This window comes from Solanum lycopersicum, chromosome 1, assembly GCF_036512215.1.
Source record: "Solanum lycopersicum chromosome 1, SLM_r2.1".
NCBI lineage: Eukaryota > Viridiplantae > Streptophyta > Magnoliopsida > Solanales > Solanaceae > Solanum > Solanum lycopersicum.
Genome location: NC_090800.1, coordinates 78,254,958 through 78,480,754, shown reverse-complemented (window position 1 = coordinate 78,480,754; position 225,797 = coordinate 78,254,958). Strand labels below are relative to the sequence as shown.

The following is a 225,797-nucleotide window of genomic DNA, read 5'->3' as shown; positions in this document are numbered from 1 at the left end:
CAGTATTATTTAAACAGATTCAGAGGCACACGAAAGATAAATCCAAATGACGGCCATTGCAAGAGGAATCATGAGAAAGACGAAGAGAGAAGGTGGCTGAATCGAACCCATAAATAATGGTAGAAATAAAAGACAAATCACCACGACTAACATCATCAACATTGAACCAATTCCCCATTGACATTGTTCCATTTTTTTTTTCTTATAATTCTTTTGTTGCTTTCAGAAAATGTAAAATATAATAATAGTATAATATATGATTAATAGTCCTTTTATATAAATAGTTTTCGATAGTCATGTTGTTTCACCAAAGGACGTGACGATTAGTTTTAAATTGTTACACGCGGCTTAATTTTTCATTTTCACACTTTGTTTTCAAACAAAGTGAAAAAAAAAAAAGGAAAAAATTGTATAGCAAGTTTAGGAAAAATATTAACTTTTTTTTCTTAAATATAAAACATATATAATTAATATTTTATTATGTATACATATGGATAATTCATAAGGGCAATCATCTGATAAGGGTAATGATTAAGCAAAATACCATATATAAATATCTAACATCGATAAAAATAATATTTTAACAGTAGTACTAGTGCCAAAAGTCTATCGACCAAAGTGTATATAATTGAAATTCTGTTTATGTTTTACTCTTAAATATAGTTAATGTGATTATTAGCTCACCAATAGGTAAGTTCAAAATAATTTGAAAGGTTCAAAGTTGTTCTTGTTTATTTACTGGATAACAACTTTACATTTAGCATCATATATTACGTACTATATTACTTGTATCTTATTTCCGCTTAGTCTTCGCTACCCCATACCTCAATAATGGTTGAAGTCACTATAGGACTACGAACAGTGTGGTTGCCATTTTCTTCAACCCAAGTGATCGACCCAAAGTTTTTACTCTGATCACTATCACCTATATATCGAATTGTCAAATTATAACTTTGCTTATCATTTTTCCCTTTAAACACCAGAGTTCGCGGAGACACTGAAACTGTGGAATTCTTAGGAGTTTCAATCTTCACTTTATAAGTTGCTCCACCTTTACCAACATTTGTAAGGGTCCTCCTGAATTTCTGTTCCAACCAGGTGAAGTTCCCCTCGAGGCTGAACGGGTACAAGGCGATGAATGATGGGTAATTGAGATCAGCTGATGGATTTGAGCAGTTGTTGTAATTGGCTGATGATCTTGCAAATGTTTTGAATTGCTCTTCTGTGAAATTCATAGAGCATATAAGATTTATGTAATCTTGTGGAGTGGCATCATATACTAGGCCGGGATCAAGAGCTCTGTTCGGGTCAACATGCCCCGCTCCCATATCTAGTGGTGTGGCAATCATGTTATCATCCTCTCTAATAGGCTTTTGAGTACTATCCAAATGGTTTGCTGTGGTCATCATGGCGGAGCGAATAGCTGAAGGACTCCATTCAGGATGTGCGCCTTTTAGCATTGCTGCAATTCCAGCTGCATGAGGAGCAGCCATGGATGTGCCTGATTTAAGTTCATAATCAGAGGATAATTCTATGTTCTGAATACTTTCTGAAAAGATATTAGGTGGAAATGCTGCAAGAATCAGTACTCCTGGTGCCATGATATCTGGCTTTGGGATTCCCAAGTAGCTTCTGGAAGGCCCTCGTGCTGAGAATCGAGCAAGAATTGGGGCTGGCCTTTCTCCATCCATGTATGTTTCTTGGAACGTTATGGTGGCTGTGGGAGAAGCACTGTTTTTAACATAATTGATGACTTGTTTCCCTTCCTTTTTGTTAATCACAACTCCCGGGTAGGAAAAAGAAGAAGAGGTGAACACTGTTGGATCCTCAGATATAAATATGCCTGCTTTTACTCTTGCTTGATTGATGTTAAAAATTTGGCTAGCGAAACCAAAACCATCTTCATCTGCATTATAATCACAGATGACGATGGTGCGTTCAGCATCAGGAACTTGCGATAACAATTCAACTGAATCACAAGTGGCCAGAGTCTTGTTGTAAATCACCAGTGAATCCCTGACATAGGCTCTTGCAGGAAACAAGCTCCACCCCCTAATTTTTAACCCATTGCCCAAAGTCAAAGTTCCTGCAAATCTCCTGTCAGTGTGGCCTGCTGCCACACACAAGATCCATGGAGATCCGTTGCCTAAACTTCCAACGCTTGGACCTCGATTTCCAGCTGAAGCTGAAACTAGCACTCCCTTCATCATAGCTCCAAAGGAAGCAATTGATATAGCATCTTCATACAAGGGAATGAAACGGTACCCAAAAGAAATGGATATCATGTCAACACCATCCGCAACAGCTTGGTCCATAGCAGCAATTAAATCTGATGTAAAAGTTCCTTCGCTGAAGCTAAACTTGTACACAGCTATCCTAGCTCGTGGAGCAACCCCTCTTGCTATTCCTGGTGCATATCCAAAATGGGAAGCATCTTTAGCAAAGTTCCCAGCAGCAATGGAAGCACAATGTGTGCCGTGACCGTTAGTATCTCTAGCAGAATTCATGGAAATGTTGACAGTGGGATCATCAGCCAAAATTCCCTTATTGAAGTAATTAGCCCCAATAAGTTTTCTGTTGCACATTGAAGTATTAAACTGTGTCCCAGGCCTGCAAATCCCCTTCCACCTTTTGGGTATTTCTGGCATACCATCATCTTGGAAACTCGCGGACTCAGGCCAGATTCCACCATCAAGAACAGCGATGATCACATCTTGGCCTAAACCAGAAGCTGGCCATAGCCCAGATGAAGGATTGAGCTTGAGGAAATCAGATGTGTGGGTAGTATGAGGTTCCACAGTTCTATCTTCGTAAGCTGAAACAAAACCTGGCAACTTCTTCAACGCTGCCAGTTCATTTTGGGACAAAACAGCACTGAATCCATGAAACACATTGTCATATGAGTAAACAAGTTTTGGAGCAGAATGAAATCTGTCTACTGATGAAGGAACAGAAGCTTTGATGGAATCAATAGTAGAAGAATGCCAATGATGATGATCAGTAAAGACATTAGGCATTAAAGATTTGTCCAAATGGACAATATAAGTGGATCTTTGTGCTATAGTTAAGAAACAGAACATATGAGTAGAAAGAAAGAGAAGATGAAGAAAATAACGAAACTCCATTCTAGATTCCATAGCACTACACAAAACACTTCCTAAATCACTAAATTTTCAGATTATATGCATAGAAAGCATGAGGGTCCCTTCAGTAATCAGTAGAGTTAGGTGGAGATTAAAATAAGCTAAAGAGGTATTACTGTAGTAGTAAAGGTAGGCGGCTTGTATAAAAGTAAATTATACTAATTCTGTCAACTTATGCTCCTTTTGCTTCTAAATAATATATACAGAAAAATGGTCAACAATATCCCAAAACTATCTGAAATAGCTCCGATACACCCTTGAATTATATTTCGGTTCAAGACTATCCTTCCCATCATACTATTGGGTCAAAAATACCCCTCTTCTTAACAGAAGTTGTTAAATGCCACGTGGATACCATGTGTGCCAATATAGTTCTATTGTCATATAGACCAAACGGAAAAGGGTTAAAAATATCCTTCAAATATTTGAAATAGGTCATATTTACCCTTAAACTATATTATAGCTCAAAACTACCATTTACATCAAACTATTGGGTCAAAAGTGTCCTTCTTATTAACGAAAGTTGTTAAATGTCACGTGAGTTCTACATTACACATCAATAGGGTTCTACTGCCACACAGATTAAATCTTAAATCTTAATTTTCTCCTCTCATTTCATTATTTTCCATGAACAATTTCACTCCTTCTCCCTCATTTCGCGGCTAGAGTTTCACTATTTTCTTCGTCGTTGGGTTTCAAAGTGGATATTCGTGGTTGTAAGTGAATAAATCTTTTTTCTTATTTTTTTTATGTTTTCAACCATGAATATCCACTTTGAAACCCAATCCCGAAAAAAGCTATGAAACCCTAGCAGCGAAATGAGGGAAAATTGTGAAATCTTAATTATCATGCTTTGAAATCGTAAACATAAAAAATAAGAAAAAGATATTTATATTACTAACCTACAACCGCGAATATCCACATTGAAACTCAATCACAAAGAAAGTTGCAAAACCCTAGTCGCGAAATAAAGAGAAAATTGTAAAATTCTAAAATTATGCTTTGAATTAACATAATAAAATAAGAAAAAATATTTACTAACCTACAACCACAAATATCCACTTTGAAACCTAGCCACGAAGAAAACTGTGAAACCCTAGCTGCAAAATGAGGACAAAGAGGTGAAATCGCTTCTGGAATATAATGAAATGAGTGAGGTGGGGGCGGGGGGAAAGAGTAATTGGGATTTAGGAATTTAGTCTATGTGATAGTGGAACCTTATTGACATTCAATGTGACATCCACATGTCATTTAACAACTTTTGTTAATAAGAAGGGTACTTTTGATCCAATAGTTTGAAGGGAAGGGTAGTTTTGAGTCGAAATGTAGTTTAAAGGTAAATATGAGCTATTTCGGATAGTTTAAGGTTATGTTTGACCCTTTTACGTTTGGTCTATGTGGCATTATAACTATATTGGCATGCCATGTAACATCCACGTGGCATTTAACAACTTCCATTAAGAAGAAAGGTACTTTTGACCCAATAGTATGCCGGGAAGGGAAGTTTTGAGCCGAAATATAGTTTAAGGGTAAATATGAGCTATTTTGGATAATTTAGAGATATTTTTGAGCCTTTTCCGTAATATATGTTACTATTACCTCCGTCTCATTTTATGTGGCACCATTTTCTTTTTAGTCGGTCCCCAAAAAGAATGTCACATTTCCTTATATGGTAATTATTTAAGGATATAATTTTTCTTTTACCTTTATTGATCCCACTTAATTTTCTAATATATTTATGAGGAGTGAGATAAGTGAGTTACTTTTTTTAAGGATAATTTGATAAACATTTTAAAGTCTTCATCATTTTTTAAACTTCGTGTCAGATTAAATGTGACCACATAAAATGGGACAGAGAGAGTATTTGTTAATGATTTTAATAAGCAATGTTGATTCGTAGAATCAGTCAAATGAGAATTGAAAGATTAAATAAGACGAATGACTATTCAGCACAATTATCATCAGTCATTTTCATGGTCCTTAGGTATGATAAATGACTCGATATCAATCATGTAACGTATTGAAATATTCCACTGGAGTGATTTTGGTATGTATAAGAAGATAAATCTTATATTTTTGGTAAAAAAATAATCTTATATTGAATCACAGAAATGATTTTAACTTTGTCATAAGTTATCCTTTTTTTTCCAGTTTTAAAAACTTTTATCTTTTTGCTTTTTTGGTAATGACTCGAATAATTGTGGCTTTAATCAAAGGTTCCATTAAAAATTATGTGATAAAGGCCATAGAACTTTCCTCCTGGTCCCAAATTTCATCAATCACTCAAAATCAATGATGTAATGGGACGTATATAAGGAATAGGGGTACAAAATCGAATCTAAAATCAAACCAAATAGTAAATCGAGTCAATTCAGAAAAAAAGCCCATTAATGGTTGGTTTGATTTGGTTTGGTGTTGAAAAAAAAATTCGACTATATTTAGATTGGATTGGTTTTAACTAAAAAAAAAATTAACCTGAGACCAAGTCATCCCGACATTATATATATAATTTAAAATTTTATTTTATACATAAAAATATTTACTTTGATATAATTTTAAAATATTTCTTATACTTTTTCCTAGTTTTTATCTTTTAATATATTATTTCAAGTTTGAAACTTAGAATTTTGGATATTTTATAAAGATTACAGTCAATAGGTTAGATTAATATTAATGCAAAAAAGAAATTATTTTAACACTAAGAATGATAATAATATTGAATATTTGTTCTTTGATTTTACATTGGTTTAGACAATTGACATACATAATCTAATTTTAATTTCCTTTTAGTCATGTAACTAATAATTAAACTTATTTTAGCATGATTTAATACTTTTAAATTATGATCATTTTCATTATGATTTGTTATTTGCAATATTTGTTTTACGCAATATATATATTTGGATATTTAAGTGTTATTAATCATATCATCGTTTGTGTTATACTCTTAAGAAACACATTAGATAGATATATTTTGATAGAACTGAAGAAATATTTGAATTACAAGTAAATTATTGTTTGTATGAATACTTTAGTGGAAGAAATTCGAAAACCCGAAAAAACCTGAGATTGAAAAACTCGAGTTTTATTGGTTTTGTTTAATATATAGATTTAAAAATCCAACACAAATAGTTTGGTTTGATATTTGGAAAACCCGAAACCAACCCGACCATACACAAAAGAGAAAGTGAGAGTTAGAGAAGAAAACTAAAGAAGCAATATTCCAATCTTAGTGTATCACCAGATGCACCATTGACCTTCTGAGTTCAATACAAGAATATAGATGTCTCGAATTAGTGAAAATAGTAAATTCAAGATCAAATAAACAACGAATATGATAAATGTAGTTCAACTCAAGACGTAGTAATATCATGGATCATAATATATTGAATTAATTAGCATGGTATTATTAACTCAACATTATGCTTATTTGTTACAATGAAACTTCAACTACTGTAAACCAGTATTCTCTGCGCACATATTCATTAGCTAGCCCTCATTTGTTCAAAGCAAAAAACTTTTAACTTGTACATTCACATAGAAAGAAATATACAAGTTTTTTCTAATTTTTATCTCACTTCATTTCCCTTTATACCTCTAAAACTCAAGAATCTGATGGCCCTAATCATCACTAGCTACCCCAGACCTCGATTATGGGAGACGTCACTATAGGACTCCTAACAGAGTGGTTACCCTTCTCTTCAACCCAAGTGATCGACCCAAAGTTCGTACTCTGATCACTATCACCTATATATCGAATTGTCAAACTATAACTTTGCTTATCATTTTTCCCCTTGAACACCAGAGTTCGCGGAGACACTGAAATTGTGGAATTCTTTGGAGTTTCTATCTTCACTTTATAAGTTGCTTCACCTTTACCAACATTAGTAAGGGTCCTCCTGAATTTCTGCTCCAACCAGGTGTAGTTGCGCTCGATGCTGAATGGGTACAACGCAATGAATGATGGGTAATTGAGATCAGCTGATGGATTTGAGCAGTTGTGGTAATTGGCTGATGATCTTGCAAATGTTTTGAACTGCTCTTCCGTGAAATTCAAAGAGCATATAAGATTTATGTAATCTTGTGGAGTGGCATCATATATGAGGCCGGGATCAAGAGCTTTGTTCGGGTCAACGTGTCCTGATCCCATTTCTAGGGGTGTGGCTACCCTATTATTATCCCTTCTAATAGGATTTTGAGTATTATCCAAATGGTTTGCTGTGGTCATCATGGCAGAGCGAATAGCTGAAGGACTCCATTCAGGATGCACACTTTTTAGCATTGCTGCAATTCCAGCAGCATGAGGTGCAGCCATGGATGTGCCTGATTTAAGCTCGTAATCAGTGGTTAATTGTATGTTCTGAATACTATCTGAAATGAGATTAGGTGGAAATGCTGCAAGAATCAGTACCCCTGGTGCCATAATATCTGGCTTTGCAATTCCCAAGTAGCTTTTGGAGGGCCCTCGTGCGGAGTCTCCTGCAACAACTGGGGCTGGGCTTCCATCCACGTAAGTTTCTTGGAACGTGATTGTAGCAGTCGGAGAAGCACTATTTTTAACGTAATTGATGATTTGTTTTCCTTCCTTTTTGTCAACCACAACTCCTGGGTAAGGAAATGAAGAAGACCTAAAAACTTCTGGATCCTCAGAAATAAAGATGCCTGCTTTAAGTTTTGCTCTGATGACGTGAGAAATTTGGCTAGAGAAACCCCAACCCTCTTCATCTGCATTGTAATCACAGATGATGATGGTGCGTTCGGGATCAGGAACTTGTGATAACAATTCATCTGAATCGCAAGCGGCTAGAGTCTTGTTGTAAATAACTGGAGAATCCCTGACAAAGGCTCTTGCAGGAAACAACGTCCAACCCCTAATTTTTAATCCATTGCCTAAAGTCAAAGTTCCTCCAAATCTCCTGTCAGTGTGGCCTGATGCCACACACAAGATCCATGGAGATCCATTTTCTACAGATGAACCGCTACCTTCATTTCCAGCTGAAGCTGAGACCAATACTCCCTTCATCATAGCTCCGAAAGAAGCAATTGATATAGCATCTTCATACAAGGGAATGAAACGGTATCCATAAGAAATGGATATCATGTCAACACCGTCTGCAACAGCTTGGTCCATAGCAGCAATTAAATCTGATGATAGTGTTCCTTCATCAAAGCTAAACTTGTAGACCGCTATCCTAGCTCGTGGAGCAACCCCTCTTGCTGTCCCCGGTGCATATCCAAAATGAGAAGCACCTTTAGCAAAGTTCCCAGCAGTGATGGAAGCGCAATGTGTGCCATGACCATCAATATCCCTGGCAGAATTCATGGAGATTTTCACAGTAGGATTATTCGCCAAAATTCCCTTATTGAAGTAATTAGCCCCAATCAGTTTTCTGTTGCACATTGAAGTATTAAACTGAGTGCCTGGCTTGCAAATACCTTTCCACCTTTTGGGTATTTCAGGCATACCATCATCTCTGAAACTCGCGGATTCTGGCCAGATTCCACCGTCAAGAACCCCAATGATCACATCTTGTCCTAAACCAGAAGCTTGCCACAACCCCGACGAAGGAGTAAGCTTAAGGAAATCAGATGTGTGGGTAGTATGAGGTTCCACAGTTCTGTCTTTGTATGCTGAAATGAAACCTGGTGACTTCCTCAAAGCTGCCAGTTCATGTTTGGACAAAATAGCACTGAAGCCATGAAACACATTGTCATAGGAATAAACAAGTTTTGGAGCAGAGTGGAATCTGTCTACTGATGAAGGAACAACAGCTTTGATAGAATCAAGAGTGGAAGAATGCCAATGATGGTGATGAGCAAAGACATTAGGCATAAAGGACTTGTCAAGATGGACAATGTAAGTGGATCTTTGTGCTAAAGCTAAAAATAGATGAGCAAAAAAAGCCCATGAAAGCAAGACTAGATGTAATGAAGAAGGAAACCAAATATTTCTTGATCCCATGTTCACTCACTACACCACACTTGTTAAGACACCAAATATTCATTTGACTTTATAAGTTTAAAAAATAGAAGCATATGAAGTCCCTTTAGCAATCAATTCTGTTAGGTGGATACTGAAATGAGCTAAGAGGTATTAATGCAGTAAATATAGGCGGCGGCTTGTGTAAACCAATCAAAAGCTTGATAGCACCTTACATGTCAATCTTGACTCTTGTTATCCATTCAATTCACTGTTATTTTCTTATACTGTAATATATTTTTTTTATCAATATCTCAATGCAATAATCTTTCACCCTTTCTTATTGATCATATACCCCTTTCTGGAAATAGTAGTAAACATTGTCGAAAAATTAAACAAGTAGAGTATGTGTAATTCTTTTAAATAAAATCAAACAAATCAATACATATTTCATTTTCCTTTTCAACGAGGGGATAAATCGCCACAGAGTCCTTTTTGTGGTCCCAGGTTCAATGAATGACTCAACATCAATAATGTAGTGGGACGTAACGATGGGATGCGGCAAATCACTCAGCTTCTAATAAATGTTTTGATATAAACGTAAATAAAAACAGCCGCCTCAGTCTATCTTGGCGGAGTGTGGATAACTTTTCTTACCATTTTATCCACAATCACATCATTACCAATCATCTTTGCCATTATCATCATTATCACTATGGTTAATTATATATAATTACGTCACTAACCACCAACCACGATCCCTAACCACTTCTACTACTACAAGTCACCTCCATCAAACCGTCCACCCTTTCTTCTACCACTATTAATCACATTATCATCACTGCGATCAATATCTACTACACTATTTTCATTATTACAATTAGTATGGTTGCTAATTGACAACAACATATCGTTAACTACCACACATTCTTCAGTTACCATCACATTAGTCACTACAACATTAATCATCTTTTCCATCACAACTGTCACCACTATTATTACTAACCGCTGACATAAATCATTGTTCTCTCCGATTCAAATAGAATGATTTAGTTTGACTTGAAACGAAATTTAAGAAAAAAAAAGACTTTTTAATATTGTAGTTCTAAATTAAAGTTATGTCAAATGTACCAAAATATCCTTTAATCTTGTGGCCTAAAACATATCACGTGGAAAGTTAAAGTTAAAGTGTTGCCAAAAAAGAAAATGAGTCATTCTTTTTTAAACAGACTAAAAAGGAAACTAGGTCATTCTTTTTTAAAAGAGAAAAATATTCAGATGTGTATCTAGATTTAGCATTGTTGATTTGGATTGATCATACTTTAGGGATAAAAGAAATAGGCAATGCCTTTTTGATTGGACAAAAACTTTTAATTCAGTGTTTATACATATATAATATCCCTCTTAGTTCAAGAATCACCCAGACCTCAACAGTTTAGTTGTAACTATAAGACTCCTAACTGCCTGGTTGCCATTTTCTTCAACCCAAATGACTGATCACCTGGCTTGCCACGTCATTACAAATTTGGGTTGTTAACTCTAGAAGATATTTGTGATCTTTTAGGATAACGGTGGAGCATTTTTTATCTCAAAATGCTACGGAGATTATAAGTGATCTATTTCGTATCGTTCAAGGGGTAATTTAGACTCTTTTCCAAAAAATTTGAACTTCCCTACATCCCACTCTATAAATGAGTAAATTTGAACTTTTCACCAGTTAAAGCAATAACAGGGCTGAGTTTAGATGTGATGAACAAGAAAAAAGACAAGGCTAATAAAATTTCAGGGCCAAGTAACGTCGAACATGGATAAAATGACGGTATAGCAATGAACATAGGAATGATACTAGGAAATATGGTCCAAACGAAAATGCTGAATTGGAATGAACTAGTTGAAAAGCTGCATCCGCCACTGTCACCGAAGGCTGATAGACCCTCATCTTCTTATTTTATCGTAGTTCATTTATGTTAAACAAATATATGTCTTTCCTGCTTTATACCCACTCAAACTTTCCTAACCTAGATTTGTTAGCTTCTTGGTTTTCTTGTGTGAATAATCAGATTGTCGATGAACCACCTTACTAAGTTGAAAATTGCCTGTCATTTTGTGGCAATTTGTTAACCTAGGTTTACTGCACTTGTAATGTCTTATCAGCTGTATATCTCCCATGAATCCAATAGGTTGGCTTTCATTGAGATAACAACGCAAATGCCTTCAAATGATCAGCTATGCTCTTTTTGGTAAGTCCTTTTCTTTATTATACACCAACAAATTGAAGTTTTCATATTATAAAAGTTACTTCAAAGATTTAGAAAGACAAGACGTTTATATTTTAAATTACATCTCCTTTCAAATGCAAACTTGAGGAGCGGGAATTCACATTTGACGATATGGATTGATCACAGTTGTCAGGGGTAAAAAAATAGGCAATATTGGGAAGTTTTTTGGCACAACGTTGCTCCTATATCATACATTATTTATTCCGATATCTTTTTGATAAGACAAATACTTTTCATTCCCCCCCCCCCCTCTTCCCCCCTTAATTCCCCTTAGTCTTGTACAGTGTACTTGCTTCTCAAGAATCTGATCGCCTTAGTCTTCGCTACCCCAGACCTCAATTATGGTAGCTGTCACTATAGGACTCCGAACAGTGTGGTTGCCATTTTCTTCAACCCAAGTGATCGACCCAAAGTTCCTACCCTGATCACTATCACCTATATATCGAATTGTCAAATTATAACTCTGCCTATCATTTTTCCCCTTGAACACCAGTGTTTGTGGAGACACTGAAACTGTGGAATTCTTTGGAGTTTCTATCTTCACTTTATAAATTGCTCCACCTTTACCGACATTTGTAAGGGTCCTCCTGAATTTCTGCTCCAACCAGGTGAAGTTCCCCTCCAGGCTATACGGGTACAATGCAATGAATGATGGATAGTTGAGATCAGCTGATGGATTAGAGCAGTTCTCATAATTGGCTGATGATCTTGCAAATGTTTTGAATTGCTCTTCGGTGAAATTCATTGAGCATATAAGATTTATGTAATCTTGTGGAGTGGCATCATATACTAGCCCGGGATCAAGAGCTCTGTTTGGGTCAACATGCCCTGCACCCATGTCTAGGGGTGTGGCAACCCAGTTATTATCATCTCTTATAGGTTTTTTAATACTATCCAAATGGTTTGCTGTGGTCATCATAGCGGAGCGAATTGCAGAAGGACTCCATTCAGGATGTGCACCTTTCAGCATTGCTGCAATTCCAGCTACATGAGGAGCAGCCATGGATGTACCTGATTTAAGTTCGTAATCACTGGATAGGTCTAAGTTCGTCTGAATACTTACTGAAATGAGATTTGGTGGAAATGCTGCAAGAATTAGTACCCCTGGTGCCATAATATCTGGCTTTGCGATGCCCAAGTAGCTTCTGGAGGGCCCTCGTGCTGAGCTTCCAGCAAGAACTGGGGCAGGCCTACCATCCACATATGTTTCTTGAAAAGTGATAGTGGCCGTGGGAGCAACATTGCTTTTAACGTAATTAATGACTTGTTTCCCTTCCTTTTTGTCAATCACAACTCCTGGGTAGGGAAAAGAAGAAGAACTGAGCACTCCTGGATCCTCAGAGATGAAGATGCCTGCTTTCAGTCCTGCTCGAATGACGGTAGAAATTTGAATAGTGAAACCAAAACCATTTTCATTTGCATTATAATCACAGATGATGATGGTGCTTTCGGGATCAGGAACTTGCGATAACAATTCAACTGAATCACAAGTGGCCAGAGTCTTGTTGTAAATCACTGGAGAATCCCTGACAAAGGCTCTTGCAGGAAATAAGCTCCATCCCCTAATTTTTAACCCATTTCCCAAAGTCAAAGTTCCTGAAAATTTTCTGTCAGTGTGGCCTGATGCCACACACAAGATCCATGGAGATCCATTGCTTAAACTTCCCACGCTTGGACCTCGATTTCCAGCTGATGTTGAAACTAGCACTCCCTTCATCATAGCTCCAAAAGAGGCAATTGATATAGCATCTTCATATAAGGGAATGAAACGGTAACCAAAAGAAATAGATATCATGTCAACACCGTCTGCAACAGCTTGGTCCATAGCAGCAATTAAATCTGATGTAAAAGTTCCTTCATTGAAGCTAAACTTGTACACAGCTATCCTAGCTCGTGGAGCAGCCCCTCTTGCTGTTCCTGGTGCATATCCAAAATGGGAAACACCTTTGGCGAAATTCCCAGCAGCAATGGAAGCGCAATGTGTGCCGTGACCATTAGTATCCCTGGCAGAATTCATGGAGATGTTCACAGTGGGATCATTCGCCAAAATACCCTTATTGAAGTAATTAGCCCCAATGAGTTTTCTGTTGCACATGGAAGAGTTAAACTGGGTACCGGGCCTACAAATTCCTTTCCACTTTTTGGGGATTTCTGGCAGACCATCATCTTGGAAACTCATGGATTCGGGCCAGATTCCACCGTCAAGAACAGCCACAATCATATCTTGGCCTAAACCAGAAGCTGGCCATAGGCCATATGAAGGATTGAGCTTGAGGAAATCAGATGTGTAAGTAGTGTGAGGTTCCACAGTTCTGTCTTTGTATGCTGAAATGAAACCTGGTGACTTTTTCAAAGCTTTCAGTTCATCTTTGGACAAAACAGCACTGAAGCCATGAAACACATTGTCATAAGAATAAACAAGTTTTGGAGCAGAGTGGAATCTGTCTTCTGATGAAGGAACAGAAGCTTTGATGGATTCAATGGTGGAAGAGTGCCAATGATGGTGATCAGCAAAGACATTTGGCATTAAGGACTTGTCAAGGTGGACAATGTAAGTGGATCTTTGTGCCATAGCTAAGAAGATATGAGCAGAAAGGAACCATGAAAGCAAGATCAGATATGGACATGGAAACCAAATATTTCTAGATCCCATGTTCATCACTTACTACACACTTGTGTTCTTAAGACACCAAATATTCATTCGACTTTATAGGATGAAGTATAGAAGCATATGAGGTCCCTTTAGCAATCAGTACAGCTAGATAAGTTGACTCTTCTTATCCATCGAAAATGAGCTAATTCAGTAAAGATGGGCGGCTTATGTAAAAGCAAACTTTACCATCAAGCCTGAAAGGGACCTATATGTCAGACTCAAATGTGACTCCTCTTATCCACCTAATTAAATGGTATTTATCATATTCTCTGCTTCTGAATAATTTATGATGACAATAATTTTGATTAGCATTGTTAATCTGGAGAATCATGAATGAGAACTGGAAGATTAGTAAAGAGAAATGACCATTCATAATGATTAAGCTAAAAGAACAGAAAGCTTATTGAACTCTCTTTGTATGTCATCTAAACTTTATCAGAGATATTTTTTAAGGGGTAACTATTTACTTGTAGCAAAGTCAAAATTCTTATCCCACATATTGAATATTTAGTCCTTCCCCCAAAATATCTTTTGAGAAGTCTTTAGACTGTTTTAGGCTTTTGCTTGACTAATGAGACTTATCCTATCCACATAAGAATCATAATATACAAACTCTAGAAAAAGATTTCTTTTACTATTGATCAATGAGTTCTTAGGGATAAATAGATTTAAAGTAGGTTATCGAATAAGACAACTTTTTGATTCAGCATACATAATCTGATGGTCCTAAATCCTAATTTTCTGAAGCCCAAACATCAACTGTGGAAGTTATGACCATTGGACTTCTTACAGAATGATTTCCATTCTTTTCAACCCAAGTGATAGAACCATCTTGACCTCCTTTCTCGTCACCTCTATAGCGAATTGTCAAAGTATAGCTTTGCTTCTCATTTTTGTTCTTGAACACCAATGTTTGTGGTGATACTGAAATTGTAGAGTTCTTGGGAGACTCTATTTTTACTTCATAAGTTGCCCCATCTTTACCAACATTTGTAAGGGTTCTCCTGAATTTCTGTTCCAACCAGGGGTAGTTACCCGCCTGGCTGTATGAATAAAAGGCAATGAATGATGGATAATTGAGATCAGCTGATGGATTTGAGCAATTGTGATAATTGGCTGATGATCTTGCGAATGTTTTGAACTGCTCTTCTGTGAAATTCAAAGAGCATATAAGATTTATGTAATCTTGTGGAGTAGCATCATATACTAGGCCGGGATCAAGTGCCCTGTTTGGATCAACATGCCCTGATCCGATGCCTAGAGGCGAGGCTACCATGTCGTCGTCCTCTGTAATAGGCTCTTGTGCACTATTCAAATGGTTTGCGGTTGTCATCATGGCAGAGCGAATAGCTGAAGGACTCCAATCAGGATGTGCGCCTTTTAACATTGCTGCAATTCCAGCTGCATGAGGTGCAGCCATGGATGTGCCTGATTTAAGCTCGTAATCAGTGGTTAACTGTAGGTTCTCAATAGAAACCGAAGAGATATTAGGTGGAACTGCTGCAAGAATAAGTGCCCCTGGAGCCATAATATCTGGCTTTGCGATTCCTGCATAGCTTCTAGAGGGCCCTCGTGATGAGTATCCAAGAAGAAATGGGCTTGGCCTTTCTCTATCCACATATGTTTCTTGGAATGTTATGGTAGCAGTGGGAGCAACACTGTTTTTAACGTAATTGATGACTTGTTTCCCTTCCTTTTCGTCAATCACAACTCCCGGGTGGGTAAAAGAAGCAACCCTGAACACTGCTGGATCTTCAGAGATAAATATACCTGCTATGAATCTTGCTTGAGTGACATGAAAAATTTGACTATCAAAACCAAAACCGTCTTCAAGTTTATTATAGTCACAAATGATGATGGTGTTTTGGGGATCAGGAAATTGTGATAACAACTCATCTGAACTGCAATCAGATAGAGTCTTATTGTAAATCACCGGAAAATCCCTGACAAAGGCTCTTGCAGGAAACAAGCTCCACCCCCTTATTTTTAATCCATTGCCCAAAGTTAACGTTCCTGCAAACGTCCGGTCGGTGAAGCCTGCTGCCACGCACAAGATCCATGGAGATCCATTGCCTAAAGTTCCCCAACTTGGACCTCGATTTCCAGCTGAAGCTGAAACCAGCACTCCCTTCATCATAGCTCCAAAAGAAGCAATAGATATAGCATCTTCATATAAGGGAATGAAACGGTTACTAAAAGAAATGGATATCATGTCAACACCGTCTGCAACAGCTTGGTCCATAGCAGCAATTAGATCCGATGTTAAGCTTCCTTCACGAAAGCTAAACTTGTATACAGCTATCCTAGCTTGTGGGGCAACCCCTCTTGCTGTTCCTTGTGCATATCCAAAATGGGAAACACCTTTCGCAAAGTTCCCAGCAGCAATGGAAGCGCAATGTGTGCCATGGCCATTAGTATCCCTAGCAGAATTCATGGAAATGTTCAGAGTGGGATCATCAGCCAAAAGGCCCTTGTTGAAGTAATTAGCCCCAACGAGTTTTCTGTTGCACATGGAAGTGTTAAACTGGGTGCCTGGAGTGCAAATTCCTTTCCATCTTTTGGGGATTTCAGGAATACCATCATCTTGAAAACTTGCAGATTCGGGCCAGATGCCACCGTCAAGAACACCAATGATCACATCTTGGCCTAAACCAGAAGCTGGCCATAGACCAGATGAGGGATTGAGTTTGAGGTAATCAGATGTGTAAGTAGTGTCAGGTTCCACAGTTCTGTCTTTATAAGCTGAGATGAAACCTGGTGACTTCTTCAACGCTGCCAGTTCATCTTTGGACAAAACAGCACTGAAGCCATGAAACACATGGTCATAAGAGTAAACAAGTTTTGGAGCAAAGTGGAATCTGTCTGCTGATGAAGGAGCAGAAGCTTTGATGGAATCAATTGTAGAAGAATGCCAATGATGGTCATCAAGAAAGACATTAGGCATTAAAGATTTATCCAAATGGACAATATAAGTGGATCTTTGTGCTATAGCTAAAAAGAGATGAGCAGAAAGTGCCCATGACAACAAGACTAGATATGGAGAATAAAGCCACAGCAGTATTCTAGTTTCCATATTTATTCACTACACACCACTCAAATCTTCAATTGACTCTATATAAGAGTGCAATGAAAGATCAGGTCCTTGTAACAATTAATACCGTTAGGTGGAGAAGAGTTCTTGAGTGACTAATGTAGAAATGACAGAAGATTTGTGTAAAAGTAAACTTACCCAATCAAGTTTTATGAATGAACAGAGCAATTGTGCAGTGGAGCTGTGGAGGTGATACTGAACCAGGGGGAAAAGGCCATAGATACATATTCCGTGGTCCCTAATTTGATGAATGACTCAAATCAATCATGCAGTAGTAGGTAGTGGGCCGGGAGGGGGTTGGCACTTGGCGGATGGAGCTTTATCTCCTAATTCTGGATTAATCGTGCCCATTGAATTTTGGATAGTGATCTAATGTCTAAGCAAACTATACAGAACTTAAAAGTGAATTTCTGAAAGAAAAAAACAGATAATAATATCATTCTTTTTGAAAACTGTTTGGGTTTTTGAAACTCTTGTTACCTTCATTTGAGTAGTTACTTTCATTTGTACTAACATACATGTTGAGAAGTCTTAGACTTTGCTTGAATAAATGAGACTTTAAAGACCTCACCAGTCCACCTGCAGAGTAGGGACTGCTACAAGTAGCCAGCTAATTAAGCACATTTAGATAAGTAGATAGTGATGCCTCCCACCCTTTCCAACCCAAGTGGATATATTCAGTTGGGTCCCCTTGAATTGTCTTATAAGGTATATATCATTATAATGTAAGATATTTTGGTAAACATAGGGCTTTCAAGAAAAAAAAAATTAAGATATTTTACTAGGAATTATAGCTCATGACCTTTTAAAAGCTACTAGTTGAGGGTAAATTTCTCAAATGGGCACTCAACTTATATCATGTTTCCTAAAAAATAACTCTGACCGAAAGTGAATGGTTCAATTATTACAAGGTTACATTGTTGATTCTGGAATAGGACAAGTCTTAGATTAGTTTGAAAATTGTTGTCCTGTTGGTGTTTGAATCATCTATTCTAATACTAACGAACCAGCCACACCATTAAACATGGGAGCAGGATTCATTGATCCAAATCAAGCTCTTGATCCAGGACTAATATATGATGCTACTTCACAAGACTACGTCAATCTTATATGCACTATAAAGAGCAATTCAAAACATTTGCAAGATCATCAGCCAATTACCACAACTACTCAAATCCATCAGCTGATCTCAACTATCCATCATGCATTGCTCTATGGGAATCTGACCTTGAGAGGAAAAATTTCCCTTGATTGGTCAAGAAATTCACAAGGATGGTTACCGAATGTTGGTTCTGGTGCAGCTAAATATACAGCAAAAGTGGAAACTCCCAGAAAATGCCAGACTATCAGTATCCCCACAAGTTTTAGCTTTTGGGAGAAAATATGAGAAAAAGAGCTATAGTTTGAGTATTCACTATAGAGGCAATCCGAAGTTTTGTGTTAATTATGGGTTGAAAAGAATGGAAATCACACTGTAAGAAGTCTGGGGATCTTGAAGATCCTTTACAACTTACTTTAAACCAAATAAACGTATGTATGTACCTACACTGTTAGTATTTGGGTTTTCAGGGAAATCATTTGATTGTGTTTCTTGGATTGGTCATTATTTGGTTACGAAATCAATCCACTTTAACACGTTCTAAGTTTGATCCAGCCCGCTAATCTAACACCCATCATCACAAATAATTTGATATGAATGTTCATTTACACAATTTATGTTCAAGGCTTAAGCATTCGTTAAAGAGCCTCACTAAGAGAGTGTCATAGTAACAAAGAACTTACCGATCCAATCTAGGATCATCTGCATATAGATTCTGATCATCATGTAACTTGCAGAATTAGTAGTAGAGCATCAACAACATGAAGTGAAGTGAAGTTTGTTACTCGTGTCTCTATCTGCCTCCGGAAGTTGATAGATATTCTGGAAATTCATTCACAACTGATGAAATTAATTATGCTTTAAGAATTAGTAACTCTGCTGTTAGAGTTTCGGGGGATAAACTAGTGGCTTAGTTATATGGATGGACTTAATGAATTCTTACCTCGTGAGCTACTAACTTTTGGGTTTAACCAGAATTTAAAAGTACATACACTAATATGGTGGGACAGTTGAGATTCTGTCCTACTAAATTTCAGGTTCGAACTTTAAGATAGAAAATGTCTTTCTGTTTGAGATCTGGTATTGAATTGAAAATGTCTTCTGTTTAACAAACAAATAAATTTTTCAATATTGCCATGCCCTCTAAGAAAGGCTCAAAATTGTCATCGATCCATCAACTTCTTCACTTATATTGTTCATTCCAAATTATCGTTTGAAAAGTATTTGGATTTCCAACCAGAAACATTTATGTTTAACTTTTTAATAATTGATAAATATCTCCAGTATGTTATTTTAAACTTTTTCAAATGCTAAAAGAAATATTTCATGCTAAAAGAGTTCTATGCTGTTTATCTTATTAGGCAAATTATTTATATGTAGTACATTGCTAGGAAAGCTTATTGAACTCTTTCTAACACAAACTTGTTCATTAAGCATACATAACGTCATGATCATAAATCTTAATCTTCTGCACCCCACAAATCAACTGTGGTAGTTAACACTATTGGACTTCTTACTGAACGATTTCCATTCTTTTCAACCCAAGTGATAGACCCAGTTTGACCTGAGTTGAAGTCGCCTCTATAGCGAATTGTCAAAGTATAGCTTTGCTTCTCATTTTTGTTCTTGAACACCAATGTTTGTGGTGACACTGAAATTGTAGAGTTCTTGGGAGACTCTATTTTTACTTTATAAGTTGCCCCACCTTTACCAACATTTGTAAGGGTTCTCCTGAATTTCTGTTCCAACCAGGGGTAGTTACCCTCCTGGCTGTATGAATAAAAGGCAATGAATGATGGATAATTGAGATCAGCTGATGGATTTGAGCAGTTGTGATAATTGGCTGATGATCTTGCGAATGTTTTGAACTGCTCTTCTGTGAAATTCAAAGAGCATATAAGATTTATGTAATCTTGTGGAGTAGCATCATATACTAGGCCGGGATCAAGTGCCCTGTTTGGATCAACATGCCCTGATCCGATGCCTAGAGGCGAGGCTACCATGTCGTCGTCCTCTGTAATAGGATCTTGTGCACTATTCAAATGGTTTGCGGTTGTCATCATGGCAGAGCGAATTGCTGAAGGACTCCAATCAGGATGTGCGCCTTTTAACATTGCTGCAATTCCAGCTGCATGAGGTGCAGCCATGGATGTGCCTGATTTAAGCTCGTAATCAGTGGTTAATTGTAGGTTCTCAATAGAAACCGAAGGGATATTAGGTGGAACTGCTGCAAGAATAAGTGCCCCTGGAGCCATAATATCTGGCTTTGCGATTCCTGCATAGCTTCTGGAGGGCCCTCGTGATGAGTATCCAAGAAGAAATGGGCTTGGCCTTTCTCTATCCACATATGTTTCTTGGAATGTTATGGTAGCAGTGGGAGAAACACTGTTTTTAACGTAATTGATGACTTGTTTCCCTTCCTTTTTGTCAATCACAACTCCCAGGTGGGTAAAAGAAGCTACCCTGAACACTGCTGGATCTTCAGAGATAAATATACCTGCTTTGAATCTTGCTTGAGTGACGTGAAAAATTTGACTATCAAAACCAAAACCGTCTTCAAGTTTATTATAGTCACAAATGATGATGGTGTTTTGGGGATCAGGAAATTGTGATAACAACGCATCTGAACTGCAATCAGATAGAGTCTTATTGTAAATCACCGGAAAATCCCTGACAAAGGCTCTTGCAGGAAACAAGCTCCACCCCCTTATTTTTAATCCATTGCCCAAAGTCAATGTTCCTGCAAACGTCCGGTCGGTGAAGCCTGCTGCCACGCACAAGATCCATGGAGATCCATTGCCTACAGTTCCCCAACTATGACCTCGATTTCCAGCTGAAGCTGAAACCAGCACTCCCTTCATCATAGCTCCAAAAGAAGCAATAGATATAGCATCTTCGTATAAGGGAATGAAACGGTTACTAAAAGAAATGGATATCATGTCAACACCGTCTGCAACAGCTTGGTCCATAGCAGCAATTAGATCCGATGTTAAGCTTCCTTCACGAAAGCTAAACTTGTATACAGCTATCCTAGCTTGTGGGGCAACCCCTCTTGCTGTTCCTTGTGCATATCCAAAATGGGAAACACCTTTCGCAAAGTTCCCAGCAGCAATGGAAGCGGAATGTGTGCCGTGACCATTAGTATCCCTAGCAGAATTCATGGAAATGTTCAGATTGGGATCTTCAGCCAAAAGTCCCTTGTTGAAGTAATTAGCCCCAATGAGTTTTCTGTTGCACATTGAAGTGTTAAACTGGGTGCCTGGATTGCAAATTCCTTTCCATCTTTTAGGGATTTCAGGAATACCGTCATCTTGAAAACTTGCAGATTCGGGCCAGATGCCACTGTCAAGAACACCAATGATCATATCTTGGCCTAAACCAGAAGCTGGCCATAACCCGTATGAAGGATTGAGCTTCAGGTAACCAAATGTGTAAGTAGTGTCAGGTTCCACAGTTCTGTCTTTATAAGCTGAAATGAAACCTGGTGACTTCTTCAACGCTGCCAGTTCATCTTTGGACAAAACAGCACTGAAGCCATGAAACACATGATCATAAGAGTAAACAAGTTTTGGAGCAGAGTGGAATCTGTCTACTGATGAAGGAACAGAAGCTTTGATGGAATCAATAGTAGAAGAATGCCAATGATGGTGATCAGTAAAGACATTAGGCATTAAAGATTTGTCCAAATGGACAATATAAGTGGATCTTTGTGCTATAGCTAAATAGAGATGAGCAGAAAGTGCCCATGAAAACAAGACTAGATATGGAGAATATGGGAACCAAATGTTTCTTGATCCCATTTTCACTCACTACACATTACTCAAATATTCAATTGACTTTATAGGATAACACATATAAAAAGATTAGGCCCTTGTAACAATTAATACTGTTAGGTGGAGAAGATTGGGATGAGCTTTAATGACACTAATGTAGTAAAGACAGCAGATTTTTGTAAAAGTGAACTCTTACCAATCAAGTTATATGAATGACTCAAAATTACCGGTGCAATTGTGCTGTGGAGTTGATAATCATCCCGGGGAGAGGAGGCCATAGTGACATTTTTCATGGTCCCTAGTTTGATGAATGACTCAAAGTCAATCATGTAGACAGTGTGCCTGGGGGGTGGGGGGGTGGGGAGAGAGAGAGCTTAAAGTTATGTTTGGATAACTCGGAGTGAGATGACTAGATATCTCTTGTTCAAATCTTGAGAATGAACAATCTCTTGATAGATAGCTCTTTATCTCCCAAATCTGGACTAATTGTGCCCATTTGGATAGTGATGAAATGTCTAAGAAATCTATCTAGAATTTAAAACTGAAATTTTAGAAAGAAAATCAGATAATAATATCATTCTTTTTTAAGTCTTTGAAATTTTGGGAAGTTAACTTCATTTGTTAGTACTGTACTGTCCCAACATGCATGTTGAAAAGTCTCAGGATTTGCTTGAGTAAATGAGACTTTAAAGACTTCACCAGTCCACCTGCAGAGTAGGGACTGCTACCAGTGGCCAGCTAAATAAGTAGATAGTGATGGCTCCCATCCCCTTCCCAACCCAAGTTGATATATTCAGTTGTCTCTCAACCATAAATTTCTTGTGAGTATATAGCATTATGAGGTAGTAAGATATTTTGGTAAATACTAGTGGTAGTGGTGGATATAAATATCGAAAATCAAACCAAACCAAAATAAATTAATTTTACTGTTTTATTTTATTCTAAAACTTTGATATTCGGATCACTGTGTAATTATAGGGTCCCGATTCTTCAGTTACTTCAAAGAAGTGTTTAAGCTTACTCCATTCAGAATTTCATATTCATTTCTTGGAGAGCTGAATCCAGTTTTTAGCCAGTTGATGTGGATGAGAGAGCTGGATCATGGGTGAAGCACGAGTTTAGATTGGGAGCCGTAAAGAGGACATCCTTCAAGTCATAACTAATCTCTGTGATAACTTGTTCCCGACCAAACGACCCCTGGCATGGGAACCGCTTGATTAGTAGCCGCCTAAGGACCATGCAATGGCATTTTACATCATCACATTTGTACTACTAAATCTCTGACATGAAAGAAATGATGCTTATCTTCAAATTTGAAATATCTACCACTACTGCACTGATCTATAAATTCTTATTGAAGTATAGTATACAATCATCATTCAAAATTCAAAATGGAGTGGCCTAATAACTACTGCTATCTTGTTTCTTCTTTCTGTTTGGTCCTTTTCTCTGTTTAGCAGAGAGAAGCACATACATTGTCCATTTGGACAAGTCTTTAATGCCTAAGATATTTGCTACTCACCATCACTGACATTCTTCTACAATTGAATCCATTAAGATTATAACTCCTGCTTCACTTAATAGCCACCAACCTGCTCCAAAGTTTCTATATTCTTATGACAATGTATTAGATCGATCATGACGAGAATGGACTTCTCCGTAATGTAATGTAAATGTAATAGAAGAGGCAGAGTCCAGTTCCCCTCCCTTCTTGACCAGACGAAGGAGATATGAATTCCATTTAGGCGGGTCAGGGCTTGGCTTGACCCTGTGTTCTCCCGGGTCGGAGGCGAGAACTTGAAAGTGAATCATTCAGTGGTGGGGTGTTATTACATGGCTTCAGTTCCGTTTTCTTCCCAAAATAAACTAGAAGCTTTGAAAAAGTCTCCAGGATTTGTTTCAGCTCATAAAGACGGTACCATAGAACTCCACACTACACATACTCCTGAGTTCCTTAACCTCAATCCTTCCTCTGGTCTTTGGCCAGCTTCTAATTTTGGTCAAGATGTCATTATTGGTATCGTTGACACGGGGATATGGCCTGAATCGCCTAGCTTTAGGGATGATGGTATGCATGAAATCCCTAAAAGGTGGAAGGGAATTTGTCGAGCAGGCACGCTGATTTCAACTCTTCATTGTGCAATAGAAAAATTATTGGGGTTAATTACTTTTACAAGGGACCTGTAGCTGAGAATACTCATGTGAATCTTACCACATTTTCTGCCCGGGATTCTTGGGGTCATGGTACACATATAGCCTCAATTGCATCAGGAAATTATGTCCAAGGAGATTCCTACTTCGGATATGGAAAGGGAACTGCAAAAGGGGGTTGCTCCCCGTGCTAGGTTGGCTATTTACAAAGTATCATGGCGTGAACTTGGATAGATAACTAGTTCAGATATGATTGCTGGTATGGATCAGGCAGTTGCTGATGGAGTTGATATCATATCCATGTCTAGTGGATCAACTCATGTTCCTCTACATAGAGACAATATAGCAATTGGGGCTTTTGGTGCTATGATGAAGGGCATTCTCGTTACTGGTTCAGCTGGTAATCGTGGTCCAGATTTTGGAACTCTAGTGAACGGAGCCCCGTGGATCATGACTGTTGGATCAGCTTCCACAGAACGAACCTTTGCAGGGACTCTAACTCTGGGCAATGGGCAAAAGCTTAGGGGTTGGAGCTTGTTTCCCTTGAGAGCAATTATCAAGGATACAACCCTGACGTATAACAAGACCATCTGTTCTTGCAATTCAACTGAATTGTTATCCAATGCCTTGGCACCCTTCATTCAAGTCGTTGTTTGTGATGGTCCCAAGGATTTCTCCTCTGATCTTGCAATTGGATTTTCCTTTCAAATGAACAGCTTAACGGATACTGGATTTCTGGCAGCTATCTACATTTCTTCTGATCCAAGAGCACTCACCTCCAAATCATTTCACAGTCCTGGGGTTGTGATTGGCAGAAAGGAAAGTACGCAAGTGAAAGATTACATCAGCAAAACTGAGCACCCTACTGTGAGCATACATTTTCAAGAGACGTACGAAGATGTCACCGCACCTACACCCAAACATCCGGTAGAGGTCCTGCTCGAAGCTATGTTGGAATATCAAAGCCGGATATAATAGCACCAGGGGTGTCAGTTGTAGGCGCCTGGCCACCGGAAGTAGGTTACCATCCGTGTTGGTACTAGCATGTTTTTGGGAAGTGACTGCAACATCGAATCAGGCTCATCCATGGCTAGTTCCTCATGTATCTGGAATTGCTGCAATGCTAAAATCCGTACATCCTGATTGGAGTCCATCAGCTATTTAATCAGCAATAATGACCACTGCCAACCCTATGGATAACACTCAGAAGCGAATCACCGTAGCTACTACCAACGAACCAACAACACCATACGGCATTGGATCAGGGCTCATTGATCCCAACAGAGCACTTGATCCCGGGCTAATATACGATGCAACTCCTCAAGACTATGTCAATCTTCTATGCTCCAAGAATCACCACAACTGCTCAAATCCATCAGATGATCTCGAAAAAATATGAGAAGAAGAGCTACACTTTGACTATTCGCTATAGAGGTGAAGGTCATGAGAGCTATGTTTTTAATTAATGGTTCAATCACTTGGGTTGAACAGAATGGAAAACACACCCTATTACTGTCTCTCCCATTATACTTCCCTGGGGAGAGTTTTGAAAATCTTCTACCAATATAAACTATTACACGTAGTCAGTACTAATTGAGTTCAATTCCAATGAATGATTTGATTTCTGGTTTGAGTTTATCTATCACAAAATATTGTGGCACTCGTGTCGGTTCTTAAAAAATACAATACTTTTTTTGAAGAATCTGACATACTAATGACATTTTTGAAAAGTCCGAGCAACAGAGATCTATCGCCGTAACAAGTATCATGGGTAAGTTTTGCTTTTTTATGTATAGTCACTGTCTTGTGGAAATAAAAAGATGGAAGTGGATCACAACTTTATTATGTTTGTTTTGGATCACAAATATGGATATGGGATTGAATTTCATGGACATAATTTATACTCCTGCTTATCTTCTACAGTCAATATTTCGTCGTATATGTTTTAACTTTACATATACTACTTCAAATGAGAAAAGAAAAAAGAAAAAAAAAGTAGACTGGGCCACTATGTGGTTCAATAAGCTAAGTATAAACATTGAAGTTCAAGAAAAAATTAACATTGGCTACTTGAATAATGTTACTTACACAAAGTTTTAGAGAAGTTGGATAAAAATGAACTCTTTTAACTAAATTTTTTATATAATATGATCAAAAGTTGCACTTTCGTGAGTAAAATATAGAGAAAATGGTATCATATATGGTATTGAATTGACAAAGATTGCCAAAAGTGAAAATTACACTTTATGGACCACTCCCTTAATGTAGTAGCGTATGACAAACATGTTTTAAGGGTTATTATTAAATTTTGGATACGTCACACTTCTAATCAGGACTAATTAATCTTTGAAAAAATTTTTTTTACATAACATCCCTATATTCTATTAAATTTCATTATATTATAAAATAATCAAGTAATTTATCCGTGCTTCACACGATTATAATAATAATTGCATTTAATTTGTAAATATTTTTTTTACTAATATTCATACAGTGAAAATAATAGGAAAATGGGTTCTTAAAAAATATTAGCAATATTCTAATATGAAATTGATTATTTGCCGTTATCACATAACTCAAGAATCTCTAATGAATGAATTATTCACGAAATAATAAATCATTGGTTCTTTAATCAACATTAAAAGGAAAAAAAGAGAGAAGAAAATAAGAATATATATTAAGGCATTTCGTAATAAAAAGAAACATTTAAGTTGTATAGATTATACAATTGTGATATATGTCTTAGGAAAAAATTCAAAAATTTGTTAATATATTCAAAAAAAAAAAAGAGATTACGTTTGAACATGAAACAATTATAACTTTTGAACTTGCGTAATGAATTTTTTTAATTCATAAGTAAAAAATTTCATATCTATGTAAAAATAGATAATATGTAAATTTATATATAGTACTTTAAGTTATAGAATTTAATGTAGAATATCAAAACATGAAGTCTTGGAACTGAATACAAGAATTATTTTCTGCAAAAGGGAAAATGCACAAGTACCCCCTCAACTTATGCTCGAAATTCCAGAGACACACTTATACTATACTAAGGTCCAATTACCCCCTGAACTTATTTTATAAGTAATTTTCTACTCCTTTTTAGCCTACGTGGCACTAGTTTGAAAAAAAAAAGTCAACAATCATTGGGCCCACCAGATAGTGCCACGTAGGCTAAAAAGGGGCAAAAAATTATTAATAAAATAAGTTCAGGGGTAATAGGACCTTAGTATAGTATAAGAGTGTCTCTGAGATTTCGGACATTGGTTGAGGAGGTACTTGGGCATTATCCCTCTGCAAAATGAACATACGTAGTATATGTCTATATGTTTGATATAACCAGAGACAATAACTTTGTAAAAACATAAACAAAAGAGTTTAAAACATGTACTCAAAAATAACAATTAATATCATATGCATAAATTAATGAGCGTAAAAAAACATATCGAGATAAATAAAAATAGAATGAAATAGAAAGGAAAAAATCGAGTCCACTGAATGCACAATGTCCCTTTAAGAAATTATTCCCCTCCAATATCAAAGGTTATAAAATTTAATCCTCTCAGACTAGAACGATCTTATTCACCAACTTATTGATACAAAAACAGTGGTGTCAATAAGTCACTCAACAGGAGCAAAGCACAAAAATATTTAATTTTGCGAAAGTAGAAGAAAAAGATCAGAATGTTTGTTGTTTTAAAATGATAGAAATCCCTCTATTTGTGACAATAAAGTGTAGTGTGAACAAATATTAATTGTATCCTATCAAAAAGGTTTCAACTATTTGGAAAAGTTGCAACCCTTCAAAAAGTTTACAATCTTTCATAAAAGTCACAATTTTTCATAAAATAGCAACTTTTCATTAAAGCCGCAAATTTTCATAAAAATCACAACTTTTGAAAAAAGTTGCTACTCTTCATTAAAATTACAATTCACAACTTTTCATAAAAGTCACAAATTTTGATAAAAGCGCAACTCTTCATTAAAATCGTAACTCTTCATGAAAGTGGAAGGCTAGTTTTGAAAATAAATAAAATTAAAAGAAAATTCTTGCTTGCGATGACGCCATGTAAGCGGACCTAGAGTTCTCTTTTATATAAATATACAATTACATTATCACTTCGCGCGTTTAATAACTTCTTATCAAACTTCTTTTTGTTTCTCTAGTCCGCATCTATCCTACCTATTTCTCTCTCTCCTCTTCTTGCTCATGGTTATGACACTTAGAGGTCATTTATAAATGTATTAGTGCATATGATATGGAAAAGGACCTAAAATATCTTTAAAATATTAGAAATGGTATAAAATTATCCTCCATCCATCTATTGGGTCCAAAATATCCTTCTCACCCACCTATTGACTCCAAAATATCCTTGTCAGTTGTCATTCACTTTTGGGTTGAAAATTGACCACTTATTTAACTGTTTTAAATTTAAACTATTTAAATATTTTTTAAAATACGTGGTGCTCAAATATTTGTTATAATTTAACTTATTGATATTAATAAATTAAATTATAATATTTGAGCGTCATGTATTTAAAAAAAAATTAAATAGTTTAAATTTAAAATCATAAGTGGTTAATTTTGAAACCAAAAGTGGATGAGAAGAGTATTTTGGAGCCAATAGGTGGATGAAAAGGGCATTTTGAAACCAATAGGTGGATGGAGCGTAGTTTTGTACCATTTGTAATACTTCGAACATATCAAATACATGTATCTTTTTTATATCAAATACATATATCTAATAGGATATATTATTAAAATTTATTTTAGATACGTTATATTCAATACGAAATACACTAAAAATTTAATACTTTATACCCTCAATGAAATTGATTTTGAATACGATATTGAAATTGATATTGGAAATATACTTTCACATTCGACTAAATGCACTCCTGGAAATTGATACTAGATACACATGCATGAAATTTTCTTTTTAAAAAAATATTGTTACACATTTATTGCATTATATTAAATATGATCTTTATATTTAAAGTCACTTTTAATGAAAAGTATATTAAATATATTTGATAAAAAATATAATAATATAACTAAGAGATTATACTGAAGCGCTAAATAATAAGTAAAACACTCAATTTGAACCAAATATTAATTACTTTAAGAATATCCTCTTATTTAATAAGGAAAATGTTCAAATATTTTAGAACTATGATCGACATCTTAATTAAACTAAAATTTTAATTTTTTTAAAAAAATTTATACACTTTTTATCTTATGTGGCATACTAGGTGACTCTACGTAATTAAAGTGCGTGAGGAATATTTGAATGTCATATAATCAAAAAGGTATATAAAATTATAAATAATAATAATAATAATAAGACTTTAATTTAATTAAAATATATTTCTGAAATTTTGATCATAGCCTAATTTTACTCCTATATCTTCCCAATTTAAAATTATGACTTCATGGGATTAAAAATGATAATAAATCAGATAAGAGAAAATATAGGGTCAAAATGATGCAAGATTTATTTAGGACTATTAAGAGAGAATTATATGATGAAAGTCATATAAAGTTTGTAGAGAGTTATTAATTATTTGTGTCAGAAAATTCTCCTTTTTAATTTTTTTTTAAAAAAATCAGAATAGAGAAAGAGCAGAAAAAAAAGAAGCTAACTGTCAACTGTCATTACAGTCCACAACTTCCACCACCTCCAATGGCGGCCATCGCCACCGCCACGACCACCTTCTACCTCTCAACCACCTCTTTCAGCCGCCACCAATCTTCAACTTTTCGTTTCTCATCTCTCACTTACCCAATCAATTTTTCAACTTTTTCACTTAATGCCCAATTTCACCCTCCTCGTACTTCCTTCCCCATATTCTCCGCTCTCAGTAACCACCACGGCGGAGGAAACATCGACGGCGGAGGAGGTGGCGGCGGAGGAGGTGGAGGAGATGGAGGAGGGAAGGATGACGAGAATGCAGGGGAAAGGAACAAGAAAGAAGCAATAATGGCTTTGGCTGAAGCCGAAAGGACATTGGAAAGCCTGCCTAAGGACTTGGCTTCCGCAATTGAAGCCGGGAAAATACCTCCGGCCGTCGTTCACCGGTTTTTGGAGCTCGAAAAGTCGCCGGTGCTCCGGTGGCTGCTCAGCTTTGGTGGATTTAGAGAACGGTTGCTGGCTGATGATCTTTTTTTAACTAAAGTTGCTATAGAGTGTGGCATTGGAATTTTTACTAAGGTTAATTTCTATGTACTAACATTCTAGCTAGATTCTAGAGGTTAACTTATATGGGATACTGCGTTTGGCTAACGGTATAAATTTATTCAACTTATTCCGCGTACCAAACGACCTACACTGGAAGATTTACTCTTCAGATTTGAAATGAATGGAATAATTATGTTGTAGCATCTCCATTCACCAATGCTAATTAACTGACCGTTTTGAATTCGAGTTACTCGATATGGAAAAGAAGTTCGAATTAGTAGATCATGTACTATGTCCTAAGAGAGACTTATATTAGATATTATCAGAAAAAAAAAAGGAGATTAAGGGTGAATTTATCGAAAAAGGCAAAGAAGAATAGAGAGCTAGTATAGTGTAAATGGTTTATGTGAAAAGACGTAAAGGTAACTATTAAATGGCTACCACGTCCTCGTGCAATCTGAGTTTTTACATTTTATATCAATTTAACAGTTGTATATATTTAGTTCTTGTATGTGTTTCTCCATTTCCATGAATGCCTACTGACTTGAAGTGTAGTGACTGGTCAGGTTGTGACATTTAACATTTGTAGCAAAACGACCTTTGGTTTGTTACATTAACAGTCGCGTGGATAGCTGAATTACGTGCTTATGTTTCAGAGTGCTGCAGAGCTGGAGAAGCGAAGGGAGAATTTCACAAAGGAGCTGGACTTTGTCTGTGCTGATGTGGTACAATTTCTTCCATAAATGGGGCTGAAACAAATTTAATACAGTATTGACGTTGCACCAGTAATAATAAAGGGGTGAAGAAAATAAAGCATTTTTATCTAGCTAGAGCTGCAGAACAAGTTTGTTTCACATTTACATATCAATGATGACTATTTTAATACTTCTCAAGCATATTATAAGGTAGTTTGTAAAAAGAACAATCAGCTTGTGCTTAACTTCTAACTGAAAGCATTCTGATATGAAATCTAGTACAGTTGGTTGTGGGAACAATTTTGTCCTCAATTTTCTTGGCAATCATGGAAAACCATAATTTCTTTTGCGGACACTGCTCTTTCGTGCTGGAGAAGTAAGTATTTCCTGATAAATGCTACACTTGATTTCGGCGTGACATGTATTTTACTCAGGTGATGGCCATTGTTGCTGATTTCATGCTAGTCTGGCTCCCAGCTCCTACTGTCGGTCTCCGTCCTTCTCTTGCAATTGGCTCTGGGCCTCTTACTAAACTTTTCTACAACTGCCCCGACAATGCATTTCAGGTTTATGATTAATGAAATTAAAACATCTTTATTTCATAATCTTTGTTCTTCCTTTTGTGGGGTAAGGATGGCCTTTACTTACCCAATACAAGTAACTGATTGAACTTTGCATTTATCCTGTTCTCAGGTTGTGTTGTCTGGTACTTCCTATTCATTTTTACAGAGACTAGGCGCCATAGTGGTAATTCATTTGATAAATTTATAATAGGTTTATTATATTTTACTCCTAGTTGTATGTATTTATGAAGCTTAAAAGTACTCATAACTTTGTCCTGCAGAGAAATGGAGCCAAACTATTTGCAGTTGGTTCAGGTGCATCTCTGGTAAGTCTGTCAAGAGCTTTTCTTCTTTGTGGACAAGAAAATATTGTGGAACTCACAATATATACTCTAATTTTCGGTCATTATGCTGTTATCATATGCTTTGACTTTTACCTTCTTTTGTTTTTTGGTTTGGTCAACTGTTAGTAAAATTTACACCAAGAACTATTTGAGATATGCTTCCTCTGTATACACTAGTTGAGAAAATGCCAACATTTAAGTGGACCAAAACAACAAGAACAACATACACAATGAAATCCCACAAAGGGGAGTTTGGGGAGGGTAGAGTGTATGCCGACCTAATTACCACTACCTAGTGGAGGTAGAGGGGCTTTTTCCAAAACTGCCTCTTTATTGATAAGGCTGTCTTTCACCTATAGTTAGGACCATAATTGAGATTTGTTTTAGTCTTCTATTCAAGTGTTTGATGTCATTTGACTAATTACTCTGAGCCTATCTAGCATCTTAATCTTTGTTGAAGTGTTTATTTGATTTTAAGAAGCTTGTTCCAGTTTCCTGTTTAATAATTAGGAAAATGGCTACCACCAAGTCCTAATTCATGATATGGGAGAAGTGTTATTTCAAGTAACACAGCAGATATTCTATATCTGTCTCTTTCAAGTTGTACATCAAACAATATCATGTGGAATGTCATTGTTAATCTATTCCTTTTCGGTACTGTTTTTGAACATAAATGACAAGTCAATATTGTTTTTAGATTTATCTCCTCCAAAACTTTTATGTTATTAAATGCCTCTCTCTTTCTCTCCATCTATTTATCCATATATATGTCTACATATTTGCTCACCAGAGATTGTCCGCGTAATCTTCTCTTTGGGATTATGTGCATGCATTCTTCTGTTTGTGAACTACTATACTTCTTCGTTCGTAAATAACTGAGTATTTAGTGCAGTGGTCATTTCTCAACTATTCTGTAGCCTGCTTAGTGTCAGCTAGCATGCTGTACCTTTGATGTATTTTTTTAATTCACTTTTCCTCATTTCCAGGTTGGTACAGGTGTAACAAATACTTTAATCAACGCACGGAAGGCTATTGATAAAACCTTTGCTGGTGAAGCTGAGAATCTACCAGTTCTGTCTAGCAGTGCCGCCTATGGTGTTTACATGGCAGTCTCAAGCAACCTTAGGTATTTCACATTTTCAAGAACTACTGTCGTCCAAAATAATCATCAGCTTCTTCCATATCTTAATATAGAGAAGTACTTGGAGAAATTTCACTGTTTTTACCCCATCAATATAGCTCAAGAATATCCATCTATAGTAGAAACAATAATTTCTTCTGTTGCTGCCAATTCTCTTTCCATAAAACAGCTATTTTTTCTAATTGAGCATCTTTGTCATCTTCTTTCATGCATCTACTCTTCCGTTTCACGATCTTCTTCTGAGACATCCCTGTTACAGATGACCTTTTCTTGGATAGAGCTCCTAGATTCACCAGTACCCTATATAAGGCTCATAAGCTTGCTGTGCAGTGTTTGCTATAAAGTTAATGAGGATAAACCTTGTTTAAAAACTTCTTTAGAAGAACTTGAGTCTGTTTACAATGTCAAGCCTATACAAAGTGTTTTTAGATTTTACAATTATGAGGTTTTGTCATCTTACTGTGTCGTAATAGCATTACAGCATATAAAAGCTGGAATCCGTCTCCTTTTTATTATGGAGGACAGATTGTGAATTATGCAAATTTGCTCCATAACTTATTGAAATCCATCCATGACGTTTTAGTTTGATAATGTATAACCTATATGTAGTTATGTACCTAGACTTTCCCCTTCCGAATTGTGATGTATTCATAAGTAGTTAGGTCATAGAAAACCACAGAAGGAAATGAATGCAATATAGAGTAATCTTTTGAAGCCAAGGAAGAAGCTAGTAACTGCAAAAACATAATTCCCCCACCCCCATGTGAGCTCTATATGTCAAAAAAATAATGATTGGAAGGCCCATGCCATTTCATTTATATATTTTCTTCCTTTATCAGGTATCAAATCCTTGCTGGAGTTATTGAACAACGAATATTGGAGCCCTTGCTACACAAGAACAAGATCATGCTTGGTGCACTGTGCTTCGTTTTTCGAACTGGCAATACCTTTTTGGGATCATTGATGTACAAGTTCTTTCCACTCTAAGGTTTTTCTTTGGAAGTTTCTTTAATCTTCTAATCTTATTAATTTTTATCCCTCTCTTACCAGGTGGGTGGATTTTGCACGTTGGATTGGAATCCAAAGATCACGAGAATAAGAAGAAACATAGATAATGGTTCCCAGTTTTATGGTACCAAGTATCATTTGTACAATTACTTTTTAAATTCAACTATAACATGAGATTTTTTGGCACACTCTTTATCGGTGCTTTATTTTGTTTAATTCAGAAGAAGTTTGGCTTCAAAGTCTCTTAATTGTGCAAAATTTTTACTTGTTGATAACTTGTTCTTTGTATGTACCTCTATCCGTATAGGAGCCACAATATGATTTATGCTGAAGGTTGATATTGAGGAAAATTTCCAAATGCACATAATACAGGAAGCAAATATAAATAGCGAAGCCCTTTGATATTGTTTAAGCATTTTAACTTTGTATATACATGTATCGTACCAAAAGGATTTCAAAGGTAGTCGGGAAAGTGTAGTAAGCTGATCCACCTATAGTTTTGATTAATTTATATTAGTTTGGTTGAGTTATAATGAGAATTAGAAAATTATCTGTTGTTCCGAGTTAAATGGTAGGCAACCTTTCCTTTGATACGTTATGTTGTTGGAAACTACGATGATTCCCCAGTAGATATTTAAAGCATCAGTCAGTTTTATTATATAAGCTGAAATGGACCTGGGACATATTTAGAGCTTGAGCTAATCTTTGAACAAAACAACACTGATCCCATGAAAGACATTTAGAACAGTGGAGCTTTGGAGCAGGATTTCCAATTAAGTGAAGTTGGGCTAAAATCTCGATGGGATAAATGGTGGAGGAATACTGATGATGGTGACTAGCAAATATTTTAGACAAAGAGATCATCAAACTGGTAAGCAGTAGCCACATGCTTTTTACTGCTGCTATAATGTTTTCTTTTTCGAAAAAAGGTAGCTCTACGATATTTCATGTTATTTATGTTTATCTGTTGTTGATAGATGAAAAGGAATTGTCTAATCTTTTTCTATTTGGCAGATTATTGATCACAAAAACTAAAATTCAGTCTATTTATCTAAAGTGCTCTTTCCTTTTCTCCCCTAGAAATAGTTGATATACGGTGATTCCTGCTGAAAGGGTAGCTATTTCCAAAAGCTGAATGACCTCAGGTAACTTTTCAATTCACTCGTCTAAAGTTTTGTTGGCACATAGATCAAAAGGTTTGCTTGTGCTCTAATGCCTATACTACCAAGGAACAACTTCTTGGTTCCATATGCATGACTTATATTCTTTGGCTAGACTGAGGAAAAATTCTGATCAATATGAGCTAACATTCATATTAGTCCATCAGCTTTAGCCTTGGTGCGGACAGTTACCCAGTAACTATGCTATAGTGGGAGGTAAGCCAGTTCGTAGGACACCACCGTCATCATAAAAAGAAAAGACACCCACATTACTCAGAACCAAATTCCTGGTGAAAGACTTCCCCAAGATGCATATATCCTATTTTTAGGAGGATTTGAGAACCACATTTGATACCTTGTTTCGGGTTCGAATCCGTTCTTCCATAGCCGCTGTCTAGGGTTTTTTTACAACTAGTCAATTTAGAAGTTTCAGTTGTACTACTCATGAATACTTCAATACAGTCTACACTAAACGGTTCTCCCTAGTCCCGATGTGGACAACAGCATAGAGTTAGGACACATTAGTGCGGACATCTCTGTTCGAGTCCGGACTTCATTTCAATATGGAAACCTTATGTACAGTACTACAATTGAAATGGATATGGCAGATCTATTTTTTTTTCCATTAGTTGTTCCATGCCTATAAGAAGCTTGATTATCATAAAGAATTAGTCTTATTCATCAGCATTCAGCAGTCAAGTATTGAGTCAGTTTGTGAAGGAATTACCCTACCTATATTCTTGAAACTGCTCTATTTAAAAGACCACTTTGGTGGTGGCACTTTTCTGTGGCTTAAAAAGAAACAACTAGTAATGAGTACTTACCAGCCCACAATACTTATAAGCACAAGTCATGCTCTTAATTATGTTTTAGCGAAATATTATATTTCAACAATAACTTCAAAGTACGCATGCTTTACCGGCAGGTATCCAGCTATTTCAGATGGAATCCTTTTCACAGTTACAATTAGAAATTTCAAAAGAGCTTCACTACCAGGTCTCTATCTCTGGAGATATAACAATAGGACTCCGTACTGTATGATTTCCATTCTCTTCCACCCATGTGATTGAACCAGATTGGACTTCTTGTTCTGCATCGTCTTTGTAGCGAATGGTCAAACTGTAGTTCAGCTTCTGATTTTTCTTCTTAAAAACCAATGTTTGCGGTGATACAGAAACCTTTGAATTCCTTGGTGCTTTCACCTTCACTCTATACTTAGCTGCAGCACTCCCAACATTTGTGACAGTCCTCATGAATTTTTGCTCCAAAAAAGTAAAGTTTCCTTCTGGGCTAAAAAAAGCAATAAATGATGGGTAATTGATATCCGAGGATGGATTTGAGCAGTTGTGGTTAGTTGATGATCTTGCAATTGTTTTGAACTGCTCCTCTGTGAAATTCAAAGAACAAAGAAGATTAACATAATCTTGTGGAGTAGTATCATATATAAGGCCTGGATCAAGAGCCCGGTTAGGATCAACATGTCCAGCTCCCATATCTAATGATGTAGCAGGTTTGTTATCCTCAGATTTTCTTATTGGTTTTTGAGCATTATCCCACGGGTTAGCGGTGGTCATCATGGCAGAACGAATAGCTGAAGGACTCCATTCAGGATGTGCACCTTTAACCAATGCAGCTATTCCAGCAATGTGAGGAGCAGCCATGGATGTGCCTGATTCAAGAAGGTAATCAGTTGCCAATTCTATATTGGTACCAATTGTAGCTACCATAGTATTAGATGGCCAGGCGGCTAAAATTAACACTCCTGGTGCTAATATGTCTGGCTTTGACACTCTCAGGTAGCTTCGAGAAGGGCCCCTAGCTGAGGATGCAGAAACAACTGGAGCAGGCTTTGAGTCCAAATGTGTCTCCAGGAAACTAATGCTGGCCTTGGGTTCAGTAGTCGTTGAAACATAGCTGAGAACCTGTTTCCCTTCCTTGGGGGTTATAACTACTCCAGGAGTTGGAAATTCAATGGACCTTAATACTGCTGGATCATTGGAAATAAAGATGGCTGCTCCTAATCTAGCCTCTGCAACAGATTTCATTTGGCTAGAGACTTCTTCTGCGTCTGCGCTCTTCCTACAAATGATGATGCTACGTCCAGCATCTGGTACTTGAGCTAATAATTCTTCTGAATCACATGCAGACACTGTCTTGTTGTAAATTACAGGCCAATCGTCAATAATAGCTCTCACTGGAAACAAGCTCCATCCCTTTATCTTTAGACCATTTCCCAGAGTCAGAGTCCCTGAAAACCAACGGTCAGTATGGCCTGACGCCACGGTGAAGATCCATGGTACTCCGTTGTTTAAACTTCCCATACCAGGACCACGATTTCCTGCTGATGCAGAAACCAACACGCCCTTGGCCATGGCACCAAAAGCAGCTATTGCAATAGTATCTTCATATAAAGGAATAAAGCGCCAGCCATAAGAAATGCATATCATGTCAACACCATCTGCAACCGCTTGGTCCATAGCTGCAATCAAGTCAGAAGCGACATTCCCTTCATCAAAGCTAAATTTATACACAGCAAGCCTAGCTCGCGGTGCAACCCCTTTTGCTGTTCCTGGAGCATATCCGAAATATGATGCTCCTTTGACAAAATTACCAGCAGCAATAGAGGCAACATGGGTGCCATGACCGTAAGTGTCCCTTGCAGAATTCATGGAAATATTCACATCAGGATTACTAGCCAATAGCCCTTTATTGAAGTAATTGGCCCCAATGAGTTTCTTGTTACACAATGAAGTATTAAACTCCATGCCTGGCCTACAAATTCCCTTCCATTTTTTGGGTATCTCAGGCATCCCTTCATCTCTAAAACTGGCAGATTCCGGCCAGACACCAGAATCAAGAACACCAATGACCACATCTTGACCAAAACCAGAAGCTGGCCAGAGACCAGAGGAAGGATTGAGCTTAAGAAACTCGGGGGTGTGTGTCGTGTGAGCTTCAACAGACCTATCTTTATAAGCTGAAATGAAGCCTGTGAACTTCTTGAGAACTTCTAGCTCATCTTTAGACAACACAGCACTGAAGCCATGAAACACATTGTCATAAGAATAGAGAAGCTTTGGAACAGGATGGTGGCTATTAAGTAAAGCAGGATTCACAATCTTGATTGATTCAACTGTAGAAGAATGCCAGTGATGGTGAGTAGCAAATATCTTAGGCATTAAAGACTTGTCCAAATGGACAATATAAGTAGATCTCTCTGCTATGACTACTAAACAAAAGAAATGAACAAAGAGAAACCATGATAACAAGAGAAGAGGTAAGAAACTAGGCATTGCCATTGTTATGTAATTTGTGTCTACCAAGTACAGATGAGACTCCTTTTTATAATACAGAATCTCAAAGACACTATTGGCCTATGGCCATTTTCTTCAAGTAGATAACATAATTTGAGCACATGGTGCATTGGTCCTTTTCATTATAAAATTCTGTCAAAGGATAAAAATACCTTTAAAATTTGAGCTGTTGGCCAATGGCAAGTCTTTTTTAAGCATCAATTGATGCAAATTGCAAATATATAACAAGCACATTGGCCAACAACTTTGTCCCTTTTGTTCTATTAAGCAGACATATTGCCTAATTTTATCCATCCTGCTTTTAAAAAAATGTTATACTTCTCTGTTTCAAAAATGATGACATAGTTTGATTTGAAACGGAGTTTAAGAAAAAAAATTTAATCATGTGATTTTAAATTAAAGTTATGTCAAATGTACCAAAATGTCCTTTAATCTTGTGGTCTTAAATATGTCACGTGGAAAGTTAAAGTTAAAGTATTACCAAAAAAGAAAAGGGATCATTCTTTTTTAAACAGACTAAAAAATTATAGGGAAATAAGGCCATTCTTTTTTGACATATTACGTAAAGGCATAATACATAAAGCCTTTCAACTTGGCTTCAAATCACAGTTATGCCCTTCAACTTTGGATGCGCACAAATAGACACTTAAACTTGTATAAAGTTGAACAAATAGATACACATGCCCTACATGTCATCCTACATATCATTTTTTGTCCTATGTGATGTCCTACATGTATTGTTCCATGTAGGACTCATGTGTTTATTTATTTAAAAGTTGGATTGTTAAAGTGTCTATTTGTGCATTATGAAAGTTGGAGGTCAAAATTAAAATTTTAAGTCATGTTTATGGTCCATTATATGTATTATGTCATACATAAATGTGTCAAACTTGGCTTCAAATCACATTTATGCCCTTCAACTTTGGATGTGCACAAAACACACTTAAACTTGTATAAAGTTGAACAAATAGACGCACATGTTCTACATGTCATTTTTTGTCCTACATGGTATCCCACGTGTATTATGTCATGTAGGATTCATGTGTTTATTTATTTAAAGTTGGATAGTTAAAGTGACTATTTGTACATTATGAAAGTTTGAGGTCAAAGTTAAAATTTGAAGTCAAATTTAGGGTCCAATATAGGTATTGTGTCTTTTTTTTAAAAATGGAGTGAGTATTATTGTTCTCTTTTTTTTATAGGCTTTACTTTATTCTAATTTTTCTCTTTCTTTTAATTTGCATGGTTGTAAAGGTTTTTGGTGTTACTACGAGGATGATTTAACAAAGACTTTTGGTAACACCTCTTCTTTATAAAAGTAATACTGCCTCCGTTTATTTAATTTGCCCCGTATAGATGTTTTATTTTACTAACTAATTCATTTTAGTAAATAAATAATTGTTAAATTTAGAGTTCCAGGATGTTATCTATAAAATTAGTTTAGTAAAATACATTTTTAAATAAATTTTTCTTAATGGATGTATCAGATCAATAATATGAATCGAGTAATATAAAAAGGAGGGAGCAATAATAAGACCTTAGTCAATTTTGTAAGAAAAATTAAGACCTTTTCAAATACCTCATGAGGTCACTTTATCTTTGTATATATTTTGGAGAAAAGACATAAAGTGATATCTGAAGTTGTTCCGAATTTTTAAAAAGACACCTTAACTATGTAGATGTCCTATTATCCCCTTAAACTATTCCGAACATATATCATTATATCATTTTTGGATCAATTCCAGATTTTTAATGGAAGTGTAATCACACACCAATCATTGTGTGACACGTGTTAATTCAATTTGAAATATTATTTTTTTTCATTTTATGTTTTATTTATTTCTTTCTCTTACTTTTTGACTTATTTTAGTTTTACTATTTTTATTTTAATTTCATGTTAATTTTTAATTCATCTTCCACCCTAACTTTCAAACTTCCTCGATTTTCTTTCTTTATTCCTTCTTCTTCACCTCTTATTCTCACCTAACCCCACACTCATATCAAGTTGAGCCCCTTCATTTTCTTTTTCTTTTCTTTTTCTTATTTGGTCAAATTTCTTACTTTCCAAAATTATACTATTTTTAGACTTTGTTGAGTTATTTGTAATAAAACTAATTATTTTTCTAAGAAAGATCAAAATTTTGAAGGTATCATCATTTAATTTATCTCATTTCTATATAAATTCAAAACTAGAAATGATAATTTTGAAAGCATAAGAATTATCCGAAAATTGAAAAAGTTTAATTAGAATTTGGATAAAAAACTAAATAATGTCTACTAACATCTTGAAAATTAATGGGTTTATCACATTGTTCGAAATGTGTTAAAATATCTAGATATAATTATAAAATTGAAGAGAGTTAAACTAATACTAAAATAAAAGAGAGAGATGGAGTTGTGGTAAAAAGTGACACTGAAAGTGATAAGTTAATGAATATGACAATGAATTTTGGAAGAAGAAGAAAGAAAGGAAAAGAAAAAAATAATAATGAGAAAAAGTTAAAATAATAAGAAAATAAAAATATATATTTTATAGTAAAATTCTTGTAAAAATAAAATTATATTCGTTTTTTTAGTTTGTTCACATTCTTTAAGACAGTGTATGCATTCTCCATGCCAGGTGGACAAAAAATTGATGTAATAATATCAGTTCAGAATTATTTAGGGTAATAAGAACTTGCATAGTTTATATGTCTTTTTAAAAATTCGAAATAACTTCAGGTATCACTCTATATCTTTTTTCTATATTTTGATTATAACTCAAGTTGTTAATTTTATATTTAGGGACAAAGACCCTAGATTGGCGTCTTGTTAAATTATTTCCCTTTTTAACAATTATGGAAAAGCTACCACATTCTCAATAATACTTCATAATTGCATTATGCAAACACATGAATATAATTACAAATTGTCCAGTCATTTTCTTTATAAAATATTCCCCAAAATCATAGTGTTTTGCCTTCAAATTCTTTTGATAAAGATAATTTAATCACAATTGCATCAGATTATTTTCTATTTTCTATTTTCTTCATTAAAAGTTGGAAAAGGAAAGAGAATGATAGGCCTCCAATTACAAACTGGAAGGGAGAGACCTCACCAACTGTGTGGCTCTAAATTGGGTTGATTATGTGATTGGGATTTATTGTCTCATATGGACCAAAAAATAGTCTTTGACTTTTTCTCACGAATTGATGATCTTTAATTTTTATCCTTAAATTAGTAATCTTTTAACTTTTTGTACATGTCTATGGATCAGAGTGTCTTTAGTTATGACCTAATCTTAGAGATTTTTGTTGTTTTATTTGACATAAGTTGTATGTTATCATTCGTAAGGCGTAAGTTTAGAGAACATTTTGTCTTGTAGAAATAAGTTAAGTCTGTTGAGGCATGATTTTGTGGGTTTTAAGACTGAACACATTTCTCGATAAACATAAGTTCCATAGAAACTAAGTTATGTCTTATAAGTCATAACTCATGAGTTATGCCAGAACTAAGTTTATGTTTTATAATAAGGCATTATGAATTGAACTTTTATGCTTCGTTCTTTAGGAATAAGAGACATAAATTGTTTAGATTAGATACGAAAAAATAAAATTGTCTTGTGGTTTTTTATTTTATTTATTTATTTTCGATGTTAAGAGTATTTTCAGACGACTTTTTTGTTATCGCAAGTGATGAAGGACAAAAATTATCCTAAAAAATTAACTACCACCCCATGGGTACATGCGTATGACCCTTTTCCACAGTGGTAAAGTAAAGAAAAATACTAAAAACTGATAGGTTTATTCAGCTCAATCAGTTGTTGGCAGAATCTCAAGAGATGAACACAAATTAGAGAATCTTGCAGCATATAAAACTTCTGAAAATTGAATTAGCTCCCCTTTTAGCAAATCGAAGCATAATGTACATTAGCACCTAGTAAGAATTAAACTGAACATAAACATTGACAATATCAAACAAAATTATTCTCTTAGCAACTGTGCCTATGAATGCTTCCACACTGATATTGACAATATGAAGTTTGGATCTCCTTTCAAACTCCACCTACTTTGTATCCTAACTCTCATAAAATGGAAGCTCTGATAAGGCGCCGAAGAAACTTAGGTAGATGATAGAAGATACAATATACATGTCTCGCTCAATTAAGCATTCGGAAGCTTGTACTCCAGCATCTCCCTTACGTTTAACCGAATGGATGGCCCCATCGACGAGCATACATGTGCACTCTTCCAATAAACTCCTTTAGCACCTGATGGTTTGTTTGCTTCCACCGATTTCTGTTCATTCAAAGAAATGCAGTTGAATTAATTTACAATGGCTTCTACCAGCCTCTCTACCTCCATGAGGTAGTTGTAAGGTCTGTATACATTCTACCCTCCCCAGACCCCACTTTTTAGAATTTTACTCGGTATGTTGTTGTTGGTATATTCAAACTATTCTGGAACAAAAGTATAAGAAATAGGAGCTAACGATAAAACTTACCACTGCTGCAATGAAGTTTATGATAAGATCTTCTTCCGAGAAATTTGCTTTTCCAAATGGCAAGTGAACAATTCCAGTTTTATCTGCTCGGTATTCTACTTTACCCTTTTTGAATTCTTCGATAGCCTGGAGGAAGTACAACAAGTTTACATACTTGAAAACATTTTCAAGGAGCAAGAAAATAGTCCATTAAGTGAATCATCACTGCCTACTCATTAACTACATTGTTTCACATTTTGTTAACTCTGAATAACTTCCAAGCTAGGATATATATGGTGTGGCTTCCCATTTAATATAAAGATCTAGGGATTCCACCATTGCACATAGAACATAAGAAAGAGAGTATTTTGATTCAACTTTTTCACAAGAAGAAAATATTTGACACGTTACCTGAGGTATATTTGTAGTGACAGTACCAGCTTTTGGGTTTGGCATGAGTCCTCTAGGACCAAGGACCCTACCTAAGCTAGCAACCTGCCGCAAATAGTAGAGAATGTATCAATATGAATTCACAAAAAAATTACGTAAAATGAGCCACAGATACTTGTTCAGGTGTTAATAAAACTAATTTCTAGACAAGTCACTTAAAAAGGTTCAATTTTTTGAATCAGCTGTCAGTGAGCATTAAAATGGTAAGACGGGGAGAGGAGCCTCTGCGATTAATCACTCAGCTTAAGTTAGGCTTAATATTGCCATCAGTCCTGCAGCATTAGATTTATGATAAAGTAAGATGGACCATAATTCACAAATATACAATGCAGAAGCTGTTCCAAGATATGGCACATGAAGAATGTAAAACTCATGCACAATGTTACAACAGAATTTTATGATTTAACTTTTTCAGAAAGAAGGCTTGCTAGAAAATATGCAGATGCTGACTAGCCAGATTTTGAGGTCAAGGAATTTTAAGAGCACCAACCTAGCAAAATATATGAACAAATGAACATGGAATGACAGAGAAAGACTCCGAAGGGAATGATAGAATTTAACAAAATATGTTTTATTCAACCAAATCATTATTTTAGTTGTGAAGTATTTTCAGAAGAAAAGATACAACAGCTAGAGCTTTTCACCAGGTCAAGTGAGTTGGTTCAGAACAAGCTACGCATTGTTAAGTTATATATCCAGGTTGACAAGGCCCAAACGCATGCACAAAAACTTTGGGAGCGAGATATGCTGAATTATTTGAGACAGACAGTCGCTCTTTGCCTTGTGCAAACTTCAATATGAGATTCTTAAAACCAAGAGACAGAAGTTCATAGGCTGGTTGTCGAAGACAGTATAAAAAATGAAAAAGGAGATCAAATTGAACATCAAAGGCAAGTCAGACATTTTTAATAGCAAAGACTGTAGAAACACCTTAGGCATCATATCTGGTGTTGCAATCAATTTGTCAAACTCCATAAATCCTCCCTTTATCTGTTCTATCAAATCCTCCCCACCCACTATATCAGCTCCTGCATTTTTCGCTTCATCGAACTTTTCACCTGTAGAATTTTAGCTGCAACACAATTAGCGTGCCGAAATAGTGATTACAGTTCCAAAGAAAAATTTCAAGACCAAAACATTCAAAACTGCAATTGTGACCACATCCCAAATATAAAAAAGATCCTAGCATATTGCATTCAATCTAGGGTTACAAAAACTAGACTAACAATCACACTAAAAAGGAAGATTCATATGTCTGATCTTTTTTTTTAAGAAAAAAAAAACAATTCTGAAAGTTACTCCTTTTTCTTTGGGGTGCGTTAAAAAAAGTAGGGTGAAAGCTGCAAGTTCACTAGACAATCTAATTAACCAAGGCTGATTTGGGATGACAACCATATATGATATTCTAGTTTGCAGACCATTTCCACATTATTACGCCCAGTTACTTGTATCACATCTACACTTATGTTAAATGACATTTTAATTTATCAATACAAAATAAAAATGACTATTTTCTAGAAGCAATGAAAGGAGTTCGATAACGACCTTAACAGACCAATTATCAAGGAATCTACTTCCCTTGATTATTTGGCATACAATCACGATCGATTCACACAAAATATTTTTAAGGAGTACCTTGGGTAAGGACAGCCACTTTAACAGTTTGACCTGTTCCCTTGGGCAAGTTAACCTGAAATAGATAAGTCACCACAATTCAAGATATTAATATACCAGTAAACACTCGATATAGACTTTGAAGTATGTAATGATGATTAATGAAATATTTGAAAACTTACAGTTGCCCTAAGCTGCTGATCGTTGTATTTTGGGTCAATATTGAGCCGGAAATGAGCTTCAGCGGTTTCGACAAACTTTAAGCTAGCTGTTTGCTTGAGGAGTTCTATAGCCGTTTTCAAGTCATACTCTTTCTTGATTTCTCTTAACTTCTGAATCTCCAAGAACCTCTTAGACCGCGTCTAATTATTATGGAAAAAGAAGTAACCAATTTATGAGAAAATTGATGGAGCAACGGGTAAATGAGATAGAGAAAGAAACAGAGAAGTTTGATGCTTGATGTATCAGCAACAGGAAAAGCATATCAGAAACGCAGTTTGAAAATCAATAGAGATGATCTTCCACAACTAGCATCTCCAAAGTGCAAAATTATGCACCTGTACAGTGACATCCTTTTCTGGTGAAAGGAACAACCACATGCAGAATTATGTGAAATGTTTAATCTCCGGACAGCATATTTCCTCAGATGTCTTATTATGAGGACAAGGATCACATGAGAGAGTTCGAATGATCTAATTCAATCCCACTACACAAGGTCTAACTTTGCTGCATTAAAATTGATTGTTCACCATTCCTGATTGATCTTTGCCACCGTGATTCCACTTTTAAAAGGACTCCACATTTTATTAGTATTACACCAAGTAACTTAAGATTCTGAATCCTCACATGTTCGGGCAGGAGGAAGGTAGTCTACATTAAACAGGGAAAAAAAAAGCTTGTTCCCCCCAATACAAACAGGAAAGTACAGGCTATGTAAATACTTGCTTCATAACTTGCCAATAACTGCAAGCATATACAAACTAGCTTCCTTTGAAATGACACAATGTGAGACTAGGTAATTTTGACGTGACTCGCCAACCACAATACAGATACAATCTTAGCTTAATATAATTTCATTTCCATTGCTTAGAAATTGTAATTAACGTAATATTAAATTCCATTTCATAATTCCCGGTATAATTATAAATTTGTTAATAAGGATGGTGTCCCAGAAAGCTCATGCAACAGGATTAATCCACCAACGACCTGCTACTTCCCACTCAGTCCAAAAAGACTTAGAGCTGTTAGAAATCACCTACTATCATAATGAACTACTGAATTATCTCATCATCACACAAAACAGACCTTTGGTAGGTAAATCAGTACAGACCAAATTTTACACGACCAAACAAATTCAGACAAGTTCACCCATAAAAAATGAACCAAGAAATTCCAAAACAGGTCATATTGATAGTAATCTCACCACAAAGATCAATGAAACAGAACTTAAGCAAAAGCCACATATCATACAAACAAACAAAGACCCATTTTTCATCTGACATTCACAAAATTAATTAGAAATGAAGAGTTTCAACATAAATATCCTCTTTAGGGGCAAAAAAGTTATGACTTATGTCCATGGTAATATCGCCACAAGAATCATCATCAACAACACCAACATACACAGTGTAGTCCTTCAAAGTGGGCTCTGGCCAGGGTAGAGAGAAGTAAAGAGGTTGTTTCCCGTAGCTCAAGAAAAAAAAAAGGCATAGTTGTTTCAACCTATCATACAAAACCAGCAAAAACTCATCTTTCATCTAACATCCATAAATTAACCCAAAAAAATTTGGAGATTTTCCACATGCTATATCCACTTTAGGGGCAAGAAATCTATTTCCATTCTAATATCATCTCAAAACACAAAAATTAAGCAAACCCCACATATCACACAACGAAAAAAAACCCATCTTTCATATCTAAAAATCCACCAAATCAACAATAAAAAGATGGGTTCTTCAACATACTCTATCCCTCTTCAAGGGCAATGCAGCCTTGCCTTTCTTAGGCTTAGACGGAGGAATTAAAACAGCAACAGCCCCTTCTTCACCTTCCTGTTCCACGGCGTCTTCAACCTCAGCTTCAGCTGCCATAGCAGCAACAACAAGAGGTCCATTCTTCCTTTCTTTGTACTGGAGGCTTAATGGGTGCAGAGAAAAAGATTTGTGGGATGTGAAAAGAAGAGGCTTTGATTTGAAAATTAGGGAATTGGGGTTGAGTTCTTGTGAGAAAATAGAGGAAAGAGTGAGAGTAGAAGGCGTTGCTGTGGAAGCCATTGTTGAATGAGACCGAAGGGATTGTTGTGGTGAATAAACAAAATCATATATAATGCCTATCCATTTGGCGTATGTTGATAACGAGATAAGAGAGTGTATATCAAAAGTATGTTATTAGATTTATCATTTTGACCCACAGAAGTTACAGAATATATGATTTTACCTACTAGCTTTTGATTTTTAAACATATAACCCCTCCCTTTATTGATGCAAGTTTCCTTGGGAGAGTCTGAAAAAAAAAAAAATTGTTTCAATTTTATCGGATGTTTCATTGAAAACATATACGATAGCATGTTTTTATATATGATTAATCTTAAAAGTTAATAATTAAAGCAATTATATTTATTACTTAATAATGATTAAGTATGTATATATATATATATATATATATATATAAGAGAATCATATGTCAACCTAGGTAGCGTCATCACAAGTAAGAATTTTCATTTAAATGACTTATATGAAGAAGAGCTGTGATTTTTACAAAAAGTTACAACTTTTATGAAAGGTTGTGCTCTTTCAAAAGAATTGTAACTTTTTCAAAGAGTTGTGTTATTTCCCATTTGGCACAATAAATATTTTGTTCACACTATCCTTTGTTTTCTATGAATAGAGAGATTTCATTTTGTTTTAAAACAACAAAGATTTTGAACGTCTTTCTTCTGCATAATTAAATATTATTTTTGTATAAACACACTGCTAAACGTTCTATAAATATTTTGTTCACACTATCCTTTGTTTTCTATGAATAGAGAGATTTCATTTTGTTTTAAAACAACAAAGATTTTGAACGTCTTTCTTCTGCATAATTAAATATTATTTTTGTATAAACACACTGCTAAACGTTCTATCGTGAGGATTTAGTATTTTAAACCTCGGGTGGTAGAGGAGAATAATTTTCTTAAGGGTACATTGTGCATTTCATGGACTCAATTTTTTTATTTTCTCTTTCATTATATTACATATCCTAGTGTGTTTGTTTTATACTTTGTTGTATATGTTTCTGCAAAGTTATTGTTATAAGGATTTGTTAATACATATTAAACAACACACGTTATTTGAGTATTCATAGAAGTTTTCTCTACTGAAATTTCAGTTTAAACTGAATTTCATCACTCTAATGTGTTGATTTGTAAAGACACACAAACAAACTTAATAGTTTTATGTATTCAAGTATATATAATAAGTTAAATTATTGTACTATATGATACATTCTCCCTTTAATTTTTCATTTTAATAATTACTTATAATACATTTGAAATGGAGAAATTTAAAATGAGATATATAAGCAGACAATATGGTTGAATATTCTATACGATAGAATTAAAATATTTGTTTACTTTTATCAGTCTTTTAAAATTTATTTTCCCTTCACCAATAATTATTTATTTATTATATAAAATTTAATATCATTGGTTGATTATCATTTAATTCTCCAAAAATATCAAATAACAACATTTCTTGGCAATAAAAAGATAAATTATAAAATCATATTTAAGATGATTGGTTGACGGATAAATGATAAGATGTTATAAATATCATCTTTCTTTACATTTGCATTATTAATGTTTTAGTTTTAGTAAGAGATAAATCTTAAATATTATTTTATAAATACCATGTATTAAATTTCTGCGCGAAGCGCGAATTGTTTTACTAGTATATATATATACACGCGTTTGAATTCACATAAGAAATTTGAATAAAATTTGTGTCTATTTGGTTTATGAGACAACCAATGTTAAAAAATAAGCTACCAAAACTAACTGAAATTAGAGATTATGCGATTTGATCGGCTAGGTGCTTGGTTTATCTATCAATATATAAACATAGCAAGTTTTTAAGAGACTTGCAAACATACATATTTAGGTAAGTTAGTTATATTTTTCTTTCGAAAGTGTTAACCAAGTAGTTAACAAGTTTTTCAACCAAGATTTATATTTATACCTATTGTTTCACCAGTTTTACAAAAAGAAACAACTGTCTTTACTTATTATTTGCATAACTCTCGAGTTGCATTGGTTTGGTAATCTATCTATTGTTGATTCAAGACTTGAATTTAAAATTTTAACTTGAAGATTTGTTGTTTGATATGAAATGAATATTCAATATATTGTCTGTAGTAACTTTGGAAAATCATACTTTAATTTGGTTGCATTTGGAGTTGATTTGATATATCATATATGCATCTGGTCGTACTTTTAAGCTAAAAATTAAAGAACAAGCACTTGTGTCTGAACAACAATACATTATCATAGTACACTTCAAGATCGTACAGAAATTTCAATAAAATTGGGATGATCTCTTTAAACTATTCAATATCTAAAAAAAATGCTACAATTATTTGAACTACTCATAAATCAATTACCTTAACTTCAAGCCTCGAAGCTGGTCTTCAAAAGTAGAATAATTTAAAAAAAAAAAAAAAGATAAAGAATACTAAGTAATCTTTAAAAGGGCACAGTAGGAAGAGAATTTCACTTTCACAAACTGCCACTTTTACAGACTAATTGAAATTTAGCAGTTCTATCATAATATATGAAAATATTTGAACAAAAATATTAGAGAAACCGCTTCTTCATCCGTTTCCGTTACTGATTATCTTGATAGGGACACTAGAAAGAAAGTATTTGTATTAATACACGAAGAGTAATATATAGTGAACAATTTCTGAATATATATATATAAAGAAAGAGAACGAAGGACAAATTATTGAAGTTCCAACAGAGGGAATACCACTACGGCTCTATGTTACTACTATAAACAGGGGGCAGCATTACGAATTTATGCGTACAAAAAAATTATGCACTATTTAAGATTTTTTCAAAAAACAATAGCTGAGTGACCATGGTTCAGCTTTTAACAGGGCAATATGATGATCAACTAGAAAATTGTAATTTTTTCTTATGGACGGTGCCTGGTACCACAAATATTACTGATTCTAATCAGCAGCAACAGAGGTTAAACCCATAATGGATCTCCAGCATTCTCCACCACTCCAAACTGCAATTTAGAACCAGAAGAAAACAACTTAAGAGTGTGATTAATCTTACGACTACAAGCATATGGTATTGGTTAAAGTGGTAGATAACCTTTGGATGGCTGCTCAATCCAGGGCCCATTCATTACTGTTAGAATGCTGCATGCTTCGCTGTATTCAAGATTTGGCAGCAACTTTGGGGTAAGCAAGAAGCACCTGCAAAGGATTTGGCAGAATCAGAAATAGGACTTGAGGTTTATGTAGACAAGGTCTAGTTTCACGATTTCATTAATTTCTCCAAAATATGCAGGGGAATCGGCATAACAGGCATGATCACCTAAACAAAATAAACCTACACGGATTCATGTTCCCTCTAGTAGAGAGCTGAGAGTGCAAGACTTAATGTCTTCCACAAAAAGAACTATTTGACATTTTCTCGCCATAGAAGGTTGAAAATAAATAGATCCCTTGTACTTATATCTGTGAGTTTTCTGCAGAAGCTTGGCTGTCAGTGGCGTTTATGCACTCTGATAACACTAGTAAGGGAATCTCTCACGATGGACTAAACATAAATATTACATTTACTAACTGCTTATTACTTATCAGTTTATGCCTAACTTTTTTAGATGCACATTGAATAACCGCTGTTACAAATCAGATACTAGAATCAAACTGAAAACAATGGAATTTAATGTCTAGTCATAACACAAAATAAAGAAGAAAATCTGATAGTGGATAATTCCAAGTTAACACGGGATCTGCATGGTGGGTAGCAGAGTACAACTATCAAAATACTGATTTCTCAAAGAATAAATGGAACATGTTTGATTACAGAGTAGAATTTCAAAGTAGATAGCAGGATTGGAATGCAATATGCAAAGAGAAATATTTATGCAAAATTAGTATGATATAAGCTACAATAATTTTTAAGAGCCTCAATTTTTCAGATGATGCTAATATGTTGTCTTGCATGAGTTCTTTGTGTGTTCTCAATGTTTAAGAGTTGATACCGCTTTTATTAGTTAATAAATATCTCTTTCTGAACAGATTTCCCATGGCTTTTCTTAAGGCACGAGATTGTTCTGTTCGGGACTAAAATGGAAAAAAAGGGTTAGCCCTTGTTAAGCAGGTACAACAAAATAATAGAAAAAACAACTCATCTATTTGACCTCATTTCCAAGGTCATGGCTTTTGTCATCTGATCCAAGCAGTTCAAAAACAAACAATCTGGAGGCCTTCAAAGAAACTCATTCCCCTCTTGATCTTAACAAAGCAGATATATTGGCCATGCAAAATTATTGCAGATTAATATGTCTACGAACTCCGTAATCGTCTTACACCAATGGTCATTCTTAAAACAGAATCCCATGTAGAGGTCAAAACAATCAGCAGATATCTTCCCAGAATTCTCTAAGATGTTGGTATTTCAACAATTTGAAAAAAGCATACACACCAAATTCTTTAATTACAAGGACATACGCAAAGAGTTTCAGCACATAAATTGCTCGTGTTTAGACATGATAATGGTAAAACAAAAAATGATGAGAATAGAAGAGAGAAGAGAGTGATCTTACTGCGGTGTATTGGGTTGGCTTGCAGCTCTCACTAGTTGCTGAAACATTTTCCTCTCATTGATAGGATCCATTCCTTGAAGGACAAATGTACACAATGATTTCTTGCATCCAGTTACTTAAGAATAACAATATACGGTAAGTGTATAACTGACCTTGATTTATTTCATCCACCACTCTAAAGGGGCAATTTGTTAGGTCTTGGAGAGAAACTAGGTAAAGAATAGTTGAAACAGATCGTTCCTGAAAGGATATTGTATTAATAAGTTAAAAACCAATTTAACACACGGATAGAAGAAGTGGTTTAAGCAACATACTCCTCCAGATTGGTGGTGGGAACTTAGAACTTGGAGTAGTCCCGTCTCCCTGGTAATAAAAATGCAAGAACAACAAACTGTAAACAAGCCATGGAGAACCAAAAATAAATAAACAAATAAATAACCCATATTTGTTGGTGCCATGAAGCACTACCTGAAGGGATAGATGCTAGGGAATCTTTTCTTTGTTTTGCTCATAAGTGAAGCCAGTGATTTTTCTTCCCAAAAGATGATTTGAAAAATAAGATAGGTAAATACAAAATAACTTTAGGTTCAGTACTATAATACTGAACTAATTTAAATGGCATCAAAAGAAACATCATAGTCCACTAATGAAGAACTATGTGGTTTCTAGGCCAAAAGAAAAACAATATAAAGTTCCAGAGAACTTTGTAAAATAACTAAGTACATCCCGCCGCTTGAAATATAGCACTCATCTTCTCAAAGGGCAAAAAGAAATAATGTATAAAATATTTGTCTCTCCTCTAATAAAGGACAGTCACAAGAGGCCGAAATCTCAATCTATATACCTACTTCAAAATAAGGAAGAATATGAACCGTAATTACCTGAATTTGACTTTAATTAGTATCCCATATTTGTCGAAGTCCATGTCATGCTCATCTGAAGAGAGTCTTGATCAATACAGGTAGATAAAACTTCTCAAGAAGTAAGTTCTACAAAGTTTGAGGTAAACATACCTAATGAAACTTCTCCTGCAACAGCCATTTCTTGGAAATTACGGCTAAAAGTCTGGTTGATTTGAGAAACAAGACTTCTTAATGTTGGCAGCCACCTTTCCTGCAAAGTCCTAAAATCAGAACAGATTTTTTTGGAGACTACCACAATGTGTCCGCAGTAAAGATGAATACCTTGTTATATTACAACCACAGCCAAGATAACAAAATAAAGGAGGAAAAAGATTTTCCTAAATCATCTTACAATATCTGATACTTTGTTCCTATTTATCGCAATTACTAGAACCAACTGTCTTTTTCTTTCTCTAAGACAACACATTTTCATCATACTTTTTGTGTTTAAATAATTTGTCATAAGATATACTGGTACTAGGTAGCATAAAAGCAAACATCAAACTATTACCATTCTGAATCATTTTTGTTTGAACGAGTACATAAATCGTTGCAAGCTTCAAAAAAAGAATAAAAGTAATCATTCTTAATTAAGCTTTTCAATGAGCCAATTCACACATAATAACTAGGACAACCTTTTGAATGTAGTAACACAAGGGTGGAATATGAAGGAGAAAATCTTAACTGGCTTCCCTTTAACTGATATTGATGCAGGGCAGGTAGATATATTTCTGTCGAGTCTAACCTTCACCCATCAACAAATTATTTCCAAGTGCTTGGCCAAAATAAAAAAAATTAAGCTCGCACATGAGGGGACATGTTGCAGACCAAACAAGCTTCTAAAGCTTCAGCTTTTAGATAAGGCAGTTCACCATTCAGTAATATTAATGGATATGTAGTTTTTAGATGAGGCAATTCACTCATTTAGCAGTATGAATGGATACGTCTAAGACCTTGAAATGATAGATGCCATTTGAAGGAGAATCAACTGTGTATTACTATATGTGAAGTGAGCCACCGTGGGGTTCAATAAGCTACTGCTTTATATACAACAAGCTGGCTAGAAACATTACATTCATCAAGTAACTACCAAAAATGCTAGAGTACAATAAAGTCTAACCTTTAAAGCATTGATTTCGTTAGTGAGGTTGCTTAATTTCTCTTCTTCCATCTCTTGACTCTTAGAAAGAGATTCAATCTGCAATAGTACAAGACAAAATTAGATGCAATCATCATACAGTTTAAATGGTTGAAATGGAAATGCAAATAAAGGGAACAGAGAGTTACTTTTTTCTGACGTGCTTCATACTCTTCTAGAACATTATGGTTCAGAAAAAGAATGGAGTTGGCTTGAGAAATGGTATCTTGAATAGCCGCATCCAACTCCTCAATTGTAGATGGCATCTGCAGGTAAAATTGACTAGGAATGAATTAATATGCAGGCAGCCTTGAGAATTGCGAACATTAAAGATGCAATATGAAACGATCAGAACATATGAACCATACTGAATTGATTGATTAGAACACAGAAGAAACAAGTCTTACCCATTTGGTGTACAGGCAAAGAAAACAGGCATCACATTAAAACCTATGTTGTTTGGACTCTTTAAAATGGGGACGGGTGTGTGTTGGATCCTCCAAAAGAACTGCATTTTGGAGGATCCAACACGGGTGCGGCATCAGTTTTGGAGAGTCTGTGCAGCATAGTTTAAAGCTGCTATAGAAAGCTTAATTACAAAGCAATATTAAATTTTCTCAACCTACTACTTAAAACACACAGAAAACCTGAGAGACAAGCTCTTCTAACAATAACAAATAAAAGGCACAAACAGCTCCACAAAAGAGGGAAGTATGCATGTTCTTGGATGATATATGAAAATGTCATTGACGACTACATTTATCAACAGTTTCAAGAGTAGGGATTGATATATCTTGCAAACAGCAATTGATATCTTGCTATATCACGGAAGTCTACATATGTTTATTGAGTTTTAAATAAAAGGGTTCCTCCTGGATCCTATTATGTAGGTAACCTAAATGGTCCAAAAACTAATTGGGTCAGACCGTCAGACATTATGGTGGTGGAGGGGAGAGCAGTTGTGGAGATCATGCTGATCCAACCATGAGTAGGATTAGTATATAATAAAGAAATGGTTACTATTCATGAGCTTGATGAGGCAATCATACCATCCAAATATCCAAAAGAGAAACCGATGTGTCACACATCCAATAAAGAGCTTTATGTTTATATCCCTTGAGGAATCTTAGAAGACTTTTTTTGTATTCCTCAGCATTAAGGGACGCCGGTCACCTTCAAAAACTTTCTACAAGAAGAGAAAATAGAGTCTAGATTTACAAAGCTCCTAAGAAATCAACAAATTCATCCATTTCCTCTATACAGTTTTCCTTACACCAAAACATCTGTAAGAAAATTCCCTTAGGTTCTTCTATCATCACAAAGTAAAGAAGAAATACTACAGATATTATTGAAGTGTCAGGCCTCCTCGTCATGAAACTTGACAAAAGCTGTCAGACAGGACATAATTTTACTTAATTATATCTCTAACATGCCCACTAACGCGCAAACTTGATTTTTATAAACGGCCAAGAGCATGAATATTCTTTTTAATAATAGGTGGGAATGAGACTTGAGCCAAGACATTTGTCAGCTCTGCTATGTTAAAGAAATTGGACCTTGGATCTAAATCATCCCAAATGTTAGCTTGTTATAGGTAGTATTCTATGTTCTTGAACAATCCTCGCCTCGGGGAGCTATTGAAGTTGAGTTAGGTCAAATATCCATTTTCTTAACATGATACCAAGCTCATCCCAAAGGTAGGTTTACCCAATGCTGGTCCCCTTCATATATACCATACACACTTCAAATATCCAGCCTTCAGTGTGCAGACGGAGTGTAATTTCTATATGATTTTGGGCAATCCTCACTACTTGAGCTAATTTTTGAGGTTAAATTAGATCCAAGGTCCATTTTCTAACAAAAGCCTATGATGTAATATGTGGAAAGGTCATAAACGGTGGCCATCCAAGGAACTTCAGGATTGACAGCACACCAAAATATCCAGAACCAGCAAGGTGTGTATTTAATGATGCACTGTGTTCTTTGGCCGTTCATATGAACATTAAATTTAAAAGCTTGAGTGAATAAGGAGAACAGCACAAAGAAAATAGATATTGCTCTATAGCAATATGCAAGAAAATTATTATATTAAGTTAATGTCAAGGAGGTGCCTGCAAGAGAGGCTGTGCTGCCCTGAGATGATGGTTGGACCTTATTCCGCTCCATTGTAATTATGAAAGAGAAGAATTTTAGTCCGCACTCATTTAAAATCTTCAGATATGGTGATAATTGTAGAGCTGTCAACTGAATAAACATGATTGATTCAGGGTTCTGAATTCAGCATTCTAATAAGATGACCATGTACTTCTCTCCTTTTTTTCACATGACATGAGCATATAGCCTAAATTCTTTGTGACGGAACCTAACTACGCATAATGCATGGTTAGAATCGCCACTAAACCCGTCTACTTAAAGTACCACTCAATTCATCTATACAATAAAGAAACATATGATATGAATTCATGTGAGAGAGTTTGTGTAAGCAGAGGCGGAGCCAGAATTTTCGATAAGGGGTTCAAAATCTAAGAAAATAGACACACTAAGTAAGCCGAAGGGGGGTCGACATCTACTGTATATACCTAAAAAATTATTTTAATCATATAAAAATAATATAATTTTTTGCCGAAGGGGGTTCATATGAACCCCCTAAAGCTATGAAGCCTCCGCCACTTCGTGTAAAGTTCAATTTGTTAGAAAATACTGTGTTTTCTATTACAAGATAAACATATAAAACACAAGGTAGCAAGCAAGCTATGACATTGCAAGATTGTCACAAGCACTATATTATCAGACAATTGGCAGCGCCTCAGTGGATTTTAGAATTTTCATATATATCATTTCCGATAATATATCACGCTCATTCCTGCTCTCTAGCTTTCTAGTTAAGCTAGTGAACAAATTCTGATTGAAGAGAAGACAATGTACAACTTAAAAACCAACACACACACACCACACCTCACGCCAAGGCATGAAAATCAAAGAGTGGACAAGGTAATATGGGGAACCAACATCTGGTGAAATAAGAATTGGGTGAGCCTAACTCTGATACCATGATAAGAATATGGATCTTGACCAAACCCAATCACAAAAGCTAGTTCAAGAGGTGAGGTTTAACTAAGACCATATTAGGAGATAAATTGTCACCCCTCCCACCGATATGGGACTACTAACAAGACCATGGAGCAGAATAAACCATCATTGGATAATCAAGGGATCAAACAACTTATTATATTACCTTGACTGGAGCAGATTATGAGGACCATCTCTGGGGTTTTAGTCCATTTATCAGTTGGATACCAAAGATGCCTTTCATCATGCAAAGGAGGTCGACATAAAGCAACCATCAAGGTTAGTTGCTCAGGCAGAGACTTTATAAATTCATCAATTGGAGCCAATTTGTATAGTCTTCAAGCAATCACCAACAACATAAGTTTGACTTTTAGTACTGTTGTCCAATAATTTGGCATATTAAAGAGTTAAGCTCATCGCTGATCACTCTTCATTTTAAAAGCACTCCCACAATGTCAAATGTATATTCTTTGTAGTTATGTTGATGACATTGTTATAGTTGGTGGTGATCTTAAAGGCATTACTCAACTTAAGCAGCATTTTATCAGTCATTTTAGATCAAAGATCTCAGCAAACTAAATACTACCTAGGCATAAAGGTAAAACAATCTTTGGGATACTCATTTCACAAAGAAAGCTTGGCACGGACATATTGGAAGAAATCGGTACTCTAAATAGCAATATATTGACCCAACTGTTAAGCTTCTTCGGTTCATCCTGGATAGAGAAAGTATTTGAATAACCTGGTTTCTATAGAAGATTGATTAGTGAACTCAATTATCTTACACACAACCAGACATCTCATTTGATGCCAGTGTTGGCCTCCAAAATCCTAGAGATGGTCACTGAAATGCAATAATTCGCATCTCTAAGGTATATCATTAGAGGTTAAACCTCAACATGCTAGATGCTACTCTATGAGGATAGGGAACATGATGCGGACAAGGCAGAATCTCCTTCAAACAGATGATCCACTTCGGATAATTTGTTCTACTGTGAGAAATTTAATATCTTGGAAAAGAAAAATCAAGACACAGTAGGTAAAATCAAGTGAAGAGGTAAAATACCTAGCAATGGTTATGGCTACATGTGAGTTTACACGGTTAAAGCCTAAGTTGCTCGGACTCGGCTGCGGATGTGGATCAAGACTTAGGGTCCTTCATAATCTAAATTATAAGACGTGGGAGTATGGATCCAAGTATGATACGAGTGCAGAGATTCAGCTAAAACAAATCAAATATCTTAAAAAAGAGTTGTAACTTGTAAGAATATGCATAAATTATGTTAGACTAATTGAGAGAAAGTGAAAGCACGAATTATTGAGAGTAAGTTTGATATGTAGTTACTGTAAAGTACAAATGCATCTTCTTATTTTTTACTTTTTGTGTGCGCAACATGACTATTGCAAATGATATATAGGATATGATAGACTTCTTGAGTTCACTGCACATTCAACACTGTTGTTAAATGTCCACTTATAATATCTTTAAAGCATCTTCTGGTTGGGGACTTTTTCATACAAATGTCTTATAACAATAAAAACCATTTGTGTGAATTATGATTGTACCCTAGCTTATGATATAATTACTGAAATTATTGTATCAGCCTGCAACTTCTCTATCAATTTTGGACAAAGTACCCAAAATTGGTTGATCATATCTGGTATGCATTCCACAATTTAGATTAAAGCAACTCCTTAAAGAATCAAGGAGTAAGAAAATGCACCAACACAATTGAACAATAACGACAAGACCGTAAATCATATTGCTTCAAAGCACTTTTTCATGAAAGCATATCGAAGTAGATTGTAAATTCATTCAACAAAAAACTGAGCCGCAGTGCATGATGACATGTTTCATTGATGTCAATGATTATTTTTTTTGAGAATGATAACTTTTTTCCCTATCTATCCACAGGTATACTACATCAGAAGCCAAAGATTTCTTACTGGTACTAATCTCCAGATACCACATCCATATGGTGTAGTCACCATCTTTGTCATTCACCTATTCTCCATTTCATATTTTGCCTGATAACCTCTCTCCAAAGCATATTCTCTCCTGACATAATCTTCCAAAGCCACTTCAACATTAAACTTTTGTTTTGTTTCTTCATGTTCCAAATCCCTAGCCCCCCCCCCCCCTCTTTCTTGCTTTTTATGACCTCTTCCCACTTGACTAGATGAAACTTCTTTTTGTCTTCATTCCACGCTAAAAGAAATTTCTTCTCAAAGCATCTATCCTCTATATGACCTTATCTGGTGCTGGGAAAACAGACATCACATAAGCAGGTATTGCATCTAGCACACTATTAACCATGGTTAATCTACCTCCCCTAGACAGATATTGGCTCTTCCAATTGGTTAGCTTTTTTTCCCATTTTTCTATCACTCCATTCCTGATCCCTATTGATTTGCTCTTTCCCCCCAATGGCATACCTAGTTATATTTTTGGTAGTTCCCCTACCCTACCACCCAAAACCTCTGCCAGACTCTCCACCTCAGCCACTTCATTTATGGGATAAATGAAACTCTTTCCCCAATTGATATGTAAACCAGAGACTGCTTCAAAGATGATGCATATTACTCTTAGGATCGACATTTGCCCCGTCATTGCTTCACAAAAAATGAGAGTACCATCTGCATATTGCAGATGGGTAATCTCCAAGCCATTTTGGGCATTGTTGTCCACCCTAAAGCCCCTTATCCAACGGTTCATCTTCGCTGCGTGAATCAGGTTACTCAAGCCTTCCATGGCTAAGATGAATAAAAAGGGTGACATGGGGTCACCTAGTCTCAATCCCCTTTGGATGGAAAGAAATTGTTGTGAGTTCTATTAACTAAAAGAGAAAACTTAACTGTGCTTATGCAGAATTTCACCCATCTAATCCATTTGGCTCCAAAACCAATCCTTTGCATCATAAGTAGTAAGAAATTCCAATTTAAATGATCATAGGCCTTTTGTATATCAAGCTTGCATAGAATTCCAGGGAACTTGCTTCTCTGTCTAGACTCAACACATTCATTTGCTATCAACAGTGCATCCATTATTTGTCTAGCTTTTATGAATGCCATTTGTTGGTTGTCTACAAGCCTGTGTAGCACCTTCATTAACCTTATGGAACTGTTGCACTGTAGCCACTAGATAACCTTTTGTAAACTCCACCTATTAGACTATTAGGTCTAAAATCTGTTAGTTCCTCAGCTCCCACTTTCTTAGGAATCAAAGCCACAAAGGTTGCATTAATACTCTTCTCAAACCTCTCTGCCTTATGGAACTGTTGCACTGTAGCCACTAGATAAGGTTTAATGATGTCCCAGCATTGGTTGAAGAAGGCCATGGAATAACCATTTGGCCCTGGTGCTTTGTCCCCTGCACATGCTTTTATGAACTCTAGAAATTCCTGCTCCTCAAAAGGTGCCAAGAGTAATTTGTTTTCATCTTCATGAATCATAGGACAGTTTCTCATCTCCGGGTATGGTCTCCATTCTTCTGGCTCAGAGTATAGTTCCTCATAATAAGTTACTATCTCCTTTTGTATCTCCTCTGGTTTAATCAAATTTTCTCCTCTCACTTTTAGCTTTAAGATTGTATTCATTCTCCTGTGTGCATTTATTGTTCTGTGGATTGACGTCAATGATTCGTTTGCAGATATTCTTACGAAATTCATTTATAAGTATACATTTGTCAAATTAGGAGCCTACCTTACGTAGACTCCAATCTATAGGGATGTTAAGAAGAAGAAAGAAAATTATGGAAATAATAGGCAAGTATCCGTTCTTCGTAAACATGGCAAAGATTTAAACTATTGTAATGGGTGATTAGGAATAGGCATTAATTCAGGTTATAAATATATTAAGCATGCCTTACCCAAGACAATCTTAGCAAAAGAAAATTTAGGTTATAAACGAATGTTATATGTGCCATCAGACGTGCTAGGCGTCTATTTTTGCATTATAAAGTAGCAACTGGCATATGAAGTTAAAAGTCTTTGGAATTGGCTGGGTCATGCCAAATACTATTAAAGAAGCCTATGAGAGCTGGTGTTCATGGTGAGTTGGTGAACTCATCAAAAAAACATGGTGTATGGTGCCGACTGCTATCTTTTGGTGCATCTGGAATGAAAGGAATCGTAGATTTTTTTATGGGATTTCAACTCCTAACTACATTCTTAAATCTAACTGTTTGGTCTTTTAATATAGCTGGATCAACCAGGCCGCCTGTAACCACTGTTGAGCTTTTTTTGGACTATGTCTGCTCTTTAGTTATTTAGTAAATTCTTGTACATGAGCAGACCCTTCTTTTGCTGTAATTTTTTGCCTTGCGTCTTGTTGATGCCTTCTAATGATATCTCCTTACTTCATCCATAACAAAAAAGGGAATAGGCATTAATTATCTACAAGAATAGAAATTACTTTACTTCCCTTATTTGATTTACATCAAATACTATTTAAATCCCAACACACATGAGAGAACAATCCAGGAATTCATTCCCAAATCTCCTCTTCCTTCTCTCATTACAAAATTCAAATTGTGTCCCTGATTCAGCAAGCAGTTTAGATATATTTCTATTGTTTATATAAGCGTAAAATTAGTCTCTCCAGCAAGAGAATATTCTTAAGGTTACTATTTATCTATCTTTAGTTTATTCAATTACTGCATTCCTTTCCTAACTATGCATATAAACAAGCAGACCATTGAATTCAATAACACAAAAATGACTTGATCAAATGACACATTAAGGACATGACAGTTCTCAACAATCTGTCTGTTTAATTTATTCAATTAATGCATTCCTTCCCTAAAATGTTGGTTGGTTTTTGAAGCAATTTACAAATTGGTCAAAACTCAAAGCTCAAAACAATACTCTCTCCATCCCAATTTGTGTAACACTCTTTGATTTTTAGTCAATCTCAAAAGAATGACATCTTTCGATATTTAGTAACAATTTAACTTCAAACTTCTCATTTTACTCTTTAATGAAATGATTCATAATCACAGAAATCTATAGGGTTTATTATAGACCACGAGTGACAAAAGTCTTCTTTTTTCTTTAAAATCGGTGTCCAATCAAACATCTTCACATAAAAATCGAGACAGAAGGAATACTATTTTTAGATAGAGGAATAACAAGCTTTGGTTAGATAGAAAGGCCATGTATTTATCCATACAAAAAAAAACAAGAAGAGATGGTGATAACAATAGCAACTCAAAACTTAGGACCCGTTTGGCCATGCAATGTGAACTCATGATTAGAAATCATGATATGAAATTATGAGATAAATTATAGTTTTGTTAGGACATGCAATTTGGACTTTTTAATATTATAAGTTTTCTAATGTACATAAAAACCCATAAATTGTAAAACAAAATTGTCCCAATTCTTTATACAATCTTACCAAATAAACAAAAGTTTGTAAATAACATAATATAACATCACAAATCTATTCTAAAAAAGTACAACATTTATTGATCAAACTTCAATTCAATAAAAAAATAAAATTGAACATAAGTTGTAGAGTCTTTAATATAATCCTCCCACATAGTACGATCAATCTTCTCACGTTGAACTTGTAACTATTTCTCGCTCATATGACCGAGAAGATAAACCAACATTATTACTTTAAGTCAATTGTTGGTCAATTTAAATAAATTTGATCAAAACAAAGAATTTGGTGAATATAAATGGTAAAGTAGAAAAAGATTGAAGTAATAATAAATTTTATGTTGGTGAGAATAATTGTTATATGAGTATGAATGGTTAAATAAGTCAGGATATGAGTTATAATTTTTATTTACATATGAAACTCATATGGTTAGTAGATATAAATGTGAGGTTGTTTTTATAAAAAAAATATATTTGTGGGTCAATTTTTGTATTTAAAAAATCTCAAATCATGATTTTTGGAGAATTTGGGATTTCATCTAATGATATGAAATCATGACATAAATCAACATGAAATCGCATGTCCAAACATTGATTTTATCTCATGATTTCAAATTGTAATATGAAATCACATGTCCAAACGCCTACTTAGTCTATCCACATATACACAATAATATTTATTTCTTCAGAGATTGGAAAACAAACCTCACAAAAAGCTTGCTCAAGTTCTGGAGTTATAATAGCTACTGATTCTGCATTCCTCTTGGCAGCTTCCAATTGTTGCCGATATTCCTCTGTCTCCTTTTTACCTAAATAAGAAAATAAAAAATTGTAAAGCTATATGGTGTAATAATTTCCCTCAAGGCCATAAGTTGTGTGGCACACGCAGAGTTCTGCACAAGGTAGACCTATTGTCACATTTCAACTTGTATAAAGCCTAGGGCAATGGGGTTTTAAGACTTAAGCTCTGTATCTCAAGTTGATGTTTACTTTGCATTATTTTGTAAGTGGTGTCTCCCTATTGTATATACATGCTAATTTTATCAGAATCTTAATATAATTATAAAGATAATCAATGAGGTGTCGCCCTATTGTATATACATGCTAATAATCAAAATCTTATACATAATAATAAAAAGAATTCATTTTTTTTAGAATGATAACTTTTTTTTCTATTTATCCACAGGTATACTACATCAAAGTAGCCCCCCTCCAAAAGTATTACAAACTAGACTGACTCCATCCGTGCTTTTTGTCACAAATAGTCTATAACATCAAAAAGTTCTTCTGCCTGTACTAAAACTTTCTGTTTACACCAAAAATAATAAAGAGTTATACAATTCATCTTAAAATTCTGCAAATTGTTCTTCTTGCCCTTAAAACATCTTTGATTCCTTTCTTTCCACACAGTCCACCAAATACAAGCTGGGACCATCCTCCATCTCTCCTCCTTAATTGTAGTATTGCCTATATTGATCCAACAATTTAGAAGTTGTACTATGTTTCTTGGTTTCACCCAAATGACTGAATATTCTCCATAATTGATCTGTCCATTTGCAATGCAGGAAGAGATGGTTGACTATCTTTGCATGTTCCTCACACAAAAAGCATCTTGAGCATAGTAGGAACTTCCTCTTCTTTGTATTTTTTTGTGTCAGCACTACTTCCTTTGCTAGTAACCAAGTGAAATGGTTTACCTTGTATGGGATTTTAGGTTTCCATATCATCTACCATGGCCAGAGCTCCTTCCTGTCATTTGAATTTGAATGATTGAGATCTTTGTAAGTTGACTTGACACTGAAAACCTACTTGCTGCCAATCTTCCACACAACCTTGTCTTCTTCTCTAGTCAGATTACTAAATTGTGCCATTGTATCATGGAAGGCCACTATGTTCCACAACACCCAATCATTTAGATTCCTCCTAAGATGTAAGTTCCACCCATGTCCTGTCCACATTTCAGCCACAGTTGCATTTTGTTGATAGCTCAGTGTATATAAGTCCGGGAATAATTGTTTCAGGGTTCTTTGGGCTATCCATCTATCCTCCCAAAATGACACCTTCATTCCATTACCCAACTGGAATCTGATTCTAGAACAAAACAGAGGCCAAAGATTTCTTACTAGTACTAATCTCCAGATACCACATCCATATGGTGTAGTCACCATCTTTGTCATCCACCTATCTCCATTTCATATTTTGCCTTATCACCTCTCTCCAAAGCATATTATCTCCTATCATAATCTTCCAAAGCCATTTCAGCATTAAACTTTTGTTTTGTTTCTTCATGTTGCTAATCCCTAGTCCCTCCCTCTTTCTTGTTTTTTATGACCTCTTCCCAATTGACTAGATGAAAGTTTTTTGTCTTCATTCCCCACCAAAAGAAATTTCTTCTCAAAGCATCTATCTTCTGTATGAACTTATCCACAGACATCATATAAGCAGGTATTGCATCTAGCACACTATTAACCATGGTTAATCTACCTCCCCTAGACAGATATTGGCTCTTCCAATTGGTTAGCTTCATTTCGCATACCTAGTTATATTGTTGGTAGTTCCCCTACCCTACCACCCAAAACCGTTGCCAAACTCTCTACCTCAGCCACTTCATTTATGGGATAAATGGAACTCTTCCCCCAATTGATATGTAAACCAGAGACTGCTTCAAAGATGATGAATATTACTCTTAGGATCAACATTTGCCCTGTCATTGCTTCACAAAAAATGAGAGTATCATCTACATATTGCAGATGGGTGATCTCCAAGCCATTTTGGGCACTGTTTTCCACCCTAAAGCCCCTTACCCAACAGTTCATCTTTCACCAAAAGCATATACACCACCCACTGATATCAATTAGGAAATAGCAATGTCCTTTAGTTCTCCCACTCATACACATCAATAAACTATCAAATCGTAGAAATTATTTCTTTTTCCACAATGATTTATTAAGCTCTATGATATTTGATTTATATCTCAAGCCTACATCTACAAATCAAAAGGGATTTGCTTAAAACTGATGAAAATTTTATGATTGTACACAATCTTTAGCCCCCAATTGAATTACTATGTTAGTTAGAGAAAAGGAAAAATTGTTTGGGTGGATACTTTTTAATAAATAATTACTGATTTTAGCAATTCTTATTTATTACTGTTTTTAGCAATAAATATATGCACTATGTATTAAAAGTAAATTATGCATACAATATGAAGTAAATCGGTTAGCACATTTCCTAGGCTCTTTGTAATCATGACTACTTTGCCTTGAAATTTTTTGTTTGGTTGCCAGCATACTCTCATTGCTGATGAATACAACTTTACAATTCTCAAAAATAAGAAAATAACATTGAAAAGATTGGGGTCTCAAAATTAGATCCAGAGAGTAGGTGTTGCCTAAAGGTGCTTTGAGAAAGTCGGTCCACAACAGTGGAAGTATGATTGATTCCTTTGATCGAACAAAATCAAATAGACTTAAATTACATTATTCTCCTACAATTGATTCAAAAACTTGCAATAACAGCCACTACGAAGCAAATGATCAATCTAGGCAATATTATCTAGTTGAGATACAGTCCAGTTATTTCAATAAATAAATTGTCTTTTACAAGTAGAGTTGGTGAATTATGAAGTATCATCTTCTGAATGCTCGGAACTTTTGAAATAGGTCTTTTAAGACCCCTGTAATTGCTTATTTTCTGATGTCAACCAAGGCGAGATGGTTCTTAGAAGTTACTATTTCAATGTGAAAGATGTAAAATAGTCAATAGGAAGTTCAACGAGTCGAGATATGGGATAGAATTATAGAGAAATTTGAAAGGAGACTAGAAAAATGGTAGTCACAGTACTTACCTTTAGGGGGAAGGATCACACTGATTTATTCAGTCTTGGATTCCTTGCCCACCTATGTGATGTCTTTGTTTCTCATCTCGGACAGTGTAGTGGAAAAACTTAACATATTAAGGGATTTTCTGTGGAAAAAGAGTAAAGAAGGAAAGGGTTGCAAACTGGTAAAATGGGAAGTGACTCAATCTAGCAAAGGCCAAGGGGGACTAGGAGTAAGAAAACTGAAGATCCAAAACAACCACCTTTTGATGAGGAGGCTTTGGAGATTTTGTGAAGAAGAATCCTCTCCTTGGAAACAAGCAATTATCCATAAGTATGGGCAAACCAACCCCTGGTGCTTAATTGAGGTAAATATTACATATGGGGTGGATGTTTGGAGGGCAGTCAGAGCACTATGGCCAAAGTTGCAGAAGAACTCTAGGATTAGGGTGAGCAATGGCCTCAAAATCAGGTTTTGGAAGGACAATTGGCTAGGTGAAGCTCCATTGCAGGACAGATTCCCACATCTTATGATGTTATGTAGGGATCCAAACATAAATGTTGCCGAATGTTGGTCTAACCATGGCTGGAATTTCAATTTCAGAAGACATCTAAATGATTGGGAAGTGGAAAAGGTGGCTACTTTGCTAAATGAAGTGGAAATTTTTGCTGGAACCTGACAAGCAAAGGTGGAGACACACTACAGAAGGAAGTTTCTCTGTTAAAAATTTGTACAAGAGGGAGAATAGTGTTATGCAGGAGGAAGAGCCAAGGATATGGAAGAATATAGCTCCAACCAAGGTGAGAGGTTTCACATGGCTAGTAGTTAAAAAGGCATGCCATACTCGTGAAGTACTACAAAAGAAGGGGAGAGTAGTGGTGACTAGGTGTTTTTTGTGCAATGGAACAAGAGAGACAAATAATTACATGTTCCTACACTATAAGTTCACTACTCAAGTGTGGAATCTGTTTCCATCTCACAAAGACAACATAGACAATGCTAGAGCATACAGCTGATCTGATGTAGCTATTGGACTAGAAGAGGCAGAAGCAAGAGTCAGAAAAAATGGTGGAGGGATAATACCCTCATGCATATGGTGGACAATTTGGAAAGAGAGAAATGGAAGGTGCTTTTAAGACAAGATCAGATCCATTCAAGATGTAAAATGGAAGTGCCTGGAAACCTTATTTTTTTGGTGTAAACAGAACTGTATAGAGGAAGTAGAGGAGTTGGTTGATTTCCTAGGTACTTTGTGAAGTTTAGATTTGAATCTCACTCCCCTGTAACATGTTTTTGGTGGTGGCCAGCAGTCCTAATGCTGAAGAATACAAAAGTACTATTTCTCAAAAAAAAAAAATAGTCTATAGTGAAAATGTTTCTACTGAAGAACTTACAGTACTCATAATGCAGAGATGCTTGTACTGCAAATTTTTCTTGGTGCTTCACATTAGCTTCCATCTCTTTAACCTGAAAATATGATAAGGAAGCACGATTCACACTCAGACTACGACTTTAGGTCTAGTGAAGTCAGTCTTTTAGACTACTTTCAACTGCAAATAATGCAAAAAGGTGTATACTCTTAGCTTGTTAGACTACTTTAACAACTAAGTCCTTATGTGTAGTATCAATCTATTTATTAAGAAGAAAAAGAAGAAGAGACCAGATGCAATACTTCAGACCAACAAGATTATATTTGATTTGCATTGAGAGACAATTTGCTATAAACAAAATGAAAATAATTCTCACAGTTTTTAAGAAGTGCATTGCATATACTTGCATTAACATCAGCCAAGTAAGGTAGTACCTTCTAATCAACAACATTCGATAACATAGTAGTAATTACAAAGATCTGTTTGATCAGTCATGTTTGGTTATGCAAGTACAATTACATAATTATATACTTTTTAAAATGAAAGTTAACTATCAAAAATACAATAAACTTTTGGATCAACATGCAATTATGTTTAATGACAAACATATATATATATATACATCTCTCTCTCTCTCTCTCTCTGTGTGTGTAAGAAATATTAAATATATCTGATTCTTAAGTATTAAAAAAACAAATAACTACTTTAGGACAATTAGAATAAACAAACATTTGAGAAACTCTTTTTTCTGAGAGAGAACAAACATTTGAGAAATTCTTTTGGAGCACAACTTAAGTGGATATATTTAGTTTCTTATCTCTAGCTCCCACCTGATCAAAAATTTAAGTCGCCAGTTTATCTTTGAAAATTTATATTATATACTACGAGAGATATAAAAACATTATTTTTTCGATCTATCTGCAACATAATTTACATAAAAAACTATCATCATAAAGCTTATAACATCGTACATGATTCTTTTCAAAATATCAATCATTAACAAATATTTGTTAGATAGAATATTCATTCCAATAAAAATAGAAAGGGTAAGAAATTAGTATTGAAATGTAGAAACTCATAAAAAGAAAATAGTACAAACAAGAAAAATGTAAGTTACAAATAAATATAAGAGTAAAATGAAATACAATTGAAATAACAAATATATTTTTTTGACAGTTACCATGTAATTACCTGCAATTTGCACCTCCCCCTCGAGAACTAGAGAGTGTCCCCCTTCAGTTACACCCAATTCATGCTAATCCAATAATTACTTGGTCAACAAACATGTTAAATTGTGAGATTACACCCCTTTAAACCCAAATCCAATTAGAGTAGCTTCCCATCAGGCCCTAATAGTCCTTCCACTCGCACCAACTTAGTCTAACACAAATCACTGATTTTCTGGCAATGCTCCGACTATGGTAGCTATTTTACTTCAATTTTTATTGTTTATTTTATTTCAAATTCTGTAGTTCATCTTTACTTTGATTTACACAGAATAACACAATAAACAAGTACCTTCAGCGCAAGTTCAAGGGATGCCATGTTATGTTCAGCATAACTTCTTCTGTGAGCCACAGCATCAATAAGTAAATTCTGGCAGAAAAGAGAAACTCAGTAAAGGTACATAACATCTGAGATACAAAACTTACTCATTTAGGATCTAATCATAGCTTAAAAAGCATCAGCAAACAGAAACATTAAAAAGAATAATTGACCTTAATTTCCATTGCAAGTTGGAATCGCTGAATCTTCATAGCTTTGATCTGGTCAATAAGTTTTGCAGCTACACTATCCAGATCATCCTCTCTTTCCAAAGATTTCAAGTTTATCATGCGCTGCTCTGAAGTTGGAGAAAATTACATGTTGAAGGAACACTATGTAATCAATACTGTACCTGTACCTTGTATTACACATACTTCAGGTAAAAGATTAGAAGGGATACTTACTGACACGGTTTTCCATCTCACGCCTTTTTTTCTTCTCATGTAGTGACTCATTTATAATCTCTTCCTAAAATAGATCAATAAAAATATGCTAATTATGCTTGAACTAATAAAATATTAATTTTAGGTCAAAAGAACAGATAGCATTTGATTGTTATCAACAACTAGAGTGTGCACAAAGCCATTGATATTACATTCACAAGAAAACATAGGGAAAGAATCCATAAGAGTAGAATCTTTTCTGATTGATTAATTCAGACAGTGGAGGAAAAGAAAATGCACAACAAAGCAAATTCTTATAAGCTAGGGATAAATATTCAACATAAAACACAGTTCAACAAGTAATATCATTTTACAGAATCATCGATCCCTATTCTCCACTGTTGTTACACAGTCAGTTCCACAGCTATATACGTTTTCCAGCACAAACACTTTGACAATAGAATTTCGGGAAGCCTATTATCCAAGCTATTTCAGGTTCTAGTCTCTGGTGTAACCTTTCACTTAATACTAGAATCGAGAATCAAAAACATAGCATCGAAGGTTGCATTAATCGAGGATACACACAAAAGGAATTTCTCTGTTACCAAACTTGTACAGCACTGGCACATAAAACCTTCAACTTAATTTAAAGAAGCAGCTTCAGTCATATACTAAACCCCTTTTCTTTAAAGAAAAAAAGAAATCCCCCTTGTTCTCACCCTCTCCCTGCTTATTCTCACCCTCTCCCTGCTTACAGTTAAAATTACCCTAACCTACCATCCAATCAAAACCAACTTTGCAGTTTATTCCTGCAACCGAATGGTTTATGAGAGCCAGCAACTAGCGATACTGAGTTATATAAGTTGATGGCGAGGTCAGAAGGGGTTTGGACAGGATCACAGATCTTTGTCAAAGGGAATTGGGTTGCAGAGACGAAGGAAGGCTCCAAGGGGCAGGAGTTCCACGACAGTCAGTCTGCAAAATTTCTTCTTAATTTTGTTGGCCAAACATGCACAATGACCAAATTTTGCTTATTCAGAGGGAAGGTTAATTGCACCAACCTCCATACTTATCAGAACCACGCAGAGAAGCTATAACTCAGGAAGCACAGGCACCTTTTCTACAGGACCAAAAAAAAAATGGAAAAAGCATACCATAAAGATACTCAAGTGTGAATTTGCACATCCTTGCATGTAAAACAACTTCCAGAAACCAAAAGAAATATACACACACACACATATATATATGCATGGAATGCATGTATAAATCACCTACACGTTGTTTTTCAAGTTTGGCACCTTCATCTTCTATGTTCCTCAACTCACTCTTAACTGCCCTGAGATTATCTTCTAGTGTAGAGATTGCTTCATCCAACTGAAGTTTCTGGGACTTGAGCCTCTCAACTTCCCCAGCATCCACATCTGAAGAAAATACTTGGGAGTAAACTAAGAAGTTCATGAACAAGGTATCAATATATTAAAAACAAAGGGCTAGTGAGATACTGCATAGCAAAAAGCGAGAGCGGTCCACTGATTCAACACTGCCAGAAACATGACCACCATATCTGGATTTGGTCCATCTGTAATGATTTTCAGGGGTCCATAAATCAAAGATACCCAATTGCAACACCTCATCTGCTCTCTTGTCAGTTTCACGTGAGCCTATGTACTGCACAAAACATTGGATTAAATTAATGTCAATCTACTAGAATAGGTTCCAGAAGAAAAGTATCACGAGGTTTAGAAGAGGTAAGCCTACAGAATGGTCCAACCGAAATTGATCGACTAGAGCTTCATTGACGGCATCGGGAGCATCAAAAACTTGGTCAAGCCTTGAATTGATACCTAGCATACGCATCTGTGGAAGATAGTTGTAAGAAACCAAGTGAACATATAGATCAGCATCAAAATAAGAGTTCTCAAAGAAGCTTATACATGCCTCCTCAGTAATTTGAAAGGGAGCACGGCTCTGACTTCTATCTGTAACATTTATAATAGGAACATCAAATGATCGCATATTTCTGAATAACAAGTCACGGTCAGCAGCATCTTGTGTTATAAAGGCCTGCATATGTTAATAAATAAGATAACTTATGAGATGAGAAACAAATTTCAACAACACCAAATTATATTAGCAGTCTTGATTCTAAAATGCTTTGGTGTCCCTTTTGTATAATCTACAGAAAGTTCAATTCTATAAATATACAATATGCCCATGCAAACAACAAAACCGTCTTAAGTGAAGTCTCAACTTAAATGAGTAAACAATTGGGGAATATCACTCAACAGTTAAAATAAGATTTTGGTAAAAATACAACGCCAATCAATGTTTCCTGCAACCACAGATCTCATAGCAAAGCACAAAGAACAAATTAAAAAAGGAGTACTTTAATTCATACCCAAAGTATTAACTTTAAAGAAGTGCTAATAAGAATACTCTGTGAGTACCATGTTCAGATATAGATCAAGTCCAAGAAGGTATAATAAGATGTGGGGGGGGGGGGGGGGGGGTTGCAAGAGAGAAATATCTGCTTCGGCCACATATACTAGAATTAGAGAATTACCTTCCATATGTATCCTGGTACATCACCCTCTAGGTAATCTGCATGAATCCGATTGGAAACATTGACCTGAACTTCCATTTCACCGAAGTAGTTAATAACCTTTTGGTCTATAAGTAGTAGCATAAGCATAATTGTATTACCTCAAGAAGAACTGGACCATAGACACGCTTATTAAATTCATGTTGATGCTCCTGAACCCAATTGTAAGCTTCAAATATCTTTTCAACACCAGAACTCCGTAAAGCACGTAACCTTTTGTTGTTTGTGTCCTCCATCTCCTTCAATCTGCAGAGGAATGAAAGGATGTGCAAGAATTTTCAGTAATTATTGAATGCAAAAAAAACAGCAACATAATCCTGATATTTACTTATCAGTGCACTGTCTGAATGTTGTCCTATTCCGATCAAGGGTTCTTTCTATTTCTGATTTCTGAGACCTTAGCTCCCGTGCACCATCTTGCAGCTCCAAAATTTTAGAACCCAAACTATCCTGTAGATTTCAACCAGTTCAGCAACAAAATTTGCATTAGCCAGAGATTAGTTTGTGGTATCTTACATAAAATAAAGCTACAAGACAATAGCTAAAGTAAGGCTTCCTTGAAATTCCATAATTAATGGTCAAATTAGGCATCCTTCGGTACGTAAACTCATGCCTATGGTTGTACATTAAGCAAGTATGGTACAAGAAGCTACAGTAAAGGAAAAAAGAAGCCTACAATTTTGCCTCTGGGAGGTTCATAAGAAGGAAGATTTGCAAGTTCCAATTCGGCAGCACTAAGATCTTCTTGAGCTTTTGAAATTCGACGTTGACGAGATTCTTCTTGCTTCCTCAAGTCTTCCATTTCTTTATATTTTCCATTCACTTGAACATCCTTTTATCATAAAAAAAAGTAAAAGTTGAATTGTGTAGAGGAAAAAGAAATAATCAAAATGATTATTAAGGCTCTGATAGAATACCAAACGGCTATCCTGATCCAGAAGTTTCATACGCTTGTTGGCATTATCACCCAACAGGCCGTTTACTTTTTTGCATTTAGCATCTCGTTCGGCTTTCTCTTGCTTTTTTTCCCTGAGACCAAATTGTTGAATTTAAAGTCAAAACAAGAAATTTAAAAGAAAGAAAAGGAGAAAACTCAACTTGAAATGTACTTTTTGATTAGTATCCATTTGAAATATATTGAAAAAGCAGGGCCCTTAAAAAACTGAATTTTTTAATGTCAAGCAATTGCAAAAATTCACGCAATAGAATATGACCTAGTTATTGAAATAAAGATACAAAATCTCTAACTCAATCAACAATTTACACGATAAGCTAGCATACTCTATAGGTTCCATGAGTTCATTCAAATTCTCAGCAGCTTCATCCAGCTTCTTTTTGGCATCTTGCTCTTGCCTTTTAGCTTCCAGAAACTCAGCCTTCTTAGCATCGTACTTCAGCCATGGCAATTTCTTTTTCATCGTTTCAGCCTATAAACATAAATAACAGAAATTTTTGGTTTATTTTACTTTTTAGGGGAGATCAATAGCATATCCTACAAACCATATTAATTAAAGCTCTAGCCAAAGTTTAGGAAGAAGCTCCAAACTCACCTGTCCCAGGAGTTGCTCCCTCTGACGAAGACGTTCCACATCTCGTTCAAGTTGAGAATTGACTTCCTTCAGCTGATCCAATGTCTCTCTGCCGCTCTTCACAGTCTAAAATCAATAATGAAATATTTTCATACAGTTTAAATTGTCAAAAAATAAGGCAAGACGTATTCCTTGTTCACTAAATAAATGCTTTGCAGTAAATTTATGAAAGCTTCCACAGATTGGCAAGTAGGAACTAACTCGTTCGGACTTCTTCAGCTCCTCACTTTTGCTTATAAGATCGACATGCTGGACTGGTAGCCGAGGATCACCCACAGCCTTTTCAGTCTCTTCAAGTAATTGAACAGGAGTTAACTTTGCAAACTCACAAACCCTGTCTTGAGGCAGAAACTGAGGTCCTCCTCATAGAATAAGCATAAATCAGCAACTAGATTATAAAGACAAGAAAGAAAATCTTACAAGAGGGAAGTAAACTCTTTATTTAGTTTAAGGTCTCAAACTTTTTAAGGAAAATATATATGACTAGTAGAAAGGAAGAGTACCCCTCGGTTCCATTTTAAGTTGACACTATTTCCTTTAGTTTGTTCTAAATAGAATGGCATATTTCTTTATTAGTAAACAACTTAACTATAAAATTCATTTACCCTTAATGACACTTTCAGGCCACATAAATTCACGACATTTAAAATCAGAATTTTCAAAAATATTTCATAAACTTAGACGGTGTTTGGATTGGCTTAAAAGTTGGTCAAACCTACTTTTAAGTAGGTTTTTGACTTTTTGAAGTGTTTGACAAATATAAAAATAACTTTAAATAAGTTAGGAAATATTTGGCAAGGTTAAAAATAACTTAATATAAGTATAAAATGACTCAAAATAAGTCTTTTGAAAAAATAGGTATGCCCCTACTTTTATTGTTTGACTTAAAAGTCATTTAACTTTGACTTATTATTTTTTTATTTAAAAACTACTTTTTTTAAGTCTATCCAAATGGGTTCTTAGTGCTCAATGAAACAGCGTCACATAAAATGAAATGGAGGGAGTAATTAAGACAATACTAAGATGTCAGGCAGAATAGATCATAACCTTGTCAAATATATTCGGTGCATGCCTAAACTTCGCATTGACCTAATTATCCTCCTCAACTTATGGTAATTTGATGTCATAAACCCCTGGACACTAACAACCCATGGATGTGTGACACACGCATTACCACATGGATTTTTTTATCCATGTGCTTTTTTTAGAATAGAATATATATTTGTACCTTTCTGAGTTCACTAATGATTTAGATCATCTTTTCAGGGCCGATTCTACCCAAAAAAAAATGGAACACTGATATTTTGACTATAATATTTTTTATTTGACTAAAGATAATGATACTCTAATCAAGGCTAGAAAAAGAAGAAACACACAACTAGAACGAATAATCATTGCATCTAAAGAAGAAATAAGTAAAATTTCAACCAAATACTTTACATATTTGAGCTGAGAGAAGAATAGTATGCAATCGAAATAAATAGTCTTTGCATGAAAAAAGATACACATTTCTTTCTTTTATGTATAAAATACTTGTTTGAACTTCATTAATTTGACTAATATAAATAAAGTTCCAACTAAATTTTGTAAATTTGGATCCAAAAAATGAAAAGAATTATATAGTTGAAACAAATAATCAGGGCATCAGAAAAAGAATAAAAAACAAATTAAGACTTAAATATGCAATATATTAAGAAAACATAGAGAGAAATACAATTTTTTTTAAACCAGTAACTTGTATATTCCTCGAAAGTCAAAAGTCAATACTAAAACTGTACTGGTCAATATTTACAAAATGTACTAAAATTCTACGAGTCCTACTATATTTTATTAAATAAGTCTAGTACATCAATTATGGAGATATATTTTAAAATAACCACTTGAAAGCTGATTATTTCGATTTTTCTTCCCTCCCATGTGCCTCATAGAGAGTGCATTCACGCTTTATGCCACATCAGGTCTAGGGAGATCAAGGATAAATCAAATTACCAAGTTCACGGGACTAATTAGGCCAAAGCAAAGTTTAGGTGCGCACAAAATAGAACTCGACAAGTTTAGGGGGTCCTGATTTATTCTGCCAAGATGTTACGTTTGAAGAGCTAGAGGTAAAGAAAAAGAGGCAAGTAGACAAAAAGTGAATCTTCTACAACAAAGTCAACATAGACCAGTAGGTGAAAAATGTAAAAAAAAGGATAATGAAGAATTTTATGAATATATCAATGGTCTTTCACCATACATACTTCTGCTCATGGCACAAAATGGTGACCAGATAAGACATCAAATAAGAGGCTTTGTGTAGAGAGAATTGGAAGAACTCTAAGCACTTAGTACAACATCTACTTAAGGTCCAAGAGCAAAGTACATAATGTGGTTGGATAAAGAAGGTGCTTCCTAGATCTAAACCTTAAGATTCCCATAAGTCATGAGAGCAAAACAGTGCAACTGGACTATATTTGCATGCGGCATAAGAATATAATTCACATAAAAATTGTCACATGCATGAAACTTCCAGAGCTAATTTTGGTTCAGAACTACCGTGATCTGCCAACCCAATTGGTTTGAGAATATAATAAAAGCCACTAGCAAAACCAAGTGTGATAGTTTTTGTTACGTTTCTTTTTCGTGTAAATCCAAACATATAGATGATGAGGTTAAGCTCATAAATCCAATTACTACCATACGAGACTATAGGAATTCCAGGTCCACAAAATGTACATAGTCCGCACCAGGACTTGAGGGAGCATAGTTGTTTTAGTCCTCTACATTATACATGCACAGGCTCCATCTTATTGCTGTATCGGTAAACCATTTACTGTTTACTTAATAAAAAAACAAAGCAACTATGATATGCCATACCATTCTATTTAAATATTCTTACATGTGCATTTGAATGGAGCGTGTTTACGATTTCATTTTCCAGAATTTTTGATTTCACATTTGCGTAGCATGTGTTATTAAGAAAATCAGAATAGTAGATTATAACATATTAAGTAAAAAACCAGCAGACCTCAGTATCAAGTGCTGGATTCTTACTGGATATGGAGGGGAAGGACATGGGGATCTTTCAGAAGGTAAGCAATCCATCAGCATCAGTCATGAGACATACAGTTCAGGAGGTGCACTGTATGGGAGCTATGAACTAGTTTAGCCAGGAAACTAATTGATTTTAAGCTCTATCCTTAGTATGCTTAGTTGAATGTTATTGATATGTTGAGATAAGAGAGTTGAAGACTAAGGTTTGGGACTGACCAGTCTTGAGTATCTTGTGATGTACATATTCTCTTTGGTAATAAAATGTTTATTATACCAAATGAAAATATATATAGTAAAAGTCATTCTACAAGAAAAAGAATTTCTGAAGTGTTAATAGTGAACTAATAATCCAACTGAATTACTATAGAACTTCACATTTTGTAAAAATAAATAAATTGACAAATTGAAACATTATCCATTTATTTGGAAAATATCTAGGTTTGCTAGACTTATCAACAGAAGTGTTGGCAACATACAACCAAAGAAACTGGCTAAGTGGTCACTATATATCAAAAATGTAACATTAAGACAATAAAAAATCAACAGCAAGATAATATCCACATGCTACATCATCAAAATCTTTTCTTCTTCTAAATAAGTAGTAAAATTATCTTTCAATGGGAATCCTCAAAATATAACTGGTGATCAGCATTTAAATTAGGGGAAATCCCTTAAAACACCCATTTCACAAACATCCCCATCATGCAAGAAGGGAAGAATTTTCAATAACGGGTTACAGGAGTTGAGCAAACATGGATTTGTTAATGTGTTCAGAGTTCAGATTTTAGAGGTCCTACTGGTGTGTTTTACTTTTTTCATTTTTTGGGGAGAAAGGGATAGATTAGGGTGCGGATATGTAGGTTCCACTGTTTTAGCAACATGGCATATTCGTCATCTATGCAGACATAGAACTCACTTGAGTCAAATTGTTGACTTGGATATTGAACCTTTGAATCATATCAGTTACGTTCTTCTTTGGCACAGCTTTTCCTGAAACAGAAAAACAAAACATGTAATGACTGCTAAAAGTATCCCACATTAATTTACATTTTCTTTCAACTATATATTTTAACAATGTCCTGCTGACCCCAAAAAGGTTGAGCTGTGAGACATGATTATACAGAAAGCAAAGCAAGAACCTACTTATATTCAAAGAACTTCAACCAAACATTTTTGATGAAGAGAACTTCAACCAAAAATTTTTTATGAAGAGAACTTCAACCAAACATATGTAGGAAGTTCGAGTTGAGGAACAGAAAATGCTTTAAGATGATGAGCAAAAAAATTCAACAGGGAACAGAAACAGATTAATTGGAGTGGAAGGTGCAGAAGCTGGTCATCAAACATCCTCCAGTATATATAACAGGTAATAGGAAAAAAAATAATTGTGTTCCATAGCCGGTTTCTGACTAGATTACAACAAATAGAGTTAAAAATAGAAAATAAACAATTAAATCTGCTTCCCTGTTCTGCTCAAAAAGCACTATTAGAAAATTTGATTAAAGCAATATAGACAAATGCAAACCAACAACATCAAAGTGACAACTTCTGGTCTTCCTCCTAAAGTACCACTAGGACCAACGTAACAACCTTTCAGTCTCCTTCCTGAAAAGATACTGCCAAAGCTTTGAACTAATTACAAGTCATTCATACCATTAGAAGAAGCAAGACAAATTCCAACTTCATAAACATGAAACATAACATTTCAATGAAAGAGGGCCAAAATCGCAAACAATATTCACCATGTGTTCCATACAAGATGCAACAACTTGAACCTAATTACAGAAGAATATCCATATTCAACATAACTTAAACTGAGAAGAATTCTGGCATGAATCTTAGCCTTCTAAGCAAAAATCACAATGAAAGAGGAGATCGGGGTAGAATAATAAGAGCTGAAAAAGGATAGAAAAGTAAACATGCAAAAGCTCCTAAATTTGAAATTTGAAATTTGACAATCAAAAGATGATAAATTTTCAGACCTGGAATATGGATATAATTCATCTTGGAAAAATTGAGAAAATTCCAAGTAATAGAAGTCTTCGATTCACTTGTATGGATAACACAAGAAGTCGTCCACTTAAAACATTAATCTATAACATATTATGTCGTAAAAACAGTAAAACAGATCTGAAGGACTTGTATCATTCAAGTCCTCACAAAAATAGAGTTGAACAGTCAATAAATTGAAGCATTTGTTATAAATAACGATTTTTTACCATTAAAAATCCACTCAGACTTGTTCCGCGTATCTATTTTTCGCAAAATAGTTAACTGGTCCTCTTTGGTTTCCCCTCTCAAGGAAATCTTGATGTAACCTGATTCTTCCCCGCGTTTCACAAATGCTCCAATACTAGAAGCCCTCCCCAAAAGCTGCAGTTTTACACAATTAGCATCTCAATTAGTAAAAGTTCATCCCTGAAATTCACAAGTAATTATTTTTTGATTTCTTCAACTTCTTCTGACCTGAGGCTCACCACCAAGGCCGAGTGCTATTGCACAAACTAGAGAACTCTTTCCAGAGCCATTTGGTCCAATTACAAGATTTAATCGGGAGCCTGGTTTGCATGTCAACTTGCTGAATGTCATGAAGTTATGAAGCTCAATCTCAGTTATGTTTCCTGGCATATAATCATCTTCGCCCCTGCACATTATAACACAAATATGCAAACTAAGCATCCTAAACAATGAAACCAGTATTCCAACTCACTAAAAAAATCAAAGCCGCAAAGAGTTAGGATCCTTTTGAAACTTAGCAAAACGAACCTCCTATCAGTTTTGTTAGTGGAAATCATCAGTTCAACAAGCAAACAGAACTATAACCAGATATATCAGTAACGCTTTTTGGAATTGGTTTTACATATATTCAAGTGAAATTATACAACAAAAGGATGAATAAACCCTAACTTTTCCTAATAATATAACACGCCTTATTTTTTGCAGAAAAATACCTTAAAACAGAAAAGAAGTTATCGATCACAAAAAAAAGAGAGAAAGGTCAAAACTTGTATGCAGTGCAAGTGAAACGTTTGTAGTACCTGGTGATTTTGGGGCGTTTTGCCCGACGTTCCGCCATTGAAGTACACGTTAAGGAATGAAGGGAAGGAAATCAGAGAAAATTCTCGGCGCAAATTCCACGATAGAAAGCTCTCCTTGGGCTTTCCTCGCCGGAGAAAAAACTCGCCGGCGACTAGCGAAATAGAGTGGAGAGGAGCAGCCGCTGTGGTATGCGAAAGATGATTTTGGCGCCAAAAGAGACTTGGGGAATCGTGTGACCAATGCTACTAGATGCGTCTCTGCATACTCTTCTGGGACCCAAACACTCCTGCGTGTCGAAAGGTTATTGGAGGTTTTTATCTTTTTGTGGGAAACTAAAGAAAGTTTTTTAAAATTATACTCTTTCCGTCTAGTATTGTTTGTCATAGTTTCTATCTTTAGAGTTAAACTGTAAAAAATTTTATTAACATTTTAAGATGCATTTTTTCATCATAATAATATGTAAAAGATCATAACTTATAATTCTTTTTATATAGTTTTAGAATACCTAATTTTTTTATTTAAAATATCAAATTAATGTGATCTAATTTATCTTTAAAAATAAATCAAATTAACTTTCGATAAATATAACATGACAAACATTTCCGGACGTAAAGAATATTTTTATATGTAATTTATTAGGAGAGAAAAATAAATATTTGATGGTGCAAGTCCCTAAAATTGATCTTAAAAATATTGAAAGATTAAATTTTAAAAGTTAATAAATATTTTAAAATCTATTCTAAAATTTACCATCAAATGTCAACTAAATTTGAACTTTACTTTTCCGAAATTAATTTTTTTTTGTCTAGAGGTATAATAAGATGGTAATAGAACACTTGGAGAAGTTTTGTAATTCAAACTTTGTTTTTGTCAAATTGTAGTAGTAGTAAATATGTTTTCCAAATGTAACTTATTATTTTGAGAGATACCTTTGGAAAAAAAATTACTATTTATTTTGATAGATAATAGTATCATCCATAACAAAAGAAGTACTTTCAAATTGTGTTAAAAGTGAAATTAATACAGCATCATCTTTTTACTTGTTTTAGAAGAAGCTTTGTAAAAAATATTTAATGACAGACTAGGCTTGTTATGATATGTATTAGGTAGGACATTTTCAAGTATGAATTACAACATAAACATAGACTGAATTAAATCATAATAAACATTTTGTTTTTTTATCTTTCGTTTTTAAAAAAATAATAAGGATTAATAATAATAACAACAGTAATACTAATAAAGAGGTGTGGAAAGTAAATTCCTCTTATATTCTAATTTCATATTACCTCATGCGCTGTATTTTATATGTTTTAAAAATTCATTTTACACTCTCATGCACTCATATGCTAATCACAACTTATCAATTTATTATTAATTTTCTTAATGTCTGAAATTGATTTCAATATCAATAATGAATCACGTAAATTAATTACGCCATAGAAGATAATTTTTCTCATCATATTACCATGAACGGAATCAATTAATAAATTTATTCCTAAGATTGCTAATTTGTTTTCTTTCCGCTTTAATTAACCATAAATTTGTTTCTTCACATTATGCCGAGCCTGTAACTTTCTGTGGCATGTATTAGTTATATCAAAAACAGCATGATTTCATAACATACAGCGTCTGTAGTCCAACGGTTAGGATAATTGCCTTCCAAGCAATAGACCCGGGTTCGACTCCCGGCAGACGCAGCATTTTTTTTTTGTCGATAATTATGTTCTTTTATCCATTCTGTGGTAACTTTTAGTTGCTGGTAATATTCACTTTTAGTGAACACTGTTGTGCTATATGAGACAGAGAAGCAATCGGTTCTCCGAAAATCTGGAGAAATAATCCAAGATTTTCAGAATTTTATTCAAAAGTCTGATGAACTTGGCTATACATGTATCCCAAGTATGGTACATGTCAATGTTTTATTCTGACTTGTGCAAAGCATGAAGAATATACAAGGAAGCAGACGAGAGGAAAATACACACAGAGTAGCTCAATAGATCAGTACCAGTGGCTATAGGAACCATCTTGCTCCTCTCGAACATCTTAACTAAAAGGATCATAACAATTACATGTCCAACTTTGGTTTTTAGTTCATCAAGCGAACTGATTTTCATCCATTTTGGCCTCTCCTGCATAGATAGCACCATCAACTGAATATTCAAAAGAAAGAGCTAAACACATAACTCTCTATATATATATATTAGTTTATAAACAAGGCAACAATATATATAGTGGAAGTATAAGAAGGAGGATCCAGGCTGCACTATACCTTCAGAGCAAACATCCCAAACAAGGAAGAATGCTTGAGGGCACGGTCGGCAGTTGGACTCCCATCAGCAGAGAAATCAGTGATGAACAATCCATACAAGCCCATCCCGAATATGAACATCACAGTCCCAGCAAGATAAACATCTGCATTAAAAAGGAAGACAAACTCAGGAGCACCGAAGGAATATTAAAATTTTTAGATGTAAACAATGAGGTATTATATCGCCCTGATTGGCACTCTAATACAGTTCTCATCTCGAAATCAAAAAATCTACAATCATTGACTGTCTCCCCCTCACTGAGGTACCTCTTCTGAGATTTTTAGCATGATGAAAACTCACCTATAGCTTCAACCAACCGCAGAACCATCTGTCCTGTGTGAATTCCTTTGACACAGTTCGTCCAATAAACCTTGTAAGCGTCAATAATGTAGATACAACCCTAAGAAATGAAATTTAACTGTATTACACTTATGGGTTTTGAGATTTTAATTTACTCTGTTCTAAAATAATGATTTCTAAATATTCAATGCATTTCTTAAGACAAATACACAAAAGTTCATATCAAATGAGAAATTACGTTGAGGAAGCAGAGGAGAGAACCAGCCAATGAACCTCCAATAGCAAGGAACGCCAGAAAGCGGAAATCAAATATCGCCTGTTTCAAATTTCGATATCAATTTATGTTCATATTAACAACGAGTAGTAATACATCAAATTGTTTTGTACCCTTTCAACAGTTGACTCAGTGTTCTGAACAAATCGAACAAGTCCATTTTTAGAAGGCTCAACAGAGGGCACTAATGGTGATGTTAGTACAGTACTTCCACTTGATGTGGATGACGAAGATGATTCAGGCATAGCTGATGCGGATGCAGATGATGCGCGTATAATAGGCAATTTTCTGTAATTTGTTCGAGTTTGAAGGTTAGATATATGAAATGATAGTGAAACAGAGGTTAATGCCGCCATTGAAGCTTATCAGAAAAATAATAAAATTTGAAATAGTTTTGTGAAGAAGATTATTAAAGAGCAAGAGATACCACATGGTTTGTTTGGGACCAGCCTTTCCTTCTCAATAAGGCTCTAATTTAGCGCCTATTCCTTTCTCCGTCCATTTTTAATTGTTATAATTTTTATTTTTATAGTCAAATATAAAAAATATTTTAATATTTATTCTTTAATCATATTAATATACAAAAAAATACTTTTCGTATAATTTAATTTAATTTTAAAAATTAATCAAACTGACTTTCAAAAAATGCACAATATGATAAATAAAAATGAAGTAGGGTGTAACTTTTATTTCACGTTTTTTTGTATAGGCTCCCTCTAAAGTCTATAATCAATTGAATAAATTGTAGAGTTGAATATCAATGTGTTATGAATAGTGTCATTAATAATGTTGATAGTAGTAATATTGATATTACTTCGGCTAAATTTAAACAAAATAAAATTTCCTTCAACTTGGTAAGGATTTATTGCATATTTAGACTTTATGTTAGCCTAACGTGAATGCACTCACTTTTAGGTGCATGGTTCGAAAGAGAAATTGAAATCTCATCTTTCAATATTTATGTCAACTATTAATTGTCCACACAATTAATATAATAATATATTTCTTTTGGTTAGTTACTCTTTCGTTTTTAATATACATTATATATTTTATCTTTATTATTTTATTAAATAAAATGATTATTTATTTTAACTATCTGTTGTTCCTTTTTGAATTAAATTCGTAAAATATTTGTTTGAAATTTTCTTTTTCTTTTCTTTAGATGTAATGATTATTTGTTTTATAACATGCACTCTTTTTATTTTTAATATATATATAATCCTAAAAAAGTCATATAAATAAGAAAAATTCATGTGGCAGCGTGCACTTTTATGAATTGTCAATGATTGTGTGTAGGGGGGGGCGTATGTTGAGGAGGATAATTAAGTCAGCAGAAAGTTTGAATATGCTTTAAATAAAACTCGTCAAGCTCATAATATGATTTGAGTGGTATTTTGGTGATGATACAAGTATACTTCTTACAAATTCTATTATAAATGTTAGGATGAAGCGTTAGTAGATATATCAAAATTGATAAACAAATATAGTAAAATTAAATGAACAAATGCAACGATAGTGAAATTGATTAAAAAAATATATGAATTTGAGCGATATATACAACGAATTCGAGCAAACAAATATAACAAATTAAAGTGATAGATATAGCTCCAAAACAATAGCTATAAATAGTAATTAGGTAAAATATACCTATTAATGAATCTCATTTTAGTTATTTTTTCTCTTTTTTCCTGGTTTGATTTTTTTCTTTGGATATTCATTGGTACTACTATATGCATTTACTTTATAAACAATTACTCACTCACTACAAGATTAAAGAATATTTTGGTACATTTAATATAATTTTAATTCATAAGGATAATATTAAAAAATCATTTTTTTAAACTCAGTTTCAAGTCAAATAAGGTCATCATTTTTTAAAAGGAGAATAAATAAAAACATGGATACATATAACTAGTTATATAGACAGTGAAGAGGCAGAGTTCAAGTAAAGTGGGTCGGTTGCTTTAATTTTAAGATACAGTCGAATTATTTATCTTTTTCGATTTTTATAAACAAATCAATTAAACATGCATGTTAGTGATATTTTCTTTTAGATACTAAATAAGCAATTCAATGTCTATTTCTTTTTAGGAATTAGTGGCTGTATTTGCTAAAACTTTAAGGAAAAAAAGATTTTCCATACTAAAATTTAAGTTTTCATAAACTATCTAATAGTGTTAACTTAATATATTGACTTTATGTGTTGTTACAAAATATAACAAAGAGAATATAAACTTTAGTTCAATCTAGTCATCCTACTTACTAAAAACGTTGGTGAAGATCGAAAAAACCTTCAAATTAAAAAAGCTCTAATAATAATATTCACTATTGTTAAAACTTATATTTTTTTTAAAACTACTATTTAAATATATTCTTAATAATATTTATGTCACATTCATAATTCAATACTCATTAATTGATTAAAAAAAATAAACATGTAACATTCATATCAAAAAATTAATCATTGACGAAAGAAAAAGTAAAATAAATAATTATGATGAATAAAAGTCAATTAGAATTAATAAAAAAATACTAATAAATAAATAAAAATGAATGAAAGGGGAAAAAAAAAAGAACCTTCACACATTAATAAAAAAGAGAAAAAGAAAAAGGTGAATAAAAATGACAAAAAAAAGGATTAATAAAAAAGAGGGAAAAAAAAGAAAGAAAAAGGTGAATAAAAATGACGAAAAGAAAAAGGAAAAAAGAGAGAGAAAAAGCTTCACTTCCAAAAATTAATATTGTTTACTAGGTGGCAAAGAAAGTATATATTAACTTTCTTATACTTTTATACAAATTCTTTTCGAAATTTGGAACGGTGAAGAGGTACATAACTTGATTTTATTAATTAATTTATTTTTTGGTATTTTGATTTTAAAATTACGTAAGCTCAATTATATTACTTTAAAATTGAAATTTACTCGTTCTGGACTTAGCTATTGTACTTGAGTTATTCGGAATGAATTTAATTAAAAATAATAAACTTAAAAAAAATGAAGCTGAATTGAATTTAATCTGATATGATATTTCACAATTAAAAAATTAAAAATCGAATCGAATCAAAATTTGAAATAACTAATGTTACCAAGTAAAATCCCTGCCTTGCTATAATGTAAGTTCCAATTGCTTCCAACGAGTTTGTCACAGAAATCCCTGTTGCTGTAGTCACGATTACCGGTACGTTTCTCTTTCGGCAGTTCGATAGTAACTTGATTTTTGATCCATTGATGTTGAGCAAAGAAGTCAGGATCACGAGGCCCCGTTACAAGCATCGTCGTGTCATTGTTATTATTAACATGATTCATCGAGATTGAATTCTGAAATCGCTGGTACAGAGACTTAAACGGACATTCTTTCAAAGCTTGAACAGAGGAAACACGAAACAGAGAGAGAATCGCGAAGAAGACGACTAATTTTGTTGCGACAGTCATATATGCTGTAAAATAAGGTAATTAATGTAGGAGTACAAAATGTATATATAAGGCCGGCAGAACTGTACCTCTTCCTAATTCTAATTGGATTCTTACTTGGAACTTAATTAAATTCAGTTTTAAGTAAATTTTTTTTATTCTTGGCTATACTGGAGTAATTGGAAATCAAAAGTATTTACACTACTATGAACTATCCACATATATAATTTAGAATTTTCAATTTAAAAAATTAACCTATAAATGAGCACCACTGAGAGAAAAAAAATAAAATTAAACCACCTTACCTCAGTAAGAAAGAGTTAAATTAGGTTTTATACTTAACTCACCCCTCAAATTAAATTAGGTTTTATATCTAACTCACCCCTCAAAAAATACCTAAAATTTTATATAGAGTTCACCATCTTATTAACCAATGATGTAATATTTTTGTGATTCTTTAATCCCCACATCACGCGTAATGCTTAACATCTAGTGTGTGAATAATTTTGATTTGGGAGGCCCCAATATCGAGTGAGATAGATGCTGAGATCGAATACACACACTTGATGAATGAAGAACACAAGAACTTTCAAGAGAAAGAGATGAGAGAGAAAGTGTTAAAGAATGACAAAAGTCTCACATCGACGATTAATGAGATGGGTGGACTCTTTATAAGGCATGGGCAATCCTCCTCCCTTTGAGCTAGCTTTTGGGGTGTGAGTTAGGCCTAAGACCTAATTTCACATGGTATCAAAGCAGGGCCCGTCTCACCCGATGTTGGGGTTCCCAAAATTAAAATTGCCCACGCACCAGATGCTAAGCATTGGGCGTGAGGTGGGGTGTTAAAGAATGACAAAAGTCCCACATCGGTGATTAATGAGATAGCTGAACTCTTTATAAGGCTTGGGTAATCCTCCTTCGTTTGAGCTAGTTTTTGGGGTCTGAATTAGGCCTAAGACCTAATTTCACAGGCTTAAGCAATCATCCTTCCTTTGAGCTAGCTTCTCACTCGATGTTGGGGTCCCCAAAATTAAAATTGCCCACGTACCAGATGCTAAGCACTGGACGTGAGGTGGGGTGTTAAAGAATGACAAAAGTCTCACATCGGTGATTAATGAGATGGGTGAACTCTTTATAAGGCATGGGCAATCCTCCTCCCTTTGAGCTAGCTTTTGGGGTGTGAGTTAGGCCTAAGACCTATATGACTCTTTATAAGGCATGGGCAATCCTCCTCCCTTTGAGCTAGCTTTTGGGGTGTGAGTTAGGCCTAAAACCTAATTTCACAGAAAGAGAGAAATCAATATTTCGTGATAACACCCCGTGAGTAAACTTTCACGGCGATGAGTATATATATATTAATAATTCAGAGTATTTTTAGTTATAGAGAATAAATGATGAATAAATAGTACAACCTAAATTTTGGGCCTATAACCCCTGGCATCCTCACTGTGGAGGTTGAATCGCGACAACATTAATATATGACAGTATCTAATATTAATCAGGCTCCATAACTTACCAATAGACTCTGCTATAATGTCATATTAAATTGAATCTTGGGCTTAACTCACTTTCTAAGATGAGGAGTATTGTCCGAACCTTATAAAGAGAAAAAAAAATTGAAAATATCTATTAGCGTCAAAATATATGTACATCAATGGAAGACAAGGAAAAAAGAAAACATTTTTCTCTTTTAAGTTGAGATTTGTATGGCCATGGCTGCATGGTCCTGTTCAAACCATTCTCCAGCTTCACTCTTTCCTTATCCTTCTAAATTATCCACTCAACCTTTCTTCGCTTATTCAATTCTCTATTGCCCTAAAAATTGCTCTTTTTTGGACCCAATTCATGCATTGACAATCGAAGCAGCTAATGAAGCTTTTACAATTGAAGGAAGTTCGTTGGTTTTCGATACCGATTTTGAGGAGAGTAGCGATAAAGTTGAGATGTTTGATGAGAAGATTGAGTTAGCATTGAGAAGAAAAAAGAGAAGAAAAAGAAGAAGGTGTTGTTATTCAGAATGTTTGGAAATGGAGAAAGAGGATAATATTTTCAATTTGAAACCCTTAAAAACAGGTTTCTACTTGACCCATAAGGAAGAGGCAAAGTATTCTTGGTACCTGAAGGTACAACTCCAGTATTCATCAATTGATATTGTAAATATACTTTTGTTTGTAGGTTAACAATAATGTTTATCAAAGAGAATTAGATGCAGGGGCGGAGTCAGGTTGGGTCAAAAGGGTTCATTTGAATCTTTCGATCATTTATGATTAAAGTTGTTTTGTATCTATATATAATAGATGTTGGATCATCTTTGGCTTTTTTGTGTGTTTGCTTGTTTATATTTTGTGAAAATTCTGACTCTATCACTGTTTAGATGTAATTAACGTATAAGTGACATAATTGTGTAAATATTATTTACTACATTGTATGTAGATAGAACTTCAAAAACTCTCATTTATATTGAAAGTAAGTATGTCTTCTTTGCATTGTTTTAGAGAGTATAGTGATGATAATTGAGATAGTAATTCATACAATTTGAAATAAAATGAGTAGATGTTTTAATGAAATACAAGACCTCTTCGCTTGAACAGATTTATAAATGGTTTTATGGTGTTATTGTTTTCCCGCTTGTTTATTTTGTTGTCTTCACTTTATTTGTTTTAATTCTTGTACTAGGAAGAAGCAAGAATTGAGATTTTGAGAAAGATGGTTGAAGAAACAAGTGAAATTGACCTGAGTTCAAAGCAACTGGCTAAGGCTGCAGGAATGAGCACAAGAAGACTGGATAAGCTCTTGATTAATGCGAAAGAATCACAAAAGAAGATAATTCAATGCTATAGAGGGCTTGTTGTATCTGTTGCAGCTTCATATCAAGGCAAAGGATTAAGCTTACAAGATCTAATACAGGTCCCTAATTTCATCTCAATGTAATCTAGCTATATCGCCATCGCGATTCTGTTTCCCTTTGGACGGTAAGCATCCCCTTTGGCACTGTTCTGATTACAGGAAGGAAGCATAGGTCTACTTCATGGTGCTAAAAAGTTCAATCCTAAGAAGGGGTATAAGCTTTCTACTTATGCTTATTGGTGGATTAGGCAAGCTATTTCAAGAGCCGTAGCAAACAAGTCTAGAGTTATTAGATTACCGGTAAGCTAATGCATTATAAGGACTTCATTACTCACCATTGTGCAAGTTCTGCATTTTGTGATATAGTGATGACTGTCAAAGTTTTTGATGGTTCTAGTGCAAATTGCAATGGCCATGAAATTCGAGTTGTAGTCTTGAGCTGAACATCAGGGCCTTTTTCTATATGGACTTTTCAGCGTAATCATACAATGAAAGTCATAAGGATTGCTAAATTAGTTTACTGCAATAAGCCCATGAGGCCAACTTCTCCATAAACTTTTCTGGTTAAGTAGATACATGTATTATGATAGTAATAAGTGAAATGCATTGGTTAGTCTGTTATATGCAGGGGAGCATATCTGAGCTTGTTCCAAAGATTTGCAATGCCAACACAGAATTAAGTAGAAAGCTTCGACGAATGCCTTCCTATGATGAGATTGCAGAAGCTCTTGGTATGGATGTTTCAACTGTTAGACTAGTTATCGAGAGGAACCGAGCACCAATTTCCATTGATCAAATAGTAACTACCCAAGGCTACATGTCATTGCAGGTTTGTCCCAAATCTTTGTTGTTTCAGCAATTGTTTTCTTATATTAGCATCGCTAATGAGAATTTCTCGCTTATAAGCTGCTGGAAACTGAATTAGCCTTGCCTACAAAGAATAGCTTCTTATTAAGCTAATGCTGATCAAGCTTGACTTAAAATTACAGACGAAAAGCTTGCGCCTTAAGGGCAAATTTTGATTGTTGCAGAATATCATATCAGGGCCAGAAGACACAACACCAGAAGAAAATGTGAAAAGACAAATGATGAAGCAAGACCTAGAGAAGATTCTCCAGAATGTGTTATGTGATAGAGAAGCAAAGATTCTGAAATTGCACTTTGGCCTCAATGGAGATACTCCTCAATCTTTTGAAGAGATTGGAAGAGTGCTTAAGCTTTCAAGAGAAAGGATTAGACAGATTAATTGCACTGCCTTGTCAAAATTAAGAGAAAGTAGTATGTTAGACAACTTTAAAATGTACATAACATGAAAATATTCTGTAAAGACAAGATCTTTTTGTACATTGTTCACAAGAAATATTGAATTGCTACAGTAACTATGTAAGATAATCAAACAGTTTATCAATCATCTGAGAACCTTTTCCTCTTTTTGGAGCTAACTAAATAAAGAAGAAGAAGAAGAGAACAAGGAATATATACTACTCCTACTTTCTACTCCCACTAAAACTATGAAAAATCTACTTAGCCAGAGTGTAAAATGTTTGATGTGTGGCATCATATAACAATGAAAAACTATATGATCTATTTGTTAAAATAATACAGTACTAAAAAAAATGATACCTTATGAAAACATATGTAACAACCTTGAGCAGAAGCGTATCCAGAGGGGTGGTGTGGGTTCACGTGAACCCATGCTCCCCCTCTAGATCATATATAGTAGTGTTATATTTTTTTTAAAAATATTTAAATATAAATGTGTGAATCCATATTCAAAGTATCATATAATAATACAATGATGATTGGGTGCACATCTGTAAGTGAAAATAGAAATTTAAATCTTATAGTCATCTTAAATATAATTTTTCAAGTGTTACATTGGAAAAAAAAATTAGCACTATAATTTTTTTTATATAGTTAAATTAGATGTGTATATTAAAATTTATTACTAGTAGTATTATATAATTTGGACCTAAAATTTTTAAAATTTGATGATTTATTTTAAGAACTAAAAGTCAAATCGATCAAATTTATATTAAAGATATATTTTTTCATAATCGTCACTCATCTAATCGAAATTCTGAATACGTCTCTGAAATTGAGTGTAACTCCTAATTATGAATGCAAAAACCTAATTAACCTACATGGCCAATATACATGATTCCATCATATGATATTTCTCAAGTTTCAAGGCATTGAGTACCTATATGTTGTGTTTCTGACTTCTTTCCCTTTTTTTTTTTCATTTCATTATCTATTTGATTTGTTTCAAACAAAATGAGAAAAAAATGGTTCGTCGATCAATAGCATGACTCTTTCTTTCCTGATCTCCTTTCGAAGGAGAGGCCTTCACATTCCTAATCTGATAGGGTCAGATGACTTTCTTTGCCCCAGCTTCGCGAATTGCATCCCCACGCAACAACATTTGCGCCCTTACCCTTTTTGACCGGCCAGGTATGTATTGGAGTATGCTACCAAACAACAAGCGTTTGTAGTCCAACGGTTAGGATAATTGCCTTCCAAGCAATAGACCCGGGTTCGACTCCCGGCAGACGCTTTTTTCATTTTAAAATGGCCTTTTTTTTTTATATAATTTATTCATTTAAAAAATGGCCCCTTTTTCCATTTTTGTTTGTCAATTTTTTTCTTGATAAGTTTGTCATTTTCTCTTTTTTATGTAATGTCGTAGTTGCGTAAAATTATAAAATTGTGTGGTCAGACGAAGAAAGGGATATATAATAGGAAATCCATATAAAAAAGAAGTGTTATCACAAATTGTATGCATATACTGGATATTTGTATTAAAATTTCAAGGTCGAACCCATTGACAGCCCTTTGAAGTGAAAGTTGGCGCCGGCTAAATTTCAATGTCATATCTGATTATATATATTCATTCTCATGGTGAAAGGTAGATACTGGATTGATGATGGAACATTAACTTTTAGTGAAGACTATTGAGCTTACTTAAGAGGGAGAGCTATTAAGTATTAATACTCAATCACACAAGGTTGGTACATATGAACAGTTAGTCTGACTTATGCAGATTATGAAGAATATACAAGGAAGCAGAAGACAAGAAAATACACACTGAGTAGCTCAACAGATCAGTACCAGTGGCTATAGTCACCATCTTACTCCTCTCGAACATCTTGACAAGAAGGATCATGACAATGACATGTCCTACTTTGGTTTTCAGTTCATCCAGAGAACTGATCTTCATCCATTTTGGCCTCTCCTGTATGGCACCATCAACCGATTTAAACAAAAGAACTTAACAGACAACACAGTATACCTACAATTGCACATGTTTCGTGGTTGATGTATGCAAGATGCATTCATATTCATAACCTTACATGTCACAACACCAATTTCTGGGATTGGCAAACTAGATTTGACTGTCAAATCTTTAACGGTCACATAGAGCATCATAACAGTAATAACGAATAAATATCAAAGAAAGAATGTAACTATGCTTCTTATGATTCCAACAACTTTCAGCAGTTTGATTACATCCTTAATACCAGTTATTATAGCTCTGTGAATACCATAATCTTCAGCAGACTGCTAGAAGGGCTAGATTATACAGTGAACTTTATAGAGTTTTGATTGGCTCTACCATAAGAGCCACGAAAATGATCTGAGGTGTTCATTAGCATCTATTCCAATCAGAACTTTGAGATCCATTGATATCTAAAGCCAAGTATACAAAAATATTTTGTTGCTTAAAAGTCATGTTTCTTAATACATAAAGGTTAAAAAGTGAACCACATTACATCATGTGACATGAGTGTGATTCCAGCTTAAAAAACTCTCCCCTAAATAAGTAGTTTTTCATTTTGAAAGAGAATCATCAAATTTTCCATCTACAAATCCTTTTCTCCAGTAATTAAACAGGAAAGATTAAACTGAAGTTTATCAAGAAGGAAACAATATATACTGGAAGTATAAGAACCGCTAAAATTGGTTAAACGGAATTGAGAAAGAAATAGGGTATACATAAATCAAGAATATCCAGAGTGTACTACCTTCAGAGCAAACATCCCAAACAAGGAAGACTGCTTGAGGGCACGGTCGGCGGTTGGATGCACATCAGGAGAGACATTAGTTATGAACAATCCATACAATCCCATCCCAAATATTAACATCACAGTCCCAGCAAGATAAACATCTGCATTACAAGAATAATAAACTCAAGAACAGCAAAAAGAAGATATTAGATGTTTAGATGTAAGCGATGACGTACTATATCACCCTGTAAATTGACATTTTAGTTGGAACTTTTGCAACTTCAATACGAGCTACAACTGAATACTCTTTCACGATCACAACCTCTATACAACTAGGCCATGGCTCCCACAGCAGTATTGCAACCAAGATAGAAGTACATCCCGCATAATTTACAAGACAACCAGAGGAAGTACAATAAACAAAGTTAAAGTCACTTAAGCAAGATTAGGGAAGGATTTTTTATCCATCGACTGAGTGATATTTTGGATAAATATTAGATTCTGGTGTAAATACCAGAATGAAGTGTTAAGCTTCTTCTCGACTGATAAATTTTGCTTATAATCTTCCACTAGAAAGTGATAGTAAGGTAATATAGATAATTTAGCAGCAAACGACTCAACCTTAGGGAAAACTACTAAGGTGGGTCAGAATAGGATACTGTGGTGCACAAATAATTTCAAAGAGGCAATCAAAAGATAGATGCATGAAGTTACATTTAAATGCAACCTTCAGATGTCTCCCCTACACTGAGATGCTTGTCTAAATCAAATTTCTGATGCCAAGCATGATGATCTTAATAAGAATCAAGATATTCAAAAACTCACCTATAGCTTCAACCAATCGTAGAACCATTTGTCCTGTGTGAATTCCTTTGACACAGCTCGTCCAATAAACCTTGTACGCATCAACAATGTAGACACAACCCTACCAAAGAGAATTTAACTGTATAAACAATTGATACTACAGGTAAAAGTGGAATTATTTCCTGTCTTGATGATGTCATGTATAAAAAGGGATAGTAAGAAGCACATTAGTTGAGGACTAAATCAATGTTTTACACCTTAAAACACTAGAGAGAGGCTTTAGAAGCAATAATGTACCTAAATAAACAATTGACTGAGGATATAGATGAAATGCACTTAATAAACTATAGAATGATTATCAACTGATATTTTAGAAGTTTAGATAGAGTTTCCAAACAGATTGAGGACAAATGGTATATTGCATCTGTAATTTCATCATTTAATTAATGGTGCTTTTAGTCAGTGATAATCTGATAGATTACGATATCATGAAATGCAGGAGAACGAGCTCCAATAAGACTTCGGTAATGGATTAGGAATAACTGACTCCCAAAATACTGTGTTTTCTATTAATGCATGATGTATGATAACAGAATTACAATAAACTGATATTAGTCTGGTTCTCATCAAGCCATTTTTATCATATATTGAATCAAAAGATAACTCCTGAAGTTGTTTGAAGCAAAAAGTTTAACATAGCCAAATCACCCTAATGCATCTACAAATCATATTGAAATTATCAACATTTGCGGTCTATAGATCACATGTGGTCTATAAAACAATAAGTGCACAAATGTATCCAAGGCTGTGCCTTGATTATATCCTCAAACAGAAGTCCTGCATCATAAATTTCACCAGGAAACACAAAGATATAAAATTTAACCACATATAATAGATGATAGTCATAGATTTTCATACTACAAATTTAAAAATAACGGATACTTGAATAAAGGAATTACATTTAGGAAGCAGAGCAAAGAGCCAGCTAACGAACCTCCAACAGCAAGGAGTGCCAGAAAACGGAAGTCGAATATTGCCTGTTTAAATATAGATAAACAGTGATCAACAGTTATGTGAAACATAGTCATATTGAACTGATACTGAAATTAGAACCTTAAATGTCAAATCTTGATAACATCTTGTAGTGATTCTATGTTTTGAGAATATGGACTTGAAACCTCACCTTTTATCAAACAATTGATAGAACTTCTTCCACTGCACTAAATAGTTTTCGCTTTGCTTAAATCACACTTCCGTGGGCATATTATATTCTTAATGTTCTGAATCCAATTGTTCAGCCAGATACAACTCTTTAATCTTGTTTTAAGCTATTATGTTTTGTGATGTTCAAATACGCTATAACAAAGTTGCTACAATTTGAAGCTTGCAGATTCAGTATTTTAGCCCCGTTTAAGTAAATTGATTCAAAATTAAATAGTTCGTAGTACATATTAAATAGATTTCTTAACACGGAGTGTTTGAACCAAAGTTACTAAATTGATGTAATCCATATCTTCACACTAGCTCTGCCCCTGATTAAATAAACAAACAAATAGTCGAAATAATAAGTAGCAAGTAATAATGATTGAGAATCATAAGGTCTCAGGTTCAAATTTTCCGGTTCAAATTTTCCGGTGCATATAAAAAAAAAACTAGGTGATTCCATTAAAAAAAAGAGTAGTAGTAAGAAAGAAGAACAAAATTAAATTTGTACCCTTTCAATGGTTGATTCAGTGTGCTGAACAAATTTAACAAGTGGGCTTCCATTGGGACTTGCAATATATCCATTTTGAGGAGGTTTTGAGGAATCAACAAAGGGCGCTTTTGGTGAAGATAATATACTCCCAATTTCTGTGGACGACGACGACGATGATGATGGTTCGTGAGAAGGCATAGCTGATGAAGATGATGCAAGTATAATAGGTAATCGTCTGTAATTTCTTCGGTTAGATATGGAAAAAGGCACACGGGTCAATGAAGCTGAAGTCAGTGCAGCCATTGAAGATGATCCAAGAGAGAAAAACTCAGATATTTTTCTTCTTTTCTTTTCTTTTTGTGAATAAGAAAGAGTTCAGAATTGGAAGTATTATATCTCTAAGATGAGGAAATGCCACTTGGTTTGTATTCCTATGTGGGACCAGCTTCGATTAATAGTTACTCCCGCCCTCCGTTTAAAAAATAATAATTCTTTTCTTTTTTGACAATATTTTAATTTTTAATTTTTCACGCGACATGTTTAAGAACACAAGATTAAAATGCATTTTAATACATTTGACGTAACTTTAATTTAGAACCACAAAACTAAAAATTCTTCTTTCTTTTCTTAAACTCCATTTCAAATCAAATTAGATCGTCTTTTTTGAAAACGGAGTAAGTAATACAATTCGATTTCACTATTAAAAAATTAAGTAAAATGGAGCGATGGATATATACTTGTACTTTTACTTAATATTTTACCAACTACTTAATCTACTTATTATTAATATAAAATATGATAATCCGACTAATATGCTAATGTTGTGTGAGAATTTAAGAACAATCGTAAGTCAAATATTATCTCTTAATGGAAGCCCCCTAAACATTACACGAGTAGACTAAAACAAGAGCATGCATAGAAAAATAAAACGTTTTGATTATAAAAATAGTTTAATTAATTTTGTTATACCTATTGTTTATTATTATTTTATGATAAAGAGTTTTTTTTTTAAAAAAATAAAATTATTGATACAAAACAAAGTTCAATAAGTTTTCTCTATAAATTATTATAGTTGTCTGGCCTTTTGAGATATTAACTCCAATTTATTAAAATGACAATTATTTACTCTCAAATAATTTAAGTGAGAAAATAGTGAACATGACAATAAAGTTGTTATTCTCCTAGTTATTTAAAAATGTTATAAAAATAATATTGTCCGTCAATTATCTACCTTGACACAATTACGTGAAATAGAAAAATCTCATAATAACTCAGGGATATAATTATTTTTTTTGTAGAGTTTTAACCACACACAAAAATAGTTAAAAAACAATTAATCTAACACTTGATAATAATAATCTCTGTATTACAAATCTCTACATTACTAATTTTTGCATTATTGATCTTTATATCGAACGACCCCGTAGAGTGTATAACATCCGTGCATTATTGATCTTTATATCAAACGACCCCGTAAAGTGTGAAACATGAATTGATTATAGTAGACCTAAAATTTCTACTAAACATAGTACTAAATAACACCACACATAATATTTGGATTATTTCTCCTAATACTTCCTACGAAACGACCCCTTAATGTCATGATTTTCGGTGTGCAACATGTGAATTTGAATTGTGATTTTCAATTTTTACTTCTCTAAAAAATTTATATATATGATTAAAAATTTCAAATCATGATTTCTGTTATTTAAAAATTGTAAAACTTAACTCATAAGTTTACTTTTTGTAAAAAAAGGCCTCATCATTTTAATTTTTTCAAAAGACTCATGCTCAATTTGACGGGATTGTTCGTATAGTTTAATAAATTTTTATTTTAAAAAAATAGTAACTAGTTTTGTAAAATAGTGATTTTTTACAAAATTATGTGTGTTTGATATTTAGCAACTGTAAATATTTAATTTATAAAAAGAAACACGAAGATATATTCCCTCTGTTCCTAGTTATTTGTTTCATTTTTTTAGTTGTTTCTAATTACTTGTCCATTTTTTTAGTTGTCCCTGATTATTTGTTCATTTAGACAAATTCAGAAAGAACAAATTATTATTAATTATTATACCCCCAATTAATCAATTTGAAAAAAAAGTAAAATTCTTATAAATGTTAAGTTTTTAATTCATCCACTTCATGATTAACATAAGTAAATTCGTAAACTTATCCATTTTTTAGTTGTCCCTGATTACTTTTTCATTTTGTCAAATCAGTAAAGAACAAAATATTTTTACTTACTACACCCTCAATTAATTACTTTGAAAAAAATAAACTTTTTGAAAATCTTAAGTTTTTAATTCATCAACTTCATAATTAATATAAGTAAATTGATAAACTTATTATGCCAATTATTATTTTTGTAATAGATATATCAATTTAAAAATAGACAAGTAATTAGAGACAAAGAGAGTAGGATTCATCAATACGATATTTTAAAATATCTAAATTCTTATTTATGGACTATAATTTAGTCATTTGATAAAAGTATATAGTACTTAAAGAGATCTTGATAATTTTTATAACTTGTGAATTTTTATTTTTATGAAAAAAAGTTGAGTTTTGGGCAAAAATGTCCTTCAACTATACCTTAAATTTAAACTACATCTTTAAAGTATCAATTTTAGCAAAAAATATTCTTTAACTATACCAAACTTAAAGTACTTCCTTAAAGTATCATTTTAACAAAAAAATCCTTTAAGTATGTGTAAGTGAACAACTTTGGCCGGATCCAAATCAAATTGTGAAAGACCGCTTTTCCCTTATGTCACTCGGGAATGGGGAAACTTATGTGAAACTTTCCCTCCCCACACCTTAAATAATCGTATACCGAGATCTCGTATTCGATCAATAAAGAACGAGGACTAGCTCACCAGTAAAGGAGAGTGGCGGACTAACTTGACTGGTAGAAGGTGAGAATAGTCAATGAATCGGAAGAGGAATGTTGATCGACTTAGTTTATGGTTCCGTTCCCCTGTTCATTAATGGGGCTCCCGAATTCGACTTATTTGAGGAACAAAGTAGCTTTTCATCTTTTTATTAGATATTGTCAAAAAAAACTAAAGGTCTTATACAAAATGAGTAGTTAAAATGACTATCAACAAAAGTTATTACATCCGTAATTTCATTACTTTATACAAGTAGTTCTTAAAAAATATAAGAAATCTTAGACGATGTTGCTTATTGAAACTAAAAATGATTGGAAGGTGTGAGCCTACATGATTTGTCTTTTTTTGTAACGGAAAGAAGTTGAACATTAATTATTTTTACCTTTTCTTAACCAATTAAATTAATTATTTTTATCTTTTTTTAACCAATTAAATTAATAGATTTATGGGTCAATTTAATATTGAAATGACCAAAGTATTGATTATGTCTCCTATTTGAGTTTCATTCTACATTATTAGAAGCAAAAGTCTCCAAAAAAAGTCGATTCTAACATATTCAATTGAGAAAAAATATATTCAAACTAATAATATTTTTAATTAAAATTACATGAAAAATGATCAAATTAGAAGATATTGCATAATTCTTAACTCAATTACGAAAAAGTTCACGATAATATTCTTGGCATATCCAAGAATAATAATTAGAAAGGAACAACTTAATTTTATGGGATATATCGATTAGTTTTCTGATAAATTCAAGTAAAATAATGAAAATTGTTTATTTTAAAATACTTGAAGGATGTTTTATTGGAAAAATAATACTTTAAAATGTAATTTAGATTTGATACATATTTTAAGAATGATTTTTGATCAAAAACTCGTAAGAAGTCAATACAGGGCCCTAAAACAAAGAAAATAAAAAGATTTATAGAATGAGTAACATTTAACCAAAAAATAAAATAAAAAACACACACATACACATAGTTGAGCGTGTGCATCCAATTAGGGTTTAAGCTTCACTTGTAAAACCCTTTTGTGTGCAGAATAACCTATAAGCTTTACCAGCGCTTCAATTTTCTGGGCGCAAAAAGCTTCAAACTTTGTGGAGAAAAGGAATGGGGATTTTCGAGCCTTTTAGAGCAATTGGATACATTACAACCAATGTTCCTTTCTCTGTACAGAGACTTGGTACTGAAACCTTCGTCACCGTCAGTGTCGGCAAAGCTTTTCAAGTTTACAACGTATGTGTTACTCCCTCGACCATTCTCAAGTTTTTTTTTCTATTTCGATTAGGGCTAATTTATTTATTTTTTTGAATCTGCAGTGCGCTAAACTCAGTTTGGTTCTCGTTGGTAAGCAATTTGTTGATTGATTATTCTTTACAAATTTCAGCAGTTTAATTCTTGATTTTTTTTTAAATTTTGAACTAGTTTTGATTCAGCTAGAACTTAAAAATCACGGCCCTTGGGTGAGGGGTAGTTGAAGTGAGAAAAGAACGTAGTTTCTTTGCTGTTAGGTGTAGGTTATGTGAGGTATTGGATTTAGTCAATAGAATAAATTTCCTGGTAATTGGTTTATGCAATAGATAGGCATCTTAAGGTACACAGAGAAAGGGGAATAACGAAGGGAAGGAAATCCTGTATTACATGGACTTGGAAATGGGTATGCATTGGAGCCAGAATTTCGACTAAGGGATGTCATAATATGAAGAATTAAAATTGCATAAAAGCCAAGGCGGGTTAATATGTAATATATATATATATATACACATAAAAAATATATTACCGGTGTAATTTTTCGACCACCCCTCAAATATATGTGGCTCCGCCCCTGCGACTGTTCTTCAAGTTTTCCCAAGCTTTTTTTGCTGCATGTTGAAGGATCTTCGACATGCATACCCTTGTTTAACCTGTTAACTCTAAATTAGGAGTCTTATTTCTGTTGTCTGAAATTATTGCTATGTATTTATCTTGTTTTACCTCCTGCCTGTGGGTGATCTTAGACTGAAAATATTAATGTACTCTTGAATATTTTCAGTAGTGTAGGCTGCAAAGTACGAGGACGTAGAGTTTTGAAGAAATGGGTTCGTTTTCAATTGTTATTGGGAGTGTAAAACAGTTATATATATTATTAACCTAAGAAGCCAAGAAGGTACAATAGAAGTCAAAGTTAGATGATATAACATTGTACACATGAACTTATGAAATGTAGTTGAGCATTATTAGAAATATTCTATACTGCACCATGTGTACCAATGAGTTGGACTATGATGCTATCTATTGGTGTCTCAACCTTCAGTTTGAATACCAGGCTGACAACTATTATCTTACTGAACTCATCCCGTTCTGCACCCAAATTTATCAAGATACTTCTGTTGTAGAGGAACGGTTCCGAGCTGAGAAATAAATAGATGAATGTTCTATAGATATCGAATGCCAGACAAATTGATATGCCAAATTTAGTTTCTTATTCATGTTCTCTGTGGCTAGTATTACTGGGCTTTAGAACAGATGGAGCTTATTGTGTTTCTTCTCAGTTGCTGCAATATATCTGGCTGTTGCTGCAAAGATATTCCTAATTTAGTGTAAACATCCTTGAAGAGATCACCGTCAGAGGAACTGATACTCTCAACATAAAATCGGGTCTAGGTATCATAAGTTCGTAAAGACAAAACACTCGAGTCTCTTTCTTTCATGATACTCTTATTGGGATTCCATGATAGCTTCACTGTATTTATTAGTTATTTAATAAAGTTCCATTTTTTCTATTCAATAGTTTTACCTTCTAAGTATTCTTGAAAAAGAAACGATGCGTATGTATCACGCCTTTATTGGCATCCCACAAACTGTATTTGATCAATAACTATAGGATGTAAGAATTAATGTTGATAATGTAGGAATTGAACTTTTCATTTCAGGTTTCTTTATTGAGTTCGATTTTAAATGTGAGAAGAGATTTATCAGAGGGATATAAAAATAGATACAAGTTCTTTATACAAAGAATTGAAATAGATACAAGTTTTAACAGAAAGCTGTCTTCAGGAGGAGATATGCGGGTTGTTCCTGCTGGTAGCCAACTCACTGCAGTGTTTTGCAGTTATAGGCTTAGGGGAAGCTCAGTTGATTAATATATGGAAAAGGCATAATGTAAGAAGACCATTTCTGTAAAATAAGAGAAACAATGTGTTGTTGGACGAATAAAGAAAGAGAAACCATGGGCTCCACTCTTCTGGAAACAGTGATCAGTTTAATTTTACTTCTTACTATTAATTCTAATGCTAGATTGTGGCCTGTACTAGTTGGCTATACTTCCATGTTCTGATTATTGTCTAAAAATCAACGATGCCTCGATCCCAGAGTAGTTGGGGTTGGATATATGGTTTCTATATCCATTCCACTCTATTTGCATCCTTTTCATTTCAACACCAATTCATTTTTCTTTCCAAAGCAAGTTACTGGTTACTAAAATTATAGTTTTCTCTGAATCTTCATTTATCCCTACATTTAAATACAAGTGTCAAACCTGAATAAAGACTTCTGGTAAACATCAGACCTAATTTAAGTGGTGTACAACCTATTGTGTGGTGGAAAAACTAGTATCTAATTCTTTGTGGCGTTATTTAATTTCATCCTTATTTTTTTCCTTGCACTTCCTCAATATTCATATTTGGATTTCAATAAAGGCCCACAATTGCCAAAGAAGATTCGAGCTCTTGCTTCTTATCGTGAATATACTTTTGCTGCCTATGGGAGTGACATTGCAGTTGTCAAGCGTGCTCATCAGGTTTGTTTTTTCCTCTAAACATATAAATCTTGATCTTGCCTGCTTTAACCCCCCCCCCCCCACACACACACACACACAAAACTTACTTTGTTGAGGGGGCTCAACCATTAAGGCATCCTGGCTCTAACAAACTTTCATGAAGAGATAAAAGAATCTTTTGATGATTGATCACATTACTGTTGTATCAGTTTGAAGAACGCCCTCTAATTTTCTAATATGCTTTGAAGATTACTTAGCCTTGTGTTGGGGCCATTATTGCTATACTGTTACTTCTGTAATTTCTCATTCACAAACAAACCATGATCTCTGGAAAGTTTTAATTTTGATGCGTTTTGACTTCCCATAACTTATGGGTGGATGGATGGATGATCTGGATGTTTCTAAAGTAAAATGACGGAAAGAATTCTGCTAAACACCTGATGTCATAGGATCTTTCGCTGAATAATCCCCCTTCTTGATCTTCCTCTCCTTTGCCTTCATTTTGTTTGGATGAAGGTCGAACTTTGATCAAGTGGTGCGAGGCTTGGGTCCTTATGATACCTGCTACTGGGTCATTTTTTCTACTTGATATGTTATTAACGCCCCCCCCCCCCCCCCCATTTTTTCCTTTTAAGTATCTTGGTTAAGATTATTCTTTTGGGCTCATCGTCGATTTTCAGTGTGAATTAGTGAGCCTTTCAATGTTTTTTTAGTGCAAATGATTCGGTTTTCTTTGGTCAGGTGGCAACATGGAGTGGACATAGTGCTAAGGTGAACCAATTGCTTATTTTTGGTGAACACGTCCTAAGTGTTGATGTTGAAGGCAATATCTTCATATGGCAATTTAAAGGTATAGACAAAAATCTTGCTCCGATCGGACACATAAAGTTAGAGGACGAATTCTCCCCTAGCTGCATAATGCATCCAGATACTTATTTAAATAAGGTATGAATTTTCTATTTTTCACTTTTGAGTAACACAATAACTGAAGCATGGGGTTTGTGACAATGGTTAATACAACCCTCCCTCCCCCCCTTCCCTGGAAACCCCAAAACAAAATGAAAAACTCACGCATCGTAAAAAAGGTAATAGTTTTAGCTAGTTTCATTGGTTTCCTATGCTTCATTTGACAGATTAATCTCATTAAGTGGCTTGTAAACAGATTGTTTTAGGAAGTCAAGAAGGTGCTTTGCAACTCTGGAACATAAGCACGAAAAAGAAAATATATGAGTTCAAGGGATGGGGATCTTCTATTACTTGTTGTGTTTCATCTCCAGCACTAGATGTTATTGCTGTTGGATGTGCGGATGGGAAGATTCACGTTCATAACATTCGCTATGATGAAGAGGTAGCTTCATTTAGTCACTCTACAAGAGGCGCCGTTAATGCCTTGTCATTCAGCACTGATGGTCAGCCCCTTCTTGCTTCTGGAGGTTCATCTGGTGTTATAAGCATATGGAATCTTGAGAAGAGAAGGCTGCAGTCTGTCATCAAGGAGGCCCATGACTCCTCCATAGTTTCACTTCAGTTCTTTGCTAATGAGCCTGTCCTCATGAGTTCATCTGCGGATAATTCAATGAAAATGTGGATCTTCGATACAAGTGATGGGGAACCTCGTTTACTACGGTTTAGAAGTGGTCATAGTGCTCCTCCTCTATGTATCAAGTTCTATGCAAATGGGCGTCACATCTTATCTGCTGGTCAAGATCGAGCATTCCGTCTTTTTTCTGTTGTTCAAGATCAACAAAGTAGAGAACTTTCCCAGCAACATGTTTCTAAAAGAGCGAAGAAGCTTAAGTTGAAAAAGGAGGAGATAAAATTGAAGCCTGTTATTGCATTCGATGTTGCTGAAATTAGGGAACGTGATTGGTGCAATGTGGTTACATGTCATATGGACACCTCGCGTGCTTATGTATGGAGGCTTCAAAATTTTGTTCTTGGCGAGCATATTTTAACTCCATGTCCTAAAAATCCAACTCCAGTCAAGGCTTGCGCTATTAGTGCCTGTGGAAACTTTGCTGTACTAGGGACGGCCAGCGGTTGGATTGAGCGGTTTAATCTTCAGTCAGGAATCAGCCGTGGCAATTATGTTGATGCGTTAGAAGGTGAAAGTGCTGCTCACAATGGGGAAGTAATTGGCATAGCTTGTGATGCAACAAACACCATCATGATAAGTGCTGGATACCATGGTGATGTAAAAGTTTGGGACTTCAAACGTCGCCAGTTAAAATATAAGTGGGAGGTTGGGTGTTGCTTAGTTAAGATTGTGTTCCACCGTTCTAATGGTCTTTTGGCTACAGTGGCAGATGACTTAGTTATCCGTCTATTTGATGTTATTGCACAGAGGTTGGTTCGTAAATTTGAGGGTCATTCTGACCGTATTACTGACATCTCCTTTAGTGAGGATGGGAAATGGCTTTTGACATCCAGTATGGATGGGACTCTCAGAATCTGGGATGTAATTTTAGCTAGACAGATAGATGCAATACAAGTTGATCTGTCTATCACTGCATTATCTTTATCGCCGAATATGGATATCTTGGCTACATCGCATGTTGATCAAAATGGTGTTTATCTGTGGGTCAATCAAGCGATGTTCTCTGGAGCAGCCAGCTTTGCTTCATATGGAAGTGGAAAAGAAATAGTCAGTGTGAAAATGCCGTCTGCTGCTTCTGAAAAAGATGGTGAAAAAAGTGATAACAGGACCATCTTTAAGCCATTGGAGTCCTCTGATACTCCTCAGTTTCTAAATTCCAGCCATCAAATTCCAGATCTAGTCACTCTTTCACTTTTGCCTAAGAGTCAATGGCAGAGCTTGATCAACCTGGACATAATAAAAGCCCGCAACAAACCTATCGAGCCTCCAAAGAAACCTGAAAAGGCACCTTTTTTCTTGCCTTCAATTCCATCTCTGTCCGGTGAGATATTATTTAAACCAAGTGAAGGTGCTAATGAGGAGGGTAATGCACAAAATACCAGATTGGAAGAGAGCAGTAAGAAAACTGATCTTCCAGTATCCAAATTCTTGCAAATTCTCAAGTCATGTGCGGAGAAAGAGAATTGTAAGCTCCGTTTCTTCTCTTAACGTTTCATTATTGGACAGACTCTAGGTATGACACATTTATTGCCTTTTGCAGTTGCACCATTCACTAATTATATCAAAAGCTTGTCACCTTCAATATTGGATATGGAGCTGCGAATGCTTCAGATAATAGATGACGATGACGAGCAGGAGCCTGAGAAGAGACAGGAATTGCATTTTATTGAGCTGCTACTTGATTACTTTATACACGAGATTTCATGCAGAAGCAATTTTGAATATATTCAAGCTCTGGTTAGATTGTTTTTGAAGGTAAATTTCTGCATTCTCTAGTATATATTCTCTGCACGTCATTGATGAGAGATATAATCAAGTTTAGGTTCAAAGAATGTTCTGATAGTCCTGCTTAAAATTTCACTATGATGAACTTAACATCGCTTTTAATTTGTGCTTGTCAGATTCATGGTGAAACAGTCCGACGTCAGTCAAAATTGCAGGAGAAGGCAAGAAAGCTTTTAGAAGTTCAATCTGCAGTTTGGCAAAAAATAGATAAATTGTTCCAAAATACCAGATGCATGATCACGTTTCTTAGCAACTCCCAGCTTTGATTAATTTCAACATGACAATATCCCTTAGCTGTTGTATTGTAATTCCAATTTCTTTTTTCTTATAGGTATATTTCGTTAAAACTTTAATCCCATTGTTACAAGCGTAATTGCAAATTTTGTTCTCTTGGTGTTCAGTTTACTGCTTCTGCTCATGTTTTTACTTTTGAATTGTGGATGTGTAAATATGTGCCCAAGTGTTGAAAGAAATGTATAAACACTCATCCTTGACAGTTGTTTATGTGACGGAAGTTAGAAGAAACTTACGGTTGGGATAAATTTCTTGTATTAATTTGTTTGGTATACCACTATTTATACATTAGTGATCGATGGCATAAGTTCTCCATATGAACTAATCCTGATGAAATGACTCGTTACCAACCAAACGGTCCCTTGTACACTCCTAATAAAGAAGGGTTTGAGTAACATTTCTTATTTTTCTTCTAAATTCAACTAATGAATAAGCTTGAGATTTATAGGAAAACAGAAAATTCCAACAAGAGTAAATTTAGCAATCAAATAATCATCTCCCTTGGCTTGTTAACAATAATTTCAAGCAAATTGAAATCGACACTATATAAGATATGCATATGGAAAATCAAATAACATTAAAATTGATTAACTCTAAATCCTGAATATCCCAATCAGATCAAATAAGATTTTGTTGCATGAATAAATAAATAGATAACATCTCGACTCTGAATTCTTTACATCTACAACAATGATTGCTGATGGGCCGTTTACAATTTCCTTTTTGTCCAACCAATTTCTTCCTCCAAGCGTAGATAATTCTCCCAAAATTCATAATCATCTTTTACCTCCAACCTTTGATAATTCTCCCAAAATCCATACTCATCTCCAAAATCTAATACCACTTGTTCAGCAGCCGCCGCCTTTCGAAAACTGCTAGTTGTCACCACAACATTCTTCACCCAATTGGTTTTTGATGAATTCCTTCGAAAGGAATTCGACTTTTTGTTGATCAGCCACTTCTTATGCCTAACAACACCTTCTAGAGATGGCTTCATGACAAATTTATGAATTGAAACTACATCTATTTTATATATTTATATATATATACTACTAGCACAAAAGCCCTAATTAATTTTGTTTTCGTTTATGTCTAAACTCCGACATTATAGGGAAATAAGAATAGGTTAATTTATGGTATATTTTTGTATCACGCTGCTCTTATTAGTTTTTTTCCATACATATGCTCTTATATTCTCAAATATGTTACGAGCCCATCTGATCAAAATAAATCAGCCACAATCACAATTGAAAAGGAAAAAAAAGCATATATCTGAGTCTTTTTAGTATTTCATCACATATAATATAAACTGAATTTCATAATGCATCATCATGATGATAAATTACCAGGCTTCTCCTCGTTTTCTGAGGGGACATTATTGGGTTCCTCTTCTGCGTTCCTACTCTCGGGTTGTTCACTACTAGGAATTTCCCCATTTTCCTTCTTAGGTGCGTCGCCATTTTCTGATGTACTGTTGGCCTCTGAATTACCAACTGGTTTTGGAACTTCTCTGGAGGATCCTGAAGAGGTTGCCAATAATCGGCTAATTCCATCGAATAGAGTTGTGGCATCGGCTATAAGAGCAGCTCCACCCGGATAACAACGACCAAAACAAGTAACACAGTGTGGGAAAGCAACCTGGAAAGGTACATAATTTGTATGTTTGAGTCGATTGGTGCACAAATTAGTAGTACATGAAGGTCAAACCAGTTCTTATGATGCTACCTCAATAAATGCTCGACATAGTGATAGGAAAAGGAGAGATTCATTTTCCCGAAGCATGCGCGTAGTGTTATATCTCAGTAAAGCATCAGAAACACCCTGCAATCCTTTAACCAGTTCTTGTGCAAGCACATGTTTTAAACTCAAGGGAGCGCAAGGTCGTAACTCATTCATTGCCACAGAGACACCTGCAAATTGGATGCAAAAACGACTGCATTAGTGTAAAGACTTTATTTAGCAATTAGTTGAATCATAAGCCGATAATTTTCTTTCCCTTTTTTTGAGCTTTAAACTTAAAGCCAAAGGTGGTTTGATCAGTTCAAACGGTCAATAATTCTTAGTTGTTGGTGAAGCTAGTCTTAGAGATACCAAATTACAGTGGCCAAACTGGCTTTCTTTTGTTCATTTTTTATTGGCGCTGATGGACCCGTGAATAGTGAGTATGGAAGGAAAAGCCTTAAACCTGACACCTACTTGATGCAGGGTGGTGTTGAAACCATTAGTCATGACAGTATCAGCTCATCAGTAAATTGATCAAAATAACAATTCATACAATATCCCTTGCAAATGTTCCCTTGATAAATAATAAAGCTCAATCTTCAGCCTATATCAAAGACTCAGGTTACACACCTGTAGTTGGTAGCACTCGATGAAGATATACTCACCCAAATTAGCGATGCTTAGATAAACAATTTCAGTTCTATAGTTGAGTTCTCAATTGCAAAATAATCAGAAATCAAAAATTCTAGCAACCATGTTTTTTATTTTTTTTCAAAAAAGGGCATAAAAATTGATTTTCAACAAGATGAAACAGGGAGAACTCCACACAAGTTACAGAAAAAGTGAGTATGTCTCTAACATCCTTTGTTCTTTGTTTATTCATTGAAAAAAAAAACAATGAATGAACTTGCAGGATTCTAAAAGAAGCTTTTGTTTGCTTGGTACGAGAACACAGGCAGACTCCCAGACATTTAAGCATTTCTAATGACCTACTAGCATCCATAACACGGAGTACTCCAGCAGGAGCCCAACGTACAATTTTGAATTCAAAAACCAAGATATCTCTCATGCTGACCTAGAAATCCCATTCTTTGGTACTTGTCCTTTTCTTGGTGTGTTAACAGTTGCAGGCAATGAACAAAAGGGAACCTTTGTAAAGGTGCTTACTTAAGTAGTGAAGTGAGCTTGTAACGTACCATTAACAAAGACAGCCAGAGGTGGGTGCTCCATTAGACTTGAGGGAGGAGTAACATCTTCATGACTTTCTTCACTCAAACTGCTGGTAGGAAAGCCGACTGCTGGTAATGGAACCCAGCGATGAGAATCAAGGACCAACTGGAATCAAGTAAAGTTTGCATATTATCAAATTCTGAGTGAAGAATGATAGGCTGCCTACTTCAAAAGATTACTTTAGATAATGTGTTCCCATTTAGGCTGACAGTGCTAGGTACAAGAGTTCTACCATTGGTCTAAAATATATACCTGGAAATTCTCAACAGCTGCATTCATGTTCTTTGAAAACAGATTTAGGACCACCCTACAAAAGTAACCAGAAAATGAAATGCATAAAAGAACTAGCTTAGTGACCAATTTTAAGATTCCAGAATCACAAAGAACTAATCAGGTATGTACTCTTCAAAAAGAGGGGGAAGCAAGCCGCGGAAGTCCAATCCAACCCAACCAAGGCCCATAGCACAATACTGTCAACAGAAAAAGAAAAAAGCATCAATAAGTGAATAAAACCCAAAGCTTGATTAAATGCATGAATAAGTAAATAACAAATGCAACAACAGAAACAACTATTGCAAGACTATGAAACAAGCAATAACTATCACATACACCAAAGCAGTATGAACCCCTTTTATAGATGAAAAAAAGAAACTTGCCAAGCCTGATTTCAGATGGCTTCAAATCATACCTGTATTCACCTAAACTTGTAGGTAACCAGCAAAGGACTGATGGTTAGTGATCCCTCTTCAACCCCACCCATATAAAAATCTTCCAAAAGAGGAGGAGGCATACTCCCCTAGTCACAATGTCAACGACAATCTTTCCTTTGGAAATTGTTTGACATAATTCTCAAAATAATACAATTCTATAGAAGTTTCACAATTTTCAAGAACTTAAATCTCATTAAGTATGCAAATTCTAAATTTTGGTGCTATTCATACTTCCTTCTAGTCCCTCAAAAAAGAATGATATAAGCTTCAAAAATCTTTCTTTCTCAAACTACGTGCCAAGTCAAACAACATCACATAAATTGGGACGGCGGGAATATTACTAATAAAATATAACAACCATATTATATCGTAAATTGCACACCGTTCAAATGAAATCATATCAAACAAGACAGAGGGAATATAAGAAAAAGTCTGCATGCATCTCTTTTAATAAATAGTTATCATTCTAAAAGAACATACAATAAGCAAATTTCTACCTTAGCTTATGCAATCAGAGCCAAGTCAGTTTAGAATTTAAATATGTGAAGTGATTGAATTTTTCAGCCTGCAGAGAATTGAAGCCTACTTATTTTCTGATGTTAACATGGAAGAAGGACAATAAAGTTAATGCCATCTGCTTTGGTTTCACGGAGATAGAGGCCAAATAGTGGAGATAGATCACAAAAAATGTGACAAAGATGTGTTGAAAATTGAAATTGGCCACAAAATGAGAAAGAAGATAGGTTGGAAATTGAAGTTGACTCAGAAAAGCAAAGTGACTAGAAGGAAACAAAGGGATGGATTTCGACTCTACACTTATAGGTTTAAGACTAGCTTTTGAGTTATATGGCTCTTCTGATTAGCTCACCAGACAAGTGTACCTAAAGGTAAATATGTTTGTTTCTTTTAGTGCTCCCCGCCTTCCTGCCCACCATAGAGAGAAGGGAAAACAATTTCCAGCAGGATGGCTAAAGTGCAACAAATAACTTGAATAATACGAACAAAACTTTAACTATCTTTCTCCAGCCATTTCTGGGAATTTACATCTCCCTTTGTTCTGTACTCAAAATGCAATACATTTTCTTTCACATGTTTAGTATTCATTGTGATTGCAAGCAGAAGACATCATGGTCGATCACAGCCAAATAGAAGTTCTACTACAGCAAAATGAATTTTGATGACCTGCCTAGCACAAATATATATGCTCACCATGCATTGATCAAGAATGTTTGATAAAGAACCTCCTTCAGTGATCTTCGGTAGCATCATCTTTAAAGTTCTAAGGTGGGAAGAAATTTGATGCATGGCCCAACTGAAGAGAAGCCCACCATCATAGTTTTCTTCCCTTCCGGAAGTATCATCAGCAAATATCGCACGGTACTGGTTAACAACATCAAAGAGATGCATCCGATGACAATTTACCATCCCTTTGAGGTATTCATAAGCATTTCTCTGGTCCAAGTCATCAAGGATCCCAGAAAGCCATGCCTGACGGCACCTTAGAAACTGTTGAAGGGGCAAATTTGGTCAAATATGGGTCAAAAAAATAAATTAGAAGAACCAAATGAAATAAATGAAGACCAAAAAGCAAACTGTTAGGTAAGACCAGCTGTTGTTAAAATATATCTATTTCACCTGTAAGCGCATCTCATACTCATTGAACACCCCTATACGACGCAAGTATCCAATGATACGCAGGCATTCTGGCAACTGCATCAATAAATTGTAAGCAGTTAGGTCTTAAGCTTCATAATTTATGGAGAACTTCCATTCCAGTATGCTCCACCAGCATAACTGTTACAAAATCAAATAATCTATGCCAGAAAGCACCTGAATGTTTGACCTAAGTCTTTGGAGAAGCTGAGAAAGAAGAGATTGGGTGGTCTGCCGGACTTCTGCAGCAAGGGCTTGAATGACTGGTAACCTTCAGGGGGAGACGAAAAAGAATCAAAAGTACCTTAGTAAGTTTTCATCAAATTCAATTATATCAGTTCCTACAGAAAAACAAAGAAACGACCCATGACTCACTTGGGGTGCATTGCTGAAAGCTTGGAAACAAATGCTTCTAAATCAAGAGCTTCATCATAGTTTCCATTTCTCACACATCTGCAATATTAAGAGACCACTCAAGTCTAGCACCACAAAAGCACGGAAGCTAAAAGATATGAGTTCATTCACTTATATGGAATATTAATAATGTTCTGAGTCTCCCTTTTCATGTGAATCATCCTATATGATATATGTTGGGTCTCAAACTAGCTTATGGTGATCCACAGTATTTTGCTATAGGAGGTAAGGTCTATGTCCATCGCCTATGTATTTCTATGTTATTATTAAAAAAATAAAAAATAAACTTGACTACTTACATGGCTGTGCTATGCAAGACAATTCAGGCTGAATCTTCAGATATGAGCATCGATGGCTCTAAGAACAACAGAATATTGGTCATCACCCCCAACATATTAGAAAACTTGGATCTTTTTATATGCTAAACCCCTCTACCTAGAACAGAACACTACACCTCTTCCCACTTTACTCTCTTTGGTGACTCGAACCACTAACCTCATGGCTCATGTTTTGAGGGAAAAGGTCTTTTCCAACTAGACTAAGATCCCTTGTCTAAAAAAGGAAATTTAGATATTATAACTTAATCACAATGTCTGCACCAAAATCAATTCTCTCACAAATTTACTGGGTCAAATACATAAACTGCACTTTGGAAGGTAACATATATCATTAGCAAAAACCACGGACATTTCATCCCTTCAAAATCATGGATGCAGTTTCAATTCTAAGTTCTAACGAGTGATCCTTACAGCATTGACGAAAACATACGTGTCCATTAGCTGAGGAATTTCAAGCAAGTCAAGCAGAGTACTATGGTTTGCAAGCAATGTTTGATTCATCTTCCTTTTCTCCAAGATATGTTCTGCAGAGGTGCTGAACTCACTGCAACCTGAAGTTAGCTTAGGTATCTCATTGAGCTGCAAACCAAGAAACACAACCATAAGTTTTGATGCCCTTTTCTACCTAAAAAGTTTTATATGAGAAATTATGATTGCAGTTCCCATTTGCACAGTTACACTGAGAAATAAAGGAAGCAAGAGCAGAAAACAAGCCAATAGTTTCACAATTACAACTGCAGCATATAAAGGTGAATACACAAAAAATACCAGTGAAGCAGCCTTCTTAAGATTTGCCCAAACAATGGCAAATAGGGTTGAGATAAAATGAAGATAGCATACGAGATGCTCCTTGGTTCTGATCACTACCAAATTTGATGTAAAAGCTGAAAGGTTCAGATAAATAAAAACTCAATTTTGACTCAATTTGGTTAAATCTAGTGAAAAAGTTAACGGGAACTTTTTGCAGATTAATTCTCTAACTTTGAATTAGTTTAAGCTGCTAACCTAAAATTTATTTCTTAAGAAAGCAAAGAGGAAAACTTTTATTTAAAAATAGTTCAGTCAGCAGTGTCATAGTGAAAAGACAAACTGATGGCTTGATCTTCATACGGATAAGGCAATCTTTTTAGCTTAAATTTGCTAAATCCTTATGGCATTTTATGGGTTTCTCTGATTTACTTTTGTTGCACTTTGAATTAATTGGAGAGATCTTGCCCATATTTAACAATATTTCATGTTATCACTCTATTTCAAGAATTAACCTGTATAGGTTTATAATTGGCTTGGTTGTAATAATTGGTGAGATCATATGTATATTTTCCAAAAGATCAAGTAGTTAGCAATTTGGACCATCCTAATACAAGATATGGTAATTTTACTGGAGTCTGGAGGTGTGATACGCTGGCTGCTGTTCGTAACAGACCGTGCTCAAGGAAATAAACCGTTCAAGACAGAGAGGAGTAGATAAGATGATTCTTTTTTCTTAGGAGGCCATCTACAATCCAGGAATATATCGTTGACATCCACCTCTACTTGGAAATGGCTTACCCAGCCTCTACTAGGAAAACTTTGTAACCATTGTAGATTTATGATTTTGACCTCTATAGAGAACAAAATGGTTTGTAAGATTTTTTGTTAAGGAGGGCCAAGAACACCTTTGAGCTTCAAATATAGAGAGAAACCCTCGGGTGACAACAATAGAAATAGGAAAAGCCGGAATAGAAGATCAAGCCACACTGACAGCACCCAAGTTCTTCTTCAATTGTAATTAGCATGATGATATGTTTTGCGCTACTATTTGGTTTGTTACTGCTGGAATGGAGTAACTATTTGATATTTCTGTTAAGGGAGGGGATTTTCAAACACATTACTTGAGTTTGCTTAATTGATCTCAATGTTTTTTGGTTGATTTTATTCGAGCTATAGCAGTGCAACAGACCAAATCATCCAGTGTCAGTTAGTTCCTCAAGTCTATTATCTTGTTTATAGATCAATAAACACTTCTAAATCATATGACAGTTGAAAATAGCCATTGAACAAATCAAAATCAAAGCAATTACCAAAATTCTGCAAAAATTACCAAGGAGTCAAGATGCTTATCAACAGAAGAAACTTCTTCCCGAATCGCATGTAGTGCATCAGCAGCAGAAATGAAGGCACGGTAGTTTCCAACGGCAACCTCTTGCATCTGCCTCCGAATTCTCTCCGCATCCACTCTCAGAAGCTCCGGTTCCTGCAAAAATACAATCATACATAAAAATCCATCCAAATAAAAAACAACTACATTTCAAACTTGCATAGGTAACAATTTAACGTTACTTTGTGAAGACGATCGAGAGTGAAAGAAAGGAGTTCGGAGATGTAAGGTTGTTGTGCAGCCGACGCCAGTGGGAGAAGTCCGGTGACCGGTGAAGCTTCGTCCATCGGATCTTCGGAATCCATCGACATTGCTGAGACGAAGCCGAGAATGTATGAGATCTGGAATTTCAGGGAGGATCTACTGTTAAGTCGCGGGTGCCGGAGAAATTATCACTTATAAAAAAAATTACAATTAGTGTAAAAATGAAATTTTGCCAGATTTTAAGAAGTTATTTGTTCAGTGGCAAAACTTTTTGTCCCTGAATGCAATTAAAGATACTATTCGGAATTAAATTTTCCCTGACGGAGAATTTGCCACTTAGTCCCTCTAATACTATAAAAAGAATATTTGGATTCTTACAAGGGAAACTTACGTAAATATAGTATAATAAAATAATATTTATCATTTATATTAATAGTATTTCTTTTTTAGTTAATCACTTTTAATTCATTTTTTATATAAATTTAATTCATATTACAAAGAATAATTTTTTGTTCACATATAACACAAATTTTAATGATAGATAATTCATTTATCATACATTTTAATAAACATAATATATTTTTAAAAACAATATAGTTCATATGTATTGCATACATAATCCACTTTTAGCATATTGCAAGTTTAACATATTATTACTATAAATGATAATAAATAAAAGATATTGCTAAAATAAATAATTATTTATTAAAATATATCAATTCACGTAATTTTTCTAATATAATATCTAGTCAAGCATATTTTATATTAGATCAATTGAAATTGAGCGTACCCTCGACTTTGGAAAATTGTCAAATTTGATGAATTATTTAGCATTAGATTACATTAGTTATTTGTGTGTTATGTTTGAATTTGTATTATTGCTCCATATTTGAATGTAATATAGCATTATAATTTTCAAAATGTAGCATGTTTTTATTAAGGAACTAAATAAGCATTTTAATCAATAGAGGGTTAAATGTACTTGTTTGTGTTTTCTTACTTATTTGAACTAAATGATGATTTTGATTTTAATTATTTAAATCTTGATTATTAAATATACTTTTTATATGTGTTTGTTATATATATATATATATATATATATATATATGTATGTATATATATGTATGTATGTATGTATGTATGTATGTATGTATGGAAATCGTGTAAGATTAGTCATTATATTCAATTTTAAGATAATTTAAGTGTCAATTTATGTCATTCAAAGTTGAACGACATGAATGTCAGTTGAAAATTGAGACCAAATTAAAAAACATTAGTATACAATGGCGGTCGTATGTTATGGTTTAACACCCATCGCTTTTTATAATGAACAACTATTATTTGTATGTAATATTTAATCATTAATTCAAATGTACTAACACATACTAGACATAGCAATTTCAAATTAAAAATAATTGAGTATTCATGATATAAAATTTCTTGATCCTCCTATATATTATGTCTTCTTTTATAAATATTCAAATAGATTAAATGATTAAGATTTATAACAAATTTTAAAGTCGTTAAAACATTATCCACTCTAATATCTTTGTAATATTACATTTTAGCACTACTCTATTCAATTTTATTGTCGCCGAGGGCAGGTCCATGTTGAGCGAAGAAGTATCGAACGATACTCACTTTTCGAATTATTTTACTAAGTATATATATTAATATTATTCGTAAGGATATATAATAAATGAAATATCATATTTGACAAAAAGTTATCTATCTTTTAGCGTGTTGGTTTGCTAGCTGATTTTGTTGTCTGAAGTTGGGTGTTCAAACGTCCCCGACCAAAACTTTTTTTTTTGTAAGGGCTTAAAGTTCTGATTAAGTAAAATTAACACAAAACCTCTTCCAATGGTGGTTAAGTAATCTTAAATGAAAAAGTTAGGCGTTTTAGCAAATTTATACTATTTAATTACTCATCATGGTTATAGTTTACTATAATTATCACTCGCGATTAATATTATACAATTAATTACGTGAGCTGACTTTAAATTTGTATATTAACCACGTTTGTATATATATAATTCACCATATTTGTATAAATCGCAACTAACAATTCTTTGTTTAATTTGTATTTGTATACAATTGTTTATATTTGTATATAACGATGATTTCCTTTGGTTTTTCAGTTTTCATCATATACCTTCAATCATTTTGTGTATAACTTTTTGTATTTTGTATAAACGTATAATTTTTGTATTTTGTATAATGTAATTTGTATAATATATGTTGTATAATTGTTTAAAGTTCATATGTTTATATTTGTATCAATTCGTTATTTCGAATTTTATTATATGTGTAGGAGGCAGACATTATATTACTCAATAATACAAAAATACGTGAATTATACAAACGTACCTGCGAATTATACTAATTATTTTCCTCTCTTGCTCGCGTCTCTCCTCTCTCTCCCAGTTTCTCTCGCTAGAATATATAAATACATATGTATAATATACAATTATCTAGCCAATATATCACCTCTCTCCCACTCTCTGCCATCACTCCTAGTCTCGCTCACTACTCTCTTTGCCTATAACATGTCGTTACAAATCGTAATTAGCAAACTATAATTATGGAGCATTTTCGAGTGACTATATTACAAATTTCCTCAATTTAAATTCAAAATCTCTTTCCATAATTGACGTATTGAAAATACTCTCTCCGTCTGGAATTGTTTGTCGCGGTTTCTATTTTTAGAGTTAAAACTATAAAAACTTTGACTAACATTTTAAGATGTATAATATCAAATTAATATGATCTAATTTATCATTAAAAATTAGTCAGATTGACTTTCGATGACAAACAATTCCGGACGGAGGGGGAGTAAACACTAATTTAGCCGGGTAGGTCAGGTTAAATTAGGAATCCAGTTACGCAAATGAGTAGTGTTGAGATAACTTAAGGCAGTTATCCAATTGAGATGAACAAAGAGCATCAGTGATAATATATCTCTGTATTGTTTTTGAATAATATCTGGCTATGGAAAGTAAGAATATTGGAGAAGGAAAGGTAGTATGTGTAACAGGGGCATCTGGTTACATAGCTTCATGGCTGGTCAAGTTGTTGCTACAACGTGGATATACTGTCAACGCCACTGTTCGGAATCTCAGTCAGTTCTCTTTCTCTCCTTGTTTGTGATTTTTTCCTTTTTGAATTTCTGTTTGCACTGATATTTGACTTTACAATCTTGTTTAATTATATTTGATCTCTAGATTGATTTGTGTATTCCAGAAGAAAAAGTAAGTTATCCTATCCCTATACTCCATTGATATGTATTTGAGAAGCTCTAACTGAAAATAGGGAATTGATTTGCTATTATTCATAGATAGTAGAACTAGAATACAAATGCCCAATTGGATTGTAGTTATACCTAATATAGCAGCCCTGACCCTAAATTTCCCAGTGGATTATAAGTAAAACCTTATATTTTTCAACTATATAAAGTTATTGATTGGACGACAGTAATATGAAATTAGCTCTCACAACATTCAGTTATTGTTCTAGTCAAACTGGAATGGTGGTTTCAAATACATTTGATATTCAATTATTCAGTTGTTACTCTTAATCCTTCCTCCTTCGTGTATATAAGAGTGTTCCCAGCTTCTAAAATGTTAATTATAAGCACGCAGAGGATACAAGTAAAGTGGATCACTTGCTAGGCCTTGATGGAGCGAATGAGAGGCTGCATCTATTCGAAGCAGAGTTACTTGAAGAGCAATCGTTTGATCCTGCTGTTGATGGTTGTGAAGGTGTCTTTCATACAGCTTCACCTGTTTTTCTCACAGGGAAATCTAAGGTCAGAAACCTACTGTGACATCAAAATATGTCAAGAGATGTATTTAAGGAGGAAAATGTTTGTTAGCTTTTAAATACATCTTCATGCTTTACTTTGTCTTCCAGGAGGAACTTGTGGATCCTGCTGTGAAAGGAACGTTAAATGTCCTTCGTTCATGTGCCAAATCACCATCTGTCAGAAGAGTTGTGATAACTTCTTCTACTGCTTCTGTTATATGCAATAAAAATATGTCAACCCCTGGTGCTGTGGCTGATGAGACTTGGTATTCAGATCCTGAATTCTGCGAGGAAAGAAAGGTTCTATGTGTCTATAAATTGGTAGTCCTTTTCAATTTAATGAGGCTTATCCTTCGATTATTATAACAAGAGGTTCGGAAAATGTATCTTTCTTGGAGTTGCATTGGAAGTCGATTTGTTTTCTTGTGCTCTTTTTTTATTTGATCTTCTCCACATCTTTTTTATCATGGGATGAAGTCCAAACTTACACATCAACTATAGGAATTTCTTGTTTTCCGGTAACATCAAATATTTAGAAACAAATTCAGTTTGCTAATGACAAAAGTAACATGGACTGGAGATAGTATTATATAGCATTCTCTTCACAATTGGCTTGCTGAAGGTGTTTTGTTTGCAGGAGTGGTATCAACTCTCCAAAACGCTGGCTGAGCAGGCTGCTTGGAAATTTGCAAAAGAGAATGGGGTTGACTTGGTAACGCTCCATCCAGGTTTAGTCATTGGTCCACTTCTGCAGCCTACGCTCAATTTCTCTTGTGAGGCTATAGTGGACGTCATAAAAGAAGGTAAGTTTGTTCAGTGACACAAGTCACCTTGAGATATTCTTACCTCCTTCTCCCCCAATCCCACCCCACCAATTCCTTCTTCTCTAATTTGCTTATACAACACTCTTGATGAAAATAGTTTGTTTATGTATAGAATGCATAGTAGGAACATGTGTTGTCTTGTCTGTGTTTGGCTAGCTTGAAATGATCTTGGAATTTTATGATCATTTAACTGGAAACTTCTTTTGTGATTGTACCACCCCTTTCTTGTGTCGAAGACTAGGAAGACTAATAATCCCTTCTAGAACTTTTTCTTCCCTGCATTTATCCCTCGCTTCCTTATTGCTAGTTTTCTGCTAGTGTTTCCTCGATTCGGGAACACGAATCTCTTCTGATAATCTTTTTGAGCAATTGTCTTTTCTAAAGCTTTAAAGACCATTATATACAGAAGTAAGAATTTCTAAAAGCCTACTTTATATTTGCTACCCTGCCACAGTGCCACTGATGAACATTTTATGGGAACAATCTTTTAGCACTTTTTGTTTTACCTCCCACAAAATTAACTCTAAAAAAACCCAAATATTGCGAATGAAATGGTAAGTTTGGTAAATGCTGATTCAATGGTAAGTTTGGTAAATGCTACTAAAGTCCCTCTCAACCTTCTAAGGCAGTCTATAACCTACCGCCCCAACCTTCATAAGAATTCAAGCCAGCCAATATACTTCAGTCTCAATTTTCCCTCTTTAACGAAACTCATCACACCCTCCATGGATGAAACCTTTAGGACAAACAATTCACCTCATGGAAAATATTAGTCAGTAAAAGGGATGGTCAAGCTGAGGCAATATTTTAAGTGAGTTGGTGCAGAACTCAAATGGTGTGGACTTGGTGTAAATATATTTTGTCTCCACTCTGGTTTTGAAGCATGCATAAGGCATACATGGAACTTAATCTTAACTCCTCTGATACAGTTCTTTCAAAATTAGGGGTATTTTTTAGCTAGAGTCCTTACCATTTGGACAACATTTTGGATAAGCTCTTTGGTTGAGAAAAGTGTACTGAAATTCCAAAACAAACATGTGCACTCAAGAAGCTTTGCTAAAGCTCACACAACTTTTAGAAGTCTAGCCAAACGAATTAGATATATATTTGGTGGTGAAATAGTATTAAAATTGGATGGCTCAACTGATATGTAAACAACTCATTTGATTTAGTTACTATACGGAAGTCCTTACACATTTTTTTAAAAATTATTTTTGGCTTTTCTTCTTGTTTGGGGTTCAAATCAAGGTTTTGTTAGTAAATAGTACTGAAGCTTGACACATTGTCTTTATTTGATGAAGGAAAAGAGGCATGGTCTGGTGGAATATATAGATTTGTTGATGTTAGGGATGTTGCTAATGCACATATTCTAGCCTTTGAGGTTCTTTCAGCAAATGGAAGATATTGTTTAGTTGGGGCAAACGGATACTCTTCTTTGGTTTTGAAGATTGTTCAAAAGCTTTACCCTTCCATCACTCTCCCTAAGAAGTAAGTGTTGCCAGTATCACAATTATAATTTTTTTCATACTAGTTAGTTTACATCACTATCTCTTTCTCAGCAGAGAAAAAAGATCATTAATTGCATCCTTCTTCTAAAACAACTATTATGTAGAATTAAATCTTGCTAACACTTCACAAATTTGATGATTCAAAATAGGAGAACAACAAAGGCCGAAGAGATGTAACAAGTTCACAGTTACTGAGTAATTAGAAGTTTTGTAAGGTATTGACGTAATGAAAGTTCCAATTTTAGGAAATGCAGCACAATTTTGAAAACAAACGATAGAAATGGAAGTAGGATAGTCAATTTTGCTTTTCCATGTCAGGTGATTAGTTGAAGTGGACTATTTAGACACTGCAGGCTTTATAGTTGAACATGTTTTGGTTCCTTAATCTCACTTATCTTTCTCTTTGATTAAGAATTTTTGTTCTAAGATATTTGAGGGATTCATCATAGTTCTTAAATTTGGATGCAGTTTCAAAGATGGATTGCCTCTTACCCCACACTTCCAAGTATCGAGTGAAAAAGCAAAAAGATTAGGAGTCAAATTCACATGTCTTGAGTTGAGCGTGAAGGATACTATTGAAAGCTTGAAGGAAAAGAACTTCCTCCACATTTAAACAATATTAAGTTGGTGGAAACGGAATACACTAGGCCTGAGCTACACAGTTGTGCCTGCGTGCCCACACCCTGGATTTTTGGGCGAAAAATCCACTTTATATGCATAACTAATTTATACATTGATAATGTAATCTTTTTTTTCTAAATAAGTAACAAACACTGAATACATAGATAATGTAATTCATTACAGGTTGATTTTGTACAAGTAAAAGTTACCTATTTTCAGGTCTTGATTGACCTTTTATTTTCCAACTATATATTTTGCTTAGGGTTCAGCCCTTGTTTTGTGTGTGACAAGGTAATAGTTAACTGTTAATTGTTCTTGTGATCAAATAGATGTGTCACATCACTTTGTCTATAACCAAATGGTGATGTCTAAGTTGAAGCAGCATTTCATCTTCATTCTTGAACTCGGGAAGACCTTGTTGTGATTTATGAAATCCTCTCTACACTGCCACATTTGTGGGCAGAAGAATGTAATTGGTATAATTGATAAAAAATAGGAACAAAATCAATTATAAAATTACAGAATGAACTAAGCAAACGTGAAATAATACAGTAGTAGCAGTTGAGACGGAATCTATGTAACGTTGTGAGTTGGGCTCGTCTTGTCAACATATTTTAGTTGATAAGAGATGTCAGAAATATTTAGTAAATAAAAGAGAGATTTATATTCACGTGCGAACGCACATATCTCCAAACTAGTATATAGTCCTAAATAAGAGAGGTTTATATCAGTAAATTATTATTTGCTCCATGAGTGGCCATAGGGAAGAGTATCAACCAACATGGGCCATGGCCACCACCCTTTGCTATGGTCTTCTATTTTATTCCTTCCCACCACCCCAGGTGTTGTCGCACAAAAAGAGAAAAGAGAACTGAAGTGTCTTATGGTTCTGTATTGTTTTTGAATAACTCGGATTAGCAATGGAAAGTAAGAATGGTGGAGAAGGGAAGACAATGTGTAACAGGGGCATCTGGTTTCATAGCTTCATGGATGGTCAAGTTATTGCTACACCGTCAACGCCACTGTTCGCAATCTCAGTCAGTTTTTTTTCTCTCCATCTTTAAAATAGTAATATTTATAAAGTAAAAATCGTTCTAGAAAAGAAAGATTTTAATTACTTCCTTAGCTTCAATTTCTGCTCATACTTTTCGATTTGATTATTAATTGTACGTTGTGTTGCAGAATCAAAGCTTTAATAGCACTAGCTAGAATTAACCTATATATAAATATAGTGTATTTGTGATCAAGAGGTCAAGATTCAAGCCCCGGAAACTACCTCTTGTAAATTTGCAGGGGTAAGGCTGTGTACAACAGACCCTTTGTGGTCTGGCCCTTTCCGGACCTCGCACATTGTTGGAGTTTTAGTGCACCAGGCTGCCCTTTTTAAAAAAAAAAAAAAGTAGTTTGAGCAATGACAGAAATTCCTTCATTACCTTGTTCCATATATTTCGAACATTAGATGTGTATATATATGCGTACATCAAAAGATAGGTAGAACATATAGCTAGCATTGATCTCTTCACTATTGGCTTATTGGCTGTGTTCTAAATTTGATTTTTGCAGCAATGGTACAATCTGTCGAAGACCCTGGCTGAAGAAGCTGCGTGGGAATTTGCAAAACAGAATGGGATTGATTTGATTACCCTTCATCCAGTTGTAGTCATTGGTCCATTTCTGCAGCCTACCCTCCGAGGCTGTGCTCAACTTCATAAGACAAGGTAAGTCTCCTGACACACATTAATGCATAATAGGAACATATCTTTTTTCCAATGATCTAGGATTTTAATGATACCGTCTAAACAGATTCGAAATCTAAAGGGGAACAACATAGACAATAGAAAGTCTACGGTTACTAGCTGATTCCTCTCTGTTTGAATTTAGAAAAGCAGAAATGCTACAAGGTTTTATAACGCTCCTAAGAGGAAGTAGGATAGTTAATTATTATTAATAGGGAAATTTTAGCCCTTAAGATTACTGATGATGTAGTCATTTTAGTAGTATGTCCTGGATGGCACTATATATTTTCATCGCCTACGCAAAACAACATTCCAACTTCTTTCTGATATATGCAAGGCACATACAAACGTTTGAACTAATTTACTATGATATCATTGTGATTTTGATGGGGAAGTCATCATTCATCTTCACTCACAATTCTTATATTTGGATGTAGCTTTGAAGAAAACGGATTTCCAAATATCGGGGGAACGAGCAAAAACTATAGGCGTCAAATACTTGAATTTAGCGTGAAGGACTCTGTTGAAAGCTTAGTCCAGAAGAACTTCCTCAAAATCTTACCCCAAAACTAGTCCTTCGGATTTGTTGTTCTTGTAATAGTGTTTGAGGCTTAAAGTAGAACCTTTTCGTCCTCCAATAAGTGTGTCAGTACAAAAGCTCTGTTATGTATCAGCGCAATGATTTATTCCTGTATTAAAAACGATGATTATCACCTAGCGCTATCTTTTTGGGTCTTTTTTTAGTGTGTCCTAAAAGGATTGATACGCACGTTCATACGTTTGAAACTCGCATAATAATGAACATTTTACCTTTAAGGATGCTAAAGAAATACACATTTATAACAAGTTCTAGAGGGCAATTATACCCCTCAACTTGGTAATTTAGAGCACATATACCCCCCTCAATTTTTTTTTATGAAGGAATGATTTCACAGCAAAATTCATAAAATTGATAAGAAAATCTAAGAGCACATATGGCATATGTAAACCCCTTGTACCACAAGGCAAAATACCAACCAGACACATGCCATTCACAAGAGTTGAGCATTTTCCTTCAAGTTGATTTAACATGTCAAACTTTACATTACAAGCCAACAATCAATCTTTTATTTAAAACATGGCAGCTGAGATACGTCCACCAGTGTATTTCCATCACATGATAAACCTAAAATAGGGCACAGAAACCACAGAATATCAATGTCCAAAAATCATACTAGATAGATATGCTTAAGTAAAACAATGCCATTGAAACACAAAAAAGCAAAACTTGTATCTCAATATATACAAGAGCAAGCTTCTATCACTGTTTAAGGTAAAAGTACATGCCATAAAAGAACGTCATCAATGTATTAGTTACTCTCCCAAAAAGCAACTCTTTCGTAACTCCAGAATCAAACGCACTAGGCTATCCACAAACAATACTTGCAGACTCCCAAAAACAAATAAGAGTAAAGCTTAATCAAACAAAGTCATGAGACACACCAGTGTAGAGGAACATAATAGCTAAGTGTATAACATGATACTATGCAAATAACTTTTATACCATCCAATTTATTCGTCGAGGCTCCAGATCAAATATAAAGAATAAACATACAATTCAAGTTAGATATAGATAACTAAGCAACCACCTTCCAGTACCCAGCAAGCCCAATACCACTATAATAAACACAATCCATTAGTATCTAAATACATCTCTTCTCAGTAGAACGATAGCTCTACACAAACTAATGCCACGCCGCTGCACAATGAAACCAACTCCCTCAAGATGGCATGCACAAATACCAATAAATTGACTACTAAGCATGCATGATTAACAACTTGAACTGGAGCTACAGGTAATACACTGAATTGTAATTACACCCACCAACTCCAACAAAAATTTGTATCAAAATAATTCCAGTTCCATCTCTTTGCAGCTTACATTTTGTCACCAGGTATTATAAAGCCAAATAAAAATCACACAAACCACATTATTTCCACATAGAATCATCATCTCATCTTCCACAAAGAATGTCTCACACAGAGCAGCAGGGAATATCCCCTACCTTCAATCTGGGTCCACTCATACTATTCAAAGTTCTTTGCTCTAAAAGACAAATGTTTGTGTGTCGACACTTATTCTGTGGCTAATCTTTGGCGAAAAAGAAGGCAACAGCAACTTGTATCTATGACCCACAATTACAACAAATTTTGGTGAAACATAAAAAGAGTTCAGATCAACCAGAGTTCTTACAAGACCAAGAGTGGCAAATTTTGTTCGAAGATTGCTGATGTTGAGCGTTGAGGAAGGTCAGAAAGGCAACACTTGCTAGAACTTGAGTTAAGTTGAGGCTTACTCTCCTAAAAGGAAATTCTGTTAAGAGCCCACATGCTCGATGTGTTGGATAAATTCCTAGATCATGTCTTCTTGTGCTCAAGTATTACATTCACTCTATTCTCTCGATACAAATTTACATGAATTGTGAGTGACTGTATTACATGTTTATGTGTGTTGCCACTAATTGTGTCTCTAATATCACATTCAGTTTCAGCATTCTTTTGATGCATTTATTGATCACATCCTTAAGAGAGAAGTGTCCAAACTCCCCCAGGCATGAGTGCTAGAAATGCCTGGGTTAGCTAACCAGGCTCACAGGAGCCAAATTGCTTGTTAGGGAGATAGGCCGACCCTACCACGTACGTGTTGCCAGATTCTCACATATGCAGGGCCATCGTATGAAACTACTTTTGCCCAGTTTTCAGCTTCAGTTTCAATAAGCATTAGTTTTTGACTCAGTTTCAGTTCAGTTATATCAGCTTACAACTTCAGTTACCAACTTATCAACTTGTGTCAGTTTTCAAACTTCATATGATTTCCATGCTTGCTTTTGAAACGTATTTCCTTGTTTATTATATTTTTTATCCCAAGAAGTCTAGCTCCACCATATAGGGGTAGCATGTGTGTCTGAGGGAGTATCCTACAGAGGTACTTAGCCTGTTTGGACCTACCACATCGTGTGGCAGGATTTAAGTGCACAGGTGACAAAACATGTGACTAAGGGCAGACATTTCTAGATTCAGTGACAGACTTGATTGACTTCAGTGAAGTGGTGGCGATTCTTTTCACATTTTTCTTATCTCAGATAGTAGTATTATTCTCAGGCAATGCCTCATAGATAAATGTATTCAGACATCAGTTAAAAGGCTCCTGACTTGTTTGTGGGTATTAACTTTCAAATATCTAGTGTGGATTTACAGTTCACCATTCAGACTCTTGAATTAAAAACTTCATTAGAAGTTACTCAAATGTTACGTTTTGTCAGACCTTCATTCAGCTAGTTCAGGGTTGACTCGATGGGTGACTAGGGTTTTCTTTCATGTCCTACCCCAGTGGTTAAAAGTTAGTAATAGAAGATCACACCATAAGTTTTGAGAATAAACAAGGAACAAGAAGTTAAGGTATACATATTAGTCGAGTTGCACCTAGCACCTTTTTTGTCACACAATCATGCTTTACTTTGTCATGCTTTCTATAGTATCTACTTTGATGGGTTTTTCCTTGAGCCGAGGGTATAAAAATCTGAAACAGCATCTCTACCTACCAAGGTTAGGGTAGGGTCTTCACACACCATACCTAACCGAAACCCACGAGTGGGATTACACCGGTTATGCTGCTGTTGTTATAACTTGCATCACCCTACATAATTTTTGTTAAGTAATGGATAATTGGGGTGAAAAGTCATCCAATATATCTATTGGTAACAAGTAGTACAGACTTAGCATAACAGTATACGTCTAAATACATCTACCCCTGACCCACTCTCCACACAGGACAGATGTATAAACAACCAGAGTGTTAAAAACTGAACAAAACTCAACAATTCCAAGGCAACATAAATTTTTTACCTCTCCTTGATGTGTACCTCTCCTTTATATATACTGAAATCATAAATTATGCCAGAAGCAAGAGTGAAAGCAAAACAATGTGAATACCCGTACTTGATTAAGACGCAAGAAGTCCGCTTCTAACTCTATGCTCCAAACAGAATATTGCAATGATACAAACAACCAAACCGTCAAATTATTTTTCGCTTTCAAATTTAATCACATAAATAAATTAACCATTCAATTCGAATCCAACTAAAGCATCAGAGACAAAATCAATATCAATCTTCAAAATCTCAACACAACAACATCATAAAATATCAAACTCCAAAATTAAAAACCAAAAATTCTACGAATCCAAAAAGTTACCTACATTTTATTCTAGTTGTAGTAGAGTTCAAGTCCCATTCCATCATGAATTTCGTAGTCCTTGAGGGTAATATGATCTTTGTACACATTATACCACTTCTGAATACGTATCTTATCGGCGCGTGTACCCGTCTGTGCAGCAACCAGCTTCTTCAAATCACCAATCGTATCATCTTCGTTGCACTTCACCTTCACTTTCTTCCCCAATCGATCGTTCAACACTACCTCGATCATCTTTGAAGCTTCCGGTATGAACAACGCAAACCCTAAAACTCTTTTGCTCTGTATTTTGTAAAGCGCTAAGCCTGTGTGTATATATAGATTGTTTTGGTCTTCGCCGCCCTTTCACGAATAGACAGAAATACCCTTGAAAAACTTGGAGAAGAAGGGTATAAATTGGTATTCAACTTTATTACACGGCATAGACACACAATTTTTTTAATATTTTTTAATGAATAAAGGAATATTCAACTTTTTTTCATAGATTATAAATTATAATAATGTGGGTTCCGAATTAAAGTTGAATAAGGGGGTAATATGTCCTATTCAACTTTAAAAAGGAATAGATGCAAAGAAGAGATAGACAAATAAGTTGTTTGGATTGAATTTGAAGTATTTAAAATAGTTTAAATATAAAAAAATATAACACGAAATATATATATATATATATATATATAATTTTTAGGTTTGTTTATGTGGTGCCACTATAAGTAATAATTTCTTTTTAAAATTATTTATTTTCAAAACTAGTCTTTTTCTTTTCTGAAAAGATGTTACTTTTATGAAAAATTGTCTTTAACGAAGAGTTGTGACTCATTAAAATTTATGACTTTTATTAAAAGTTGTGACTTTAGTGAAGAATTGCGACTTCTTTCAAAAGTTGTGACTTTTATGAAAAGTTACGACTTTTACTGAACTTTATGAAGGGTCGCGATGTTTCTAAATTGTTGTAATCTTTATAATAAGGCACAGTAACATTTGCTCAAGCTACCATTTGTTATCTATAAATAGATGGATTTTCTTTTATTTTAAAACAACAAATATTCTTATTTTCTTCTTCTACTTCCGTAAAATTAAATATTCGTGTGTTTTGGCCATGTTGAGTGGTTTACTGACACCATTATTTTTGTATCAATAGATTGGTGAATAAATCGTTGCGTCCTTAGAGAATGTAATTCTTTAAATCTCTGGTATTGGAGGTGAATAGTTTTCTAAAAGGGATATTATGCATTCAGTGGACTCGATCTTTTTCTTTCTATTTTTGCATATCCTGTTATGTTATTTTACACTCATTAATTAATACATATGATATTAATTGTTGTTTTTTAGTACATGTTTCAAACTCTGTTGTGTATGTTTCTGGTTATATTGAACATAAACACATATAGTACATATATGGGAAACTTTCACTTATAGCCACTTAAAAATGATTAATTACTCTCCAATAGCTATAGTTTGATAATTACAATTTGTAACTACATGTTATATGGAGGAGAGAGGCGAGCAGGACTGGGAGAGAGAGGAGAGAGGCGAGACAAATGGGGAAAAGAGTGGGAGAAAGGTGAATTGTATATATACATATATAGGTTACATAATTGTATATTATACATATGTATTTGTATATATGGCAAGAGAGATTAGGAGAGGAAGGATTGAGGCGAGCGAGACTGGGAGATAGAGAGGAGAGAGGCGAGCGAGATCGAGAGAGGGAGGAGGGAGGCGAGCGAGAGAGGGCAGAGAGTGGGAGAGAGGTTGCATATGTATAAAATTGTATATAACTGTATATTATACATATACATTTGTATAAATGGCAAGCGAGATTGAGAGATTGAGAGAGAGAGAGAGGAGAGAGGGGAGCGAGAGAGGAAAGAGGGTGGGAGAGAGGTGAAGTGTATATGTATATAGGTTAAAAAATTGTATATTATATATATTTATTTGTATATCCTGGCGAATTATACACATACAAACATGACTAATTATATAAACTCGAAGTCAGCCCATGTAATTAATGTACAATATTAGTCGCGAGCGGTAAATTATAGCAAACTATAAATATGATGAATAATTAAATAGTATAAGTTTGATTAGCTATGTAATTTTTCCTACATAAATACATTCATTGTGAAGAAAATAATTATTGTATTCAGTTGGATATTCTATATTAAATTCTCTCTCTCTCTCTCTCTCTATATATATATATATATAATATTTTTCATTATCAATTGAAGAAATTTATTATGCAAGTTCAAAAGTTATAATTGCTTTCATGTTCAAGCGTGATTTCTTTTTTGAATATGTTAATAAATTTTTGAATTTTCTCCTCAGACATAAATCACTTAAATATTTTTTTTTTCATTACGAAATGCCTTTGTATATATATTCTTATTTTCTTCTTTATTTTCCTTTTAATGTTGATTAAAGAACCAATGATTTATTATTTTGTGAAAATTTCATTCATTAGAGGTTCTTGGGTTATGTAATAATATCAAATAATCAATTTTATATAGGAATTTGCTAATATTTTTTAAGAACCTATTTTTTCATTATTTTTAATATATGAATATTAATAAAAATTATTTATAAATTTAATGTAATTATTATTTATGAACGCCCAAAGCGCAAGCAAATTACCTAGTACAAAAAGAGTTTTTGTACTAACTTTCTCCACTCTCAAATTATTGGGGAGAGAGTTCACGTGATTTACTGAACTTTAATTTTACAACTTCTCTATATATTTTATATTTTTTAGTTGATTTTTATTTGTTTATTTTATAGTTTTAAAATAATAAAATTTGTTATAATATTCATATAAAATTGATATGCAATTTTATAATATCAATAAATAACTAATATAAAAAATAAAATATAAAAAGAAATTTTTTCTCCGATCGTTAAGCATTGTTTCGAAATGTATCATATTTTATTGTATTACGTTTTATTGCATCATATTTTAATGAATACAATATTTAAATAAAATATATTATTTATAATGCCACACATCAATAGTTTGAATAATAAACGTATAAAAAATGAGTTAAACATATAATGAAAATGTAAAATAATAAAAATACAATCACACTCAATCAATATATAAATAAAATGAATATTTTATTATTATCTAATAATAAATTCAAACTATACAACTCAATTAAATTTAAGTGCCAACCATCCAAACAAGGTTTAAAAGATGATGTAACCAAATTTGGAATTCCTATGTCAAAGATAAAGTCAAAGAAGCAGACAACTAAGAACACCAAACAAAATTATCACTTAGTGGCTCTAAATTCTAACTAATTGTTTGTTTAATGTTCAGATTCCCACATTAGTAATCCTTAACCTTAAAAAATCCCAAATGTTGTTACTCAAAAACCTAACAAAGAAATAGACACTATCCACAATTTGGTATTCAAATTAACATAGTATATATGATTAGTAAACTTGTTTTTGAAGCTCCAAATTCCAAGAAAATATGATAAATTTGAAGTCTTGGTTTCTTCTTGCAATTCTTTCTGTGTTCCTATGTACAACATTGGGATCAGATGCAGTAGAGTCTGTACTAAGGCGTTTGGATAGCAAACGGGCGCAATCTGTAGTGCAAGAATCTGCAGCTAAGGGTGTTTTGCAGAGGTTACTTCCGGCCCATTTGCACAGTTTTGAATTTAAGATTGTCTCCAAGGTACTGTACTATTAGCTCCATTGTCTTTTTTTTCCAGTTTTGGGTCTCTATCATTTGGTCTCTTTTTGTTTGGGAATTGGTAATTTATTGTTTCAGTAACTTAAAGTTTACTGCTTTTCTCTGTTCTAATTGATAAATGCTTAAGATTGTTGAGATAATGTCATTTTTGAAGACCTAGTTGACTTTTATGGTTATAAGCTTACAAATGGTGTCAGTATATGTCCTTTGTGTCAACTTCTCATTGTTTCTGTAATAAATATTGGTACCGTGGTGTCCAACTCTAATTCCACGGAATACCTCTCTCACTAACAACTGGTATCAGGTAACTCTTACCTAGCCTTTCTCACTAACAACTGGTATCAGGTAACTCTTACCTAGTAAGGCTAGGGTAGATGAGAAGAAATCACTCTTGTCTTTGCTGGGGTTTGAGCCTGAGACATCATGGTACAGGTTTTGGGAAGAAATTACTGTTGTAACACTTGCTAGTACCATCAGAAATGGTTAATGATGCTTACATAATGGTCATTGTGTATATAAGGATACAATATGTAGATGTTGAATAAAGTGACGGTAAGAGATTGTATTTAAGTGGCTTCCCGTAACTTTTTTCTCCCTAATGATGTTGAATAATCGTCTTGGCTGCTGTAAGTTAGGATCTTCTATATTTGTATATTTTTGTTACTGGCACATTCTTTTGTTGCTGAACTGACTTGTTGCTTGAGTATTTGAAATCTATACGTGACATTTCATATGTAAATGTAGGATCTTTGTGGTGGAAGAAGCTGCTTTCGTATAACAAATTACAAGAGCTCACACAGAAATTCACCTGAAATTTTGTATGTTAAACAAGGATCTTATTATGTTACTTTTTGACGTGTATTTTTGTGAGACTCATTTTGCTTAAAATGTTGTGTTCTTTTTAGTGTAGAAAAAGTTTTGTTTTCCTTTGAGCACACCATGGTGGTTGTATACTCCTAATTTACTTCTTCCAGATGCACATTGTGTAATAAGTTATTGTTTGGTTTAAGTCCTTGGTTCATAATATTGCCAACTTTGCCCCCATACTAGGTGCTGCTGATTTCTGCAAAGGGCAAGTTTCTTGCGAAATTCTTAAAGAGATTAGTTTGTTGATATCAATTAGCACTCTCCGTAATCAAAACGAGCTTTTGAATATGATATATTCAAGTCTTAAGGGTTGACAGTTGATTGCCGTAGCCTCTTTTGGCATCTGTAATCCAGATTTTCTTTTGAAAGTAGAAGACAATATAATATTCCAAATTTTGTTATCCCGTGCAGAGATACAGTTGAAAGAGGCTTAAATTAGATTATGGATCTATTTTTGATTTTTTTCTCTCTTAGAATTCAAGGAACTACAGCTGTTGAAATTGCATCGGGTCTAAACTGGTATTTAAAGTACAAGTGTGGAGCTCATATTTCATGGGACAAGACAGGGGGTGTTCAGTTAGCTTCAGTTCCCAAGCCAGGTGCACTGCCTCTTGTAGAAGCGAAAGGAGTGACTATCCAACGGCCAGTACCATGGAACTACTATCAAAATGTTGTCACATCCAGCTGTAAGCATACAACTCTCTCTCTCTCTCTGCCTCTCCCCCAACGACCTTTTATGCATAAGTCGTTACGCATTATAAAGTGCCGTTACAGACTCACTATCACCAAAATTCTGGTAGTAAGTCTTCTCCCAATACATAAATGATGGAGAACATAATGCAGTATTTGGTTGATTTTTTGAAAGCATGTGAGCATCTGTCTTCTGATATCCAAAGCCTTATGCCACTGCAATTTTCTGTGATTCTGCAAGTGAAGTTGATGTCTTCTTTTGCCTTCTCTTTTCTAGATTAATTTCCTTTCTCTCTTTAGGACTCATTACTTTTCTCATATAATCATAGGATGATGAAACCAAATTCATGATGTTCCTCAATCCTCCCTGGCATACTTGAGCATAATTCAAGACACTTATTATTAGTATGTTAGCGATATGGTGTATGAGGGCTTTCATTAAATATCTTATGCAAAACCAAGGTTCTCTTAGAAAATTCTCTCCTGTGCCTGAACTTATTAAAAAATGATATCCTAACAGCAAAATAGAGAAGACAAACAGATCTATTTGACGATTTGTCATCCCTATCTTTGAAAGTGATATCCTAACAGAAAAATAGAGAAGACAAATAGATCTATTTGATGATTTGTCATCCCTATCTTTTCTAGGCTGTAACGAGTCTTACTCTGTTCATGGACAACTTATCAGGACGTCGTGTCAATGAAGAAAGCAAAGCATTTATAATGCGTGATGGAGATGTAGATACCTTGCGGTTTCAGCCATTTTTGGTGAACTATTCCAGTAGGTTTAAGCTGTTCAGATTGAGTTGAGCTTGGTTGAAAACCATTTTACTTGATAAGTCTACTCTGTTGAATGTTGACATTAGGAGAATCATGTTTTTTTCCACTTATGGATGCTTACCGTTGGTATCTTTTGAGATGCCTCTGGTAAAACAACTTGGCATATTTCTACTTATTGTTATTTTTAAGATGCTGCAAGTGCAACAGCTTAGCATATTTCTACTTCTCCATGCAGATTCATATGTTTGGTGGGATTGGCAAAGATGGGAGAAAGAGATTGATTGGATGGCACTTCAAGGAATCAACTTACCTCTAGCGTTTACGGGACAAGAAGCTATCTGGCAAAAAGTTTTCATGGTAATTTTATAGCATTGGATTTTGTGGGTTCAACTAGTTTAATTTAGACCATGGTTGTTTCCATGGCAGTTCCTGCCTGATATTATACAAGGAAACTTATACAAGCTGTTTGATACCTTTGAGAGAGGGCTGAATTGTGTGTATGTTAGGGGAATCAGTTGTGGTAGTACCATTGCTATAAACCTATAGTTGCTAACCCATGCGTTGTTTTCATATTGCTAATCTTAGCATTTCTGTCTTGAATCTACTTCTATGAAGTAGACCATAACTTGGGCACTATTTCAGATGAAGTTTGTTAATTAAAATGTCTATTCTTTGTGCCGAAGTATTTAAAGTTCAGCTGCCATCAGATCATCAATTTTCTTTTAGATTTACTGAAAATATATACCCTTCATTCTTTTAAGTCTTGACTATTTTATATCTGCTTCGTGTTACCTTCCTAGCTCTTTTACAGTCACTTTGTCCTTGTTTTATGTTCCTACAGATATTATATCTGCTTGATGTTTACCTTGGGTTTCTTAATACTATGTGTGTAAGAGACAAATACCACAGCATTTGATTAGTTATAGCTCATGACAGTCTGATATTGATTTATAAGAAGCTTTGTTAGACACTTATAAGCACTTTCTGTTTCATGTTTGTTGATGGTCAGGATTATAATATTACTACCCAAGAGTTAAATAATTTCTTCGGTGGACCTGCCTTCCTGGCTTGGGCTCGCATGGGAAATCTACACGCGTGAGTGCTATAATCTGTCCCTTTCTTCTAACTTCTCTTTTCAGTGAAGGGCATTTCCAGCCACAACAAATGCTGGGAAGCTGAATATTGTAACAAATATTATCTGGTTCAGGTATCTTGTGAGGCCAGGGTATATAATTTTTAAAGATTATGTGAATTAAATGTCATGCAGAAAATTGACTTTGAGCTTTGGTATGGTGCTCAAAGTTAAAGGGTTTAGTACCTAAGAAATGAGAATACATCATATGTGTTGAGCAGGCCTATTTTAGGCTGCTCCACTACATCTAAGTGAGTTTTGCTTGTCAATAAGATCTATAAAATTCTAATTTTTCTTGTCATCTGATCGATTCATGCAATCCTTGTCATATGATTGGATGGCCAGCAGGTGATAAGCTAGGTCACTGTATCCATCTCCATGCTTTTTTTGCTACCTATTATCCTTTGCCATAGTGTCTTGTCATATTCTTGTCGAGGTAAGATAGACCAGATGGGATGTTTAACCTTCACGAGGTTGTTTATCTTAGCACGATCCCTCATTTTTCACAAAAGACTTTGTATTTCTTAAAGATGAAAGGTGAAAGCATGGATCCTTATCTGCACTCTTACTTGTTCATATAGCAGATGTGACGGAATTCATCCTTATTTGTATTATGTTTCTCTTGGAATCTATGCTTCGAAATTTGCTGTGTGTTCCTCTCCATATCATATTGTGTTTCATTTTCGTTAATTTACTCTCCAAAGCTATATTCCACTGCAGATGGGGTGGGCCTTTATCTCAAAACTGGTTAAATATTCAGTTAGCATTGCAGAAACGGATATTATCTCGGATGCAGGAGTTAGGCATGACCCCAGGTATGACAGTATTTTTGGTTTCAAAGAAATCTTCCAACTATTTTGCCTTTCTTCGTTATGACTGATTTCTGATTAGCAGACCATGGCTTGTTGTAGCCTGGTGTACCAATTAAGTTAAAGGTGTGCTTTACTTCTTCAATACACAATATGCTTACTTACATTTATTTGCTTGTCTTTTTTTTTTCTTCTCTAATATCTTCCAGTTCTTCCGTCATTCTCTGGAAATGTTCCAGCTGCATTGAAAAAGATATTCCCGTCTGCAAATATTACGAGGCTTGGGGACTGGTATGTCAATTTGAAGTGTGCAGTTTTGCTAACTTTAATTCCAGTTTATTGTCTCCCTTAAAAATGTTTCTGTTCCTTTCGTTCCTCTTAGATCGTATTTATTAGAAGTACTAATATACTGTGTCACATATGATAAGCATATTTTGGGTAATATTCTCCACTTCCACCGAATTCATGTGAGACGCTCTGCCATCATAGCATGTGAGATGAGGTGTTGATCCTCATTTTATGCATTTATTGCCTGCCTCTTTTTGATTTTTAGAAGGCACAGGAAACATCACTCTTGTTGCTACTCTTCGCTGAATATTTCTCATTCTTTAACATCCTCGCTGAGCCTCTATATAGTTTGAGATGGAAACTGACATTGCGCATTGGGAGACATCTCTTCCTTCCCTCCTATTTTTGACTAATAAACGTTTTTGTCAGAAAAAATAGAGGATGTCAAATAGGTACAGTGTTTTTTTTTTTAAAGAATGGTAACAAGTAATAGAAAATCTTTGGGGAGAACTATTTCTAACTTTCTCTTTGGATACGGTTGACCACATCTCCATCTTGCTGGTCCTTTTCATAACATTGTCTTCTCTTGTTTTTGTTTTGAGAATATATTTCTAAATCTCTTTCTTTCCCGGCGCTTCACTCTCCATGAGAAATTATAGAACTTCTATTCAACATGGTTCTAACTAAGTTTGATTTCTGTGATGTGTGCTAGATGATAAGCTTATGACAGCTAGTGAGATGTGCCATTTTTAGTTTGTTTCTTCTGTACTCTAAATTTCTGACCGACTTCTCTTCTATAATCTAAAAACAAACAAAAGGTTTCCTATTTTAAATTCGTATAGAGCAATCTATGAATTCGGATGAACTTTTTTTTTTTGTTGAGGAGGTTTCAAGGACTCACTTTTGTTAAGTGACGATGAACCTTTTGTTTCTAAAAGTAAAAATTCTGTCCCTGATAATTATAATCTTTCTATGTTTCTAAATTGCTCCCTTATAAGTACATCGAACTTGGCTGGAAAACATTCATTGTCAGATACTGGGAAGATTTGATCTTTTTAACATGATGGAGTTTATACTTTTCTTAGGAACACTGTTAGTGGTGACTCTCGATGGTGTTGTACTTTTCTCCTATCTCCTTCCGATCCCTTATTTATCGAAATTGGAGAGGCATTTATCCAGAAACAGATTAAGGGTAAGCTATACTTCTGCTTTCAGTTGAATGATTTCAGGATTCTCCTTTAATGAACGGAACATTAACAAAAGTTGTTTGGACTTGAAAAATGTAAAAGGATTCTAAACTTTTGTGGAACTTCGTAACCTCTTTTATTCTTGTTCTGTTGCTTTATCTTTATCCGTTTGATCATAGAACATTAAGGAGCCAAAGATTTTTAACACATTACACTTATCTGTTTCCAATTCTATGTTAAATGAACTAATGGAAAGAAAAAGAAAATACAAAAAAGTTACATGCCACTACACTTCATTGGCAAAACCAATGAGTTCTCCACAACTCTATACCTCTAAAATCTTGTCCAGAAGTCTAATGCCAGTATGAAGAGATGAACCTGCACCAACTTAGGGGATCCTCTCTGTGTCCACATTGTCACAAACAAACTTAAAATATCCTGATAAATTTGCACAAATTCGAAAGAACGATTGCTTTAGTTATTGACATACTTTTCCCTTCCTTGTACATTTAGAAACAGAAATATGATGAAGCTTAGAGAAAAGCAAAACTCACATACTTGACAAGCACATGGCTGAGCACTTCCCTAGGAAAGAGATAAATGGCCAGCACTTGAATCTGCACTTCTCTAGCAAGATCAACTTGTTTCACCCTGACTACATATCTTTTGGGACTTCCCCGGGAATTAAAACCCTATAATTTATGTTGGATCCGTGCTATTCTACTTCTGAAGTTGTATTCTGTCCATCTGTTTTAATTCTTTTTTGGGAGCATGGGTTTGTTCCTACAGAGGATCTTTGTATTAGGTATTTACATGTTTGCTGGAATCTACTAGTCGTATAACATGAGTCCAGTTTTCAGCAATTTCCGCATCTGTACCCTCAGTCCGAAATTGGATGGTATGCTTGTATTTGTGCCTTTAAAATATTTAGTACTAATGGTTTAACAATTAGCACTTGTATCAGTCATGCCCTAATGAATGCTTATATCAATGTGGATCAGTCTTCTTTTTCTATTTGCTTTTTTAAGTGTAATTATTTCCTTAAAATCCTTGAGCAACCATGAGCGGAGCAACACACCTAATATGAATTTCATTGTATGGTTTTAATAAGTTTTGCACTTAAGTTAAATCTAGATAACATGGTAAGGAAGGGAAAGCTCATAGAGTGCTTGATGCATTTTCTACAGATACCTCTTAAAGAAGAAAAAGCATCTTGGCAATAAATATCAGAAAGTTGATGAGTGTGGTGGTCCTGCCAATAATCGATATACCATTAGACTTCTATGATGACTTCAATTGAGCTAAAAATACTTAAAATATTGTTGTTTTTGTTGATAGTATGTGCTAGAGGTTGCTAGTTTTTTCTATCATGTAGTGTGAATATTGTAAAAATAGGACTATGACTTAAGCCTCCCCAAATGAAAAGAAGCTCAGAATAACATCTGCTCCACTTGGTGCCTCCTTTCACTAGAAGAAGAAAAGATAAGAAGAATATCAGTGATTTAATTCCAACCCCTCAAGTAGTACGACTTTCAACATCAAATTCTTCTCTCTCTCTCCCTCTTCCTCTCCCAGTGCCTATATTTTAGTCCAACTGCAGTATAAGGTGCTTTAATGGAAAATTACTTGTTTGACCTCAATTCATGCTGAGGAAGAAGGCAAAGCACATATCTAGTGGATCTAGTTTCATAATGATGATCATATTTGTGGGGGTGGGGCTGTGATGCGACTTCCCAATTTCAGTGATGTAGCCATATGGTTGGTTATAGTTCATGAATCATCGTTGATATTGTTTATTTGGCAAGTTGATGCAGGGTCAACTTCCTCGCCTTGTCTTTGATAAAAATAGAGTAACTGTTTTGCAGCCTTAATAGGATATTTGCTGTCATTTGATCTCAACTGACTCTTTTGTGATTCATGTTTTGTATGTTCACTGCAGAATACGGACACATCACTGATATCTACAACTGGTAGTCCATCATCCCATTAAACTACTTCTTCTAGCCTAATTAAGTGCATTGAATTCACAAGCAATTTCAAGTTTTTTCACTTTGATCTACTCTATTAAAAAAAAATTCTTCTTTCACTTTGATCTGGTTTACTATTCATGTTTTAGGGTTTCTTTCTTTTCAAGCCTGAAAGGGTTGTTTTTTTTGCTCCTTATCTTTTGTATGTTGTTGCCTAACAGTGACTCTATTGATTGAACTGAAATTCAGTTAATGACATTAGGAGAGATATGAGGCTATAAAGATTTATAATTTATATCTTAAAGCTAAATAAAAAATTAGATTTAACTGAAAGACAATGTCCTACTTGTTCATTATTCCCTTAAATGTACAATCATCACCTTGCAGCCTGTAAGTACTAGTCATAATATACTCTTTTTTCTTGAAGTGTCTCTTCTCCTATATGATCCATGTAAGATTGGAGAGTCAGAACACTTTTTGATCAGAACATTTAAGGGTGGAACTTGTAACAGGGTCTTGCAAACTAAGTCAAGAACTTCTTGATCTTGACAATTAATGCCCTGCGTAGGGATCTTATCTGGCTGTTTTAGGTCATCAAATTTAGAATTCTTTTAACTTCCACTCAAGGTTTATTCTTAGTGCCTAAAACAGGGAATTAAAAGTTCCATATCAATTTTTGGTTTATGATTCATAATCTGATAAGTTGCATGTTTATACAGTGATACTTTCAATGAGAACACTCCACCTACTGATGATCCAACATATATTTCATCTCTCGGATCTGCTGTGTTCAAAGCAATGTCAAAAGCAAATAGCAATGCAGTGTGGTTGATGCAAGTATACTTCTTACTCTTACCACTAATACTCTTACTTGGCTACTGATTTGTTTAATGATAGCATAACTTGAGCTCTATTATGCTCTGTTGTAAATTTTGACATCTTAAAACAAGTAATGTAGAGATATTTTTTGGAAGTAAATAACATAAGAAATGTGAGCTCAATTCCTCTGTTTTTATTTTATAAGAAGAGAATTATGGTAAAAGCTTTAGTAAAATGTTGTAAACAGCCTGGCCATTACTCTGTCAAAAAGAAGAAAAAAGCAAACTTAAGAAATGGGGATTTAGGGTGTGTCTGTGGTGGTGTTAGAGCGGTAAGATAAGCGAATTGGCTACCAATGGGTGGGATCAATCAGTTGTGAACAAATATATTTTACGCTCGAGTTTATTAACCTAAGTTTTACATTGATTCAAACAGATACGAAAAAGACTGTTTAAGTTGTCAAACAAAAGAACCCCTCATGAGGTGAAACTACTTGTCTGGAAAGAAAAACCCCTAGTCAATGGAATCCACTTTCTGTTTTTTCAAATGGTCTTTGTATATGTTTTTACCAGAAGATGGAAAACCTCTGAAGCTCAATGGCTCGTTCTGTTATTACTTCAACAATATATGATTATGCATGTGAATCTTGGATCCTGGTGGCTTAGAGTGAAAGTTGAATCAGTAACTGGATCTTTCTTTCATCACTTTTTAGCAATTCACAAATGAAGTAGTATGTCATTAGGTTTGGATCTTGTGGTGAATGAAGTTCATTTGTCATTGACTCCATTTACTTAGTATTGGTATTTGTATAAAGATATGCCTTGAGACAAAATTTTCTTGTGATTGGCCTCTTTGCTCAGCGTACATTAAAGTTTAGTTTTGTACTTCTACATTGCTGCATGATCATGAACAAACTTCTATTTGATTGACAATATGCAGGGTTGGTTATTTTATTCTGACTCCAAATACTGGAAGCCACCACAGATGGAGGTACAATTTAGTAGATGAAGTAATCTTATTTCATTATATGACATGATCAGACTGCCATGTCACTTTGTACTTTAGTATATCATTTATTGCTTCATATTTTTTATGTGTTGTGTTGTACTATTTTTAGAATGTTATCAAATTCTAAAGTTTTTTTTATCAGTAAAATGCTTGTATATTGTCACACATTTGACAAATATCATATGTATTGAATTTGACACTCATCAATAAGTTTGTCTTGTATTCTGATTAACCAGTCATCAATACATCTTTTCACTTCTCTTATTTTCTTATAGTATCAGTCGCTGTGATTTTGGTTGAGACCCAGATAGCTTCTGGTTTGTGCTTACTGAGTAGCAATCTTATGTAGTCTGCATGGGCAACATTTATCTTTCTTTTCATAATCTTATAATATTCTTCTTATTTGTTTCTGGCGATTGTTCCGGAGGCACTACTCCTTATTTCTGGTGACTAGTCTATGCACCGTCCCTATTCGGGGCGATCATTTCGGGACCTCTTCTATGGTAATTTTTTTGCGGGTTTCCTATGGTTGTTTCGGCGTCATTGCACCGCTTTCAGGTGATCGCGAGTATTTTTGTTGACCAATCTGGTGGTGCCACACCTTTTTTCTTTGGTTACCATTGATGTCTAAACTGCCTTTTGCGCTCACTACTCTGATCACTCTCCTGTGTACTTATCCTTCGAGTTTCGGTGATCAAAACTTCTCCATTAAGATTCCTTTGACCTTAACTTTTATGGCGCCTTTCTTGCAAAATTTTCTGATAGTTGTCCTGGCATACTATTATGTGATTATTTTACTGTTCTATGTTAACAAAATAAGTTCATTCAAGTTGGTGTTCCCACATTTCAGTTTGAGGCTGCTTGTTAGAGTTTAAATGTTGTTAGAATGTTAGGTTTAGTTTTTAAGTTGCACAGTATCCCATAGACAGTGTTTGACACGTATACATATAAGTGTCTTGTTTTCATCAATATATTTCTTCTCTTAATTCTTCACAACTTACTACACAGAAAAGTTTTACTAAATGGCGCTTGCTATTTCACTACCCAAATTCCCTTTTCTGCTTCTGCTTTATACATATATTCACTTAAAAACTGAGTGAGATGAACCAGGAGAAAATTAGAACAAAGGATCTCTGACTTGAAGTACATGCGAGTGTGTGGTTCTTACTTTTCTTGTTCTTCTTACTTAATTTTACTCTTTTGCTCTCAAACAGGCACTTTTACATTCTGTTCCACGTGGGAAGATGATAGTTCTTGATCTATTTGCTGATGTTAAACCAATATGGAAATCATCCTCTCAATTCTATGGCACTCCTTATATCTGGTAATCAGAGGGTTCTATGTAGAAACAACTCTGTATGATTTGGTTCCTAAATATGTTGTTTCACGTATCATCGAAGCTTGAATATCAATCAATTCTTTTTCTAATGTTACTCTAACAAAACATAAAGGTGTATGCTGCACAACTTTGGAGGCAACATTGAAATGTATGGAGTGTTAGATGCAGTGGCTTCTGGTCCTATTGATGCCCGCACAAGTGAGAACTCAACAATGGTAAAATCTCTTATCATTTCATTAAAAATATTTTGTTATTTGTTTCTTTCTAAAGGTATTATTTAGAACCTCAGACCTTTTTATGATTCTGTATCCTCATGAACAGTTGCATACGTTTTTAATCCATTTCCTTGAATTTGTCAAATGTCCATTACTCTTTTCTTTGCTTGCTGGATACTCTTTGGCAGGTTGGTGTTGGAATGTGCATGGAAGGAATAGAACACAATCCAGTTGTCTATGAGCTGATGCCCGAAATGGCATTTAGAGGGGGTAATTTTCAACTTCAGGTAACAATCTTGTGTCAATTAGAAATCATGAGGATTCATGATAATTATCACCACAGAAAATTTTTGCTCATTTTTCTGTAAGAGCCTTTTTTATTCAATCTCCCTTTCTGTTTTAACTTATATGCCTTCTAAGCTCGTTATACAACAAAACTGTTGCATAATGCTATACTTTTGACTTAAGAATTCAGAACTTTAAAACCTATAGAACTGAATCAACTTTCAGCCAAGAACCCTTTGTGTCTTGGTTTTGCTTTATTCTTCTGCTTTTGTCAATTTCTCCTGTGATCTTTTGAAATTTTACTCTAAAATAATTCGAAACTTATGAAAATATGTTGATTTGGATCAAAGGTGATTTTTATCTCGAACTATATGCTTGACACAAAAACAGTAGCAGTGCCTTGAGGATGAGGTTTGAGCTGATTGGCCTCTATTGTGTGCATATCAATTTTTTTTATCAAAAAACTCATCTTTGTGCAGTATTTTTTCCTATGCAAATGCAGGAATTGGAATTACTGAGCTTAATAATCTTTGATGAGTTCCCCTGACCTTTTTGGACATATTTCATTGAATCCCTTTATATAAAGCTGGTATTTGGTGCATGTTAAAAGGTGTCATATAATTCAGTAGTTGTTTGCTGTTTTACTGAAAACTGATTCATGTTACTGTAAGTTCCTTTGATACTTGCTGTGCTCCATATCAATCAATTTTGTAGGCTAGTTTTTAAGAAAACCAAAAGTCTCCAAATGTCATTTAATCTGATGAGTATGTGCATTTTTATCACTGATTCTTGAATACACTGCCAATATACCATTACTTATGTCATATTATTATGCTATCTTTGAAGCTCATATTCACTGGTCTCACCTGTGTTTAAATCTCCTAAAACCGAAATTTATTCTTAGCACCGATCCTCACATCAGATTTTATTTGTTTCGCTGCTAGGGATGGTTGAAATCCTATTCTCGTAGACGTTATGGTAAAGTGAATGATCAAATTGAAGCTGCTTGGGAGATCCTTTATCATACAATCTACAACTGTACTGATGGAATAGCTGTAAGTTATTCATAATTGTTTGTTCTTAAACATCTAATCCTACATCTTGTGATTCTAAGGAGAATGGATTGCTAATCATTTCTTGCATATGAGGACATGTAATATTCTGGAGCTTCTGATGTATATATGCTGGATTAGTTCTGTTAGGGAGTCATCAGTCTAAGATAGCATGTCTGTTTAGGTTGAAGTGATAACTAGTTAATATCTTTCTAGCTAAAATTATGATGCAATTAGCTGCTCATTGCATCTCTCAGCATCTAATTAGTGAAAGCTATACGAATATCCAGAACTAATTTCTTTCTTCAACTGAAAATGCATATCGTGCACATTGGAAATCCTTCACAAATTTCTTTCCTCGTATGTATGTTTGCTTATCAAAATCATGTTCAGTTATCATAACCTATTCAGGAGAAAAGAGAGAAATCTTATATTAAAGCCATGATCTGAAAGAAAATTCTTCGATGCACTAAATGTCTACATCCCTGTTTTCATGATTTGTCACTAGCATTTGTTTCTATCCCTCACCCTGGCCTCTTCCTTGTGCAATTTTTAGTTTCACAACACGGACTACATTGTGAAATTCCCTGACTGGGATCCCTCAGGGAAGACAGAAACTGGTATCTCGGGGACTGATATGTCCAATCAGAACGGGATGCAACAACTTGCAGGATTCCAGTGGAATAGACGGTTCCTTTTCTCTGAAAAAAGCTCCAGTCTACCAAAGCCTCACCTATGGTATTCTACTGAGGATGTCATCAAGGCATTAAAGCTATTCCTTGATGCAGGAAAAGAACTTTCGGGAAGCCTCACATATAGGTAAAGGCTTATTCTGACTTCCACAAGTGATGAAAAATGACACGTGATCCTTTTTATTTGCAGGCACATATAAAGTATATCCAACTATTCATTCTAATTCTTAAAAAGGGGAGTGAACTAAAATTTCCAAGAAATCTTTGCATCTGTACCAATAATGTTGATCCAAATTTCTCAGTTTGGAAGCCTAAAGAATTGCATTAGTGCTTTATTATGCATAAGAAGACTCTACTATTGTATAAATATAATCCAGATTAGACATGTTATATTAGTTAGAAAATATAGAAGAGAAAAGCAACATACCAAAAAAAGTTGTTCTTTCCTTCCCCCAATCTATGTCAGGATACTGTAAAATGTAGTATCGAATGAACAAAACTAGAGCCACTTACATAATTAGCAACTTCAAAAGTCTCAGAGCACCCAATAAAGCCTAGTGTTGTACAATGGTGACATTAGTGCCTGGAGAATTGCAAATCCGAGTAGCTACTTCTGAGCAAGAAGCCCTGACTCATATAAGTGGCTTCTATGCCTTTCATGGCAGAGCAGCTTACCAGATGTCCCTTATATTGTACAGAATCCCATAATGCATGAAAAATATTCATTTTTGGGCTCAACCGATGGCTTCAACAAACTTTCACAGGCAAGCTGCTTGATGTTCTGCATCTGCAGGCTTTACCTTTACCTTTTGTCAACATGAGCTTCACCTCTCCCATTTCCTTCTCCAATGCATCTTCAGATGAACCAATATTTCTAACAACAAGTCTGTAATTTTTAATAGAAAGCGTCTGAGCAGTTTAATGGCTTTCTGTCAACAATTACCTCATAATTTTAGCAGCTTCTTTTTTATGATACGAATTGTCAAATTGAACCTGTTATTTAGATAATTCCTTTGTTGTTTTTTCCATTCCCTTTGAATATTAAAAATATTTTCAACTAAAAACCAGCTATTGGTTAAGCAACTTTTATGAGGAGCTGCTTTTTCCTAATGATCCTGTATACTAGTAATTATTTTTTATAAAGGTATGCTGTAACAATTTCAATAGCAGTACTGTTTAAGAAAAAGAAATTCAAATTGCTTCTGAAGACCTTTACTTCTACTTCCGAATCCATTTTCCTTCAAGTATAATAGAACCCCAACTTTGACCTTAATAGTTGTGCCTAAGCTTGTGACCTCTAAATTGGGAGGAAGATATTGCACCCAACAGTGTCAATGAAGTGGGTTGGGAATCATGAGGCCTCAAGTTTAAATCCTAGCATAGGCAAAAAAAATATACAATAGAACACTAGGTGATTTCTTCCTATCAGACCAAGCCTTGTAGGAGAGAATCACCAAGCACTTGTGAGTTGTGGTGATGGGAGATAGCAGGTACCCCGTGGAATTAGTCAAGGTGTGTGCAAGACGGCTCGGATACCACAATAATAAAAATACTGGGAGAAAGGGAGTATAATATCTTAATAAGAAATTAATGGTGATGTACTGTTTCATAAACTATATAATACTCTCGAAGAAACTTAATGGTGATGTAGCTATTATAAATAAGAAACATCAAAATGCTGTAACAAAAAAGAAAGGCATTGCGAGGATTTTCAACACCATAGGAGATATGTATTATTCTTCTCATGTGCATAACGAAAATGATTGTAAATGTGAGAATCACCTCTACTTGGGTATTTGGTTTCAACAGATATGATTTGGTGGATTTAACCAGACAATCACTTTCCAAGCTTGCAAACCAGGTTTACTTGGATGCAATATCTGCTTTCCACCATGAGGATGTTAAAGCATTGAGTCTGCATAGTCAGAAATTCCTTCAACTTATCAAGGACATTGACAAGCTTCTAGCAGCTGATGATAATTTTCTACTTGGAACGTGGCTGGAGAGTGCCAAAAACTTGGCTATGAATTCTGATGAAATGAAGCAGGTGAGAACAGCTAAAATGAAGATATCTTATATTTTCTGTCAATTTGAGTTGCTTGATTTAACAGGAAAAGGAAAACAAGAGTGGAAGTTCTTAAATTAAATTTGCTACTGATTCAAATATACCTTGTGTTTTTTAGACTGATAGATAAACAGAAGAATCAACCAAGTGAAATTAATAGCTTCAATGAGCTTTTTCTCCGTCTGCAGGCCATAGACTTTGTATGTTATCGAGTTTTTCTAGTTTGGGACTTTTGTGGTGAACCCCAGACCACAACTTTTGGCATTAAGTTATCCCCTCATTGACTCACGTTACAAAGCTGTATTCTTTTATCAGAAATCCTATGAGTAGCCCCCTTCGATTGGACCAACCCCATCACTCACCCCATGGAAAAGCTTGCTCTGACAAACACCCTTCCATAACCATTAGAGACCAGCTTCTTTTGTTATTTTCCAACTTATGGAAATGACATGGATAGTAGTAGGAAAATTGCAAGATGCAACATAAGGCAATCCTTCTTCCAGTTAAAAAGATTCTCTTTTATTATTTATTCAGCTTACACTAAGCTTTGAACAAAATGTCATCATCTGATGAGGTTCTGTCTGCTGACTTCTTGGAGATTAATAATGTGACAAGTTCTTCATTACTGTTTCCTAATCCTTTGGCATTTTCTTTTTAGTATGAGTGGAACGCAAGGACACAAATAACAATGTGGTATGACAACGGAAAGTACAATCAGAGTAAACTTCATGATTATGGTAAGCTTCATTTTTACGTCATATCATAAATATAGTTAAGAATTTTGATCTTTTACTTGTCTTCAATCAGCAAACAAGTTTTGGAGTGGCTTATTAGAAGCATACTATCTTCCACGAGCATCGATGTATTTCAAGCTTCTGTCCAGAAGCTTGGAAGAAAAAGTGGACTTCAATTTGTTGGAATGGAGAAAGGAGTGGATAGCATATTCAAATAAGTGGCAAGAAAGTAAAGAGCTTTACCCTGTGAAGGCTAAAGGAGACGCCCTTGCTATTGCTACCGTTCTATATGAAAAATATTTCAGTTGAGATGAGATTTATCCATTTCTGGAGTCAAACATGAACAGAAATGGAAAACTTTTTCATGATTGTACAATAATAAAGTTGGTTTTATTTTTGTTTCATCTCTCAGTGGATGGTGTGTTTGATAGAATGTGTTGTTGGCTGTGACAAAAGTTGATTAATCTGGTTGTAATCTACTAGTTTCACAGCAGGAGGTTGCATGCCTCTCAAAGGAAATATTCTCCCCTTCTACTTTAAACTCATGAGTTGATTGAAGTGCATACAAGTGTTATACACCTTATTACCATCAACCACTGATATTAAAAAGAGAGCTATAGTTTTCATGGGACACCCCAGTCTTTAGCAGTATCCAAATCTAGGAAGTTGGTGAATACAACCTGCTGTGAACAGCTTTTCCTACTACAAATCCATCAACTTTCATTGTCCTACAATCATGCAACTCAGTCATTTACTGCATACATTCTTGACTGTTCATGTTACCTGGAAGGTTCATCAATGGAACATCTTTACTACAATGTCAGTTTCTGATTTCTATCTCCTCTAATAAGAAATGTTAGTATATTATTCAGACAATTGTACATGAGTTTAACCATACAAATGCATACACATATTTTGCACAACAATTGTCTCTAATATCAACTAATTCCCACAATCCACAAAAGATATAAAAAAGAAAAAATGAATCAACTAAGGTTGTACATCAATTGTCAAGGTGTATCAGGTGGATGACAAACAGAGGAATAAGCAGTTGTTATAAGAATACACACTTGAATGACTGATAGAAAGTGCTTAAAAGCCATCTCTGAAAAAAGAGCTACAAGATTCACTATACACTCTACCTTTTTTCTTTTTCCTCCAAGGTGGGAATGAGCAGTTGGAAGAGTAACTCTATTGTACATGATGTTATGTTCTACAACTTCTAATATTTTCACAATAACATGAGATCTTAAACCAATTCCATCAGCAAAGGGTCACCTGCTGCCATGAGTCTTATCAACTTTATAAATTCAGATTCAGTGGAAACAGCCAATGGGTGCACAGCTGGTACTTGAGCAGAATACAGTTTCAACGAATTGGTAGATGATGCTCCTGTCTTATAAACCATTTTATTCAGCAAGGTATCAAAATTCTGAGGTAAATCCATGGCCATGAAGAACATAGGTACAGCAATTTTCTGGTGTATATCAAGATCACCGACTAAGTCTACTAGATCAACAAAGTCCTGAACGAAACGTCGAGGAACATAGAACACCTCAGAGCCGCACAAGGCGATGCTCTGGTCAGTTGGACCACTCTCCTTGTAGTTGACTTGGAGGTGAACGGGCATTGTGCCTACCACTTTCTTCACCAATTCTGCTTGCTTTAGGAACCATGAAGAGTCCTTTCCGTTGATCATGTTTCGAGATGTAGGCACCTGATTCAATTGATTGTAGGATGAATATTTTGCTTTTTTGAGATAATTGAATTTCATGATGTGAATGGTATATTACCTTATTGGCGATCCACAACTTAGATTTGTCTGCTTGCAGAAGGTTCCAGTAGTTCAAAATGGTATTGTCCTGTAGGAAGAGAAATCCATCTGTGCTATTGAATCTTTCAAATATCCTTGGGAGATACCTAAGAGACGATTTGAGTGTCAGAAACAAATATACAAACCGACTCCTTCAACATATAACCAATCAACTTTTACAAAGCAACAGACAAGTTCAAAGTAACAATTGTATTAAACATGTCTTACCACAGAGTGTGACCAGTTGCGGGCAGAAGTTCCACAATATGAATTACCACAAAAAGGATTTATACAGTTATAGACTGATCCCCTATTGTTGATAAAACAAAACAAAATACATAGTTCCATTTGCTATAAATATTTATGAGATGAATCAACATTATCAAATCGGATCGTCAGTGCTTTTGTTGCATGATATGAGCTTAATCTTGATGAATTAGGAATTATTGTACAAATATTAATGCACATCTCGAGTTAGGGAGTAAACTTTTAATTGCCTGGTAGGTATTTCATAGGTCAGGGTATCCAGCTACAGACTATATATATGTGTAGGCTGTAGCATTACTCCATAATCATCATGCCATCTGTATATCTACTAAATGATGCCAATTCCACCTATCTCCGTTCCATTAAAATTTCATACCCATCAAATTTCTGTTAATCTCACTAAAGTTATGGCAACACGAATCTATAAGTCTTACATCTCTTTGAGTTCTTTTTTCCAGTGCAGTCGTTTACTGTCTTTGAAGTTTTTCAAAAGATAGCTATAACTTGAGACCTTTCATTTCAACATGCTACCAGAAGTTATTTTCTGCTCTCTGTAACACCCTTTCTTAATACATACTACTGGAAGATGATATTCTTTCCTAGTGGTTGACTAGAGGCTAGAGCATATTTTTTAATTGATAATTTACAGCTTTCTATGTGAATAGAAGTTAAGGACAAAGGAGGTCAATGTTCTTACTTCCGACGCTGGGAGGAGTCCAGGCTAACTATTCAAGTAAAAGGGAGGTGAAAAGTCAAATGTAAACATCATGCTTGGAGGCAAAGTTATTTGTAACATATTTCCAAGAGATAATTAACAAGTGGAAGATGAGACAGTAGGAGAATGAGATTTCCATGGACGAGCACATTCCCTACAACTATTTCGATCTCACTACAGTCAATCAATAGTAGAAGTATGAAGATGTACCCTAGAAAGTGAGTTATTACATTAGTGGAGGTAAGGCAGAATAGTTGCACTACAAGGATATTTTTTAGAAGAAGAGTGGTAGTCAGGAACATTAGATTGGATTTTGGTGCCTAAAGGTAGACAACTCAAATATCTAGTCTCAATATACAAAGACAGTGGCATGACATGAGGACATATCACATAAAATGTGGTTCAAACGGAGAAGTGCTACAGGAGTGATATGAGATGTGAAGATGCCTAACAAAGTGAAAGACGTTATATATAACGATTGTGAGACCAGTAATGTTACATGAAAATTTGGCCTGAGAGGCCCATATCCACAAGATAAGTGTCATAGGACACAAATGTTGGATCTATGGTTACATAAAATTAGACAAGATTAGAAATCATCACATTGGACAGTTGGTATCTGTAACACACCTACAAGGATAACAAGAGATTATTTAGCCATCTTTGTGTACACTTCTAATGCACCAGCCTACAGGTACCATACTATGATGATTGAAGAAGATAGTAGAGGAAGGTTGTCCCAAAAGATCAACAATATCTCAGAATCATTACATACCTAGTGAACAATAGAACACAATGGAAGCAAAGGATCCATACTTGTTATATTTATGTTAAGTCTGGTGTTTTGAGAAGTTCAAATGTTCTGTTTAGACTGATAGATTATACATCAATGCAGGGAACATAAGTGAAAGATTTATAGAACTTAAAAGGGTAAGATTTGGAGAAACTCTAATTTTAGGTAACCCCTCATTTGTCTCATAAATAAGAATAACCTAGTATAGGAATGAAATGATTCCAAATAGAGCAAAAGGTACATAGACAATTGATTTAATGAGTTAAGAGGTAGTTGATTGATTCGTCCAATAGCTTGAGGGATAAACTTTTTTCAATTTAAGGAAACATGACAACTATACTTGGACAAACCAAAAGAGAGAAAAGCAAAAAAAAAATAAAATCCTGTGAGGACATATGCTTTAGGATGTCAAAATGTATGCATCAGAAAATTATGTGGACATAGAAAATGTGCTGCAAAATGACGGGAAGTAATACTTTGTGTTCCCCATATTCTTGAGAAAACATTCCATTAGATGGTAATACTAATTACTACTTTTTAAATTCAAACAAGGTATAAGTACACTCGCTGTTTAATGAAAAGATTGATGACGTATACTCACTTGTATACTTGATCCAACTGTCCTTGGTCAACAGCAAGATCTGCATCAGCTTGTGTTGACAGAATAACCACAGTTTTGAACACCCTGCCATATAACAATCTCCATTCTAATGCAGTTTGTTGCACGGGCCCAGTGACAAACATAACTAGCACAACATTGCCAAAATTCTTCCTCCACCTTATCAAGTTCCCGATTTCATAATTCACTGTACCTGATTCCTCAACCCCGAGATGTACAGAAGGTAGTTTTCGGGGGACGAATTCCTTTTTATCTCCACGTTGAACAGTTGCCTTTTGCAGATCCAATTGTACTGCCAGAAGTCTTGGCTGCTGATACCCTACAGCAGCCAAGTCATGCAACCATGCAGCTGTAAATTTGACATCATTCTCGTTCCAAAACCCCTCAAGTGCCATTGTATGGCTCAATTCTAAGATTTTCTCATACAGCCCTTGTTTTTCAGATCTCCAAGAAACTAAAAATTTGATCAAGCGACCCACATTTACATGCAAATCTTTTTCCTCTGAAAATGGGTATGCTTCAACTTTGTCATCTCTGTGTACCGAAGGAGGATATACCACAACAAATCCACCGATTTCCCACAACAAACGTTGTGCCCAGTAACCTCTTAAGACATCAGAAGCCATGGTGCTCACTGACACTGGAAGCATCAATGACCAAAATGCATTATAGTGAAACAACGTGTTGAATGAATTGATTGGCACCATTAGACTTTGAGGCAATGCCACTTTTGGGGCATGTTCATCGAATATAATATCAAGTGCTTCTGATCCAACCTTCCTTGTAGAATAAAAAACCGAATCAACATCAGGTAGCCCATTTGATATTCCCTGTTGTATGTACTGTCGTCCTCCAGACACTTCAGTATAGAACTCTTCATGATTTACAAAACCAACACTTTCCAGTGGCAATCCTCTAGGCCAAACTGACCTTTGTCCAAAATGTATATAAGGATTGACAACAGTCTTATTCTCAATCTCAAGACTATACTGCAAAATCCTTTGCTGCTTAGCAGCGGCACCATCCAACTCCAAATCAAAATGTTTCCCAAGATCCCCACCAATCACTTCCCCACGATCATCAGCATCATATATTCTCTTCGCACCATGTTGGATTGCAAAAAGATACCCCACACTCTTCCTCACATAAGAATCATAAGGAAGGAAATCTGTTACCCTAAACCCCAAACTCGCTTGTTGTTCCAGAGAAAGATATATAGCACCTTTCAAGTTCCAATCTTTCGGGGTTCTCGAATTGCCTATTGCAAGAACTTGCCAACCCTTTAACCTAACAAGACTCTGTAGTGGACCAGATGGGTAATCTGATACAGACACAATAATCCACTGCTCCGAATGAAACGACGAAAAGGGAGAGGACTTATCTACAATCGGCTGTACTGAATCAAGATCAAGTTTTGGTAACTTTGGTTTCTGAGGCTGGCTTTGGTGGGAATTTTGGAAGCATAGGACTGTGGTGGGTACACTAGAGGTACGTAAGTAGAACAGGGCTGCCACACTAATAGTCAACAACGAAACCACAAATAGTTTAACATAGTTCTCAGATACCCATGTGGAAAAATCAAGATTTTTAGTCTCAGAATAGTGTGAAACTTTGTGTTTCATAAAAAGGGGTTTTGAGGGTTTAGGAGATGAATGATCTTGGACCATCATTATATATACTATTTTCTGAAATGGGTATTAGATTTAAAGCTCATTAACACTACACCCTCTTCTTCTTCTCCAAATCAAATCATAGAAGAACAAAAACACAAGATTTGCTACTACTTTCAACTTGAACTGATGAAATTAAAAAGTATACAATGTGATCTAAGACTGTGCGTCTTACCTTTGTAGTGTAAAGGGGTTCTTGAGCTTGAATCGCAGATTCACTCAACAGGGTAGACAGACACACCGACAGTTTTGTTTGTTTGTTACACGCGTCTGAATCGGCGGCGCGTGAGACTCTTAACTTTACTTATTTAGTTTTCTATGGGTAGCTGGTTATCAATCAATGTCACTATTGCAACAACTATAGTTTTTATTAGGGAAAAACTTTTTCATTTGGACTTGATATACCATCGTTATAAAAGTAGCTCATATATGCCCTTATCGTTATACAAACGGTTCACATATACCTGTGTCGTTACAAAATGGCCCACATATATTCTTCATTTAACGGAAGTTAAAAAAATTAGTTTTAAATTTATATTTATTATTTCTAATTTTTTTAAAAAAATTATTTAGGGGTATATATTATTCTTCTATCAAAGTTCAAGGTATATTTTAATTTTTTTCATACATAAATTATTTTTTGACTTCTTTTGTTATAATTATTTGAATTTCTTATTCTTATTTTGTTTTTTTTCTTTCATTCCTTAGTTTAAAGAATAAAAAATTAAACTATTTTTTTGTGTGTATTTTAATTTAATTTCGTATTTGAAGAAAAAATTTGATCATCTACAATAAGTTTTACAAGAACATTAGTGAAACAAAAATAAATTTGATTATTAAAATAATAATTATAAATTAGTCATTGAAAAAAAAATATGTTTGACGAGGATTAAATTTACTCATATGAGATTATATTTTTTAGAAAAAAATAATAAAAATTTAGATTAAAATTATTATTATTTTCACCGTTAGAGGAAAAAGGTACATGTGAGCCATTTGTTTACAAGTAGGGGTATACATGAGTCACTTTCATAACAAGGGGTATATTAGCTCTAAATGACAAAGTTGAGGGGTATATCAGACACTTTTCCCTTTTTATTATAATTAAAAAGTGAGTAAAAGATATGTCGAGTTATTGTAAATGGTATATAGATATTTTTTATTATAACGGACATAATATGTTATAATTTTATCCACATATTTGATATTTATTAATTATCGAATTGACGAATAAAATTGTGTCATGTGTCCCTGTTTAGTCTACCATTAAAGTAAAGGACATATATGTTTTTTACTTTTTGGACGGCAGAGACACTAATGCCTTTAAAGTATGACGGAGGGTATCTGCGTATAATTACGATAGTTTAGGGGTATATTTGCTTTTTTTCCCTAAATTAAAAATGAAAAAGATTCAAATATGTTATCGAACTTAGATAAAGATTTATTTATGTGATTTGTTAAAAGTTTAGCTCATTTATGTCATTTTCGTTTGAGAAAAGGTTCATTCATATTATTATTTGTTAACTCAAATGACATAGATGAGTCACAAATTTTAATTGGTGGTATAGATCGGCATTTTCTCGAAGTTTGATGACATATTTGAACTTTTTATCCTTTTTTAAATGATTAATTAATGACATGACCAAATCATAATTTATCACATATCAAATTTTCTTTTGCGAAAATGAACTTCTTTTCAGTTATAAATAATGACATTGATAAGTCTTTTCTCAAATGAAAATTGCATAAATGAGCAAAATTTTTAAATTATAATAGAAATAAGTCATTTCTCAATTTTTGATGATATATTGACTTTTCACTCGCTAAAAAGATTAGAGGTGTGCAAAATCGAACCGAAAAAATGTAATTGGGTTATTGAATTTTTAATGGGTTTATTAAAAAAAAAAGGTTGTTGGTTTATTGGTTCAGTTCCAATTTTTATATAGGGTAAACTGACCATCCAATAAGATGATAATAATTTATCACTTTCCCCTTTCTAAATATTAAATATTAATAATCTAATATATAACTAGGTAGAATAACTACATCAAATTATTAATACTCTACTCACTTCACACTAGACCGCTTTTCTAGTCTTTATTATTTACTCAAAACCAAAAGACTAAAGTAAGAATTCGCAATTGTAGCTATTTGATTATAGTTCTAGTTTGTAATTGTAGGTTGTAGATTTTGCAAGTTTGTAAAGGACGGTAATTGATTAACATCATAAATTTCATACTATCTTTTGGCGATTACATGTAATTATAACCTTTGTATTATATATTCTCTTATAGATACAATTTCTTATTATCTTTATTGTTTCACTATTACAAAACATTAAGAGAAGTGAAAAGTCATATAATATTTTATGGACATTTTTTTATTGGGTAAATTGAAAATCAAAGCGATAATTATCAAAAATCGATGAAAAGCATCTTCTTGAGTTGTTATTGGGTTAGCATATTTAAAAATTAAATATTAATTAACCAAATCAATAATATATAAAATCGAACCGAACCGAACCGATCAATACACAAATTCCAGCTTACAAGTTGTAAGACACAAACTTTTTTCTTTAATAATATGGACATTTTTTGTTTATAATAAAAGTGTGTCATATTGGTGGTAAATCAATTTCAAACAACTACTCCAATAATAATTGGCCACCGGATTAAGAAGTTGTAAGCGATCGGAATAATTTTATCAAATTATTCTTATTAAATATTTCCTTCATTTTAAAATAAGTAAATTATTGAGTCTTATTTTATAGTTTAAAATAAGTAAACTATTCAAAGTTCAAGAAAGTTATTGAATTATTTTTCCATTTTGCCTCTCATTTTTATCTTTTAGAGATAATTTCAAGGGAGTTAATTAACCATATTTATGATTATACTTTGAAGTAATTATATTTTCAAGAATACTTTGAAAATATCTCAAATGGCAAAAGTGAAGAGTGATGTGAGGCCAGCCAAAGGGGTTTCTATATAACTTTTACAACTCAAACTATTTTATTTGAGAGTGAAAGTATTTTTTTTTTTTGCATCATCCGGGATTACCAGTCTCGATTGAAAAGTTTTTCAACTTTCAAATTAGGATTTTTCGAGCACACAAATTGATTTTATTTAAATAAGAAGGTAGTTTGGTTAATTCTAAGAATGTCGAATGAAGCAATAACAAGGATTGTGTTCGATGGTCAATTGTGTTGTAGCTGGTAAAGGCTACTTCACTATTGGTCAAGAACTAATACCTTATTATAAGCTCTAGTTCTATCCTGATATCAGTTATCCTTGTCAGAATTGAAAAGATAAATCTTTACGTCCAACCCCCAAGCCCGATTAGTTTGGTCCAATGGGGGAGATTGGAAGGTATTTTTTTATGTCCTAAACTTTCCTTTTATTAAGCATGTATTGCCTTAACAATTCACTTATTTTAAAATAGAGGAAGTACAAGTCATTTAAACACTGAAAAAATAAATACTACTGTAGTTATTTAATAGTAACGATAAAACAAAAACAAAATAATAAATTATTCATTGATTTTATCATAACATCTCAAAACATTAAAATCAGACGAGTAAAGTCTAAAGGTGGACGGAGGTAGTATAGTTGGAGAGACAACCAAAAAAACAAAGTTAGGTTTGGACTTTTGATATACAAACTTGAGGATTACATTAGGAATAATAATCATCAATTGAAAACATGGTCAGTCGTCTTATTACTTAATTTTCATGTGTTAAATATCATTAATACTGCATCATACCTCTCTATGACTTTACTCCTAATAACAATTGTATGTATCTGCAATGAAGAATTTCAGAATGAATATCCTGGAAACTACCCTATATCCTTCTCTCAAGTTTCTTTGCTCCTTTTTTCTGTTAATAGAACAAAGGACTCGTACCGTCTTTTTGTCAGACCTCCAGCAAATCGAGTTTATCCGTGGTTGGATGGATAGCAACATATGTCAGCGTAAATTTTATCCAGCAGAGGTTCACTTAGTCTCATAAGATAGCCTCTGGAAGTCCCAATTTGCTGTTACTAAGGAAGAGTTGTCGCGGAATATCACATTTGTGGAGACTTGATACAGTCTCAGCTTGTGTCAGTGTCAAAGAGCCTGTTAATGCTAGCAATGGTTCTAACAGAAACGCTTGACTCTCATTCTTCCTTCCATCATCCCTTCGCATTTTCTCAAGTAAAGCGTTGCTAGTGTCTATACCTGTGTAAAATAGTCATATGCCAGGTAACATATGAAATCGTGTTTTTTGTCCAATTGATAGTTGCCTATAGAATCTTTTTTTATCGTTGAACTAACCTGAAAGGTAACCTCCATGGACATAGCCACTAAATTTTTCACTTGTGTGTTCTCCTGTGAAAAATATCCGCCCCACTGGTTCCTGATGAAAGAAAGAAAGTCATTGCAACAAGAGCATTATATGGGGTAATATCATGGACGCTGTAAAATTACTATTGCCGAGTGAGAAAAGAAGAAGACTGCTAACCTTAATATCATGGACGAGTTGATGATTTGCATATATGGGGTAATTACTGTAGCTACCACGCTGGAACCGGTTATTCCACCAACGTGGGACTAATATGTCGGTGGCATCAGGAATGTCGGGCCCAAACATGTTTCTTAACACTTCCATTGCTTCTCTTAATGTGTCTTGATCAGATTGAGCTTCCACACGTTTTGACTCACCATTTGTCAGGGTTACCACCAGCATATTGGATCCCGGATAAGCATTTTCCATGTGCTGATGACATGAAAACAGATCAACATTAGCAAAAAGCTAGGAGCAGTTCTTGAGCACATAATGATGACTAGATGATGCATTCAGCAGCCATAATAAATAGCACAAATGAAAAGGTCCTCCATATAAAGCTAGTTGAAAAGGTTTCAAATGAAAAAACAGAAATCTGAAGTTGATGCAAGCGTAATGTTGTATCCTCTCGATGAGACATCTTACGATAAATAGTTGGTGGTCAAGTTTTATTGGCAGCTCCAACATGAGGCATTCGTAAAAAGAGTAGCATTTTATGTTGTATGTATGTACGCAGAAGCAAAAATTATGATCAGATGAGTGTACAATTGTATAACGAAGAAATTTCTTCGTGTCTAATCAATAGATAAACACAAGTTAAGCACTATACTGATGTTCACATAAGGAAGTAATGCTCAGGAACAACATTGTGCATCAGAAGGACCGACATCATTTTTAAACTCATCAAGAACCTCTGAGGTAACTGAATGTAATCTTACAGATGAACACATTTAGATAATTTGAGCTACCCCATCAATAGTAAGGATTACGCCACAGAAAAGTAATTGTGGAACTGTAAAGCTAATGCAAACACATTATACTATATATTAGAAATACTGAGGAATGTAATTCTGATGACCCTGATACAATGGAATTCTGTGATAGCAAAGTCAAGTGCCTGGTAGTAGATTAAACAAGTGTCTGCAAATTTCTCCAGATTCATTAAGATGCACGTGCCCCGCACGTACAGATCCAGGATTACTTGATGTTAATAAAATGTTAAAGTACCTAATGTGTGTGGGCCACATCATCACAAGTAATGACAAAATTGCATATTATATTAGCTAAAGCACAGTTCAGATCATCAATTTCCTGCGTTAATCCATTTGTTATACAGACATATTACGGCTGTCACACATGGTCTTGTCTTATTAGGAAATATACATAGAATGAGCTTGACATCAATGTCCAGATTCCAAATGGTGATTAAATATATGGAAATAATAGACTATAATAAGAAAAGATGCTTGAAGCAAAGCTGCAAAGTCACCCTACTAACTGAGCCCCTTGTAGTAATTTTAAGGCAGTCATTTTTGTTGCGAAGTAGCCCTCAATCAATGTGAGATGAAGAAGTTGTCATTGCAAGTAATGAACTAAAAGAATGCAGCAATATGCATTAAAAAGATACACAAGATTTTGATAACAAATTGTGCAAACCTGCCAGAACGTATAGTAGCCTCTTCGCTCGTGAGCATAGATGAAGAACTCCTTTTCAGGTTCACAAGGCCAGAACTTGTTAGGGAACTTGAGAAAGATCTTTGTATAAACCATCACGTCCAAGTTTCTGACGGCTTCCATCTTCCATCTCTGTTTCAGTTAATACAAATAAGAGCTTAATTTAAAAATTAGTGTGAAGCTGATCATATCAAGTTTATTTGAAACGGTAGTAAGATAACTAATTGACCTTTCGATTACAAGAGAGATTTCTATGCACACTAAAAACAAATAAAGTTACAATTATATCATTGATTTAGACATTGACAACTACTACTTTTGAAGTTTTTCTACACTTTGCATCAATTTAACCTTATTTAATCAAATAAAAAAAAACCCGCCAATTATTTATTTTAATTAGCCACAACTACGAATTGCCATTTCTAATTAACTTGAATGATAAAGCAACATCACTATCTACATTCTTTAATATATTGGTAGGTTTTACTCCACTAAGTAAAAACAAAAATAATAAAATTAGGAAATGGTCCAATTTGAAAAGAAGCTGTATATATCAACTGCACATTACAGTTGAAGCAGTCCATACCAATTAAATCATGAGTGGAGATCATTTTAAATAAGCAAGTCGAGAAATTAATGTGGGTAGTTCAATGTCTAGAAATGGTGACCTCTTGAGTATTTAATATCTATCCCATAGGTTCAGAATCTCAATAATTTGCAGGTGACCAACTTTAGATCGTCTAACAGGAAACAGGGGACCCCTCCCCATATTAAATCCTAGCCATAAGCCTCAACCTATTACACTACTACATTATTGTAGTGTAATAAGTGCGATACACTTTTTGTGAACATCAAACACTCAAGATCTCTCCATGTGCACGTGAACCAAATATCTATCATTCAATCCACATTATACGTGTTGTTATTATCGATTAGAAATTAAAATATTAAATTTAGTTGAACGAGACGAACCGGTAAAGAGGGTGAGAATGAAATGAGGTCGCTTTGGAGAACGCCAATGCTAACAGACAAAATGACATAATTGGCTTCGTAAAGGGAACCATCTTCTGTTGTCACCAAGACGCCGTTTCTCGAGTGCTGCACTTCCCGAACAACCTGCCCCAATTCCGTGAATTGTGAATTTACTATCATAAATGCACTACACAAACAAACACAGTGGCCTAGACACCCCTAAAAAGGACAAAAAACCAATCTCATCCACAAAAATCTCCACTAAGTCAAAACTAAAAAATATGAATCAGTTGGCTAGCCAGTGTAGCTGGTGGCTAGACTCCTCTTTGCTACATTTAGTGGATCTTTGGACCCACCTTTGATTGCATTTATGTAAAAGTGACATTTTCTAAAGGGACGAAAATGAAACAACACATTCAATAAAAAATAAAATAGGTAAAAAAGATTTTTTTTCTCTTTTTTAATTTATCAAAATAGACAAGTAATTCAGAATAGAGAAAATATAATAATACTCTTTCTATCACATTTCACGTGACACAGTTTAACTTAGTACAGTATTTTAAAAAAAAATGATAACCTTTGAAATTTGTGATTATAAAAAATGCTTAGCAAGTTAAATTACTTTTAATTATACTAAGTACGTCACTTGAAATGACAAGGTGGGAGTATAATATGTTTGAATAGGAAAGTTCTCTTTTTATAGTACCCCATTATAATGATGAGAAACAAGTCTTTTTTGTCATTTTATTAAACTCTTATCATCATATCAAAAAATAATAATATTAATTTGGTATGAATCGAAAATTACTATCATTAGGTTATTTGTTTTCATTTTTCCATGACTTTTTACTAATCTTGATTTATGCCATCTTCCAATTACTAACCGTCACGAATTACTTTCACAAGTGATGAAAATCTCTTTTAACAATTACTCCATACTCTTATCACTACTTGCTTTTCCTGTTTTGCTTAGTAAAGCAAAGATTTTTCAATTATAAAGATAAAAAGTAATTGTAAAAAATGTCCTTTTCTGGAGACTCTTAGTGGGTCATCAATCAATCTTAACAGACCCAAAAAAAGAAATGAAAAATTACACCATGCAATAATAAAATAAAATTTTAAATCTTATCGGTATTATTCATCATCATAATAAATTGACCAATCAAGAGTAAAATATAAATTACCGTATTGAGCTTGAGTCGACTGTCCATAATTTTACCCTCACAGGTGAAAAGAAAATTTTCTGCCATTTTATAAAGCAAATGTTCATATCCTCTTTCATCAGCAACCAGAAATTCTCTTTCACCAAAATCTACATAGGTTGATATTGGCTCAACTTCTGTAAAATTCAAAACCTCTTTTGTAAAAAAATTGCATTCCTAATTGCATCGCGTGCGCGATTATTTTCTTAAGAAAATAACACAAAATACGAGGAATCGATAACTGAAAAATTGACCTGCCATTTCAAAATCATGAAGAATGAAATCAATCGCCAGCTCTATTGGTGTTTTTGGAGTTCTGCAGCAAAAATAATCGAAAATGTCAATTTTTTGTTTAAAAAAAACAGAGTATTGTTGTATTGAGTAATTGTGGATCATACGACGGCGTTTCAGCTGCATCGTCGGTGTCTTCATTGTGATTTCCTTCTTGGCTTCTGAGTTTCTGAATTGCTGAGTCCACCGCTTTCTTATACGAGTCCGCCGCTATTCCACTCGGAAAAATCTTCCCACTGTAACACGAAAAAAATAAAAAATAAAATAAAATTAGTTGATATACAACTCGAAAATAACAATTTACAGTAACTTTCCCGAACCTGTGATCGTAGATATTGTAACGAGCATTACTGTAATCGGAGAAGCATGTTCGGAGATTAGACTGAAGAGCAAGTTCCCATACAGGATTAGATTGTTTACCGCCGACACCGGCGATCCAACCGGCACCGAGTTCCGCCGCTACTCCGCCGAATTCCTCTTTCCTTATCCTACCGCCTATCTTATCAGCCGCCTCCAATATCACCACATCATCCACTCCATTCTCCGATAACACCTTCGCCGCCGTTAATCCTACATAAAATTGATCCACACATACAATAAATTTCAAATCGAAATTCACATTTCTCTCCAGTGAATGCTGAAGCATGTGTAAGCAGAAGCAGATCCAGAATTCAGATTTGACAAGTAAGTAGTATTTTTTCGCATATATTTGTACTAAAATGTCGGTGATTAATTACCTGAGATTCCGGCTCCGACGATGATCACAGAGGACCGACGGGGAGTTTCCATGAAAGATGAAGCAGAGAGTGTGTAAAATGTTTGAGTTTTTTAGAAGAGAGATGATAATAGGAGAAGAAATAGCGGGAGGCGGTTTTTATAGTTTGGTTTCAACAGAATATTAGGGGAACGCCGCTCTCTATTTCCCTTTTTTTTTTTTTAATTTTACTCTATACTACTTTTTACTGTATTAAGAATTATCCTATAAAAAAAAGTCTTGCTAATTTTATTAAACTTTAAAATAATTCATTAATTTTGAACTTCTCAACAGTTCACTTATTAAGCTACTCATATTTAATAATAGTAGAGTGATGGCCTCTACTTAAATAGATATAGTATTATTAATATTCTAATTTTATTTTATTAATAATAAAATTTATTCATACGATATTGATGAACAAATCTGAATTATATAATTCTCACGATATTTCTATCGAGAATAGATGATACAAAAGAAAGAAGATACTTTTAAAAAAAATATATATAGGGTGATTATTTTTCATATTCAGATTCTTTAATTTTCTTACATATTTTGCTAAGAAAAGACAACAGTTTGCAACAAATTTTAAAGTGATTGATGATAAATCACAATCACAAAAAAAATATGAAGAAAAACATAATTTTATTAATCAAAATTGAGGGTACCATTTTGTTTTATGATCGTCAGTGGTGTATTTCTGAAACTAGAACAATGTAGATTTATCTGAATATTTCATTAATTTGTGAAATATTTAAAATATCTTTTTAAAAAATCTAATATCCTTTATATAGGTACAAATTAAATTTAAAATTAAATAATTTCTAATTTTTTTATTGAAACTGAACACACGTTTTAGACTCCGAAAATATTTGTTTGTGGGGGGTCATAGGAAAAGGGAGTGTGGAGTCAAAATTTAAGAACGTGAATGGCATTGACGGAAAAAAGAAAAAAAAAGGAAGCGGCCGTGTTGTATTGTTTAACAAACACGTGTGCACAGTTAACACACGTGCGCATTTTATTTAATAATTGTTATCCCAATCCGTGTTTTCCCACAGCTGTCACAGCTATTTGACATGGCACCAACACTTGTTTTTTTTTAAATGTTTTCTTAAATCTAAATTTTTGTTTTTATCTTAAATCAAGTAGTAGGAGGGTTAATTAATCTAAATTAATTTTGACAGCCAAATTAGATACTTATTTTATTTGGAATATCAATGACATATAACAATAGGAGTGTCTAATGGACGGATCGGATTGAAATTAGAAATATTAAAATAGATTGAAATAGAAGTCAGATTAGGTATTGACCCGCCTAAATTTACTTTGGATTCAAATGAGTTGGGCTCAAATGGACTAACAAAACGGGTTGGGTTTTGACCCGCCCAATTTGATTCGATCTATCACAATAATTTAACATATTGATATTTAACTTTTATAATCACAATTTGAATTTTCGCTCAAAAACTTTTGTTTAAAAAGTAACAAATATATAGATAAATCTTAAAAGTTTTAAAACGGGTCAAATTGGAGATTGAATTGGGCTCAATGAACTCTTCAAATAGATTAGGCTTGAATGGGTTGAGATTGAACCCAATTTAAATTATTTTGAATTCAACCCTTAAAATTATGAACAAATTGAGCGGGTTACCTATGTTTGGGTTCATTCTTGACACCCCTATATAACAACACGGTGATATTGAGCTTGTAAAATAAAATGAAGTATAGTTGTGAGTCATAAAAGGGAGACAAATTAGTGTGTCGATTGAGTAAAGATACTTGGTGTTTTCCAAATGTTAGTGATAAATTATATTTGAATGAAGTTTCGTAATGTGTTTTTAAAAATATTTGATAAATTTCAAAAATATGATTTATCACGAGTTTTAAAAATTATTTAAAATATTCATAAACTTATATTATTATTTATAATGATGTTTCGTTAAGAATTAACCTTATAATATTATTTAAAATATTCATAAACTTATATTATTATTTATAATGATGTTTTGTTAAGAATTAACCTTATAATATTAATTGATAACAATCAATAATAACAAAATAACAATATAAGCAAGATAATATATTTAATCGCATATTAAAACTTGTTACTGATTCAGTTATAATCATAACTCAACAAACACAAATTATTCTTTTCAATTTTATTACTCAAATTATATAACTCAAAATTTTCCGAATGAGATAGTAACAAATATTAGTTGATATTAATATGGGGTAATTTTTTTTAATTTTTTTAGAATTTTGAAATATCAGAACTTGTTGTAAATACTAGTTTTTTCTAGCATTTGAGATACTTGGCAAATATATATGACCTAACACCTCCTTTTAAGTTTTTCCCCAGTATTTTGGGGCCAAACGGAGCCTTAATACTAAAAAGTTTCTTTCTTTTATACTTGAAGTAATATTATTGCTTCTGAGCTATTTTTATTTACATCGTACTCAGCGATAGATCCAGAATTTTCATTTTGGGAGTTCGGAAAAAAAGAGTAATGTCTAAGATTCAAATTTGGAACCTTTAAGGGAGTTTAGAACACCCACCCTCAATAACTAAGTCAACCTCTAATCTTACATTGAAGAAATTCAAATCAATATATAGACATATTTTTTTTTAAATACCTTAAATATACAACACAATTTTTTGTCAAGGGGTTTCGGATGAACACCCTCGGCAGTTTCTAGGTTCGCCCCTCGACGTACTAAGAAAAGTCATGTTTATTAAAGTATATTAAGATTATCATTTTTCAAACTTAAGAAGAAAATATTTGGACTCATGTATGCAAATGGATACTATTGTAAGCTCCAAAAATTCAACTAATGAAACTAGTGATACAATGATTTTCATCATCTCTTCCTTTTGTCTTCTTTAGCCTTTTCAAGAACTACATCAACTTGACATATTGCATCAAATCTCAATCCTAGATGTTTTTGCTCTGGATTGATATTACATCAAACACACCATTAGATACACATCAAATGCAACAAAGTTAGATGTATATCAAGTATATACGCTTTTGAATATAAGGTATGAAACTGATACTTGATACATCAAATTAATATTAGATACATATGAAATTAAAATTAGATCATATAAATAAATGCATGAAATTGTTACTAGACACATATAACAAATAAACGAAATTAATTCTAGATACTTCTATGATACATAAGAATGTACTTGTACGATACTTCTATATCTAAGTGTTTAGTTTGTTAAATACACCAAAATAATGAATTTATTATTGTAAGAGTAATAAAATAAAATTACTGATTACATGACCAAGATGTACATGTTTTTGTCTTTTATTAATAATGTTAATGAATTTATTATATCAAATAATAAAATGAAACTAATTAATCATGTATACGGTCCTTGATTTCCGCCTACGAGCTTTGATTAATTTATATTTTCAAATAAATCATCCATGTATTCTGAAAATCCTCAATTAATCCTTTAATTAAGGAAATAATTACAATCAATTAATTTAACCAAATAAAATAAGTATCTCAATTTTAAAATTCGATAAATACATTTCTCTCGCGAATTAAAACGCATGTATCCTAAGCATGAAATATGACAGAGGAGAGTAATATTTAAAAATATCAAAAAATTTAATATATTAGCAAGTATAGGAAATTAAATTCTTTCATGAGACAATATTCGTTTTTCTTTGCTTGATTTTTCTATATAAATATACACGAGGTTACTAATATTGTAACTAGAAAAAACTATTTTTTCATTAAAATATAGAAATTATTTTAATTAAATTAGTAAGAAAGAAAAAATAATATTAGGAAAACATTTTAAAAAATCATTATGAATATAGAATTGCAAGTGGTTGTTAATTGGTTAGATATGATGTTTACAAATTAATACTTTTTAGAATCGTTTGGTACAAAAATTAATAACGCAACAATTTATATTTATCAAAAAAAAAAATTCAAAATGCTTTTAAGCGTATTTTTCTTACATATACTGTTCAAGAAAATATTTTGCAGTAAAATTATTTTTGTAGCTTCGGAAAACAACTCATGTAATTTTTTAAAAATTCTTATTTTTCCTAAAAGCTTAATTAAACACTTTATTTATAATTAAAAATAAAACATTTTAACCTTCTAAAAATTTTACTAAACAAACTAAAAGAAAACATTATTAATTCAAGTAATCATAAGGTGGGAAAAGATATTGCTCCTTAATTTTTGTTTTTTTTTCTTGATGAACTTATAATATATAGTGGATAAAAATCAAATAAACTTTTTTCCATGTTCTAATGACTGATGATTATGACATATAGCTAAAAGTATTTTTATATTAGTCACTGTACATATTACAAAAAATTAAATTAGCTGTATCTGTCACTAGAATTAGTTGTGACTTAGTGATTTGATCTAAGATTAATATTATGGAAATCTTAACCATGAAATTTTGTATTGTAATATAACTTGTCGATGGTCCCTCATCTTTCATCTCTTTGGAGAAATATTTTTTATTCTAGAAAAATATTGAAAAAACTCTTAAATTTGACGTGAATTATTAATTTCATTTATGAAATATTGACAGCGGATAAAATACTTTTTTACTTGATTAACTGAACTTAAATACACCCCTGATCGTGCAACATGAATGAAACGTGGTCATAAATATTCCCAAGTTTTGGGTATTTTTTACACTTCTCTTGTTTTTTATTAGGAAAAAAAATCGAAATATATTCGAACTTTGATCGAAATTGTTGTAACGATACCAAAATTTGAAAAGGACCTTTTACCATTGCACTATTTAATAGTGTATTTTAAAGGTATGTGTCCACGTGGACCTAAAAAAATATTGTATAATTATAAATAGTAATTTGTCCAAGTGAACATAAAAAATATTGCGTAATTTCGTATATACCTTTAAAATACACTATTAAATAGTGCAGGGGGTAAAAGGTCCTCTATAAAGTTTGATATCGTAACAACAATTTCGACCAAAGTTAAAGTATTTTGCAGACATTTTTCCCTTTTTATTAAGAGTTTCATGATTCTACAAGGGTTGGAAGCAGGGGTACTGTATCTAAGTTTAATTTGTCAAGTGGAAGGGTGACTTTAATTCTGTCAATAATTCAGGAACGAAACTGATAATTTGCATTAACTTCAAAGCTGTTTTTGATACTCCTTTCTATTTCTTTTGAATATTAATTTCTACATGTGTAAGGTACGACGATATAAATGAAATGGTTTGGGAGTTAAATAATTTAATCTTAGACCCTAGATTTTTAATAACTTTTTCAATCAAGTATTTTGACTTGTAATATATTATTTTATATATATAATTTTCAAAAATATAAATATTATATCACAATATTAAAAGATTCTATGTTAGACTACGACCAAAATTAAGAGGTTTTGACTCTGAGAAGTGACAAGTATCACGGTAAATTATGACAGAAAAATGGTTCGAGCTTTTTATTTTGATTTCTCAAATCGAGAGATCCATGAATCGGGATCCTGATGCATATAGATACAAATGGTCCACTCGTTGTGATTTCATTCCTTTTTATTTTTCTTTCATTTATACTGAAACCATTGAATTCATTAGATACCGATTCCTATCTCGAAAATGTGTTTTCTCCTCTTCAATTTTATTAACTATCTTCTACAGGCTATTCTTATTTTTTTTGTCCAATCAAAAATAATTTTATTATTTCGAAATTCGCAATTCAATATAGATGGGTATCATGAAAGTGATTAGTGTTTGATTATTGGCCCAAGAATCCATATTCACGTACAATAAAATTGTCATTAACGATTACAACAATATTCAGTGAACAATATATACTGTGTATTTTTTTGTCTAATAATTGATAATGACCTAATCTGGATTTTGGGACAAGGATTAACTCAAAGTAACTAATAATTACAAAAATTGTATTCATGCTAGGGTTACAAAGATAATCCCATGATGTTGATATTGTTGCTAACAAATCATTTTAGTGCATAACAACAAAATATAAATAATTTAATTATGTCCCTGTTATTTCAACTACATACGTAACTTTAAAATAATTAAATACTTGATAAGATGGAGTAATTATAAACCACAACTATTCCATTTTTACAAAAAGTTACCTCATGTCATTACATATATTTCGGAAAAACTATTTAATTATAGAAATGATAATTATATTCACTAAATTTTTCTCTAGTTCGAAACAATTTATGTATTGTTTCACTGATTAATAATTTTATATCATATTTCAAGTTTTATATATATATATATATATATATATATATATATATATATTATTATTATTATTATTACATACACTGAAATAGAGAGAGAGGCGAGCGAGAAGGTCAAATATATACATGTGAATTCGCTTGCTTATAATATATCTTAAATAAATCACACTAAATTTTGACCCTATGTATCTTATAAAACCAGATACATGTATTCGAAGTCTAAATTCTGATAAGTTCGTAATATTAAAAACTTGCATTGAAAAAAAATAATTTAACCCCAAGCTAATGAGATTTGTGTTGTTATTGTCGTAGTATCATTTTTTGGGAAGCAAATTATATTGCAAATTAGTTCACGTTAAGTTATACACATCATTCCATAAGAATTGAAATATGAAATTTTTCAACTTTATATAATTAAAGAAGATAGATTTATTTTGGGAAACTTACATAAATATATTATAATAAAAAAATATTTATCACTTATAGTAATAACATTTTTTTTCTCACTTGATTACTTTTAATTTATTTATAATACAAGTTTAATACATATTACAAAGAACAATTTATTATTCACATATAATACAAGTTTTAATGATGGATAATGCATTTATCACACATTTTAATACACTTATAATACAATGTGACAATATTTTACCAAACAAACATAAGATATTTCAAAAACAATTATAATTCAAATATATTGCATACATAATTCACTTTTAATACATATTATAAATTTATCACAATATTGCTATAAATGGTAATAAGCAAAATATGTTCAGAATTAAAAAAACTCTATGTTCAGCCGTTAAAGCCCTTCCAATCTCAATTTTATTATTCGATGTTTCAAAAATGTGAATTATATTTCAAAAAATTTAAAATATCTAAAAGAACTCATATTAAAAATTTAAAATTGTTTAAAGGAGATTTGAGTAGGTCAGAGTTGAACAAACATATATGTATATATAAACGTTGTTGATGAAAGTGGTGCATAGATGGAACTATCCGTAAAATAAAATAAAAATAAAAAAATGTTAAAAGGTACTATATATTATTTTTAAAAATTATAAAGAATAAAATATAAACATGACGCAATCTTTAACAAGTTTGGTTGCATTTGGGTGTGTTTGGCAGGACAGAAAATCAATACAACGAAAATATTTTACGTTTGTTTGATATGATAGAAGTCAATTTTTATAAAAAAAATATTTTATTTTTAAAAAAATAATATTTTAAAAAAAGTATTTCCTTTAAATACATGATTGCTATTGTACCAAACACACCCAATTTTCTTTAGTTAAATTCATGGAAACGTACAGCCAATAAAATATTACATTTGTTGAACTACGTTGAAAATATAGTAGTAGTACTTTTTAGAACTAAAAGCCACTAAGATATTATATTTTTGTCACTAAATAAAGTATTAAAATAAATTATATTCTATGCAATTGAATAATTGTTCATAAGACTTGGGAGTTGAGATAAAGGGAACAAGTGTCACCGCCCCATTTTGTTTTGATCCAACCAATGGTTAATGGACAACGTGATCGATAAAAGTTGTGATAGAATGATAAGTCTGATTCATTATTTAAAAACATCTTGACATATGACTTTCAAATCGAAATTGAATAGTTAGATTGTAATGGAGTGCTAAGTCGTGTTCGTTCTTGATCTTGATATATGACTTTTAAATCGAAGTTGAATTTACTTACAACGTGATATGAAAATCAAATATTCGCTGGTGAAAAATTTAAAAAATAAATGACATGTTTTAGATTAATTTAGGACAAAAATAACAAATTCTAGATTTAATGTATATAAATATTACTAAAAATCACTATTTTTCTACGGAGCTGAAAAATATCTCATTGCTATTTCCATTTATATATTTTTTTCGAATTAGTCAATTCATTTGGGATTTTGCAAATTCACTCTTTTTCTTATTCAAAGATTAGTTCCCTGGCTCTATGTTTTCGCATCGAAAAATAATTGATAGTCTTAATTGAATCGATGAGAAAATATACAATCAAGAAATTCTTCACTATTTTAGTAAGAAACTGTAATCTACCATATATTTTTCAAATAAGCTGGATTCGATCGACCATGAATGAAAAAAAATTTATTTCATAACAAAAATTTTCTATTGATTTACGATAAATCATAGATAAAAGAAATCTTTATTTCTAGCAGCAAAACTATAATAATGTGAATAGAGAAATATTTAACAACTATTAAATCAAACCAAAAAATAAAAGAATAATGTTTGGCTCCACTTATAATAGAAAAGTAATTATGTGTGTATACGACATTAATATGCAAGAAAATCTAATGAATAATAATTTGAGAGTTTTTTTATTTTTAGAATAATGGTTGAAGTTTGAATTGACATGTGTTATTAGATTAGATCATTCATTATTTCATTTGATCATTATATTATATAGTGGAAAATGACATTACAAGTTTGGTAAATCCACTCTGGATAAATTCAAAAACTAGTCTAACCAATTAGGGTTAGACAACAAATACATGAGGGCCCACACTATTTTTTGTGGTGGGGGTGGGGTGGGGGGTGTAAAAATAGAAACTTTTGGTAAAAAAGTGGAGAATATATATTGTGGAGCCACCAAAATCTTTTACAAAAATTATAATAAGTGGGAGCCCCAAAAACAAAAGGATTTTTAGGGTTAAATCAAATTTTAGATTTTGATTTTATTGGTCGTTAGATATTTCTCTATTTTCATATAAGGTAAGTAAAATTTTATTAATTTTGTTCCAAATTAATTGATTTAAAAGTAGATTCTTTATTTTTATCATTTTTCATTCGTACATTTTCTATTGAAATATTTTTTATAGAACCTACGCTCAAATAATTTGATATTAAATGGAGTTTGGTCAAAAACCATATTTAGATAATTTTTCCAAACTACATGAGCTTAATTTCACCTCTAGAAATAGAGAATAGGACACAATTTTATGCTTTTTGAAATACAACATCTTCTTATTGGAATGGCATTTGGAAAATCATTTAAAGTAGAGTTACTTTATTTAGAAAAAAAATGAGAAATAAAAATATTTAACATACACAAAAGGCTTGAAAGAATATATATTTTATAAAAGGAGACGATAACAAAACATATTTATAATAACAACAAATTCGGTATAATTTATTGTGAGCATGAAAAATAAATTTATACTATTCAATCAGACCAAGTCTTTACATGTTTTTTTTTTTAACTAAGCGACTCAAAATTGACTTTCATGTTAACTTAGGATTCTAACTATTTGAAATGATGCTTTTCATACTTGTGAAAATAAACTTAAATATTTTTCACATCTTTTCAATCTATGAAATGATTAGTTCTAATAGGTTGGAAGTGATGATTATAAGAGTTAAGATAACAAATTGATTGATCCCACTAGAAGCTTCTTTCTTTAAAACAAAGAGTCAACTCCCCATCTTTGATTCAATATGAAAATTGACCAAGTAAAAATATTGTTTTTCATAGTTTCTTGGAAGGTTTACACAGTATTTTAGGGGCTAAGATTCATGTCATTCTATGAGTGCACTAGTTTAATTTTCAAAGATCTAATCATTCTAGTTGTGTTGCAAAGTAGATGCCTTTCACATGCATGTATTTACACTTGTCAAACTAATTATGGATGGTCAAATTTATTCATCTAAGTAGTTTAAGGGTATTTGTGATTTTATCCTGACCAAATCGTTTTGTAGTTTTCGTTATTTTTAAAAATAATAATAATATTGTATTTAATATAATTTTGTTATATATTTTTACAAGTGGGAAGATCTTAACTTTAAAGTTGGATTACAATTTTATCCTTTATTAAATTTAAATATTATTTAAAAAATTAATTAATTAAATATTAAATAGTTAATATATGATATTAATTCACTATATTTCTAGATAGAATCAATTCACGAAATTCTAAAATGGAGTTTGGTAGATCAAGTGTTATTATTGAAAAACCTAATTAATAAAATATAAAATAATAATTATATGGTATTAGTCCATTATATTTCTCGATAGAATTAATTCACAGAATTCTAAAATCATTTTTTGTAGATGAAGTGTTTTGTAACAACAAAAGGTAGTAAATTATATTATTTAAAAATTGAAATATCCTTAAATATTAAAGAGAAAATGCACAGTTATCCCATAGACTATGACCGAAATTATCTCAGAGAGACACCTTAATTAAACTAAGGTCCTATTACCCCTGAACTTCTTTTCTTTTGTAATTTTGTACACATTTTGTCTTACATGACATACTTCGTGACTCCACGCAATTGAGACGCGTGGGAGATACTTGAATGTTACGTAAACTAAAAAGGTGCACAATTTTGCAAAACATGAATTAAGGGGATAATAGGACCTTAGTTAGTTAAGGTATGCCTCTGAAATGTCGGCCATAGTCTAGGGGGTGCTTAGTACATTTTTTCAATATCAAACAACAAAATGTCATTGAATTATCATACATTTTAATATGTCACACATATTTAGATTTTAGTCAGAAACTTTACATATCCCAACTTTAATCAGTCTGATTCTCATAAATGTTACGTAGTATATCATCAATTTTTAAATGACTTTTATAATTCATGACTTATAATTATACATATCAAAAAGTTATTTACAAAATCACTTTATACAATGCATACACTTTGTTATCTACATATCAAAATGATACAATTTCTTAAAACTATTTTATATGATTGTACACTCCTCTTTTGATTACTTAATTTTATGAATAATTATTTATACATATTGTAATTGTATTTAAATTATTTACAAATATTTATACTAAGTAGCCTGAAATATATGCATATTTTTTATTATAAAATTCACTTTTTTTAATTATATAGAAATCTTGTAATAAATACAAGAGATAAATGTGCAATGCACGTTCTCGAAAACTAGTTTTTATAAGTGAATAAGTGGAGTTTAGAGAGAATAAATATATACAACCCTTATCTCCGTCTTTGTAAAGTAGAGAAGATGTCTCTAATAGACACATGACTACACAAAAATATTTTTCATAACAGTTTGAAAAAAAATATGAAGAATTAAATGTTTGGATGAAAATATTAAAGAAATAAAATATAAAATAGTAAGGATAACCAAGATGCGAAAAGCTCTCACTATATATATACTGTTTATCTTCATTCTTAATATTATCTCTTCTAATATGCCAACACAATCATCTAAGCATCCTCATATTTACTATCATTATCTTTTGAGTTATTGATTGGCTCACACTTCACCTTGTTCAACATAATTGATTTGACAATCACTCTATATATCTTACCTTTAAGTCTCAGTGATACAACCTTATTACATATACGCTAGAAATGAGCCACGATTTCATCCACTCTGTTCTAATATGTTGTGCGTCGTATTCATCAATCTCACCATTTCATTGCACTATAAATTGAGATACTTGAATTTCTCTCTCTTGGAGATTACTTGTATATCAACTCACATATCTCTTTTTTGTCCCTACGATATGGCATTAAGCACCCACTCCATACATTCTATTTTTTAGTCCTGCTCAACCTGAAGCCTTTTGACTTTAGCGTCAGTCATCAAATCACTGTATATTTATAATTGTTGAAATTTTGAAATTGCCCCTTGTTCTTGTACAATAAAAATCATTAGTCATTATTTTTAACGATGTATTAAACATAAAGATTTCACTTGTAAAAGTTTTAAAGTAGAGTTATTTTGTTTGTTTTTTTTTTTTGTTAAGAAATTTTTGTGCTAGTATCAAACATAGTGTATAAGCATGACAAAGTGATGGGCCTTGTAGGTCCAGTTTTAATGGACGGTTGTAGATCCAACAACAGAGCCCATTTCCCTACTAATTAGGCCCAATCCTCATGTGCCAAATCTGCATTCTCAGAGAATTAATTGCACTGCGTGGCCCTTTTTGTTTTTGAGACCACTCTTTAATATTTGATACTTCTATTTAAATTACACCCTAAATTTTAGAATCTTTTCACATCTATCTATTTTCAATATACGGTGTTTGAAAAAAGGGCAACTTTCACATATAGCAAACAAAAAATCATATTTGTATGCTATAGCAAACTTTGCATAATTGCGCTCCATAGCAAACCTAAAACTGTATAATTTGCTATACATATACAATTGTATAATTCGCTGGCCTATTTCGCTGCAATTGTATAATTTGTTTTGCATACAGTTGAATCGAATTAAAATGTATGTATATTGCATAATTATAAGTGTATAGCAAGAAGATATATGTTTTTCTCGCTTTATACAAAAACAGAAACACAATATATACACTTCTGTTGTATAAAGCTAGAGAAAATTGTATTTCACTGCAATTGTATAATTGGTTGGCCTTTTTCTTTGCAATATTTGAAGTAAAATGTTTGTAAATTGTATAATTAAGTGTATAACACGAAGATATACATTTTTGCATGTGTATATACAATTTTCTCTTGCTTTATACAAAACAGAAACAGAATTATACACTTCTGTGTATAAAGCAAGAGAGGCGAGCGAGAATGAAGAGTGGCGAGCGAGATTTTTTGGAGAGAGACGCTGACAAATTTTAGCTAATGTTTGCTATGGAGCACAATTAAATCAAACCCTAGCTATTCCATTTAATTTAGGCTATTAGTTTACTATTATATATAATTTTCCCAAAAAATACGGTTAGGCCCGTTGGATCAGCTTGTTCAATCCATGATTTTATGGGGTTTAGAATTTTACGTGTACATATCCTCCCTAGACTCAATCTCGTGGGACTACAGTGAGAAATTCTTTGTACTATTTTAGATCAATTTTGGTCGAAACAACTTAATTAAAGAGTATCATTAATTGAATTTTATTGCTTATTTGGGGAAAAAAAAGATCAAAGTATATATATTCACTTTATAAGGTTTGAATGGAATTTAACAATTAAATTTTTTTTTTAACCTGTAAAGCATTGAAAGTGAATTTTGAACTTTAAGATAAGTATAAAGACGAAAAAAAAATACTAAACAATTGCTTCACTCGTCTCATATTAATTGACATATTTTTCTTTTAAAAATTGTAAATAAAATGTATTTCAGAATTAATTTATTTTTAACTTTTTCGATGTAATCAATATTCATTATAATAATAGAACGAAAATTAATAAATATATTTTTGATATAATATTTATATTTTTCAATTAATATGAGAATTGGAGAAAAAGTATGTTTTTTGAAATTGGAAAAGATTGTTCCGTGGAGCTTCGTCAAAATAGTTGGTCCAACATGTCGTTCCAAAGTAAAAAAGGAATTATTCCATACTTTGAATTAGCATTAATAATATATTCTCCCTTCCTTTCCATTTCCTTAAAATAATAACTCCCTCCGTTTCAAAAAAAAAATGTCCGAATTTTTTCATTTTATTTTGTTTTAAAAAAAATAAACTCTTCTTTTTTTGACAACACATTAACTTTAACTTTTCACGTGACATGTTTAAGACCACAATATTAAAGGACATTTTAGTACATTTGACATAATTTTAATTTATAACTGCAACATAAAAAATCTTCTTTCTTTTCTTAAACTCCTTACCAAGTCAAACTAGGCCATCATTTTTGAAACTCAGGGAGTATCATTTTAAAATACTAATAACGAATTGATTCTTAATATTAATTTAGTGAGCCATATATTTTGACAAATAGAATTATGGAGAAAATATCTAATTAGACATACATTCATACCATATATATTAATTTTACATATATGTTAAATAATGACGCATCTTGCTATTAATTAAGAGTTTCCTACAATATATTATAGAAGATATACCTTGATACAATTGGCGGAGTCAGACTTTTTATAAGGGGGTTCAACACCTGATAAGATAGCATACGAAGTAGTGAAAGGGGGTTAGACACTTATTATACATATTTAAAAAAAAAAAATCGTTGAAGGGGATTTAGATGAACCCCTAAGTATATATTGCCTCCGCCCCTGCTTAATACATATATTTTACTATCAGATATACTAAAATAAGGAGAGAGGCAAACTAGATGAGTAGATGGAGAGAGATAGTTATATATCTCAGATACATATGAGAGCGGCAAACAAGATGTGAGAGATGCAAGCGAGATTTATCTATGTGTCCAGATATAAATTTACTTGATACAGAGTGTTTAGAACAAATTACATATAATTTTAATCCGATATATCCATATGCATGTATCAAAAAAAATTTAATATAATTCGTAATATTAAAAATTAAAATGTACAATAATTTTTTTTTAAAAAATTAATTGTGCCCTCCAACCCACCCACCCAACCAATTGTGGTCAAGTATACAAAGAAAAAAAATCAATAAATTGGACCTATTCAGTCCAAAGAACTTGTAAAAGGAAGTCTCATGGAAAGACAATTAGTCAAACGAAAAAAGAGTATAAAAGACTGGTAAGGCTCAAATTGAAAATCAAATTCTACAAAAAAAAAAATAATTTCTCAAATCAATACGAGATGGGTAAATACGTAGAGCTATTGGATGCTGGAATTAGAATTGCCGCTAGGTTTAATTCTCATTGTCCTCAAACATCGCGGATGTATTATCATCCTCCTACTCCTAACAAGCTTGATGAACAGCAATACTCCGATGACGATCGCGATCTCCGCCGCCATAATTACGGTGGTTCTACAGGCGGCGCAACTGGTGGGGGCGGCACATCGGTGATGATGGGGTTATTTTTGTCAAAGAGGATTTATTGATACTATTGGTTTAATTTTTTTTTATACGGAACTAATTTTGTTCTTTATTCATTGTTATAATTGTAATTAATTACACAAAGAAATTAAATCAATTGTTTGATGACTAATTCAGCCTCCACGAAAATAAGTTTTAAAAGCAATAAATACGTATACTCCTTCCGTCCGGTATTGTTTGTCATGTTGCGATTTTAAAAAGTCAATTTGACTAACTTTCATAGTTAAATTAGATCACATTAATTCGATATTTTAAACAAAAAAATTAAAAATTCTAAAACTATATAAAAAATTATTATGAATTGCAATTTTTTTCATATTAATATAATAAAAAAATACATCTTAAAATGTTAGTCAAAGTTTTTATAATTTGACTCTAAAAATAGAAATCATGACAAACAATACCGGACGGAAAAAGTATTAATAAAGAGTGTTAGGGGTTGTTTGGTAGAAATATTGCAGGAAATTAGTAATGCATGGATTAGCAATGCAGGGATTGATAATGCAGATATTAGTAAAGCAGAGATTTTTTTTATTAAGTGTTTGGTTCATTGTTTTTTACCTAATTTTGTGTGTGGTTTAAAGTTTACGAAAAAAATTCTTTCAAATTATACCCTAGAATTATTATGAGATTTTCTATTTCATATAATTGAGTCAAGGTAGATAATTAACGAAGAATATTATTTTTTATTACATTTTTAACTTGCTAGGAGAATAGAAATTTAATTTTCATGTTCACTATTTTTTCACTTAAATTATTTGAGAATAAATAATTGTTATCTTAATAAATTGGAGTTAATATCTCAAAGAGTCACATAACTATAATGATTTATAGAGAAATTTTCTAGAATTTTGTTTTGTATAAATAAATTTTAAAGAGACTCTTTACCATAAAATAAAAAAAAAATAAACATAGCAAAATAATTTAAACTATTTTTATACTCGAAACGAGATGTGTGTGTGTGTATATATACACACATACACTCTCTCTCTCTCTTGTTTTAGATTACTTGTGTAATTTTAATGAACTTTCATTAAGAGACAATATTTTATTTATGAATTGTTCTTAAATTCATACATCAACATTAACATATTAGTCAGATTATAATATTTTATGTTAATAATTAATAGATTAAATAACTCATATTTTAGAAACAAAAAATTATATCTAAATAATAGAATTTATAAGCTAATTTATTTAAATAAGTTTAGTAGTATAAATATAAAATATAAAATCAAAAAAATAAACAAAATGATTAAAAACATTTGAGGGGTTATTTTTGTCTTTACGTAGATTAGTCCCATGGTATAAGAGTTAATACCACCAAATGGAAGGTATTAATTATACGTCCTCTAATACCATGTAGGGTGTATGACTAATCCATGGATTGATTCAAAATTCCTATGGAACATAATATTAAATAATATCACACATAATACTTGGACTATTTCTCGTAATACTCCCTACCAAACGACCCCTTGTTTTAGTGGCATTAGTTAAGTGTCATTGGAGTCAGTGTCGCTAATGCTTTTAGGGACATATATAAAGAGTGTTAGTTGTCGCTAAAAATACTTATTTAGCGAAATGTTATTTAATTGACGCTAAAACTCATTTTTGATGTAGTAAATATTGGAATTTGGGAAAGTAAAATTTCATTTTGGGGTTATACAAAATGGGAAAAGAGACGAATTTACCCCAAAACTTTAATAAATGGTACGTATATGCCCTCTGTTACACTTTGCGTCCACGTAAGCCCCTAGCGTCCAATTATAGGTACAATATACCCCTCTCACTAACAGACCCTAATTTTTTACACGTGTCTTAATTCAATTGAACTATCCGTTTGATCTCTTTTTTTAACTTATAATCCAACTATCCATCCAATAACACAATACCCACCAAATTTTCTCTAAAAGAAATCCTAATTAAAACACCCCGTCCCGGCATGAGGCAGCGTGCCTCAAGCCACCCGCCCCGTCCCAGCCTTGCAACACCTTTCCTCGAGGACCCCCCGTCTCAACCCCGAACGACAATGACGTGTTATAACAAGTTGCAGCTATGTCACGATCTAAAAAATGACGTGATGACGCTTGTCTATTCCCGCCAAGATAAGTTAGGCTCAACCCAACGAACGAAAGAAATGTCAAAAGATAAATCAAAAACAAGAGCGGAAAGACTTATTCATTATGTTAACACTCGAAACCTGATTATTATATGTATATGTCTCTAATACAAATACACAAAATATTCATAGAGATTAATATCAGTCATCCTACTTCGAGAAATACGTCACTAACAACCTCGAATCATTGATAAATCTCATGAGAGAAAAATCAAAGGAGGAATAAAACTATACTCACTATCTTGATCAACTAAATTACTTTTTTTCAATATTATTTATGGTTATAATTTATCTTTTATCACTTTAAATTTTGTTGCAAACAATGTAATCGAGTTCGAATAGACTAGTTAATAGCTTTTCAAAATACCTACGTAAGTGGAAGATATAAAAATTTGTAGTGTTTTTTTTTTCAATCTTCATTAAAAGAAAGAAAATAAAAGGCAAATAAAGCATTATTTTGCAGCTTAAAAACGTTGACTACGTGTAATATATTTTGTTAATTAATAGTGCCTTCCACCCACCCATCCAACCAATCAAACCTACCATTAAAGTCAAATATTCAAAGAAAAAAGAAAAGAAAATGGACCCATTCAGTCCTTTTATATTTATTAATCAAAACAACTTTAGTAATCAATTAATTCAACAACGAGTAAAACGAACACAAAAAATCAAACCAAAAGAAGACTATAAAACACCAACATGACTCATTCAATTTTTTCTCAAATTAAACTTCAAATCCTAAAAAAAATAAAAAAATTTTGAGGCGGTACGATTGGCGGAGGTTCATTGGGCTATTTTTGTCGAAGAGAATTAATTGACACTAAAGATTATTTCTCGTTCTTTATACTGTATATGATAGACACAATACACAAATTATACTAACTAATTGTTGTACTTTATTCACTAATTTATACATATTTTAAATATGTTTTTATGTATATTCACAAAAAAATATATATAACTTTCAACGATACAATATACTAGTACCAAGCTCACCAAAAACGATCAAAGGGTGTATATATATTCAACACGAAACATAATATAAAACACAAACAATAAAAAATATTTAATAAATTTATATAATACATTTCAAATTTCAAGATTAAAATAGTTTTTCGCTCTCGAAAAATAAAATGTGTGACAGGAAGCATAGGGAGTACTAGTTTGGTCCAATGCTACACTAACCAACCCATAATTTTGGACTTTTCATGTCCTTGTCTTGTTTTTATTCCTATATACAAGTTGATGGAAACGATTAGATATGTGGGGTTCCTAATTTTTGTCAAGTCATAATCAAGTATGAATAAAGATGGAAAATATATATATATATTTAGGAAAGTGTATGGTATAAAGATTTTCATGTGCAGCTTTATATTTCAAATTAAACAAATAGTACTACTCCTATATATTTGCTAGTTGGAGTTTGGACCACTCCAATAATGGATATTGCACCACTAATTCTCGAGTCAAACAAAAATAACTTTTAGCAGCATTAAATATTGATGTTAGTAAAGAGTGCTAAAGTTATTACCTGCATTAGTTAAATGTCATTAGAACCAATGTCGCTAAAGGCTTTAAGGACATATACAAAGAGTGATAATTGCAGCTAAAAATACATATTTAACGGCATTTAATTATGATCATTTTTATTGTAGTGTCTTATACTTGTCCTCTTCATGTCTTCTTCCTCGTTCTCTTTTACTTATTCACTTTCAATAGCTACGGACGATTGATTAGGGCACAACCTCGGCCTTTCTATTATCCAAAAGAATCGGTATATGGAGGAGAATATAAACCTTAGCCTCCGAATTGCCAAATGAAGAAATGATGAATATCATTCTTGTATACAAAAGATTATAAAATATAATCGTAGATATTAAAATTTTTTGGGACTCTATAATGTGTTCAGTTCAAGTTTAGACTTTACAAGGTGTATTCAATTACAACTAGGATTTTTGGACGTTACTCAATCATAAACCCTAATTCATGTCTATATAGGGGTATTATATCGTATTCTCTTGAAGAGAAATCTCGAATCTTTCGCAAATTCATGCATGAAATATTCATAGGAAGATCAAAATCAATCGTCCTAATTCGAGAAATACGTCAATGACAGAAAAAACAAGGGAGAAACCGATTTGTACCACATGTTTATCAACAAAGTTGTTTTTGTTTCTATATTATTTGTGAATGTAATTTATATTCTCTCATTGTAAAATATGTTGCAAACACTACTATTAGATTACTTGTAGATTTTGCATTTTTCATTTAATTCTTTAAAAATATTAATTAAATGCTTATTTTACTACGTTATTCTTATAGGTATTACTTTGAATAAAATTTGAATTTAACAATTTTTTTAATTTGCTAAAAAGGACAAATAAAAGAAATGAAAGAGTTAATTATAGATGTATTTTACCTTATTTTTCATTTATAAGCTTTAATTCAATTGTTGTTGTTTTTTACAGTAAAGGGTTGGAGCTTTTTTTTAAAAAAAAAATAATTATAAAATCTTGGTTAGAAAAGGTTTTATAATAGTCCCTCCGTCCAGAATTATTTGTCATGTTGCGCTTATTGAAAGTCAATTTCACTAATTTTCAAAGATATATTAGATCATATTAATTCGATATTTTAAACAAAAAAAGGAAATTTTTTTCACGAAACATATTAATTATAAAAGATAATAAATATAAATCATATTTTTTTTGAAATATCAAATTTTTATTTTTAGAAACTATAATCAAATATGTAATAAAACTTTATTCATAAATAACTTATGATCAAACGTCAACTTAATTAATACTCATCGGGTATTAATGGTCATTTGCTATTGACATTTATTACCTCCCTGGAAATTTATTTAACAAGATTTGGCCCCCAAACTTTTTTTTTTTTAAGAAAAATAATTATTTGTTTCTCTAAGCCAAACAAATAGTCAAATACTGAACACAATATTCCATCCTAATATCATATTTTAGTCTGGCCAAAAAGTATAGGCTCTTATTAAATGATGAAGAATATCACTAATCTCAAAAGTCAAAATGCTACTATGTTATTGAGATTGAGAAAATATGTTTTTATTATCATTTTCATACCGTCCAAAACAATACAATATTCTAGAATGAATTTAGCAATTATTGATTAATTTTAGTTTTATTTCATTTAATATTTAGCTAAACTTATTTAACCTTAAGGAACTATATATAAATTTAATATAATCAATAGATAATTACATATTTAACGGTGAATAATTTAAATAAATTTTACAAGATTCAAAAATAGAGAAATAAAAGTTAACGTTTTAATTAAATAAAGCTTAAATGTGCATAATCAAATATTATCGAGATTAATATTATAATTCAATAATACAACATATTATTTTGAAAGCCAACATTAATTGATTGCAATAATGAAGATGCTAATTAAAAAAAAAAAAAAAGTGAGATGCTTTGGTCCAATTGGCATAAAGTGTTTAAGTTTGTGTTTGGTTTATTCTCAACAAATTTATGCCAATTGCATTATTTTTAGTTTTATGATTCCACGCTACCATTGAGACGAGGAATATATCTACCAACGTACTCATTTTGTCTCATATTATTTATCATGATTTTTATTTTTATTTTTAAAGTCAAATTATAACAATTTTAATTAATATTTTAAGATAAATTCATCGTTTAGTTTTATACGAGGAGTATTCAATTTAATTTCATAGTTTACTATTATACCAAAAGCATTTTCTCAAGCTTGTCAAGTTAAAAACAAATATATGGTGGAATGTGTTTATACAATATTAAAATTTAAGGTAAATTTTAAATTCTTCAAAATTCTTCAAAAACAAAAATTGAGAATTTGAATATTTTGTCAAAAAATATTAGTCAAACATAGAAAACTATATGGTCAAATGTTTTTTTTCCTAAAAAATACTCCTAAAAACGTTTTTATGATTAAACAAGTCTAAAAAGACGAATACCAATTAAGATTGAAATATTGAATTGAAAGAAAAAGTACAGTTAATAATTAACTTTTACTAAATTTCAAAAATAATTTTATATTAATAAATATTAATTTATTAATCAATTACTATCTCTACAAAATAAAATTACTTCATAATTCCTATAATATATATTTTAAAGAGATATTACAATAAGTAAGAACATAAGTTATTAATCAAAATTTTATAATTTGACTATAACAAATAAAAATAAACAAAAAAATATTAATAAAACATATATCAGTCAAAACATTTCTTATTAGTTAATTTTTTTTCCTCAAACAAACTTTATCATGGCAACTAAAAAAGAAAATGACGAATGATTATGTTGTAATTTTTCAAGCGGATGTGATAGTAAATTGACAAATATAAACAAGTAGAGGGACTTTGTAGCAAATAAGAATTATCAATACCCTAACAAACCGAAAAGGAAAGAGTAAAAAACCCAAAACTCACTATATAAATTAGCCTCTCACGCCTTCCATTTTCCTCAACTTTCTCTTTAATCCCCAAATTTTATGGGATCCGATATTTGGGACGCTTTCTAAACCCTTTTTCTTCTTCTTCCGAATCGTTTTAGCAGAATCATCTCAAGAGATTGAAGAAGAAGATGAGTAAGTATGTGGAGCTGTTGGATACCGGAGTGAGAATGGTGGCTAGATTCAATTCTCATTGTCCTCAAACTTCCCGTATGTACTACCATCCTCCCGCCAGGCACGATGAAGATCACCACCAGATTGGAGTCTCCGGCGGCGACGGAGGGAAGAACCACCAGATTGGAGTTTCCGGCGGTGAAAATGTGTCCGGTGTGAGATTTGGGACTGTGGTTGCTAAGATGGGAACTGATAGCAATGATTTCATTCTTTTTACTCTAGTTTAATTAACCATAGCACTGTTTTTTGAATGCTCGATGAAGATATTTATTATACTCTTGAGAAATTTATTTTTTATGTGTTTTTTCTTCCAATTTTTTGTTTTCTGAGTATCTGATCTTGCATTCGAAATAATCTTTGATAAGAAACGCTCTATAAAAAAAATAAAAGATTGCGTTATAAAATTGGTATAACTTTTCTTTCCCCTTCAATATCTTGCGTAAAGTTACAGCATTATTATCCTCTTGATTTGGGGATGGGAATGAATTTTTTGGGGGTTTAATCATTATTTTATCGTTACTAATTATTACTTTTATTTATTAATGTCATATTAGTTGACATAATAAATAAATACGCATTTAACTTGATTTTAAATTATATTTATGCCCTTTAATTTTGAATGTGCATAAATTACACACTTAAATTTGTATAAAGTTGAACAAATAAATAAATATGTCCACATGTCATTTCTTGTCCTACATGGTATCCCTACGTGTATTATTTTTCATGTAGGACTCTTTGTGCATTATGAAAATTTTCACGTAGGACTCATGTGTTTATTTATTTAAAATGAAAATTTTCACGTAGAACTCATGTGTTTATTTATTTAAAATGAAAATTTTCATGTAAGACTCATGTGTTTATTTATTTAAAAGTTAAATAGTTAAAATGTCTGTTTGTGCATTATGAAAATTGAAGGTCAAAATTAAAATTTAAAGTCAAATTCAGGATCTAATATTTATATTATGCATATGTATATTTGTATTATAGTTAATCTCTATTTCTTTTAAAAAGAAAAAAGTTAGAATTTTTTTAACAAGAAAAATTCACAATTACCATCTAATATTTGTGTTAAAAGGGTAAAATCCGTTCCCATGTAATAACTCTCAAACAACGTGGGAAGAAAAGTAAAAAGTTGGGATTTTAGTTGAAAAATATGATGAACCGAAAATATAATGAATTTATTATGAATTACAAGGTAGGAAAATCTCAAAAAAAAAATATGTTTTCTTCCAAAATGTTGGGATATTTGTTGGGACAAAACATAATTTTTTCTTTTTGGAATTTTTCTACCTTGTAGTAATTCATAATAAGTTCATTAAATTTTTCAAAATTGAGTGCATAGTAAGAATGAAAAAAAAGTATATTTTTTTTGTTTTGTTAGATATAAAAAAGTAAAAGTAGAAATTAATATCAAGAGATGTTGGTTTTATGTTAGCATTTAATATTAATTTGCTATTTTTTACTTAACTTTTTAATTGCTACCTTCCAACAGTTAGGTGGCATTTCATTTGGTGCCGTTGGAACTCTTTTATTGTTTGTTGCATTACTTCATCACATTTTGGAGTTAGTGCTTATTCATGACATTGGATACCCCTCATTTCATTTCACTCTTAATTACTTTATATCTTGTAATCTATGTAAAGTCGTTATATTCATTATTTATGTGTTTATTTAGTTTGGAACACACAAGAAAATATATAGTGCATAAAATTAGTAAAGAAAAGAGAGTTTTTGGATAAATTTTTGTTCAGAGTTGTTGAGTTATATTTTGTGATTAGATTGTTGTATGACTGTATTTTAGAGGAGACAGTGAAAAACATTTGGTTGTAATGAGATTGAATCTCCTTAAAAAGAGCAAGATATACTCAAAAAATATTTGAGATGCTTCAATTTTTTAGGCGTGTAAGCTCACTATTTTTCTCTTTCAAAGTAAGTGTTTTAAATTATTTTTCTCATTTTTATTTTACTTTTATTAATTAATAGGATCTCAAATATATTTATTTATGTTATAAAAATATTTCTATTCTAAATATACTTTTATTCTAGTGAATTTCTGTACGCTAATTGGAATAATTATTTTTTTTGTTTTAAATTTCTAGAAAGACTTATTTTGAGACGTTTTTTTTTTTTTCTAAAGGAATATTTTACTTTCAGACCGGACAAACATTAATTAAATATTTGATTTACCTAACCAAATTTTAGAATTAAGCTCAAAAATATATATTTTATAATTGACAAATTTTGTTGAAAAAAAGCTACTAAATTCAAATCCCGAAACAAATTTACACATGACGATTTCCAAATAAAGGTATTTCTGTTATAACGTTTATAAAGAAGCAATTAATTAATTTAAATTTATTTTTATTGTAATGAAGGAAGTACATTTTAATGTTTATAATAATGTTTTCACTTGTTAGGTAAAGCAGGTAAAAGTTGAAACATTCAACAAATTATGCAAATTGCAATTCTAATTTAGAGTGTGTTTGTTACGTATTAAAAAAAATTTAGGTTGGTCAATGTAAAAAAGAAGTAATATTTTAATTAGGAATAATTTTCTATGGTAGAAATAGAAAAAATAAATTGTGAATTTCTAGTTGTTACACCTCACTTGCACTTCATTTTTTCCAATATTCTTTTTAATCTCAAATTTGCAGACAAATGTTGGTCAACATTATTTATTTTTAAAATAATATATTTTTCTTAAGTAAATACTCTTTCTGTCTTTAATTATTTATTTATTTTTATTTTTTGATCTATTTTGACAAAATAAAAAATGACAATTTCTTTTTACCTATAATATCCTCAATTGAATATTTTGATAAAAGTAAAACTCATTGAAAATTTTAAATTTTTAATTTATGAACTTCATTATTAATAAAGATAAAATAATAAATTTACTATATTAATTATTATTTATTGAATAGATGTGACCATCTTAAATATACAAAAAATAATTAGAAATAGAGAAAAAAATATTTCGATTAAAAATGATGTAAAAATGAGAAATAAAATCATTGATATTTATCATGTAGTAAATGTTAATAATGGACCAAATTATTTTGGTCAAATAATGAAAACTACGAAAAGAAGTCAAAGAAATTAAATGGTAAGCTATTTAAGTACGAAACTTTCTCGTTCTTCGTTTCATTTTATATGTTATATTTTTATTTTATATTTATATTAAAAAATAGTGTAACTTTATCATTGTTTTCTTATTTAATTTTTTTAGAATTTAAATTTTCAGTTAACAAATATAAGTTAATTTATTTTAATTAATTAATTTAAACAATGAAATTAATCATTTTACATAACATTTCTAAGTTGACCAAATATATATTCTCAAAACTAATAACTTACAAAAGTAAAAAAGGAACAACACGACAATTTATGTAAATATTATAAATTAATTATTAATAGGAAAAAAAAAAGACATATAAAATGAAACTAAGGAAGTATTATTTTGTTCTTTTTTTTCTTTAAGCAAAAGTTATATTTCATTTATTTCATGACGCAATTATTATACAAGCAACTAAAATTATAAATAAACAAAATAGAAGTGAAATATATAAATAGAAAGCGACTAACGTGCGCCGCGGCGGACATTTCACGTTTACAGCAAAGGTTTTACGCGGTTTTAGTAGAGAGAGAAAATATATATTTTCATTTTAGTCCTTATACTAATATATTTTAATATCTGCTCCTCCATTTATTATTATTTTCTATTTCTCCCTCTATGTTTAATCAATTACACATTTTCCCCCTTTTAGAAGAAAATTCTATGGCATTGATATACTTTTTCAACATAATATTATTGTTTGATTTTGAAACTTCTTTTTTTTTCTCTTAAGAAGTTTTCAAAGTCATATAGGAAGCATCTTTATATTTTATTTTTATCATATAGTTATGGAATATATATAATTTTAAAAATATCAATATTTAAGAAGTGATTTTTTTTTTGGTTGACATAATTTAGTACATTATTATATCCTTTTGCTTCTAAATTTTAGTTTGTATTTTCTGATAACCTCCTTAGAGATATTTTATAAGTATTTAATTAATAGTCTTGTTTTATATCTCTCGATCCCTGATTATTTATCAATTTTTTTAAATAATTTAATATAATATCTTTTTGCTTCCAAATTTTAGTTGGTATTTCTGATAACCTCGTTAGAGATATTTTGTAAGTATTTAATTTATAGTCTTGTTTTATATATTCTCCGTCCCTAATTATTTGTATACTTTTTCTTTTATAGTTGTCTATAATTACTTGTTCATTTTGAAAAATCAAGAAAGGACAAATTTTTTTACCTATTATACCTTCAATTAAATGACTAATTACTTTGAAAATGTAAAACTTTTTATCAACTTCATAATTAATAGAAGTAAAATGGTAAACTCACTAAGTAATTAATTATTTTTTTAATACGTGTGTCAATTCAAAAGTGGACAAGTAAAAAGGAAAGGAGGAAGTATATTTTTAAGCATATAGGGGTTTTTGGTAAAATATATTAGCAAAAACGCCGGATGCATTAGTTCTGTAGTCTCTCGTATGTTATAACTAATACTTGTATTAGTTATAGACTCTATTATGTATTAATGAATTAACTAGTACTCCCTTCACATCTAATTAATTGAATTATTAAGGTGTTTCACATTCTTTAAGAAAAAAGAAGATCAAGACATAAATTAGGCACAATTTATCATTTTTATCCTTATTAATCTTTTCAAATTTATGATTAAAATAACTAAACATTAATTAATAACTAGTTTCAATAAAACTAATGAAGGGTAAAATTGAAAAAGTATTCTAAAAGTAATTTTGAAAAATGAACAATTAAATTAATTTGAAAAATTAAAATATCTCAACTATTGAATTACTTTGAAATAGAGAGAGTACCATGAATTTCTAGGTATTAGTAATGCAAAGAGATTTAATATATGCATTAGCATAATTAAAGATTGGGATAATGCCCAAGTACCCCCTCAACCTATGCTCGAAATTCCAGAGACACACTTATACTATATTAAGGTCCTATTACCCCCCTGAACTTATTTTATTAATAATTTTTTACCCCTTTTTAGCCTACGTGGCACTATCTTGTGGGCCCAACGATAGTTGACTCTTTTTTTTTCAAACTAGTGTCACGTAAGCTAAAAAGGGGTTAGAAAATTACTTATAAAATAAGTTCAGGGGGTAATAGGACCTTAGTATAGAATAAGTGTGTCTTAGGGATTTCGGACATAGGTTGAGGGGGTACTTGTGCATTTTCCCTCAAAGATTCAATCACCACTCGAAAGCACTTTTACATTTTTTTCACCTTCATTGATGAGGATATTTTTGTAAATAAATATTTTTATACAATACATATTGTTTCTAATACACCTTAACAGACAATGCAAAATAAATATTCACATATAGCAAACATAAAAAATATATTTGTATGTTATGACAATAGTTTGTATAATTGTGCTACACCGCAAACATAAATATGTATGTATTTCGCTATACATAAAAAAAAGTAAATGTATAACTCGCTATACATGTATAAACAAAACAATTGTTTATACATATACAAAAAAAATCAGTTGTATACAAAGATCAATAGTATAATCTGTGTATTTATAAAACAAGAAAGAGTGAAAGACAAAAGAAAATTGAGTAGAAAAATATTTGTATTATATAATTATAAGTGTATAGAATTAAGATAAATATATTTGCATGTGTATATACAATTAACTCTCGCTTTGTACAAACAAAAACATAATTTATATATTTAGTTTTTGTTTGTATAAGCAAGAGAGGCGAGAGCGGCAAGCGAGATCTTGGAGAGGGGAACGAAATAAATATATACATATATTTATATATTTCGCTCGCTTTAATCGAACAATATTATTTCACCTTTTTTTTAATACTAATAATTGAGTAAATTGCTATGGAATCATTTAATAGAGCATACAAAAATACTATTTAATAAAATATATAAATAATGCTTGTATTAGATATGCATAAATTATTGAAAAAATTGTATATAATAGCAAAATATTAATTCAAATTAAATGCTATAAACATATTTTGATTTAATATATATATTTCTCTCGCTTTATACAAACATAAACACATTATATACATTTGTGTTTGTATAAAAAGCGAGAGAGGCGAGCGACACTGCCACCAAACCAGCGTAGCGAGCGAGATTCGACCAGGGAGAGAGGCGAAAAATAGCAATAGTTTGCTATAGGGTACAATTAAATCGAAATATATTTATAGCATTTAATTTGAATTAATACTTTACTATTATATACAATTGATCCAATAATTTGTGCATATCTAATACAAGTATTATTTATACATTTTATTAAATATTATTTTTGTACACTCTATTAAACGATTCCATAGCAATTTATTCGATTATTAGTATAAAAAAAGGTGAAATAATAAATAATGAAAAGAGAAAGGAGTCCTTATACAATGCATCTTGAATAAGTTGTCAGCAAGGACATTCTCATGCATGTGCTTAATTTTTAAAAATTATTTTGGTATTCTACAAGCATATTAAAATTTATGTTTACTAATTTCTATTAAAGTTTTTTTTTATATTAAAAATTTAAATTTAAATTTTTTTAATTAGGATGAATCAGCACATCCTATTGGTGGTGTGCATGTGCCCTTCCTTCTATTAAGGAGAAATGGACAATGTACTATTTTTATTTTTATTCATTTACATTAATGTTACACAAAGTATCTAAGTTTCATTTAGATTTTTTATGAATTATTACTTCTGTATATTTAAATTATCACTACTCCTAATTGTTTCTTCAGATCTAGTTATTTAATATTCTCTATGTCTATAAATTAAGTACTACACACGTATTTTAAAAAAATGATAAATATAAGGGACTGTTTACTAAATTATTCCTTTTATTAGAATTTTTCGAAAATAAAACATTATAAAAAAAAAGTTATACAAGGATATAATTGAAAAGAATTATTCCTTTTATCTCGAATTGCTAAAATGATAGTTATTTTGAGATAATTATATTTTTATTAAAATGACATTTTTTTTGAGACGAAATAATAAGTATTACCTTTCTCCCGAAACAAATCAAAATAAGCAATTGTGATACGTAAATCATTGTATATGAATATGAGGTCATTGACGTTGAAAATAGTTTAATTGAGAGTTGAATTGTGATCTCTGCCACATCAACGTTCAGGATGTAAACACTATCAAATTATTAAGATTTTTACGATAAAATTATTGATTTAATCGTGCAACTTATAATTCATGTAAAATTTAGAGAGTTCTTTAAAGTGTTCTATCGAATATATTCGTTAATTTTAGCGAAACTTAATTATAATCACTCTTTTAAATTTGGGCAACTTTCACATATAGCAAACAAAAAATTCATATTTGTATGCTATAGCAAGCTTTGCATAATTGCGCTCCATAGCAAACATAAAACTGTATAATTTGCTATACATATACAATTGTATAATTCGCTGACCTAAATTGTATAATTCGCTGGCAATTTCGCTGCAATTGTATAATTTGTTTTGCATACAGTTGAATCGAATTAAAATGTATGTATATTGCATAATTATAAGTGTATAGCAAGAAAATATATGTTTTTCTCGCTTTATACAAAAACAGAAACACAATATGTATTTCACTGCAATTGTATAATTCGCAATTGTATAATTCGTTGGCCTTTTTCTCTGCAATATTTGAAGTAAAATGTTTGTAAATTGTATAATTAAGTGTATAACACGAAGATATACATTTTTGCATGTGTATATACAATTTTTCTCTCAATTTATACAAAACAGAAACAGAATTATATACTTCTGTATATAAAGCGAGAGAGACGAGCAAGAATGGAGAGTGGCGAGCGAGATTTTTGAGAACAAATTTTAGCTAATGTTTGCTATGGAACACAATTAAATCAAACCCTAGCTATTCCATTTAATTTAAGTTATTAGTCTGTTATTATATACAATTTTTCAAAATTTTCATGTATACTTTATTTTAATATTTGAACTTAGATTAGTATCTATAATATTAATTTTAGGGGATTTTGACAAAAATATACAATTTTATTACAAAAAATTATATTTAGATAATCCCTAAAAATAATTGTACTCCCATAGCTCATGACTGTTTATACATATATAAGACTAGTGATACAGTTACCATACAGTATACACAAATGTTTAAACTTGTATAAACATACATAATAATGTAAAAGAGATATTTATACACACTTTTACATTGTTATACACCTTATACATAATTTAAAAGGATCACTTCCAAAATTGGCACCAAGGTGTATACACCTTCTACATCGTTAAAATTTAAGAAGTCGATACAAATAATTTGATTCGATTTGGTATTTGAAAAACCCAAATAACCAATCCGGTCCATATATACCCCAACTTTGTATACTAATCACATGACATAATAATTAATATTTATCAACTCTCAAGAAGAAGAAGAAGATGTATCACCATAATGTCATTAGTCATATATTTAGCAAAATGCTGACCTTTATCAACAACATATTTTCCAGGACAACAATCAATTCAATGGCAAAATAGCAAACAATTAGGAGTTGAGAAGAACAATAAATGGCAAAAATGGTGACAAACAAGCAATGCAAGAAAAACAAATAGCCCCCAATCCCTAAACGAAAATCGAAATAACCTTTGATTAGCCTGGCCATATAAGTTCAAGGCCAAGAATCTCAAAGATTTGCTAACTAAAGCAATGAAGAGCTAAGTCAAATATTACTGTGAGTCTGAAATTGGCTTGCGAACCAAGAAGAAATACATCGGTGTGAAGATCCCTTTCCTGAAAGGACAACGACAGGTTTAAAAAGTTAATGTATCATTATAACGTTCGATACTCTACTAATATGTATGTATGAAGTAGAGTTGTTATCTTACTTGGCACCACCAACAAGACCTTCTGCGGCTTTTTCTAAGAAAGCTTGAACCCTTTGACTACCTTTAGGAGCTACACCCACATATTCAAGTGCCGAAACCTAACAACATTTAAGGGATCGTTTAGTTTACGTTCTCCATCAGCTAAGGATGGTAATGCATGCACGACTTGTTATGAAATCGACTAATAATTATAATACATGAATTGTTGTATAGGACAGACCAAATGGAAGGGACATTTTATCTTTAGATACTCTTTATCTAAAGTATTGCTAATACATAAAAGAACACATCACTATCCACTAAATATAAGTAACAAAATTCGTGACATGGCGTTTGATTCTAAAGTATTGAATTCAGCATAGTTCACGCAGCCTAATATCAAAAGCCAACATTGTAGTATGGTATTAGTTAGAGTGGCAAAGTTTGAAAGGCACGTGGTTTTGAAAAGAAAGGTTGGTCTTTGTTCCAACTCTTAACATTGAATTAATTGGGATGTCAAAGTTATCCAAGCTTGCATACAGGTCTACAGATGAACCACCATCAAAAAAAACAACGATAGCTTTGTAAGAAATCTTACCAGATTTCTGGTGAAAAGTCTGCCAACTGCTGTTAGGCGGAAGCTACTGAGTGAGAAGTGACTTGTATCTAAAGGCATGTACCATGAAACTGGTGAGTCTTCAGCGAGATCCTTATCCCACACAACCTACATATCACCGGCAAGTAGAATTTAGTGATCAAATGGCAAAGAGCAATCAAATGCTTAATAATATTATTAGAAGAAAAGGACTTGGAACTTACTTCAAAACCAGCTTTTCTCGCTGCTTCTAGGCACTGTTGTGTTGATCTAATCTCCGGGAGACCATTTCCGAGCTCAATTTCTTCCTATGGCCAACAAACAACTAAGATAAGTAAGACTATCCAACATATAAACAAATGCACTGAGACAGTCCAATAAATTGATAAATGACTTCAAAACTTCAAGATTGACCTTGATTCTTTTCTGCTCTTCATTATTTGGATTGTATGCATCAGTCATGCACCACTCATACACAGCAAAGCACTGACCAGGCTTCAGCACCCTATAGATCTCTCTATAGCATCCAACCTGACAAAAATCAGATTTATTAAAACAAATTAGAAGAATACAATTGTATAAATCATGTCATGCACCGCAGCATATACATAGCAAAGCAAGTGGTTTATAAAAAACGAAGTCATAATTGAACACGGTAAAGATATACACACCGGATCTGGTGCATGGCAGGTAGCTTCTATTGCATATACTGCATCAAAGCTATTGTCAGGGAATGGCATTTTCATGAAATCACCCTGCATAGACACTTTATCAAGCACTGCACAGGCAGTTCAAAAGAGATTGACCTGATGTACCAGTTTACTACCTTTACAAAGTTGCAAGTTTGATCCAATCCCACTTTGCGGTTCAACACCTGCAGAGTAAAGGATGTTAGACAACTACTCGGAAAAAAATAAAAATTCCAACCATTTAAAAAGGAAGCAACATAGTCATCCTTCTTGTTTTTGTATATTGACCAGAAAACTAGATGACACGTGATCTTAAAATCCAAGTATAATAAAGTTTCAGATGAAAGTAAACAGGTCCTACATGCTTCGATTGTGTTCTGACTTGTTATAGATCGTCAGAATAACAAAGGGCAATCTCTGCCTAATTACATCACCTCTTGCAACAGATAGTTTTACAAACAGAACTAGGGAGCAAGTAAATACCTGTCCTCGAGATATCTGATATTCATTGTTGTTGAGGCCTGTAACTGATGTAGAGCTGCATGATTTACAATAAAATGATGAGACTCTACAGAAATTTCTATGTAAGATACGCAGATCACCATAAGTAAATTCACTGATCAAGTTATATACAATTTACCACTATTAGAAGTAAAAAGAAGCAGGTGAGGAATTTGCAGCCCTTGTTACCTGCTTTAGTTGTGTCCATTAAAAATGTTAAACTCAAAAGCTTTGTGAACACTCTAACAAGCACCTAAATAAACAGGCATTCCTTTTGTTGTGTTCCCAACTTCCAAATGTTCAGTAGACATTCAACCTCAGCTTTGATAGTGTTTATGCATAACTTAGCTACAGATATGAAATTGAATGTACAAAGTTTAAGTCTAAAGAGTCATCAGATGAGTGGCAGTTGCCAAACAAGTGCACACCAATAGCCTGATGTTCATCCTACCACTACCCATGGGATAATGCGGGATATACACTTCCAGTTCTAGAAGAAACACATGAAAGAGACATGCAAACTGCCATCATGAGGATCCATTATATTGGTTGTGTGGCAGGGTTGGCATTATATAGCATGATGCAATACGGAATTTCATCAAATTTCAACTGAATAATCACAAGTAAAGGATAAGCTGGAATACAGGGCCCAAATGATATTGGGAGCTCAATAATTGAAATAATATCTTCATTCACCTGAATCGAGCAATTTCTCTTAACGGCCCTCCAATTCCACATCCTACATCCAAGACCTGCAGTCATAATCTCGGTTTCAACAGCTAATTTGGAGCAGTAATATAAGGCAAGTACTTCATTATGTCTTCTTTTTCATTAATGATAATTTATGCAAGCCAAACCTTTTGTCCTGGTTTCAATCCCAGTTGCAAGGCAAGGAAGTGCTCATGCCTCTTAATGCTTTCCTGGAGTGATTCTCCTTTCCATCTGCAGGCAATGTGATCGAAATAGTAAGTAATAACTAAGTGACCAAAACCTCACATTTATTCACTTGTGTATGAACAGACCAAGATAAACAAACCTGGGCGCAAAATGGAAGGACTCTCCCCATCCGTATTCATAGAAGCTGGTGCAAAGATCATAGTATTTGTTTACCTGAATATAGGATGTGTTACTATTTTAGCAGCTAAACCAAATTACATAATTGTGCTTCAACGAAATGTACATGAATACTACATGAAAAGCAAGACAGTGAATTGATGGGAGGATAAAAGCTTGAATAGCTAAATTGATCCATCAGCTGCCAATTAAGCCTCAATCCCAAACTAGTTGGGGTAGGCCATTCGGATCCATTTCATTGCAATATTGGTATAATAAGGAGACTCTCTAAATCCTCACACCGAATTGGATAAGGTTTGTGGCAAACATAAGATAAGTGTAAACACAAAAACTGTCTTTTAGTTCTAATTCTTGTAAGTTGTGTATAGAAGGAAGAACAACACAAGTACTTGCATAACAAAACTAAGCCATATTGATTACTTTAGGTTTACACCAAACCCATTTTAGCACCATCAGTCATAGTAGTACTAGACCCTATTATGTGGTGCATTTAGAGCTTATGTAAACCCATTTCACAACTAGAGAAAAATTTGAGAATAATGAAACAATGATCTGCCTTAAACCTAATCCAACATCAATACAGATCTTTAGTCTCAAAAGCTTGCCTTTTCCTCGAATAAAAGAACTTATTTTCTCACTCGAAGCAGAGTTCTATGTTTCAAAATGCAGAGAAGTAACAATATACTTGAAAGCTGAAATAAAAGAGGCCTCGTCTCGGAGAAATTAGCTTCCTATATTTCAGCTCCAACTAACACCAATAATATTTGCTATCTCAAAATCCTTTGCAATCACCATAGCTTTAGTATTTCCCACTAATATCAATAATTCAGCTTAGAGAGCAAAAAATAAACGAAAAGGGTTGGTCTACATTTATCCAAACAACAAAAAAACGTGTCTCTTTGTTCATTTTGTTCAGCAAAATCAAACCTAAGAGCCAGGAGCAAGGTGTAAAAAACATTTTTTTCCCTGCTCTTTCTGTAAACCAATACATCCCTGCTCTCAAATGGATAATGAAGTTATAAGATAGATAGAATGGCTCTCACCATGTCAGTGTAGTTATTCTTTCTCTCGTCTTCTTCACCTCCATAATAACCATGGTACTTCTCATATCTAAAGCATTTGACACAAATCAACAAATAAATTTAGAATTCCACAAGGTTAACAACAATCATACAAGAAAAAGGAAGAAGGAAAAAGGGAAGTCAACTGCAACTAAGAAATTGGTCGGTAGCAGATAATTGGTTCATTTATTTGACTACAAATGATCCAAGAACCTTCTAAAACAGAGATATCCACACATGCCAAAGAAACTATCTTTAAAAGATCCACCAAGTTGATTATCATTTAGAGTTAAATCAACAGTAAAGAGTCAGTTTGTAAGATATGCGGGTTTTTAGTTATGCATGTATTAATTATTTCGATATATACTTGGTGCCCTGTATAGAGCACAAAGTTTTTGTACTCCCATGGCAGCAAATATGCTACGAAACACGATATTAGTTATGCAGATTTTAATACATAAATAATTCACTTCCTAACCATCCACCGAACTTAAAGAGTTTCTCTATTATTATATTACTAGAAAACCAATAAATAATACCACTACACCCGTTTGGATAAAAACAAATGAAAGAAGAAATGAGAATACATTTTTTTATACTTAACAAGAAAACAGGCATTTAATAATATGAATACAAGACATGACAGCAGAGTAACTTACTCCCAAAAAAGATCTATCCTATCACCATAAATATATATTATAAAAAATAAATTGTGGGCACCAAGGACCCAAAGTAAAAGAATTTGTGGTGTCAAAAATATTTCTTCCAATTCAAATTTTCCTGTACTTTAAAAATTGTGTTGTCAGTGAAACATTCTTAACTTATCCAACATTAGGTACACACAACAGAATCTTTGATGAAAATGACAGATCAGCATCACAAACTCCACTAAAAACAAGTTGTATTCATAACACAAAACTAAAATTGGATCTACAGTAGTAATCAACCCTCTATGATCCAGATCAATCAATCTAAACAAACCCCACATTAAGTTAAAACTTAAACCCCCATGAACAAAATTTGATAAAAATTGAATCTTTTTTGAAGAAAAAGAAAAGCTGCTCACTTTCGAAGGGTCACATACAAATCTCAGATTTTTAAGTTCTAAACCTTAAAGGGTTTATCTTTTTGAGGGGTTTATTAAGATTTATACCCAAAAAAAACAACTATAAACAGAGTGAGTGATGTATATATACTTGTCAACAGCAGAGAGAACTTCATCCTTGCCAATTCTTCCTCCAACCCCAAATGCCAGATCAAAAGCCCCTTGTTTTGACATCTCTTTTCCCAAATCACAAGATCTATAAACAAGATTAAACAAACCCCATGATGAAATCAAGTAAAGATTAACAATGCAGAAGAAAAAAAGAAAAGTAGAAAGCTTACAACTTTAAGATGGAAAAAAACGGAAAAGGAAATGCCAAAACGGAGACGGATCCTTAGAAAAAGCAAATATGCTGTAAACAACTACAGCAACAACTCATATATATATATACGCCTAATGCCAGCACTCAAAAATTGAAAGACACCATAAACAGAAGTGGGGGTTCGTGGCCACGTCACATATTATACCACGTCTCCTTCCCCCCCTATTTAGGGCCCGGTTCGACATGCGAATCACTCTATAAATTTCAAAAAATTAAAGATAAGAGAACGTGAGTCGAGACGTTTTAAGTATCAAAAGAAAAAGAATTATTTTTTTTATTTTTGATTGGTTAAATATATTTCAAATTATTTTTTTCTTAAAAAATAAGAATTTAATAATGGAAAAAAGATAAATATATTTTTGAACTATCGTAAATGGTATGTAGATATCTTCAGTCATATTTTTGGGACATTGATGCCTTTGTCATTCAAAAACTAGAGCTTATATTCGTTTCACTCTAACAGAAGACTAAATAGGAATACGTGCCGCAATCTTGTTCGTAGATCCGTATTTTATAGATGTCGGGTTAGTGGACAAGACTATGACATGTGTATGTCCGTTAGTATAAAAGATATATATGCTTTAGTTATTGGACGGCAATACCACTAATTTTTTTAAAAGTATGACCGAGTTGTATACCATTTATAATAATTCGAGATATATTTGTACTTTTTTCCTTTAAAAATTAAAAAAAAATATTTTTCAAAACTTTAAAACAATTATAAAAAATTTTTTGGTTAAAAAGATAAATTTTAAGTAATGTATATGTCAAAATTTTATACATTATACCGTACTAAAAATATATATGTTATATTAAATAAGAGCGTGAGTCAAGACGATTTATGCCCTATGTTGCATCTTGCGAGTGATATAAATCTATGAAATGTAAATGTCATAATTTTTTAATTTTCAAATATGTTTATTTGAAAATAAATAAAATTATGACTAATCATTTTATAATTTATTATAAAAAAAATATTTTAATATGAAAATTATGATTACATGAAATATAAATATCATTACAATTAAAAAATTGTGATTTACAACAAAAAGACGTTGAGACAATAAAATCAAAATTAACGTTCGCATACCTTTTCACATTCGAAACTTATGTTTTTATTTTCGTTATTTACATTTTATGAATTTACGTATTTAATTGATATTTTAGAGTGTTTTAGGATATCTTATCTTCGTTACTTACATCTTATTTGAACTTTCAATAATGCGTAATTTTAAATAATTAACTAATGATCAATAATAATAATGATAATAATTTTGAAACTTTTGAATAGCACATCTTCATTTTTTTCTTAAAAAATATAAACTTATGAATAAAATTTTATATTTCAAAATTACAACTCCCAAATCACATATTCAACTACTGATACCAAATTATATGTCCATATGCAAGTTTAATCTTTCTATTTGTCCATCTTTGTTTTATTATTAGGGAAACTTTGATCTATAGTGCCGCTTTGATTTTTTTTTTTTTTATTTTGATAACGTGCATGGAATCCAAACAGATACAAAAATTAAACTTTACGAAAAAAAATATTTACATTAGTTATAGTGTAACTGAGGGTCAGGGCCAGGGCCGGAGTTATTTTATACTAAGGGTGAATCTCCTTTGATAGAAAATTATCTTATTTATATATGATTAAAATAATTTTTATATATATATAATACATATTGTACCCGTTTGACTACTTTAACCGTGTATTTCTACATATTTTGAATTCCTATATTGAAATTCTGACTCTGTCTAAGGGTCGATCCAAAAATAAAGTGAGAGATTCTCAAAAGTTCAATAATTTGTGTTGTTATATTTATTTGATTTTTTTATTAAACACATATAAAAATGGCAATAAAGACATATCCATTGAACTATACAACTGGAATTTGAATGGGCAGTGGTGTTGACTAGATATCCAACTTTAAATAGGGAAAATGGGCAAGCTGGACCAAGGGACCACGTATTGAATTGGGTACATACATTTCAAATATTCGTAAATGGTATATCAATATTTTACGTCATATTTTTTGAGATATTAGTGTCTTTATTGTTTAAAAACTAAAATATATATGCTTTTTATTCCAACGAAAATAGGGACACGTGATATTTTTTATTCGTTGATTCGATATTTAATAAATATCAAATTGATGAATAAGATTATGACGCGTGTTTATCCAATAGTATAAAAGATATATATGTCTTAACTTTTAAACGACAGATATATCTATGTATCAAAAATATAATAAAAAAATAACTATATACCATTTACGATAATTTGAGAGTATATAATTTTTAAAAAAATTTGGACTCTGATACTTATTTTCTGAAGCTATTTTCTAAGAAAAATTATAATGATTTTGTTATTTCTAAAAAATGGGACCCTTCAAATTAGACAGCCTAAGACGGATGTCTTGTTTTCTTACGCATGAAGCCGGCAATGTCAAATAAATTAAAAAAAAAAAAATCAAATTTTAATATTCCACTTAAGTTTTATTCCATTTTAACACTTCAATTCCTTTTTTCATATACCTTTCAAACATAAAGAATAGTATTTGATAGCAATTATTTAGTGTGACTGAAAATATAAAAATATATAATTAGATTATTTCATATATTTTGTTTTTCATTTTATTCAATGTTATGATTTTATTCAAGATAAACTCAAATATTTATTTTTTAATTTTTAACACGATTTCAATACGGGTTATAAAGAAAAAATTACTATACATTTGTCAATAATATTACTAAAACTCAACAAATACATAAATAGATCCCTAATTTTTTTGGGTTTTCCCCCTTAGAAACTTTAACTATGTTATTTTTCTATTGAATCGTTGAATCAACCATAATGTGTTCCTTTTTTTAACGCCGTTGACTGATATAGAACCAGATTTTGCGATGGGTATTGATAGATGATACATATGGTGTCCCAGATTTCATAAGTCCAATTGATAGCAAAACTATTCGAGAATAATTGTGTTTTACTTCAAGTTATTTGAAAACATTAGAAAAGAACACACAATTTTTCTTCACTCCTTCGATCAAAATCATTACAATACGAACACAATATAAGACATTTATAATGGAAAAGCCGATCAAAATAAGTCAATAGTGTTTAAAAGGAACAAATTATGGGTGGTTCAATGATTCAATAGGAAAATGACTTAGTTAAGTGCCCGAAGAGGAAAAAGTCAACAAGTTTAGAGATTTGTTTATGAGTTCATCCTAAACTTTTTTTAAAAAATAGTGAATTTTAAGATAATTGACGTAGTTTCATTAATTATTTTGTGTTTATATAAAATATAAAATTGAATAATAAAATGAAACAAAATTGAGAAAAGGTATTACTATGAAAATTAGGTTCAAACATTTTTTTTTTCTCTTGTTTGAATAATAGGTGGCCAGATGAATATCCAACAAACATTCTTTTAGCTAAGAAGGAATCAATAATGACATGTTACAGCTTGCTTAAATAGGTATTTAAATGTAGTTTAAGATCTAAATTATGTTTTTTTTTTAAATAATATTTTATATCATAATGTTTTTCCCCACTATATAGAAATGTTAGTGGTGGACATGTCAGTATTTTTTTAAAAAATTAAAGTTCATCTTCATCTTCATTGTACTTTAACCTTTTTATAAGAATCAAGAGTTAGTATATTTTTTATTAAAAAATTATGTATATATGTTTGTACCATCTAAAAATAGTATATGTATTTTTGATGTTTAATAAATGATATATATTTATCACTTTTATTAATAGATTTAATTTTTTTAACAAAAAGTAGTTTTCTATTTTAAAAATACTACATATCTTTTTTAAAAAATCCATCCATTTTCTTTACATCCTTTCCCTCTTTTAGATCCAACCCAATTTTTATTTTTATTTTTTAAAAATAATTCTTTTTTATTAAATTTGATCCAAATTTACTTGTGATCAAAATTATATTGTTTCATTCGATTTGGGTATGAAGGAGTGAAAATAAGTGAACATATATATTAAAGTCATGTAATACTTTTGAAATTAAATAATTAATTTTAAAAGTTTAATAAATATAAATATATTAACGAAAAAGAATATATATATATATATATTATTTGTGTAAAATATATCAATTCTTGATCACAAAATTCGAGAAAATATATTTATTGTAATTCTTTTCCCTTGTTTGTATATGATGTATCCTCAAATGACAAAAATTCAAAGAACCTTCCTTATAATATGCTGCCAAACATGTGTTGAGAAATTTTAAAAAAATATTTAAAAATATATGTTTTAAAGCGATTTCAAAATACAAATATCATATATCTAAATATAATTTAACAAGTGGAACTTTTAAAATCTAAAATATTTTTTATGCAATCATTTGCTATTTGATACTCAAAAATTTTCAAAACATATTTGCTCCTAATGTTGTAGTGAGATACTATATTATAATGAATATGCAATAAATAGAATTAAAAAATTATTTTTTTAAAATCTTAAAAATAAGTTTTAAGGCAATCATTTGAAATTTAATACTCAAAATTATAGTTCAAAATGATGAGATTTAATTTATTCCTAATGTATTAAAGAGTACTACCATCTTACTTCTCATAATTGATGATGTCTTTTGTTATAAAAAATAGTATGATAAATTAAATAATGTAACATAATATAAAAGATAATTCTAAAAAGAACGAATCATTATACTGAAATGCTATTGTAAAAAACGATTATATAATTTTTACTTAAATTTATTCACTCATTATATTATTAATTTATTTACTATATAATGGTCAAAGTGATATTATGTAACTCTAGATTAAATTTAACTTTAACGTATTTTTTAAAAAATATTACTATTATTTATTCTAAAAGAAATTGAATAATAGCTATATCTTGTACCATTTTTATTAGATGGCAAATTTGATTTGTATGCATTTTATGAACATTTTTAATTTGGCCAAAATATTGACTATTTTATCTTTAATATTTTTTTAAAAAAAATTCTCAAAATATTTATCCCAATATAACACCTCTATTTTAGAGTCTTAATATAAAAACCTAACTTCATATTTGTTATATATTCACGTTTCTCCTTTTCATTAAAAGCATATTAATGAAATTTTATTTTTCTAATAATAATTTTAAGGATATCTTAAGTAAAGGTGTACATAGGTCGATTCGATTTGATTTTTTATTTTAAAAATCTAAATTAATTATGTTGGTTTATCAAATTTAAAAACCAAATCAAACCATATAAAATCGTTTTTTTCGATTTCGATTTTAGTCGGTTCTTTTGGTTTTTTCAGTTTTTTACAATTATACCGTATTTGAAAAAGCGATAAACATTTTTTCACTTACCTGTGTGATAAACTAAAACTTAAAAAAAAATGTTAAGTGAATAGAAATTCTCGAAAATATTGTCAATTTCACATGAGTGCAAAATATTTTTTTTGAAATATCAACGTTCATTATGCTAAATTAATAAGATTAAAGGTTAGATGCAAATTGAATACAAAAAAATACTTACAAAGTAAATAGTTAACTTGGAATTTGAAAAACTATAGCAATATAATTATAACTTCAGATCTTAACACAAAATAAAATATTTATAATTTTACAAGTCCAAATTTGAATAAAATAGATAAACATTGAAAATTGTAAACTAACTTAAAATATATTAACAAAGTAGTTTATAAATAATATTTTTTAGTTAAAATATATATATATGTGTGTGGGGGGGGGAGGGGGGGGGGTTAATTTGAGTTCGGTTTGATTCTTTTTTTTCTAATACCAAACCAAATCAAGAGTGGTCGATTTTTTTTCAATCGCCAAACTAATCAAACCAAACCACAAATTGATATTTTTTCGGTTTAATTTGATTCATCGATTCAATTTGACTTAATGTTTCCCATTTCTCCTTTTCAATATTTTTTTTTTAATATTCACTTTTCTCCTTTTCATTAAAAGGATATTAATGATTCTTTTAATAACAATTTTTTAATAATATCTTAGGCATTTTAAACAAAAATGGCTTATCATCTATCGTTTATTTTCAATTTTAATATTTATATTAAGTATATCTAACTACTTTATAAAATTAAGATTCACCACTTAATTTCGTTAACCATTTGCAATTAATTAATATTCCTCGACATAAAAAACTGTAATACAATGGATTATGAAAACAACAATAATTATCCAAACAAGGTGCTATGTACGTGGTTCTCTTTTTATCATTATCTTTGGTATTATTATTAGAGGTGTTGTTTTTTATAGTTAGTTTTATATATTTATGGTGTTTTATTTAATTTCTATGTAATTTTTAATTAATTTTATGAAATGTATATTATTTTAAAAAAAAACCGTATGGCCAGAAAATGTGATTAGAATATGGTCAGAATGATATTTACTTAAACCCCGATAAAATTTTCTCGCTATTTAACATTATTTACTTAAACCCCGATAAAATTTTCTCGCTATTTAACATTATTTTTCTTTTTCATTAATAAAGTATTAAAAAAAATTTATTCATTAAAGTTCTAATAATAATCTAACACTTTTCCACTTTTTTACTAAAAAATGAACTGAAATTTTATAACTTTTGACCCACCATTAATTATGTTTTTTTTGAGTAATTATCAATTGTCCTTTGCATGTGTCGATCTAAAAGCACATGACAAGTGGGAGTAGGGGGACAAATCTAGATCTCACCAGATCTGAATTTACAGCATAACCAAAAAAAATAAAATCATTCGAGGTTCGATATTCATAATATAATTCAAATAATATGAATATATATCGAAAAATTTCATAAAAAAAATAAAAACGCTCCTTGACAAAAAGTAATTCGATACTCAAGGTCGGGGGACTCAAACCCTTGAGCTTTACTTCTACTATTATATATGATACTCTCTTTTATAATTTATTTGTCATGTTCCAATTTATTATCGAGTTTATAAATACAAAACAATATTCCCTCTATTAAAAAAAATAACTTTCTTTCCTTTTTATTCTGTTTTTAAAAAAATGATCTGATTTTTTATTTTTGTTATATTTTAATATCAATTTTTCACGTGGCATGTTTAAGTCCACAAAATCAAAGAGCAATATTTTTATATTTTAAGACCACAAATTTAAAAATCTTATTTATATTTTTAAACTTCGTATCATATTAAATCAAATTATTTTTTATGAAATGAAAAGAATAATATTTTTTTAAACAGACTAAAAATCGAACTATTCGTGGTCAAACATGCTTGCCGACCGTGGGGGAAGTTGAAAAATTAGATATAAAATAATAGAAATTACTTTATGTTTTTATCTTATTATATATGTTCAGTTCTCTATGTATTATATACTTTAATAAATCTAATCCATATTTAATTTGAGCATAATTTGTACTTTCAGAAAGCATGTTTGTCTAACAACTGACAAAATACTCTATAATTCTTCTTAAGAATTTTGAGGAAATCTTCACTATTTTTCATGCACTATTAATTTCAGTTTTTTTTTTCTGACAACGAGTAATATTTTATTATTAATTTTTTTTTTAAAAAAAAATGTTGATATAAATTCAATATAAACCGGCTGAATTCACAAATCATTTGTCTCTGTTTGATTTGAAAAGTTTTTATAATGTAAATTCCATAAGTAAATTTTTCATTTTTTAAGTTTACAAAAAAATGAAAAATGTTTTCTTCCTTTTAAGTTCACAAGCAAAATACAAATAGATACTTATAAAAGAAACACTATTCAATTTTATTTTTCTAATTCAACTTCCTATATATATATATATATATATAGATACTTATAAAAGAAAGACTATTCAATTTTATTTTTCTAATTCAACTTCCTATATATATATATAAATATATATATATATTTCAAATTAACTATTAGTTTTTAATTAAGATAAGACCTTATTTGTTTGTATTTAATGAGGGTTTATATCTTAATCATTCAGATTCGCCTCCGTAAGCGTGTTTATTTTTAGGATTGGATTTTAATGATTCAGATTCAGTTTATTAAGTTTGTTTGTTTTATTTTCTCATAAGTCTCATAATGGGTATAAATATATCTGAATGAATCAAATTTGTGACACACTTTTAACATCATTCAGACTCAAAATAAGGCTCATATCTTAATTCAACTACATTACAATAACTTATAAAAGTTAATTTTTGATTTAATTAATATTAATTACATGCTTACCATTTTAATTTCAATTTATGCTTATTAACTTAATATACGTCTTTTGTTTTTATAAATTAATCAATATATTTGAATTGATAAGCACTCACATGATATAATATTTAGCACGATTTCAGAAAATAAAAAAGTACTAATTATTTAAATAATAACAATAACAAATGTCTATTATAAAATAAAATATTTTCATAAACATTATATTACTAGTCTATATAAACTATTTTACATTACAATATATTAGATTCTCAAAGGTTTTGAATGCAAAGAATAGTCATATTTATGATGTAAATTAATGTTACCTTGTTACGATAAAAATGTTCAAAATATTATTTTCTATAAAAAAAGAAGAAACTATTTTACTAAAATGAGGTTTTTATAATATTTTATTAATATAACGTTTAATTTCATATGTACATTTTTCAGTGTTCAGATTCAGCTACAACATATTAATATTCATATATTTATTTAGTTTCACACATGTAGATCTTAATGCACATTTTAATATTAAGATGTTTATTCAGATTCAGACGTTTTAATCTGAATGGAAACAAATGAGTCATAAATTACCTAACTACACAATCTTTCTTTCCGTATTTTATGAAATTTCCTATCATTTCAAAAAAATTCAAAAATCCCCCCTTTTCTCTTTTTTTTTTTTCAAGATACATTATTTACAACCCTTCCAATCAAACAATCTCGTTCGTATTTTTTACATTTAAAATCACTCTCATATATCAACGATTATATCAATCACTCAATTTTTAAATTTCAACTCATATGCGTGGTATATAAACCTTGTTATTTTCATAGCTAAATATGTTTTGGTAAAAAATGCATTGGCTACTTATTCACTTGTATATATAATGATATATTAATGTGTCATACAAGTATATATCAAATTTATAAATGGTGATACACAAATGTTATTATTAAAAAATTTGTTTAGTTTGAGGCAAAATATGAAGATCTTGGGAGCTATGTATCAAAATACAATAAATATGAAACACATTGATACATATATTAAATCTGTCCAATTAATATTAAAAAAAAAAAAACTTAAGCATAATTTAAGAGATTTAATCAAATTGTCAGGTTCATTTTTTGTTTTAGCACAATAAATTGAAAACAAAGAAAATTTAAAGGTAAAGTTGTTTATATTAATACACTAACATAATTTCTAATTGATTTTAAACTTTGAGTTATGACTTACGACTAAGCTAAACTAAAAATAAAATTTGCTGTCAATTTGAGAAGAATGTTACAGATGGAAGCATGTGATCTCATCATTAATACAATAGATAACTTTATTTAATCTTAAATAATGAGTAATAATGTGAACATGGACAACAATCAAGACAATAACTTAATATAATCAATTACCTATAATTTACGTGAGTAAGGTACATTATATCTCTATTTTTTAAAATTATAATAATTCTGTTAAACTTGTACCTTTTGGATATATTAAAGAGTATTTTAAATACATTATAATATAAATCAAATATATAATATGTAGTTCGGATATATTATAAAATAAATCAGATATATAATATGTAGCTCGAATTCATTAAATACTAGTTGGAATATATTAATATATTCGTAGTAAACTCTTAATAGCGAATGATATGTATTGATAATATTGTAAACCCTGCTATGTGCTTAATTGTATGCTTGCATGAATGTAATTATATAATTGTGATTATATAAGCATGATGAAGTTATTGAATCCCAAATCTTGAAAAACCCTAATCTCTTTGTTAATGATGAGGCCTTGGTATAAAAGAAAGCGTGATGAACTAAAATAATGAGATTGATGATGCCTTGGTAAGAAAGAAGGTTTGATGAATTGATAGAAGGAGATTAGGGGATCGGGTGCCACGTTCCGGTACCAGGATAGTATATGAGTATCGGAGTGTCACGTTCTGACACTAGGATAGAATATGGATCGGGTGCCACGTTCCGGTACCAGGATAGTATATGAGGATCGGAGTGTCACGTTCCGACACCAGGATAGAATATGGATCGGGTGCCACGTTCCGGTACCAGGATAGTATATGAGGATCGGAGTGTCACGTTCCGACACCAGGATAGAATATGGATCGGCTGCCACGTTCCGGTACCAGGATAGTATATGAGGATCGGAGTGTCACGTTCCGACACAAGGATAGAATATGGATCAGGTGCCACGTTCCGGTACCAGGATAGTATATGAGGATCGGAGTGTCACGTTCCGACACCAGGATAGTATATGAGGAGCGAAGTGTCACGTACCGACACGAGAGGAATAAAGATAATAAATCTTGAAAGATGTTAATATACTCAATCTAATGAAACTAAATCCCAAATGAGTATGATGAGGAGGCGTGAATCCTCATTGATGAGCTTGGTGTTGTAACCAAGGGTTATGGTAATTGTAAATGCTACATGTTGAGTATCATAGTTGATTTTATGATATTACTTGGTATATAATGTTTTCTATTTTGAGTTGGCCGATGATACCTACTCAGTACTTGTGTTTGTACTGACCCCCTACTTTTATGTTTTCTTCTTTGTTATTTGTGGAGTGCAGCAAACGTGCCATCGTCTTCAACTCAACCGCAACTCTAGCCAGTCTTTATTACTCCGTATTTCAGGGTGAGCTAAAGCTTCTAGCTTGGACTGGATCTTCTTCTTCATGTCTTGATGCCTTGAAGTTCCGCCATGGACTAGCTGTTTATGTATTTTAGCTTCTTAGATACTCTTAGATTTAGTAATTCGAAGTAGATGTTCTTGTGATGATGACTTCCAGATTTTGGAAAATAATAGTTATTGAATTGGTTTTTATAAATGAGTTTAAGTCTTCCGCATTACTTTATGTTGATAGTACATTGAAATGTTAAGGTTTAGATTTGGTTGGTTCGCTCACACAGGAGGGTAAATGTGAATGCCAGTCGTGGCCTGATTTGGGTCGCCCAATTAATATAGTGATGGAAGAGAATAATGTGTACATATTTATGCGGTAGAGATCTACTTCTTTTTGATATATAGAATTTTGATTCAAGTAAAAAAAATAAAATGATATATAAAATATTGATAATGATATGTTGAAAAGTAAACCAATAGTAAGAATAATAAATAATATAACGAACCATTAATAAATAAAATTCTAATTTAGTTTTCAAATTCTTCAAAATATAATATTTAAATAATTCATCATTTTAAAATTCTTATAACAATAATTCATGATCAACATGATACATTAGTCCTTAGTCCCTATCATTTCGAAAAATTATATTAAATGATAGTTAATTATTATCACTGTTGACCTTTTTGACTAGTACATTTTTTTATTATAAATTATGTGAATTTGAAAGCTTGTGATGGAATATAATGGAAAATTTATTTTCAAAAAGAGCATGAATGTATGATTCATCAAATATGACGCGTTAGGATAATCAAATGTTTTGTTTATGTATTATGATTTTATTTTATATGATTGTAATTTGTATAGAGAGTATATATGTTCTGGTTTTTGGACGACAATGATATTAATGTCCCAAAAATATGACGAAGAATATCTGCTTACCATTTACGATAGTTTAAGGATATGTTTATATCCTTTTTTCCGATTTTGAATCATGTCCAAATTGATGCAACGTATAACCAAAATTAATAGTACTGTTATAGGTAAAAAAATAAATAATAAATTGAAGCCAAGGTTGTTTATATTAATACACCAACATAATTTCTAATAATTGATGTTAGTACAGGCCCAACATACAGCTGAACCTAATTAATATTAATGTTACAGGTAATTCAAAGTCAATTATTAATAGTATTAGTACATCAATTCACTTTTAGTACAACAATCTAAAGCATCAGTGTAATTCGTAAAACGATAAAATTAGATCATCAAATTATAAATAAATTAAGTTCTTTAAATTTAAATATATCGTCGAGTTATTCATTTATTAATTTAATTTAGGGAAAAAGGGTCTAATATACCCCTCAACTTTGTCATTTGGAGCTGATATATCCCTCGTTATAAAAGTGGCTCATATATGCCCTTACCGTTATACAAACGGCTCACATATACCCCTGCTGTTACGAAATGGCTCACATATACCCTTCATTTAACGAAAGTTAAAAAAATAGTTTTAAATTTATATTTATTACTTCTAATTTTTTTTAAAAAATTATTTAGGGGTATATATGATTCTTCTATCAAAGTTCAAGGTATATTTTAATTTTTTTCATACATAAATTATTTTTTGACTTCTTTTATTATAATTTATTTGAATTTCTTATTCTTATTTTGTTTTTTTCTTTCATTCCTTAGTTTAAAGAATAAAAAATTAAACTATTTTTTTTGTGTGTATTGTAATTTAATTTCGTATTCGAAGAAAAAATTTGATCATCTACAATAAGTTTTACAAGAATATTAGTGAAACATAAATAAATTTGATTATCAAAATAATAATTATAAATTAGTCATTAAAACAAAAAAAAGTCAAAAAAAAAATATGTTTGACGAGGATTAAATTTACTCATATGGGATTATATTTTTTAGAAAAAAATAATAAAAATTTAGATTAAAATTATTTTTTTTTCCATTTTTGTTAGAGGAAAAGGGTATATGTGAGCTATTTCTCTAAATTTATGCTGAGCAATCTAGAAACTATACGCGCACAACTTATGCTAGGTGAGAAAAAAGTTCTCAAAATTTATACTGAACAAATTAAATACTTATATCGTAGATACTCGGTAGATGAAGAAAAAGTTCTCTAAACTTATATCGAGTAAAATTAATTACATCCTAACAATGATAGTTTGGTCCAAAATTTCATAAAATGAGTAGCAAAAATTAAAATAAAAGATCATCATATATGATGGCAAACATTAAAAACCTCCTCAAAATAAGAACAATGTGTGAAAAAACTTCATTTCAACTTAAAACAACTTTTAAATAGATCATTTTATTAAATCAATTTAATTTAATCCGTTCAAATTTAAATTAATCTGCTTTGACATTTGTGACATAATTTACATGACTCCACTAATTAGCACGAGCCTATTAAGAGGAAAAATCTGATTTCCAACATATATTATTTTTCAATCTTTAACAATTTTGATGGTTGAAGGGGTCGTTTTACGAGCCTAATCTTAACATATATTAAGGAAAATTTTAGCGTAAATAGTAAAGTTATTGCGATGTAATTTTTCTTTAAGAGGTCATGATTTTAATCCGGAAAAATAATATTTTATAAAATATATAGCAGATAAGATTACGTATAATATACTCATATAAGATTGAGGAGCCTAAGTCTTAATTTTTCGATGTTTTGGTGCGGTTTTCGAGATGCTTTTTTAGAAAAAAGAAAAAGTCATTTGTCTTTGTGTAATAATAGTGTTAAAGATTATATATTATTGTACATGAGTGTATAAATAGTTCTTATAATTTTGTATAATATTGTATATTGTGTATCATGTTTTAAAATATTTTTATAAAAATAAAATATGAAAATTTTGTATGTCATTTTATACCAAACTGAGTTTTGTGATAAAAATTTGTACAATAAGTTTTAGCTATATTTTTGCAATATAATCAAGTGTACTTTTATGAAATTCTCCTTTTTTTTAAAAAAAAAATTAGTTTAATCACAATATCTCTAAATAGTAGTAGTAATAGAAGTTTAATTGCATTTCTAGAGATGTGAACATTCATATTAATTATATTATTTCAGAACAAATATACTTTAGATGATTTAATTTTCGTTCTTCACTAAAAAAATAGTGCTACAATTTTCATTTGGCCATAATTTAAAAGTATTTCAAAAATATTGTTCGATTATAAAAGTATCATTATTTTATCAGTTTTTAGATGAATTTTTTTATATTTCAAAAAGTGGTTTAGATCAATTTTTTTGTTGAGATTTTCGAAGTTTTCTACTTGCAAAACTTCAACTCTTTTTTTTAAGGAGAATGCATGTTACGGTTAAAGGATTTTTTAAAATCTTTTGTTCAAATTGTCTAATTTAATTTGATTATTATCTCTAGGATTTTGATAGCAACTAAAAAAATATTATATTTTAAAATCAAGCAAATTTTTAATTAATGACACCAATAATAAGAGGTTTAAATATCTTAAAAGTCACTCTTTCAATTCTTTGGTTGAAAACAAAAATGCCAAATTGATTATATTTTATAATTAAAAAAAACATGTAAATACGTCTTACTCTTAGGAATGTTTTGAGAAAAATCAAAAAATTATTAGAAAGATAATTTCACATTTCGTTTCATCTCTCGTGATATTAAACTTGTGAATAGTATCTTCATTGAAATAATTTGTCATAAAAGAAAAGGTGTGAGAAAAAATTAATCTTTATTTCTTTTTAAAAAGTTAATATTAAATATATGTTCATCTTATTTTTTTTAAGAGTGAACAAATAATTTGCTTTTACTTTCAAATCATTGTTAGCTACTATTTTTTTTTCTTATTTTTTATTTTTTTAATTTCGATTTCTTCAAATTTTATTATTATTTTAAGAATTTTTTTTTAGAAAATAAGAAAAACTTCAAAATTATTAGTTTAGTATTAAAAAGTAAAGGGGTAGTTTGTTATATTTGAAATAGTTTAGGTTAAATTACCAAACAAAATCAAAATGGGGCAGTTGGTGGTACTCCTCTTTATGCACAATGTACCACTCTAAATGCAGAGGAATCAGAAGAAATTCAAGAATGTATCGTAGCGTAGGTAGTCCGCCCATCAGCTTTGAACGAACATTGCGAATTAGAGGGAAAAACAACCCCTCAAGATCAGGTGAATTTGATAATTTGAATTGTTATTATTAGTCTTTCTGATTGTATATGTGTTGGGTGTTCTTTAAAATTGATTAAAATGGTGAAAATTTGAATTGTTATTATTAGTCTTTCTGATTGTATATGTGTTGGGTGTTCTTTAAATTGATTAAATTGGTGAAAATTTGAGCCTTTTTACTGATTATGGGCAATTGGGTGTGTGGATTTTGATGGGTTTCTTCGGCTTATGTGATATTTAGAGTCTCTTGAAGTTTGATTGGTTGATTCATATGTGAAAAGTTTATCCTTTTCTTGGTGGGTTGAGCTTGAGGATCAGCTAAATGTGATTAATTTAAGTTAGTGATGCTAGAGTTTCCATCAAGTTAACTGCTTGATAGGTGAAAAATTTGACCCTTTTTGTGATTACTTGTGTTTTGGTTGAGCTTGAGACTTACATGCACATCAGCTAAATGGGATCAATTTAACACTCCAATGTTGTGACTTCTTTTCTGGAATTCCAAAAAGTCACAAGTTGGATATTTTGAACTATTCATCTTCTTAAATGGGTATGGAGGTCATGGTTTTGTTGGATGTTTTTTAGTTAATTTTTGTTATATGTTGAGGAGATGTGATGAGACGGGATGTGAAGCTGCTTCATAGTATTGAGGACTCGACTCTAGATAGGAAGGAGTTGGGGTCGTGTATAAGGGTAGAAGGTTAGTAGGGGGTAGAATGTTGTCTTACTTGCAGACTTTACACTGCTTTTCTTATTATTGTTATGGTTTCTTTGTTGTTTTTTTCTTCCTTAACTTGAGTTTAATGCACTTGAGTTGAGGAAAAACCGCCTTTGTACCTACACGAGGTAGTGGTAACTCCAACCATCAAAGGAGCCCATTACTTGCACACTCTAAAGATGATCAAAATTCAAGGTCATATTTAATGCCTTGTGTAATTGACTGCCGAAGTGGAATACTTGGTGATTGAATATTTCCGGAACAATACCCCATATAACCGGTTTTCAAGAGTTACTTGGGGGTTAATGCTACTACCTTATATTTGGTGATTGAATATTTCCAGAACAAAATTAATCTAACTTTAACTTTTTTATTTGCACCAGATTTCTCGGCGAGGACCTTTTTGTTCGTGTCATTGCTCAGTTGAGCTAGTAATGGCTAATGATGATGATTTCACTTTTTGTCAGGTGTGCCATGATAACACCTTGTAATGAAGGACATCTGAGATGTTTATGCTTAACGATCAAGTCGTATTACCTAGTTAAATTTCTCTTTTACCAATTGAACTTGAAAGATTAATTTGCCTATTTAGGTTGGAGCACCTGATAATCAAGATTATGTGGATACACAAAAGATTGCTCATGATATTAGTGAAATTAGAATAAAAGATGAGCCCTCAAATAATGATGGTACTAGTCAAAGTAATGGTGCACCATGGGAAGGTAAATTGGGCAATATTACTACCTCAAAGAAGCAGGGAACAGTTGGTTCTTTGTCTTTCACTGTTATAGACACATCTCCAGGCAAGCAAGCAAGTAGAACTTCTGGTCAAGTGGCATTAAAAGATGGTGGATTTTCAGTCCCAACTTATCAGAAGGAAATAAAACCTGCTAGGAAGCCTGTAGTTCGAGCCAAGGTCCCCTATGAGAAGGGTTATAGTCAGATGGACTGGCTAAAGCTTACAAGAACACATCCTGACCTTGCAGGTAAGAATCTTTTGGGGTAAATCTTCTACTCTTTGATGAAATTTATCATTCTTCTAATCATATTGATAAAGGATAGAAGAAAAACTGGGAATAAATACATTTCTAGGTGTGCCTGTTGGCTTTGTTTCTGCAAGCTTTATCAGTTTATAGTGAATGGACGTATAAGTACTTCATAGGTGGAATGCTTTGTAGAACAATGGAGTAGTATTATTGGTTTGCATTCTTCTGTATCAGTTTAAAACAACTCAATTTTGTTTCTATGCATAGACACTTCTGTACTTCCTTTTGTTAATAAAAGTAGTTAATACATCAACTAGACTTGACATTAAATCTATTAGGTATCATAAGGTAAGAAATCAATGTGTGGGTTTCTGGTCTAGTACTGGCTATTGTGTCCTTTCTGAGCTTGAATGGTATCAAAGCCCAAAAGTCCTTTCCGATAATGGACCAGAAAACTCATTGATACACTCCATCCTTGTCACACCTATTTACCAGGTTTCACATGCAATGTTATGTAACTTCTAAAGAGACGATTGGAACTGAACTTCATGAGCTTTTAATGGGCTCTGACACCAAGGCTGGTTAGGAATCGTACGAGCCATTTAAGAAATGGCAAACTTTGGTTTAAGAGGCTTTTGATGAGTGAAAGAACTACTTAAGAAGATCATGCGATATCAATCAATCAGTTGAACTATCCCTCTACTTTAAACTAGTTGAGGTAAGCTGTATGAATATTCTTAACCCATGCGACATTATTTTTGCGACATTTCATTCCAATACTTAATAGTTTGTCTTTTATGGTAAATTAAGGGTCCTCTAAAAAGTCATGTGATATGAAAATTTTATTTCATGTACCAGCTCTGGACAAGTTCCTGTCCTTAAGTGTGTGGAATGAGGTTCCATGATGCATGATCCTTGTAGTTTGTAGATGATATTGTATTAATACACAACACTGTTTTATTAAAAAAAATAATACTACATGTTACTGGCTAATTACAAGTGAAGTTGAACCTGCCATTTTACGTAGCCTTAAACAAAGAGGTCTTATTTTGCTAGCTTTTTGGTGCATCCTGGTTATTGTACAGGATGTTGATGCAATTTGAGATACAATAGGGGATCTGTACAGTCTGGAGTTATGTTCTCCTGTACTGACTTAATGCAAGAGTTTATAAAATCTTTGATTACTTATCAAAACAAAAAAGTTGAGCCTGTGTCATTAAGTGTCGAAGCCTCAAATCTAAAACATGCTTTAGTGGAGAATGGAAAGTGGCTATTACTCCACAGCATGAAATTGTAAAGCTCGGTATATTGCAGCTTGCTCTGCTGTAATTTTCATTTTACATATCCTTGGAATGAATCTTCTGATGCCTTGAATGCACTGAACCAAGATTAAAAGTTTATAGCACTTATAACTATGGCTGGTCTACTATATGGCTAAAAAGTTCTCTCCTATAAGAGATGTAGAGTAAACAATAAACAGAGAATGCAATGCTTATTGTATTCCATCAATTCTATTGCATTCCATCAATTCAATGTTCTATCCTATATAATATGAATTGAGAGAACTTCTTTATGACCTAAATCCTGACATATTTTAAGTGCATAATTGTCGGTCACGCGATTGGCTTCCTCCTATGAAGCTTCTCTTTCTAGTGCTTCTTATTCCCGTCGTCATGTATATTGTTCAGGATTAAATGGACAGTCCAACAGGAGACTTATATCAATGGATGAAGTTAAGGAACACCAAAATGCAGAAGCAATGTGGACTGTTCTTAAAGGGCATGTCTACAATATAACACCATACATGAAGTTTCACCCAGGAGGTATGGATCAATGCTTGCTTTGCTCTATCTCATTAATCAGTTATGGAAATCATTTCTTGTCCCTTTCTTCTGCATGGCTTTCTACTATACCTTGCACCAGATGATGTGAAAGATGCATTCCGATCTTAATAATTTTTTTCTCCACAAATATACTTGATGCTGCAGTTAAGAGTGTGAGTTTGCCAGTTTGTCAACTTAAAAACATACAGTTATGAGTGTGAGTTTGCATGCTTTTTTTTTTTTTGCTTCATTGTAAATGATATGAAGTTGTACTATACTTAAAGAAATGCATCAATAAGAGAAACCCAAAATGCAAACCTTCATTTAGCAAGTACAACTACTGTCAGTATAAGAGATGTACACGACTGCCATATCTCTCACGCATGTTCCTTCATGAATGCAAAGGCGAAGTCTTATCTTAGTCGTCCCTTTGGTTTAATCATTTGCTTTGACTTGAAGATAATTTGATGTGACTACTATATCTCATGTTTTTGAAGATATGATCTCAATTGCATATATATCATCATGCAAGACTTGACTGTGAAGGTGACTTCTTCTCATTCCCTGATTCGATGAAGAGGTTATGGAAGGGATGGGATGGTGGAGGGTGGGATGAGGTTTATGGATCTAATTTGTAATTTTGTATGCTAAATGTTGCTTACAGTAAGCGGTAAATTATAGAATCACCACATTAGCTGTGTGTTGCATTGAAGGCAGACCTAGGAAACCAGCATATTTACCTCATCTGAAAAAGTATACATCCTCTTCCACCTTCCTCATCCTTTGGCTTAGGAATTCCCTTCTGTAAACATTGTCAGAGAACCACTGGGATAATCTTTCTGACCTTACTATTTCCTGATTTCCACGTGTGCTCAATTTTGAAGTCATTGTCTGTTAAGCATTTTTTTTTTCATTTCTTTTTTCTTTGGGATAATGATCAGGGGCTGGGAGCTGATTGTGCACTTTGGCTCTTAAATAGCATTCCTTTTAAAGCCTGGAAATTAGGCTTCGTAGTAGCTGGCATCTTCCTTATTCTTTGCAGTTCAACTTCCATTATGTGTAGCAACAAAAAAATCATGTTTATGGATTTGATGATATACCAGACCGCTGGTAAAGCTTCCAGAATGGTTAAGAACTTGAAATTCTTTCAAAGTCAATATTTCTATTATATTTGACATGACAGAGGTTTTGATTTCCTTTAATATTTTGACCTATTTTTTCTCTTATGGAATTTGTAAAATGGAAAAATTCTGATTTTAAAGTAGCTGTTGCTGAAGTTTTACATCTGTGAAATCAACTGATGTGACATTTTCACTTTCAAATTTTAAATGATGCTTTGACAGAAGCATACATAAGAAGTTCCTTTCCCGTGTTCCACCTCTTGTAATTTGTTTGCACTCGAAGATAATTGTCAATTCTCTGTGTTGTTATTTTAGTCTCATGCATCAGAATTTCTGTGTATTTTAGCCATCTAACTTATCATGCATTCAATAGATTACTTTAGCTATAACCAAGGGAAATTTTTAGTTGGTATTTAGTTATGAATGTTATTTATTTGACTAGCTTGCACTTTCTTTTCAGGGGTAGACATGCTGATGAAGGCCGTAGGAAAAGATTGCACGGCATTGTTTAGTATCCTCTGCTAGCTCTTGTTGTTTTTGTAGTTGGTAAAACTCATATATGGTACTAGATTCAACTAGAATTTAACAGGATCATTATCGAATCTGTTCACAATTACTAGTTCTCGGATTGGTTATACACAGTATACGAAAAGTGGATCCTCTTCTGCTATTGCTGATGGAACTCCTCTTCCAGCAATATTGGCATCGGGCTCCATGAGTACCATTTATACGTTATTCCCTTCTACACAAATCCTCCCCTACCATAGTTTGCTAAATTTGTCTTGGCTCTCCTCACTCTGCCCTGATCCCCTCCTTCCTGCTGAGAGAGAGAGAGAGAGAGAACATATAGGAAATATGAATGTCATGATTAGTAATACTGACACCAGGCGTTATAAGTACCATTTAGATGTTACTCGCCTCCACACAAATCCTGCCATTTCATAGTTTGCTAAGGTACCCTGACCTACCTCAGACTGCGCTGACCCTCTCCTCCCTGCCGAGAGATAATAGAGGAATTTGAAAGAGAGTGAGAGTGAACATACAGAAATTATGTAACCTTTGTTATTAGTGGTCCTTGTCACCAAGAGAATGGTCGATGGTCTAGTGGTTGAAGCGTGGGAATAACAACCTGGAGATTCCGCTTCTGAATAATAATTACAACACTTAGTGTGAGCTCATGAGCTCCAACTTTAATCGGCATGATTAACTTGGTGACCTATGCCTTGTGGGTTGGATAGGCTGCCAGGTGGATTAGTCGAGATGCTCGGAAAAAAATGACTTAACAATGGTCATAGGGTGATATTTGCCTTAATTTCCGAGCCAAGATCAAAGGCAATAAGGATATATTTGCTTATATGGTGTCTGACTGTCTGATGAATGCCAGAGCAAAGAACTTCCTAATGTTAAGAACCTGCAAAACTAGTATTCCTTGTTTAGAATTTGATTTTTCTGTGTAGGAGAGGCAAGGCAGGTGGCTAGCCTCCTCCTATCCTCTCCTCTTCTCCTTTTTAGTAGTATTATTAGTTATCACGTAGTTTCTTACTTTTCAATGTGTATTCCTTTTTGTTGTTGCAGTTGTTTTGTATTTTACACTTTTTGCTGTCTTATTTTTCTCACAACCATGTGTTGGCTACTTTTCTTTTGAGTCTAAGATCTATTTGAAACAACCTCTCTACTCTACAAAGGTCAGGTCTACGTACATCCTACCCTTCTCAACCTCACTTGTGGGATTACGCTGGGTATGTTGTTGCTTAGAAATTGAATTTTTCTTTGTTTCATCAAGTTCTGCAATTCCTTAACACTTGGTTCAGACAAATACCATGCTTGGGTTAATGCTGAAGTTCTAATGGAGAAATGTCTTGTGGGCATTTTGGATGACAGCAAATAAAAGCTCCTTGTTTCATTGATCCCAGAAACAACTGTATCAAGAAAAACATTCTCACTACAAGAAGATTGTCCTTAACAGAAAACAAGATATTTTGCTTCTTCTGAGGAAAAGCTTACATGCTATAGTATATTGGAGTAACTATTTACATACTCAAGGATTTTGAATTTTTTTAAAGCTGTATGTCAAAGAAACTGTCTGAATCTTAGACTAATAAAACTTCAAGAAGCAGAAGCATCCTCTGTTATATTCATTACTTGGCTGATTGTGTATTATTTATAATTGCATGATCTTTTATCTTTTTAGCACTAAGCAAATCAAGAATGCAGATGAACTAAAGTTTGTCTGGAAGAGTGATTTCACTTTTCCACTTGGAATTAGCTGTTTCTGGCTTTTTGATTGCAGCCACTGAAGAGGACAAAGCAGTACATTTACAAGTTGATTAAGCTTCAAGAAAAGACAGTTCTTTCTTCTGAAGGAAGGCTATAAAGCCAGAGAAACTGTTGGGATTTATATGGGATACTTCCATTACATAAGGAATTACTGGATTATTATCATTTTGGTGTCAATTTCTGGATTTTATAAGCACAAATAACCACTTTTCAGCTTTTGTTATTGAAAAATAGTCACATGTTGGAGTTTTGAAATACACAAGTTGAACTTTAAGATAGACCTTTTCTAATGACAAGATTGGGAAGTGGCTAATTGAAAACAATCGAGAGCTAATCAAGTAAACCAATGAAATGAGATTGATAATCTAAATACTATTATATTTCATCCTTAAGATAACATGAAATCTTTGAAATGTAATACAACTTTGTAATGGAGAGGAAGTTCTACTAGTTTCAGACTTCCTTTGTAAACAAATAGTACACAACTCTTACAGCAGCATTAAGCAATTACATAGGTAAAATACAGGAATTGCCTCAAAATGGTCCTATTGATAAGTGGGGAGTATGATAAGACCATTGCAAAAACTCGATGATAAACGCTTTTTTATGTGGAGTACTTCTAGAGAGCCTAAGCAACAGGGGTCACCTTAACTTCATCAACAACAGGGCCACAAAGAGCGCCATAGTCATTGATCTTTGTGTGGTAAAAAGAACTGTAGAAAGTAATTCTGGTTCTGTCTGCAATAGCTGTGAACTTGAAACTAACAGTTTTGAAGCTGCCTTTGCCTTGTGATTTGAAGGGAACTTTGAACGTTTCTTTAGCAGCAAATGCTTCAACCATCATATCACCATGACAACCATTCTTTGCATCACCAACAGAGAATGTGAAGGCGTAGACCTTCTTAGGGACCGTCCTAATGATTTGCGCGAGGGCACTTTCTCTCCCTGCAAGAAGTTCCACTGCAGCTTGGCCAAACGGGACATTGAAATGAGCTGAATCCAAGAATTTCACTGCTTTGAGTGACTCAATGATCCATCCTGGAAGTGGGGATGTCAAATCTTCCTGCTTGGGAGGGAGGAGAACTCCATGTGAAGAGTTTATCAAGAGGTGAGGTCCTTCTTCAAAACCAGCATTTTTAACCAAGTTCACTGCAGGACACCAAAAACCAAAATCAAGAAAACAAAATTTGCACACTTGAATCCAACAAAAGTCCTTCATATACTAGACATATAAAAATGTATAATATCCTCTCATTCAACTTTGGAGTCCATTTTTTCTCTTGCATATGGCAAGTACATGGATCCCCCGGTCCCTGGGGCTGTCACCTACTCACAACATTCACAGGGTTCGACAAGCAATGAAGTCAAAATATATTAACCTTCAGAGAATATATCAATCAACTACAACTCATTACTAAATTAGTTGGGTTAAGCTACACAAATCCCCTATGTCCACCCGCTTTGTTTAGCCATTTCTTTCCGAGATAAGAATTTAACATATATAAGGAAAAGTATCCATTTGACAAGACTTCTTCATACACCTATGATTGATACAGCCTTAAATAATAGCACATCTTTAACGGTGACTTTGTACAAATAATGATAAGAAGTGGAATACAAGGTAATCGAGATGTACCTCTTGTAGGGCGAGGTGGAAAAAGTTCTTTGATAGCAACAGCATCCAAGAGTGGACCACAAGCAGGATCCTCTTGAACTCCAGGATTATGAAAGGTAATTTTAACAACATTAGAGGTGGCGTAGAAACCCCAAGCATAAGTATCACCACCATTGCTGCTATAAAGGGTCTGCAAAGGAAGGTCTCCTGTTTGAGGAGGCACTGACACCCTCAACACCTCTTCTTGAGCACAAGTTCTTGATGCCCCAAAAGTAAGTGCATACAAAGAGCCTTTCTTGACTGGAATTGTCTGAGAAATTGAAGCCTCATTCCCAAGCCTCACAGCGTGGACACCGTGGGCGACTGCAAAGTACATCCCACCGGGCTGAGGCCCGCCAGAAATATACTCCACTAAGCCATTAATCTCCCATTTGGGCAAAGCATATTTACCTTGAAGCACTGTTTTCTTCTTGAGGTCTTTTGCCTTTGGTAGCTCTTCAAAATTACCATTTGGAAGTAATCCTGAAAACAACATCTCCCTAATATCATTAACTGTAACCAAACTACACATCCAAGAAATCACTCTTTATTTGAGCAAAGACTCAACCTTTTTGCCCACCCCATCAACACCATTTAAACCCCATCAAGCAAACAAGACTAATTATAGTACAGATCCTAACAAAATGTTCTTTAAACTAAAAACAAGAGCTTTACAATATGAACCCTTCTGTCGAAACACTGTAGACACACTAAACAGAGCTGAAAAAGTAGTTCAGAACTAAGCATTCTTGAACAACAATAGAGTAAAGTCTGCAAATATATACTAAAACAAGATTGCATTTTTATACTAAAACAAGTCATTTCAAGATTGCATTTTTATACAGAAACAAGTAAAGAAAATGAGCATATTAAAATCAGAATGTGCAAGATTAGTATTACCTTCAAGAGGAGGAGCTGGGCGAACAGCAGAGGCTGTGAAGAGAAATGAGAAAAGAATCAAAACTGAAACTTTGAACACCATATTTGCAGAGTGAAGAAGAAGCTGAGGAGAAGAAAGAATAAGGTAAGAGGGTATTATATAAAAGGGTTTAAGAATTACAGGATTTAGTACTACTGTTCTTCTCATATCCTTATGTTATATATATATTTATTTATTTATTCAACTGGAACCTATATTAAAACTTCAATTAAATTCGAACCGTGCACTGCATAATCTATTCAAGAGTGACGCTCTCAAATTAATTTTCTTCATATTCAAGGATCAAATCCACGACTTTTGATTAAACTTGAAATATTCCAACCAATATCATAATTACTGTTATTTTCGTTTTTAAATCAATGAAATTTTTTAGTACATTGAAAATTTAATTTCATCTTAGCTATAAGTCCCGGATCTATTAACTATAATTTTCTTAGTCCTAAATTAGTCTACGTAAAAGCTAGAAGTCCCATATCTATATATAAATATAAATATATATATATATATATATATATTTCTCCATTTTTAAAAGAATGCTTTAGTTTGATTTGGAATAAAGTTTAAGAAAACAAAGAAATTTTTTAATCTTGTGATTTTAAGCATGTCACGTGGAAAGTTAATGTTAAAGTGTTGTCAAAAAAGGAAAGAAATCATTCGTTTTGAAACAAACTAAAAAGAAAATAAAAATATTCTTTTTAAAACAGAGAAAGTATATATTATTTTCTTAGTCATAAATTACTTGTCATATTATGCTTATTAAGAGATACTTCAATTGAGTTTTGAAGCTAAATTAAATAAATACTTTACAATTTAAATTTAAAAATTAGAGCAAAATTTTCTCATATCAATTTAACTTTTATGATATTTATCAAAATTCATATTGCGAAAAGCAAAACATAACAATTTAAGAACATAAACATATAATCAAAATAGGAAAGCCTTGCCTATAAATCTATATTTTACTATCGAAAATATTAAATTAAGATAAATCACGTTTATCGAAATTTAGAAATTAAGTAGAGATGGTGGGGACAGAAAAACTTTAAGGCACTCATAATAATTTTTGACAGAATGTCTAAAATACAGCTCCCTATGTTGCTTTAGAAACTTTGAACATGACTTTTTTTTCCTCCGTAATCCATGCAACAAATAGTATATTAATTAGATTATTTTAAAAAAATTATTTATTTCCATTTGATACTTAATTTAATTATACATATTTTTTTTAATTTAAAATCCAAATTCCTAAATTCCTAATAATTTAATTATATTCAATTTGGCAATGGAAAATTTCATTTTTGAAGTAGAATACTACCTATTCAAAAATGAAATATTTAAAAAATTTGAAATTCAAGATTTTCTCCTAAATAAAATATTTTATCTGTTCTTAATTACTTGTTTATTTTTTTCTTTTATAGTTATTTTTAATTACTTGTCTATTTTATCAAATCACAAAATTTCTTTTTTAGAAATTTGGCATTCTAAATTTTATTTTTCTTCCTTGTTATTAAATTGTTAATCAGATTTATCAAGAATTCACAAGTTATTACTCTCTCTTTCTAATTAGATGTCCGCTTTTAAATGGACACATTTATTAAGAAAATAATTATTAATATAAATAATAAAAATTATTATTTCTTAATTTATTAAAATAGAAAAATAATTAAAAATAACGAGAGTATTTTGATTTTTAGTACAAATATAAAATGTACAAAAAATCTAATGAAATAGTGTCCTTAATTTAATTAAGTAGTGTGGTTTAGTGTAAATTTAACTAATTAATTAGTGATGGAGTGGACCCTTAAGTTGATCACAGTTTGAATTTAAATGGATCGATTATGATGGGATCCAAAGTTGTGGGGCCAAATTTGGCGTTTAAGAAAAAATTGTGGGGTTGTTGGCGTGATTTACTCTTTTTGGCATGTGAAATATTGACAACATTACCACTTTCCTCCGTGACCCACCAACGATAATCGACGTAAATTATTAGTTTTTTTTTTGAATTATTGATAAATATAAAAGTATTTTTTCCGTCTCACTTTATATGAGGCAATTTAACTTGATGCGGACTTTAAGAAAAGAAAAGAAATTTTTTAAAACGATTGGTTCAAAATGAATTCATTATAGAATTTTGTGTACTATATAATGAATATTTTAAGTTAAATTATTACTTAATATGTAAATGTATCAATTCTTTTTTGGACTGACTAAAAAAGAAAGTAAATCACATGAATTGGAACAGAAGGAATATTATTTTACTTGATTAACTGAACAGAAATATAATCCAAATCTTACAACATCAATAAGATAAATCACCAAGTTCTCATCACATTAAGGAGTACTTTTCTCAGTTTTTATTAAGATATTCATGCTCGTACAAGAGTTTGACTATTTAAAATCACTTGCTATATCATATGATATATCTAAATTTATAAAAACATATTTTTAAAATAATTTAAAATAAAATTAATAATTTACGCTAAATTTAAAAAAATCGCTCTCTCCTATATTTTACGCTCACTTTTAAATATCACACCGCCATCCACATGGGGTGCAACTGTATTTCTTTTGGTTGTTATTTGTTATTATTATTATTTTTGATATTTAAGAATTTTAAACGCGTTACCATTTAATTACTATTTAATGCTTATAAATTGCTAGTAGTTCAACAACATTATATTTAAAACTTCAATGTCAAGAAGCTAGCTTTAAATTAGAGTGTGCATATTAAAAGAACTTTGGTTAGTAACGCTTTAAAAATATTAAATATCTCAAATATAGTAATGACACATTATTTTATTGCAGAAAACCCAATCAACTAGATCGTCGAGCTCACTTAAGTTATGAATAATTCAGATTACATCTCTTGCAATTTTACAAACTAATTTTGATTTTCAAAAAAGTCACTCAAATATAAACTCCCTCTCTGCCCTCTCTCTCACTTGAGACTCTTCTCCCTCTCTCTATATCGCTCTCCACTCTCCTTTATATGAAATTGATCTATGAAACGTAATTAGCAAACTATAGTTATGACACGTGATTAAGCTATTTTTTAATTTTAGTAATAGGGCCCCCCATAAGCGCCAAAGATCGGTGATGTTGTCATGATAAGTGTGGGGGCGATAGGGAAACCAATCCTCCCTGCTCGTTCCTAGGTCTTTTTTTTTCTTCTCGCCGGTCTCATCATTCACGCAATTCCCCCGTCCATCGATTGTTCTATTTTTTTTCTTTTTTTATGGCATCTTTGGCCCAGAATACGATTAATTCAGCATGGGAAAGAAAAGCAACGATTGGAGTGGAAGAGTCAGAGTCGAAAAGAGGATTCCTCGCTATTCAAAATTAAGACTTTGCAGTGATTCGTTTAAAACAATTTAAGAGATTTCCGTACTAAAATAGAGAGATTTTAGGAAGAGAGAGAAAAAGATACAAAGAGATTTTTTTGGAGAGAAAAAAAATTGAACCAAGGGCGTGTTTAGTTTGATGAAAATATATTTTCAGAAAATAAGTAGAATATATTTTCAGAAAATAAGTAGATTTCTTATTTATCTTTTTGTATTCAGTATGGAAGAAAAAAGATATTCTGACCAATCCTATGAGAGGTAAAAGTGAAGGTGGAGGACAAGGGTGTCGGAGATCGAGGCTATGAGAGGTGAAGGTGTATATTAAAAGGTGGAGAGAAC

The 225,797-nt window shown here is 32.7% G+C and overlaps 24 protein-coding genes, 2 non-coding genes and 1 pseudogene across 32 annotated transcripts; 11 read left to right on the top strand and 16 right to left on the bottom strand.

Annotated features, from left to right (window-relative positions):
• Positions 1–592: 592 nt before the first annotated feature.
• On the bottom strand, positions 593–3,205 carry sbt4b (subtilisin-like protease 4B). The gene has a single exon (NM_001324442.1). It carries the CDS (start codon positions 3,135–3,137, stop codon positions 804–806), a length of 2,334 nt encoding a protein of 777 aa, NP_001311371.1. The 5' UTR covers positions 3,138–3,205; the 3' UTR covers positions 593–803.
• A 3,322-nt stretch (positions 3,206–6,527) lies between these two features.
• Positions 6,528–9,137, bottom strand: sbt4d (subtilisin-like serine protease family protein). The gene is given in 1 exon segment (NM_001329604.1): positions 6,528–9,137. A coding segment is annotated over 1 exon segment (2,331 nt). The 5' UTR covers positions 9,106–9,137; the 3' UTR covers positions 6,528–6,774.
• Positions 9,138–11,311: 2,174 nt separating this feature from the next.
• Positions 11,312–14,129, bottom strand: LOC101257301 (subtilisin-like protease SBT3). The gene has a single exon (XM_004229616.5). It carries the CDS (start codon positions 13,999–14,001, stop codon positions 11,656–11,658), a length of 2,346 nt encoding a protein of 781 aa, XP_004229664.2. The 5' UTR covers positions 14,002–14,129; the 3' UTR covers positions 11,312–11,655.
• Positions 14,130–14,529: 400 nt separating this feature from the next.
• On the bottom strand, positions 14,530–17,284 carry sbt4c (subtilisin-like serine protease family protein). Its single transcript, NM_001329601.1, has one exon. The coding sequence runs from the start codon at positions 17,066–17,068 to the stop codon at positions 14,729–14,731; it is 2,340 nt and encodes a 779-aa protein (NP_001316530.1). The 5' UTR covers positions 17,069–17,284; the 3' UTR covers positions 14,530–14,728.
• An 826-nt stretch (positions 17,285–18,110) lies between these two features.
• Positions 18,111–18,473, top strand: LOC138347212 (subtilisin-like protease SBT3). Its single transcript, XM_069294931.1, has one exon. It carries the CDS (start codon positions 18,111–18,113, stop codon positions 18,471–18,473), a length of 363 nt encoding a protein of 120 aa, XP_069151032.1.
• A 1,034-nt stretch (positions 18,474–19,507) lies between these two features.
• Positions 19,508–22,045, bottom strand: sbt4a (subtilisin-like protease). Its single transcript, NM_001247851.3, has one exon. It carries the CDS (start codon positions 21,983–21,985, stop codon positions 19,646–19,648), a length of 2,340 nt encoding a protein of 779 aa, NP_001234780.1. The 5' UTR covers positions 21,986–22,045; the 3' UTR covers positions 19,508–19,645.
• A 1,484-nt stretch (positions 22,046–23,529) lies between these two features.
• Positions 23,530–25,957, top strand: LOC101266679 (subtilisin-like protease SBT3; annotated as a pseudogene).
• A 3,689-nt stretch (positions 25,958–29,646) lies between these two features.
• LOC101256709 (protein RETICULATA-RELATED 4, chloroplastic) lies at positions 29,647–34,281 on the top strand. Its single transcript, XM_004229614.5, has 8 exons — positions 29,647–30,324; positions 30,948–31,016; positions 31,421–31,552; positions 31,680–31,733; positions 31,831–31,875; positions 32,880–33,019; positions 33,874–33,999; positions 34,085–34,281. The coding sequence occupies exons 1-8, from the start codon at positions 29,797–29,799 to the stop codon at positions 34,131–34,133; spliced, it is 1,143 nt and encodes a 380-aa protein (XP_004229662.1). The 5' UTR covers positions 29,647–29,796; the 3' UTR covers positions 34,134–34,281.
• Positions 34,282–36,039: 1,758 nt separating this feature from the next.
• On the bottom strand, positions 36,040–38,625 carry LOC101256415 (subtilisin-like protease SBT3). Its single transcript, XM_004229613.5, has one exon. It carries the CDS (start codon positions 38,499–38,501, stop codon positions 36,192–36,194), a length of 2,310 nt encoding a protein of 769 aa, XP_004229661.3. The 5' UTR covers positions 38,502–38,625; the 3' UTR covers positions 36,040–36,191.
• Positions 38,626–42,347: 3,722 nt separating this feature from the next.
• On the bottom strand, positions 42,348–47,382 carry LOC101256124 (large ribosomal subunit protein uL1c). The gene is made up of 7 exons (XM_004229612.4): positions 47,006–47,382; positions 45,224–45,403; positions 45,063–45,117; positions 44,358–44,485; positions 43,389–43,472; positions 42,999–43,124; positions 42,348–42,793 (listed from the first exon to the last, which is right to left on the bottom strand). Exons 1-7 carry the CDS (start codon positions 47,312–47,314, stop codon positions 42,659–42,661), a joined length of 1,017 nt encoding a protein of 338 aa, XP_004229660.1. The 5' UTR covers positions 47,315–47,382; the 3' UTR covers positions 42,348–42,658.
• Positions 47,383–49,927: 2,545 nt separating this feature from the next.
• LOC101255831 (structural maintenance of chromosomes protein 5) lies at positions 49,928–80,035 on the bottom strand. The gene is made up of 30 exons (XM_004229611.5): positions 79,740–80,035; positions 79,168–79,345; positions 78,921–79,074; positions 77,618–77,691; positions 73,870–74,019; positions 73,630–73,734; positions 73,361–73,506; positions 72,997–73,108; positions 72,756–72,911; positions 72,408–72,529; positions 72,181–72,325; positions 72,041–72,106; positions 71,416–71,541; positions 71,236–71,334; positions 70,980–71,145; positions 70,753–70,898; positions 69,499–69,562; positions 69,268–69,392; positions 69,068–69,145; positions 67,574–67,646; positions 63,064–63,167; positions 54,055–54,171; positions 53,888–53,965; positions 52,879–52,978; positions 52,747–52,801; positions 52,180–52,228; positions 52,018–52,105; positions 51,866–51,938; positions 50,404–50,507; positions 49,928–50,314 (listed from the first exon to the last, which is right to left on the bottom strand). Exons 1-30 carry the CDS (start codon positions 79,775–79,777, stop codon positions 50,253–50,255), a joined length of 3,153 nt encoding a protein of 1,050 aa, XP_004229659.1. The 5' UTR covers positions 79,778–80,035; the 3' UTR covers positions 49,928–50,252.
• Positions 80,036–81,365: 1,330 nt separating this feature from the next.
• TRNAG-UCC (transfer RNA glycine (anticodon UCC)) lies at positions 81,366–81,437 on the top strand. The gene has a single exon. It is a non-coding gene; the product is annotated as a tRNA-Gly (tRNA).
• A 105-nt stretch (positions 81,438–81,542) lies between these two features.
• LOC101254731 (uncharacterized) lies at positions 81,543–83,077 on the bottom strand. Its single transcript, XM_004229608.3, has 5 exons — positions 82,737–83,077; positions 82,588–82,665; positions 82,350–82,449; positions 82,010–82,152; positions 81,543–81,869 (listed from the first exon to the last, which is right to left on the bottom strand). Exons 1-5 carry the CDS (start codon positions 82,977–82,979, stop codon positions 81,660–81,662), a joined length of 774 nt encoding a protein of 257 aa, XP_004229656.1. The 5' UTR covers positions 82,980–83,077; the 3' UTR covers positions 81,543–81,659.
• Positions 83,078–87,611: 4,534 nt separating this feature from the next.
• On the top strand, positions 87,612–90,311 carry LOC101266372 (RNA polymerase sigma factor sigD, chloroplastic). Of its 3 annotated transcripts, none has more exons than XM_010326422.4 (5): positions 87,612–88,156; positions 88,710–88,940; positions 89,040–89,180; positions 89,509–89,709; positions 89,912–90,311. In XM_010326422.4, exons 1-5 carry the CDS (start codon positions 87,740–87,742, stop codon positions 90,191–90,193), a joined length of 1,272 nt encoding a protein of 423 aa, XP_010324724.1. In that variant the 5' UTR covers positions 87,612–87,739; the 3' UTR covers positions 90,194–90,311. The 3 variants fall into 3 exon arrangements, with proteins under 3 accessions (XP_010324724.1, XP_010324734.1, XP_010324732.1); XM_010326432.4 differs by having other exon boundaries at positions 89,925–90,100; XM_010326430.4 differs by having other exon boundaries at positions 89,870–90,053.
• Positions 90,312–91,365: 1,054 nt separating this feature from the next.
• TRNAG-UCC (transfer RNA glycine (anticodon UCC)) lies at positions 91,366–91,437 on the top strand. The gene has a single exon. It is a non-coding gene; the product is annotated as a tRNA-Gly (tRNA).
• Positions 91,438–91,840: 403 nt separating this feature from the next.
• On the bottom strand, positions 91,841–95,787 carry LOC101255031 (uncharacterized). Of its 2 annotated transcripts, none has more exons than XM_010326415.4 (5): positions 95,406–95,787; positions 94,651–94,728; positions 93,713–93,812; positions 92,906–93,048; positions 91,841–92,115 (listed from the first exon to the last, which is right to left on the bottom strand). In XM_010326415.4, exons 1-5 carry the CDS (start codon positions 95,688–95,690, stop codon positions 91,906–91,908), a joined length of 816 nt encoding a protein of 271 aa, XP_010324717.1. In that variant the 5' UTR covers positions 95,691–95,787; the 3' UTR covers positions 91,841–91,905. The 2 variants fall into 2 exon arrangements, with proteins under 2 accessions (XP_010324717.1, XP_069147835.1); XM_069291734.1 differs by having other exon boundaries at positions 94,686–94,728; positions 95,406–95,781.
• Positions 95,788–99,230: 3,443 nt separating this feature from the next.
• LOC101254131 (uncharacterized) lies at positions 99,231–105,832 on the top strand. The gene is made up of 7 exons (XM_004229606.5): positions 99,231–99,522; positions 99,606–99,633; positions 101,964–102,064; positions 102,785–102,988; positions 103,206–105,105; positions 105,181–105,395; positions 105,542–105,832. Exons 1-7 carry the CDS (start codon positions 99,397–99,399, stop codon positions 105,689–105,691), a joined length of 2,724 nt encoding a protein of 907 aa, XP_004229654.2. The 5' UTR covers positions 99,231–99,396; the 3' UTR covers positions 105,692–105,832.
• A 1,009-nt stretch (positions 105,833–106,841) lies between these two features.
• LOC101254422 (conserved oligomeric Golgi complex subunit 8) lies at positions 106,842–114,390 on the bottom strand. Its single transcript, XM_004229607.4, has 12 exons — positions 114,106–114,390; positions 113,867–114,019; positions 112,217–112,365; positions 111,410–111,487; positions 111,212–111,305; positions 111,017–111,091; positions 110,591–110,887; positions 109,074–109,141; positions 108,924–108,978; positions 108,638–108,776; positions 107,445–107,629; positions 106,842–107,357 (listed from the first exon to the last, which is right to left on the bottom strand). The coding sequence occupies exons 1-12, from the start codon at positions 114,232–114,234 to the stop codon at positions 107,049–107,051; spliced, it is 1,731 nt and encodes a 576-aa protein (XP_004229655.2). The 5' UTR covers positions 114,235–114,390; the 3' UTR covers positions 106,842–107,048.
• A 2,614-nt stretch (positions 114,391–117,004) lies between these two features.
• On the top strand, positions 117,005–121,132 carry ADH (alcohol dehydrogenase-like). 2 transcript variants are annotated; one of them, XM_010325292.4, is made up of 7 exons: positions 117,005–117,248; positions 117,769–117,935; positions 118,040–118,231; positions 118,569–118,734; positions 120,057–120,243; positions 120,413–120,478; positions 120,732–121,132. In XM_010325292.4, exons 1-6 carry the CDS (start codon positions 117,119–117,121, stop codon positions 120,438–120,440), a joined length of 870 nt encoding a protein of 289 aa, XP_010323594.1. In that variant the 5' UTR covers positions 117,005–117,118; the 3' UTR covers positions 120,441–120,478; positions 120,732–121,132. The 2 variants fall into 2 exon arrangements, with proteins under 2 accessions (XP_010323594.1, NP_001234838.1); NM_001247909.1 differs by lacking the exon at positions 120,413–120,478 and having other exon boundaries at positions 117,119–117,248; positions 120,732–120,876.
• A 123-nt stretch (positions 121,133–121,255) lies between these two features.
• On the top strand, positions 121,256–123,337 carry LOC104648634 (cinnamoyl-CoA reductase 1-like). Its single transcript, XM_010326393.4, has 3 exons — positions 121,256–121,921; positions 122,448–122,602; positions 123,058–123,337. The coding sequence occupies exons 1-3, from the start codon at positions 121,805–121,807 to the stop codon at positions 123,191–123,193; spliced, it is 408 nt and encodes a 135-aa protein (XP_010324695.1). The 5' UTR covers positions 121,256–121,804; the 3' UTR covers positions 123,194–123,337.
• A 210-nt stretch (positions 123,338–123,547) lies between these two features.
• LOC101255333 (ubiquitin-like protein 5) lies at positions 123,548–127,187 on the bottom strand. Of its 2 annotated transcripts, XM_026031380.2 has the most exons (3): positions 126,858–127,158; positions 126,599–126,630; positions 123,548–123,785 (listed from the first exon to the last, which is right to left on the bottom strand). In XM_026031380.2, exon 1 carries the CDS (start codon positions 127,085–127,087, stop codon positions 126,866–126,868), a length of 222 nt encoding a protein of 73 aa, XP_025887165.1. In that variant the 5' UTR covers positions 127,088–127,158; the 3' UTR covers positions 123,548–123,785; positions 126,599–126,630; positions 126,858–126,865. The 2 variants fall into 2 exon arrangements, with proteins under 2 accessions (XP_025887165.1, XP_010324703.1); XM_010326401.4 differs by lacking the exon at positions 126,599–126,630 and having other exon boundaries at positions 126,858–127,187.
• A 2,833-nt stretch (positions 127,188–130,020) lies between these two features.
• LOC101253829 (alpha-N-acetylglucosaminidase) lies at positions 130,021–147,017 on the top strand. Of its 2 annotated transcripts, none has more exons than XM_010326385.3 (19): positions 130,021–130,529; positions 131,292–131,365; positions 131,889–132,100; positions 133,120–133,241; positions 133,894–133,979; positions 134,737–134,831; positions 135,035–135,116; positions 136,199–136,305; positions 138,240–138,270; positions 138,987–139,104; positions 140,026–140,076; positions 141,309–141,418; positions 141,546–141,648; positions 141,837–141,935; positions 142,878–142,988; positions 143,542–143,804; positions 145,487–145,724; positions 146,401–146,479; positions 146,550–147,017. In XM_010326385.3, the coding sequence occupies exons 1-19, from the start codon at positions 130,323–130,325 to the stop codon at positions 146,783–146,785; spliced, it is 2,424 nt and encodes an 807-aa protein (XP_010324687.1). In that variant the 5' UTR covers positions 130,021–130,322; the 3' UTR covers positions 146,786–147,017. The 2 variants fall into 2 exon arrangements, with proteins under 2 accessions (XP_010324687.1, XP_025887153.1); XM_026031368.2 differs by lacking the exon at positions 130,021–130,529 and adding an exon at positions 130,642–131,099.
• Positions 147,018–147,389: 372 nt separating this feature from the next.
• On the bottom strand, positions 147,390–152,767 carry LOC101253530 (probable glycosyltransferase STELLO1). The gene is made up of 3 exons (XM_004229605.5): positions 150,666–152,767; positions 148,270–148,396; positions 147,390–148,193 (listed from the first exon to the last, which is right to left on the bottom strand). The coding sequence occupies exons 1-3, from the start codon at positions 152,351–152,353 to the stop codon at positions 147,726–147,728; spliced, it is 2,283 nt and encodes a 760-aa protein (XP_004229653.1). The 5' UTR covers positions 152,354–152,767; the 3' UTR covers positions 147,390–147,725.
• Positions 152,768–155,973: 3,206 nt separating this feature from the next.
• On the bottom strand, positions 155,974–161,709 carry LOC101253022 (polyamine oxidase 1). The gene is made up of 10 exons (XM_004229603.5): positions 161,551–161,709; positions 161,134–161,383; positions 160,921–161,049; positions 160,777–160,838; positions 160,505–160,659; positions 159,321–159,464; positions 158,331–158,480; positions 156,852–157,106; positions 156,665–156,746; positions 155,974–156,568 (listed from the first exon to the last, which is right to left on the bottom strand). The coding sequence occupies exons 1-10, from the start codon at positions 161,600–161,602 to the stop codon at positions 156,354–156,356; spliced, it is 1,494 nt and encodes a 497-aa protein (XP_004229651.1). The 5' UTR covers positions 161,603–161,709; the 3' UTR covers positions 155,974–156,353.
• A 30,117-nt stretch (positions 161,710–191,826) lies between these two features.
• Positions 191,827–197,816, bottom strand: LOC101252433 (cycloartenol-C-24-methyltransferase 1). Its single transcript, XM_004229602.4, has 14 exons — positions 197,556–197,816; positions 197,366–197,470; positions 196,152–196,218; positions 195,071–195,144; positions 194,892–194,976; positions 194,731–194,786; positions 194,017–194,071; positions 193,671–193,718; positions 193,516–193,599; positions 193,259–193,375; positions 193,069–193,152; positions 192,848–192,973; positions 192,271–192,368; positions 191,827–192,175 (listed from the first exon to the last, which is right to left on the bottom strand). Exons 2-14 carry the CDS (start codon positions 197,446–197,448, stop codon positions 192,112–192,114), a joined length of 1,041 nt encoding a protein of 346 aa, XP_004229650.2. The 5' UTR covers positions 197,449–197,470; positions 197,556–197,816; the 3' UTR covers positions 191,827–192,111.
• A 14,550-nt stretch (positions 197,817–212,366) lies between these two features.
• LOC101252118 (cytochrome b5 domain-containing protein RLF) lies at positions 212,367–219,384 on the top strand. The gene is made up of 6 exons (XM_004229601.5): positions 212,367–212,604; positions 213,700–213,783; positions 213,909–214,302; positions 215,991–216,125; positions 217,707–217,757; positions 219,058–219,384. Exons 2-6 carry the CDS (start codon positions 213,751–213,753, stop codon positions 219,132–219,134), a joined length of 690 nt encoding a protein of 229 aa, XP_004229649.1. The 5' UTR covers positions 212,367–212,604; positions 213,700–213,750; the 3' UTR covers positions 219,135–219,384.
• A 496-nt stretch (positions 219,385–219,880) lies between these two features.
• Positions 219,881–222,504, bottom strand: LOC101251618 (protein TEEBE). The gene is made up of 3 exons (XM_004229599.5): positions 222,078–222,504; positions 221,160–221,660; positions 219,881–220,672 (listed from the first exon to the last, which is right to left on the bottom strand). Exons 1-3 carry the CDS (start codon positions 222,262–222,264, stop codon positions 220,152–220,154), a joined length of 1,209 nt encoding a protein of 402 aa, XP_004229647.3. The 5' UTR covers positions 222,265–222,504; the 3' UTR covers positions 219,881–220,151.
• Between the last annotated feature and the right edge of the window lie 3,293 nt (positions 222,505–225,797).

Excerpts from the sequence above, each read along its gene's own strand:
- sbt4b (NM_001324442.1), bottom strand. The coding sequence starts at position 3,137 with ATGGAATCTAGAATGGAGTTTCGTTATTTTCTTCATCTTCTCTTTCTT.
- LOC101257301 (XM_004229616.5), bottom strand. The coding sequence starts at position 14,001 with ATGAACATGGGATCTAGAAATATTTGGTTTCCATGTCCATATCTGATC.
- sbt4c (NM_001329601.1), bottom strand. The coding sequence starts at position 17,068 with ATGGAAACTAGAATACTGCTGTGGCTTTATTCTCCATATCTAGTCTTG.
- LOC138347212 (XM_069294931.1), top strand. The coding sequence starts at position 18,111 with ATGGGAGCAGGATTCATTGATCCAAATCAAGCTCTTGATCCAGGACTA.
- sbt4a (NM_001247851.3), bottom strand. The coding sequence starts at position 21,985 with ATGGGATCAAGAAACATTTGGTTCCCATATTCTCCATATCTAGTCTTG.
- LOC101256709 (XM_004229614.5), top strand. The coding sequence starts at position 29,797 with ATGGCGGCCATCGCCACCGCCACGACCACCTTCTACCTCTCAACCACC. Across the intron at positions 30,325-30,947 it reads GCATTGGAATTTTTACTAAG|AGTGCTGCAGAGCTGGAGAA; the intron begins GTTAATTTCTAT and ends CTTATGTTTCAG. Across the intron at positions 34,000-34,084 it reads ACCTTTTTGGGATCATTGAT|GTGGGTGGATTTTGCACGTT; the intron begins GTACAAGTTCTT and ends CTCTCTTACCAG.
- LOC101256415 (XM_004229613.5), bottom strand. The coding sequence starts at position 38,501 with ATGGCAATGCCTAGTTTCTTACCTCTTCTCTTGTTATCATGGTTTCTC.
- LOC101256124 (XM_004229612.4), bottom strand. The coding sequence starts at position 47,314 with ATGGCTTCCACAGCAACGCCTTCTACTCTCACTCTTTCCTCTATTTTC. Across the intron at positions 45,118-45,223 it reads ATCAGCAGCTTAGGGCAACT|GTTAACTTGCCCAAGGGAAC; the intron begins GTAAGTTTTCAA and ends TATCTATTTCAG. Across the intron at positions 44,486-45,062 it reads AGTGGCTGTCCTTACCCAAG|GTGAAAAGTTCGATGAAGCG; the intron begins GTACTCCTTAAA and ends AAAATTCTACAG.
- LOC101255831 (XM_004229611.5), bottom strand. The coding sequence starts at position 79,777 with ATGGCGGAACGTCGGGCAAAACGCCCCAAAATCACCAG. Across the intron at positions 69,393-69,498 it reads TGAGATGGAAAACCGTGTCA|AGCAGCGCATGATAAACTTG; the intron begins GTAAGTATCCCT and ends CTCCAACTTCAG. Across the intron at positions 54,172-63,063 it reads TTGAGCAAGCTTTTTGTGAG|ATGCCATCTACAATTGAGGA; the intron begins GTTTGTTTTCCA and ends TTTTACCTGCAG.
- LOC101254731 (XM_004229608.3), bottom strand. The coding sequence starts at position 82,979 with ATGGCGGCATTAACCTCTGTTTCACTATCATTTCATATATCTAACCTT. Across the intron at positions 82,666-82,736 it reads CTGAGTCAACTGTTGAAAGG|GCGATATTTGATTTCCGCTT; the intron begins GTACAAAACAAT and ends AATTTGAAACAG. Across the intron at positions 82,153-82,349 it reads GCGGTTGGTTGAAGCTATAG|ATGTTTATCTTGCTGGGACT; the intron begins GTGAGTTTTCAT and ends TTTTTAATGCAG.
- LOC101266372 (XM_010326422.4), top strand. The coding sequence starts at position 87,740 with ATGGCCATGGCTGCATGGTCCTGTTCAAACCATTCTCCAGCTTCACTC. Across the intron at positions 89,181-89,508 it reads CTAGAGTTATTAGATTACCG|GGGAGCATATCTGAGCTTGT; the intron begins GTAAGCTAATGC and ends TGTTATATGCAG. Across the intron at positions 89,710-89,911 it reads AAGGCTACATGTCATTGCAG|AATATCATATCAGGGCCAGA; the intron begins GTTTGTCCCAAA and ends TGATTGTTGCAG.
- LOC101255031 (XM_010326415.4), bottom strand. The coding sequence starts at position 95,690 with ATGGCTGCACTGACTTCAGCTTCATTGACCCGTGTGCCTTTTTCCATA. Across the intron at positions 94,729-95,405 it reads CTGAATCAACCATTGAAAGG|GCAATATTCGACTTCCGTTT; the intron begins GTACAAATTTAA and ends ATATTTAAACAG. Across the intron at positions 92,116-92,905 it reads TTGGGATGTTTGCTCTGAAG|GAGAGGCCAAAATGGATGAA; the intron begins GTAGTACACTCT and ends GGTGCCATACAG.
- LOC101254131 (XM_004229606.5), top strand. The coding sequence starts at position 99,397 with ATGGGGATTTTCGAGCCTTTTAGAGCAATTGGATACATTACAACCAAT. Across the intron at positions 99,523-99,605 it reads AAGCTTTTCAAGTTTACAAC|TGCGCTAAACTCAGTTTGGT; the intron begins GTATGTGTTACT and ends TTGAATCTGCAG. Across the intron at positions 105,106-105,180 it reads ATGTGCGGAGAAAGAGAATT|TTGCACCATTCACTAATTAT; the intron begins GTAAGCTCCGTT and ends TGCCTTTTGCAG.
- LOC101254422 (XM_004229607.4), bottom strand. The coding sequence starts at position 114,234 with ATGTCGATGGATTCCGAAGATCCGATGGACGAAGCTTCACCGGTCACC. Across the intron at positions 114,020-114,105 it reads CTCTCGATCGTCTTCACAAA|GAACCGGAGCTTCTGAGAGT; the intron begins GTAACGTTAAAT and ends GTATTTTTGCAG. Across the intron at positions 110,888-111,016 it reads AGTATGAGATGCGCTTACAG|TTTCTAAGGTGCCGTCAGGC; the intron begins GTGAAATAGATA and ends CCCCTTCAACAG.
- ADH (NM_001247909.1), top strand. The coding sequence starts at position 117,119 with ATGGAAAGTAAGAATATTGGAGAAGGAAAGGTAGTATGTGTAACAGGG. Across the intron at positions 118,232-118,568 it reads AATTCTGCGAGGAAAGAAAG|GAGTGGTATCAACTCTCCAA; the intron begins GTTCTATGTGTC and ends TTTTGTTTGCAG. Across the intron at positions 120,244-120,731 it reads TCCATCACTCTCCCTAAGAA|TTTCAAAGATGGATTGCCTC; the intron begins GTAAGTGTTGCC and ends ATTTGGATGCAG.
- LOC104648634 (XM_010326393.4), top strand. The coding sequence starts at position 121,805 with ATGGAAAGTAAGAATGGTGGAGAAGGGAAGACAATGTGTAACAGGGGC. Across the intron at positions 121,922-122,447 it reads CGCCACTGTTCGCAATCTCA|CAATGGTACAATCTGTCGAA; the intron begins GTCAGTTTTTTT and ends TGATTTTTGCAG. Across the intron at positions 122,603-123,057 it reads GCTCAACTTCATAAGACAAG|CTTTGAAGAAAACGGATTTC; the intron begins GTAAGTCTCCTG and ends ATTTGGATGTAG.
- LOC101255333 (XM_010326401.4), bottom strand. The coding sequence starts at position 127,087 with ATGATCGAGGTAGTGTTGAACGATCGATTGGGGAAGAAAGTGAAGGTG.
- LOC101253829 (XM_010326385.3), top strand. The coding sequence starts at position 130,323 with ATGATAAATTTGAAGTCTTGGTTTCTTCTTGCAATTCTTTCTGTGTTC. Across the intron at positions 131,366-131,888 it reads AGAAATTCACCTGAAATTTT|AATTCAAGGAACTACAGCTG; the intron begins GTATGTTAAACA and ends TTTCTCTCTTAG. Across the intron at positions 139,105-140,025 it reads ATGCAGTGTGGTTGATGCAA|GGTTGGTTATTTTATTCTGA; the intron begins GTATACTTCTTA and ends GACAATATGCAG.
- LOC101253530 (XM_004229605.5), bottom strand. The coding sequence starts at position 152,353 with ATGATGGTCCAAGATCATTCATCTCCTAAACCCTCAAAACCCCTTTTT. Across the intron at positions 148,397-150,665 it reads CAGTTGGATCAAGTATACAA|GTATCTCCCAAGGATATTTG; the intron begins GTGAGTATACGT and ends ATCGTCTCTTAG. Across the intron at positions 148,194-148,269 it reads AGTTGTGGATCGCCAATAAG|GTGCCTACATCTCGAAACAT; the intron begins GTAATATACCAT and ends CAATTGAATCAG.
- LOC101253022 (XM_004229603.5), bottom strand. The coding sequence starts at position 161,602 with ATGGAAACTCCCCGTCGGTCCTCTGTGATCATCGTCGGAGCCGGAATC. Across the intron at positions 157,107-158,330 it reads GCTACTATACGTTCTGGCAG|CACATGGAAAATGCTTATCC; the intron begins GTTTGCACAATT and ends TCATGTCATCAG. Across the intron at positions 156,569-156,664 it reads CCATGGAGGTTACCTTTCAG|GTATAGACACTAGCAACGCT; the intron begins GTTAGTTCAACG and ends TATTTTACACAG.
- LOC101252433 (XM_004229602.4), bottom strand. The coding sequence starts at position 197,448 with ATGTCAAAACAAGGGGCTTTTGATCTGGCATTTGGGGTTGGAGGAAGA. Across the intron at positions 195,145-196,151 it reads AGAATAACTACACTGACATG|GTAAACAAATACTATGATCT; the intron begins GTGAGAGCCATT and ends TCCTATATTCAG. Across the intron at positions 192,176-192,270 it reads GGTCTTGTTGGTGGTGCCAA|GAAAGGGATCTTCACACCGA; the intron begins GTAAGATAACAA and ends TTGTCCTTTCAG.
- LOC101252118 (XM_004229601.5), top strand. The coding sequence starts at position 213,751 with ATGGCTAATGATGATGATTTCACTTTTTGTCAG. Across the intron at positions 216,126-217,706 it reads CATGAAGTTTCACCCAGGAG|GGGTAGACATGCTGATGAAG; the intron begins GTATGGATCAAT and ends CTTTCTTTTCAG. Across the intron at positions 217,758-219,057 it reads AGATTGCACGGCATTGTTTA|ACAAATACCATGCTTGGGTT; the intron begins GTATCCTCTGCT and ends CACTTGGTTCAG.
- LOC101251618 (XM_004229599.5), bottom strand. The coding sequence starts at position 222,264 with ATGAGAAGAACAGTAGTACTAAATCCTGTAATTCTTAAACCCTTTTAT. Across the intron at positions 221,661-222,077 it reads CCCAGCTCCTCCTCTTGAAG|GATTACTTCCAAATGGTAAT; the intron begins GTAATACTAATC and ends TGTTGTTTTCAG. Across the intron at positions 220,673-221,159 it reads TCCACCTCGCCCTACAAGAG|TGAACTTGGTTAAAAATGCT; the intron begins GTACATCTCGAT and ends GGTGTCCTGCAG.